This window comes from Electrona antarctica, assembly GCF_951216825.1.
Source record: "Electrona antarctica genome assembly, chromosome: 6".
Taxonomy (NCBI): Eukaryota; Metazoa; Chordata; class Actinopteri; order Myctophiformes; family Myctophidae; genus Electrona; species Electrona antarctica.
This window is the reverse complement of record NC_136811.1, coordinates 9,860,272-10,148,629: the sequence shown is the minus strand read 5'-3', so window position 1 is coordinate 10,148,629 and position 288,358 is coordinate 9,860,272. Positions and strand designations below refer to the sequence as shown.

The following is a 288,358-nucleotide window of genomic DNA, read 5'->3' as shown; positions in this document are numbered from 1 at the left end:
AACTTCACAAAAAATATGCCTAACCTTAATCCTAACCTCACAAACACAGAAACTATGCCTAAATCTAACCTCCAAACCCTGTCCACCTGACCTGGGCATAAAACACCGGGAAAAGAGACTCTCATAGGGAAAAGGCATAGCAGTGGCGGCCATTTTGTGGCGCCAGAGATAACCAAGCCACCCAGGCTCCTGGTGAATCATAACCATAAAACATTTGATCCTGTGTCAAAACTATTTGAATATTTAATTAGGCCTATATTATACTCTATTTAATAATAATCTTTTTTTTTACTATAGTTTTTCAAATTAGTTTTGACATATAATCAAATGTTTTATGGTCATCATGATTCACCCTTGGTTTCAGGCTTGAAATAATGTATATAAATATTCTCCGAAAAAAATCTATGGGGGGGGGAAAATGAATGTGTTTTCCATCTGTGGCACCACAACATGGCTGCCACTGCTACGCCCTATAAATATGAAGCTACACCGAGTGTGGCACATCTGTCCCCATTTGAACCGTGATATTACCAGCCATGCACCAGCATTGCATAAAGACTGCAATATACATGGGCATTTCCTTAAATTTGATTGTAGTGAAAGAGGAAGCATTGCAGCTTTTTTTTTTACCATTTGACCAGAAACATGAGCTCTCCCTGTCTGTCCGTGGAGCCCAGGATGCATTCTGGCTCCCGCTGCCCGCCAGACTCGAGACCACCCTCAATGTCTGCCCTGCGCTGCCCACTGTAGTCCTGTGGAGACTACACACACACACACACACACACACACACACACACACACACACACACACACACACACACACACACACACACACACACACACACACACACACACACACACACACACACACACACACACACACACACACACACACACACACACACACACACACACACACACACACACAGGGAATCGCAAAGCGTGTACATTAGTCATACTGTAGCACACTTTGGTATCACTTCCATTAGCATGCTAATTTCACGGAACTCTGAGTTTAACTTCCTCGTGGGTATGTTTAACCACTGTACTTATGAGTCACTGGTCTTTTACAGCAGCAAACATACCATATGGTATATTGTTTACACACACACATACACAATTACACATGTACGCACTATAGACTCCTGCATATTGCATACAGTACGGAGCTTTGAACCACTTAAACCTTATTTCATACTTTGCCGTACAGCGGTTTTGCACTAGAATAACTTCCTCACAAGGCTGATTTTTCACTGTGAATAAAAGTATCAAGTGTCATCATTAGGCCTATGAGTAGTGTGATGCTAAATATGTTACGCTTTTTCGGATTGTCTCACTCCCAGACAGTGTGCAAAGGATCTTAAGAGTCTAGAAAGAAACTGTTTGGTTAAAACACAGCAGATTTTGCGGTGTACTCAAAGTCATTTTGGTGGCAGCAGTGGATCAGGGGTAGAGTGGCCGGTAGAGCGGCCGGCTGGCAACCGCGAGGTTCCCAGTTCGATCCCGGGCTCCCCCAGAGTTGGTGTCAAAGTGTAAAGCGCCTTTGCACCATTTACATTTGATTCGTAATCATAAAGTCAGTAGTAGTACAACATCAGTGTCCTCCCTCTGCATGGGAAGTCTCTTGAGCATGGATGTTGGCATGGAGCCTGACAGCCTGTGTGTCGTCACTTGTCACTGCACACCATACAGAAGTAAGCTGCTTTACATACTGTAGATTGTGCATTCCATTCACACACACATTCATTCATACACCGATGGCGGAGGAAACCTGCATGCAAGGCACCAACCTGCACATTGGGAGCAATTCGGGGTTCAGCAGCGTCTTGCTCAAGGACACTTCAAACTGGGAACCTCGCGGTTCCCGATCCAGCCGGCCACTCTACCCCTGAGACACTGCTGCCCCAGCCCAGTCCAGTGCTATGAATGGACTTGGAAACAATGACATCCACTACTATATATATTATATTGAGACAGTTTTTTCCCCCCACACTCACAATTTCCGTCTCCTGCTCGGTGAGTTCCTCTTTGGGGATGATGTTGACGTCTAGTCCTCGTGGCTGGCCCATATCTTCCTCGTCGTCTTCCTCGTGCTCCCCGGCCAGGTGGCGGTTCTTCAGGAACTCTGCGATGAGTTCAGGACAGTCCAGGTTGTCCTCTGGCTCCCAAGTGTTGTCAGTACTGAAGAACATAGCATTAGAGCCGTTGTTACTAGCTATATATTAGTGTAACAGTTACGTCCTGTGTTATTATAATGTAAGGCAGTGGTTTTCAACCCTTTTCACATGAAGGTCCTTTATTTATTTGGCATTTGAGCCACGGACCACCGTTTGATGACATTTAGCCTCTCAAGACCCAAAACTTTGAATATGTTGTCATTGGATAAGATTTTGGCCACAATTCCATGCTGTAGGCCTATTGTACCATTAGGAGAGACAACAGGCAAACGATCAAAAACAACTAACTCTTGAGAGCGTAAAATGAAACCAAATGGACCCGTACGGGTCCATTTGGTTTCATGTTCTGCTCTCGAGAGTTAAAGATAAGGATCAATTTGGTTACCAACTCCATCATTGCTCTGGGGACCACCTGGAATCCTGTCAAGAACCACTGGTGGTCCCAGGCCCACTGGTTGAAAATATACCACTGATCATTGTTATCATTGTTATGTATTATGTGATGAGAGAACAATTGGGTTATCAACGGATTATGGAGAGTAAAATGTGAGGAATGTAGGCTACTTTTTTTTATATATATATATATACACGAACATTTCACTCCGAGTTTTTGGGGATTCATATTTTAAATCCATGTTTTTAGACTATTTTCTACCTGCTGCACTCAAATATCTACAATATTTATATCCAGTTTCACGTCAGTTGATCTTTTTTTGCTCCATGTGTCTTGTGTCCACTTACAACCTTCACTATATATCGCCGTTATAACCCACACATTATCCAATTGCATCATAATAATCATGATATGAACCATTCCTTACTCTGTGAAACCTTTCCATTTGAGAAAGTACTCCACTCTGCCGTCAGAGACCCTGCGGCGAATAATTCTTTCCACCACAAATTCCTGAATCGGATGGACCTGTACCGTGCCCGTGCCAGTGTCCTCCGTCTTCCTCTGTTTCACCGTCTGTTTCTTTCTCATATTTGATTTGTTTTTCCCCCTGCAACAAGGAACACATGATTTGGGAATTATAGCCTGTGTATTTATACCCTATCCATCTTTTACACCGAGTTTAATAGCTAATATACGAACGATACGTGGCCCTGCACAGCCACTCAAAGAAAACTATAGTCAAAGAAAAGTGTCTCATAGTTCGATTCTGGCTTCCAAGCACGTTCATAAAGGCGTTAACAATGTTAAAGTCCACCATTAAAACGTTGGAAAAGCGAATAGCAGAACGCTATGGCACCACCACAACAACAACAAACGTGCTTTGTGTTTGAAGGACACCTTCAGATCGACGGACAGTGATCTAGCCACACTTGCTGCATATAGCAATCCACCTGCCGTTTCGTTAGAAATAAAACACCATTATTATTCTAACTACAGTAACAATCCGCGCGTCAACATCGTCTGGTCGTTTTGGGGAATAGAACACGGTGTGCCCGTACCGTACGCTCCAAACAACAATAGCCCGGGAAATGACAATGAAATTATTCTAAACATGATGTGTGTGAATAACAATGCATCCACATACGCTTTTTCTTTCGGTGTTTACTTTATCTCGGACGGTGATCGGACCTGTTTCGTTTTTATCTGGTCGAAACAAACGCGCGTCGGTCGGGATCTGACGCTTGTTTCTTTTCCCTGTTGATGTTTTTTGCTTGTTGTGTGTGCGCCAAACGCGACACAGACAGGCAGGCGGGCAGGCAGCCGCGGGGGTTTTGTATTTACATTTAGGGGAGAGAAGGAAAAAAAAACCAACTTTTCATGAATGAGTTAAATTTAAAGATGGCCGTGGATGCTCGGAGGAAGTGCTTGTTGTTGCCAAGGGAAAAGGTCATGCCAGGAAAACCGGGAGGAGGAGACCAGTAGGGACGCGACGCGCCCGTCCCCGTCCAATCACACGACAGTCCGCCTGTCACTGTCCCCTCCTCCTCATGGCCATGTCCTGTAGGCTGTGTTGCCATGTCCGCTTATTATAAGCGACCTGGCTTGGGCTTGTTGTTCCTGGTTGATTGAAAAATATATATTTCACAGTATGGGTACCGTACATTTCAAACGAAAGCACGAGTCGATACAAAAACTGCTTATTATAAGCGACCTTGGGCTTGTTGTTCCTGTTTGATTGAAACAAATATTTCACAGTATGCAGAATGGGAACATACAAAAAGTGTTACTGTGTGGACGACACCATGATTAAGCATCACAGTCACACTTGTTTACAACAGGGACCACCAGTCCACAGAGTGACAGGTGCACCTGTAAAGTTGCTTGTAAATATTGGTGGTTGTGGTATTTTGGGGGTCTTGTTTCTAAAGTATACGTGCTTATTTAGGCTTGTTTCCTAATGTCGTTTAAACCAGTGATTCTCACACATTTTCATGTCGAGGACCTCCAGATTAATTTGTCCAACTAAAAATATTTTTTAAACCGCTGGGCGGTCGCTGGGGTGTGGTCAGCACTGTTTTGCTGCACCTGTCCGGCAGGTTTTTCGCACTTCCCTGTTGGCCGGGTGTGGCTCTCCCTCCCGGTGCTGGTCGCGCCTCAGTGATGGCTGCGCGCGGGCCTCCGTGGACTTGTCTATAGCTGGAAGCCTGGAGGAGAGGGGCAGTGACTTGGCCAATCACTGCTGACCCACCAACTGTAGAGTGTAGTGGTTGAGGGTTGAAACACTCTAAGAAGGTTGGAGACCACCTGATGACCTCTCCTCCAGGCTAAGGCATCCATTAGAAATGGATTGTATTCGCATCTTTGATGTATTTACAAACTTGTTGTTTAAAATGTTTCAAAGACTATTCAACATTGTGTCACATTTTTCCCCCATGATTGTTATGAAAATAGCAGATCTACAAGCTTCTGAGCTTGTAGATTGGCTATTTTCACATTTTTCTTTTGGGCTTGTTTTCATAGACCTGTTTGCTTGTTTCTCTCACACAATCTGGCGCACAACACTGCCTGTAGGCTGTAGCAAACGTTACACATTTTCATTCCATTTAAATTAAATTCTTATTGGCACAAGAAAGAGAGCGTATATACGTTTATAAAATATATAGCCTAAGCAGTAAAATAAAATATAATAAAAAACAGTTTAAGAAAAGGTAGGTAAAGTATGTAGTATGGATGGACGGTACGTTACACGTACAGTTGACACGGTCACAACGGTCACTTTTGGGACACTTGGCAGCATTTTTCTTAACTATTTGAATATTATGCAAAAAATAATTTTCAGATTTTAAACGTGTTTTAAGTCATTTAAGACACTCGGGAATATAGCCTATATACAATTGTAACTTAATTGTGCATTTGGTATACATTTTGTAGGCTACTCCAGTACTCCTGCAGTTATGGATTTATCAACACTAGTGTCAAGAGTCATGGCTGGCATGTTATATGCAGATTGCTCTATATAATATGCTTCTCTTAACTAATTATGAGACTGCATGGACGCCATGAAATAATAATAATTGATTTTCATTTTTTTTCCCCCGTGGAAAACCATGAAAAACGATATACTCTAATAATAATAATTATTATTATTATTATAATTATAAATCATTATAGTTGTAAACATTAATGGCATTATGAGCCTATTAAAAAATGCTGCTGCTGCTCACATTATTGGCCACAACTAGTGTCTATGGCCACTGTTATTGGCATTAAAATATATGCGGACACAGCGGAGATCATTCCTCCACGAGCTCCCAAACTCGACTGAGAAGATCGCAGTGGAGAAACCTGTGGAGGGTTTGATTGACGTCTCCAGTTTAGCCAATGAGAAGTGTTAAAGTCGCTGATTGGTCCAATGGAGTAAAATAATAGCCATCCCATTGTTTTGTTCTGTCTTTTACCAACTTTTATTACCAATCATTTTATACACCCTGCCGCTAGGGGTCACTGCTTGCCCGTGTTAAACCATACTAGGAAGGAGAAGCCTCTCGCTCTACCAATTAATTCCTGGCAGGCAAAATGTGATAGAAAAGTCACATGAAAGCAGTGCTCCGAGTGCTTTGAATAGAAATAGGTTTCAGGGACATGTATTTGGAATTGGATGCCATTAAATCCTATACATCGAGACACGTACTCACGTACAGTGCGACCGATTATGTAACACCATATGTCAACAAGTCACATCAAGCCAAAAATATCTAGTCTCCGGTTAGCCTCGGTCCCAGTGGCCTCTGGTAGATTTGACTTGATATGCCATTCCCTATATAGATTGGTGTATATATTCCCCCCACAGAATCCAAGGTCTTTTGGTCATGGTCCACCAGTATCCTGGATGGCTTGATTATAGGCCTGAAATAATTTATATAAATATCTTTGTAAATATCTATGGGAAAAATTAATGGACGATGTTTTCAGTGGAACCAGAACACCATGCATATATTGTGTGTGTGTGTGTGTGTGTGTGTGTGTGTGTGTGTGTGTGTGTGTGTGTGTGTGTGTGTGTGTGTGTGTGTGTGTGTGTGTGTGTGTGTGTGTGTGTGTGTGTGTGTGTGTGTGTGTGTGTGTGTGTGTGTGTGTGTGTGTGTGTGTGATAATAATTATTACTAATCAAACACAGACCAATAGTAAAACCTCCAAAGAGGGTTCTCTCTGTCAGCAATGTGAAAATGAATACCTTCAGTTTCCTATATCCATATCCAGCCATTTCCAACGAGGACTATAACACTTGAGCCTCCCGGGGGATGTGATTAAAAGGGGTTCTGGTGAAAAGCAATGGCAGGTGGGCCGTATGGAAGATGAATGAGGCTATGTGTGTCCTCTCTGCACCATGGAGCCCATTGATCACATTCTCAACAGGGACGCACGCAGGACACAGCACTCAGGAAACATCGCTAATCAATGCTGGCTAATTTGGACCTGCAACATATGGCCAGGGCCGGATTAACACCTCTGAGGGCCCCTGGGCACTGAAGCTCGAAGGGCCCCCCTTCACGCGCGCGCAACATTTTTGCTGTTTTGGAGCCGTTTTGGGGCAGTTTTATGCCGTTATATTGGCCTATTTCCGGTCGCCTACCCCAAGCCCCCCCCCCCCCAGAGTGAGTTGCTTTACACACAATTGCACTTTTCAGCTGCCCTTCTCACCAACAATAAAACACTAATCTTTTTAGACACCATTTATTTTATTTTGTTTTTGAGGGGCCCCTGGTGCCCAAGGGCCCCTGGGCACGTGCCCAAAGTGCCCATATGGTAGATCCGTCCCTGCATATATATGCCCCCCCCCGATTCTCCCTACAATGTGCAACTTTCTCATAACGATGCACGCACGCACCACCTCCACCAACCAACAGCAAGCAGCAGCAGCTGTGGGTTCACTGTTGATAAAGCCAAGATGATGAGAGGGTGATATTTCCTGTGATAAATTATTTATGCTAAGATGTCTCCAGTCAGTAATCCACAGTTGTGTGTGTGTGTGTGTGTGTGTGTGTGTGTGTGTGTGTGTGTGTGTGTGTGTGTGTGTGTGTGTGTGTGTGTGTGTGTGTGTGTGTGTGTGTGTGTGTGTGTGTGTGTGTGTGTGTGTGTGTGTGTGTGTGTGTGTGTGTGTGTGTGTGTGTGTGTGTGTGTGCTCTCAGAGGAGCTCTCATTGAAAACGGATGACCCCTTTTGCACTCCCCTTTCTGTTTTGGTGACTGCAGAAACTTCAGTATTGGACTTTTTTTTCTAATAAAGGAGTTGGATCTATCTATGTATTCACACTGAAGGTACACAGAGGTTATTTTGTTTATTTAAAAGGATTGCATGATTCATCATTGCTTTATTGGCATCTTTTTTAAATGTTTTTTTTTGTGGCTTTCGCCTTTTATTTAATATTTTTTTTACGGAGGGACAGACAGTAGGCTGACAGAAAATGGGGAGAGAGATGGGGGTACATGCAGCCTTTACATGCAGTAAAGGCCGTCGGGATCGGGAGTCGAACCCGCGGCACACTGCCAGACTGGATTACCAGCCAAGGTGCCTGGACCACTAGCCCAGCTTTATTGGCATCTTTTAATAGAACATCTGCATGTATTCACATGCCATTGCATGAGCCCCACATTTCATGATTTCTTTGAAGCTTCTCTCTACTTTGTGTTGACACTAAACAATAATATGCATGTGTATTATTGTTGCATTTGCATCAGAACTATTACTGCGGGCAAAGCACTTCAAGAGCGTCTTTTTATCATTGTCTTCTGTAACTTAATAAACTCTACAATACCACAGCCATTGCTTGTTCATAGATCACCAGGACAATTACATAACATCTCTATCTCACTTAATGTCAGACCCCCCCCCCCCCCCCCCCCCCCCGCCAGCCAGAGGCTAGAATCCAAGTGAAATGTAAAGTAGCACAATACATTTATTGTGGCCGCAGGTTGCGTTTACTATGAAAACGTCAGTCACGCCCATATATGGTCATGCCTCGTGACAACACTATTAAGCCCATATATGGAGATCCCTGATGTCATCAATATTAGCCAGCAACTCTACATCTCACCTCAAACCCTTAGATCTCCATATATGGAGCTGACCTGTTCTGACATTCCATATGTGATCTGACTTCATCAAACCCTGTACACTATATGGCCAGTACAGAATTCATTCTATATGTTGATCTGACCCCCCATGCCAAAGCGCCAGCGCTCGCCCCAGCAGTCTGCTGTCACCCAGGTGGATGCGTGCACGTGACCTCGCCCTTTCTTATTGGTTTAAGTACTGTACTTAAGTACTTTACCGGAGTATTTAGTACTTTTACTTCTACTCCATTACATCAGAGGGAAATATTGTACTTTTACTCCACTACAATGATTTGAAAACGTGTTGTTACTAGTAGCTACTTTGTAGATGCTTCGCGACGAGATGCATTGTGAGCTTGTAGAGCTGCTGTTTTCAAAAGATTGGTACTTTAAGTACATTTTGAATTCCAGACTTTTACTATTGCAGTATTGATGCTTTAACTTAACAGTATTAATACTATAACTTCAGTAAAAAAAATGCAAGTACTTTTTCCACTGCTGGTTCTGCCCTGTGAGCCACTGCTGCCCTTTTGACCCCTGGCTGCTTGCTGGCCGGTTGGGGTTTCATCATTGTTTACCCCAGACTGTTTCCGGGGCTTTGTGTTGTGCTGAGATTGGCAGCGATGCACACAGCAGCTTCTGTGATTAGGTGCGACTTTTTAGATGGACACACAGTGGCGAGAATATGCTACAATTAATGACACAACATGGTCCATGGTTATATAATACAACTGTCACTGTGTTTTTAAGTCTCTCTCCTGCCTGTCATTGTTGCCAGTAAAATGTAGAACCTTTATAGTGCTTCAGTGATCATGACATGTTTCTTTTTTAAAGTTTGAACAAGTTAACGACATGACCCAGTTTGCTAAGTTTGCATATTTCATGTCCTGAATGTCTTTGTAGTCGGTGAGGTTAAACCAACATGGATGATGAGGATCAGCATGATTTGAAGCATCTAATTTGTGCCACGTACGGAGACTGAACATGAGACCCACCAGGACTCTGATAATGAAACACAGATGCTAATGAAACCAATCCTCCTACTGACGTCCAGGCCCGAAAGCGATAGACCATATTTGCTCCATCATCCCCATTAAATTCTATACTCGGGCCGCTCTCGAGCAGCAAACTCCTGCGCGTACCCCCCCCCCCCCCCCCCCCCCCCCACTGTGAATGTACGTCTCATACTTTGAGACGGCCCAGCCCTGCCAGAGGCACAAATGAGTCCAGATGATATGGGTGGAGAAGAGAGTGGCAGGTCTGTGTGGCTAAAAGTACGAGGTCTGACTGGACTCTTTTCACAGTTTTCCCCCATGGTACTACCCTGGGGAGTCCTCGGGTTACGGCCAGACCTGGGCCACTCGTGTCGGCTTTGTTATTCTTTTAGAGAGCATGAACCTGGTGGTGGAAAGAGAAGAGGGTTCTGCTTCTTTCACGATTAATGAAATGGTGACATTGACGGGTGAGGAGGGAGATTTACGTGCAGTCAGTATTGACTGATGGCGGTGTCGCACTGTATACGTTCTTCTGGGGGGGCATTTTCTTGCAACAAATTGCTGCACACACACACACGCACACACTGCATTTTGGCGAAAGAAGATCAGTATCAGAGATGCTTTACACTGACTGCCAGCGCAGTGTGAGCCCTCAGCACCGCCATCAACTCCGCAGGCCGTCCTCTGAGATCATATCACAGAGGTCGCATGCTGAACCAATCTGGGCTCTGCTGGCTCACAGATTATAGTGCGTCTCTTCCACCACAACCCCATGGCTGCGTCAGAAATCAAAGTGACTTCACACACACACACACACACACACACACACACACACACACACACACACACACACACACACACACACACACACACACACACACACACACACACACACACAAGACGGAGGAGGAGGACGAGGCGAGAGGAGGACCAGAAATATGTTTTCTCTTTTTCAGAGTTTGCCCCCCTTCAGAAACATTCTGCGGAGATATTCTATACATCGTATACCCACTATGGAGCTGGAGAGAGTGCATGGGGGGGGGGGGGGGAGTTGTTCCTTTGTGTCTATAGAGTTACCTATAGCCTAGTGTGACTTGATGTGGCAGGAATGCTGCATATCTGCTCAGCATTCATTTCACTTTGGGCTTTGCGTGCAGGAACAGAAGATTCTCTGAGATATTTTCTAATGGGGACAGCGTGTGCTGTATACGCTGTTCCTCCAGGAGGCTTCAACAGAGGCAAATACTGACTTTGACAAGAATCAAACGTATCACTCACTAAGAGCCCCGATTTATACTTTAAAAGATCTACAAGCTCACAAAGCACAGCAGCATGCAGTGTAAATAGGCTGTCTTTGGTGCGCGACACAGCGAGCGCACAACCACTCGGGCATTAGACAACAATGTGCCTATATAATATGCCTTATTGTTAGGATCATATACAGTATATTTGAGTCCCTGCAGGTAGAGGATACAGGATGGTTCAAATGTCCTTGTGAGAGACTTTATTTGAAGGGTGTCAAAAACGGCTTATCCCTAATCCCGTTGACACCCCTGACAATATATTCCTGCCGCTTTGCTATTTAGCTCTATTTGAAGTAGACTGTTCGGCTGTAGAGATGATGTTCCAGAAAGAATTGCGGTGAAACTATAGTGCAAGAGGAGCCCCATTGTCCAGCATTTTACAAAGTGTCAAGACCACGCAGCAAGTACAGCGTTGAGAAGTCCGCAGGGCCAAAGGAGATGTTTCAGAGATGGTTTTTTTTAACTTTTTTTTTTTTGTCGGACCGTAGTGTTGGTGGTGGCTTTGTTCCCATGTGATTCCATCCCACACATGCCTTTTGGCTGGGTGGTTTCCGTTCCACTTAACCCATTTCGACCGAGGCCAGATTAGATTCTACAAATGTCTTCTATATCATGACAGTTTTCTAAAAACCCTCATGTTTCTATGTCAGTGGTTCTCAAACTATTTCATGTCAAGGACCCCCAGAATTATATGTATTTGGCCTCAGACCCCCATCTGAAAATATGAAATATGAAATATGACTGCCCAGAAGCAAAGATTTGAGTTAAAAACGTTTGCTCTGAAATAATATATATTCAAAGATTTGAGACACATTTTCACGATTTTTCAAAAATAGCAGACCTACGAGCTTGTAGATCTTCCATTTTTCAACAGCTAAAGCATAACATAATGCTTAAAACACAAAGGGGTTCCCGCCCAGAATGACTTAATAGAAGGCCCCGTCAGATCCTGTAACGCTTTGACTGACAGGTGAATGGCACCAATGAGCAACAGGCCTCTCTCCCCCGGGCCCAATGTGGCTCGGCGTGAAAGGACGAGAGTGGGACGGCAGAAAAGAGAGCGTCTTTGAACCTAAAAAAGAATACACCCCCCCCCTCTCACCCGCCTCTTCTCTTTTCCTTCCCCCAGTCTCTTTCTGTGCCGCTATTCTCCCCGTGCTTTTCTTTCTTATATGCCTGGATGTTTTTGTTCTACTGATGAGGCTAGTTGACTTGGGACGTCAGGCAAGAGCGAACAACGCGAGGAGCGTTAAATGGAGTCCTTTCAGAAAGGCGCAGGCGGTGTCAGTCAGTTCACACAGGCCCAGTTTTGTCTGGAGCTGTCAGAGGAAAAAGCAGCAGGGGGTAAGGAGATGGGAGGGTGGAACGTACTGGGGGGGCAGGAGAGAGATAGTGAGAGAGCAGTAAGGAGAGAGGAGGTGGGTGGGGGGAGGGAGGACTTCAGGACCAATGAGTTTCCATGTCTGCATTCTCCCTTCTGAGACACAGGGTCATTGGCAGTTTAGCACACAGCTTAGCCTACTAAACTTTTGCCTACTAAAGTTAACAGTCTCTAAACAAGACTATAAGAGATTAAAAGCCCCATGGAGGCCATGCTGCTCCTTACACCCAACCACGAGTTTTTGGCTGAAGGGTTATTTTGAGGGCAAATATTGGCCTGAGGGTGGCACCAGAAAGGCCATGAGGTCACTCAAATGGCCAGGGTGAACCTTCACATTGATTGATTGAATACTTTATTAGCAGTTTGCACGGGAAAGTACAGTTCAATACCAGGTTTGCTAAACGGATTCTAAACCCAAGAAAGCCTACATGGCTTGTTTCCATCGGGGTCCTTTCCACTCAATTCATCGAAACATTTATTGATACAAAGCATGGAATGCGCTCCGCAAGATTCATGGCAAACCTGCTCATTCGATTTTTAAGATATCTTGTGTACAAGTGGACATTTTGGCCCCTAGGGTGGCCACTATAGTGAAGGCCATGATCGGTCACCAAATTCAGTAGGGTTCATCTTGCAAATTCCATGGCAAAACCAGCCAGGAGTTTCTGAGTCATCTTGATTTGGACCAAAGTCTTGCATGGATGAATGGACTGACATAGTCATCCTTAGAGCCCTGCCACCTGCATGTAGGGCTAAATAATAATAATAATTAGGCTACTGTAGATACGTAATGACATGCTGTCAAGTTAATCTGATAAGCAAATTGGATGGATAGATGGATGGATAGATGGAGCCATAGTTCTTTGCATTGTTGCCCCATGTCACAGTGATTGGTGCTGTCATCGCCGGCGCTGTTCAGATGTTTGCATTCTGGTGGCCTGCCATTGTTCCACATCCCCCTCCATCTTGGTCGGTGTCTCTCACCATCGAGTGTCGTCCCTTTCACTAGCTGACAGTCGCCAATGAGCCCTGAGTCTGACCACATGCCTTGACCTGCTCGATCCTCTCTTAACGGTGCAGAGGCGGAAGAACTGACAGGACTCACGGTAGGAGGAACGACTCAACTCGTTGACGTGACGTGAAATAGAGGCAGATGACGGCTGTCGGCACACATGGAGGGTTTGAGCCATCCTCAGTAGAAGTGTGACAGCTTTGTTGTCGGGGGGTTTCGTTGTGGAGTATGCTTATTTCTTGTCATATTTGCAGCGGACAGTCGTGAATATAAATAATAATAAATGGTAAATGGTAAATGGTGCATTTATATAGCGCCTTATCCAAGGCGCTTTACATAGATTGTGCATTACATTCACCCATTCACACACACATTCATACACCGATTGCAGCGGAAGCCATGCAAGGTACCAACCAGCACATCAGGAGCAATTTGGGGTTCAGTGTCTTGCCCAAGGACACTTCGACATGTAGACAGGAGGAGACGGGATTCGAACCGCCGACCCATGGATCATTGGACGACCTGCTCTACCTCTTGAGCCACAGCCGCCCCATAATGTCAGCGATGGTGATTCTTAACCTCTTAAAGCCCTAGTATTATGCTCTGTCTTATGATTATTATGACTATTGTCTTATAATATGGTATTGCACATGCAAAAACAGCCCAATGCAAGCTTGCGACGCGTCACATCGTGACACATTGTGAGCTTGGAGAACATTTTTTGCAATAAATTATTCAAACATTTTGAATGCCCCGAGACGGGGACACCAGGTTGAAAGTGGTTAATAAGTTGTCGCTCACGGAGACAGTCCGGACAGCAGAGTGACACGGATCCTTTGTCCTGTTTGAGAGGACCTCTAGCCTCGGTGAATCTGGGTGTCAGCATGCAGCTGTTGACTAACTGCCTCCCCTCATCGCATGCGGCACCGCAACGCACCGAACACAGTCTGTTGACCTCTCTCTCTCTCTCTTGTCTTCGTTCTCTCCCTCGCACACAGCTGTGCACTTTGAACTTTGGAACTGAACCACGGCCAATCAGCATTCAGTGCCCTGCACGGCGTTTGAGCCCTCGCGGCTGTAAGAGGCCGTCCATCTGCGATGGACGGACCCCCGCTGGGAGAAACAAGCTTCATGTGGACTATATGTATGGGGGAGCTCTCATGGGTCCTGTGGATTTTAAAGGACAACTTTGGGTTTTTTTTCAACCAATGTTTTAGGTTATTAGAGAAAGTAAAAGATGAGTGTCATTTGCTGCTTTCTTTCGTTTTATCGATTTTAGGTTTGACAGGGGGGGGGGGGTGGGGGGGGGGGGGGGGGGGCATTCGAACAAGTGGCTAAATATGATTTTTTGAGTGGTGTAAACCACTCCTACAACTGGCTTTGTTAGTTTACGTGTCTGTCTGTCTGTCCGTACGTCTGTCTGTTCGTACCAAAAAATGAGCATGGTTGCTATGGTCACCCAGTTCACACGGGTGTGATTTCATTACGTCAGACATTACGTCAGACCACAGTTGATCAGTCTATATAAGACCTTACACCACTCAGTTCACACGGGTGTGATTTTTTAAATATACTTAATATAGTCCTACTAGGCCACAGTAGTTGTTTTCTGTGTGTCTGAAAGAACTGAATACTAGGGGGCTGCCATATTGTTTGTCATAGGCTCAATATGTCTGTTTGTCACCTCCCCCTTAACATTTAATAGATCCTGTGATCCTTTGCAATCCTTTGCCAGATGCAATTTCCTGGGGTCTAGTAGGGCTATATTAAATAATAATAAAGAAATTGCTGTAAAAGTTTGTAAAAACAATACATATTTACTTGCCCCATGAATGAAATAAAGCAGCAAATGTTTTTTTTTAAACGCTCATCTTTTACTTTCTCTAATAACAACCTAAAACATGAACCTTGGTTGAAAAAAAACAAAGCTGTCCTAAGAATTGCTAGCTTAAGAAACAGCTTAAAGACCTTTACATGGAGATGTTGGCTTAACCACTTTTCAACCTGGCACCCTATTTTGGGCATGCTATTAATAGGCATGAATTTGCGTCAATAAAATAAACCTATTAAAATGCATAAAATAGGGCTTAAATCCTGTAATGACGTGGTTAACGTGTTCATACAGCATATGGACTAACACTGAATCATCATGGCGCCCTGCGGGGTTGGTATGAGCCTCATATGCCCCTGCAGTTGCATGCTGCATGTCATCCTGTATCCTTTCTTGATCTTTTTTTCTCCTCTTCACAGTTTAGTCATTGCCAATTAGCCCCATGTGGCCCCTCTATCGTTGCCAAACCGCACTGTTGGTCTTGGGGCGAGTGAAGAGAAGCAATGTCTCCTCTGATACACTCTGAGTTTTACCAGGACAGCATTGAGCACTGTTTCCCAAACAGTGGGTCCAGGACCCAGGTTTGAGTCATGGACCAATGTTTATAACCTGACTCCGTTACAATGTTTATGCGTTGCGAGTAAATGTCTCCTTTTTTTCCTTGTCCTACATAATATATTTATTCTTCACTTGCACAATGTAGGAGGTATGTATGTATATCGTAATGTTTTATTTAGGGTTTTTTTCTCAAGGGGAAAGTTGTATGCTCCAGTGCAGCAGCACAGACAGGCACTGGAGCATACAACTTTCCCCTTGAGAAAAAACCCCCAAATAAAACATTACGATAAAAACGAATGGTAAATTAATGAACCATACGAATAAAAGTTTTTTTTCAAACGTAAGTGACGAGAAAATACTTTAATTGTCCGTAGAAAATGACTGACTTACATGCACTCCCGATGGACAGGAAGAAAACACTTGGGTGATATCCCAACAGGAAGTCCCCCTTAGTCCCGCCTCCTACATTGTGCAAGTGAAGAATAGGCCTATAGTGTATGTGTGGAGGTTCAAGCTGTACCAGGGTTCTCAACGTTTTTGGCTGGGGACCGGTGGAAATGCTTTGGCCATGTCTCGCGACCCCTGCCCTGCCCCCCTCCCCACCACCAATACAGACTGACTGCAAAAATAACCTTAATAATAGAGAAAAGATATCATAAATTAATACTGAAACCAGATATAATCATTAAGGAAGGTTTATGCATGCACTATGTGTACAATGTAAAGTCCATTCATTTCCCTTTTCTAGCCATTCAGTTGCAAAAACAAAATAATAAAAAATTGAAAATGATTTGGGGACCCCCCAAAATAATTTGTCGCCAACAACTATTACACAATCTCCGAATGCTATATAGAGTCTGTGGAACTACAGCTCCCAAGAGCTGAGTAACTGCAAACTGTCTCTGCTGCTCAGACCGGAAAGATATTTGACCAATCACGACGTGGTGCTCACGGAAATGTAGTAACATTGGAAAGACAACCGAGAGTCATACTTACGAATGGGAGATTCATGTCATTTGTGCGTGGATAGTTTAACACAAAAGTATCATCGAATTAACACCGACAAAACTAGTTAAAGAAGAAATGACACCAAAAACGAACTAGCCATCTTAGCTTCAACAATCGACACGCTGTTTTGCTTCGAGTAGGACTTGTGTTTTGCCACTGCACCAAGTGAGGGGATGCGTCACATCCGCTTTATCGCTTACTCATGGAAAGAACTTCCGTTCTCCAGACTGTATGACGGAAGAATTTGAAACAGTCTGGCCACGCGAGACTAACTAACCAACCACTAGTAGAAGACTAGTGCAGCGACAACAATACCCTGCCGCAGGGCTGGACTGGGGAAAAAAATTCGGCCCGGTCATTTTCGCGCAAATTTGGCCCAGACCAGCCCACCACAACCAGCGCGCAGATAGCAGAAACTATAGCCCTAATACCACCACTTTTACAGAACAACATAAATTATACAAACCAACATGCAACTACACAACCCTTTGTTGCTCTCACAAGATGCTGGCAAAAGGATTCAAGATAGATAGGTACAGCGAAATTATCATGATGGCACTGGCAGAATGGCAGCATGCCCGGACCTTTCCTGGTGGCACCTTGCGATTTACCGCTATACACTACCTGCATCTGCATGAACCAGCCTTAAGCAGTCTTTCTTAAGCCCTGTATACTTATTGTAAAAAAAGAATAGCCAATATATTTTCGAGGAATGTTCGCCTCTTTTTGCAGAATGAACTAGCCTGGAATCCAGCCTGATGTGCCATTTTCCCCACTTTGCTAGTACTCAGTCTAGTCTGGCCCTATTTGACTTGTATTTCCATCAGACAGGAAGTGACTCGAGTTTGGACAACACTGGTCTCCCTCCCCCCGCGAGTCGTTTTCTCCAGTTTGGGCACGGACTAATAGGAGACTTTACTGTGTTATAAACTCAAAACAAAAAAAAACAAGTAGACTGAATCCCAGGTTAAGAATGTTCACCTATTTTGGACAAATGTTAAGATACGACATACCCAGAAAGGGGATTTTGATTGAGTGATTGATTGACTGAATACTTTATTAGTTAGAAATGCAAACCGCACGTGGTACAGTATGACATAATGCTAAAAGGCAAAACACAAAAGTCCTGGGGACTTGTTTCCATTGTGGTCCTAATTATTCAACTCATCAACATGGCATACAAAATGAACACAAAATAAAACATGTCATGAATAGTACACATCGCACACATGTGCAATGCGTACTGTAAGTGGCAGTGATTAGTACCCAGGTCACAGGAGCTTTCAGCATGTGAAAACGTGGGAGGGATGAACCCAAACTTTTCGGGTCCCCTCCGCCTGTGAGCCATCTGGCAGGAGAGCAGCTCAGCTCAGGCAAGGGCCCGCCGGTAATGACCCTCAACTGGAACCCCAAACAAAGGGACATTTACACACCCTGGTGAAGCCTGGCTAATTGACATAGACAGCCCACAGCTGACGATAATCTACCCCCAAGTCCCCCGAAAGACAACCGAGCTCATATGTCTCAAGATAATTACCCTTCATGGGGTAAAGAGGATTGTTAAGTTTGATTGGATTTTTTCGGTATAGAAACAATGCATGAAATGCAGAGGTTTCATCCAAAGCCACCACATTTCATATGCGGCGAGACGGCTCTTAGCTGCCGAATCGCGACCGCTCTCACATTTTTGCAAGAGAACGGTGGGCCAGGGGTGCGAAAATTAGTTTCCATCATTTGATTTCCATACTTTGGTCACGGGGCGTTGAAAAACCACAGCCACCACCTTCCTTTGAACGACCGCCCGGGCTTGACAGAACGCGGGCCTGATTTACGTTGTACGTCCTCCAAAATGTCTCTTTCAATTTGAAGCTCGCCGAGGCGGGGGCTGATCTGGAAACCGTTACTCCTCCAGCAGAAATTGCTTGCAGCTGAGAATCTGGGAAAAAAGTCCAAAGAGTTGCGGGACAGGAGGGAGACGGAGGGGGAACTCTGGGGTTGAGGCGGAGGGGGAGAGGGCGGGAGGGAGGGAGGGAGGGGGGGGGGGGGGGGGGGACGGAGTGGAGGGAACAAGTGGCGAATTCCCCCCGGTGAGATGCCATGTTTGGGCTGATGCACAGGAAACAGGCTCTTACCAGCCAGGAAATGAAGTGGCAGAAACAGACTGGCTTATGTTTCTCCCTCCCTGACTTCAGCTGGACCTTGTTAGTCAAGGAGACACTGGGGCTCCAACTTTTTTTGTTCGCTAAGGAGCCCAATGGTAAACAACCCTGCGACATGTTCAAATAACCCTAAGTGCTTGTGATGGCTGACCGCTTTTGCTGCCATGAAGTCTTGAGTTTCTCAGGCCTCCAGTCCAGACTACCAACCCCCCACCCCACCCCACCCCCAACACACACACACACACACACACACACACACACACACACACACACACACACACACACACACACACACACACACACACACACACACACACACACACACACTGAGGGGAACTGTGAGGGGAAAGTGAGGACCTGCAGTAAAATTAATCTATTTCCTTTTAAGATATAAGTAGTGTACTCTCAACTGATGTCTGTACTGTTATAAAGGTCCGCACGTACACACATGGGAACATGTATTTTGTGTGAATCATTTGCATTCATTTAAACTGATATTTGTGTGTCCATCATCCACTCAAAATGCGAACGCAACGTGGCGACACAGCAGCGTTACCGAACATTTTCTGAAACAATGTTGATTTGTCTGTGCAAATACAATCTTCACATCCTCAGATCCTTACACGCCAGGAGTGATACAAATAATAAACGGAAATAACTCGTAATTATTTCACCTCATTCATACAGGTTTGATGCTGTTTATCGCAGTGAAAACTCAACACTTTTGTGTGGATGTACTCACAAATAGCGGTTGAAATGAATGTGAATTAATTACACAAAACAAATGCTCCTTGCATGCGTGTATATCTACTGTACCTTCAAGTTGTGGGAATGAAGCATCACCAAATTAATAGTTTGATGCAGTGTTGATTCAGCCGACTGAAACTATGACGAAAAAAGTTCTTCCACTACATTTTTCACTGATGAAAACGAAATAAAAACTAACTCGCAAAATAAATAAAAATAAAATAAAAACTAAGCTATGATGACTAAAAGTATGACTAAATATGTTATATACAACAAATACTGAATACTTCGGCCGCAATAAATACAAACTATAGACAAACGTTTAGGAGGGACTAGTGGAGAAGAAATCCAGTAGAACTCAGTCAGACAAGTCATTTTATGCTTGGTTGCACTTATAGGTGTCACATTCCGCGTGAGCTTGTAGATCTGCTGTTTTCACCATGCAGTAAGCCATCACGGCCTGCTAAGATACATTTTAGTCGACTAAAATCGTATGATATTTAGTCAACTAAAACTAGACTAAAACTAAAACATTTCAGATGACTAAAACGTGACAAACCTAATGGAATTCTATTCAAACGACTAAAACTTAAATCAAAATTGCAAATGCATGATGTGAAATAACACGCTTTTTTGTCACGCTTAAACTCACTGCGGCGTACATCTTTAAACGTATACAGAATGGGCATCCATGCAGACTTTTCCCAGTATGTGTGTCTTTTATGTACGTTTACGCCCCGAGATTTATCTCCGGGACATCTTTGACCGCTCCTCCTGCCCCTCCCATGTCCAAGAGAGAAATAAATACAAGAGGGGATGAATGAAGTTGTCTCTCTAAATCCATCAGATACGCATCACCATATCAAGTTAAATATGACCGTCCGGGGATTGGGCCGCTGAATGCCCATAATGGCTTTGGTTATACGTTAAGATTTATCTGCAGGATCTGAGAGTGTATGCCTTCCATTGCACATGAATCAACGTTGGTTCGGTTCGATAATGGCTTAACCAGCAGCAGCTGCATGAGAGAGGATGCGCCGGTTCTGCTCAAGGTGATGCAAAATGGAGACGTCTTTTTTTTTTTGAGAGAGAGGAGGTCCACACAGTCGATGTGGGCAGTTCATGATGGTCAGAGAGCAGGTCGTATATCATTTCTGACCTGGGTCAGGACTATGACTTGACAAGACTATATAACTTCTTTAAAGATTAAATTCTTAAGTGGGTAAGCGGGAACCATATATCTTTGTATTTTTAATTTTTTTTAATCTTAAAACGTGTTCTGTCTTGCCTGTCTTTGTGACCAAATAAGGTTCCCGACCAGAATGTGTAAAACACACATAAATCACTCTTGGGAGGTTCAAGCAAACAAGCCTACTACAGCGTATATGTTAGTTTTAAGGAGACTTTGAAAGTAGGGATGTCCCGATACACTTTTTTCGCTTCCGATCCGATCCCGATACCTCAATTTCCGTGTTAGCCGATACCGAATACCGATACCAGTGTCGTGATCTCATGTTGTGTTTATCGCTATCTAGCTATATATCTCGTGTTGTGTTTATAGCAGACTCCTCACTCAAATGTGCACTTGCAGTTTGGGCAACTCCAAAGCAAACTCCACATGTCCCAACATTTTATTTACCTGCCATAGTGTCAACCCCTTACCCTTGTGTCGGGTCGGTGGTTAGACTGGCATATTCGCCGATACCGATATGACCCGATATGACAAATAAGGGCCGATACCGATACTTTTCCCGATACCGATACAGTATCGGGACATCTCTATTTGAAAGTGTGGTTGCAGCACTGAGACCAGTGAGGTCCATGGTCACTGTTGAGGACAGCTACAACTAAACACAACATGGTGACAAATCGAAAGTGAGTGCAAACTAGTGCCTGCACAATACACTCTCTCCAGTGTGTTTCATTCACATACGATAAAGAAGGAATCTGCGTCACTCTTCAACCTTGACCCTGTCCACTGGTAGGCCTACTCAATTTGTAGCGATACTGCAATGTCGAAGTACTTGTTACAAGTACAAGTCTGGAATTCAAAATGTACCTAAGTATTGGCAATTTGGCATCAAAATATACTTAAAGTACCAAAAGTAAAAGTACTCATTATGCAGAACACAAGCTATATATGTAGTGGAGTAGAAGTAAAAGTATTGGAAATTTGAAACACTCAAAAGTACAAATACATACACATTTTTACTTAAGTACAGTAATTGGTTTCTTTACAGTTTACACCACTGGTTCTGGTTATGTGGGCAGAGGGGCCACATATTCACATTGTCCTGTCCTGTCGTTGCATGTGTGGACCTTCATGTCATGGATGCAGCGTTCCTGTCTTTCTATTCCTGTTCTCAAACTAGTGGGATGTGTCAAGAGGGGCTCCATGAAAAATGATCCAAATTGAACATAACACAAATCTTTTCAGAATTGTAACCCTAAAACCATTACAAAAATAATAATAATATATATTTTTTTTTTTCCTTTTCTTTTTTACAACTATAACAATTGTAACAATTGTTTTCTGCGTTCATTTCTGCCCTGATGGCAAACTGGAAAACTGGCTGATTCACATTAATGGAAAATAACAGAGGTCAGTTAGGTGATGACTCATGAGTGTTTTTCGTTTGTGTGTGTGTGTGTGACAGTGTGAGGACTGAGGAGATACAATCGGATTGAGCCAAAAAGAGTGAGATTCAGCAAAAGAGAGAGAGAGAGAGGGAGAGAGAGAGACCGACCTTTATATGCATAAACACAGGCTTTGTGTTGTCTTCCAAGATAACTGTGACAGCTGCCAAATCATTATTTTATCAAACGTTGCTTATGACAAGATATTGAGTTATTATAAGGACTTGCAACCTCATACAATGTTGAGACCATTTGGAACTAGAAAATGTGTTCAGAAGTGCACAGACAGCCATACGAATGCAGCCTGTTCACAAATTGTTGTAGTGCTATCCATCCATCCATCTTCAACTGCTTATCCGTAGTCGGGTCACGTACGACTTTACAACCTTGACCCTGTCCACTAGCATGGGTTCTGATTGTATGGGAGAGAAATGGGCAGAGGGGACATGTAATCACACTGTCCTTCATGTGTTGCATGTGGGCCTTTCCATGTCATGGAATTAGCTTTCCTGTCTTTTTCTAATGCTGTTCTCAAACTGGGATCAGTGGGAGGTGTCACGGCGGGCTCCGTGAAAAATACTCCAAATTGAACCCAACATTCCAGAATCTTTTCAGAATTGTAACCCTAAACTCGAAAGAATCTTTTATAACAATTTCTTCATGGGGATATGATTATAATGAGATAAGGTAGGAAAAATGGCATTACACACATCCAACTCCACTACAGATGTCAACGGGGAATCATGCCTTTATTGCTATATCCCGGCCAATTTGCTGAATTCCCATGTCGGTCAATCATAAAACCTCCTAATTAACAGCATCACGTTTTCATTTGACAGAGCAACACATCAACGTGTGACCACAACTACTATTTGCAACGACGTTTTCCCGATGTCTGACATAATACCCGAGTGATTTCGTGCAAAGGGGTTCCTCAGAACACTTCTAAGCTCAAAAGTGTCCCTTCAACTCCAAAATGTTTGAGGAACTCTCTGATCGATGCGCCTGACGAAAACCACTACTCGACTGTTTTCTGTCCTGACTCTGTTCAGTTTAACCAAGAGTGACTTTTTAATGTGAGTGAAGGAAAGGCTGACGGGTGACAGTGGTCTTGGGGGGACAGCGGTTTCCTGCCTGTTGCTGCATGGCGGCCGGGGGCTCATATAGTAGTCATGCTAAGGCTCAGCTTAAAGGGCCACTTCACCCCTTTTGCAACCAGAGCTTATTTTAATGATGTTTAGGACACAAGGAACACTTTCTTTGGGTTTTTGTGTGTGAAATGTGTTTTTTTTTTAGATATTTATGTTCATGAGGTCATGAACATGGTCTAACTTCCTTCCTGAACTACAAAGTCACACCTCCATGCAGCCTCCTCCCTCTCCACAAGGAGGGGAAGTGCACTGAAGCATTATGGGCATTGTAGGAATTCAGCAATCCAGTCAAACCCTAGTCAAACACACATACTTCAGAATTGTTCTGGCCATATAGGGTGCAAATTTCAATTTGTGTTACTGCTATGTACTACAAATACTAATAACATTGAGTGTCCTGCAGTTTCGTCCAGCGGTGAAATGTCCCTTTAACATAATGGCCCCGCAAACACAAAGCCCAGGCTGTCTTTCCCGTGAAGGGGAGCAGCCTATAGCACACCAGTGTTGGTTTCGTCGACTAAAACTATGATGAAATATGTTCGTCGGCTACCTTTTTTTTTTTTCACTGACGAAAACGAAATGGAAACAACAATTAAAAACTAGACTAATATTTTATGAAGGGACTAGTGGACAAGAGACCCAGTAAAAGTAAATGACAAGTCAATTTACACTTGGTTGCATGCTGAAAATAGCCGGTCTACAAGCTCACAACGCGTTGCGAGCTTGTTGCGAGCTTGTAGATTGGCTAAGTGTAACATCAGACATTACGACGGCATCAAGGCCCACCAAAATACATTTTAGTTGACTAAATCAACTGTACATTTAGTCGACTAAAATCTTATGATCATTATTTTGTCGACCAAAACTAGACTCACACTAATACATTCCAGGTGACTAAAATGTGACTAACCCTATAACGCTACAGAAACAGGAGATAGGCACCTGCCCTATATGGGCCTCATGGCTCGGCAAGGCTGGCTTAATTACTACTATGACTAAAACCAAAATGTTCTGTCTGAAGGGAGCAGCCAGCGCACGCTGCTCTCGCCTTCACTTGTGCTCTGACGACTGTTTTTGGCCAACGCCGATTGCGTGGAAAACGCACCGATTCACATTAACAGAAAATAACAGAGGTCAGTTAGTCAGTTCACGACTGACTAACGAGTGCTTTTTATTTTGTGTGTGTGAGCCTGTGAGGAGATACAATTATCAGATTGAGCCAAAAAAGACTGTATGGGCGCTCGAACGCGCACGGACACACACACACACACACACACACACACACACACACACACACACACACACACACACACACACACACACACACACACACACACACGCAGTCATGATTAGGATAATATTTTCAATTTTTATCTCTACTTTTGTTTTCTACCCCAGGAGAATGGAAGGCTAATATGTAACTGAGGCAGATATAATGATATGCTTTTTGTTTTTTTTTCTCTTCCAAGAAAATGGGGAATCAGAAGGTGGATGAGGAAATTGTTGATCAAATATATATATTTTTTAATATATCATTGTCCTGTAATGTCATTCATGTCGAATGCCATGTTTTTATTTATGTTCTGTGTGGACCCCAGGAAGATTAGCTGCTGCTATGCACCAGCTAATGGGGATCCTAATAAAACTCTAAAACTCTAAACTCTAAAGAGATTCAGAAAAACAGAGCTAGTAGAGAGTGGGGTAGAAAAAAAAAAGAACAGTGCTTGCAGTTGACCGTCCATGGATTTTGTGCTGTTTTGTGCAGTTCGATGCTGTTTAGAATTCCATGCTCCAGGGCAAATGGCGAGAACTGTGTGGGGGCGGACATGTATACCTCGATCCGCTTGCTTGCTCCGCAGCTGCTGGGTCATCATAGGCCTCTTTAACCCATTCAGGCCTGACGTCGAAATTTGACCTCTGTTATTTTCTGTTTGTTGCTTAGTTTTTATATATTAGTCTTTATTGGTTGCGTTATGTTCCTGTTCTCCCTCTGAGCTTCTTTGGTATAGTGGGTACTGTATTTATGAGCGTTGCATGTTTGTCCTGTTATTGTCTTGTATTCATTGTTACTGGCAGAGCTGTGTTACTTATTTTGCCTCTTCTCTTGGCCAGTTGACCCTTGTAAAAGAGACTTCAGTCTTAATCGTTTACCCGCCAGGAACATAGGAATATTAACACGTAGAATCTTGTAGCCTGCCACAAACGGAAAAGCCGTTTTAACAGCGATGTATTCATTAATGCATGTTTTAATACGATCGTATCGAAATCTACCGTCCGTTAGCTTTGTTATCCTTCTGGGCACTGTTCTTTTGGCAAATCTAAGTGAGCAAATATAAGACTTCCGGTGGACGATCTCTTCAAAATAAGAGTACCCTCTAGAGTATTGAAAAAAAGATTAATTTGCACATTAAAACTATAAATTAAGCATTTAAACGATGCTATAGGACACACATTATGTTTCTGTGTAAAAATAAGTAATAAGTAATGTTTCTGTGTAAAGATAAGTAACTAGAAAGGTCGCAATTTTAAAAAATTGCAAAGTGTGGTTGCCGCAGTGGCTTACATATGCCCCTCCCACTGATATTTCCAGGCAATTACAATGTCACGTCACCCCTGCGATCATGCGTAAGTAATTCTGAGGGGATTTATCCCCCAAAAATCATGTTTTTGCGACAAACAGTTACATTTCTCGCATTTGCGGCGCCCCCTATGGATGAAAATATAATTGCTTTTGGTACTTGGTTGATTCAACCACCCGTGACATGTGATTCAAATTTGGGATGGATTGGACATTCCGTTCGTGATTTATGGCATTTTTTGTGATATAGGCCCCTCCTACTAACTTCGGACGACGATTACGGCCGAACGATACGCACTACCAAAATTCTGCAGTTGGTGTTTTAATCGGATGGGTCCCGAGATCATGTGTGCCGATTTTTGTGAGATTTGGACAACATATGTAGGAGGAGGAGCCAAAAGTGTGTTTTGGAGAAAATTCAAAATGGCGGAAAATCTATCATGACGCAAATGGGCGGGGCCTATATGGGGAGATGCGTCATGACCCAAGGAAGTCAGGGAAAAAAATATTTTGATTTTACGACCTACGGTTCAAGAGTTATAAGCCAAAACGTAAAGTGGGCTGTTATAGCGCCACCATGAGGCCGACCGATAACATTATAAGTTGATTAATTTTAGTAATTATTATGAACCTACCCTCCAAGTTTTGTAACTATAGTGCTTACAGTCTCTGAGGAAAAAATACTTGAATGTGACAAAATGCGAAAAATCGCATTTTCCCATTCATGTCAATGGGGAATTCTATTCACTAATAAATTCATATCAATTAAACTATACAACATTTCTCTTAAAAAAATACAAGCACATCCTTCCCGATGAAGCCGGTCAATTTGAGATATGGCTCAAGTGCGTACAGTCAAAACTGTGGGAGGAGAAGCACATTAAAAAAAAGACTAATCCAGGACAATTACAATAGTCTGGTTGCCCTTTAGGGCAACCACACTAATTAAAAAGTTATCTAAATGGATAAATGCTATTCACTGGAGAGCATGGACTTTATAAAGTGGACGCTGGACAAAAATCCCTGCTATGTTTCGACTAGTGTGACATACTCACGCGTCCGGGGAGACCTCCTCTACAACACCACACTGTCCGCTAAGCAGCAGAGGTGTAAAACAAAAATTGGCACCAGGTCACAGGTCAAAAAATGTCCAAAAAAAAATCCCATTTCCAGACTACAGTGGACTAAAGTGGACGCTGGACAAAAATCCCTGCTATGTTTCGACTAGTGTGACATACGCACGCGTCCGGGGAGACCTCCTCTACAACACCACACTGTCCGCTAAGCAGCAGAGGTGTAAAACAAAAATTGGCACCAGGTCAGATGTAAAATAAAATAAAAAAACTTCCCATTTCCAGACTACAGTGGACTAAAGTGGACACTGGACAAAAATCCCTGCTATGTTTCGACTAGTGAAATGTTTGATATTTATGTATCTCTGTTTTTTACTAACCACCTCTTCACCGGAAAACTGGACAATGAATATGCCTCTAACCTGACCAGAGCACAGAGGTATGTTTGTGCCCTGTGGAGATGTGGAGGTTTTGCTTTTCCATTCTATCCTAGCCCATTTTGGGCGGGAACCCATGTTGGTGTTTTAAACATTATGTTATACTTTAGCTATTGAAAAATAGCAGATCTACAAGCTCATAGCGCGCCACCGAGTGGCGCGCTACGAGCTTGTAGGTCTGCTATTTTTGAAAAATCATTAAAATGTGGCGCAAATAATTGAATATATATTTCAGAGCGAACATTTTTAACTAAAATATTTGCTTCTGGGGGGTCCCTGGGACTACATATTTTGAGATGGGGGTCTGTGGCCCAATAGAGATAATTCTGGGGGTCCTTGACATGAAAAAGGTTGAGCACCACTGACATAGAAACATAGGTTTTTCAGAAAGATGTTAGGATTTAGATGCCTTTTTTTAATCAAACTCAGTCCAAAATGGGCTAGAGGAGAACAGAAACTGTTGTTGTAAATTATATAACCATTTTGGATATGGCTGCTTCTTCTTCAGAATCGCCTGATTCAAATGCCTTCGCCAGGCAGCCCGACAGGCTATGTTTTTGCCCCTAGGCGAAGGAAGACACTTCACCCCAAATATTTCAAATTGGCCTCATAGTGACTGATGCCAGGCCACTTTGGCTTTGACCGTAGGTTCAAGAGTTATACGCTCGACAGACTCAAGTATACACAGTGTTTCCTTACTCAGATTAACTTTGTTTTGCAAATATGATGCTTTGTATGTTAATATTAATCTTCTTTAGTCTTTATCAAAGATGAAGTCTTAATCATGAAGTCTAGTTTAATTTGAGCCCCCTATACTGAAAATCAGCTCTGCATATTGTGTAGGACAGCGATTCCCACTGCCGGCTCTTGAGGATATACTGCAAGTGGGCCCCCAAATAATTGCCAATTTCCATTCAAGTCAATGACATTTTCATGACAACGTTAAATTGTATTTTAAAATGTGATTCTGATACCGGTAGCGCATCGTGAATTGATGCGTCGGTATCACAATTGTAGCGCGTGTAGATCGGCTATTCTCGCTGCTTTTTGCAGTTATTGGGCTTATAGGTGTTCACTTTATTGCCACCCTCTAGTCTTTCAGCGGTGCTAACCGCTCCAACATGTGTGTATGTTATGTCCAACAATTCCGCCCCCCCAATTCCCATTCAAATCAATGGCAAAATATATTACTATGATGTCATACAGTACGTGATGCAGATCAACTCATCAAAGGCAACACTCACTTCACACTGGGGTGTGATTTATTTATTTTAATCAATTGAGGTCTAATAGGGAATTGAAAGGTGGTTGCCCAAATACTGTATGTATAGTCTTACTGTAGATACTGTACAGATCCACGTGAAGCCCACGTGGTTATTAAACCCATCCTGTTATCCTAACCACTTGGCACTTTTGCAACCTACTGTAGCTGGAACTCCCTATTTTGAGCATCTAATCTAGATACAAACTCTGCTTGATCAACATGGAAAAATATATCACCCTGTACTTGAACACGACAATCAACCTTGGGGCTAATTTCTCTGTCACTGTTACTTAGTTGTTAACTTTATGTCAGCCTCTCACTTTTTCATGTTCTCCCCCCGCCCTCCTTGGCCGGCTCCATCTGTTGGAGTGAGGTTATACGTTGACTGGCAGAGGTCCTGCTCTCTCAGAGTTTGCGGGGTCGCCTGAGGGGGAGGGTGGGGGCTGTTTTTTTTTATTTTGTATCGGGGGGGTGAAATACCCGCCCGTCTATCACGTTGACAGGCCTGACATCCATTCAGCCAAACCAGAGGAGTTCCTGCCAACATTCAAAGGGCTTTTCATTGAAGGAATCCAGCACTGTGGGCTCGGCCTGTCGTCAGAGAGGGGTGTTCCCAGCTGTCAACAGTGGGCCGGGGGTCTCCTAGAACCGCCCACCTTTTATCCCCCTGGTCCCCTGGTCAAATCCACGGCATTGGTCAAGAGCAAGATCTCTGCTCAGCCGGCCCGCCCCCTTCTCTCTCTCTCTCTCTTTCTCTCTCTCTCTCTCTCTCTCTCTCTCTCTCTCTCTCTCTCTCTCTCTCTCCCCTCCCCTAAGTGCAAAGATGAATCTGGCATTTCTCTTGCTCTTCACCTCATCCTCGGTTAGAAAGTTAAAAACATTTGAAATGCATATACCATTTGCATGTAAGTGTATTTCACTTTCATTCAAATGAGTCCAAACTCATTAGATTGTAAACTATATTGACTTGCCTAAATTGTACTTTTTCTTTTTTTTAAGTTCTGTTTATTGAATAGCACTTAATGACATTCAACAGTATAGTCAACATAGTCAACATTTTCATTTTTACATTTGTAATATTTTTTTTAATTGTATAGACCCCCCCCCCTTGCCCTCCCCCCACCCCTTCCTAGATCTGTCCATCTGTGGGCAATTTCTTGTTGCCAGTACATATTCACAGTATGTTGTGAGTGGCCTAATTCGGTATCATACTGGCAACACAAAAGAGAGACGACAACAACAACAACCATCTTAATGAATTGCAGTGCAATATGGTTTGGTCGTGACATGGTCGGGTCGTGGCATGGTCGGGCCTCCGAGAGATTGAACAGGCAAAAGGACAGGCGATTTTACGTGCACTGTGCATACATATACATATTGTTTTTTTGTTCGGGTTTTTTTTTTGCTTTGCTTTTATCTTACATACATACATACATACATACATACATACATACATACATTATGCACATATTAGTTTTATATGGGTGCATGTGCATACATGTATACACAGACATACACGTGTAAGTGTACCCATTTTCACCCAAGCACCTAGTTCATTTTAGTGTTTTGATAGTGTGGGTTTCTACGTATCTTATAAAGGGGGACCAGGGGTTGTGTCGAATTTCTCCAGGGCTCCGTTAACGGAGTATCTGATCTTTTCTAACTTCAATGAAAACATCACTTCCTTCATCCATTAAATTGTACATTTTTAATAATTTGCAAGCCCAGTACTTTTCGGGAGTTGGTGTTCCCTACCACTGGAGGGAGCAAAATTAAAATGACATGTCAAGTACGAAGTATTCTCTTGAGACAGTAGTGTTGGATTTACTGCCACAAGCATTTTAAATTTGCCTGCACGTTGGGAAGTTCTGTGTAGAAAATGTCACCTTTGAAGTTGTGCAAAATGTAGTAAGTGGGGCATGTGCAAATGTAGAAAGTGGGGCATGCTTAAAGAAAACATAAAAAGTCCATAGACTAGCGCCCCTCAAAAAAATCTTATATTAAAATCACTATTACTCATATCACCATAGAGTTCACTATGACTCAGACAGAACCATATATAGAGTTCACTATGACTCAGACAGAACCATTGTCCACTTTATTTATATAGCACCTTTCCAAAAACAAGTTTACAAAGTGCTTTACAGATAATAATAGCAGTAAAATAATACAATAAGAATAAAACAAAATAAACACAATTTAAAACATTTCATAAAAAGGCTGTGCAATAAAGGTGAGTTTTTAACCGCGATTTAAAAGAGGATACTGAGTTTGCCAGCCTGAGATCCTCAGGCAGTGAGTTCCACAGCCGAGGGGCCCGTACAGCAAAGGCCCGGTCGCCTTTTGTGATAAGGCGAGATTTTGGAACCTTTAATAGGGTTAAACTGGATGATCTCAGGCAGCGGCCAGGCTTGTAGGGAGTTAAAAGATTACGGATGTAAGCAGGTGCCAGACCATTTAGAGCTTTAAAAACAAGTAATACAATCTTAAAATCTATTCTAAAACTTACAGGTAACCAATGAAGTGCCGCAAGGACAGGTGTATTATCTCACTTCTCTTTGTGCGCGTCAGTAGTCTAGCAGCTGCATTTTGTATCTGTTGTAGTCTGTGAATGTTCTGTTTACTGATACCTGAATAAAGTGCATTGCAGTAATCTAATCTGGAAGAGATAAAAGCATGAATGACTTTTTCTAGGTCAGAAAAAATAAGAAATGGCCTGACCTTAGCTATGGCTCAGACAGAACCATATATAGAGTTCACTATGACTCAGACAGAACCATATATAGAGTTCACTATGACTCAGACAGAACCATATACAGAGTTCACTATGACTCAGACAGAACCATATACAGAGTTCACTATGACTCAGACAGAACCATATATAGAGTTCACTATGACTCAGACAGAACCATATACAGAGTTCACTATGACTCAGACAGAACCATATATAGAGTTCACTATGACTCAGACAGAACCATATATAGAGTTCACTATGACATAACCATAGAGTTCCCACTCCAGCAGGGATGTGCACACATAGACATCAAAGGGGGCTTGAGCCCCTGCCCTTTTACCCGTCTGTAAAACAACTGCCCTTTCCAGTCCACGAATGCAGTATTTACTGTGGTGAAAGAAATGCAAATTCAGGAGAATTACTTTTTTTCCGAGGTCTCCTGAACTTGAACACAGTATTTTGCGTTGATGTGTTTATAAATCCATGTCGTACACACCGCATCTCCACTAGCTCAACAGTGCTGGGTTGCGCCCCGAAAATAGCCGATCTACAAGCTCTCAACGCGTCGCAGCACCACGTGTTGTGAGCTTGTAGATCTGCTATTTTTGTCCAAAAGTGCCCTCTGCAGGATTTCAGCCCCTGCCCCCTCTAACATCCCTGCACTGCAGCTACACCCATATATGGCATGTGTCATGCCGACTGCGACAGCAGCAGGACACAAACCATGTCATGACCTCAGACTCAAAAACCCCAAAACAAACCGCATCGTCATGCTCTAGTATTTTAAAGAGGTTTTAAAAATATATCATTGTGAACTCTGTACCCTTTTCTGTCTTAAGAGCATGATGCCTGCATGAGGCCTGTTCTCAGCCAGGTCTGAAAATGGGGGACCTGAAAATGTGAAGAATTTTAAATAAACATTTTAATGTTTTCAGACAATTCAGAGAAAATGTTGAAACCGGAAACTGTACCACTACATTTTACTCAAAGATTCTCATATCCAAAGGCAGATTTCATATAAAAGTGTCCAAGCGTGTGTACTGCACTCATTTAAGCTCCTTCCCCCGAAAAGAAGCGTTTCTTAATCCAGGATTATGTGGCAACTCCCCATAAGTCTCTAATGCTTCTGTGTGTGAAGCAAGCTTGTGTTGTATTATCAATTAAAACCAAGAAAGCTCCCGGTAAACAATTCATTTGTGAAGGATTTGCCCAAGCCGTCTGTTAAATCCCTGCATGCAGGGAATGCTAATTAAAATTACAGGCATTAAAGGACGTGTGTTGAAACGGTTTTGTACCAGATCCAATTAGAAGCTAAAAAAGAAAAACTTTCTGAAGAGTTTCTACGAGGCTGCCTTTTCCTTCAAATTCTACTGACCGGCCCCTTGCTCAGTTATCATCATTGCCGCTTCCTAGCATTCGGTTTTAACCTCAAATTCGGTTATTGTTTCGAAGGCATGGGGAGAGAGTATGTTTTGCACTCCGTCCGTCAGTGTGTGTGCGTCTTTCCGTCCGGCCGTCTATATACAGCTAATCTCCGGCACCGTTAACCGTTAACTCGATGCCAAACTTTGTGCACACACTCCCTGGATGCCAACGATGAACCTCTGCCTCAAATTTTCCAGAACGGCCTGTTATAGCACCACCAGGAGGCTGACTTTTGTCACCTTGCCGTTGGAGCCTGCGGAATCCACCACTCTCGAATGAAGTGTCTGGTGCTGGGAATCTGGTGCAACGTAACAGGTCCTGCAGGTGACCCTGGTGAGAGCAGGAGAGGACCTGGTGAGACGTAGGAGGTGCCCGGCCAGGAGTCAACCCACAGTGCCTAGTCCCTCCACTTGCCGGATGGCCCGCCCGGTACCCGCCGGATGGCCCGCCAGTATAGTTCTGGAGCAGCGGATTGTGTGTCCCTGGTTTTTCCCTAAGGGACTGATCGAGGGTAGCTACTGGGACGTAAGTCACCCCAGCTGGGTCACCCGAGTGAGGGGTATGATGTTGGAAGACCCGAAACCCTGATGACCTTGGGATACATCACTGAGGATACGTCCCAGTTGCATCCTAGTGATGTTTTTTAGTTCCAGATTTTATCCAAAAATCCCGCAAATCGTTACACAGTATCTATATAGTCATGTGCTCAATTACGGATCTGTCCGATATTTCATATTCCATCCTAAATGGCTAACTTTGGCTTTCAAAGTTTGCAGGATTGGCCTGTTTTGAACACAGATGGATTTTTGCAAAACACATTTTTAGAACAAAATGCCTCAAAAGTGTAAGAAGAAATGGCACCCTTTTCCCATTGGCCTATTATACTTATAGCACCACCAAGGCCACAACCTGACCTTCCCTGTGCCCCGAGAGGCACTTTTTCTAGTTTTATGCGTATTTTTGCCACCTCTGTTTTTTGCAGATCAGCCGCTGAGTGCATTTCAAGCCACAGCCATCCATCTACATGTGACATGACACACATGTTATAGACACGTGTTCTTGTCTCCAACAACAGCGAAGACAGGAAATCTACAAGCTTACAACTAAGCATCGCAAAGTGTTGTTGTGAGCAGGAACAGGAAGTCGGCCATTTTTTATTTATTGTGGCGTTTTGGCGCAATTTATGCCATTTCCATGGGTCGCACTTTAATGAACTCCTAGCAGGATGGTCCCTTCCACATAAAACTCGCTCAGCATACACAAAATACCTTAAAAAGTCAAACTTCAACGCCAAACAGGAAGTGAAAATGGCAGCTGATTGGTCGATATTTGATAGTTCCTATCTTTTGCTATGGTTTGTCATACAGACTTGTGGGTGGTGTCAGCGGACTTGGTTTTGAGGCCTTGACCTTCATTGGCGTAACTTAGCCCCGCCCCTTCTTCTGATTGGTCAACATTTTTCATGTTTTATATGAAAAACCATTGATAACTTTTCAATGGTTTGTCGTAGAAACTTGTGGGTGGTGTTATTGGACTCTATTCAGAGTCTTTTTGATAGTTCATGTAATCATTTGCCATAACCTTTGAACAGTTTGTCATACAGTCACTCAGTCACCTCACTGGACTCAATTGAAATCCTTGTCATTCAGTAGAATTACTTGGCTCTGCTCCCAGTTCTGATTGGTCGATATTTGCCTGTAAATTGCACGCACGAGGGCCCGGTCATCGCTGCTTGCAGCTTTAATTAATTATTTAATTAAAGAAATCAGCAAAATATAACATATACATTATTATTATTATATTACATTATACAGCCTATTGGTATCTGCCAATTTGACCATGCATTTAATCGGCTATCAGGGCAAAATGTCATAATTCCTAGTTAAAAAAACAAACCAAAAAAAACAGTATTTATTATAATATTGTATTAGTTGAGTGGAGCCTGACAACTCACACATACATGAAGATCAACAAAATGAAACGGGTCGAAAGGGCGAGTCTTTAACCATTGCCACACACCTAGAGAAAGACACAAATGTTGCTGTCATTTGCACGTTTCAGTTAATCCCGACAAATTCACCACCAACAAATAACATATTCGTTTCACGGTTTTGTCCTACTAATGTCTGTCCTACTGTCCTACTGTCCAGAACCTTTGTGCGGGTTTCCCAGGTGTGCAGCGAGTTTGCGTGTGGTTCTTACGTGCGGTCTTCCACAACATGTCCCTTACCAGAGGGGGGGTGTCAGAAGGGACAAAATGTCCCCCCACTTTTCAGCTACCGGTATTTATTTTCTTTGTCTTTTTTTAAAAAGAAAAAACTTTCAAAAAAACGTAACTTAAAACTGGGTGTAAAGTTGGCCGAGCGGGCCAAGGCTCCAACAAGTGACAAAGTCCAAAAATACATTTTAGGGTGTTTTATTTGTCCCCATTGCAGTTTGTTAGTGTCAGTGCAGGACAGGCCTTACACAAGTAAAACACTAAAGACTAAACTTACAAAAAGACAAGATTGAAAAAGTACTTGAAAGCAAATACAAACCCAGAACTTACAAATGTCCCAATGGACATGTACGAATGGATGTGAAGTAAACTAGTTGTTTTATGAATTAACTAATAAGTAGTTGTTCTATTAATAAACTATTTCTATTCATTTATAGATTACTTTAACTAGGCCTAATATTACATTATTCGTTCTGCCTGGTTAAAGATAATAAAGTCAGTGCAGTATTGCTATTTATTTGTAGACATCTGAAACGCAACAAAGTTCCACACAGTACACTCACAACACCAGAGGGAGTTCGACAAACCACATGCAACCCAGATTCATCTCAAACAAGGGTTTAAAAGAATTTCGCTCCTATGCCACTAAAATGTGGAACGCCCTACCAACAGCCATTAAGAAATGTGAATCCCTAGACTCCTTCAAAACCGCTCTCAAAGAGCACTTACAGGAGATTCTAAGTTTGAATCCTGCAGGCTATAGCTCGCACTTTGCATACTGACAATATCCCTGCAGCTTTGAGTGGATATGACGGACTTTCTGGAATGCTTAAAATTCAGTTGCAGGAAAATGATCAATAATCATGTGTGAGAGCAAATGGTAAATTCTGCCTTCCCTGCATTTCAATTTCAATTGCAATACAATCCCACACAGGTTCCAAGCGCCCCATCAACTATCAACCACATCTCTGCAGTGGTGGAAAAAGTACTCAATTGTTTTACTTAAGTAAAAGTACCAATACTGCAATTTAGAACTACTTCGTTACATGTAAAAGTACGGAATTGAAAATGTACTTGAGTAAAAGTACAAAAGTATCTGCATCAAAATGTACTTAAAGTACTAAAAGTACTCATATTGCAGAATGTCCCATTTCACAAGTTCAAAATGTGGACAAAATCTATTGAAAATAGCAGAGCTTGTACATGTGTAGGGTTGAAGTGGTTACTGTATGTTTTCTAATCAAAATGTAAATCTCCAAAGTAACTATAGTAACTAAAGTTTTCAAATAATTGTAGTGAAGTAAAAGTACAAATGTGGCTCTGAGATGTAGTAGAGTAGAAGTACTGGAAATTGGAAATACTCAAGTAAAGTACAAATACCTCAATTGTACTTAAGTACAGTACTTAAGTAAAAGTACTTAGTTACTTTCCACCACTGCATCTCTGTCTATTCCACACCTCTGTTTGCCTGCCGTGGTCGTATAGTGGTGCAGCAACCCCGGTTCGAATCCGGATCACGGCATGCAGGTGTCAAAGACATATCCTGCTTTTGAGTTAACAATGTGGGATAGCCTAAACTGCTTTTCAAGTATTGTGACGCTGTTATTGAGTGCAATAAATAGCTATTAGGTATAGCTATAAACCTTATATAGCTATATAAGGTTTCAGAAAAGTATGTCGGACGTAAAGCTTTTTTTGGGGCAGTGAACTGTGCTGCATTCCAGTGGGCTAGTGGCGCAATGGATAACCTGTCTGACTACGGATCAGAAGATTCTAGGTTCGACTCCTGGCTAGCTCGCAGTTTGCTTTTTCTCTCCACATATACTGACGATATCCCTGCAGCTTTGAGTGGATATGAACTTATGAAGGACTTCCTGGAATGCTTAAAATTCTGTTGCAGGAAAATGGTTCAAAGTCATGTGTGCGAGCAAATCAGCTTCCCTGCATTTCACACTACAATCCCACACAGGTTCCAAGCACCCCATCAAATTCATGTATAGTTGGCTTTTTGGTTGGCTTTTATCATGGTATTAATGTCAGGTTGGTTGATACTCTCATCCGTATTGGTTTTGATACATTCATAATGACAATTGCAATAATGTTATAAAGGTAATGAGTTAACAATGTGGGATAGTCTAAACTTCTTTTCAATGATTATGACACTGTTATTGAGTGCAAGAAATAGTTATTATTAGTGCCCGAGCACTGCACAGCTGGTGCGAAGCCCTATTGAAATCGTAATGATTATTATTATTCTGTATTATTCCCCCAAATGATTTTTTGAGGCACTAAACGTACTCGGAAAGTTTGCACACACATCACAAGTGGGCGAAATGTTTTGTATTTTAATCGTCTCAAAAAGAGGCGTGGACTAATGGCTCAATAGCGCCCCCTACAAAACATTGTGCCTCAAGCCCCAAACTAACGGTTTCACCTACATGTATGAAAATCCTGTTGATGTACTGGGCCTGCAACACTTGCAACACTGCATGATGTCTCACTCCTACTAGCCCATTACATAACTGGTGAGCCCTGTGTGAATAATTAATGCCTGTGCCATAACAGCGAGGAAGCTTTGACTAACGGCAGACCCCCAACAGACATGTTACAGCGACAGCTCCACATGACAAAGAGAACGGAAGGAACAATACAATAAAAATGAAAAACATGCACGCATCACCGCTGGGCGTACGCACACACATCATCGAGTGACTCCTCGAAGAAGCGCGACTTCAATTAAACTTTGTCTCTTCTACACAGCACACACAAAGACCCTTTGAACTCAGTCAGAGACGCGATGGGGACTTAAAAACAGCCCGCGGCAGCCGAAGAACCGACACAAGCCGGTTCCACACAGAGAATATCCAAGTCCTACAGCATAGGGATTTGGCTGCGTTGGATCCGAGCGGGGGGAAAAAAGAAAGGGGGGTGGGGGGAAAGAGGCCTGTCAGTGTGATTGGACGCTCAGAGACACAGCTGGTGTTGACAGTGTGCAGTGTAGCATTGCCACGTTTTCCTCTTTCGCAAATTCTATCACACACATTCCAGTTGCAAGTCTACATAGGAGGCAGGCTGCATGGCTTTCCTCCGTGTCCGTGGCAGTATAGACGAATCCGCGGAGCCTTGCCCTGCAGGCCAGCTGTATGCAATCATGTAGCATTATAGCTGTGGTGTCGAGCTGCGTTTAATGTGACACCGCAGCTATGATTGCGCCTGCAGGATAGCCCTCATGTGGATTTGTCTCTATACTGTGAGGGCGGGGGACAAGGAGGGGGGTCTCCAGCTAAATGATTGATAGGAAGTTGGGAACCAAATGGAACCTTATACAGGTCTGTAACTCAGAGAGTGTACGAATGAAACCAAATGGACCATCACAGGTCCATTTGGTTCCATGTGTACACACTCAGTTAAGTGAAATGAACACTGGTTATTTTACAGTGTATAGATTTGAGTCCCAGGGTTGGAAATTGTATCTAATGGGTTGTCTAATGCAGATGTCGCAGCGCGACGCGTTGTGAACACATGATAAGGTTTTCCATATTTAAAGGAGTATAGTATGTTCACCCAGAAAAGTACTTATTTTCTATCAATTACACACATGACGCCTTGAATTCATAGCCTGTGTCACATTCCGTGACATGTTCTGTATTTTGCATGTGTTCATTGGTTTTTAGTTATTTAGTGTTTTACTTTGCTGTTTTCCTGTGTTTTTGTAGTATTGTGTTTCCCTGTTTCTCAGTTGCTGTTTAGAGTTGTTCTTACAATGTGTACCTTTACTTTGTAGTCTTCTTTTATGCCTTCCTTTCTGCCCCTAGTTCTGTACCTGCCTTGTCTAACCTTGTGATTAGTCTTTGTTTTACACCTGTGTCCTCTTAGTCTTAGTGCCCCAGCCAATCCCTGTGTTGATTTGTCTATTTACAGTATATGCCCTTGTGTTTTCAATTCCTTGTTCGTTCATACAGTAAGTCAGTGTTGTTTAGCTCCTCGTGATTCCTTGTATATTCCTGATGGATAATTTTGAGTTATTAGATCTGTAGATCTGTTATTTTTGGTGGATGGTGGTTTCCATGTTCTCAATAACTATGTATTTTTCATGCCCTGTATCCCACTGAGTTTACATATCATTTCTGCCCCAGCGTAAAACAGATAGTATTAAATCTCACTCTCCCCCAGTCAGCGAGTAAGATAAAAGATTGTTTTCTCCTGTTTGACGTCTGGCATTATCTGCCCCTCTGGTGAAAAACATGTTATTCGGCCTTGGTACGGTGCTAGAGCAGACAAATTGTCTCCTAGTTACGTTAGCTGGTTGTCAGTAACTTGGGCTGTGAACTACATTTACTTAAAGAACTACAATTCCCTTCGATCACTCTTCCGGGATTTTACCGGAAGTATAATTTGCCACGTATCCCAAGTAGGCCTCCCGGCAATAGGTGTCGCCATAATTCACTTTTGGGTTACCCTCTGAACTCAAATACATTACTTCCCCATGTCCAAAGGATGTTATGACTTATGTAGTATAAAATGTTGTCACTGATGATGTGTCAGTGAGAGATCGTTTTAACGCTGTACGGACCTGCCATTTCTCTCCCGATGTGATTGGTAATATATATCAAGTGGAAAATCCCCATAGCTCTGGTGTGGACTTCTTTCTTCCGTGTCTGGTGTCAAACTCATTCTAAGGTATTCTGGTATACTGATACTTCTACTCTGCCTATTCTTTCCTTTTAGTATTATAGTTTTCCTCTAAAGTATTTATCCTTAAAAGGTATTACTATAGAGTTACAGTTGAACATTATAACAGTAAAGATAAAGTTAATATTCACTTGTTGAAAAGGTTTACAGTCCTGACTTGAGTACTTGTACTCTATTACATTCTTACAAATTCTCCTCCACGGTACTCCTCCAGAGTCCAGATGATTGATTGGTCTTCGATCCTTCCCTTATCCTAAATTTATATGCATCAATTGGTCCTATTCGATAGCCGTCTTTTAACGAGTATTAGACTAATTTAAAGATTAGCTGCTCCGACAAAAGCTTGTTCCAGCGAGTATTTGTACTCTTACTTTCAAAAGTATTTTTACATTTCCGGAGTTTCTTGCTCTGCTATTATAAATATTATACAGTCCTTTCTCATAAACATTATTAATTAAGAATGTTAGACCATAGTTTTCCCTTTTCCTCTACCTATTTCTCCCTTTCTTTATCTCTGTTTGACACACACACGGAGGGGAGACACCTCTCACACAAGCCATTTTTGGGAGCTTTTTGGAGATTTCATTTGATCGTTGTTTACCATTACATCGGAATGGTATGTCACCGGGATTCGGACGGACAGCGATTTTTATTTTGGGGTCCGTGAACTGCTAACAGCAGTGAACATAACGGTTCACGGCGTGTGTGCACTCCACGGATCTCCCCCTGATCCTCCTTCCATACCCCGCTGCCCTGGATCGTCTGGTCCGACTTCTGCCTATCTGCTTCTTCATCTGCTCTAAGTTAAGTAATTTATGGTTTCTTTAGCCTTCATAGATTAAGTTGTCATTATCATTCACCCCACCTCGAGCAGCGAGGCATTTATTTTTAGTTGCTTAACAACTTTAGACAATGTTTCGATCGGAACCTCCCTGAGTTTCTTCTGTCCCATGTAGTAAACATTTTTAGTATGGTCAGCTGTCTGGATAGGAATTATATATATGTTTTTTAGCACAGGATCGACGTGTGTGTGGAAGTATATATATATGTTTTCATTTATTCTTGCATTCTCCTCTGAGTCGATACGGAGCGAGAGCTGCAAGGGTTCAATTTCAACCTTCATAGGGTCCAGATTTGACTTGCGTTCATTCAGACGCTTTTCTCATTCAGTACTAATTCATTCATTTTTATATCACCCCAAAACAAGGTAACAATAATGATGCCATTATTACATTTGACCATTTCATTCCCAGATTTTTTTTTTTTTTAAAAGACTACATTTGGCTATTTCTCGCCTGTCCATTATGGTTTAAATGTTACCTTTTTATTTTTAAAGCTTGTCTGTGCCTTATCTGTGTCAGGAATGTGCTTGCGTAGGAGGAGAGCTGCTTATTCTGTGCGTGCGTGTGTGAACGCCTGCTATCTCTCCTCTCTGCTCCAATGTGTGTCTGCGTGCGTGCGTTTGTGCGTGCATGCGTGTGTATATGTGTGTACCACCCCATGTATTTTGTCTGCTTGTGTGCGTGTGTGCGTGCCAGTTGTGTCCGTGCATGCGTTCGTGCGGGCGTATGTGTGTATATCCGTATGTGTGTGCGCGTGCCAGTGTGTATGTGCGTGGGTGCACGAATCCCTCCCTCCCTCCTCTCCCCACCCCCCCTGTTTGTATGGATGTGTGTGTGAATGCCCGTGGAACAGATTATTATTATTATTATTATTTTTTTTGAATGGATATATGTGACCAGTGTGACGTTTGCATGGGTGTGTGAATGCCCCTCCCCCCCCACAATTTTTATTTGAATACGTGTGCTGTGTGCATGTGAGATTACCCCGGCCCGGTCCCCTGCCATCTTGTTTTATTACTTTAGAAGTTTATTTGAATAGATAACTCATACTTTGCATGATTTTTAGTAACGGAGCAAAGCCACATTTTTCAAAACTCAGACTTTTAGTTAGGGAGGCAAAACAAAATTTAGATTTTTGTTATTTTTACAGTTTTTACTGCATTTCAAAACTTTATAATGGCCTTACATTACATCTAGATATTTTTACATTATGTTTCATGTCATTGTAGCATCAGTACAAATTTCCGTTTATCCTATTTTTGTCAGATACCCCCCATCTCGCTCCATGTGTGTTTCTGTGTTTACATGTGTGTATATATATGTGTATATATGTGTGTGTGGAACACTTCCTTTTAAATTCACCTCATCATAACTTCCTTTTCCACAAATAGGTCAGTTTAATATTTCCCATTTCATTATTTTAAGAGTGTGACAAACGGGTACTTGCGTATAGCCTCCATTCTACCTGAACATTTCATATTTTATTTTACATTCCCACTTAATTCCCCATTTGGTTATTGTGTGATTATTGATAAATATTAGAAATGCGTGACGACTATTGATTTATTTATCTGTCAGGCTCCGTGTTCCGCTATTTATCATCATTTCATACATTTTTTTTTTAGATAGGACCCCCTTGACCATTTAATTGCCTTAGTATGACAATTTATTATTGATTTCAACCAATCCCCTTATTGATTTAATTCATTCTTTATTTTTATTATTTCATTTCATTTATTTTTGAGTGGTGTGGACCTCTCCTACAACTGGCTTTGTTAGTCTGTCTGTGCAGAGAAAAAATTAGCATGGTTGCTACGGTCACCCAGTTCACCCGGGTGTGATTTCATTACATCAGACATTACGTCAGACCACAGCTGATCAGGCTATATAAGACCTCACACCACTCAGTTCACACGGGTGTGATTTTTCAATTACATTCTGGTTTCCGCCGCTCATCATCATTTAATAACTACAACTCCCACAATCCTTTTTGGATAGGGCCCCTTGTCCATTTAATACATTAGTTATGCCATTATGCCATACTGATTTCAACCATTGATTTCAACCCTCATTGATTTAACTCATTAATTACTTGGCCATCCATTAACTATAGCTTACATCCGAACTCCGGTACTATTAATTAAATATTCCTTTATTATATTTTAATTATCTTTTAGGTTAAATCCCAGTATTAATTTTAATTGTAATTTTAATTTATTTATTTTTGATTTTTGATTTTAAGTTTTGCATTTTGAATTTTACATTTTAAATTTTGGATTTTGAGTTTAACGTTTTAAATTTTGAATTTTACATTTTAAATTTTGGATTTTGAGTTTAACGTTTTAAATTTTGAATTTTACATTTTGAATTTTGGATTTCACATTTTACATTTTACATTTTACATTTTACATTTTACATTTTACATTTTACATTTTGAATTTTGAATTTTAAATTTTAAATTTCGGATTTTAGATTTTAGATTTTAGATTTTAGATTTTAGATTTTGAATTTTCATTTTATGGTTTGGATTTTGGATTTAAAATTTAGATTTTGAATTTAATTCAGTTAAGTTTTAAGTTTAATTTTATTTTTTTATTTATGTTGACAATTCAGGTGCTATAGGGCGGGTCCATAGGAGAAGTTGCTGTTGGCCCTATAGTATTAACACCAAATTAGCACCATTATCATTTTATATTTCCCTGTGTGCTAGGACAGTATAGTAGATGCAAATAGTTAATTTTTATTTCTGTTTTCATTTGTTTTCCTATTTGTAGATTAGTACTTAGACTAGAATTTCTTTCTGTTTTCATTGGCTTTCCCTATTTTTAGACAGTATAAATATTAGGAAAAAATTGATTATGGTTACATGTGCGTGCACATTACGTGCAGTTTTTTGTTGTTTATTAAGATAGTCAGTGCACTATCAGTCTGTACCTTTACAGAGAGTCATCTACATTCAAACTTGTTTTTTTTTTTACTGTTCATGAAGACAACAGGCCTCAGATTATATTTCTTTGCTCATTACTAGTTTTTATTAGGGAACCCCCAGCAACGAGTCGAGTTGATATCAAGCATTCTCAGTTTTCAGAATTCTTTACTTTAATGGTCAGCTACAGGGGTCGGTCCTCATTCTTTTTCCCCTGTTATATCTGGCTGGTTTCTTCTTGTATTATGTTCATCAGCGAGTGAGAGAAGTTTAATAAGTGATGATTTTGACTGCATGGACATTTCTTTCATATCCTCACATGGACGCATGTGTGGAAGGAAACAAATGCATTACAGCTCAAAAAAACATAGCATAGTTAATATAGTGTTATTCAGGACAGAAAAGGCCAAATTATGTATCGTAAGGTCGCGTCAAGGTATAAACACCATGTTACAGACAACATGGTCAAGAGTCTAAGGTATGGACTAAGTGTGATTGAATCTGTCACAAGAACAGTTAGAGGTTTTCCACCACACGTGACACAAATAGTGTTTCACAGGTTTTGTTTTGAGTGGACGATTTATTCCCAAGAGATTTTATTTCCCGATTATTATTATTTTTATTTGTACTCTACTCTCTCTTTCTCTGCCTGGAACGAGTTCTGCAGGCTCCTACAGGTAGATCTTGTCTCTCTGTGACCTGATGTGTACAATCATGGTCAATTTCGGTCTATCTTGACTCTTTTGGCAAACCTGCGTGTGACGATTAGCTACGTCAAATATACGTGCAGGGGACAGAGTACAGACAGTTTGTGTACTAGCCTACCGGAATGCAAAAGAAGTGTGTCTTAGATCCCATAGTTACTTCCAGAGTTATACAGACACAGGTTGCCTGTATTTACTGATCCCAGAGTTACTTCCAGAGTAATACAGACACAAGTTGTCTGTATTCACTGCGCATATTTGGCGCACAGAAGACATCCCATCCTATGCATAACATGTAAACGAATCTTCGCCCCATTTTGGGCAATCTTCGTCTATATACTTTTTTCTATTTGAGATATCTTTTTACGGATTCTCCCTGCCCTTTTCTTTAAGGTGCACATACATACGTAGAATGCTGAGTCTCTATCTCTTTTTCTTTTTGAGATACCTGTCTCTACGTAACCTCCCTCCATATAAATGTGAAATGCATGCGCTAGAGAACTCTGTCTCTCTGCGTATCCTCCCTCCATTTTACAACTGTGTAAATGCGTACGTAGAACGCTGGGTCTCTCTCTCTCTCTCTCTCTCCTTGACTTATCTCTAAATACTCTCCCTCCATATAAATGTGTAAATGCGTGCTGTGAGAACGTCTGTCTCTCTAAGTACCCTCCCTCCATATAAATGTGTAAATACGTACTGTAAGAACGGTCAGGAGAAGTACAAATATTAATATTTCATTATTATTTTTATTTTCATTTTTTTTAAACCATACCCTGTCTACCTACACGCCCTCCCTTCACCATTAAGCTGTGTACATGCGCGGTTGGTAGAACAGTCATTTTCATTTAAAAACATACCCTGTTGATGTTTACCCTGTTGATGAATTGTTTATAATTATTATTGTTTCATTTCATTCACCAGTTTGTTTTTTGTCTTTCTGTTTTATCTCACAGATACGGATCTCTGGTGGTTTCGTGGTCAGGAACAAACCCGAGTCAGGACAGAGGAATCTAGAGACCCACAAAAGCGATGGAGGGAATGGACATGTGTTGTGGACCTCGAGATTCCTTTCCCTTTGTTTATTAGGTTTGACCCTTGACCCCGACCCACTCAGAACCGTCTGAATCAGTATCATTAGACCCCGACCCACTGAGAACCGTCTGAATCATTAGTATTAGGCCCAAACCCCCAGAACAGTGACTGCCCTTTTATCATTATGATTAGGCCTTAATTTGCCCATAGATTTCCCATCGGGAACACATTATAATTCCACTCATGTTTCACCATACACATTATTGTTTTATGTTTTTCAACATGTTTTTCTTTGCTAAAACGCTGTATTTTGCTAAAACGCTGTTTCCCCTCCCTACCTTATATTAGGATTAATTTGATCATCCCTTCTCCCCTCAATTAATTAATATTAGATTATTTTAATTATTTGAATTTTATTTATTTGTCATTTTTACTTATTTTATTTTGACTGACAAACAGACCACGTTCGTTATTATTTCCATACATTTATTCATTTATTTTTGGACTTGACTACCGGTACATAGACTACTATTCCCTCTGCATTTGACAGTAGGAGACTGATAGCTACCTGACACTGACTGATTGCTCGCATATCCTGACGTGTAGACAGGTGACAATTTGACTTAATTGACTATTTTCTTTTATTTGTATTAAAACTATTTTCCATTTGTTATAAAAAAAGGATCTCCATCTTCCCCATTATATAGATTATTTTAACTGAATTATCCCATCTTTGGACAATCTAAATTTCCTTCCATTAGGATTCATTATCCCACCTCATTATATTTTTATTATTTTAGATTTGATTCATATTTTACCTCTGAATTTGGAATATCCCTCCATTGTAAACATTTAACCTTTATTATCCCCGAACCACCCCTTGACCTTACATTGAGATATTTAGAATAGGGACACCTTCCCCTTCCATTTCATTTTATTATTTTGTTTTCATCACCATGAGTTTGGCTTGACTAGGCATATATCCTCCCCTGAATAGACTTGATTCTATATTTGACCTTTATGGTACTAATGGACTCACCCGGAAGCTGCTACGATCGGCGCAGGAGCGCAACAAACATAACACCATCGATTACCCTGTCCCCCTTTCCAAGCTCTGCTTGGTATAAGAACTGTGTTAGGTGCATCTCCGACGTTTTCTCCCGTTTGCGACAGAGATCGAGTGTATCTGTCAATGAGAACGTAGGCTGATATTGTCACCTGTGGGTCACCTGTTATGTCACCCATCCTGGGGGCGGGGCGAAGATTCGGCTCCGACTACGAGCGAAGAAGAACTATCGCAGTATCTGCGCTGCTAAAAAGAACTTTGTTGTCAAATGACACTTTCGACGGCGCATCGGCGTGCTGCAACGATGCTGGGTTCCTCGGGGACCCCGAAGATCTGCCCTAAAGAACATTGTCAAACCCTGACACTAACGTCGGCGTGGACCGCTGCACCGTTTGCTGGGTTCCTCGGGAACCCCGAAGATCGAAGACCTCGAGAGAGAAAAGTCATTCTGTCTCTCTCCCACAGTACCATCTAAATAATGAGTGATTTCTTGCCTGGTCGTAAGTCAAACTATTTTTTATTTTTCATTGTTCCTGTTACCATTTTATTCCCCTCCTGATCCTTAGTATAGAGTTAATTTTATTTCTCATCTCCCAATTGACCCTGTTTATATTTTATTTAATTCCCTGAAGATTGATTATTGATTATTGATCACATGACACTTCACCCACAAAAAGCGATGGAGTTGATGGATAATTTTGAGTTATTAGATCTGTAGATCTGTTATTTTTGGTGGATGGTGGTTTCCATGTTCTCAATAACTATGTATTTTTCATGCCCTGTATCCCACTGAGTTTACATATCATTTCTGCCCCAGCGTAAAACAGATAGTATTAAATCTCACTCTCCCCCAGTCAGCGAGTAAGATAAAAGATTGTTTTCTCCTGTTTGACGTCTGGCATTATCTGCCCCTCTGGTGAAAAACATGTTATTCGGCCTTGGTACGGTGCTAGAGCAGACAAATTGTCTCCTAGTTACGTTAGCTGGTTGTCAGTAACTTGGGCTGTGAACTACATTTACTTAAAGAACTACAATTCCCTTCGATCACTCTTCCGGGATTTTACCGGAAGTATAATTTGCCACGTATCCCAAGTAGGCCTCCCGGCAATAGGTGTCGCCATAATTCACTTTTGGGTTACCCTCTGAACTCAAATACATTACTTCCCCATGTCCAAAGGATGTTATGACTTATGTAGTATAAAATGTTGTCACTGATGATGTGTCAGTGAGAGATCGTTTTAACGCTGTACGGACCTGCCATTTCTCTCCCGATGTGATTGGTAATATATATCAAGTGGAAAATCCCCATAGCTCTGGTGTGGACTTCTTTCTTCCGTGTCTGGTGTCAAACTCATTCTAAGGTATTCTGGTATACTGATACTTCTACTCTGCCTATTCTTTCCTTTTAGTATTATAGTTTTCCTCTAAAGTATTTATCCTTAAAAGGTATTACTATAGAGTTACAGTTGAACATTATAACAGTAAAGATAAAGTTAATATTCACTTGTTGAAAAGGTTTACAGTCCTGACTTGAGTACTTGTACTCTATTACATTCTTACAAATTCTCCTCCACGGTACTCCTCCAGAGTCCAGATGATTGATTGGTCTTCGATCCTTCCCTTATCCTAAATTTATATGCATCAATTCCTAGTGTTATTTCTTGCTCCTAGTTATCCCTAGTTTCCTTGTGTTCCTGCATTTGTTCCTGTTCCTCTGGGTTTTGGTTAATAAACCACCGTGGACTCGACCTGCCTTGTGTCTGCCTCATCCTCTGCCTTTGTCCTGCGCTTGGGTCCTACACACCTCTGACTCTGATCGTGACAGCCTGGCTATATGGCTATCTCACAGCCCCCTTTCCACGCCCACTTCCGGTAGATAGTGGTGTCATTTAACATTAGGCATTTACATTTTTTTCTCTGGAGAATCTAAGTACATTTCCTAATGTTAAAATGTCAAAGACCGATAATACCGATAATACGGTGATAATACGGTGAAGAAAACACAATGGTATAACAACTCAAATAAGTAGAATACCTTTACAAAACGGTAGTTTGTGGCTTGTGAAAATACCTCTTTTAACATGGAAGCCTATGGACCGCAAAAAGAATAACACCACTAGCTCAAAAAGGGGGCGTAAAAAGGGGGCGGGGAAATGCTGTGAGATAGGCCTATTGAATTCATGGAGATGTTTGGTCTTGGATTTTTTTTTAATTCACGTTTGCGTGCCGGGTAGGGCGTAAAATGTGTGCTAACTAGTAAGGCCAGGTGGGGCCTCAGGCCAGCCCAGTTAGGGCCCAGGTATAGGCCTTAATTATTATAATTTTCAAGCCTGTTGAGAACTCTAGCTTTCGCTGGCTGCCGGGCACGGCTGCGCTAATAACTTTGAGGCAGGCCCGTCTAGAGTTTGAATGGACAGGTATCGGTCAAAAGGGAGACATCGAAGAGGAAGGATGGGTGGGGAAGGGTCAACATGCTGTATGGAATGTCCGAACAGGTCAGCTCCATATATGGAGATCAATGGTTATGATGAGGTCAGATCAACATGGTGTCCCTGAGGCCAGATGTAGAGTTGCTGGCCGGTGCCATAATACAGTATATGCATATGTAGGTGATGATGATCCAGTCTTCTCCATGTATGGCTATCCAGGGTTTGATGAGGTCAGTGTCGTGATCTTTATTATATGAAGACCGTCGGCAATATATGGAGGCGTGACTCACTGATGCGTTATTATTTATCCCACCGCAGTTCTAGGAAAGCCCTGCTGTGATTGGCCAGTAGTCGTTGATTGACAGTTCTCGTTTTTGCGACCAGTCATTACTCCTACAACTACAACCTATCTCAAACCCTCACCCTAAACCTAACCTCCCACGGGGCAGCACACCTAAACCTAACCTTAACCCATGTCTAACCAATGACTAGTCTAAACTAAGTATGCACCCCCCTAAACCTAACCCGAACGGCCTAACCTCAGTAAAACTATGCCTTCCCGGGAGCCAATCAGACACATGGTGAGGCGGGTCTACCCTAGAACGTTGGTGGGATTCATAATCATGCCTCACTGACTGACATGAAATGCAGGTTTTCATAGTAAACTGCGACCTACGGTCACAATAATACCGAGTAGGAGACTCAATAGAGTCTGCCACAGGGGAAAATATATATATATATATATATACATTTCGCTGACACCAGAGTTGTGGGTGACCAATCGGAGAATACAAAGTGAGCCTTTTTTGCTGTGACGTTGGAATCTGATTGGAACCTGGGAACCCTGGGAAATAACTCTTGTTTTAGGTGAACTATACTCCCTCAACAAATAAATAATCAATGGCACCTTTGGGGGGCCGCTATAGCTGTCAAACCGGGGCCACAGTATTGTATGTCACAGTATGTCACAGTCTTCTGTATACCAAGTGTTAACCCTCATCCCGTGTCCCTCGTGGTGGTGCACTGTACTGTACTGTACTGTACTGTACTGTACTGTACTGTACTGTACTGTACGGTACCACATACAGTATATACCGTGTGCTTCATCTTGATCCGGCTGTCAGCGTATAAGTCATGATGAGCATCTGTTTTGTCCGGTCCAAACATCTTATCTGGTGACCCTGCGGTCACCGCGGAGCCGAAGAGCAGGGATGGCTACGGGGGAATGCCTGTGAAAGCTCAAAGGGATTGCTTAAGGCTGCCTGTCGACAGGGCGTCATCCTCAGATGAATAGCCAGGGTCTGGCTGTCAGCGTTGAATCATGAGGGCAGAACCCTGCGCCGTACCTCATGGTGACAGCACCCCCCCCCCCCCCCCCCCCACACACACACTCCCTCTCCTCTTCTCCCCGCACAAACGTTCGGATCTGTCGTTGAAGCTGTATCTGAATTCTCTTCACGTTGGGATGTTTGATTTCCATGTTGGATTGTTTTCCGTCATGTTTAAACTGTGAATTTATCAGTTCTTTTCAGCTCAAGATCCAAAAGAGACATTTTGGCCGCGTCTCCCCAGGACCCAAATGTAGGCTACAAACGAAAATGAGAAAATAGGGAAAAGATTATGGAATTTTTACTTTTTCAGATTTGTTTTTTGTTTTTGACTTATTTCTCTTAAAATTATATATATATATATATATATATATATATATATATATATATATATATATATATATATGTGTAAAGATAAAAGAACAGCATATGGCTTAAAGTCCAAACCTATAGTGACGCACTGCCGAAACCATAAACACATTTTATTGCAATCTATTTGAGGCCTCATAAAACGGAGCTTTCAATATCCTCTCATTCATAATACATGTGAATCGTAATCTATAATAAATAATCATTTAGTTGTAAGCTATCCCCATCATCACCACTGCCACAGCGGCCATTGCACATGAGAGCGAGCCGCATATGAATATTAATAGTGTACTTTCCAGCATTGCGTGCCGTTTGCATTGCTTCGCTCACTGTGATCCGGTTTCTAAAAATAAAGTGCAAGACATTTCATCAGGATTACGAAGGTGCAACAGAGGGCGGCGTCATTATGTTTGCAAGAATAGCCTTCATAATGTATGACGGAGCCATTTGCGACGAACATAACGACGCAATTCTCATTCCTTCCCCAGGTTATACAAGAGCGTGCTGGAGAACTTCTGTTCCCGGGCCTGTAAATAACTAAACTAAATATGTTACATGAATGTCTTATAAACTATTGGACATTACATCAACAAGGCTCTTCATGATGTTTAGTGTGGCTATGAGTGTGCATTACAATGTGACGAGAGTGCGCACGTGTGCGTGCCTGTGTGTGCGTGCATGTGAGCATTCTCTATAGGTCTAGGATGTAGGCAGTTAAGCCAGAGAGAGTGCCTTCTCTGGGATAATAGGTGGCTGAGAGTGAGAGAGAGAGAGAGAGAGAGAGAGAGGGAGGGGGGGAGAGAGATCAAAGGCTATAACAGAAACAGATCCAGTATCTACAAAGATCTTGTTCCCTTGTGCAGTCCCCCCCCCCTGCCATGACCAGCAACCCAGAGGAGAGGACATAAACTCAATCCACATTAAATTATAGATTAAGGCACAACGCTGGCTATACAGCTGGGCGGCTGCAGGATTGTTGTGTTGGTGATGAAGCGATAGCAGAGTGCAGCACTTCTGCTACACTGCAACTGTTGCTTCAGCTCGCCGGCCTCGTTAGAACAGCTTCAAACACCCTGTACAGATGAACAACGAGCTGGTGTGAAAGAGAATGCATGAATACGTATCCATTATTCTATCTGCATTATGCTCTTTGGACTGACATAGCTTTGGCTATAGCTCTTCTGGACTGCCATGCTTTGTCGAATGTGTTGATTTAAATTACTTACAAGTAAGCCCCATTTTTTTTTTTTTTTAAGCGTTCGCCTGTATGACATGATGCAATCTGAATCTGGGAACCCATCTAAAATAAAAGCCTCTGTGTAGAGACCGGATGTCGGCCCGTTTACTCTCCTTCGGTCCTTACTGGGATTCAGCCGCAGAGAGAGCTCTGAATGTGTCTGGAGAGATTATTATTAATTTGTTTATGATGAAGTACAGTGAGCGATTGTTCCAAAGACAGGAGAGTTGAGAGACGCTTGCTGGCCCTATATGACCACATGGCAAATCCCCTAATGTTTAACGAATAACTAAAAAGAAAACACACACGTGATGAAGTCATACATCATCTCATTCCGGCCACTCACAATTTGCGTCCTCACTTTTGTCTTCAATGTTTGCGTTTTTATGAACTGTTTTTATTTACACAAACACTCAAAAATGGCATTCAATGTTTGTGTAATATATAGGACAATGTTTGTGTTTACACGCACCCTCAAAGCTGAGGGGCTATAGCGACCCTCAACAATGGCACCTTTGTCCCAGTATCAGAAGTGTTGACCCTCATCCCGTGTCCCTCGTGGTATACAGTACCACATACAGTATGTGTGATGTACATCTTGATCCAGCTGTCAGAGCAAGTCATGATGAGCATCTTCTGTTTTGTCTCCAGTTCAAATATTCAATCTGATAACCTGCAGTGTTGGTAGCTGAAGAGACGACTATAGGGAATGCCTGTGCAATGACATGCCCCCAAAATAGATAGATTTAGAACACTTTCCTGGGGGTCTTTATGCGTGTAATACCTGGCTTTAGATATTTAAATTTTAGCAGTGAGCCCAGTGTCTCTGACGTCATGGACACTGGGCTCACTTCCTTCCTGGACTACATGTTCCTGGACTCAGTAAGACCATAGATATTTAAAAAATAGACGCCTCATTGGCTGCTGCAGTTCTTTGGAGCGATGTGTGTTGACGGGAGGGCGGAAGAATTTACAATTTATTACGTCACGCTGCCACTCAAGTGACTACTGGCCAATCACAGCGCATCTTTTCCGGGACTTATCAGACCCGAACATGCGCGCTTTGACGCACACGCATGCGGGGCTTCGCAAAGAATCTTGGGATTTTTTTGCCCTCCCTTGAGCACATACGCTCCAGAGGCCAAAAGAGGCGTCTACCTTTATATGTCTATGAGTAAGACAGCCCTCCCCCTATCCATAAGGAAGAGCAGTGCACCAAAGCATTATGGTAATTGTAGGAATTGTAGGTTACAGCTACACGCACGCACGCACGTACGCGCACACGCACACAATCCACCGACATCATCATGGGTTCAAGAGTCCACCAGAAAAACTACAGTGTACTACAGGTAAAAAGTAAACATTCCATTTGTCACCACAGCACGTCCTACCAAGGCAAGAATTATTGTTAACCAGCAAACTGATACTGGCAGACTGAAACCAGGGGTCACTGTAATGGGAATATGTTGTGGTGCATGAATGCATAAAACAAAAACCACAGTATAATAGGCATTATGTTTCCATGCCAGGGCATTTTATTCACAAAACTATTCGAGAGGCTCTATGATCCAAATTGAGTTCCTCCACAGCAGGCCCCCCGTGGCGAATGTATAAATAGAAAGAGAAGAAAATGCCAATCATATATCTTTTCATAAATATAAAGCCTAATGTATGAAAAATATTGAACGTATTAATTTGTGATACAGAGTCTGCAAATGCAAAATAGAGAATTCTGTGTCTGTTCTCACTCCGTAACAATAGCAACGGTATTTTAACAACCATCTGGAATGGGAGGATATCTCCCTTTAATTTCATGCAAATCTGAAATCTCTTCGGGCAATGCAAATCCGCAAAGGCATCAATTATGTTATGTACAAGTTATAACAGTTATGTACAAGCAAACACGAGCACATGCTACTTCATGATCAACAGAGCTGCATGCTAATCAGGTTTGTGAAACACTCATATTGATTAATGTAAATAAGAATGTGCACTAACAACTGCGTGGTAGGCGGCAGTTCGCTGAGTGGGTAGAGAAGCCGCCTGGCACAATCCTATAACCTAAAGTCCTTTCAACCTCTGGGAAATATTATGACGGCACTTTAAACGTAGTGTACAGTAATTTTTTGGTTAAAACAAAAGTTTTTTTTGTTAAAAGGTTAAATCACTATATTCTGATAGTAATTATTGCTATATAGAGTGTTTGTTCAGTAACAGGGGTCTCCCTGTCTCTTCGGCTCTTTAATAAACATTTTCAGGTAGGTTTTAGCCAATCAGGAGAGAGTAGCTATTTATGAGCTTAATGTTTATAGTGTTCCAGTTCTCTATCCTGATTGGATAAAATTGGTGTCCCAATCTTTTTGGTATCCCAGTTTCAGTTTCGGTTTCTGAAAATGCATTTTCTGTTTAATAGAAAGCTGGAGAGACATGGAGACTCCTGTTACTGCAACAAACACTATGGGCTCCATTTTCGTCACCGCTAAACCCCTTATCCCTAAACTTATTTGCCTTTTTTTTTTACTATTTTGAAGAACATTTTTGAATAGTTCAACTAGCCAATCTACATTGACACGTTGTGAGCTTGTAGACTGTCCATTTTAACTATTCAAAAATGTTTTGCAAAATAGTAAAAATAGGCAAAGAAGTTTAGGGATAAGGGGTTTAGCAGTGACGAAAATGGAGCCCTATATATACAATGAGTAGTATCACTACTTTTTTTTCGATAATAATTTCGATAATAAATACAACTTGAATGAATTAATGAATATAGAGCTTTTTAACACTTATTTTAACCAAAGAAAATCCCTTGCACTACCTTTAAGCCATGATTAAATTATACATGTATATTCCTAGTCCTATGTGTAACAACAACAGTGTTATGCCTCACTCAGACCTTTACTGCATTGCTGTATGCTTGTTGGATGAATGTTGTGTAGTGTCATGGCCGCCCCAATGCATTTACAATGGGAGTCACATGGTTTGACACAACATTTGTGTTGTATGAGGGGGAGGGGCGCAGTCGAAACACAGCCGAAAGCCATACAACAGCTTGTAGTCCCAAATGTGGACTACAAACCATGTGACTTCCATTGGAAATGCATTGGGGCGGCCATGACACTACACAACATTCATCCAACAAGCATACAGCAATGCAGTAAAGGTCTGAGTGAGGCCTACGACATACAGGTACAGTAGATGCAGGGTGAGTTAGAGGAACATGTTTGTAGGAATAGGATAATAGGATATATATTGAGACATCCATAGGGCAGCTGGAGGGTGAAATAGCTAAAGGGCACTTTGAATGGATCGGTGTTCAGACGGGCACAGAAGTCGAACTGGTCCCACTCCCACGTAACCTGACTCCGCCAGATGGGGCAGCAGAGAGTACACTGGGTTCCCCCCTCCTGCTCCCATCTGGGAACTCTCAGGCAGACTTGATGGGAGCAGGAGGGGGGAACCCAGTGTACTCTCTGCTGCCCCATCTGGCGGAGTCAGGTTAACTCCCACGCACATACGGCCATGATTTTAATGGCTCAACTAAGTAGTAACTACGCGGCCATTTACTCGTATACATGCTCAGCATCGCTCACCGCTACCACAATGACAGCTTGTCCGCGAATAACCTTCCCCCACCTCCCCAGCCTCCTCCTGTGAAATAGTATTTACTATTTACTAGGTTTCACTATCTCTGCATTTTGTTCAATGCAACTCCATATGTATTGTATGTCAAGTTTGTGTAATTAGTGAAGTGACCTTTAGACTCAGCCCTATTAGGGGCTTTTATGTCTATTATCAAGTCAACTGCTTTAGGTCTTGCTTCTGGGTACTTGTGATCTCAGAGTCTGTGTCACATGCTCTGGTAGTGATTCGCACCGAGCTGGGATCGAACCCCACTCTTCCCACTCGGGGCAAACCTATCGACACACAACGCATCATGCCAATAGAGCTGAGCTCGATTGACAGAGAGCTGTTGTGGTTGGGTCTTGTTCTGGGGCACTACATCATGAGCGCTTCCTCGCGCTTCACGCATCATGCTCCTCGTGAGGCACGACGTCCTTCATGTCGCTCACACGGGAACCTCCTCCATGTCCTGCTGCTGACTGCGCCAGATGTGATTCGCACCAAGCAGGGATCGAATTACCACTCGGCAAGCCGACACACAACCCAACAACATGCCAATATACAGCTGAGCTCGATTGGCAGAGCTGTTGTGGCTGGGACTTGTCTGGTGCACTACACTTGTTCAGGAGCAGATAGCCACACTGCCAAATACAATGCAATTTCATTTTAGTAAATGGTTTTAGATAAACGTGTCCTGACTGAACTGAAATTGTTGAGGGAGCACAGAGGGATTGGATAATTTGCTTCCCCGGTTCCATTATGTTCCTGTTCACACTAATGATTTGAACTAGCAACCCCTAATAATTATGATGCCATTATACTCCTTTTTTTGGCAATCCACATCATGTAGGTCACAAGACATAATCAAACCTATGCATTTAGAGTGTGTGCGCGCGTCTATAATTGGCTAAGCCATCAGCAGGCCCAAAATATGACATGTTTTAAACATAACCCAGTATTCTATACAGGATTAATATAATACATATACCGGCACATGCAGGTCACAAAATAACTGGACAGCCAAAGCCTGCGAACATACACAAAGGCTAACAGTAATGGCATGCAAACAAAGGCCTGCTACTGAGGTAAGAAAGCTTATGAACAACATTCAGGAACAACGTCATGCTCCGGTCTACATTCAGAATGGAAAGGTTTTGGGACAGATTCAGAAAGAGAAATCACAGTGAGTCCTGTTTGTTTTGGGAAAAGGCATTCGAATAAGTGTTAATTTCCCACAACAAGACATCGATAGCTGAGCCTTCTTTGGTTTCAGCAATGGTCCATATATTCGTTTCGGTAACATCTGTAGAACTTAAAACACATTAACACTGGCATCCATCTGTTTTGGGCCGGGCATTCGGGTGAGCTTGTAGATCGGCTATTTTCGCTATCAAGGAGGTATATGGGGCTTAAAAGTAGCCTGGTAAACCCATCCCGGGCGGTCACGGAATTCACATTTCATTTTCGTTCAGCGTGGAAATGTGAATTCCGCAACCGGGACGGTTTACCAGGCTGGCTTAAAGGGTTACTCCACCCATTTTCAACCTTATCCTCGTAGTTGGTCCTCACTAATCTGTAATCTCATTATAAAATGGCCCAATTTCTGTCGACTCATTGGTGGACTATATGGAAAAGTTCCGAAACTTGCCTACAAATGTTATCGATGAGGATTCTGAGCTAACAGAAACTACAGCCTTACCCTTAAGTAAGTTAGCAGGATGAAATAGAAGACGCTGTTCTTAAATAAAAAAAAAAGCCTATACGAATGGATGACGTCACTGCTACTGCCATCTTGAGCATTAGTGACGACGAATTACTGTATAATGAAGATACTTTGAAAATGGGTGAAGTGGTCATTTAAGTGGTTAAGGACGGATCTTTCGACTGGAGGGAAATACTTACAATAATAATAATAATAATTTCTATGCGTAGACACATAAATAGATAAATACATACATAAATAAATAAATAAATAGATAAAGTGGGCCATAATCCATATCGCTTTACAGTGGGAGTTAATTCTATGCCTGAGTATAATAGTGTCACTGTCATGGCAAAGATCATTATTTTTCAATGGGAAAATTCTGCCGATTTAGTAACCCCGGGTGTTGTTTTGTCACTTCCGGGTGTTGCGTTTGGGTTCTTTCCCCCCTTTTTCCCCTTATATGTATACGTTTGTTCTTTTTTCCTGAGAGAGCTGCATGCTGTCCATTATGTCACATCCCTCGTAGGATCTGCATTCGAGCTGCCAAAGGAATCCTCCCGGGCACACTGAGACTGGGAGCTTTCTCCAGACTCGGGGCTTGTTCTCAGGGGTTCACGTTGGCCGCTTTCCGTGCCTTGGACTGCCGCCGCGTGGCTTTGATCCGCTTCAGGGTCGTGAATGTGATCCGACAGCTCCTGCCACTTTGTGCGGTTGGCCTCGATGCCGTCGACCATGGGCTGCACCCTACTGTTCAGTTTCACCAGAGTCTGCATGGGAAAAAGACACGGAATCCCAACAGGTAGCAGTGGTGGAAAAAAGTACTCGATTGTTTTATTTAACCCATTCAGGCCTGACGTCGAAATTAAAAAAAAAAGTTTTCTAAATCATGACAATTTTCGGAAAGATTTGAGGCACATTTTAACGATTTTTCAAAAATAGCAGACCTACAAGCTCATAGCGCGCCACTCGGTGGCGCGCTATGAGCTTGTAGATCTGCTATTTTTAAATAGCTAAATTATAACAATGCTTAAAACACCAAAAGGGGTTCCCGCCCCAAAATGGGTTAATGGTTAATGTGGTTAAACGCTAACGTGACATGGATGCGTTCCAGGTCTCAATGGATTAAGTAAAAGTACCAATACTGCAATTTAGAACTACTTCGTAGTAAAAGTAACAGAATTGAAAATGTACTTGAGTAAAAGTACAAAAGTATCTGCATGAAAATGTACTAAAAGTAAAAGTACTCATGTTGCAGAATGTCCCATTTCACAAGTTCAAAATGTGTACAAAATCTATTGAAACAAATAGCCGACAAATAGCTGATCTACAATCTATTGAAACAAATAGCCGATCTACAAGCTCACAATGCGTCGCGTTGCAAACTTGCGACGCATTATGAGCTTGTAGATCAACTATTTGTTTCCTAATCAAAATTAAAATCTCCAAAGTAACTATTGTAACTAAAGTTTTCAAATAAGTGTACTGAAGTAAAAGTACAAATTTTGGCTCTTGAGATGTAGTGGAGTAGAAGTAAAAGTACTGGAAATTGGAAATACTCAAGTCAAGTACAAATACCTCAACGTTGTACTTAAGTACAGTAAAAGTACTTAGTTACTTTCCACCACTGATGGGTAGCTTATCAATAATTTAAAAAAACACAACCGTGTGATCTTATCATCGTACATCACCATACATCATATCATTCCGGCCAATCAGAATTTGCACCCTCACCTTCGTCTGAATCGTCTTCAATGTTTGTGTTACGCAATTGTCCAGTCATTGTCAACGGCATTTAATGTTTGTTTTAGGACAACATTTGGGTTACACACCCTAAAAGCTGGACATAGGAGCCCCTCAAACAAATCACAGGCGCATAGGCCTAGTAATGTTTGTTTAAAGTGCTCTAAACAAACATTAAAAGTCCATAGACTTGGCTGCGATATGTCGTCAATCCTTCCCTCAGAAAAAGGTTGTTTGTGTCATGCGTATACACATCCACACAGAAGAATTTTACAGAATGAGGACCACACTTTGAGAACCACTGAGCTACAGTGAGCCGGTGATTTTCATATACACTGACACGAACCATGCGTCAAACTGTGACTCCGCCCACCCCCGGGGGAAGTTGTGATTTGCTCTCGTTCACTGCAATGCAATTTGCGGCATTTTCAAAACAATATTGAGCAGAGTAGCGATATTCAAACGTATTTGCAATGCCATACGTTGAAAGATCTGTTGCCCGTGGACAAGGCACGCTACCTCCGCAAGTTAGATAGCATCGGCATAGATGTTTGTCCGTATGTGATTAAGGATTGGACCAAGTTGCATTGGCAGCCATAGAAAATTCTTACCCCAGGCTAAAACCGGATGTGACGTTTTTGGGCGTTCCTGTCTAGCTTCGTGTCAGTGTATAGTTTGTTTGTCCTTCAGTGAGAATCGCCGTCATTGACCTATAGTAAGATTACACATGAATAAATGTGCCTTGGTTGTTGCACGCAGTTGGACGACAATTAAGAACTGTTCTTGCTGTGAGGATGGAATGTTTTCAGAGCCTTACCGTGTACAAGGGCATACAGATCCCATCAATCCACTCCAACTGCAAGACCGGTAACTCATCTTTGCGATTGCGATCAAATATGGCCTACAGAGAACGCGAGAAGCCTCGGTTATGTTGTCATCCGTCACAGAAAAAGCATCCTTCTACAGTACCTTAATAATCCAACAAATGCAGGCTAAGAGTTAGTTTGTATTGCCTTTTGACATATTGTACTGTAAAAAGTGTATGCGGGAATCTTTAGCAATTTTACAAGAAGTAAAGATGCTCTTAAGATGACAGTCGAAGTTACGATTTTCAAACGTTAAAGATCGCTGAGCGTTGGTACTTACCGCTGGCGTCAACTTGAGCTCAGACCTCTCCCTGTCTCCCTGTTCAAAGAACTCACTCGTCACCAGCTCAGCCACCTTGGAAGGAATATCAACAATAATCATCACAGATATCACTACATTTCTGTACATAACTACACCTTGCACCTTGGAGTATCAGCACAACATCATTACATGACACAACATTTAACTGAACATTGAGTACGAAAGATTTTACGAGAAGCGGTAGAATGATTGATTTTCTTTGTAAATGCATTTTGTACGTCAAAATACAATTTTTTTTCAATGATCATTGAAGTTGTCAGTCAGTGAAGTAATTTGGTTAAACAATTTCAACCTGGCGTCCATATTCTTCTTCAAAATAGTTAAAATAGCCGTCACAATGCCTACAAGCACGTCACAGTATTGCGAGCGTCAAGATAGCCTTGCCTATAGGTCGGGAGTAGCTTATTGTCTGTATCAGCTGGTAACACAAGGGGTTCTGTCCCCGTTACAATGCGCTATAGACCCCTGGGAGATGGATTTCTGAGGTGGAGCGCCACACCTACCATCGGCTCCCAGTACTTCCCGCACCCAAGCCGTGCTACTCATTCGCTGAGTTGGCGGTGCCCAGGATCGAACCCATCAAACTTGTGGTCCAAAGGCGAGAGCTCTACTGACTGAGCTACTCGGACACGATCACTCACCTATAACCTCCATCACCTAACCTCCATCTAACTTTCCTCTCTGTTTGTCTTGGGTGAACCAGGTCGATATACAGCATAAATCTGCACAGGAGGAAGCGAGTAGGAGGACAGGAGGAATGCTCCGGGCACCAATCAATCCTGAGGTTAGCTAAGGTTACACTAGTACATGCAGGTCCGGGGGCAAGAATCTCAACCTCTGCACCACTGAGGGGCTCAGCAGGCCTCTATTTTACAAAATAATGCCACGAACTACACAAAACTAATTGTCAATTCTATAATCCCAAACTTGTGTTTCAAGATAGAATATGCCTCATGCATTGTGACTAAATACTTGAAGTATTGTATTTTCTTCCTGTGCCATACAGCTTTCAGACAAATGCATAATCGCAATGTCCCACCAATGTTCCAAAGTTTTGTTTAACCCCTTTCAACCTATCGTCCTGGGCATGTCATTATAGGAAAGGAAAAAGAAAAAATAGTTAATAAATGTTCACAAATCTAGCCAAAAGAACAGTTCTGAAACTCATTCGTAGCCCAGAAAATGCAATTCTGTCTTGCGTGTCGAAAAGCCAGAGAAATGACAACAACACAGTCCTGGGGAATAGATGGTCTCACCTGTTTGGATATCTTCCATGGTCGAGTGACGGCACCCAAATCACAAGCTGTCATCAGCATAGATCTGCTCATAGGGACAGTCAGTCATATATCATCATCATCGGGCTGGAAAAACGGTGGAAAGTTTTATACATAACTGAAAAGAAGAAGAAATACCTTAGGACTTCTCTGCAGTCGTCGCCCGTCCAGCTGAATTCTCCAGACAGAACGCAGTCATAGAACTTTGTCCTTCGCCTTGAGTAACAGAAAGTCACCGAGAGGACAGAATAACAGCATTATAGAAGCAAAGAAAGGTCCAAGTTTCACAGAATGATCACATTTTTTCAACACAGCTGCTTTTTGTTAGACCAATACACTTGAGGTTAATGCCAAAAAGAACACACTGGATAACTAACGAACACACACACACACGCACGCACGCGCGGCACACACACACACACACACACACACACACACACACACACACACACACACACACACACACACACACACACACACACACACACACACACACACACGCTCTTTTCTGTCATAAAAAATGAAATACTAAAAACCTGTGAAAATCTGAATTAATCACCTGTGAATCACTAAACCTTACAGCACACTGTGCGTACTGTACATTATACAAACTAAACATATTCCAAAAGATATGAGAAGTGTGCCACTGCCACTGGGTGAAAGAAATGGGTTGCAAAATCGCGGGATAAAAATAAGAAAAGTGTGCCACAGCTCACTTGTGCTACCCTTTTCGTATATATTTTGGAATTACGTTTACTGGATTTAACGGAGAGAACATCCAAACGGGAAGCACGCACATCTCAAACATGTTGACGGGTGCAGGACAAAAATATACATACAGGAGAAGGTAGGAAGTCTGCACACCGTTCTTTAATTTAGGACATCAGGAATCAACGTTTCGACCCCTCCGGGTCTTCATCAGGAATGATGATTTCCTGATGAAGGGTTGATGGAAGGTTGATTCCTGATTTCCTAAATAAAACTACTGGGAGCTTAAAGAACTGTGTGCGGACGTCCTACCTTCTTACTGGATTTAACTGACACTCTTATCCTGAGCGAAGTTGTGAAATCATAATACAAGCAGATCGGCAGATGTATAGGCAGAATAAGCATGTTGTGATTTGGCACAATAATAATATTGGATTGAATTGAAATAACAATTAACAAACAAACAAAGTCACATAAATGGAGTGTAAATATCTCTGCAATTGGTCTGACCCCAGCACTATTTGGGTCAGGTCAGCCCGATTACAGCAGCAATGACACTTCTTGACAGAATCGGCTCACTCTCGTAAAGAATGGCATGCATTAAAGGGGAATTTCTGCCTAAACCTTTTTTTACAAAAGTAAGTTGATAATTATGTATATTGACCAAAATAAAATATTAAAAAATAAATAAAGATATAGGGGAGCTGGGGCTGCAGCTGGAGATGAAGCTGGGGCTGGAGGGGTCTAACGCTAGAACTCCTATTCAATCGCGCAGTTGTTTTTTTGTTCACATCTGTTCTAGATGATGTGACAGCAACACTCCATGCATTGTTGACACTGCACTCTTCCTGGTCTACGTGAGCTGGTGTTAGACCCCCCCAGCAGCAGCCCCAGCTCCAGCCCCAGCTCCCCTATATCTTTATTTTATTTTTTTGGTCAATATACATAATTATCAACTTACTTTTGTAAAAAAAGGTTTAGGGAGAAATTCCCCTTTAATGTATCATTCATAAAACACATCTTATTTTAACCACTTACTGAAAGTGGAGTGTGAGGTCAGTGGACAAGATGGCTTGCTTCAGAAGATGCATCATGTTACTGTACTCTTCAGAACACAGGTTGGCAAAGATGTTGTGACCCTGTTTGAGGAAATGACAACAACACTTTTCTGTCACAATATTATATTCTCAACTAAAACCTGAGGGACAAAGCATACATTCTAACGTGTTCTCCAGTGATCAGAGAAGTAATCAATCATCAGAAGTAAAAATATCAATACCTCAATATAAAAAAAACTCTGGTCTTATGCACCACTTGAATAATGTAATAATGTAAGTGGACTTCAACCTAAAGGTGCACATTGCTGCATTTTTCAGATTTTCTTTGGTGGCATTTTTCTGCCGTTTTTCCCTGAGAACCTCGTCCAGTCTGCAAGCTGCTATAAGCAATGATATGTCAACATTTTAATGACTTTTTTTTTTTTTGTATTCAGACAGCCAGAAATGGGTAGAATGCTCCCAAAAAATTAGTCTCTGTGACACTTCTAGGGGCCACAATCTGCATTCAAAGATGTTCCTAGAAGCTTTGTCATTGGTAAAAAAAGAAAAAAAAAACCTGATCGACTGATCGATGACTAACCAATCAGGAAGCAGACAGGCAAATCGACCAATGACAAAGCTTCTAGGAAAATCTTTGAATGCAGATTGCGGCCCCTAGATGTGTCACAGAGACTAATTTGTTTTGGGAGCGTTCTACCCATTGCTGGCTGTATAAAAAAAAAAAGAACATATGACATATTATTGCTTGTAGCAGCTTTATATTAATGAGTTTACACCTAATGAATCAGTTATTATTATGCAACAACCAGATCACAGTTACTGTAGATAGAGTTAATCCTGAGTGTTAATTCCACACTCTGGGATTTTGCAACGTAGTGATGTTTAATAATACAGCAGAAGCATTAAGACTGTCTTTAAGCAGTTCCCAGTTTGTCACGCTGTAAAAGTACTGGCCTTTGGCCATCATTGTTTTATGACATGATTCACTAGCCGGGGATAGAATACACACAAAGTGTTCTATGTGCTTTCTTCCCACACTACAGTGTGTGTCTCTCTCTCTCTCTCTCTCTCTCTCTCTCTCTCTCTCTCTCTCTCTCTCTCTCTCTCTCTCTCTCTCTCTCTCAGCTTTCCTGCTGTCCACCTCAGCTAACCACTTAAACCCTTAGTAAACTAGACATGAGCTGCCTCTGTACTTGGCACACCAAACCTCTTCACCAAAAAGTGTTTATTTTTGGCTAATGTGTTTGTCTAACGTGCTAATGTAAAAAAAAAAAAAAAAAAAAAAACCCTAGCAGATGGATAAGGTCGCAGCATGGCACGAAGACGTGCCGTGAGCTTGTACATCTGTTCTTTTTGAGAACCACTGTTCTTAAACAACGTTCTAAATCCTAAGAGTGTTTTGAAAAACAACACTAAATCTGTCTACATAGCTCAAATCTAAAATGACACCGACGCTTTTCCGGTTTTGATAATAAAATGAGATCTAGTAGTTGGTACAGTCAGTCACAGTTACCTCACTTTGAAGGATCATGACGGCGTGGTTGAAATGATGATGCTCCAGGGTGGCTGAGGTACCGTAGAGCAACGCCAGAGCAGAGCCTGTCCTGAAGGGTGAAACACAGACGGCTCTGCTATAGTGAATCCACGTCACACAGTGTGACCAATCACACTATTGATTAGGGATGGAGCTCGTCAATTTTTATTGATAACGAGCACTTTATCGATGCAGGCTTATCGAGCCGGGTTCTTATCGAGCCCACTATCGAGCATTTTCTATTATTTCGTGGAAAGACGGGAGACATTATATATTCGGAACAAAACCAGTATCTTTTACTAGGGCCTTCAAATACAGAAGTGTTCTAATAGACGGAAGGCAATTTACCTTTTTACCAATAAAATAATATTAAAGAAACCACTTTAGAAGCGTAATGTTGTTTACCTGGACAACGCTGGTTGGCAGGTATCAATACACTTTTAGGCCGACATGTTTGTACAAGCTATTACATTTATTTCTTGATCGCCTCTTGTCTTGATTGTTTAAACATGACGTCATGGGCCGCTATGCTCGATAGCAGGCTTGATAGGCCTAAAGCTTATTGATAACGGGTACTCAATAAGCTTGTTATCGGGTTTTTTCGGGTATCGGTTATCGAGCTCCATCCCTACTATTGATTAGAGGAAATCATACTCATTAAGATGAATGAGATCACGGTTGGATCCCAACTAGGGGCGGGCGATATGGAAAATATATATATCACGATTCTTTTTCAAGCAGTATCACGATCCACGATATTATCACGATTCTTTTTTATGTTGGTTTTCATGGTTATTTTTTAAGTTACTTAACAGTACAACCACCTACAAAGTAACAAAAACGAAAAGAATAAGGAGTAAAAAGAAAATGTAAAAAATATAAAGCATTTGTGGGGAAAAAAGGGAATTAGGGTAGGCCTAAACAGGCTAAATCTGTTGGCACGCACGCACGCACGCACGCACGCACGCACGCTTAACGTGGATACACAGATGCTTTCCCGGTTTTAAAGGTTCAAATCAAACAAAAAGCACTGCCTTCCTGCTACGCATTGATGAGTATGATGATGACGTACTTGGCCTGGAAAGCGTTGTTGGTGCCTCGGTGGTCCAGGTCGTGACACAGGCAGCCCACCATCAGGGCCAGTGTCTCTGCGTCTGTCAGGACCTCCTGGAATCCAGCAGTCTGCAAAATGCACCAACAATGGCTTTAATACCTGTAGCTTACATGTAGGTTCACCACTTGGACACATGGACGAAGGATGTGACGTATGCACGGTTCGCAACCGAGGCGAAAGATGGCCAAAACAATAAATACGATTGTGAGAAGTAGACGGCCCGCGGGATTTGCGATAGATTCTTTCGGGGCAAATGTGGCGGGAGGTGGCCCCGGTACGCGACGAGAACATTATAGCAGATCACAGAAGTGCAGCGAGAGAAACGCCACCCTTTTTGGGCATGGAATTAAGCGGATTGTAAATATAGATTTTAACCACTTCAACCCATAGGTTGAGCGGAGTCCCTCAGGGCTCTATGCTAGTGTATTTTCTGTTATTGTGGAGAAAGCTTTCTTTGAAAATAACTGATCCCCACAATAAAGATGCTGGGGTTTAAAGCGCAAATAACATGCATTTTAAAACGGCTTTTAATATTTAATATCATATTGTCTATGTCCCTCAAAGTTATTTCTAATGGTTTGAGCCTCAATCACCACTCTGATATAACCAGTCCTTGTCATTTCTTTATGGACTTTGAAAGCAGTTTTAGCTGCAGTACCACATTTTCCTGAGGTGGTGGGGGTGCTGATATGCAGATTATTTAATATTTGAGTCGTTATAATACTGATGCTAGATAAAACCAGGCTTGTTTCCATTCCATGCCAGCTTGGAAAATCAACAATGGTGGACATTGTAAACAAAGTGGAAATGCAAATTTGGAACTGAAGAAGAGGAGGAATGATACAAAGTAGGGTGACATTGATGACATCACGATGAGGACAAAATCAGTTGAGCTGTTCCTGAGAGCATACATGATATGAAAGCCTGATTGTTCAAAATTTGTGGGGATAGAAAACACATATGGGAGCCCCAAAAACACAAAAGAAATGGAAAAAGTAAAATGTTATGTTATAGGTCCTTTAATGGGTTACAAAAAAAACAATGTACTTTCGTTCTGACAAAGATGGAAAAGAAAGTCAACAATTCAAGCATGTTGATTTTGGCTGTGTAATTTGAAAAGCAATATATTTTAATATTAGGTTAGGAGAAGATGAAACCGTATCATATTGTTTTGCCTACTTTCTCATCACTTGTCATATATTCAGGTATTACAGCAGCCCTACAATTGATATTGCTAATTACTGTAAGAAGAAGCAACATTCATGTAATGTCAAAAGGAAAAACTAATTATGAAAACATCTTCTGAAAGTTGGCTCCATATTACTAACTAATTAACTAACTTCAGGGCCCTGCTTGTCAAGTGAAAGTATTAATATTCTCTTTTTAGGGCATCCTCAGACAAGCTCTCCGGCAACGTTTCCAGTCTATTGCCTTAATGACTGCCTATACTGCGGTGGTGGCCTGTGTGTGTGTGTGTGTGTGTGTGTGTGTGTGTGTGTGTGTGTGTGTGTGTGTGTGTGTGTGTGTGTGTGTGTGTGTGTGTGTGTGTGTGTGTGTGTGTGTGTGTGTGTGTGTGTGTGTGTGTGTGTGTGTGTGTGTGTGTGCGTGCGCACACGTTGTGCTTTTTTGCAATTAGTCACAGCTCATTGTGACAGACAGACAAAGTCACTATAGTAGAAGCAACTTGCACTTTCTTTCATATTTCATAGGCCTAAATGGATGCTAGTTATATCTGACATTGAGCTGATGAGATGCCACTCACAGTGATCATGGCGAACATGCACTGGCACACGTTGAAGGCGTGCCTCCAGTTGTGATAGGCCACCGTCCTGTAGTTCTTCCTCACGGTCAGAAGCCAGCGACATAGAACCTATAAGAGGCGAGAGACATTTTACTTGAAATACTGACAGTATGTATAAGTACTGTATGATTAAAGTATGCGTATCGCTGGTTTCTTTCAAAAAAAACTTTCTTTCTTTCAGAAAAAACAGAAGAAACAAACAAACAAAACATCTGTCACAGGAGACCACAAGGGGAGGTAAATTCCCAGGAAGGAGGCGTTTTCTCCTTTGTGTTAAGTGTTTGTCGATGACATTATGGCCGCTAAAAATCCGAAAACGTGTCCAGTGTGCAGGGACCTTTTATTGTTGTTTTTTAATGGAACTATTGATTTTTCAAATTCTGAAATTCTTTAGAAAACTCTTTAAGAATTTTTCTTGGTAACATTTTGTACAATCTAAATTGGTCGCGACCCATTGTTTGGGGAAACACTGGGGTGGACTACTGAACTGGTCTTCTATTGCAGTGGTTCCCAAACTTTTTCATGTCAAGGACCCCCAAATTGACACCAATGAGCCCTATTTGAAAAGAATATGCCAGGGACCCCCATAAGAGAAGATTTTGACGGCTCTAGCAGTGATTCTCAACCCGTTCCATTTCAAGGACCCCCAGTTTGACATGCATTAGTCTACGAACCCCCATTTAATGGCATTTCTATCTCTGGGACCCCAATTTATATTGTAAAATCAATGTTAATCTAACTCCCTAACGGGTCCATTTGGTTCCATTTGTACACTCTCAGTTACAGACTCATAAGGGTCCATTTGGTTCCAAACTACCATTTAGCTGGGTACCCCCTGGAACTCCCTCAAGGACCCCTGGGGGTCCCCGGACCCCACTTTGGTAACCACTGTTCTATTGGGTCTCTGGTAAATAAAGTGCCATCTAGACAGCCAGCTACCACAGCCCATTCAGAATGCAACTTCTACAGTTCTGACTGGAGCAAGCTAAAGACCAAATTCTCAAATCTCTGCACTGGCTAGAATTGATTTTAGAAATGTTTCCGCTCGTTTTTAAATCAAATGGCTCGCGGCCAAAGTACATCTCTGACTTGCTTTTCACATTGTGAACCCTGGGAGAAGTCTCGGGTCATGCAGGGCCGGCCTATTAACTATACTTCTTAAGTTAACACAGAACATGGTGATTCAGCGTTTAGTTATGAATCCCCATTTGGATCAATTAAACTTCCAGAGGAACTGCAGGCTTTCGCCAACTCTGACTACTTTTAAATTCAGGCTAAAAACTTTAGTTCTCAGTGGCCTATATTAAAACACTCAGCCTGCACTTGCTTCTTTTTGATGAATAATGGTGAATCTTGAGGTGTATATTGTTAACCACTTATATATTCAAACAAACAGGAAGGTAGGAGCGCACACCAGTAGTGGGGAGGTGCTGACCGCAGGAGATAACTATGACTGAAAAAGGAGAGAGGCCGCACAGCTCGTAGTCACGATGCCATCAAAATCTTTATTTTTCGTTTCGGCAACGTTTCGGCAACAAGTTGCCTTCTTCAGGGGAACGTTGGAAAAATAAAGATTTTGATGGCATCGTGACTACGAGCTGTGCGGCCTCTCTCCTTTTTCAACCACTTATATATTGAACATTTATTTCCTTTAGAGGATAGCCCCTTGAGATGTATCATCTCGTTTTAGAGGGGGTCGTCGGGCACAACACAATGAATACAGTACATAGACAAAACAATACATTAAACATGTTGACACAGAACAATACACTTACAACATCAACAAAACATAGATGCTCTCCAAACCACTCAAACACTACAAGACCAGAAGCAACTGCACTGAAACACCTAACAAAATAATGAAAATAATAAAAAATAAAGATAAAGATAAAAAGAATAATCTAGCATTGAAGTACACACCTCTCTCCAAATATTGTTAACCACTTGAATCCGAGTGGGGGTAACATTCGCCAGAAATGGCCGCTCTACCAGCTCACAACGCGTCACATTACAACACGCTGTGAGCTTGTAGATATAGACTATTTTGGCATAATGTTTGCCCAAGAATAGGGACAATACTAGGGGTTAGATCTTCCATGAATGTACCGTAACAAACATCAATCTAGGAAAAACGTGTATCTATCTCTGTGACTCGGTATGTCTGCATCAGCTACTGTATGCAGCAGACAACATTATTCCTAAAAAAATTATCACACCCGTGTGAACTGAGTGGTGCAATCCCCCCCCCCCCCCCTCTCTCTCTCTCTCTTTCATTAGCAGGCAACAGTGCAGCACTATCTCTCTCTCTCCGTTTCTGGCACAACAGCGCCACTTTTGGTACTCATTGGTACTGGTGCTCATTAACGTCACACACAAACATAGTCACACACATAGTCACACACAAACATAGTCACACACATAGTCACACACAAACATAGTCACACACAAACATAGTCACACACATAGTCACACACAAACATAGTCACACACATAGTCACACACAAACATAGTCACACACAAACATAGTTGAACACGGACATTGCTGTTCCTTGGAGTGGTTGCACCACTCAAAAAAAAAAAAACCTGGCCCAACACCTGGCTCCGTGTCCTCATACCTCGTAGTCGATCTTAAACTTCTGGACTGCTCCGAGTTCCAGAAACATGCGTAGCGAGGCAGTGATCATGGCGTCGTTGTCCAAAGAGAAGTCGTTGAAGTGGAACTCGTCGATGCCCAGCTCGCTGCCCAGGGGGATCTTAGCTGCCTTCGAGGAGTAGAAGTCAGAGCCGTTAATCGCTTAAACCCTTGATACTGGACTAGAGGTGGCTCTGCACTCTCCCCCGGCTATTAGGCTAGTAGCCAGAATGTGAACCCGGACATTTTGAGTACACCAACGTTTTATGTTAGAAATGTTGAGTATGGGTCCCCAGCATGTAGAAACTGCCGGATGCTAACTTGCATATGTTGAGCAATTTTCATAATTGGCACAATATGTGACCATACCATTAACAACCTATAGAAGGCAAAATATTCAAAATTTCATCATGCTTTGTCAAACTAGGGGGTTTTCATGATGAAAAAAAATCACTCATTGGGCTAAAAATGGCCATTGCCGTCATCACAATGTGATGATGTCAGCACAATTGGGCATGGCCGTTTTTAGCCCAATGAGTGTTTTTTTTTTCAAAACTAATGTTTGGAATGGACAGAAATGTATATATATATACAGTTAATATTTGCGTGTGTGTTAGGTTGCGCACAGTTGGTGAAAAACAACCATTGCTGTTTTCGTGCTCAGACCCACCCAGCCAGCCACACACACAGCTCCGTAAGGGAGTGCACCACTCAAAAACAGACACCATGTGATTCAGAGAACAAATCTAAATGGTGTATTTATACAGTATAACGCTTTTATCCAAAGCGCTTTATAGATTGTGCATTACATCCCCCCTTTTTCTCTCTCACTCACACACACACACACACACACACACACACACACACACACACATACACACACACACACACGTCTCACTAGAGATTGATTACCTTCAGTCTGTCGACTTCTACCTTGGAGCAGGTAGCATGGTAGGACAGCATCTGAGAGAGCAGGAAAAAAGACATTTAGACAAACCATTCTTCATTTCTTACAGTATTTCAATGAATAAAATGACGTTTTACTGTAACTACTCTGCATGGTTGAGATGGTTTATACTATAATACTCTATAGACATGGCTATGCCACCGACGGTCACGGTCTCTGTATGGTTGAGATGGTTAATAATACTCTAGACATATGGCTATGCATCCGGGGAATCCCTCCCCGGAGTCTCTTTTCGTCCTCCACTTCGCAGTTCCGTGGACCTCTAATATTAACCCCCAATTGACTGCCGAGTGTGACCGTGGACCAGGCCACTTCATGGAGCCCACCAGAAGTGTGACCGTGGACCCGGCCTCACAGTGCACGACCTGGACCAGATGTGGACCAGGCCCCTCCATGGAGCCCACCCTGTCTATCTCTCTTCTATTCTTTCTTCCTATTTCCCCCTCTACCCCCCCCCCCCTCTCTCCCCCCACAAGGTCGAGGCAGATGGCCGCCCACCCTAGAGTCGGGTTCTGCCTGACGTTTCTTCCTAAAGGGGAGTTTTTCGTTACCATTGTCGCAATATTGCTTGCTCTGGGTGGATCTTTGTTGGTTGTAAAGTGTCTTGAGACAACTTGTTGTGATTTGACACTTTAATAAAATTGAATTGAATTGAATTGAAATTTGAATTGAATGCCACGTACCAGACAGTCTATGGGTGTTCACTTGACTAATGCGCTTAAGAGAATGGTATAGAATGTATAGAGCAGGAGGCTCCCCGCACAATATAATAAGGATAGGAAATAAATCAAGCTTAAACAATATATTAAAGGAAGCAGTGATTAGTAAATAAGTTATGTTCAGTTAATGAGTGTTAATATTGTGTTGACTAAGACTAATTAGAATAAAAGACTAAGATTTTGATATTTAGTCGACTCGACTAAGACTAGACTAAGACCAAACAATTTCATGTGACTAAAATAGGACTAAAACTAAATGGTGTGTTATTCAAAAGTGTAATACTAAATCAGAATTTGCTGTCAAAACGAACACTGCTCTACTCTCTAGGTCGTCCTCAGACGAGCCCTCCATCGTCGCTTCCAGTCATCCCGGTTCTCCATACATCCGGCCAGCTCGTTGGTGCTTTGCGCTCCTGCGTCTTTCTTGAGTACATCCACATATGTTAGTATGGGACGTCCTCGTGACCGGTGCCCATGTGTTGGTTACCACAGCACCAGTTTACTGGCTGGGAGCTCTTGGTGTCTTTGGCAGTGTCCTGCGAGTCTCATTCTCCTGGCTGCTATTTTGTCGCTCACTCGCTTCTGCAGAGTTGGCTTCAGGGTCCAGCATTCACTGCCATATAGGAGAATAGATTCTACCGTCGCGTAGAAGAAGCTGAGTTACTACTACTAGATTATTGATGTGTTTGGGAAACTTTGATCCAACCTGCTGCATCTTTCCTCTCTTATTTCACTGTACAATCTACATTTCAGATAGCTCCACTATGCTAAGTTAATTTTATGCAATATTAACCCCAGAAAAAGACGCCTATTACATTACATATGTACATATGTTTTGTGAAACAGTGAGGAAACGACAAAGGGATAATGTGTGATTGAAATACAAAAGTGTGCCTTGGCTTTTATAGAAATGTGTGAGCAGCCTGCTCAATTGTATTCGCTATGAATTATTGAAAATGGTTGAAATATTGATAGTGAGGAGACGGAGCAGCCCTGTTTGCATGGTCAGGATGTTGTAACTGTAGCGTTGCAATGGTTGTCGGTAATTTCTTGTCGGTAATTTCTTTCTATATTTGTCACATCTGCCCTGTGCAACTTCAAAGTTCAAGTTTTCTGGGTGGTTAATGTGTTTGTGGAGCTTAACCCAAGAAAACCCTGATGGTTTCTTGCACTCTGCATATCTCTGAAGCATGCATATACTATGGAATATGTAACCAAAATCTGGTTTTCAGATGAGCACTCGGCTAACAACTGGCTGGGTGTTTGCATGGTGTGATCATGTCACACAATCGAAGCATATATAGAGGGTATGCGTGTGACATCATCATCATACCAGGAAGTTATGTGGAAATGCCTACTGAGTGGCAGAAAACTACTTTCTGGCTTTGACAGTCCATCCATACATCCAAACAGAAAAGTCATATTTGATTGCATTAAACCCATTTTGGGCGGGAACGCCTTTTGGTGTTTGAAGCATTATGTTATACTTTAGCTATTGAAAAATAGCAGATCTACAAGCTCATAGCGCGCCACCGAGTGGCACGCTACGAGCTTGTCGTATGCTATTTTGGAAAAATCATGAAAATGTGCCTCAAATCTTTGAATGTATATTCTTTCATAGTGAACGTTTTGAACTCAAATCTTTTGCTTCTGGGGGGTCACTGGAACAACATATTTTCAGATGGGGGTCGGTGGCCAATTACATATCATGTTTGGGGTCCTTGACATGAAATATTGAGCACCACTGATACAGAAACATGAGGTTTTTCAGAAAATTATCACCCTTTAGAAGATATTTTAAAAATTTCGACGTCAGGCCTAAATGGGTTAAATGACTTTAATCAACATTAAACTCACTTTGTCACTCATTTTGCCACTCGATCTGCCATTCACTTTATGCATGCGCATACCCTCTATAGAGGAGCATAAACATCCATGTATGCATGCATTTCACTCAGCCTCTGACTGAACAACAGACCGATGTAGGACAGCCATAGACATGAGGAGAAGAGGTATAGGTGCTGCATTGGTCTCTGGGGTCTGTACGTCACCGCGCGCGCCCATATTCTTTTTCAATCCATTTAGCGAAGACCCGTCAAAGACGCACCGTGATTGGCCAGTAGTCGCTGTGATTGACAGTTGGGCGCATGGCTCCCCCTGCCCGAATAAGGCTGCTGCGACGATGACTCATCGCTCCAATGAACTGCGGCGGCCATTGCCGGCATCTACATTTCGATATCCATGCACGGGGACGGACAGCCAGCCACATACCAAGGTGTTTATGCTCGTCTTTGTTTAGGCTTTGATTGTGTGACATCACGCCACACCCCTCTGTTAGTTCCGCCCATGAGGCGGGTGCATTACCCGGTGGAGCCACCAGGGTACAACCATAGATATTCAAAAAAATGAGATGCCTTATTGGCCGCTGCATTGGAGCGACGTGTCTCCATTGAAGGCAGGAAGTCAAGCAGAAGTGCGGAAGGCATTTGCTGAAGGCATGCTGCGTCGCTGCCCAAGTGACACCATCCATGCCTCTGCCGCTGCCACTCTCAAGTGACTATACTGGACAATCACAGCGCGTCTTTTTCGGGGACTTCCGTTACGCATGAGTTTAAAGCATGCTTCCGCTATGCTTCGCGAGGAATCTCGGGGAAAATGTTGCCTTCAACAGAGACACCGACGCCCCAGAGCCGGAAGAGGCGTCTATACCTTTTTTAATATGTCTATATGGGTGCAACAGTGAAGATAAATAATGTCTCTATGCTCACGTCCAGCGCCACAGACTGCTTGGCCCACGTCTTCTTCACCTGGTTGTACATCATGGTGTTGTTGATCCCCAGGCCGCAGAAGATGACAAAGGCCTGCACAGTGTATTATTATTATTAGAATAATAATAATTTACATTTGGGGAATATCTTTCACAATAATAAATGTACATGTTCTAGACATTCTAATGACATTTTCAGGTGGGTTTCAAAATGTCCGCCAATCAGGAGATAATACCCATTCATAATTTGTATAGTGTTCCAGGTCCAATTGTGTCTGCTCATTTCTTCGTGTCATTATACTTCACTTGTTTACTCTGTATCCTGTCTGAGTTCTCTATCGTGACTGTTACTGAACAAACAAGTTCTCTAGTTTATTTTGTTAAAATACGTGTTAAAGGAGAATTCCATGCTAGAAGGCTGTCTTACCTTTATTTGTAGTTGTAACGTCCCCACCAAAGAGGTCCAGGTATTATTTTGTGAAAAAGTGCATTATTGGCTATTTCCCCTAATATAAGCCCTCAATATTAAAAAAAATGGAAATAAGCGAATTAGCACAACACCCCAATGCCCAATTCAATTCAATTCATTGAGGGCTTGTGGTAGGGGAAATAGCCAATAATGCGCTTTTGCACAAAATAACACCTGGACCTCTTTGGTGGGGACGTAACAACTACAAATAAAGGTAAGAAAGCCTTCTAGCATGGAATTCTCCTTTTAAATAGCTCCATATATTCTTGCAATTTAACAGTTATTTTAACAAAATAAAATCACTTACCCAACCTTTTAAACACGCACTGTAATTTCAAGATCTTGCATTAAAATGCGTTTGCCTTTAATTTAAAAACAAAAGCAAAGGGGAAACGGTGTGTGTGTGGGAGGGTTGTTGTGTTTAGCTGACGACCTCTTTTTCTGTCGCCCACAAGTATTTATTTAGGTGTGAAGACGAGAACTCGTTAAGCTGGATTTAATGTATGCAGTGTACTACTGTACACCCACACACACACACACACACACACACACACACACACACACACACACACACACACACACACACACACACACACACACACACACACACACACACAGAGGTATTGAACACGTGCATGCTCGTGGTCAGAGGAAGCAGGGACGTGCAGAGAGTATTAGAGGGGCAGGGGCTGAAATTCCGTAAGAGGGCACTTTCGAAAATAGCAGATCTACAAGCTCTCAACGTGTTGAGAGCTTGTAGATCAGCTATTTTCGGGGCGCAACCCAGCACTCTTTATAGCTAGTGGAGATGCTGTGTAACGACATGGATTTCTAAACAAATTTGTTCAACGCAAAATGCTGCGTTCAAGTTCGGGAGACTTCGGGGAAAAAAAAGAAATTCTCCTGAATGCTGCCTTCCAGTATAGCCTATAGAGTGTCGCAGTCCCGCCCCCTACCATGGACCAGGAAATGATTCTCCGTTCATTTTCCTCATAGACATTTCAGAAAGTATTTATTTAAAGACGTTTACGCCGCGGACAAAGCCAACTGGAGTCGTGACAAATCATGACAACCAACAAATAATTAGAAAGAAGAAGAAAACGGCAGGTTACAACACTTTTTTGTTGTTTTTCTTCTTTGTAATTATTTGTTTGGTCCAAAATATTGTTTGTGTTGTCATGAGTTGTCACGACTCGAGTTGGCTTTGTCCGCGGCGTAACCGTCTTTAAATAAATACTTTTTGAAATGTCTATGGGAAAAATGCATTGGGATTCATTTCCTGGTCCATGGTAGGGGGCGGGACTGCGACGCTCTATATGGCATGGAAAAGAGTGGCATTTGCATTTCTTTCACCATGTGGTAAATGCTGCATTCGTGTTCTGGAGAGGGCAGTTGTTTTACAGACGGGTAAAAAGGGCAGGGGCTGAAGCCCCCCTTTGATGTCTATGGCTGAGCTCACACCTTTCATGCAATTCTCTGTGCTCGTTGGGTGTTGTGTCATGGCCGCCCAGCGGCCCAATGCATTTCCAATGGAGGTCACATGGTTTGACCCAACATTGTGTTGTGTGAGGGGGAGGGGCGCAGTCGTGCGCCCCTCCCCCTCACACAACACAATGTTGGGTCAAACCATGTGACCTCCATTGGCAATACATTGGGCGGCCATGACACTACCCAACGAGCACCCAACGAGCACGAGAATTGCATGAAAGGTGTGAGCTCAGCCTATGTGTTCACGTCCCTGAGAGGAAGGCGGGCAGTCACCTCAAACAGCCGTTGGTCTGCATCGTTGAAGGTCTTTCTGTCCAGTCTGTTCAGAATCTGGGCCACCCCTGCATCATGTGACAAAAGTATTGGCATCAACCAATGAAGTATACCCAAAGTAGAAAGCACTATAGTCGTGCAGAATGTCTCATTTCCCAAGTACTCAATTGTTTTACTTGAGTAAAAGTACCAATACTGCAATTTAGAACTACTTCGTTACAAGTAAAAGTACGGAATTGAAAATGTACTTGAGTAAAAGTACAAAAGTATCGGCATCAAAATGTACTTAAAGTACTAAAAGTAAAAGTACTCATTGTGCAGAATGTCCCATTTCACAAGTTCAAAATGTGTAGAAAATCTATTGAAAAGAGCCGATCTACAAGCTCACAATGCGAGGCTCTTTTCAAATGGCCGAAATGTATAGGGTTGAAGTGGTTAATGTATGTTTTCTAATCAAAATTAAAATCTCCAAAGTAACTAGTAACTGTAATAACTGTAGTGGAGTAAAAGTACAAATTCTGGCTCCGAGATGTAGTGGAGTAGAAGTAAAAGTACTGGAAATTAGAAATACTCAAGTAAAGTACAAATACCTCAAAATTGTACTTAAGTATAGTACTTAAGTAAAAGTACTTAGTTACTTTCCACCACTGTCAAATATAAATTATGCATAAAGATCTTTTTTTTTTTAATGGCCGAAATGTGTGTGTGATAATTGTGCCCGGCCGGAACCTCATGTGTCACTATAGAGGTTGACCGAGCCTTCTTCTCCGCGGCCGGTCCCACACACTGTGGAATGCCTTGCCTCTTCCCATTCGCTCTGCCCAGTCCCTGGGTGTCTTTAAATCTCTTCTAAAAAAGACCCACTTTTTCTCCATGTTGTCTGATTACACATATACCCTTCTTATACCATGTATGTATGCATGTACTTCTGCTTTCACTTTTTACTTTTTACTTTTTACTGTTTTTCTTTTATGTCACTTATTGTTTTTTTATCTTTTTTACATGCACTTTGGTTTATCTTCGGTCAATGTGAATGTGCTATATAAATTGATTTGTGTGTATACTGTAGAGCTGAAGTGGTTACTGTACAGTATGTTTTGTGGTAATAATCAAAATCTATAAAGAAACAACTAAAGTTTTCAGGAGTAAAAAGTACGATATTCGTCCCCGAGATGTAGAAGAAAAAAAAGTAGAAGTAAAAGTATTGACAATTGGAAATACTCAAGAAAAAAAAATACCTCCAAATTGTACTTAGCATCTAAGTACATGTACCACTTTAGTTACTTTCCTCCATTGGAGGAAGACAACCTAACCTTTTGTTGTGTTGCAGGTCAACCTACCGATGATCTGATGGGTTCGGTTCCAGATGGGGACGCACAGCACTGACCTGATGTGGAAGCCTGACGCTTGATCTGCCTGCAGTGTGTAGAGGAGAGAGAGAGAGACAGAGTCATAGGTGTGTGCGTGTGTGCGTGCGTGTGTGTGTGCGTGTGACAATGTGTACAACAGGGGTAGCCTGGCTAATAAGCCAGACTAATATCACACAACACTGTCGCGGTATATCAGTCTGGGCTGGCTCCACTTGGATTTCATTTCCCGGGGGGCGGGTTCAAACATTTTCTCTTTGACACAATTGGTCAGAGCTACTGTCAGTCAAAAGTCTCAAGCATTGAACGTCACTGTACCAAAGCCCGCCCATATTGCATACCGTGTCCCGATTGGTCCGACCTGTTCTCGATTGTAGGAAAGAGGCGTGCTACTGAGCCTCGCCAGACCGAAATCCGCTGGTAGGCAACTTTTTTTTGCCAACGGCTGATTCGGTCTGGTTTATTAACCAGGCTACAACAGGGGTTCTCAAACCTGTTCATTTCAAGGACCCCCAGTTTGATTCCATTTTCCATCTCTGGCACCCGGCGACCCATATGAAATCCTAACTCTGTTGGATGTTCCATTTCCATTTGTACACTCTCAGAGTTACAGACCCGTAACTCTTCAACCCCTGGGAGTCCCGGGCCCTGGTTTGAGAACCGTGTGTGTGTGTGTGTGTGTGTGTGTGTGTGTGTGTGTGTGTGTGTGTGTGTGTGTGTGTGTGTGTGTGTGTGTGTGTGTGTGTGTGTGTGTGTGTGTGTGTGTGTGTGTGTGTGTGTGTGTGTGTGTGTGTGTGTGTGTGTGTGTGTGTGTGTGTGTGTGTGTGTGTGGTTGCATGCATGCGTGCGTGTGTGCGTGCGCCTGTATCAGCCGATCTATGACCAGTGACAGGCCCTCACTCACACCTCGGCATCAAAGCGCGGGTCCTGACAGACGTCGCTGATGTTGACCGGCAGTCCCGTGGACGCTACCAGCTCAGCAATGCTGTTATTGATCAGCCAATCAGAGCACGACAGCTTCTCCATGCTGCTGACACGGCCAATGGGAAAGGAGACAAGCACAGGAAGCACAACATCCTCAAGACAAGGTGCGATGTAGCCTATACCGGGCTACTATAAATAATAAGGCCTATTCTTTATGATCAGTACTTTATTTGGATTTTTTACAAATACAGAAAACAGAAAAAACAAACACAAGCAACAACAACAACAGAATAAGTATGCATGGACATTATGTATGATCACAGAAACATAATATAAAACAAGGATAGACAAGATAAACAAATAAAAATACAAATAAATCAAATTAAAAGTTTAAATTAGTTTACACGACCAAGCATCATCAACCGTATCATATGTATACTAATACAGTAAACAATCAACCTCAACATGACTGAGGAACACGTTCCACTTTGAATCATATTTATCCAACTGATTATTCATCTTAAAGGATAACCTCTCCAAAGCAGCCACAGTACCAAGCTGAGTGAACCATACATGTGCTGGAGGCAAAACCTCAGACTTCCATTCATTAACAATGATTTTCCTGCCCACCATTAATGCTGTATGAATCCAGTCAGCTTGCAGGGGTTCTCAACCCGTGGGTCGCAACCCCTCTGGGGGTCGCCAAATTATTTTGGGGGTCCCCAAATTATTTAAAAAAATAAAAAATAAAATATATATATTTCTTTTTTTGCAACTGAATGGCTGGAAAGTGGAAATGAAGAGTTTACATATAGTACACATAGTACATGCATACACCTTCCCTAATGATTATATCTGGTTTCAGTATTTATTTATGGTGTATTGTCTCTATTATTAAGGTTATTGTAGCAGTCCATTTATATTGGGGGTCGGGAGGGGGCGGGGCGGGGGTCCCGAGACATTGCCAAAGCATTTCCGGCCAAAAACGTTGAGAACCCCTGAGCAAGAGGTGCGGGGAGGTGTTTTAATGGCAATGGATCACCCAGAATAAAGAGAGCAGGTGTGTAAGGAATATCCTGGTTTGTGATTTGCATTATATTCTCATGAATAGCCCACCATAGTGTCTGTACCCTAGGGCACTCCCACAATACATGAATACGTGTACCGGGGTCCTCATCACACCTCCAGTCTGTACCCTAGGGCACTCCCACAATACATGAATACGTGTACCGGGGTCCTCATCACACCTCCAGTCTGTACCCTAGGGCACTCCCACAATACATGAATAAGTGTACCGGGGTCCTCATCACACCTCCAGTCTGTACCCTCACACCTCCAGCAAACCGGACTATCTCTGAGCTTAGCCTCGAACAATCTTGTCGGAGTCCAGTAGACTCTATTCATTATTTTAAATTGAACTAATCTGGTTCTAAGTTCACGGGACATCTTCTTTGAGTTCCGTAGAATCATCTTCCATTCACTGTCGGTAAAGGATTGATTTAAATCAACCTCCCAAATCCTCTTTACACTTGAGGGCTGACCTTGTGCTATCATGATTGAATAATATGTTGATGCCTCATGTCCAGTTCCAAATATAGCTAACACCGTTTTCAAAAGGTCAAACTCTGTCGGCATGTTGGGGTGAGCTCTTACATTTGTCAATAGTAAATGCAGAATTTGAAGATATTTCCAGAAGTGTTTACGTGGAAGACCATATTGATCAGTAAGTTCTGTGAAACTTTTAAATATTGATCAGTAAGTTCTGTGAAACTTTTAAATGCATCTCCCTCATACAGATCCTTCAGAGCCAGAATACCTCTTTCTACCCATAGATTCCAAATACATGGTCTTCTATCAATAAGGAGTTTGGGATTCAGCCAAGCTGGAAGATGGGTTACGGTATAAATTAAATTAGAAAAAAAGCGACATTCTCTTCCACACCCAACGTAAGCGGAGAAAAATGTGATGGTCACTAATAACCTCAGGTAGTTGAGCAGTGGTAAAATATATCAAAGGTAGGCTATCGGAGAAGTGGTTATAATAAGGCCTATTCTAAAGAAATCACACCAGTTTGAAGTGAGGGGCGCTCTTATCATCATACATCATCTCATTCTGGCCTATCACAATTTGCTTTCTCAATGTTGTCTTCAATGTTTACACAGACCCTCAAAGCTGGACATAGGACGAGGGCTAGCGCCCATGTGTATGTATATATGTATATTTATTTATTTTAAAGCTTTGCACAGATTTTCACTATTTGTTCAAAGATAGCAGATCTACAATGTGCTATGAGCTTGTGTATCTTAATTCTATTTTTGATGGGTTTAGATGGCGAAGTGGTATTATTATTGAGAGAGTTGTATGGCACGCACGCACGCACGCACGCACGCACGCGCACACGCACACAATATTTACCTGATCTCTCGGTCCCTGTTGCTCAAGGGAGACATCAGCTCAAATGTCCTGGAGAACTTCACCACCTGAAGCAAAAAGACAAGACTTTCTCATGAACTCATCACGTCTCATCATCTCACGCCATTTCATCACTATTGCTGCACATGCCGCAACCAGCGGGCGAGGAGCACGCAAACAAAACAAACAATACTGTGTGAGGCACAGAGAGAGACAGACAGACAGAGATGGCAAGAGAGAAAGAGAGACTAATAGATTCATTTAACGCCAGATTTGTTATTTATGGGTCTATGTGCAACAACACATGATTATTACAAAGGGTTATTATTCCCAGTGACACCTTTTTTAATGCTTTTTATTATTATTCATAATATATTTGTTATATAATTACTATAGACGAATAGTTTAAGTCTAGTTTAAGTCCAACTTTTATTCTGACCCCTACACGAAAAGGCCTCATTGTCCTGACCCCTTATCCATCATTTATACATCATTTATTTTTTATTTTTTATTTTTATCCCACGATTTTGCAACCCATTTTTTCACTCAGTGTCAATTATCTAATGTAATCCTGGGTGCTACACTTCCTCTGCCAACCTGGGGGGGGCAGCGGACTGAACTCATGCTTCCTTCTATGCATGAGGAGTCCAAGCTGCTTCTTTTCACCTGACAGGGGGGGAGTTTCCCCGGCCGGACGTAGTGCGTGGAAGGAACGCGTTATTCCGACAGTTCCTTTCCCCTCCATCAGGCGCCCCCGGCTGGCCAGGGGGAGGCAGTTTAGAGACCAGGATTACTGCATGTTTTTTGTGAGGGTACCTACCCTAGGGGACACGGGGAGAACATGCAAACTCCACACAGAAAGGCCCTTTCGTCAACCCCGCCTCGGGTATGGGCACTGATGACGCGGAGGAGAGGACACGCCCCCAGCGTCCACAGCGGGAATCATTTATACATTTAACCATCCCATAGCTCATAACATATGAGCTATGGGATATATGAATTTTCCTTCAGGGATCAATAAAGGATCTATCTACTGTATCTATCTATCCATTGTGAGGTTGTAGATCATTGTGAGCATTGTGAGATTGCAGATCTGCTATTTTCAAAATATTAAATTTTTAAGTGCATCTTGAATTCTGGACTTTTATACTTGTAACGAAGTATATAGTTACTACAGGTACATTGCAGTATTGATGCTTTTACTTAACCCATTTTTGGCGGGAACCCCTTTTGGTGTTAGCATTATGTTATGCTTTAGCTATTGAAATATAGCAGATCTACAAGCTCATAGCGCGGCACCGAGTGCCGCGCTACGAGCTTGTAGGTCTGCTATTTTTGAAAAATCGAAGAACGACTGACATAGAAACATAGCTTTTTCAGAAAACTGTATATATAATTACTATAGACGAATAGTTTAAGTCCAGTTTAAGTCCAAATTGTATTCTGACCCCTCCACGAAAAGGCCTTGTTGTCCTGACACCTTATCCATCATTTAGCATTATGTTATGCTTTAGCTATTGAAAAATAGCAGATCTACAAGCTCATAGCGCGGCACCGAGTGCCGCGCTACGAGCTTGTAGGTCTGCTATTTTTGAAAAATCGAAGAACGACTGACATAGAAACATAGCTTTTTCAGAAAACTGTCAGGATATAGAAGATTTTTTGTAGAATCTGATCTCAGGTCAAAATAAGTAAAACATTAGTGTATAGTGTTTTCCACCACTCATGGTCTCTCACGTACAGGCGAGTGGATGTCCTCCAGCAGCAGCACCGAGCAGCGCTCACACTGCAGCAGGGTCAGCGCTCGCTGCATGATCTTCCTCACGATCTTCTCCAGGTCGGTCTGCTCCTCGAACAGGTCGTTCACCACCTCCAGCAGGGCCTGCAGCAGCAGGGCATTGGTCATTGAGCATTGGGCCTTTAGTGCCTCCTGAGGTACCCCTGTCTTTTTCTTCTTTGGGGCAATGTCTGATTGAGTGATTGTGTATATTATATTGCCAATGTCTTTTTACATTGCACAGTTTTTGCTCTTTTCTTAAGCCATTTTTGGCGGGAACCCCTTTTGGTGTTTTAACCATTGAAAAATAGCAGATCTACAAGCTCATAGCGCGGCACCGAGTGCCGCGCTACGAGCTTGTAGGTCTGCTATTTTTGAAAAATCGTGAAAATGTGGCACAAATCTTTGAATATATTCTTTCAGAGCCAAAGTTTTTAACACAAATCGTTGCTTCTGGGGGGTCCCAGGAACAACATTTTCAGATGGGGGTCGTTACATATAATCTTGGGGGTCCTTGACATGAAAATGTTTGAGAATGACTGACACAGAAACATAGGGTTTTTCAGAAAACTGTCAGGATTTAGAAGACATTTGTAGAATCGTTCCCAGGTCAAAATAAATGGATTGCCCTTTTTATTATCTTCTCTAATGTTTGTTTATATTGTATCGTTTGCCCTTTGTCTTCTTTTAATCTGTACGGCACTTTGGTTGACCTGGTCATGTTAAATGTGCTACCGTATATAAACCACATTTGAGTTGAGTTTAGTTGAGGGCAGACGGAACGAGAGATCATTCATTATTACACCAGTGGTTCCCAAACTTCTTTCATATCAAGGACCCCCAAAATTGAGACTTATCATCCCACGGACCCCCGTTTGAAAAGATATGCCAGGGGACCCCCATAAGAGAAGACCCCCAGGAACCCCAAGTTTGACATGCATTATTATAGGCCTCCTCAGACCCCCGTTTAGTGGCATTTCCATCTCTGGAACCCCAATTTATATTGTTAACCCATTTTGGGCGGGAATCCCTTTTGGTGTTAGCATTATGTTATGCTTTAGCTATTGAAAATAGCAGATCTACAAGCTCGTAGCGCGCCACTCGGTGGCGCGCTACGAGCTTGTAGGTCTGCTATTTTTGAAAAATCGAAGAACGACTGTCAGGATGTAGAAGACATTTTTAGAATCTGATCTCAGGTCAAAATGGTTTAATTCAATGTTAATTTAACTCTGAGAGTGTACAAATGGAACCAAATGGACCCGTTAGGGTCTCCACCCATGTGACCCAGTGGCGAATCAACCCCTCTGAGGGCGCTTCTGGATCCATTTTTGCACTCCTGACAGTAAAATGTACACTGAAAAAGTCGGTGGAGTCGTAAAGGTCATTGCACAGCAATGGCATTTTGTAAATGTAAATAATCCACCAGAATGTTTTCTTCCCCTAGCAGTTTGTTTGTGTTATGAGTACATTCACACAGAACCAAACATTATGCGCCGAATCGATAAAGCAACGGAATTGTAATTCAGAACAAGGTCTATCTGTCTGCGGTGATTCCACACTGCACATAAAGTCATCCGGTGTCAATGAGTGTATGAGGGCATCAACTTTAATTACTATGAATAGTTTTGGTGTTCAGCGAAAATATTGGCTGTTGAGCTGAGTATTCTGCATTTTTGTACTGTTTATGCCCTCGGCGTGTCAAGAGAAGGTAAGTGAGAACGTTGTTGCATAACATATACAGTATTGATTGGAGTGTGCTGACATGGACAGTGGTTTAACGAGAATGTATCTTTAACCCTGTAACACCCGGATATATTTCTACTTGCAAAAAAGAGATTTCAACCTTACTACTACTTTTTACTACTAGGACTTATCAGAGGAAATTATGTAAAAATAAATAAATATATATAGTTTTTGCAAATGTTATGCACATTTATAATAATTATTAAAATAATAATAATAAATTAATAATTTACATTTGGGGGATATCTTTCATGATAATAAATAAAACATGTTCTAGACATTCTAATGATCACAAAAAAACATTAGTTATTTTACTTACTTTTATCAGGGTTAAAGGTCAAAGGTTCAAAATTGTTCAAAATTGCAGAGTCCAGAGATTTTTAATTTGTGTGAATTTCAGCCTCTGTGGGGGGTATTTATATGCAAATATAATGACCAATGGCATTGCAATGAACATCAATGATGATCAATAATGATAATTAATTAATTAGTTGTATTATTATTATTGCAACGCTGGGTGTTACAGGGTTAACCCATTCTGGGCGGGAACCCCTTTTGGTGTTTGAAGCATTATGTTATACTTTGGCTATTGAAAAATAGCAGACCTACAAGCTCATAGCGCGGCACTTGCGAGCTTGTAGGTCTGCTATTTTTGAAGAATCGTGAAAATGTGGCGCAGATCTGTGAATATATATTCTTTCAGAGGGAACCTTTTTAACTCAAATCTTTGCTTCTGGGAGGTCCCTGGAACTACATATTTTCAGATGGGGGCCGGCGGCCAAATACATATACATGTTGGGGTCCTTGACATGAAATAGTTTGAGAACCACTGACATGGGATTTTCTGAAAACTGTCATGATGATTTAGAAGACATTTGTAGAATCGAACTTAGGTCTAAATGGATGAATCTAGAGATAACCAAAATGACCATGAATCAACCCAAAACCTGCTCCAATTTTTTTTATATATTATATAAAGCACACACGTGGCGTGACCTCTCACCCTGCTCCTCTCGTACTCCTTGCGGGACTCTGAGAACAGCTTGGCGTTGGAGATTGATATCCCACAGAATGGCAGATACATCTGCAGCACCTGCATGGAGGGAAGCAACACAACAAGGTGCCCCAAGGGCACCTTCAAAGGTCAGCTACAAAAACATAGATCTGCTGCACCATGCACTAGAAACCAGTGTTGATTTTGTCGACTAAATCTAAGACGAACGGAACAATGTTCGTCGACTACCTTTTTTCACTGACGGAAATGGAAACTAAATGAAAACTAAGCTACGATGACTAAAACTAAGACTAAATATACTGACAATTTCATCAACAAATACAAACTAGACTAAAATGTTAGGAAGGGACTAGTGGACAAGAGATCCAGTATAAGTCATTTTACACTTGGTTGCATGCTGAAAATAGCAGATCTACATCGGCTATTTTCAGCAAGTGTGAAATCAGCCATTACGACAGCATCAAGGCCCGCCAAAACACATTTCAGTCGACTAAATCAACTGTAGATTTAGTCGACTAAAATATAATGATATTTAGTACTAAAACACTAAAACCAGGTGACCTAAAATGTAACTAAAACTAAATGAAAGCTATTCAAGAGACTATGACTAAAACTAGAATCAAAATTTGCTGCCAAAAACAACACTGCTAGAAACAAAAACTAAACTGTGTGGGAGCTGGGAGAGATTTGAAGAGGCAGAAATAAATAATACCTTACTACTTTGTTTTATAGAACTTGAATTTATCTACTTAAACCATTAAAACCCGGGGCTGAGTCTATAAAAAAACGTCAGTGGTTTTCTCAAACTTTTTTCACGTCAAGGACCCCCAGAATAATATGTATTTAGCCGCGGAAACCCCCATCTCAAAATATTTTGTTCCAGGGACCCCCAGCAGCAATGATTTCAGTAAAAAGAAATTGCACACATTTCTTTTCACGCTTTTTCAAAAATAGTAGATCTACAATTAAATCTCATAGTCTCATAAGTCAAGTGGCTCACTATGAGCTTGTATATCTGCTATTTTTGAATAGCCAAAGTATATAATTATGGATAAAGTCAAATCTAAAACGACACAGATGATTTCCCGGTTTTAATGGGTCCTTAAAGCCCTATTTCCAAAATAGCCACAAAAAAAGCCACTCAGATACAGTACATAACAACTCAATGAAGTGCTACAAATTCAGTACGGTCTTTTGAAGAGCTCTCCAATGAAGGGAAGTTGTTTGATCGTAGCATGTATTTACATTTTAATATACACACAATATAAATCTCAATTGTTCCAGCTACAATAATCACTCTTTTAATTTGCAAATGGCTGAAATGGTTCTATGGCATTTGTGAGCTCAAATCCCCTTAGTGTTTGTCTGTGCTCTCATCATAGTTTACTATGTGGTTTCATCACTGAAAATGAAACCGTTTAATAGAGAGGCAAATGGATTGGGATCAATTGTACTCTGCCACCTTGTGGACATAAATGATACTTCATCAGCAATACAACTAGACACTTGTAATGAAGTTATAGGTGCTGTAAGGTGACTTTTGTTTTTGTTTTAACGTGTTTAATAGCTCTGCATTCCCATAGCAACCCTTGCTATAGAGTGTTTGTTCAATAACAGGTAGAACATGAATAAAATCCGCACTCTCGGTCGAGTAAGAGTCTTTGTTTAATAATGATAGTGCTCCGCAGCAGCAGTCATACCAGACAGACGAACGCGTTTCGGCGCGCAGGCCTTCGTCAGTGTCAAAATTCCTGAACTGTTCAATAACAGGGGGCACTGTGATTGAGCTGAATTCTTTCTCCTCAACTTTGGAGCCATGACTATGTCATAGAATCTACGCCACATAGATGGACGGCTGCCATGACTTACATGAATGACGTCTCAGGCTGAAGTCCGAGATCCATATTTGAGCCATAATATGCCAAGGTGGATCTTGAGAACTGTATGATTCTATCGTTCTTTTAATGGGTTTCATGGGTTCAATCCCCCTATTTTTTTGGTGACACCTTTTTTATGCTACGTTGATGAATTGAATACACAATGGAATGGAAACAAACAAGTCCCCAGGACATTTTTGTGGCATCCTTTTAGCCTTAATGTCTTACTGTACCATGTGATGTTTACATGTCTGACTAATAAAGTGTTCAATCAATCAATCAATCTACTTAGGTCCATTTTACTCAATAGAGCGTTTAAGTGACTGAGATACATACTCGCTGTACTTGGACCGCTTTTTTCCCCTCTACACAACATTTCTACAAGCTTATCTGCAATCTTTACTATTTGAAAATGAAATAGGGCTTAAGAAGTGGTTAAGTCATAATGCACTTTTTCCCGTCCTAGAAATGTAGCGGAGTCAAAAGTACAATATTTGTCTTTGATATGTGTAGTGGAATGAAGTATCCAAAAATACAAATTCTCAAAGAAAAAACGGCTATTTTCGGCGACTGTGCCCTCCCCAGAGAGGATGCTGCATGCGTGGCCTTCAAGACGTGGTCAAGTCGTATAACCCATTTTGGGCGGGAACCCCTTTTGGTGTTTCAAGCATTATGTTATACTTTAGCTATTGAAAAATAGCAGATCTACAAGCTCATAGCGCGGCACCGAGTGCCGCGCTATGAACTTGTAGGTCTGCTATTTTTGAAAAATCGCAAAAATGTGGCACAAATCTGTTAATATATATTCTTTCAAAGTGAATGTTTTTAACTCGGGTCTAAATGGAATAATACGCGTTAGCGCACCTTCTCATCGTCCTCGGTGAAAGGCATCCCCATGGGGTTCTTGTTGATGGCCTGGACCACCCCTATGACCTCTCCGTCGCTGTTGCAGATGGCCATGCACAGGATGGACTGCGTCTTGTAGCCTGTCAGCTTGTCGATCTCATCGCTGAAACGATGGTCCTGGAGCCACAGGGAGAGACACACACACGCAACACAATGAGACATAACCGGCAGGAGGTGACAGACAGACCTACTGTATAGACAGTGGACTGGCGTGCAGAGAATAGTCTCTATGTATTAACATGAGGAAAACGAAAGGAGCTGCTTGTGGACTTTAGAAGGAGAGACCATACCCTCATTAAAGGAGCTATGGTGGAAGCCGGGGTCCCTGGCTTAAAGTACCTCGGAGTGCACATTGCCGAGGACTTGAAGCGGACCACACAAAGCCCCACCAGCGCCTCTATTTCCTCAGGAGGCTGAGGCAGGCTGGCCTCATTACCTCAGTGCTGGAGGCGTTCTACAGGTGTGTGTGTGTGTGTGTGTGTGTGTGTGTGTGTGTGTGTGTGTGTGTGTGTGTGTGTGTGTGTGTGTGTGTGTGTGTGTGTGTGTGTGTGTGTGCGCGCGTGGTGGAGAGTACTTTCACATTCTCTCCATCACCACCTGGTACATGGGAACTGCTCTGCTGCGGACAAAAAATGCGCTGCAGTGGGTAGTGATAAATGCCCAGAAGATGACCCACAGTATAGTTTCCTTTCCATTGAGGACATCTGGAGAGGACATCTCCCCCAGCAAGCAGCTGCAGGAGCACTGCGGCCCGCATTATGGAGGACCCCTCTCACCAGGCCCATGAACTGCTTGATCCACTCCCCTCGGGTAGGAGGCTGTGGTCCATCAAAGCCAGAACCGAAAGGCTCAAATGCAGCTTCTACAGTATATGCCCAGGGACTGCATGTTAGACTGCTGAACTCTGAAGTCCCACTAAATGCACTTAGCTGTTTTTAATATTTTTTTAATACCGCTGTTCAGTTTTAATGCACTGCACTTTAGGATTTAATGCTTATTCTTGTAATAGTTATTTAATTTAGTGTACACTGCCAGTCCTTGATTTTTTGGTTTTATATGTGCAAACATGTGAAATGACAAAGTGAACCTTGAGCACGCACGCACGCACGCACGCACGCACGCACGCACGCACGCACGCACACGCACACACACACTAGTCTAAAGGACCCTGAAGGACATTTGCAGATCCGCATCATGTCTGCAGAACATCAGAATCACACACACAAAGAAAGTAAAAGCCGCAGTGTGTTGTACACCAACATTTACACACAAACAACCAACAGTGGTTCTTCAGTTGTTCTTTTTGGATGGTTTGCACGAATGCACAGTACTATGCTATCTATAGCATCGTGGCTCATTTGGATGGCTGCACGGTGTTATCTACATGGCACCTATTGGGTTTTTCTTTTGGATGGCTGCACCGCGTAGCTGAACAAAGCACCTGTTAAGCCTCATGTGTGCTTCTGTAGAGCAGTGCGTCCTCGACCCTGTTCACAAAGGACCCCCAAATTAATATGTATTTATGACCACAGACAAAATAATATTTTGTGCCAGGGACAAAAATGTTTCAAAAAATATTCCAAATTTGTCTGGTTTTCTCAAGATTTCTTTCTGTAAAAAAAACTAAAAAAAAAGATTTAAGCATTTCGGCTATTTGGGTTAGAAATGGACCCAAATTGACATCATACAGAGCTCTATAGTGCTCAATAATACATTGTTGTTCCTACACTAGATGCCCTACATAATAATTACAGGCGATACTACAACACTTGGCCATTATCCATGCACGTGTACGGTGTGCCCATGCATGCAAAGTTGAAACGCACTGGAATAAACCCACTGGGTGTTATGACCCATTTAGATTTAATTAGATGTCCACTTATATAAACGCACACATGCCAATGATGTTAATTCTTGAGCTGCGCCTATAACCGTTCCAATGACTGGCCGTGTGTCTATGTACTGTATGTCTGTCTGTCTGTTTGGGGTACCGTACGACCCATTGACCCCTGCAGCTGATTGGGGTCGAATTCGGGTCACACACTGTTGAGCAGCCTAAAGGGCCATTCACACTGTAACTAACGATAACTGAAGCCAGCTGTGTTGTTGAGCAGCCCAAACTAAAGTCAAGAAATGACACATAGGGGAATGCGGTTCACTTGATTTGCTGATATGTTTTTTGGCAGATCATTTTGAGTCCACTTTGTATTAACCCATTTAGGCCTGACGTCGAAATTATTATTATTTTTTAAATCATGACAGTTTTCTGAAAAACCTGTGTTTCTATGTCAGTGGTGCTAAACCTTTTTCATGTATTGGCCGCCGACTCCTATCTGAAAATATGTTGTTCCAGGGACTCCCGCAGAAGCAAAGATTTGAGTTAAAAACGTTCGCTCTGAAAGAATAGATATTCAAAGATTTGTGCCACATTTTCAAGATTTTTCAAAAATAGCAGACCTACAAGCTCATAGCGCGCCACTCGGTGGCGCGCTATGAGCTTGTAGATCTGCTATTTTTCAATAGCTAAATTATAACATGTTTAAAACACCAAAAGGGGTTCCCGCCCAAAATGGGTTAATTTGCTCTGTCTTCTGATTTTTGATCATTTCACTTGCGGGTGTGATTTATTTTTCTTGCTAAAGACTATAAAATATTTTGATATTTAGTCGACAAAGACTCGACTATAAAGACTAAACGATTTCAGACGACTAAAATAGGACTACAACTAAGGTGTGTTAATTAAATCAAAAGACTAAAAATCATAATTTTTTTGCTGTCAAAATGAACGCGCTGGCTGCTCCATTGTGGCGTGTTTCTATATAGGCCTGTAGAAAACAAACATTTGGTTTGTCGTCGGCACATACTGTAGATATCTGCCCTGTCTTACACGGCATAATAGACCTCAGGGGTCTTCTAGCATCTCAAGATGCCCAGGGCCATGGCTTAATGATGTGGAGTGCAACTGGTAGTGTGTGCAGGATAAGAATGGGAAGGAGCTAGGCTAAACCTATAGTATAGTAGCCTGTGTGAAGCTGCGTGCGTGCATTGGGGATGGCTTCCCCAACCCAGTTTCATTGACAGTGGTGCTGGTGCTCTGCTTGTCTTTTATTTGACATAATTGGGATAATTACCAGCCTTCACTGTTAATATAGGTATAGCCAGCCAAGTGAATTTGCGAACCTTTCAGTTTAGATGGTCTGAGCAATTCCATTCAACACAGAAATAACATTTTTTTCCCTCCACATTTTCTTATATGCATGGGCCAGAATATGAAATGGAATTCTGTATTTTACATTCACTGCAGCATGTGTTTTTCATGTATAGCAGTGGTTTTCAGCCAGTGGTCCTTGACGGCCAAGCTACACCAGGCTTTTCTCGCGCGTTTACCCTAAACGCGAACCCCGCGCGTGCGTTTTTTAAAATAGGACTGTACCTAAATTCAACGCACGAGTTTAGGGTAAACGCACGCGTTTTGTGCGAGAAAAGCCTGGTGTAGCTTGGCCGTTAGGTGGTTCCAGGTGGTCCCCATGCAGCTAAAGGATGGAGAGTTGGTAACCCAATGGACCCTTAAAGATCATTAACTCTTGAGAGCGTAAAATGAAACTGTTTCATTTTACGCTCTCAAGAGTTAGATATATACTGTGAAGCATCATGCCTTACTTAATTTACAAGAAGTCTACACAATTAAAGAATGTATAGAAGAATTGTTATTTTGATAAACGTTTGCCTGTTATATCTCCCCTATATGGTACCACATCAATACAGCATGGAATTGTGGACAAAATCGTATCCAAGGACAACAAAATATTCTTACGTTTTGGGTCGGGTCTGAGAGGTTACATCTCATCAAACGGTGGTGCGTGGCTCAGAGGCCGAATAAATGATGGACCTTGATATGAAAACGGTTGAAAACCACTGTGGCCTATATTAGACATTCACTGCATGCAGCACGTGTTTTCATCACAGGAGTTGGTGGGTGGGGAGGGGGGGGGGGGGGGGGCTCAGGTGGTTTGTTGTATTTGTATGTACCTGATATGCGTTGGGAGTGTTGACGGTCTCGCCGTGCTCCGCCACGTATCCTATGATGCCCTTCCCCCACGGCACCTGCACCTCGCTGGCGTCCAGCGTGCTGCAGGAGGGCCGCACCGTGGTGCCCGAGTGCACGTCGAAGAACTTGGACACCAGGACCCGCTTGTGCGCGGGCCCCTCCACCAGGAACAGCGAGCACCTGCAGTTGCAAGTCAGAGGCGTCATTTCAGACAGAAATATAGGGAGGGAGGTGGCAAAAAAAATTGGGACTTAAGTTGGCACTTAAAGGAGCATTCAGTGATTTGGGTGATTTGGAAATCCCCCGGTCCGCCCCGGTAACAAGATGTACATGATGCACATGCACATGCACGATGCACGATGCATGATGCACATGCACGCACTACAGTGGGGGGGACACGCGACATGCCAACAGCATACACACTAAGGCCCGCCCCCGCTCGATCATGACTGGCGGAAGGCCCCTCTCTATCCTGATTGGATGAAGGCTGGGCCACCTAGCCAAAAACGAAACCTAACGTTTTTTTGACCCCCAGGGGTTAACTGGGGACAGGGAGGAACTCCTTATATGGTCAGCACACTCTATAGTAGGGAGGATTATCACAACAAAACAAAAAAAGAAGCCCCCAGGTGTTTTGGGGGCTTGGGCACCTGACCTTTTGCCTCAAAGTGCCCTCTTCCTGCCCAACATCCGTGGCCCTTTTCATGTTTCTGCAGATATTTACAGATGGGTTTGTTGATATATCATTCACAGTCTGATTTACATCACATTTTATACCTAAAAACCTGCCGAAAATTGGGGTTTTTATGCCTGTTGACACTATTTTCTGATTTGTGGAGTGATAATTAGAGATATCTAAAATCCCTTCTGTAATTTTCTTTGTCTCTAATATGTCAACAAAATGAAACAATAATTTTGAACCTGGCTTTATCCAATCTTCAGATTTATCGTCCCGAAATGTAGGCAAATTAGCACATATAATGCCTAATTTGCATATTTACAAAATATAATTTCAGAAAACTTGTAATACAAAAAATCTTAGTTTTAATATAAGTAATCAACTGGAGAAGTTTCATTGTGATAGCTATTAGTTAACTTTTTTTCCCTATTCACCTACGATGTCTCGCCTTAAATGCCACATGGTCATGATGTTAGAATTATATTGTTGTATTTTATTGTTTTTTTTCTTTTCTTTTTCTTTACTGCATTGTGGGACCACAGTAGAAATAAGCATGTGGGTTTTCTTGTGTGCTCCTTTTGACAAAAATGTGCATCTTTTTGTGCATATGCTTGTTGTCAATCAATCAATCAATGAAATCAGATTAATCTGCGAGTTGGGGACAACAATTTGCATGAACTATAACTGTATGAATTTGTCAATTTGAGGTTAAATGTGTGAGTGTGAGTAGGCTACTATAGTATAGGGGGTCGCAGGGTGCCATCCAATCCCCTATAATGCCCCAAATGACCCCCCCTGAGCACACCTGTCCGCGTCCACCAGGATGCACACGTTGATGAGGATCTTGTAGCTCAGGTTGGTCAGGTCCAGGTCGTTGGAGATGTCCTTCACCAGCTCCAGGAAGAACTCGCGCTCGTTGGTCTCCTTCAGCCGGTACTTGTAGTCGATGCCGCTCGACGCGTACTGGGGCACGCTGACGCGCGACTCCAGCAGCGCGCTCAGGATATGCGCCGTGGTCGGCGGCAGCGAGCTGGCCTTGCGCAGGAGCGCGCGGCGCCGCACGCTCGACTGCGAGTCGCGCTCGGCGACGGCGCTGCTCAGCAGGCTGGCGTGCTCGTCGTAGGTCCGGTGCGCCGTGGTGGCCTTGGAGCGGGCGAAGTTGCGCCGCAGCTCCATGTGGGACGAGCGGCGCCGCAGGGGTCCGTCGACACCGCCGCAGCCGCCGCCGGGGCCGGCGGCGGGGGGGACCGCCGCCGGCGCCGGGCTGCAGCCCCCGATGGCCGCGTCCCTGCAGCCGGGGTTATTGTTGGGAACGCCGCCGCCGGCGCGCTTCTCCTCGGCCGCCTTGTTGCTGTTTGACGGGGCGGGGTGATCCTTCAGCCACCTGCTCACCGCGTCGCACTTTCCCTTGCGGACCAGGTACTCCTCGAACAGGTCCGGGTGGCAGTCCAAGAACGCCTCCACGTCCGAGAAGTCGAATGCGGTCATGTTGGAGCTGGAAGCCGCTCTCGGTCTCAGAGAAGCGCGCATGCAGCGCTTTGGACTGATCTGCACGGCTCCGAATATAGTTTACCGAGTGAGAGGAGAGCCTATGAATGAAGAAGGCGAACTGCAGGCGAGGTTCTTCTCACATAAACAAGTGAATAATTCCTTCCCCATTCATGCCATGATTCCATCGTAGGCTATTATACTCTCCCTATAGTGGAAATTCCGGAGGCACAATAAACTGCCAAATAGATGAACGGATCTCAGTCGGTTGTACTTCAGGCAGTTGCTGTTATACCTCCGTGATATGATGAGATGATGACGCTCCAGAGAGATGGACTCGAACTGTCAGTCAAGTCAGACTGAGTAACTAACGGCCCCGGGGATTCCTGCTGAATACAAGCTCACTGAACTGGAGGGGAGGAAAAAGAGAAAAACACACGCCGCCTATATATATATTCTCCCAGAGAGAGAGAGAGAGAGAGAAAGAGAGAGAGAGAGAGAGAGAGAGAGAGAGAGAGAGAGAGAGCGAGAGAGAGAGAGAGAGAGAGAGAGATACTCCGACTGTGGGGTTGCTGTTCACTCGCTCTCCTTTACCACCAGACTCCAGAGCCTATTATTGTAGCCTACTGTACACTACTACAGATCTTTTATCAAGAGGATTTGATGTTACTGCGTCTCTACTGAGTCTAGTATAGCCTATTATAGCTATACTTATTTTTGCCATGCACTTATAAAAACGGCCATGGCGTTTACGTTGTGTTCTGCTTAGTACAACAATCAATGGCACTTAAAATGTATAGGTGTTATTCAGCCTAAACTGCCTATAACTCCGAGAGCGTGTAGGCATGTGCAGCTATATTGGAAGACGTATAGCTGCATTCCAATACATGCAAATCTTACCTTTGTTATTGTGCTTTTTGAAAAATTAATTTTAATTTGTTTTTGAGAGAGAGAGATAGAAATGGACCTGGTGGAATCTCTCTATGGCCGTGGGTCTTCTACAGGGGGTCCGGGCGGGGACTCTATGAAAACGTTTATATATATATACGTTTTTCGAACCCTTCACCTCCACCTTGTCCTTCTTCGATACTTCCTGGAGTCCCTGCATGTGCACAACCCATTGCGCCATCCTCACTCACTCTGCTACTACACAGCCAGTAGCCACTCAGGTTCACCTGCAGGTGTGGACCTGGACTGCACACCTGTTCCCATTCTCCAATCACACCATGAGTCTCCAAGAACCGTGTCCTCCTCCCACTACGGTACCTGGCAGGCTGGCAAGTATATTTTAAGCCTTATATACATTGCTGCTGTTACCTTAAAGAGCACTGTGTATTTTCTGCAATCCTCTTGATAGCTTTTTTTGAGGGGCGCCCTCATATGTGCAGCTTTTAGTGTGTGCGCACAAACTTTGTCCTACACAAACATTACATTCCCATTGAAAATGAATGGACGATTTTTACCTCAAACATTGCGTGACAACCCAAACATTGCGTGACACAAACATTGATATGTTTTAGGAGGCTTTCAACTGTCAGTATAAAGTCGGCGATGATGATCTATGATGATAAGAGCTCCCCTCACTTCACACGGGTGTGATTTTTTTTGTGTCACTTTCCAGCTGCTTCATCTCTGCTACTCTCTCACCTAAGGGGTCCTTAATGGTCCCAGTCTCCCATGAGTTATATTAAAGTCTAACGCTTGTTGATTCGCTATGGGAGCAGAAAGGATCTAACCCAACCAGATGGGGCTGACTCCGCAAGGATAGCTCCCCATAGCGAATTGCCTCTCTTTATATCCTTTATATAACCATGTCCATGGTTACTGCGTAACCTCCAGGTTTACAAAGCACTATAGTGCTGTGGGACATACATTGATTAAATCACCACTGTATATATACTGTAGCCCACTGGTTCTCAATGGGTCCGGGGAGGGCTCCTTGAGGGCGTTCTTATTGATATAGGAACCAAATGTACCATTATGGGTCCATTTGGGACAGAAAGCTATATAGTCTATCGCAGTGATTCTCAAACTTTTATTATTTATACAGTATTAGTCTGTCTGTGTATCTCTCTAAAAGGGATATTTCACTTTCATTTTATCATCTACTCAGGCTTATGTGAACACCCCAGGCAGTTTTTAAATTGCTCGATTCAGTATTTATTATAGATATTTGATATTAATTGTATCTGCCCCCCTCCCCCGCCCCCCCCCCCCCCCCCCCTTCCTCTATCTATACAAACCCATTGTAACTTCAAACTCCATTTTAACCATGTAGGATTCATTGAAAACACCCCTCCTTGGTTCTGGTGACTCATACTGCCATCCTAATACGCAAGGGGGCCGTGTTTTTCTTTTTATTACTTTTTTCATTTATTTTTTTATATCCTTTTTATATCCTTTTCCTGATGCTTTTCATTTCCCCCCCAATAAATACATGAAAAAGGGTAATTGAAAAAGCACGGGCACCTCACGTATTATTAGAAGGACACCATCCATCCATCCATCCATCCATCTTCAACTGCTTATCCGTAGTCGGGTCGCGGGGGCAACAGCTCCACCAGAGTGTTCCAGACTTCCCTCTCCAGAGCAACATTAGTGACTTCCTCCTGGGGGACCCCGAGATGTTCCTCCAAGGCCAGTGAGTCGATGTGTTTCCTCCAACTGCGCCTTGGTCTGCCCCGGGGTCTCCTCCCAGTGGGACGTGCCTCAAGGACCTCCCTAGGGAGACGCCCGTGAGGCATCCTAACCAGATGCTCGAACCACCTAAGCTGGCTCCTTTCCAGGCGAAGAAGTCCTCCGAGTCTCTCTCGTCTCTCTCGAAGGACACCAGTCACCAGAAAAAGGACAGGTCTTTTCGATGAATCTATCATGGTTAAAATGGAGTTTTGAAGTTCCAATGGGTTTGTATGGGAATGGGGGGGGGTATAATATAATATCAAATATCGAAATACTGAATCGAACAACTTAAATCAATGTTTGTTTTTAGTTCAATGTTTGTTTTAAAAACACCATTGACAATGAAGGGAAAATGTACATCATCTTGTCCCTAACACAAACATTAAATGCCATTAACAATAAAGAGAATTTAATGTTTGCGTTAATGGCACCGTTTGTTTCACATCACCATCACATCACCTATAATCAACATGAGTTAGACTTTAATATATTAGCGCCCCTCACTTCACACAGGTGTGATTTTTTTAAAGTGAAATATCCCTTTAACTTATAGACAGACAGCTAGACGGACAGACAGGTCAGTAAACGGAAACGCAGTAGAAGTAGAAGTCCTCTTACAGCAATTAGCAGCCATTCACACATTGTATTCAAGACGCCAGACGGACAAGGACACACATTGTATGAAACATTGCATAACCCAGGATTATTCTTCAATGTGTTCAGATGCTGTGTGGTGCTGACTTGCCTGTTGAATAAGTGAATACTTCTGCAAGTGAGCTCAAGGCTGCCAGGCTCCAGCAAGGTAAAACACACACACGCATGCACGCACGCGCGCACACACACACACACACACACACACACACACACACACACACACACACACACACACACACACACACACACACACACACACACACACACTGTATAGAGAGGGATATAAAGATTTAAAAAAGGAGAAAAGGAATAGAGTGCCTGTGTATATAGACGGTGGAGTGTGGAGGCTTTCATTAAAACGTTTGGGCTGAGAAGAGCTGCTCATTTGCTCGTTTGCTCGTCAAATGCAAATAGGTTCTCCTCGTCCACGGCGTAGTAGACAGAGTAGGACGAGGACACATTTGCATTTTGACTTACCTATATCGATGTTTGGTTTTCACCGGCTTCCATCTCTTTCTCAGTCTCCCACTGTCTTTCTGTCTCCCTATTACCTCTCTATTGGTCTATCTGTCGTGCCTACGTATAACGCAGGGGTTCTCAACGTTTTTGGCCGGGGACCCCCGGAAATGCTTTGGCAATGTCTCGGAACCCCCGCCCCGCCCCCTCCCGACCCCCAATATAAATTGACTGCTACAATAACCTTAAACCATTTTGGGCGGGAACCCCTTTTGGTGTTTTAAGCATTGTTATAATTTAGCTATTGAAAAATATCAGATCTACAAGCTCATAGCGCGCCACCGAGTGGCGCGCTACGAGCTTTGTAGGTCTGCTATTTTTGAAAAATCGTGAAAATAAAATTTAAAAAAAAATCTTTTTAAAATAATTTGGGGACCCCCTAAAATAATTTGGCGACCCCCTGAGGGGTCGCGACCCACGGGTTGAGAACCCCTGGTATAACGCACGCACGCATACAAGCTCATAGTTTGTAGGTCGACTAAATACCATTGGTGGAAAGAACACTCAATTGTTTTAATTAAATCAAAGTATCAATACTGCAATGTAGAAATATTGACTACATCCAAAAAAAATCCAAAATTCTAAATGTACTTGAGTAAAAGAACAAAGGTATTGGCATCAAAATGTACCCAAAGTACCAAATGTAAAAGTACTCATTATGCAGAATCTCAGAGTCTCATTTCAAGTTTACAAATGTATACAAATCTTTTGAAAATTGCCGATCTACAGGCTCACAATGCGTCGGCAGTGGAGTAAAAGTAGAATATTTGCCTGATTTAGAAGATTTAGAAGACTTTCCTGGGGGTCTGTATCTGTGTAATATGTGGTTTTAGATATTTTAGATTGTAGCAGTGAGCCCAGTGTCTCTGATGTCATGGACACTGGTCTCACTTACTTCCTGGACTACATGTTGTCTCAGTAAGACAGCCATCCCCCTATCCACAAGGAGGAGCAGTGCACCAAAGCATTATGGGAATAGGCCTATCTCACAGCCCGTTTTTCACGCCCACTTCCGGTAAATAGTGGTGACTTTAACATGAGCATTTACACGTTTTTTTCTCTGGAGAATCTAAGTACATTTTCTAATGTAAAAATGTGACAGACCAATATTATTATGAAGCAAACAATATGGTAAATCAGCTCGAACAGATAGAACAAACCTTACCTTGAGAAAACAAAAGTTGTAGACTTCTTAAATTACCTCTGTTAACATGAAGCGTCTATGGAGTGACGTCACGCTATCACCACTAACCCCGAAAGGGGGCGTATTAAGGGGGGCGGGGAAATTCTGTGAGATAGGCTTATTGTAGTCCAGGAAGGAAATGAGCCCAGTGTCCATGACATCAGAAACACTGGGCTCACTGCTAAAATCTAAAATATCTTTCAGTCAGACAACTCACGAATAGATTTAACCAATATGTATAATAATAATAATAATAATAAAACTTTATTTGTATAGCACCTTTCATGACATGAAATGCAGCTCAAAGTGCTTTACAGAGCAATGGAGAGGGAAAAAAAGAAAAGAAAAGCAAGGCATAAACATTAAAAAACAAGAGCAGTAATGCAATACAGTGAGGACATGAATAACAAAAAAATAAAAAAGCAAATCAATTAAAAGCAAGGGTATAGAGCGCCGCAGTCCCGCCTCCTACCCTGGACCAGGAAATGAAACCCAATGCATTTTCCTCATAGACATTTCTTAAAGTATTTATTTAAAGACGGTTACGCCGCGGACAAAGCCAACTCGAGTCGTGACAGCTCATGACAACACAAACAATATTTTGGACCAAACAAATAATTAGAAAGAAGAAAAAAACACTTTTTTTGTTGTTTTTCTTCTTTGTAATTATTTGTTTGGTCCAAAATATTGTTTGTGTTGTCATGAGTTGTCACGACTCGAGTTGGCTTTGTCCGCGGCGTAAGAGTCTTTAAATAAATACTTTAAGAAATGTCTATGAGGAAAATGCATTGGGTTTCATTTCCTGGTCCAGGGTAGGAGGCGGGACTGCGACGCTCTATAGAAGTGGGTCTTGAGCTGTGCTTTAAAAATGTCTACAGAGGCTGCGTGTCGAAGGTACAGTGGGAGTTTGTTCCACGCCGTCGGCCCGTAGAAGCAAAAAGCTGCTTCCCCCGTATTTTTTAGTTGACATTTTTTTAGGCAAAGCGAGCAGGCCAGCAGTGGAAGACCTTAGGGGGCGGATATACAATAAAACCCCCATGGGGAGCGTAAATAACAGTAGCCCACCGGTGGTGGTGCTGGGAGCAAACATCACATAACAACCAGGAACCATATGCAGAGGAAGGCAGGAAGAGCATGCAGACTGGTGAGCTTAAGTAGCCCGCCCAATTGGTCAGCTGACTGCCACATCAGCGAATGACGTGTGGAACTTGCACACACTTATACCCACATAGTAATGCAGCATGTTAACCCCTTGAGTATAGTATGCGCCTTTGAGCATGGCATGAACCCCCTCGAGTATGTCTGCCTGAACTAACTCTACGCTACGCATCATAAAACCACATAAAGACCCCCAGAAAAGTGTTCTAGATCTTCTAAAGTTCTAACTTCATTTTTGCAAAGAGTGTTCCTTTAAGTAAATGTACTTAGTTACTTTCCACCACTGCTAAATTCAACCGTATATACCGTAACAGTATATATAGTGTCACCGAGGAACTCTCCGTGGTCCTGAATTGTCACACACTCAATCCCACTGCAGAGTTCTTTTCTCCTTCTCATGCCATGGAGCTGCCGACAAGTTACATTGATGCGATGCAATCACCGTGTTAGTGTGTTTTCTGTATGGATGACAACATGCATTCTTTGTCGCGCTTCCTTTGAGTTTGAAGTAAGCGTAGTGCCAGTGCTTTGATTGATGGCCTAGTTTGTTATTGTGTTTCTCATTGTACTTTATTGTTTGTTGCATTATTTTATATATTGTTCTTTGGTGCATCATTGTTTGTACATTACATGATATGTTGTTTAAGGGCATTTCAAGTTTTTTTGTCACACAAAAAGGTTAGCCGGAATTTGCAACACATTTGTTTTTTATATTGGGTGGAATCTGTAGTTGCAATAATACCCTCCATTGACAGCCCATTAATCACATTGAAATTTCCGATCTGCTTGTATTTAACGACGTTAAAATCACCAACATTGCAGCTCTAGGGCAAGCTCGAATTATCCTCTTTCAATCTGCAAAGCGCTCGCTTCATAAAAATCCACCGTAGACATGTTATGATGAGTTACTTTCTAGCAAGAAATTCCGCGCAGGTGATTATCTTCTATAAGTGTTGGAGTTTGGAAGCGCTCGTTTTCATTCACGCGGCGTCGCCTTCTGCTTCCTGCACGTGTATGTGCACATTTGAAACGGGTGGTACTACGCAGGGCCGTTCAGTAGGGCATTAAGCAGCAGTAAATCCACTAGTCGACCTTGTTGGTAGTTGGTACTAGTTGACTAGTTGATAAGAAGAAAAAAATATTTTTTGTATTTTATTTTTATTTTTTTCCCGATTTTGTAGGCCTCAAGATCAGGTATATTATAGTTATAGTCACCATGTACACAGTTTTTCAATGTACAAATATTTATTTCCATTTTTTTTTAAGAAATTTATTTATTTTATGTTTTACATAATAGGTAGTTAAACAACCAGTCGACTAGTAAACTAGGCAACTAGTCAACTAGTAAAAATGACTAGAAGTGAATGCCCTACCGTTCAGTGACTTCGACTTGTGCTTCTTGGAGCTCTCAGCAGCAGCCTCGTGCAGTCATTATCTGATGCTGCACCTGGTCTGTAGCGACGCCACAGGTGGGCAGCATACAGTGGTGTACAAAAGGATCCAAAGAGATAGAGCTTCACAGATACTGAGGCACATGGCATGCTGAATTTGCGACACAGCATGTCCGCTTGGCGCATACAGCGTCCACCACTGTCTGCCAGATGTCCTTGTCGTCTGAAAGGTCATTGGAAGATACCATGGCCCAAATAATAAGTCATCTCACTGCACAACACCATAGGAGCAGTGCCAGCCAGCCAGAAGTCAGGAAAGGTTGATTGTCTGTCTTCCCCAGTGATGTAAATAGGTTTTCAATGTAATTTCAATGTCTTTTAGATGAGTCCCTGCAGGGACATTTTATGAGTCCCACTTCAAAGACGTTAGGAGTCATAGTTTGCCATTTTTACAAATTGCAGCATTTAACTCCCATTTCATTTGATATGGTTATAATGTGGTTATATTCATGTAGAAAACAGAAGAAGAAATGATTTAATATTATAACTAAAGCTAGCAAAATAAACTAGAATAAAAAACAGTACAGTAGTACAGTATTGCATCCCATGGATGCAGAGGTCGTTGTTTTATTGCGTCCCTTAACTTTAAACTGCGTTTTGGGATGCAAAATGCACCCTATTTTAATCTCTGCTTCCCTACTTCAGACAATCATGAGCTTACTCTTTGTAGCGTTGTGTATTTTATATTTGAAAATCAAAACCATACTGATGAGCATATACTCCGTTTTAACATAATTTTGATTGAAGGAATGTCACAGGTTAAGTAATATAAGCAGTCAGTGATAGAAACCCTTCACGTTTTCTGAAAAACAAATAAACTCAACAAGACAAACACAAACCCTCCCACCCCCAACCCAAGAAGAGTACATTTTGACAGTTAATACGAAGGTACAATTAAGAGGGCAAAGAGGGGAGGAAGAAAAAAGACGTGAGAGCATACTAAAGATGACCAAAATCACCCACATGCATATGGTAATTAATTACTGTCACTGTGCTGGGAAACTGATTATTTAGCCTCAGGGCGTTTATCTGGTTTAATTAATGTCATAATTGAGAGTTAGTAGTGGGAGTTCACATCACTGGGGTCCACGCCGTACAGTTTGACACCAGGGAACAAATCAAGCTGCATTCCTCCAGTAATGACGGAATATTAACCAGCAGGCAAGGGGAGAAATCACTGCAGGCCGTGGCACATTTATAATGCAGCAGCAGGAATGCAATCTGCAGCAGAGCAACCATTCCACTGGGGCAAAACACAGTAATTGCTTGTTGGACTGAGCTTCTCTCTGTGTGTGTGTGTGTGGTGTGTGTGTGTGTGTGTGTGTGTGTGTGTGCGTGTGTGTGTGCGTGTGTGTGTGCGTGTGTGCGCGTGTGTGTGCGTGCGTGTGCGCGTGTGTGTGTGTGTGTGTGTGCGCGTGTGCGTGTGTGTGTGTGCGTGTGCGCGTGTGCGCGTGTGTGCGTGCGTGTGCACTGATACTTTGGACAAGGTCTCTGAAGAATTCCAATTAAAACGAGGCAAATGCAGAATATGCGGGACTTGTAAAACAGCTGATGAACAAGACTAGCTTTGCTGTTGCTTTAACCCATTTTGGGCGGGAACCCCTTTTGATGTTAGCATTATGTTATGCTTTAGCTATTGAAAAATAGCAGATCTACAAGCTCATAGCGCGCCACCGAGTGGCGCGCTACGAGCTTGTAGGTCTGCTATTTTTGAAAAATCGAAGAACGACTGACATAGAAACATAGATTTTTCAGAAAACTGTCAGGATGTAGAAGACATTTTTAGAATCTGATCTCAGGTCAAAATGGGATAAAAGCACTTCCATGTCTGAAGACAGACAGTTGCATTGATTAAATTTGTTAGGCCGGTGCAACCTGTTGGAATGCTGGTTCCGCAAAGATGGGTTTGTTGGGGGAAAAAAAGGAAAAAGGAAATGAGCAATATGTGAAGCACAGCTGGTTAGACTTGTCTTTGTTTAAGCGGTGACTCGTGAAACGATTGAGAGTGAAAACATTTGGAAAATGTCTCTGGTCGATTTCACCTTTCATCCTTTTTTCAAATAATGCTTACACAAAATCAAGCTCCCATGCCTAATAGCAATTTCAGGACCATGGATAGCTCATAACCTCTTGTTACTAGGCTTTCCACCTCCAAGGAAAGCCTGATCTGTGTTTCTAAATCGCTGTGTGATCTGGTCTAGACCGGATGGTAAGAAGACATTTTTGGTACTTCTATTTCCCCTACCATAAGCCCTAAATGAATTGCATTGAATTGAATGGGAATTGAATGGGGCTATGGGGTGTTGTGCTATTTCGCTTATTTCCATCGCTCAAAATTATATTTTTTGTATATATCCTCTCTTCATAATGTAAATAATATCCCAAGCGGCACACTTTACTACTTATTTAGATGGAAATAAGCGAATTAACACCCCATAGCCCCATTCAATTCCCATTCCATTCAATGCAATTCATTGAGGGCTTATGGTAGGGGAAATAGCCAATAAGGAGTTTTTGCACAAAAAAACACCTGGACCTCTTTGGTGGGGACGTAACGACTACAAAGAAAGGTAAGAAAGCCTTCTAGCATGGAATTCTCCTTTAAATCTTTGGGCCGGGGACCACTGGTGGGCTGCGATGATATTACAAGTGGGCTCCCAAATAATTTGCAAAATACTAAGATTTTAATGATAATATAACATTCATATATATATTTTTTAAAACATACGTAAGTAAATAAAATGACGTGTTTTTTTCCTTCTATAAAACCATGACATTTCATTCCATTGATCCCAGCCAGAACTCAAGCGACACTTTTGAGATGTTCAAGTGTGCCCTGAACCATGAAAGGTTGAGAAACCCCTGATCTATCACAACCTTTACAACTTTTAACTGTACCTACATTAATGCAACTATATGAATTCTGTTGTAATTACACATTATGTATGCCCGTAACGATTATCCACGCTATAGTGCAGTTGTCCATTTGATGTGGGACACTTTACATGTACAAACATGTATAACCTATATGGCTCCACAGTTTCACTCTCCTCATTTCTTTAACCTATTTTGACCTGAGATCAGATTCTAAAAGTGTCTTCTACATCCTGACAGTTTCCTGAAAAAGCTATGTTTCTATGTCAGTCGTTCTTTGATTTTTCAGAAATAGCAGACCTACACGCTCGTAGCGCGGCACTCGGTGGCGCGCTACGAGCTTGTAGATCTGCAATTTTTCAATAGCTAAAGTATAACAGAATGCTTGAAACACCAAAAGGGGTTCCCGCCCAAAATGGATTAACGTGACTGCATTTGTGGGAAAGCTTGAGCAAAGTCAATTCTACCCGCCACCTTTTTACCTGGGTGTCAACTTGTGACATGTCGATACACTGAAATTGAGTTGATATGATTAGATACAGTAGTGGTTTTTTTTTTATGTGGCTTGTCTTCCCCCTTCATTCTGAGCTGGGTGTCATCCCTCAATCTTTATGACCTTCCTACATGAATACAGCCCCCCTCACATGTCTATGGTGAGATTTCACATTGATGAAAAGCAGCTGTCAAGGTGTGTGTGTGTGTGTGTGTGTGTGTGTGTGTGTGTGTGTGTGTGTGTGTGTAGAGTAATGGGGTATGGAAACATGAACTCTAAAGCCTGATTTAGCCATGTATACTTCGTTGTGCGCCGGTGCTTCGCTCCGAATATAGCCGATCTACAAGCTCACAGCGCGTCGCATGGCCACGCGTTGTGAGCTTGTGGATCAGCTATATGCGGCATCGGGACACATGCAGCAAAGCATAAATTAAGCATGAGTGAAACCAGACACAGCAGCCCCTCTGCTATAAGCCTGTATATCTGGTGTCGCCAGGTCTCGGTCCGGAGGCAGCTTGGTTTCCAACCTGTCCTTCAAAGCCCTTGTGCGTTCACCGAGCTGTGTGTGAACATTTGATATAACATACAAGGTATCAGATCTGAGGGCCCGCCGCCCGGTGGCATGAGTTTTGGGATGCCAAGCAGTGATTGCTCACTTGGAAGCGGATGAAAGAAAGTGCAATCCCAGTTTGATCAGCACTTCTCAGCTCCGCTATACTGTCAACATTCAGGTTTGCATGGTTTATATATTTATAATAGCCTACATGCAAGCTTGGGCTTTTTATTTTATTTCTTATTTTGTTGTGCTATATAGCTTCATATCAACTTTAACCCATTCTGGGCGGGAACCCCTTATGTTATGCTTTAGCTATTGAAAAATAGCAGACCTACAAGCTCGTAGCTTGTAGATCTGCTGTTTTTGAAAACGACATAGCTTTTTCAGAAAACTGTCAGGATGTAGAAGACATTTTTAGAATCTGATCTCAGGTCAAAATGGGTTAACAAGTACTGTCAGATCACAATGGTTGCAGAAATAGTCTTAAGCTTACATCAGCTGCCCCCCCCCCCCCCCCCCCCCCCTCCTCCTCCCCCCTACAAAATCCAGAGTGGTAATTTGAACGGTCTAAAGGTAAAAAACAACGTACATTATTGCACTCTCAGAGTTAAACGAATACTCTTCTCGACTTTACCGTATGTGTGTGTACCACAGGCAACCAGATGACACCAGTCCTAGAGTTGTGTGCATGCTGGTGCTGGCTCAGTCTGTGACTGCTGTGGATTGGGTGTCACTCAACCTGATCGTGTTCTTCCCCTCATTGTGCTGCCTGCACCGCACCACACAGCCTATTTGAGTGGGAACACACACACACACACACACACACACACACACACACACACACACACACGCACACGCACAGACACGGCGGCAGGCAGCAGTGGAAGTCCTGCTGTGGGAGTTAGTTACTCCTCGTGCTGCTGTACTCTCCACTCAACCCTCCTGGATCAAGAGGAGCCTTGTTCAAACAGCTCTACTTTCCTACTAGGACACACACACACACACACACACGCACACACACACACACACACACACACACACACACGCACACGCACACGCACACACAGACACGGCGGCAGGCAGCAGTGGAAGTCCTGCTGTGGGAGTTAGTTACTCCTCGTTGTGCTGCTGTACTCTCCACTCAACCCTCCTGGATCAAGAGGAGCCTTGTTCAAACAGCTCTACTTTCCTACTAGGGGACAAACGCACACTCCAGAGAGAGAGTGGAGCAATGTGGAGCTGGGTCAAACAGCATAATAATGAGTAGACCGCTCCCTTTCTGGGAGAATATACCTCAAACTTTAAAATAAAAAGATCGCCCAGCAGTCCAGGTAAGACGACATGGTAGTGTTTGGCCTTGTGCTTTTTTACATTTACATTGATTCTCTCCAGATCTAGTAGACTCTTGATTGATTCGTTGATTGAAATATTTATTAACAGTTTGCAGAATTACAGTACAATTCAAGCACAACTCAATGCAATAGAAGGATGTATGTAGAATAATGACCAAATTGTTCTTTATTCAATTTTGTGTTTTATATCAAGATCAATGAACATATCCTATGGAAAAGTTGTATGATAATAATGGCAGTTGTAATATTATTTTACTCAAATACAGAAATATTGTTTTCATTATGTGAGGTTGACCTAACTATACTACTTTATTTTTATCCATCGCCTCCTAGTATTTTGTGAAGTAAACTTTTGAATGAACAAAATGTACATTGTGTACCTCCTGATTGAAGAACTCTACTCTGCTGATTAGGAGCAGCTCGTCAAAAGAGCTACGGTATTCCAAATGTTCAGATATTTAATAATGCCATGTGAGAGTGCTGAGTAGACTAATAGCAAACACCAACTCAGGACTCCTGAATCGCTGTACACACACACACACACACACACACACACACACACACACACACACACACACACACACACACACACACACACACACACACACACACACACACACACACATTTCTATATGTGCTATGTATCTATGATTTGAATGAATATTGGCATGGCACTTATTTGGTAAACATATAGCCTAGTGCCTACTACAATACTAATGAAGTGTGACCACCTTTAGGGAGTCGGGAACAGTCTCATCCTCTTGCCACCACGTCATCCATTGAGGAAAGGACAGCCGGAACAGAAGCCTGGATGGAGGCCAAAGTCACCCCAGGCGGCAGGATTCCTGCCGCCATAAAAGGCCATCGGCACTTCAGCTACGGAGGAGCAGTCGTACCCGAGTAGGCTACCTACCGTATACAAACACATCTCGTATCTCCATATTTAAACTTTGGAGTTTTTCTTTTTGTAAATGAATGCCCTATTCATTTCACACTAAAGTACTGAAAATGGCCCATCCACAAGCAATGCATCGCAACGCAAGCTTGTAGATCTGCTATTTTCAAACGTCCGAAATGTATATAGGGGGTGTGGTTAATATAAAGTGGTTAATGCATGATTTGTAATAATAATCAGAATCTACAAAGTAAGTAACTAATCTAAAGTTTGGTTTAGTGGAGTAAAGGTATAGGCTACAATATTTGCCTCTGAGATGTAGTCAGTATAAGTAAAAGTACTGACAATTGGAAATAGCCCAGTGAACGAAAAGTACCTCAGAATTGTACCCATTTTGGGCGGGAACCCCTTTTGGTGTTAGCATTATGTTATGCTTTAGCTATTGAAAAATAGCAGATCTACAAGCTCATAGCGCGCCACCGAGTGGCGCGCTACGAGCTTGTAGGTCTGCTATTTTTGAAAAATCGAAGAACGACTGACATAGAGACACAGCTTTTTCAGAAAACTGGATGTAGAAGACATTTTTAGAATCTGATCTCAGGTCAAAATGGGTCAATTACATGTACACCACTGCAGATTTGCGGTCTGAACAAAGCCTATATGACCATGTGTGTCAGATGATATCTGTTCCATTTACACTATTATCGTTTGTCTTATACTTTCACAGGAACGTCACCATACAGCAACCTTATGACATCACCCCCACAATGAAAAGCAATGTCCGCCTCAATGATCAGCTGTGGGTAGCAAATATCATATCAATTCCCTTTTCTCCTTTGTGCATATATAGTGCTTTGTGTTGGTGGATGACATGTATTATAGAGGGTATGCGCGTGACATCATCATCAAACCTGGAAGTTACGCAGGAATGCCTACTGAGTGGCAAAAAACTACTTTCTGGCCTTGACAGCCCATGCATCCAAACAGAAAAGTCCTATCTGATTGCATTAAACAACATTAAACAACGTTAAACAATGTTAAACTCACTTTGCATGTTGCTTTGCCACTCGATGTGCCATTCCCTTTAAGCATGCGCATACCCTCTATTGCGTTACTTTTTTATGCTATATGTTGATAGTGAATTGAATACATGGGACCACAATGGAAAAAAGTGCCCGTGCAGGACATTTTTGTGTTACCCTTTTAGCCTGAATGTCTTACTGTACCACGTGCTGTTTACAGTTCTGACTAATATATAAGTATAATTAAAAAAGAATAAAAACACCAAACATACAGTGAACGTTTCTATTCTGGGTAACTAGAGGTGTGCACTGCATTGGCACTGCCCTCACAATTCAATTCGATTACAATTCAGCAGGTAACGATTTGATTCTACGATGCAATGCACATCTCATTTTACTGCACAACATGGCACATTTTTCACCAGTCAATTCAAGCAGTCATACACTGAGCAACATATTTTATTTATATTATAATATAATATTATATACAGTATAATTACATTATAATTAAAAGGCTATGCACATCAAAAGTACCAACGTTGATATCCATTTCCTTTTCCTTCTCAGTGTTCCAAAACCAACTGATATAAACATTGGGTGAGTAGTTTGTGCTTTACATTACAGCAATTCCAACTCCTGAAATACTTTAAGACTTTAGACATAAGTACATATACTGTAAAGCTACACATTGTTCCATAATAGTGGCCACCCGTTTGCTGTTATGTTTACCTCAAATGCTTCCTTGTCCATTTCTTTATTTGCCACGTCACATATAGCGAAAGAATGATAAAGGTCGCCATTCCAAAAGAGCATCCCTATACGTCTCACATCTCCCGGTTCGCAATGTTCCCAGCGTTCCATTCTGCGGACGACCCCGTCAGTGGAGTTCGAGCGGCTTCGCGGCCGACCCTCGGCGCCCTGGTGCCCTCCAGCGCTCCAGGGCTCACCGTGCTGAGCAAAACCATAGGTAGGAAACGCAGCGCGTCATAAGATACACTCTGACTGAAGGAACTGGAACACAGCAGTTCTACACATCAGAATGTTTTAACCTATTTAGGCCGACATCAAATTTAAAAAAATGTCTTCATGTCTTCATCATGACAGTTTTCTGAAAAACCTATCAGTGGTGCTCAATATTTTATGTCAAGGACCACACAAATTATATGTAATTGGCCGCCGACCCCCATCTGAAAATATGTTGTTCCAGGGACCCCTCCCAGAAGCAAAGATTTGAGTTAAAAACGTTCACTCTGTAACAATATATATTCAAAGATTTCAGGCACATTTTCACGATTTTTCAAAAATAGCAGATCTACAAGCTTGTAGCGCGAGCACTCGGTGGCGCACTATGAGCTTGTAGATCTGCTATTTTTCAATAGCTAAAGCATAACATAATGTTCCCGCCCAGAATGGGTAAGACTTGACTATATTCTTGTGTTTACGTTGTCATGTAGACTGTAGAATAGGCCTATATAGATTTGTGTATTCAGACTAGACATTGTTGATCTATGTTGATTTGAGCCACGGACCACCATTTTGAATAGATTTAGCCTCAATTTAGCCTCAATATTTTGTTATTGTTGGATAAGATTCTGTCCACAATTCCATGCTGTATTGATGTTGGTACCATTAGGAGAGATAACAGGCAAACGTTGATTAAAAAAAAACATTCTTCTACATTCTCTAATCGTGTAGACTTCTTGTAAATTAAGAAATGCAGATGTTTAACAATAATGTAACTCTTGAGAGTGTAAAATGAAAGTATGAAACCAAATGGATTTGGACCCGTAATTGGGGTCCATTCGGTTTCATTTTACACTCTCAAGAGTTAAAGATCTATACTAAGGGTCCATCTGGTTACCAACGTTCCATAATTTAGTTGGGGACCACCTGGAAACCGCTCAAGGACCACTGGTTGAAAACCACTGATCTATTTGTATTGGTTGCTGTGATAACAACACAACAACTATATGTACGAGTAATGCTTAACTGGTCTGTGGAACAATATACCTTACTAACTGTTTCTATCGTTGGATTGAATACTTCTAGCGCCTTCACTCTTGAACCAGCTGCTTCTCAGCTTCCCTATACTGTAACATCCGTAACCACATGAACTCCACCATCCCATTGGCATGCTTTAGGCATGTAACCTCATAATACTCATACTACCATCATTCAAGGATGTCACGCTGTGCATTAGAACTCACACCGCAAACTATCTTTACACCTGGGAAAAACTGAATCCATTCTCTTTGGATCAAATCGTAATCTCAGCAAGGCAGATGGCTTCTTGGTTAGAGTGGGTGACAAATTGACAATATTATCACACGAAAAGATGAACTTACCTAGTACCTTGGTTCCATCTTTCCGGTGATAAAATGGCCACCAACATACCGTAATCAAAAAAGTCAACCAAAGAACAAGATTCCAGGATCTCCTGACTGGTCGACAAAAACACCTTGAAGACCCTAACAGGAGCCCTCGTACAAGGTTTCTTCGACTATGCATGCACCTACCACAGCACCTCAAAGGCCCTTAAAACAAGGCTCCAGACTTCCCAAAACAAACTGGTCAGGCTACTACTTGGCCTCACTCCCCGAACCCACCCCACTTTGACAGGGTGGAATGGCTTAGGGTTGACGACAGAGTACAGCATCTTGCAAGGGGTCTGGTCCACAAGATTCGATACACCACCAAGATACCCATGTACCTGTCTAAATATATACATGTCAACGAAGTCCACATCCACAACACCAGAGCGAGCTCAACAAACCATGTGCAACCCAGATTTGGCACAAACAAGGGACTAAATTCATTTTGCTCCTATGCCACCGAAATGTGGAACGCCCCCTCACTGTATATGTTTTCTTTTCCCTTTTTACCTCCTTTATGATGATGATTTCCTGTTTTTTGGCTATATAGAAGTGTATATTTGTATGTCTCTAAATGTTATGATGAATTGAACATGGTGGACCCTCTTGTAAACAAGCGTAGTGCTTTATTGGTCGTCCAACTCACAGTTGACAGTTTTTGTATCGAGTTGTGCTTGAGATGTACTGTAATTCTGCAAACTGTTAATAAATACTTCAATCAATCAAAAAACAGCTCACAACGCATCCTGATGCGATGCTTTCTTGTGAGGCTGTAGATGTAGATCTGCTAGTTTGGCTATTTTACTTTTTTCATTTAACCCATTTTGGGCGGGAACCCCTTTTGGTGTTTTAAACATTATGTTATAATTTAGCCATTGAAAAATAGCAGATCTACAAGCTCATAGCGCGCCACCGAGTGGCGCGCTACGAGCTTGTAGGTCTGCTATTTTTGAAAAATCGTGAAAATATTTATTTAGAAGATTTTTTTAAAATGTTGAGGTCAGGCCTAAATGGGTTAAAAAAAATCAATATGTAACAATAAAGTACAACCTTGAACCTTGATAGAGTTGAGGGGTTTTCAAAACTGTCTTGTGTTCCAAACTGCAGGGGGTCCGTATAGACACGAGGTCCTGGAGGCACCGCTGTCAGTCGGGAACACAGCTGTGGAGTGGCCGGGAGAGCGTGGCTTCTTGGACGTGAGTGTTCAAATAAACCAGTTGTTTTCAATCCTTTTCGTATCAAGGACCATTATTTATTCGGCATTTGAGCCACGGACCACCATTTGATGACATTTAGCCTCTCGGACCCAAAACGTAGAATATTTTGGTGACGCTGGATAAGATTTTCTTTTTACCATTAGGAGAGATAACAGGATCAAACGTTGATCAAATTCTCAGTTGATACAATTCTCCTACATTCTCTAATTGTTTACAATTCTTTATGTAATGCAGATGTTTAACAATGATTTAACTCTTGAGAGTACAGTATATCAGTAACTTACTTTGTGTAAACTCATTTCCCAATACCAAGGCAAATTATATAACCTCATACACTTTATGCGAAGCCCATGTCTATAATGCATTATAAGAATATGTAGAATGCATTTTAATCTGCTTACAACACTGTACAATTATAGTTATAACATTATAAAGCATTTGTACACACATACTGTACACAGTTATAAAATCACGTCAAGACTGTGTGGAATATTTAGTAGAATAATTGTGGTGTGGCGTTATAGCAACCAAAACAACATTCAATTTCTCATAGTTTTCATCATCGGTCCAATATACGTATGATGCGGGAACAATTTTACAAATTGATCGATAAGGGAACAATTTTACAAATGCGACACTGACATGCTGACAATGTCTGCGGAAACCAGAACAATATGTTGCTCTATTTCTCTCTCTCTCTCTCTCTCTCTCTCTCTCTCTCTCTCGTGCTCGTACACAACATGTGACAAATAAAGAAAGCTCAAAGAACCTTGAAGCTGTCACAATGATGTAACAATCCTGGCTTCTTTCTATTCCAGTACACAAAGCCATTGAAAGGCCAGGGCCAGGTGTTCTATCCAAGTCCTCCAAAGACAGTGTTCCCAAACTCCAGACTCCGGAACTGGGATATCTCTTTGTCGGATCGGACCGCAAACGCTCAAAAGAATGTGGAGAAGTCACACTGGATCACGTCCTATCAATTGCACTACACCGGTACGATGACCTACTTAAACCCAATATATTCTGTTGATTTGAGTCCCCCAGGGGCCTATACTTGGTATGCTCCCTTTTCCCTCTAATCTACGCCAAATCTCTTCGAACAAAAATAGCAGCTCTACAAGCTCACAATGCGTTCCGTTGCGATGCGTTGTGAGCTTGTAGGTCAGAGGTTGACAAATGTAAGACAGCGGTAGTGAGTTCCAAAATGCTGGTGTTGTGTCCAATAATGTGTCCAATATGTGCCTACAGCTTAAACATTAATGGGAATAGCACTGACAGCAATACACAAGAAGTGCTGGACAAACAATACATGTATTAACTTGGCAGTAAACTGACTCATCACCACATTCAACATACAGTAGCCTATGAATTATACACATTTCCATTCATCTTCAACCGCTTATCCGTAGTCTGGTCACGGGGGTACCAGAGAGATCCAGATGTCCCTCTTCCTCCTGGGGCATCCCAAGGCGTTCCAAGGCCAGTGAGTCGATGTCTGGTCTGTCTCGGTCTGCCCGGGGGTCTCCTCCCAGTGGGACGTGCCTCGAGGACCTCCCTGGGGAGACGCTCGAAAGGCATCCTGCCCGAACCACATAAGCTGGCTCCTTTCCAGGCGAAGAAGCAGCGACTCTACTCCGAGTCTCTCTCGCGTGACTGAACTTATCACCCTATCTCTAAGGGAAATGCCAGCCACCCGTCGAAGAAAACTCATTTCAGCCGGTTGTATTCATGGCCTTATTCTTTCGGTCATGACTCATGACCCACACTTCATGACCATTAGGTGAGAGTAGAAACGAAGATTGCTCGGTAGACAGAGAGAGAGCTTTGCCTTCTGGCTCAGCTCTCTTTTCGTCACAACAGTGCAGTACAGCAACTGCAATACCACCCCTGCTGTTCCGATTCTATACACATTTGCAGACATAAACCATACAGTAGGCTTATTACAGTAGGGCTATGCATTGAAGTGTGTAAATAATCTGCTAATTTTCCATATACATATCCATATACAGTACATCAAGCGATTTCAGATGAATCCCTGGACATATTGGACATTGAATTTGTTTTGTACATTTTCATAAATTGTCAAACTTTTTGAAGAATATTAAAAACATTTCAAAAGTTTGAGCTATTCGAATCCCGGGTGGACGGACTATTGCCGACCGTAGCATGTCGCTCCCCAACTCTCTTTCAGCGTTTCCCCCCCCAAAAAAAAAAATTATATAAATATGATGCTATACATTGTTAGCTTGTTAAATGAGCTATTTTCGCTATTTGTCGCGCTACGCGCTCAAGTGGTTAATCGAACAACATTTCGATCCACGATTGATCTTCGTCAGTTCAATTATATTCTGCTAGTGACATTTTTTCTCCAGGATCAGGGCCAGCAAACCCACTGAAGATGGATGACTACGATGACAACATCATTGATTCCTCAGCTGCTGGTGGAATGAGCCCACACGCCACACCACTGGTACTGTAGAATTGTGTACAGTAAATTCACAGTAATGCATGATGGCATGAGGTGAGATCAGATAAGATCTGCAGAAGACTGCAGTTCACCCATTCCACTATATGCCCCCAGAAGTCACACACTCTCTTTCACTCCTTTTTTCTGTCTATAGAGCGTCGCAGTCCCGCCCCCTTTCATGACGACGCCAGGCCCAGGAAATGATTCCCAATGCATTTTTCCCATAGACATTTCAAAAAGTATTTATTTAAAGACGGTTACGCCGCGGACAAAGCCAACTCGAGTCGTGACAACTCATGACAACACAAACAATATTTTGGACCAAACAAATAATTACAAAGAAGAAAAACAACAAAAAAAGTGTTGTAACCTGCCGTTTTTTTCTTCTTTCTAATTATTTGTTCGGCCCAAAAAATTGTGTTTGTTGTCATGATTTGTCACGACAAGAGTTGGCTTTGTCCGCGGCGTAAACATCTTTAAATACTTTCTGAAAAGTCTATGAGGAAAATGAACGGAGAATCATTTCCTGGGCCCTGGTAGGGGGCGGGACTGCAACGCTCTATAGGAGGGCCCATCAGGCCCAGACAATCTCCCCCTTTGTTCTTATACGTATAGCTGGCTGCAGATATCATGGCCATATTAACCTTTCTATACACCAATGTACAAGTTCAAGTTCAAGCTTTATTTGTCTCCCGAGGAAGAAATGTGTCTTAGACAAAGGACCCGCATGCAAGCGTAGCCCTTATGCCCATGTCGCCGCAGAGCAGCGCCATGCACAGTAATTCCTGAGCTTTTTCTTCCTGAGCCATTGTTCTGAATAATTAGACGCATCTCTCCAAACTCCGTTTTAGTCAAGGTCCTTGAAAGGCCGGTGAATGACCAGAATTAAAGGGGAAAACCACCCATTTTCAACATTTTACTATGTCATTAATATACCTTAGAGCTGTTGTGTGGAAATAATAAAAAAGTCCCCCCATTCTGTGTTTCCTAGAACTGTAATTATGAAAAAAATCACTAACATGTTAATGATTTTTTTCAGACCTCTAGTTCTAGGAAACACAGAATGGGGGGACTTTTTTATTATTTCCACACAACAGCTCTAAGGTACATTAATGGCATAGTAAAATGTTGAAAATGAGTGGAATGCCCCTTTAAGGAATATATGGATTGAACAATATTTGATCTCCCAACCAGTCAGGTTTTAGGAAGCAGCATAGTACTGTAATTGTTGCTTTGGACACGATGAATCCCTTTAGGCTTTTCTTGTCTTTGTCGACCCGTTGTGTGGAATGCTGATGCTCTCTGACCAGGTCTCTCTTGAGAATGCGAGCTCTGGTCTCATACGGATTCCTGTTTAAATAAAGGAGACGCCAGCAACAATTATACGAACGCATGTGCCGTATTATAGACACCAAACCCATGAGGTTCATTCATTTTAACCCATTTTGGGCGGGAACCCCTTATGGTGTTTTAAAGAATTATGTTACACTTTAGCTATTGAAAAATAGCAGATCTACAAGCTCATAGCGCGCCAGGTCTTGTAGGTCTGCTATTTTTGAAAAAAGGTGAAAATGTCTTTGCTTCTGGGGGGGGGGGGGGGGGGGGGGGGGGGGGGGGGGTCACTGGAACAACATATTTTCAGATGGGGGTTGGCAGCCAATTGCATATAATTTTGGGGGTCCTTGACATGAAATATTGAGCGCCACTGATATAAAAACATAGGTGTTTCAGAAAACTGTCAGGATTTAGAAGACTTTTGTTTGGGTTAAGCTGTGCATGCTAAACCAGAATGCATTCAAGCCTGTGACTGTCCTCCTCCTGTCCCAGCGAGAGAGGTCCCAGCCCGTGTTCGTGACCTCCCAGCCGAGAGAAGGCCGCAGGACGGGGAGACATCGGGGACATCACAGTGCCGTGAGGGCCGTCTCCCAGCTGTCCACTGAGCCTAGTACTGCTCAACATGTCCAAGTTCAGGGTCCAAACCACCGTCTGACCCCAGCGGCCGCCCTACACCCTACCCCACCCACCATCATCACCACCACCACCAATACTAAACCCACTTCTGTAAAGGAACTTATTGAGCCACAGGAGGCCAAGGTAATTGTAGCTTTGCCTTTTTCATTATTTTTGTATTTTGTGTTTTGACACTTTTTTTTATTGGGGTATCAGGGGTGAGATTTAAAAAGATCCGGGAAATTGTGTAATAAAAACTCAACAATACTGTACTCCGTCCGTCCGTGTGACTGTGAGCTTTCCGGCATCCTGAGAGCGTAGTGGTCTTGGAGGGATGTATATAGGGATGTATATATTTACTAAACTGGACATGTAAGGTGGCGCTAGTCCGTTTAAGGTTTTATAGGTCAGGAGTATCTTGAAGTCGGCTCTGGCCTGTATGGGTAACCAGTGTAGTTCTATGGTCAAATTTCCTTTTTCTGGTGAGTACTCTAGCTGCTGTGTTTTGGACTAATCTAAGATTTTGCTTCTGTTGATGGTAAACCGGAGAAGAGGGCATTGCCGTAATCTATTCTTGAGGTGATGAAAGCGTGGACCAGGGTTTCGGCATCGGGAAGGGAGAGTATTGCAACGTTGCGCAGATGGAAGAAGGCAGATTTTGTGATGCTTTTTATGTGGTGTGTGAAAGAGATAGAGATGTGTCAAAAATGACTCCTACGTTTCAGACAACTGGTTATTGGGCAGCCATCGAGGTTAAGGGTTATGTTATTGAACAGATGGGTATGTTTGGCTGGACCGACTAGCAGCATCTCTGATTTGGCAGAGTTCAGGAGTAGGAAGGGGCTATTCATCCATTTCTTTACCTCGGCTAAACTAACTGTCTGTCTGTCTTGTCTGTCTGTCTGTCTGTCTGTCTGTCTGTCTGTCTGTCTGTCTGTCTGTCTGTCTGTCTGTCTGTCTGTCTGTCTGTCTGTCTGTCTGTCTGTCTGTCTGTCTGTCTGTCTGTCTGTCTGTCTGTCTGTCTGTCTGTCTGTCTGTCTGTCTGTCTGTCTGTCTGTCTGTCTGTCTGTCTGTCTGTCTGTCTGTCTGTCTGGTCTGTCTGTCTGTCTGTGTCTGTGTATAGGCAGTGTTCAGCAGAAGCCTCACTGAGCCTGGATCTGCCGAGGACGTCAATAATGTGGCAGGAAATACCCGACAGCCGGGTGCCAGAGCCTCCGCGCTCCGCTCCGCTCGCTCCGCGCTCTCCGCGGTCAGCAAGAGAGGTGAACATTATAGAGTCAAGTTTGACGACGGTCACCTTGAAGGAACACAACCACCAACACCCAACAGCCGAGGGACAAAAGCTGGGCGGACAGAACCCTCACAGACGATCACAGACACAGAGCGGCAGGTAGCCGCCTCGCACAGCCACCCGCGTCCCCAGACTCCCCACACGGCGACGGTAGAGGTGGACGAACACAGGGCCGTAGTAGCAGAGCTCGATACGTCGCACGCGCAGCCGCAAGACTCCAACAGTCCTCCTCCTGGCAGGTCGCTCTCCGTCACAGACAAGTCGGCCGTAGGGGGCGTGGAATCATCGAGGGCGGCACATTTTGAACAACGGACCACACCGAGGGACAGAGAGACAACGCTGGCGAGGAGTGTCTCCAGTGCTCCGTGCATGCTGCCCAGACCTCCCGTCCTGCCCGGCATCATCCACCCTGCTTCTGTTCCTCCTCAGGGGGGCCGCCGTTTCTCTAGCCTGGTGGAGCTGCAGGACTCATTCAGCAAGTCGGAGGCCCGCCGCAACTTCAACAACGCCTGTTCCAGTGTGGCCGGCGTGGACTTGAGAGACAACATCCACACGGGGAAGAAGCATCAATTCTATGGCATCAACTGCTATTACCTCCACGGGTAGAACAGCAGAATAATAATATATCATACAGTATATGATGTCATATAGAATAATCATCTGACTTTCAACAAGAGAAAGGTTGGATGGATGTGTGCGTGCGATGTGTGTGTGTGTGTGTGCGTGACGCGCACGCGTGACAACAACAGACTACACACACACACAGGCCTATCCAGAAATCTGGTTTTGTTCTTTCATGTTATGCCAATATTCGGTTAAAATAAAACGACTTGTGTCATCTGATATATTCCTCGGTTTCCCCCAGCTTGTATGTGATCATCAAGGCACAGCATGCAGCATTTCACAACATTAGTCTTTTGGTCTTTGGTGTTCTATGTGCCTCGATCATTTGGTGTTCATCGTCTGTGGTGTCCACGGGTACTCAGCAATGACAATAGGCTATTATCCAACCATGCCATTGCATGAAGTGTAATTGTGCCATTGCATAAAAGTCCTTCAATAATAAGTATTGCCGGCCAGCTACACTAAAAGCACAAAAGCAATAAGATGATGCTGGGGGTGGATCGCTGTGCTTCATACGCATGTGGCTATAAGCCGTTACAGCCGAATAAGCACAAGCATCCCATTTATCACTTGAAAATCTTTGGCGATGAAGTATACATCGTATACAGTAAATCAGGCGGAAGTTTAACCCGACAAAAGGAGAAGCCTTGCAACGAGAGAGAGAGAGAGCGAGACAGGGAGAGGTGTCCACCTCACCAGCACGGTACAGTATGTGCTTCCTGTGGATGTAATGTACTGCAGTAACCTTGCAGATAGTTCTTTTGAAAAGGAGAGAAAATGCCTTTTCACATGTCGGTTGTCTGCAGCTAGATTGACTCCGCACAAAAGCAGGGTTTTTTTTTGTGACAGCGAGCCGAGCAAGCCTGTGGCCTTGAGCAACACACCACAGCAACTTCTCATTCAGGCGTTGTGAAAGGCCTGTCTTGTCACTCACAGCACACCAACCACAGCCCATCTACACAATCACCCTCCTGCAGTGCTCGCTGTATACACGGTGGTGGAGAAAGTAGCACATTTCTTTACTTACTTACTAGTAAAAGTATCAATACTGAAATGTAGAAATACTTTGGTACAAGTAGGAATCCGGTATTAATTGTAGGACTGCGGTCGATTCTAAAAAACGCCTTCTAAATCCTGACCTAAGTTTTCTGGAAAAACTTGCTGTTCAACAATTTACTGTACTTACTGTACAGAACCCCAAAAGGGGTTCCCGTCCAGAAGGGTTAGAACACCAAAAGGGGTTCCCGTCCTGAATGGGTTAAAAATGTACTTGAGTATAAATACAAAGGTATCGGCGTCAGAATATACTTAAAGTAACCAAAGTAAAAGTACTCATGGTGCAGAATGTCCCATTTCACAAGTCAAAAATGTATATAAAAAGCTCACAGTGAGCTTGTAGATCTGCTATTTTCAAATGGCAGAGATAATATAGGCCTATATAAGGCTGAAGTGGTTAGTGTGGTTTGTAAGAATAATCAATCAATCAATCAATCTGTCTGAGATGTAGTGCAGGTAGAAATAAAAGTATTGGAAACTGCAAATACTCCAGTAAAGTAAAACTAAAAGTAGCCTATACCTCAAAATTGTACTTAAGTACAGTACTTGAGTAGCCTACTGTACATAGGGTTAGGGTTAGGGCTACTTACAGTAGTTACTTTACACCACTGGCTGTACACAGGATGATAGAGATGGATTTTATTTTTAGATTGCCAACTGTCATTATTCTTGTCCTTATGGCAATTAGGCTACTCTTCAACTGTGACAAGATCATTATTGCATTCAAGACGGGAAGCCCTTTTGGTGTTTTAAGCATTATGTTATACTTTAGCTATTGAAAAATAGCAGTTCTACAAGCTTGTAGTGCGGCACCAAGTGCCGCACTACGAGCTTGTAGATCGTGAAAATGTGGCGCAAATCTTTGAATATATATTCTCATATCTTTGCTTCTGGAGGGTCCCTGGAACAACATATTTTCAGATAGGGTTCGACGGCCAATTACATATAATTTTTGGGGTCCTTGACATGAAATAGTTTGAAAACCACTGACATAGAACCATAGGTTTTTCAGAAACCTTTTAGGATTTAGAAGCCTTTTTTTTTAATCAGTCTCAGGTCTAAATGGGTTAATGATTAAATTAATTGTTTTATTATCTAATGAGGTCCCCCCCCCCTAATTGACGGTCTAAATAAGGACAGACAGACGTGTTGTTTGTTTGTTAACCCTTTAAAACGGGGAAAGCAACTGCATGTGTCATTTTCGATTTAACCACTTATTATTGTCTCTATTCAAAAATAGGCTATTCCGTGTTCAAGCTCATAGTGCGGCACAAAGTGACGTGCTATGATCTTGTAGATCTGCTATTTTTGAAAAAAAGAAAATCAGATCTGTGTGCAAATCTTTAAAGAAAATAATAAAGCGAACATTTTAAACTCAAATCTTCACTTCTGGGGGTCCCTGGAACTGTTTGTAGAATTTGACCCGATTCTATTTGTAGGATCGGGTCAGGATCAGGTCTTTATGGGTTAAATGGATATGTCAGGACCTCTGGGACAGTAACAGTGATGAAGAGCTAATACATTTGAACTGAGAGTTGAGTTGTCATCACTATTTGTGTTTTGTTTCTTTGGCTATTTTTTATCTGTGAAATTTTAATTTATAGTCCTTTTTCATCTTCTGAGGGTGTCACTTTCCAGAAAGATTATATCTACAAACAAAGCATCCTTGTAAATCTGTTAATTTCTTGTTGCCGTTTTTTTTTCTTCTACTGTCAATATCAAGATGAAATGTAAATGTTCAATGTTGACATTACGCACAGATCATATCATGAAAATGTCTGCTAGACACCATAATGAAAGGAGGTAGGGCCTGCACACCATTCTTTTGGTAAATAATTACTTTATTGAATAAATAAACGACAACGTTTCGATCTTGACAGATCTTCGTCAGGTCAGTATACAGATGCACATATGTTGTTTGTGTCAGACAACATAATGAAGTCACAGTCACAGCAACATACTGTAGTGGCAGCCATCCCAAGCACGTTGGACTGTAAAGAAGGAGCTTGAAGTTAAACTGATAAGTCTCTTTCTCTGGCAGGTAAACGTTTTGAGAACAACTGCCGGGTGAAAACCATTTGCAGTCAAAGTTGTCATTGAGCAGACATACAGCATACTGCAATGTAGAACTATACTCCGTTAAGTAAAAGTCTGGTATTCAAAATGCACTTGAGTAAAAGTACAAAAGTATTGCTATCAAAATGTACTTAAAGTACCAAAAGCAGAAAGTACTCATTATGCAGAATGTCACATTTCAACATATTTTGAAAATAGCAGATCTACAAGCTCACAATGCATTGATTGATTGATTGAAATATTTATTAACATTTTGCAGAATTACAGTACATTTCAAGCACAACTCAATACAAAGACTGTTAACTGTGAGTGGACGACCCAATAAAGCATTACACTTGTTTACAAGAGGGTCCACCTTGTTCAATTCATCAAAACATTTAGAGACGTACAAATATACACTTCTATTCACTTCTTGCATTGCGATGCGACGCATTGCGAGCTTGTATAGATCTGCTATTCTCAAATGGCTGAAATGTATATAAGGCTGATGTGATATATGTTTTGTAATAATAATACAAATCTACAAAGTAACTATAACGTTTTCAAATAAATGTAGTGGAGTAAATGTACAATATTCGCCTCTGGGATGTAGTGGAGTAGAAGCAAAAGTACTGGAAATTGGAAATACTCAAGTAAAATACAAATATCTCGCAATTGTACTTAAGTGCAGCATTTAAGTACATTTACTTAGTTACTTTCCACCACTGCTGGTTGCGCTACTGTACGTGTTGCTGTGGTAACAAAGAATGTGAGAATGACAGAGAAATGAACTGAGTCTGTTTTGGACATTGCCGAGACAGACTGTGCTCACGTTTACCACCACAGGACCTGCCTGTTCTTTCTGAATGTTTCGTGTCGATATAAAAAGCTTTTGTCTGCTGGCACTGGTTGGAAAAACCTTTCCACGGAGGTGTTCACTGACACAATGAAAAACTATCGTAATTGAGACAGGTTGTCTTTACTATCAGGCTTGATTAGTTTAGTATACGTCAAAGTCTGGTGACCATCGGAGAGACGGGTGACAGCCGAAATGTAGATGGCATCCGGGAGCAGTATGGGTTGGCGCCCCAGCCTGTGTCTTCCGTGAGGAAGAAGCCCAACAAATCCACGGTGGGGCCTTTAGGAGGGCCATTGAAGCCGCAAGCGGGGCCTGCCAGCACCACCGTTGTCCAGGTGGAGCCTGCAGTGCAGAACCATTGCGGCTCAAGAATCCACCACTCCTGAATGAAGTGTCTGGTGCTGGGAGTCTGGTGCAACGCACAGGTGAGAGCAGGAGTGGACGTGGTGAGACATATAGGAGGGGCCCGGACAGGAGTCAACCCACGGAGCCCATTGATCACTCCGGCTGGGTCACCTGAGTGAGGGGTATGATGTTGAGAGACCCGAAACCCCAACCACATTTTTTTTCAAAAGTATGCTGGCTTTGGGAGTCCTTGACTTGAAAGGTTTGAGGTTGTTTTCACTAGCAGGTAGCAGTACTACTACTAGTATGTAAGTGGATCTGTAAGTCAGACATATTCATTCATATTTATGTATGTGTTCATTCATATATTTGAAACAAGAAGAAGAACCAAGTGAAAACTACTGATGATACTGTCCCAAATACAACCTAACCCCCAGCTCCCTTGTGTTCACCATTCATTGATATGTGGCTTGCTGTGTTTCGCAAACTTCACACATTTTTACAAATTGTTCTTGTTTTTCTGCTTGCTTTACGGTATATTGGAATTATTCAAAACACAAGTTTAAGAATCTACAGATGGTGTAACCCAGGGGTTCTCAACCTTTTTGGCCGGGGACCCCCGGAAATGATTTGGCAATGTCTCGGGACCCCCCGCCCCGCCCCCTCCCGACCCCCAATATAAATTGACTGCTACAATAACCTTAAACCATTTTGGGCGGGAACCCCTTTTGGTGTTTTAAGCATTGTTATAATTTAGCTATTTTTTAAAAATCGTGAAAACTTTTTTTTTTTTTTATCTTTTTTTTTTTTTTTTTTTTGAAAATAATTTGGGGACCCCCTAAAATAATTTGGCGACCCCCCGAGGGGTCGCGACCCACGGGTTGAGAACCCCTGGTGTAACCAACAGCAGCAAGACATCTGGTGCTGGGGCTGCTGTGTTATTTTCCTTCTCAGAAAGCTTTTCTCGTGATTGTTTTTGAAAAATAAAAAGCAACATTTCACACCTGCCGACTTGTGATGTGGCAATATACTTGAAATTGAAGTTCATTTCATTTCGATTGCCATCGATTTAAAACATAATTTATGACTATATTATTATGAATATGACACATGTTGCCTTGTTGCCCATAGGCCCTCAGGCAGTGGTGCAAATGAACTAAGTGTATGCCTACTCAAGTATTTATTGTACAATTATTTTTTTCTTTCTTCAGTATTTACAATTCTCAATACTTTTACTTCCACCCCACTATACATCTCAGAGGGAAATATTGTACTTTTACTCTACTACAAATATATGACAACTTTAGTTACTATACTATACTACTAGTAGGCTATACATTGTAGATTTTGACTATTCACAAAACACACTTTGAAAATAGCAGATCTACAAGCTCACAATACATTGGATGTGACATTTTTGTATTTTCTTTTTTTCCTTTTTTTTTTTTACTTGTGAAGTGGGACATTCTATGTTGACAGTATTTTTATTGGACACTTGGTGTCGCCGGGCTCCAGATTTGACAGCACTATAGTCAAGTGGCTTGGGTCACAGCCAGGTGCAGGTAGCCTACTGGGAGACGGACAACCGGCAACCAGGCAGACAGACAGACAGAAGCAGACATAGAACTAGACAGTCACAGGCCTAGGTCTAACATAGAACCACAGCAGGAGAACAGAATCACCACAGAAATGAAACTGCGATATATCACTGGTATGTCCATAATTTACAACTGCAACTACAATAAATAATACGACCTAAACTGGAATATTTGCTTGGATATCAATCTGTTACTGTTTTAACTGTCTCCTGCATAACACTGATCCCTCCATCTATAGCCTAACCTAGTGTGAAGTAACGTGCCAGACAATGAATAGGACATTGCATGGGAAATGGAAATTTAGAAGATAAAAATTGACTGTTAGGCCTGGGCCATGGCTCAATGGTCCAGGCACCTTGGCTGGTAATCCAGTCTGGCAGTGTGCCGCGGGTTCGACTCCTGATCCCGACGGACTTTACTGCATGTCTTCCCCCCATCTCTCTCCCCATTTCCTGTCAGCCTACTGTCTGTCCCTCCCAAAAAATAAAAAATAAATAAAGGCGAAAGCCACAAAAACTTTTTGACTGTTACAAGTACTTTTACTTTTGGTAGGCCTAGGCTACTTTAAGTATATTTTGAATATGCCCATACTTTTGTAGCCTACTCTTAATTTTGAATACTGGATTCTTGAGTATTTCTACATTGTTTTACTAAAGTAAAAAATACCACTGCCCTGTTTATTAAAGCTGATAACGTGGTAAGCATACTGTTACTGAATGGCCCTGGTGGATTTATCATCATCATGAGACTGACATAGCTGTGAGTCCGGGATCTGTCCACTAGATGGCACAATACTCCCATACTTAATGGGGGTAAACTCAGCTGAGTTCTCAGAAAATTTGTAACAAGCAATATAAGTATTTGAATCCCATCATCAGAGTAGTAAGGGTTAGGTTTGACTACTTTTTGATCGCTAATTAAAATGTCTTAAAACCAGCGTAGCCCCATGTATGCGCTCTCTTAAAACCAGTAAGTAAGCTGCTAATGTCTTACAATGTCTAAGCAGGCTGCATGCACACATTACACAATAATGGCGGACGGTATACTCAAAGTTGTTTATTGCCAAGAATCGTTTACTCAATGCTCTAATTAGTTAATTACCTCCTGCCGTGAAGTCTGCTGAGCTGTTCGTGGCGTGACCTTTTACCCACAACTTGACCACAAAGTGCAATGCGATAGTGTTGTGTAGGCCGAGCATGGATCAATGGAATGGTTTTTAATTTCACAATCATGGTGCTTTTTTTGCTGTCTGTAATGGGATAGGGCAGCTATTCAGTAGTTTTGTAATCTCCAAGTTCCAACATCTACATTTAATTACATTTTGTAATTTAATATTTTAATTTAATTGTATATGCCTATACTATATTATAGCATCAAAATAGTCATCATGGACCAAGGTCACTCATCTATGACAGTCAGTCTTGTCTTGTATCAAGGCTACAAAAGCAGTTTAACCTCTACTTGCATTTGTACAAATTTGGAATAATTTTGAAAACATTTAATGACCCTTTTTATGGGTCTGGGTCTCTCTATATTTTCTGATGGGGGCCCGGGGCCAACCGACCAGCCAGGGGGGTCCCCGGGGGCGGCCCGGCCGACCCATGTCTATCCATTTGGGTGTCGGGAGAATGGTACTCGCACAGTTGACAAGAAACGAGACGCAGGCTTCACGGAAAAGATGCTTTTTTTTACTGGAATACCAAACGTTTAATTAACTGTCAACGGTACAAGTCCCGCCTCCCTGCACTCCGGTTGGAGATTCTAGCCGTCGATGAGGCATCGCCACCTCCCCCTCGCACCGCCGAGCTGCAAGCTCACAGCTCGTCGTGGACGCGAGTCACGCGACCCGCTGTGAGCTTGCAGATCGGCTATTTCCACACACACCGCCGTACGGCGAACGATCATATTACACCCGGCTGTGGAGCCGCGAGAGAGAGAGAGAGGGCAGTTGATAAACGGATGCACGCAACCGCTAGAGTTGCAGGGTGCGTGAGACTGAGCATGAATGTCGATCATTCAACCGCCAGAGATCACAGGGTCTACGCTTCATCTCTCTCATAAAACTATAACCCGCTCTACAAAAGCCCTTTTCAAAGAGAATACAACGCTTTCAACACTTGGGGAATTCACATCTGAAAGTGTCAAGGTGAGTGCATGCGCTATTTAATCACAGACAAGTCTAACATTTTAGGCTACTTTAATAAGCTTCCAGTTATTTGTTATAGGCTAGCCTACTGCTTATAGCCTACTTATTTAATTATACAGAGATATTGTCATGGCAGCAGCATGCACCTTTGTTTGTGCGCGCGACTCGGCGCGAGGTTCAACTGACATTCGTGAAATCTAATTAAAAGTTGGCTTTTTGATTTGTATCAAGGGAATTGCATTGTTTTCCGTTGTTAATTGCATTTCTTCGCCCTTGAAGAAGGTATACAGTATTCAACAACTACCATACTACAAGGGCTAAGTCCTACAGTACAGTATATACCCTCATAAATAATGGATGGATTAATTGCCTGCTCAAGGTTAAGTCAACAGTGAACAGTAGCCATGCAGACAATATCCTGTATGAAAAGTCAGTCAGTAGGCAACTTATATGGTCTCACAAGCAGTTGGTTCTCAAAGTGAGATCCAGGGACCCACAGGGGAACGTTGAGGGGGTTCCACAGGGGGTACCCAGCAAAAATCAACTCCGTTTGGGCGTGGGGGGCGTGGGGGGGGGGTCCAGACCCACAGGAACGCACCCAGGGTGCCGGCCCGGTTCCGGCGAGCCGCCCCGCGTCCGAAACGGTAGAGAAATGACAGAGTTACCATGTGGGGGTCCCCGGGGGTGGGGGGGGGGGGGTGCTCCAGACCCCCAGGGGGCCGGGCCGGTTCCGGCGTGCCGCCCCGCGTCCGACACGGTTGACAAATGACAGAGTTACCGTGTGCCGGTCCCTCTACTGTACTGTACTGTACTGTCACTGTATACTGGCACACCCGAAATATCATATCATATACAGTTAATATGTGCGTGTGTGTTTGTGTGTGTGTTAGGTTGCGCACAGGTGGTGAAAAACAACCATGCTGTTTTCGTGCTCATACCCAGCCAGCCAGGCAGGCACCCACCCAGCCACCCACACACATAACTCCGTATGGGAGTGGTTGCACCACTCAAAAAAATAAAGGGACCCATACAAATGTGTCCACGACCCACAAATGTGTCCCGACCCAGTGTTTGGGAACCAGTTATCTACAGCACAAGCTCACAGTGCCTTTTGTTTGGAAGATTTAGAAAAAATCTGGAAACGTTTGTGGAAAAATTGGAAATAGTTTAACAACACAAATCTTCTCTTATATTATGTGGGCTCCCTGCCTGGCATAAATTACTTTCAGATTCGGGTCCGCGGCCAAATAGGCTATATCAATTTGAAAATGTTTGAGAGCCACATTCCTGCTAGCCTGGCTTCCAGCCTGATTTACATTCCTGCAGCATGTATTGAATAATAGGCCTAATAAATAGATCCATCCCAGACCCCCCTTCTAGAAAAGTTATAGGACATATAGTACATCAATCCAGTAATTCGCCATTTCTAAAGGCAGCAATGAATCAGCTACTTAGAGAGTGAAATGGTGAATAATGTGCACTGCTTGGAATAGGAAAGAGTGGCCGTGTGTGTGTGTGTGTGTGTGTGTGTGTGTGTGTGTGTGTGTGTGTGTGTGTGTGTGTGTGTGTGTGTGTGTGTGTGTGTGTGTGTGTGTGTGTGTGTGTGTGTGTGTGTGTGTGTGTGTGTGTGTGTGTGTGTGTGTGTGTGTGTGTGTGTGTGTGTGTGTGTGTGTGTGTGTGTGTGTGTGTGTGTGTGTGTGTGTGTGTGTGTGTGTGTGTGTGTGTGTGTGTGTCCTATCTGGAGTTGTGAGGAGGAGTGGAGAAACCATGCTCATGTTCCTTCAGAATTTAATTTGAGCTGGGATTTGGTTCTCAACAAAGTGTGGGTATGCAGTGTGTGCAGTGCTGCCCAACACGAGTAGGTTGTTTTAGCTAGCAATTGACATCTACTGTTTGGTAATATAGCAGTCCATTAATTCCCACTCTTCACTCCACCTCCTGACAGATGCACTGTACACAGTACTGTACTAATGTATGTCAAATTCAGCCTGGGGGGAATTTGTCAAAAGTACTATACTCAAAACATTTTTGTAATTTTATGTTGGCTTGACCCACACAAAAACTCAGGATAGGTGGTCAGCACTGGTCACCAAGGTTAAATTGGCTACTTTTCTCAAAATGATAAAAATATGTTTTAAGTAAAGTATACGATTGAATTAGTTGTTGTGCTGCCAGAACACGCATGGGCCCTGAAAGAGGTCTATTCAGATGTGTTTCTCTTTTTTTGGGGGTGGGGGTAGGTGGCTTCATCATCTGAAGGGGTTTCCTCAAAGTGAATGCCAGCTCTGTTTACCGACAAGACCGACAGAGCGAACATTTGAGGTATGTGGCACTGTTGTAAATAAATGCTCTGCATTTTGTGACTGAAGTGAATAGAGAATTCACTGTTGAAGCTTAAAGCAGCAGTTCACCCAAAAATGTGACTTATTTTCCATCAATTACACACCCCATGAAGCCTTCAATTCATGGAGATGTATAGCGGGTATGCACGTGACATCATCATCATCATACCTGGAAGTGATGTGGGAACGCCTACTGAGAAAAACAGTCTTTCTAACCCTGACAGCCTCTCACTTAATGCATGCGCATACCCTCTATCATGTCATTTTTTGAGGTGAACTACTTCAATGAAAATGTGTTTCATAGGAGGGCCCACTTAATAACTCTCCTCATTCTGCCTTTTCATGCAGGCAACTCACTCTAAACAGCACGGCAGATGTAGTCTTGAGCATATGTACATCAATAATATTTATACTGTAGCACCTTTCATCGGCATGTCATTCTGCATATTGGTACTGTAAATAAATATACACCGCCACAACCGGCCCCTCCAGTTACACACAAGACAAGTCCACTCAGGAATTGGCAGAATTCCTGGAACGTTAACAACACGAAGGAGAAAAACTGTTTTCCCCGCCGCACGGTCTACACGGGAACATAAACTAAACTTCACACACTGCGGGGGCACCCGAGTGGCAGCCCAGTTCTTCTATCACTTCCACACAGCAAAAGGAACAAATCACTTCTACACTGCAAAGGAATAAATATATAACTGTGGGGGTGCCCATGCCTGCCTGGTGGTGGCTCAGCCTGTTAGTGCACAAACCATATGGTCCCTGATTCCCTGTGAGTGGGGACCACCCTTGTTTGGAATCTGATTGCCGACTTTTCTCGCACGTCTCTCTCCTCTCTTTCTGTCTGAGTCTACACTGAACTCTCTGTAATGAAGCATAACTTTAAAAAAAACAATCAGAACCACACTGGAGCACTACAGACAGACAGACAGACAGATACCTACCTAGATAAGTAGATAGATTCACCGTCCTTGATTGATCGTGCAAGGGAAATTCAGTTGTCATGGCAGCACCGCAGTACGAAAAACACAGGACAGAAACGTATAAGAGTAGAGGGATGCATCCAAGTTTCAAAAATACAAAATTAATTAGTCTTATAAGAGTGAGTAAACGAGTTGAATATACTGTACATAGAAATAAGGCACCAAAAAAACAAAGGAGATTTAATTAGGGTCTCCGCAATTGGACCTTCCAGGATTTTCATGGTGACTGTAAAAGGTGTTATTTATATTTATCCCCTTAATTTGTCCTCTGCATTTGACGTATTTCGGAGCATGCAATGAGCAGCCACAGTGCAGCGCTGTGCTCGGGGGACTTACTCCAGTTGTATGCCACTAATGCCAGTATACCTTTTGTTCAAGGGCACTGGCAGCTGGAGTACAGTATCAGTATGTACCTAATATGCATGTCTTTTTGGTGTGGGAGGAAACCCAATGGAAACACAGGGATAGAGCATGCCAACTCCACAGAGAAAGGCCTCCCCCGCCGGCCGGGATGAGGCAAACGTTAGTGCTGCTAACCATTGCGCCACTATGTGGAAAATGTATCCCCAGTAATGGATATGGTTAAATTCGGCCAATGACAGTAGCACGCTCCGTTCTGAGTTTGCCCTTGGCTGCCTCCCGCCAACGTGCCTCTATCTGAATAGATGTGCAGTGTCATGTAATCCATGCTGCCGTGACGTCACGTGGTGCTGCTCATCTATAATGTGTTAAAGCTGGAGGCAGCGTGTGTACTCATAGGCGCGGATCTAGACATTTTAAAATAACTATCTACTGTTTGGTAATATAGCAGTCCATTCATTCTCCCCCCTGGAGCTTTTTTTTTCCTCCTTCCCAACGTGGTGCATACTGTCTGCACACGTGTACGCATTACAATTATGATGTAGGCCTGCGATATTCGGAAATTTACAGCAAGGGATTGCTTAAAAATAATAAACGGCCAAAAACTAAGCCAAATAAATGCAAACTGAGGGTATTTAAACACTTGCAGTAATGTACCGTATCATGAAGGTTTAGGACTTTTGGGGTTATTTTATTGACACAAATTAATAAGCCCATTGTTAATAACAGTGAGAAGGACCGTATGTGTCACTGTTATTCACTGTTACCCCTTTTTTGGGGGGGGGGGGGGGGGGCTGAGCTTGAGCCTCTTCGCGGTCATGTGGACGCTCAAGGGGCTCGGGGGCCCCTGGGCCTGGACCCAACAGGCCCGTTGGATAATCCTCCCCTGTGTGTACTGTGTGTGTAGTGCAGGTTTTCAGGACTTCTACTCCTGGCTGCGTCATTGCTGCCAAGGACTTCTCTCTCTTTCCTGCAACTTGCTGCCATATATGGTGTATCTTGTTACATTGTTAAAGTGATGCTGTTGGCTGGTAGAGAATGGCTTACAACCTGGGCGATTGATTAATTGGTGATTGAATATTTTATTAGACAGAAATGCAATACAGTATGAGTAGTCAAACACTTTGTAAAAGTATTACACCAAAAACGTCCTTGCTGTCTTATTTTCCACTGGGGTCATATATCCAATTCAAATAACACATACCGGTATGTGACACATACAGTATGTGTAAACACATGTGTATCTGAAACAAACATTTGACCCATCCTAATCAACAGGATTGCTTTCTATTGGTCCCTTTTAGTATGACGTGTGTATGATCATTGATTCAGTCAGTCAGACACGCACATAGTGTGATGCTGGTGGGTGCAACCATGAGGCCATTCTGAACTCGTTAAAGGACCACTTCACCACTTTTCAACCTATCTTCATATAATAGGTCCTCACTAATAATCATGGCGCAATTTTTTTCTACTCGGTCTGTGTCTCATACAGTAGGAGAGCTGTGGGCAGTTCAGAAACCGTCCTGAGATCATCGATGGGGAATACAAGCTAATAGAAACTGCAGGCTTTCTAGTCCTGAAGAGTTGCAATGCGAAATCATTATTCTCACGATAATGAAAATCTAAACATTTTTGTAAAAAAATCTTGTTTAAAAAAAATCTGCCTAATGATGATGTCACTGGAGGACGGTTTCTAAACTGCCCAGTGCCCACAGCCCTCCTATGAGACACAGACTGAGTAGAAAAGAATCGTGCCATTTTATCATGATTATTAGTGAGGACCTATTATATGAAGAGAGGTTGAAAAGTGGTGAAGTGGTCCTTTAAATGTAGCAATGAATTCAAACATTATTACTATTATTTTTTTTAAGGTATTTTTGGGGCTTTTTCTGCCTTTTATTGATAGGTTGAAAGTATATTGACAGGACATGGGGAGAGAGATGGGAGGGAAGACACGCGGCAAAGGCCGTCGGGATCGGGAGTCGAACCCGTGACACTCCGTCAGGCCGGCTCAGCAGCCTAGGTGCCCAGACGGTTGAGCCAACCGTCCGGGCCCAAACATTTAATTTGATCAGCTTTTGCACTTTTCCTTCGTACTGTACAGTACATCTCCTCACCACCGCAGAGGTGGCTCAGGGTTAGAGTGGCCGGATGGCCAGAGTTAGTGTCGAAGTGTCGAGTGTTGAGCAAGACACTGAACCCCTAATTGCTCCTGATGTGCTGGTTGGTGCCTTACATGGTTTCCGCCGCCATCGGTGTATGAATATATGGGTGAATGAATGTAATGCACAATCTATGTAAAGCGCCTTGGATAAAGGCTCTATATAAATGCACCATTTACCATTCAAGCCCTATACCAGGGGTGCCCAAAAGGTAGATTGGCCCTAAAACATATATAATTTAAATAGAGCATTAGAAAGTTACAGTACATACAAAAACAAAAACTATTTCCATTTCCCCCCCTATATTTCCCATTCTAAGTGTGTTTGTCATGTTCTTTAAACTATTTTCAGCAATGAGATCATATTTTTTGGTGGGTAGATCTTGTTGCGCTGGTCATTTTGAAAGTAGCTCTCAAGTCAAAAAAGTCTGGGCACCCCTGCCCTATACCATCAAGTTCCCCAAGTTGTTTAGTAAGAAGCTCAGTAGGTTGTGTTGCTGCCTAAGACAGTTTTTGTGAATATGTCGTAGGTAGGGTGTATAGGGAGATACTTCCGAATTGCCAAAATAGCTGCTATGCAAGCTCACAACGTGTCACATTGCGACGATGCCAGGGGCAATGAGGTTACAATTAGGGTTGTCCCGATCCGATCACGTGATCAGAAATCGGGGCCGATCGTGTCATTTTCAAATGATTGGAGTCGGATCGGAAGTAAAGAAAAACCCTGATCGGGACATCCCTAGTATCAATATTACATCCATATTATGATATTAGACTGGATATTGTCTGTGATTTTGGATATTGTGGGAAAAATCGGTATCGGCAGATACTCAAAAATCTAAAAGAAATGTGACCGGGACATCCCTAGTTACATCCCTAGTTAAAATTTATTTGATTTAAATTGTTAAATTCAAACATAAATTACATAAATTATAAAACATCTGTCTGATTTACTAAAAAGGAAATTTTATTTTATTCAGTCTTATCTGGCCAGAAGCAAGCAAGGATAAAAATGAATGACCAGAGGTGTGTGGCTGGCAGACACGTTTCACCAGTGGTGTGCCGTCAGGGCCAGCAAGGCCTTCTCTGCTGGCCCTGCACCTGATGCAGAATTTTATAATAAAATGTTATAATAAATATTTATTTTTTGAAAATATATTGTATTTATTTTGCTGCCGTCTCTCATTCAGACAGGGAGGCAGGCTGGACACGCTGCTTCCATTCTGTGCAGGTACAACAGCGCTTGTTTTTTGAGTGGTGCAAACCACTCCAACAACCAGCTTTGTCTGTATCTATGTTTGTGTACCTGTGTCCGTGCACAGGTGAGCATGGTTACCATGGTCACTGACATTACGTCAGACCACAGCTGATCAGGCTATATAAGACCTTGCACCACTCAGTTCACACAGGTGTGATTTTTTTTTAACCAATGAGATTATTTCCTTGTGTTGTCTCCGGGTAAAATTCTCTACTGCGAGGCCTTCAGGATCACCACTGAGGGCCCTTGCTGTTGAATTGAATGGGAGTGACAGGTTCCTTAGCCAATCAGATTTCGAGTTTGCCCTGCTGGGCGTTTCTTTCAAGTGCCAGGGTACTCTAGCTGGCCTTTGGGTTACCGCCTTGCCTGTATCCCATCGCTGGGGAAATATTTTGTCCAATGAGAAACTTTTAAACTGGTGTTTAAAAGTTTCTGCACGAGTTCCCATCTATTGGTTGGCTGAGGAGCTAAATTAACAGATTTAACGGCTGAAGGAGGAGAAGAAACAGATTTAGTGGTGGATTTACAGTCAAAGCCTTTTTCGAGAAGGAAGGACTTTTTAAGAAAATCTTGCAGGGTTGACCATGGTATGATGCAGGCAGCCATGGTAAGGTAATGTGATCGCGATGCGACGCAGCTTATTGATGATTGATCGTTTTATAGGCTATGGTTGTGGACTTGTGGTGGTTGTTCGTGCTGACAGTGTGTGGCCGAGTCTCAAGTGGCTGTGCGCTGTGTGTGTGGCTGTGCGCTGCGGAGCCACTTGAGTGTGTGTGCGTGTGTGTGAGTGTGTGTGCGTGTGTGTGTGCGTGCGTGTGTTTACTATAGTCTCCGCCGGTGCGTGCTTTCATGTTGTATAAGAACATATGACAGGTTGTTGTTGTGTATTTGCCAGTGTGTGTTTGTGTGTGTGTGTGTGTGGGGGGGGGGGGGGTGGGGGGGGTTGGGTTGACGGCCTAGTTCATTTCGGCACCGGCCGCCACTGCGTTTCACACTAGAGCAGCAGCTGCTGAAATCAAGTGAATGTGATTTCCACGACGGGGGTGGTTTAGCTAGGAGTACATGCACGCTGTAGAAGAGGGTTTATCTTTTTTTGGGGGAGGCGGAAGTTGTGGGACTTCAAGGAAATGACGTCGTTGACGTCATTCTCTGTGAATGAAACAAGTGTGTGTCGAAAGTATATCGTATCCGGGGGAAATACATCCGTCCCGACACGTACGGCGATACCGTCTCTGCCTTTTAGGTTGTGACCAGGCCTTTCTCTTCGCAGATGAGTAAGTCTGGGACTGAGGCTACAGTAAGTAGATGCAGACGGCAGGTACAGCTGCGCCCCCATGCATGCTAGCAGGTGTTTACTCTAGCTGCGAGGGCGCTACGCTACATGCATAATACATGTGGCTTCGAAATGTAAACGGGTAAAAGAGGCTTAGCAGCGCTCATATGAAGCCATGGACGACTGTGGCTCAGGAGGTAGAGCAGGTCGTCCAATGATCCATGGGTCGGCGGTTCGAATCCCGGCTCCTCCTGTCTACATGTCGTAGTCTCCTTGGGCAAGACACTGAACTCCAAATTGCTCCCGATGTGCTGGTTGGTACCTTGCATGGCTTCCGTCGCCATCGGTGTATGAATGTGTGTGTGAATGGGTGAATGTAATGCACAATCTATGTAAAGCGCCTTGGATAAAGGCGCTATATAAATGCACCATTTACCATTTATGGACATGGAAACCTGAGTACTATTTTGGTGCTTAATGAAAAATACAATTGCAATGTCTAAATGAACGTTTGTGCACGCCACAGACACAGTGCTCTGCTCATGATAGTAAAAGCCAGATCAACACTGTACTGTGCATCAATTCATTTCTAATTTCAAATAACTGAATGCAGGAGTTACAGACAGTGCCAAGGATTGTGTACCGTACATTTGAAATCTAACGGCCCTGATTATACTTGACACATCTGCAAGCGGACGCGATTCTAATGATAATGCCACTTCTGCCTTCACAGTACACACTTTATCCGTTAACATAAATTGAATTCAAGCACACTGGGTTGTCTTCATAGGCTTTCAGCGATGAGTCGCAGTGTAAAGATGCGGGTATAGCTACACGGTTCTCCTCGCACAACTTATCTTTAAACAGAGTGTTAATATTTCTGTTCTAACGCATGATGCACAATCACCGCAGGTGGTACGCGCATGTGGTCATAAGCCGGTGCCGAAATGTAATATCATATAGCGTACAAGTAGAGGTGCTCCGATTATGGGACCAATCCCGACCAATACCTATCTTTTGTGTAACGGGAAAATTTGAATATTTCTAAAATTATTTTGTGTCAAAAACTCACCTAAAAAACTCACCTAAATGGTATAAAAGGTCGGTTTCTCCAGATCGGGTCGGGTAAGGTCCGATTGAGTCATTTGGAGTAAAAATCGGCCGATCGATCGGAGCACCTCTACGTACAAGTTTAATTTGTGTTGAACCCTATTGTCCCTATTCTGGGCATGATGTCATAGTGGACGAACACTAGCGCACAAATAGCAGATCATGGCTCACATGTAGCATTGTGGCGCGTTGTGAGCTCGTAGAGAGGCTGTTCTCGGCAAACGGCTAATTGGTGTGAAGGGATCAAACCGGGTCCGAGGAGGATAGCCCCTGGGTGACCCAGGTCAGCAAGGTGTGTAGGGATTAAGTGGTTCATTCTTGTCCTGTCTGTCAACATGACTGGCCTGAGAGCAGCTCATCAGGTAGTGCTGTGGTACTTTACCATCTGCCTTTCTCTCCATGTCAGACTGTGAAGGGTTGTCCCCATTGGGGTTGCATACTTAGTTTAGACTAGTCATTGGTTAGACATGGGTTAAGGTTAGGTTTAGGTGTGCTGCCCTGGTGGGAGGTTAGGGTTAGGGTGAGGGTTTAAGATGGATTGTAGTTCTAGGACTAATGACTGGTCTAACCAATGACTAGTCTAAACCAAATACTGTCTAAAATGAGGCCCCATTTACACTGGCAGACAAATCTAGCCTGAATCAGATCTGTGCCACATCAAGATTGAAATCTGATTGGTTTAAATGGTCACATGACTCATTTAGACAAATCAGATTCCAATCTGGATGTGGCTCAGATCTGATTCATGGCTGCCAGTGTAAATGGGGCCTAAGTACTGCACCCGTCTCCATTTTCAAGCTTGAGATCAGTGTGCAGACTTCCCTCCTTCTAAACTGTACAGTGTTTGTGTTCAGCACCCGTAGAATCGTTTGGACTTTTATCTCCATTCTCGTCCAGGGTGTGCAGAGAGGAGTGCAGGGGGGATGCAGTCTGAGTCAAGTGGCCCATTTCAAGTCCCTCTACACACATTTGAATCATAGTCTTTTGAATAAAAATGCATTTAGTTTTAGTCAAAGTTTTGTCACATGAAATGTCTTTGTGTTTAGTCTAGTTCTACTCATTATCATACGATTTTAGTCGACTAACTATCATACGATTTTAGTCGACTACATCTACAGAAATGTATTTTGGTGGGTCTTGATGTCATTGTAAATGTAATGGCAGATTATACACTTGGTTGCATGCTGAAAATATCCAATCTACAAGTTCACAGCGTGTCGCAACGCGTTATGAGCTTGCAGATCTGCTATCTGATCTCTTCTCCACTAGTCCCTCCCTGACATTTTCAGCTAGTTTTTATTTGTATTATTTGTATTTGTATTTAGTCATAGTTTTAGCCTTCATAGCTTAGTTTTTTATTGACTTTTCGTCAGTGAAAAAGGTAGTCGACAAACATTCTTCGTCATATAGTTTTAGTGGACGACATGAATGACATTTTAGACAAAGCCAGCTCCACTACTGCCTTAATGGTCTTTAAAACAGGAAGAACAATACAGTACATTCACTTCAGTCTCGGTACTCCCTGCTGGGTCACTTCCACCTTCCACTACTGTATATTGGTGGTCTAGGGCTGAATTATTTAACGTCCTTCCCATTTTCAAGCATGGTATTTCTCGTGCACTTTAATAATGTAGGGCACTATTAAAAGGGTATTTGTGTCGGTCGACCATGTCAGTGGCAGATTACAAACATGGCACACGTTAGGTTAATTGCTCATTAGCACTGTGCACCGTGACAATGTATTGACGTTTTAAATGTCGTGTGACCATTATAAGTGTGGACTGCACTTCAATATAGTTCAATATAATACAATAGATGGTGCTAACCAGATGAAATGCAGCATCCCTGGGGTGAGCGTGTTGTGTGCTTTTTCTTTTGCAAGGAAATTTGGTGTTCAGGGACAAAAGGAGCAGACCTATTAGAGAGCCTTGGGGGACCCCCGGGCAACAACGTATATACACTAGACTAGATTCTACAAAGTGTCTTCTATATCTGAAAAACCTATGTTTCTATGTCAGTGGTTCTCAAACTATTTCATGTCAAGGAGCCCCGGAATTATATGTATTTGGCCGCGACCACCATATGGAAATATGTTTTTCCAGGGACCCCCCCCCCCCCTCCCCCAGAAGCTAATATTTGAGTTAAAAATGTTCACTGTGAAAGAATATATATTCAAAGGTTTGCACGCTTTTTCAAGATTTCTCAAAAATAGCAGATCTATACAAGCTCGTAGCACGGCACTCGATGCTGCGCTATGAGCTTGTAGATCTGCTATCTTTCTACAGCTAAAGTTTAAAATAAGGGTTAAAGTGGTTAAAAGCTAATGTGACACAGATGCGTCCTCATGTCAAAATGGGTTAAGGAATAACTAGCAGTGTTTAATTGAAATCATGAATTTACCATGTAATATTTTGTCTTGATAAATTAAATATACATTTTCACATGAACAGTACAGTACATATGAACTGTGACCTACTGAACGAACTACTGTGTAGAGCGCACCAGTAAAACACTGACGCTCCTGAGTACATGTACCTCTTTTCCATCTCGTTAAAACTTAAAAGCATCCATCTGTATTTTCATTCTCTTGTCAGAGTATTAAAAAAACAGACTTTTTCCCCCCTATCAAACTTGGTCAGCCCTGCTGAAACAAAATTAAGTGGCTCCTTCATTCTTGTTAGACTTGTCTCTTTTATACTGAAATATTGGCTCTGGGGAACACTATACAGCCCAAAAATTGGAATTGGATGGCAAAAAATAGCTTTCCAGAGAGTCTGATGACTTCAAAGCTCTGTGGTTCAGAAGTGATATATTAGCACCACTCTGAGAATGAAACGACTTGCTCCAAATGCAACACTTCAAAGCGTGACAGCTTGTGGACAGACGTTTAATTCAGTCGTATTTCAAAACGCTTCAAATATGAAATGACCCGAGGCTGTTCAATTTCATTCAACTCAACTGTCAGTCTGTGAGATGGGTCGTCGTTCTTCTTCTGCCAAACTGCACATCTTACTTGGTAGAAAAATACAGCCTCTCTCCATCTCCCTAGTTTCCTACGCAGATATGACTTTGTCACTTGTTCTCGTATAGTGTCCGAATTGTTCAGATCAGCCTGTTAAAGCGCCACCATTAGGCTGATTTTTGCAAAAATATATATTACTCCTACAGATTTTGTCCAAAAATCTAAATAATTGGTACACAGTATCTCTATTATTCATGTGATCAACAAACACAGATCTGTCCGACTTTACATAATCCATCCTGATTGGTTAAGATTGCCATCCGAAGTTTGCAGGATTGGTCCGTTTTGAACATAATGCCTCAAATCATGAAAGCAGTGTGCGGTTTTGGTGAAATTTCATTCCCACTTAACTAGGCAGAGGGAAAAGAACTACCCAGCTTTTCACATTTGCAGGTCGATTTTTGCAAACAAAATGCCACAAATCATGAACGCAGCGTCCGATTGCTGTGAAAGGCCTAAGAGGGGGGGGGGGGGGGGGGGATGATTACGAATTTACGATCACACAGTCACATACCTTTACTTGGTCTCACTTTGCGAGCTCTGCCTCTTGGCACAGCAGCAGGCAGCGCGGGCCCGTTCAAAGCATTATCTCAGGGTGCTACAAATGTCTATCTACATCCTGTAAGTACTTAGAAATACAACTAGTGTTGACTAATCATTTACAAGTGGCTCTTATTTTGAAGAGGAAGAGGAAGTCTATTTCGGTTGTAACCAAGCTGCCATGACAAGTTGAAGCTCTAGTCTAAACAAGTGGTAAACAAGAACCCACGTGGATTAACCACAAGCTTTTAGCCAAAGTTCATATATTTACGATATAAAAACCATGCATCTGTGACTTAAACAATGTGCACACTAAGTACGTTAAACATGGAACCTCCACAGCATTAGGTGAGTAAGTTAAGTGGTCAAATCATCAACAGCTGCCCAAAAAAAGGTAGGCTACAGTACTGGTTACTGTCACTGCCTGCAAGAATGTGATGTTATTAAACTGAAGTTCACTTAGCCTGCTTTATATCATGCCCTTGAAAGGTGCTTGTACTCTGAACTGTTTGGCCGCCGTGCCAATTCTTATAGACATTTAGTTGAAGTGTGTCCGCCGTGCACTGTGGTACTGAATGGTTTGAATTTGTGTGTGTGTGTGTGTGTGTGTGTGTGTGTGTGTGTGTGTGTGTGTGTGTGTGTGTGTGTGTGTGTGTGTGTGTGTGTGTGTGTGTGTGTGTGTGTGTGTGTGTGTGTGTGTGTGTGTGTGTGTGTGTGTGTGTGTGTGTGTGTGTGTGTGTGTGTGTGTGTGTGTGTGTGTGTGTGTGTGTGTGTGTGTGTGTGTGTGTGGGGTCCTTTCGTGCGCTCTAACTTGTTCCGTCAGTGGCCTATTATAGCGCCACCATGAGGCCACAATAATCTACCTGACCTGGCGGAGTCCTGTGCACTTTTATTTTTAGGTTATAGCATGTCGTTTTAGACGGATCAGATGCTAAGTTTATTGTTTATCATGGTGTCCTAGTTTCTTTGAGGCATTACACTGTTCTCTTTGCACTCTACTTATTATCTGACTATTTTACCATGTTTGTTGTGTGATATGGAAGAATATATGGAGGAAGTACTCTTTTATATGGTATGCACGCACGCACGCACGCACGCACGCACGCACGCACGCACGCACGCGCACTGTATAATATATACTAGCTGATTTGATTCAGAATTTAGCTAAAACGGCATTCTGCAAGATTGCAGGAGCTCTGCTCCCTCATACTGCTTTATCTGTGACAGTCCACAGATGGGAGAGTAATGGGAGATGATTCCACTTCTAAATATATCCTCACTGGAAGCGCTTTGAGAGTGCTGGCGGCGCCCATGTGGTCTGTTGGTCTTCTGTTGTGTGTCAAAAATGTTAAATCTTTTAACAGTGCTTTCATTGATGGGAAATAAGGGAAGGGGCACATGCAGTGTCTGACGCCACCGGTGGCCCTGTGCCCAGTTCCGGCTGTTTTGACGGGATCCCGTAATGTCAGACCTCACCCCTCCATCCCGTCTTGAGTTGTGCGTGTGTGTGTGTGTGTGTGTGTGTGTGTGTGTGTGTGTGTGTGTGTGTGTGTGTGTGTGTGTGTGTGTGTGTGTGTGTGTGTGTGTGTGTGTGTGTGTGTGTGTGTGTGTGTGTGTGTGTGTGTGTGTGTGTGTGTGTGTGTGTGTGTGACTGTGTGTGACTGTGTGTGTGTGTGTGTGGTGGTTGTTGCGGGAACAGTACCATTACCTGCAATTTGTAAGACAAAGACTGAGTGAATTAGGCCATCATGCTCGTCACTCTAAAAAGATGGGGTCTAATAAAGTCGCCTACATTAATAATTGGCTTCATGTGCCCAGTTTGTCATCTATGACGTATCTTAACATAACACGGAAGGTTTAAGCCCGATCCGATCGCCTTTCACTTAATACGTAAAAGTAAAAATCACACCCGTGTGAAGTGAAGGGCGTTCCTATCATCGTACATCATCATGACGTACACTATGACATCATCCGACGTAAAATTGTCCATTCATTGTCAATCAATGGGAATTTAATGTTTGTGTAGGACAAAGTTTGTGCACATATACCAAAAGCTGTACATAGGAGGGGCTAAAAATCTAAAATATGGGTGCTTCTGATGGGGACTGCCCATAACCCCGACATCGCATTAGTCCGACTACGTGGCTTTGCGTGCGGATAGGGTTAGTATTCTTAGTAATGCCAGAGTCGGACCGGCGCCATCGGACTAATGACTTGACACCCCTGCTGTTCAGTCCAGCCTGTGTCCTGCGACATTAGGCCCAGACAAGACACACACAGTCAGGCACACATGTGACATAGTACACCATGTTTGTAGACAGCTCGTCTCCTGCAAACTAAAGTTCTCGCCTTTTGTTGCTTGCTGCGGCATCAAACCGGCTTTGTTCCCCTTTCTTTTGTCATGAGGGTGTAACTGTAAGTTAACCACTTTGGTACGTGGCGCCCCTATTTTGGGCCTGTCATCATACAGTCAACACATCAACAAAGCTATCCGTTGTTACACGACCGAGTACATATATAGGGGGCTCAAGTGGTTACGCTCTGACTGACTCTGTACTCTATAATTCACTGGTGTTGAGCAATGAGAGACAGCTAGAGAGAGATGGGGAAGGACAGAGGCTGCACTGTGGAGGATGTGGTTCATTAACCGGATGGGGTGGCGGCCGGCGGTGGGCCGCTTGTGAAAAGTGACACGTTGCCTGTCATGCACACAGTACATCATGCAATGACAGGCACCGATGTCGCCCCCACGCATGACCTTTAATTGTGTTCCCCTCCCACTTTTATTTTTGTTTTGCTTTCGCTCTCTCTCTACCACACCATCATCGCTCCCTAAACCTCTTTTCACTAAGAAGAAGAGCTGTGACCGTGACTTTCTTTCTATAAATGCCATTGCCCAAAGGCTTTCTGAGACAAAATGTCATGTTCCATTCATAGCCTTCGGGGGCAAGTCATTCAATCAGTCATTGTTGGTTCTGGTTCAACATTTCATATCTCTAATTTCCATCCCACTTATAAATGCGCCACGTCTCTGTCCGTCTGCGTGCGTGCGTGCGTGCGTGCGTGCGTGCGTGCGTGCGTGTGTGCGTGCGTGTGTGCGTGTGTACGGTTGTAATGCACGTAACTCGAGAACCGTTTGCCCCACCGACTTCACATTCACAGATAGTGTCCTGTGTCCCTTTTGTGCCCATACTAGATAGATACTAGATCAGGGGTGGGCAACTTTGACGATGGAGAGGGCCACTATATTTCCACACTCACTCCCTATAGGGCCATATATTGCTATCGTAGCAAAAATAGCCGATCTACAAGCTCAAAACGCGTCGCGTAGATCGGCTATTTTTGCTATGTTCGAATTGAAATCTTGAATTTTTGCTATTTTTGAATTGGAATCCTGAAAATTAACATTTATGTAATTTCAAATGCCTTTAATTATACTTGTGTTGAGCAATGAGACACTAATTTAGACTGAAGTAAATAAAGCGGGTCATGTTTGCATGTTGTGGAATTGTAACAGCTGAAACCAATATTATATCAGTATTCTGACATTAACCTGAGGGCCGCATTAAGTGAAGGTGGGGGCCGCATGTGGCCCCCGGGCCGCCAGTTGCCCACCCCTGTACTAGATAGTTAAAACGGGTGCTATGACAAGTTGACAACGGGTATTATTAGGTTCCCATCGTTCTCAAGTAGGCCGGTGGCCGACGGCACGTATACAGGTCTAGTGTTACTTACAAAGTGCACATACTGCACTTTAGAAATTGCATAACATGTAACATAGGAGGACTAAAGAACCTTGCGTAACTTCAGGAAGTTGACAAGCCGAGACGATTGTGACTCATGTTGTGTTGTGGCGTTTAATTTCAAAACAACTACTGTAAGTCGATTCCCGGTACTGGGAACACATGCCCCTGTTTACCCGTTGTTATGGAGACCAGTCTATGACGTTAGTACTATGAAGTCATATTAAGAATGAGTTTAAATTCATTTTTAAATTTATTTACTTTAGTTGTCCTTATTTGAAACAGTATTTGTTCCATCTACAATACATCATCCTAATCCACTTAGACACCGGCCATATCCTTTTGTTGGTGAGGTCCCATCATTTTTGAGTGGTGCAACCACTCCAAGGAACAGCAATGTCCGTGTTTTGTGACTATGTTTGTGTGTTTGTGTGTGACCAGTACCAATGAGTACCAAAAGTGGCGCTGTTGTGCCAGAAACGGAGAGAGAGAGATAGTTGTCTGCTAATGAGAGAGATAGAGAGAAAGAGAGAGAGAGGGATGGGGGGGGGATTTGCACCACTCAGTTCACACGGGTGTAATTTTTTAAAGAGGTTGGACAAATATTCTGTCTCGTACGAAAGGCGATGGAGTCTCTCTCTCGAGGAGTGTAGTAAATACTGCTTGCCTCTGATCTCGATGGTCAATCACTACTCTTTATTTAGGGCTTGGCTGGATGCTTGTCACGATGACAATATATGCCTGCAGTCGGCTAGACGCTTGTCAATGTCAAGACGTCTCTGTCGTGTAGCTCTAGGTTGGCTCGGGCTGAATATGGAGATTGTAATGTTGGTTAGTACTCTAGTAGCACTTGCCGTAGCCTCAATAACCTTACAGGCGTATGCAAAGGCTATAAACTTATGTAATGTAGATATAGCTTTTTATGAGTTTCATTGTACAGATTTTCTACTGTTATAGACTCTTAGCTTGCTTATGATCGTTGATGACTATTTCTATGTATTTGATGTATTATCATGTGCTGTTTGTGCTTACTGTCAATCGCTCTGGATTAAGAGTGTGTGTGTGTGTGTGTGTGTGTGTGTGTGTGTGTGTGTGTGTGTGTGTGTGTGTGTGAGCTACTAGGGAGGACTTTGCTAGCCTCTCGGTGTGAGCCTGATTCTTGGAGTGACTCGATCCCGCCAGCCTTGGCAACACCTCAGCACGATGCCTTAAGCTGTTCGTGACAGACTGCTCTCCCATCTGTGTGTGTGTGTGTGTGTCTGCATTTAGCCGGGCAATTGGGCAAAGGCGATATTTCAAAACCAGACGTTTGTGGCCCAAAAGTGGGTCACAGGAGTAGTAATGGACAAGCAACAGCTCCCATCTAAGGCTGGTTGTGTGATATATACTTTTATGAATCAATCGAGTCTAGGCCTAGGGCACACATTTTCATGGGCCATGAGGAAATTGCAATTGGCCCCCGAATAATAACATACATTAAGAAAAACATCTTTCCCTAAAACCTTGCAAAATTACTAATTTTCATACCGATACATAGGAACTTAATTTAGGCTATACTACGTTAGTTCCATTGATCCAGATCCGATTGATTGATCGTTAAAATGAACATGCTCTGGAAAGACCACCCATCTGACCACTTAACACAGCAGCCCTTGGTTAGCTTTAAAGGAGCATTCAGTGATTTGGGTGTTTTGGAGAAAAAAAACGGTCCGCCCCGGTAACAAGATGTGCACATGCAGTCATGCACGCACTACAGTGGGGCGACACACGACAGGCCAACAGCACGCACACCAAGACCCGCCCCTGCTCGATCATGATTGGCAGAAGGCCCCTCTATCCTGATTGGATGAAAGCTGGGCCACCTAGCCAAAAACGAAACCTAAGGTTTTTTGACCCTCAGGGGTTAACTGGGGACAGGGAGGAACTCCTTATATGGTCAGCACACTATAGTAGGGAGGATTATCACAACAAAACAAAAAGAATATTTGAATTAAAGGAGCATTCAGTGATTTGGGTGATTTGGAAAACCACCCAGTCCGCCCCGGTAACAAAATGTGCACATGCACGCTCTACAGTGGGGGGAAGTGCAACAGGCCAACAGCATGTGCACCAAGGCCCGCCCCCACTCTATCATGATTGGAGGAAGGCCCCTCTCATCCTGATTGGATGAAGGTTTTGCCACCCGCCACCAAAACTGAAACTAGGGTTTTTTGACCCCAGGGGCTCACTGGGGACAGGGAGGATTTCCTTATATGGTCAGCACACTCTATAGTAGGGAGGATTATCCAGAAAAAAAGAAAAAATAAGTGATATTTGAATTAAGTCAAATCACTGAATATACCTTTAAGATTTAAGATTTTCTTTGAATTGTTTGAAGTATACTAGTGTTATATAGTGCCCCTCAAAAGAAAAACACATTTGTATTTATTTTACGTCGTCAATTAGTGCCTAAGTCCATGGACCTAGCTGTGGCTATAGACAAACATTGTAATATCCTCAAAGTCCATGGACGTGGCTGGCAAACGAATTACGTCATAGGTGCTGTAAACAAACATTAAAACTCCCATAGACTTGGCTGCTATATGACGTAATCTTCAAAAGCCATGCGGCTAGCTCCCCTCAAAAAGGTTGAGAACAACTGGTCTCGGCAAGGGCACCTCCAGTCCCGCAGTCTCCTAAGAGATGTCTAGAGATGTACTCATCAAAAATGAAACGCATGGCATGTCACAGAGGAGGGGGCTTTGATTTGGTTAGTTTGAAGGTTTTGTGTTCCTTGCTGTCCATTCCCAAGGCTGAATCATTGATGAGGCGGCCCCTAGCTGCCATGCACTGCTGGGCTGTGAGTATATTGACTGCATGGTAATGTAGATTCTGCTCTTAAGTAGCATGCCTCCTCACTGACTCACGCACAGCACTGCTCTGATTCCTGAGACGCTGGCTCCTTGGAGAGGAAGTTGTGTTTGCTCTATATTCATTTCCAGGTAGGCCGGGGCTGGTTTGTATCGGATCCTGAGGGGCTGGTGGGTAAGGTCAGGGTACAGGGGACGTGATTAATTACTGCGCCCGAGGATCCAGGCAGCGTTTTCCCTCCTGGGGGCCCAGAGTGTGGGTGGAGGAGAGATGGAGGCAGTGACACAGAGGAATAGAGAGAGTGTGAGAGAGATGCTTCTCGACGTAGAACAAGCTCACATGTAACTGAAGCCGAGGGATGCTGCTGTGTTCTCCGACGTCAAAGGAGACGTTTATAACTTTATAACGTATAGCTCCATTTCGGGAGTTTTCTCCATTAATTAGCATGAAATGTTAACTGGGAATCGGAAGGAATCCTCATCAAGAAATAGGTAGAAGGTGAATATGCACACTTCCAAAGAAACAGGTTATATCGTACAATGTTCCAGTCCAAACCACGACATTGTACCCACTTAAACTTGCAAGTAAAATAATAATAATAATAATTATTATTATTATTATTATTATGGACTAAATATCACATTAAAGGACCACTTCACCACGTTTCAACCTATAGGTCCTCACTAATAATGATGATAAAACGATTTCTTTCTACTCAGTCTGTGTCTCATAGGAGGGCTGTGGGCAGTTTAGAAACCGTCCTCCAGTGACATCATCATTAGGCAGACAAGATTTTTTTACAAAAATGTTTAGATTTTCATTATCGTGAGAACGATGGCTTCCATTTTCACATTCCATGATTATTAGTGAGGACCTAGGTTGAAAAGTGGTGAAGTGGTCATTTAAGCACGTAATATATTCTCCAGTACACTTTTTGAGTGGTGCAACCACTCCAAGGAACAGCAATGTCTGTGACCTGTGACTATGTTTGTGTGTGACTGTTTGTGTGTGACTCATGTGTGACTCATGAGTACCAGTAGGGGCGCTGTTGTGCCAGAAACAGAGACAGAGAGATGCACTGTTGCCTGCTAATGAGAGAGAGAGGGGGGGGGGGGGTGGGTGGGAGAGATTTGCACCACTCAGTTCACACGGGTGTGATTTTTTTGTATACATATTGTAACCTTTTAGTTGGGTATTATATCAAAGGGTTTCGTGTTTATGCCTCCGCCGTAGGCTAGCCTTGGGCAGACCGACACAAAAACAGAAAGAGCCAATCTTCCTGACAGCTCAGTGCCATAAAAAACATGGAAGGAGCTGGCATTTACATGCAAATATAAACAGCTCACCGCGATTTAAAACGGCAACAGCTGGTGTCGTCAAGCCACGGTCTTATGTCAAGTGCTGTCCCGTTTCTCATATTTTATTGCATTTTGAGCTCTTGTAACCTCTTTCCTTTTTTAGGGCGGCCATAGCTGAATAAGTAGAGAGGCCGCCTAGTAATCAGAAGATCCCCTGTTGACCCTCCCTATTAACACCTTAGTAGCCCGGAACTATTTAATCAATTTCATCCATGTGCCCATCATTTATAGCGCACGGACCACTTTTACCGGCGCACCGGCAGTTGCTGTGCGTGTCTGTGTAGCAGCTAACAATAGCCACACTCTAGAGTCGATCGACAACAACGGGAGACAAGAATAAATCTATCACGACTAGCGACTGGACCACGGAAGGCCGTCAAACACAGGATCTTTTTTCAGAATTAGACGGGATGATTTAGATCGGGAGTTATGATCGTTTTAAGATTTTCGTTTTCGTCCGCTAAACAGGCAGGGAACATTTTCGATGACGTGTCACTTTTTGACACGTCATCGGAATGGGCAACAAGCGCTCCAAGGCTCTAGAGCGATGCGATCGGTTTTGATATCATTAATCTCCGTCCTATTTATCAATCTCCGGCTTGGGCACTTGACCATGATCTTGAACTTGACGGAGAACTTCCATGGTGTTAACGTGTCCCTGAGCAAGAGAAAGCGCCTTTCATGAACCCAAGGACGCAAAATGTACCAACAACAATCAACAACTATATGCCATAAGCCTGAGAGAATAAGTGTCTTTTCAAGGCAGCCTTAAAAGAGTCCAGTGTTGGAGCATGGCGGATCTCTATTGGGAGAGAGTTCCACAGGGTGGGGGGGGGGGGCTGCCACACTGAACGCTCTGTCCCCGAAGGTTTGCTTGACTGCCTTGGGTCCAAGTTTGTGGACCGCAGGTTCCGTGTCACAGGAGGTTTATGGAGGAGGCCTGAGAGGTACTGTGGACAGTGTGGAGCCAGGGCGTTTTGACATGTGTAGGTCCATGGACTGCTTGTACATTCTTAAATGATACGGACAAAATCACATCTCTTTACAAATATTGCAATTTTGGAAAATCATGTGCTAATTATTATACATATCCTTCTTGATTATTGATTCTGGTAATGTACAGTAGATTCTCCTCCCCTGATTACTTCCCACAAGGTGAAAGGAATATGTTAAAAACACTGGATAGACGGTCCAATTTAACGGATGTGACAAATATGAGTAAAAAATATCTTATCTACATGTTCACAATGCGTCACACCACTAGTTGTGAGCATGTACATCTGCTATTTTTGAACATTTTTAGAGAAATCTTGAAAGTGTCAGAACTACTGATTTACAAGGCATTGGTAGAATCGACCTCGGGTCTTAAATGGGTTAAATCAAATCGTTCCGAATGTCTTCTTCAAGAGGAATTGATAGTGTGCTCATCTTTATATCGAGATGGCAGATGGACGGTAGACTCGGGCAGCATCTGATCCTGCCAGATGCCTGCCAGCTCATCACTTCAGTCCTAAAAGCTTTACAATGGAGCTTCCGTCACTGTCTGTCCAGACGTAGCTCTTAGTCTTTGTACAGTAGCCTTTCGCCTTCCTCAATTCATATTGATTGACCGTTCAGAGTAGACATCTCCTTTATACGTTTATGTCTCCGGCAAGCTGCACTCAGTGATTCTCCTGACCTCGATCCTTTTGCACCGGAAGTGGGACAGGAAATAACTAGTGTACATTATTTCAGGTACTTTATCCCAGGTTAATGTACCGCCAAGCATCAATCATCTGAGAGCCATTTCAGGTCTACATGTGAAAGACCAACAGGCACTTGTGTGAAGTAAGGGGTGCCTGGTTTGTTTAACCCATTCTGGGCGGGAACGCCTTTTGGTGTTTTAGTCATTGTTATAATTTAGCTATTGAAAAATAGCAGATCTACAAGCTCATAGCGCGCCACCAAGTGCCGCACTATGAACTTGTAGGTCTGCTATTTTTGAAAAATCGTGAAAATGTGGCGCAAAGCTTTGAATATATGTTCTTTCAGAGCGAATGTTTTTAACTCAAATCTTTGCTTCTGGAGAGGTCCCCTGGAACAACATATTTTCAGATGGGGGTCGGCAGCCAATTACATATCATTTTTGGGGGTCCTTGACATGAAATATTGAGCACCACTGATACAGAAACATGAGGTATTTCAGAAAACTGACGTTATAGACGTGGCTGTCTTATAACGTAATTTCAAAAGCCAGACATTGGAGGTGCTATATCGCCCCTGTATCTGCTGTATCGCCCCTGTACCTGGGCTATATCGCCCCTGTACCTGGGCTGTACCGGGCTGTATCGCCCCTGTACCTGGGCTATATCGCCCCTGCATCTGTACATGTTTGTACTGTCTATTGTGTAACTGCACTGTATATGCAATGTTTTGCCTGTGTACAGGACCCCCTCTAAAATGAGATGATGCATCTCAAGGGGCTATGCTTTCAATACAATTCTGACCAAATTCTGACCCTCAAAAAGATCGATGACATTACTATTCCACTATTCACAATCAATGTTATTGTATTGCCGTTTGCAAACTATTTAGCAGACAGTCTTATTCCATAGCACATCTTACAAAGTGCATGATCATAAATTACATGAACCCTATAGTCAACAATCGACACGGTAAAAGATCACATGGGTAGAGTGCAAAGAAATCAATGTATGGCTCCAAAGTAACCAGGATACCACTGTAAACATCAAACCTAATCTGTCTAAACATGCTATCTATAACAGCACGAGGTCGAGAGCTTTTCATCGATTTGTAATTAGTACATTTAAAAACAACAAGCAAATACTATTTTTGAGGGCCTATATAGTATATACAGGTTTAATGTTTGTCTTGTCTAAATGCCATTGTTTCGAATTGCAGCCATCCGTAGGTGCCCTTTGAGAGTGGTTTTGAAGGAGTCAAGGGATTCGCATGTCTTAATGACCGTTGGTAGGGCATTCCACATTTTGTTGGCATAGGAGCGAAATTAATTTAGTGTTTAGTCCCTTGTTTGTGCCAAACCTGGGTTGCACACCCACGTAACGTGGGTAACTACTAACTCACCCATTGAAAACACAGTAACTATAATGGCGTTACTGAATGGGAAAATGTGAGTTATGTCCACACGGGTGTTGTGGGGAAGGGAAGGACATTAGCAGATGATCTACATTTGCTTAATATTCAGTACTGTTGGTTATGTGAAAGAACGTTACAATAAAGATTATCATGTGTTTTCGCCTGGGCGCAAATAGGCAATAAGAATAACCTAATATTGGTCGGTATATGGGCAGAGATTTCGTTTGAAATTGGTCACTTATTGGGGACAGAATTTCCAAATCAGTGCATCCCTACACTTTGTTATAAAGTTTTTCGCGATATTGATACTTTGTAAGCTAATTTCTACAGAGGCTAATGCTTCTGTGCCATTCTTCCACTGCCCGGTTGCTCTGCTAGTGGGAGCTGTAGTGCTGCAGTGCCATTCTCCTAATGTGATCAGGAGGGTCTAAGTGGTCTTATTCCAGTAACGCTCAAATGGAATAAAGATGAGATTACTGTTATTAACCCATTCTGGGCGGGAACCCCTTTTGGTGTTCCAAGCATTATGTTATACTTATTGAAAAATAGCAGATCTACAAGCTCATAGCTTGTAGACCGGCACCGGCGCTGACATAGAAACAGAGAATTTAGAAGACATTTGTAGAAGCTGGTCTCAGGTCGAACACATTTTGGGCGGGAACCCCTTTTGGTGTTTTAAACATTGTTATAATTTAGCTATTGAAAAATAGCAGATCTACAATCTCGTAGCGCGCCACTCGGTGGCGCGCTACGAGAGCTTGTAGGTCTGCTATTTTTGAAAAATTGTGAAAATATTTATTTCAGAAAACTGGAGGATTTAGAAGACATTTTTTAAATTTCGAGGTCAGGCCTAAATGGGTTAAAGTGGGAGACTATTAGATGTCCAATATGTGTCCTCTAGTTCAGAGGTTCCCAACCACTGGTACTAGTACCACTGGTGGTACTAGTACCACTGGTGGTACTAGTACCACTGGTGGTACTAGTACCACCGGTGGTACTAGTACCACCGGTGGTACTAGTACCACCGGTGGTACTAGTACCACCGGTGGTACTAGTACCACTGGTGGTACTAGTACCACTGGTGGTACTACCACCAGTGGTACTAGTACCAGTGGTACTAGTACCACTGGTACTAGTACCAGTGGTACTAGTACCACTGGTACTAGTACCACTGATGGTACTTGAGCCACTGGTTGGTGGTACACAGAGGAGTCGTCCAAAAAACGAGAAAAAAGACAAAAGTGGAATGAATATATTTATATCACAGGTAGTTCTTCTGACCAAGCAATTGGTTGAAATAGGCTATCCAGCCGTGCTGAAATGAGCATGACATCACACCTAGCCGTTAATAGAAGATTTGATAATGGATTAATCACATTAGAAATATCATCAAATATGTCCTGATATAGTGATTAGACTTTTGTCAGAGCAGCAGCATTATTGGGCTTAGGAATGGAACCCAAAGGGCAGGTATAATACGCTCCTGTATTTTAATGTCAGTTATTATGGTGGTACTTAGAGAGCCAAATATCTTCTGAGGTGGTACTTCAGTATAAAAAGGTTGGGAACCGATGCTCTAAGTTGGGCAGTTAAACCGACAGCTTAACTGCAGCTAGACACATTTTGTAAACGATTCTACGTGCCTCTCCAGGGGAGACGAGGCAGAATAAAACCTCCTTTTCGTGTCTCCTCCAGGCAATACAGAGAGTGTTGAGGACAGGTACAGTGGCATGACGGTCTTCCGCAGAGAGAAAAATGAAAACCATTAGGTTTCAGTGTACATAGTTGACGGGATGGATAGAGGGTGCGATGGAATGATGGATGGGTGACACAGAGTATATTGTATAGTGATGGATGAACGGTTTGAAGTGGGCATGAGGCAGAGCGGTTCATCGGCCCTTATAGCTGCCTCTGCACGTGAGAGGTTATGCGAGTTCATCTCTGTTGCCAAGCGGGCGGCGGAAGCGGAGGTTCTGTCAACATGGAAGACCCAAGGCTTTTTTCAGAGAGGCATGGAGAGTTACCACAACACCAGGCTATGTAACCCAGTAGGACTGCCCTTTCTGCACTATATGTCACGCTAACGTTGATTACTCTACAGCTTGGCCAGGGGCAATTGTGCCTTAAATTGATCCACATTTTCACAATTTTTCAAAAATAGCAGACCTACAAGCTCGCCATGCTATGAACTTGGAGATCTGGTATTTTTCAATAGCTAAAACATAACATAATGCTTAAAACACCAAAAAGGGTTCCCGCCCAAAATGGGTTATAGCTGCCTCTGCACGTGAGAGGTTATGCGAGTTCATCTCTGTTGCCAAGCGGGCGGCGGAAGCGGAGGTTCTGTCAACATGGAAGACCCAAGGCTTTTTTCAGAGAGGCATGGAGAGTTACCACAACACCAGGCTATGTAACCCAGTAGGACTGCCCTTTCTGCACTATATGTCACGCTAACGTTGATTACTCTACAGCTTGGCCAGGGGCAATTGTGCCTTAAATTGATATAGATTTTTTTTTCCGAGTGTGTGTGTGTGTGTGTGTGTGTGTGTGTGTGTGTGTGTGTGTGCGCGTGTGTGCACGCGCGTGTGTGCGTGCATGCGTGCGTGTGCGTGCGCCGTGCGTGTGCGCGAACCAAATAGATTGTAGAGGCCCGAACCTCTAGTTGTCAAATCATCTTGAAAATGTTAGAATTTCTTATTGAAACATTTTAACATACAGCACAAATCTTGTATGGGGGTCCACTGGCAAGACATATTTTCAGGTTGAGGCCAAATACATATTCATTTTGGGCTTCTTGACATGAAAACGAAGCACTGCCATAGACGACTAACAACGATCCATATGGGAGCCACGCTGATTTTTATGAGACCGTGTCCACATTACACACTCTGGGCACATGTGTCAAGAAATGGGATATCGTACTTTATTTATTATTTTAAAGACTAATGTTTTATTAAAGCCCTTCACTCCTTTTTCGAGGGAAATTACAAACGATTCAGGAGGATGAGAAGACAGCTGATGTCCCGTGATCAAAGCCAGGATGTCACAGTTCTGTGTGGGTCAGCACTTTAGCACTGCGATGCTATCCAGGATGTACAGAAATCTACCCTGTTTTTGGTGTGTGTGAGTGTGTGTGTGTGTGTGTGTGTGTGTGTGTGTGTGGGGGGGGGGGGGGGGGTGGTTGGAGGAAAGAGGGATTTAGCCCTCCATTTCCTAATCTATTTATCCTTTCTGTTGGGAAAGCGGAAAGGCAGTAATAGTCTACTTGCCAGCCCATAGAGCCCCATTGTGAACCTGGACATGTTGAGTACACCAAGGTTATATGTTAGAAATGTTGAGTATGAGCATTAGTTTTGCAAAAAAAGAAAAAGAAAAACAATCACACCCGTGTGAAGTGAGTGGTGCAACTGTGTGTGGGGGTGGCGGGGGGGGGGGGGGGGGGGGGGCGGAAGTTCAGATTCCGCAGAGCCGCCCCGCGTCCGAAACGGTTGAGAAATGACAGTTACCGTGTGGGGGTCCCTCTACAGTACCCTCTACTTACTGTACTGTCAATGTACTGACAGGAACGCACCCAGGGTGCGGGCACGATTCCGGCGTGCCACCCCGCATCACAAACGGTTGAGAAATGACAGTTACCGTGTGGGGTCCCTCTACTGTACTGTACTGTACTGTACTGTACTGTACTGTACTGTACTGTACTGTACTGTACTGTACTGTACTGTACTGTACACAATCACCATATGTGCATGTGTTTTTGTGTGTGTGTTAGGTTGCGCACAGGTGGTGAAAAACAACCATGCTGTTAGTTTTCGTGCTCAGACGCACCCACCCACCCAGCCAGCCACCCACCCCCACACACACACATAGCTCCGTAAGGGAGTGGTTGCACCACTCAAAAATCATTAGGCTAAAAACGGCCATAGCCACTTGGCCTCATGTGCTGACATCATCACATTTGTGATGATGTCAGCATAGCCCCAGGAGTGTTTTTTTGTGCAAAACTAATGCTTGGAATGGATTCAGCATAATGAAAACCCCCTAGTTTGACACATCACGTGCTACTTAAAGCACGATGAAATTTAGATTTATTTTTTCCCTTATAGGTTGTTATGTTATGTATGGTCACATATTATGCCAATTATGAAAATTGCTCAACATATGCAAGTTAGCATCCGGAAGTTTCTTCAAGCTGGGTACCCATACTCAAACATAAAACGTTGGTGTGCTCAACATGCCTGGGTTCACATTCTGGCAAGTGGACTCTAAAGGTGGCCTTACACTAGCCGATTTTTTTCAATCTGAAATCTGATAGCACCACACACTACAGGATAATCGGAGCGGGGCAGAGCAAATATCAAACATTCTTGATGTTGATCGGGCCGATCCCGATCGCGCTTTGAGCGGTCGGGCACCCCCCGAGTGTAAAAAATGCCCGATTATCGGCTAGTGTAAGGCCACCTTAAGGGAAGCTACGGGAGAGAACTCTTGGGTGAGGTTCTGTACTCAACAGGTCAACGGGAGCACATTGGGTTCCAAACCGCTACTGTCTGTTTGGACATTCCACAGCCTCATTTTAGGACATTCCACTGCAGATCATTTATGTGGGAAAAACACACTACAGTATACAGTATATTTTAAATAGCGAAAATAGCCGCTCTACAACACATTGTTAATGACACAACGATTATTGACACATTTTGATCAGACCTCGTGTAGCTTTTCCGGCTTGTATAAATCAATTATTAAAGGACCACTTCACCACTTTTCAACTTCTCTTCCTATAATTGGTCCCAACTAATGTTCATGATAAAACACCACCATTTTTTCCTACTCAGTCTGTGTCTCATAGGAAGGCTGTGGGCAGTTCAGAAACCCGTCCACCAGTGACATCATCGATGGTGAATCCAAGCTAATAGAAACGGCAGGCTTTCTTTTCCTGAAAAGTTGCAATGCAAAAGTTGAAGCCATCGTTCTCACGATAATAAAAATCTAATAAATATATTTTAAAACAAATCTTGTTTTAAAAAAGATCTGCCTAATGATGATGTCACTGGTGGACGGGTGTCTGAACTGCCCACAGCCTTCCTATGAGACACAGACTGAGTAGGAAAAAATGGTGGTGTTTTATCATGAACATTAGTGAGGACCAATTATATGAAGAGATGTTGAAAAGTGGTGAAGTGGTCCTTTAAGTTGTCGTGCGATGAAGCGTAGCCTGAACTAGGCCTTCATTTGAAACGCGTTCAACCGCAAACCTTATTGCTTACTTTCTATTCCCAAAGTCGCCGTTATCGATGGAGGTTTTCATAAGCGTGGGGATGATGAACACAGAGAGCAGAAAGATGCCTTCGATGGTTAGCGGTGATGTAAATAGGTTTTCAATGTAATGAGTCCCGGGATGCAGGGATGGTCTTTTAGATGAGTCCCTGCAGGGACATTTTATGAGTCCCACTTCAACGACGTTAGGAGTCATATTTTGCCATTTTTACAAATTGCAGCATTTAACTCCCCATTTCATTTTATATGGTTATAAATGTGGTTATATTCATGTATAGAAAACAGAAGAAGACACGATTATTATAACTAAAGCTAGGAAAATAAACTAGAATAACAAACGGTACAGTAGTACAGTAGTGCATACCGTGGATGCAGAGGTCGTTGTTTTATTGCGCCCCTTAAAGATGGAGTGCCACAATGTTTGTATTTTTCCAGTTTGTCATGTGTCTATGAGGTGACAGTACTTCATTAGACACCCTGGAGTCGTTTTTATGTGCAATGGTGTATTAACTTTGTATTTAGGGTTTCTTCCTGGAGGCTGAACCCTTGACAGTCAAACGGGCCAATGAAATAAACAGTAAAATAGTGACATCACACTATCATCCCCTCCCCTTCAGTTCAGGTGGATAACCACCCATCACCACCCACCAGGCAAACCAGGCATACTTAATGAACTGGTGGGCGTGTCCACATAAAAGCATGATTTTAACAAATACTGTACACTTTTTGGAAAAAGTTCTTCCTCCTTATATTATAATAATACCTGATGATCATGTTTTAGGGTGAAAAAAAATGTGGCACTCCATCTTTAAAGAACTGCGTTTTGGGATGCAAAATGCACCCTAATTTAATCCGAGAGTTGTATTACAAAATGTCACCGCTTTGCCCAGTGACTGAGGAACAGGAATTGTACACGTCGTCTATCAAAGCCACAACACGCTGAATTCTTTCAGATTGCCTTTTTCTCACACACACACACACACACACACACACACACACACACACACACACACACACACACACACACACCTCGCTATGGGGCTTGCTGCAGCCCAGTGCTCTCCTTGTTCATTGCGTTCACTCCCTCTTTCACTATCTCGACTCGTTACGGAGATGTGAAATTGAGTTTCACTTTGAGCGGAGCTCTCTACGTCACCACAAAGGTCACGTCGTGGAGTATATCTCGACACTTTCGGGGCCCATGATCTTTATCCCGCTGGGAGCTGTAGTGCCAGTGAGTCATTACCCTACTCTGCTCCCGCGGTTGTATCTGTGCCCTTATTATTGTGACAGGTACATGAAGAAGAAAGTTCAGATATAAGAGGCTGTAAGTATAAAGGTTTTTGGGGGCCTATTGTTTGGATACGTGTTCACTCAGTGTCTTATTTCTAGCGGGAAGAAGATCATTGAAGCAATTCCTTTCTCACTGTTTTAGATCATGGCGATGTACTTGTACAGTACTGTAATTGCGAACGCAGTGAGCACTAACTATGAGACCTAGCAGAACATGTCTGTCTGTGTGTCTGTGTGTCACGCTGTAACACCACCTGGAACCCTAGATTTATTTTACGACTCACCCCCCTTAGATTCATCACAGGCTCATGATAAGGGTTGCCAACCTCATTATCATACCTTATTTTCTCTTGCAGAGAGGCGTAATTATTCACTGGTACTTATTCATATATAAGGCCCTGATTGGGAAGCTACCACCTTAGATTTCAACAATTTTACGTGTTCGTAACGTTTGGCTGGTGTTCTGAGTTTGGAAAGTCAGTACTTTTCTATTTGGATGCTCTTGATTCTAGGAATGACCTCCAGGTGAATTTCTCCCTTATTTTGCACAGTTCGTTTTATTGTGATACTTTGAATTTTGTTTTTTTATTTAATCGTAATGCTTTTTTGTACACTCGCCGTTGCCAAAAATATGGGGTAACCTCAGTGATTTAAGGTTTAAATTGTCATAGATAGTAACTTTATTTCTTGGTTATTCTTCCAGACACAATACAGTACAGTAGGTCCATAGACATACTGTATATTGTTTGCTTGTCCACAAATGCCACAGTATGTTATGTTAGGTTTGATCATGCTCCTATCCTAGTTTACTTTGCAGCAATCAATTGATTTTTTTGCACTCTATATAATTGACCATTTACCCTGTCGTTTGTTTACGAGGGTCCATGCCACTACTCCAATCATGCGATTTGTAAGTCCCTCTGGACAAGTCGTCTGCTAAATGCTTACTGTAACCTGGGACATTTAAAATGGTAACTCTAGGGCCAACTGGAGGTACACCGTACTACACGTGGGCCTTGGAGGTGCAGTGCTTAACCACTTTCTTTTAAATTTTTTGGCAAAGATTTAGTGTAGACTCTACACTAAAGATCTTTGCCAAAAATAAAAAAAAGTGGTTGGTACACTGTAGAGGGAAAAAATGAGACGCTATAGTAGTATTTATTGCATTATACATTTGTTTTTCAAAAAATAATATATATATATTTTATATCATTTTTTTTCTTTCTTTTTTTAAACAAATGTATAATGCAATAAATACAGGATTGGGACAAAAGGTTTTTGCCATCCCCCCGTGACTCCAAATGATGCCCCAGTACTATAGCTCCAGACATTCCTCTCCAGAGCAACATTAGTAACTTCCTCCTGGGAGATCCCGAGGCGTTCCAAGGCCAGTCAGTCGATGTAATCCCTCCATCTGCGCCTTGGTCTGCCCCGGGGTCTCCTTAGTTAGTTACTTAGTAACTAACTTAATATATAGGGTTTAAATTGTTAAATTCAGCTAGCTCGCTATATTCTACAGCGCTAATGCAACTGCATCGTCATTTCAGCCATGTCATTTCCATAACCCACGTGTACATAGTGCTGTGGGGTGTGAATCGAGGCTATTTACCTTCCCCTGAATGCAGATACAAATCTTTATTTGCTGCCTGTGTGATAACACAGCTAGCTCATGGACAATGTTCTGTGCTGGTTTACTCTATTAGAATCAACTTTATTATCACATCACAAGAGGTGGGTGATTTTTGCTTAGCCCTTGAAGACCCGAGGCAGATTCTACAAATGTCAGAAAAACGTATGTTGCGAATCACAGACAAACACTCAGACACCCTCTGAGCTGCTGAGTGGGAAAGGTCAACATTCAACCAAATAAGCTGTTCTCATTTTATTTTATTTAACTTTAATTTAATCAGTAAAAAACACATTGAGACTAAGGGCTCCATTTTCGTCACCACTAAACCCCTTATCCCTAAACTTCTTTGCCTTTTTTTTTTTGCTATTTTGAAAAAAAAAATTGAATAGTTCAACTAGCCAATCTACATTGACACGTTGTGAGTTTGTAGACTGGCCATTTTAACTATTCAAAAATGTTTTGCAAAATAGTAAAAAAAAAAGGTAAAGAAGTTTAGGGATAAGGGGTTTAGTGGTAACAAAAATGGAGCCCTAAGTCTCTTTTACAAGTGTGAACTGGCCAAGAGAAGAGAGACTGCCAGTACCAACAGGATTCGTAAGCACAGTACCCACTACCTAGGAAGCTCAAGGAAAGAACAGAAATATCTAATAAGATGCAACGGCTGGTACTTAAGTGTGACTAATTAGCTACATCATTAGACCCTGTTGAAGACCCAAGTGTCCAAACGCGTCACAAATCTAATAGAATTGTTTTCACCTGAAGACGGCGTGGCCTCGTTAATTCTTCCCTAATCACCACTGGGGACAAGCAGGACTTCTCAGGTCATGACTATGAGGCATGCATGAGTGTTAGTTGATAAATTTAAACTCTTGGGATATTGCAGTTAATTAATGCTTAAAACGTAACCAGCACGTAAGCAATATTACACGAGAGGGGGCGGTTTAACGTCACTGCAGGAACTCGACCCGCAGGGCGAGTTCCGTCATTAACGTCATTAAAGGACCACTTTTCAACTTCTCTTCCTATAATTGGTCCTAACTAATGTTCATGATAAAATATCACCATTTTTTCCTACTCAGTGGGCAGTTCAGAAACCCGTCCACCAGTGACATCATCGATGGTGAATCCAAGCTAATAGAAACGGCAGGCTTTCTTTTCCTGAAAAGTTGCAATGCAAAAGTTGAAGCCATCATTCTCACGATAATACAAATCAAAATATATTTTAAAACAAATCTTGTTTAAAAAAAAATCTGCCTAATGACGATGTCACTGGTGGACGGGTGTCCGAACTGCCCAAAGCCCTCCTATGAGACACAGACTGAGTAGGAAAAAATTGTGGTGTTTTATCATGAACATTAGTGAGGACCAATTATATGAAGAGATGTTGAAAAGTGGTGAAGTCCTTTAAAGCGCAGAAGTGCATTAATGGCGTTGAAGCACCCCCGCGAGTGTAATATTGCAATTTTACAGTTGAGCCGACCCCTTAAAACTATGATAATCGCAGCCTCTCTGTGACTTTCATGCAGCAGAGCTCAACAGCCATTCGACCTTGTAGTTAAGTGCATCAAAATGACCAGCCGAGCTGCTCTGTTTCGAGGCAGATGCAGCTTTTCCACCTCATCATTCTTTGGTTGCACTTGACTGACCAGATCATAGTGTGATCAGACTAGAGTCTGGATCACTTGTCTGGTCACTTTACTTAATTATGTCATTTAGTTGGATATTATGTAGATATTCTATTTTGGAATTTGAATCCTGAAAAGTAACAGTTTTGGACATTTGAGGTTTCCACTCGACAGTTGATGATACATTTTCCGTAGTGTGAGTGTGAGTGAGTGTGTGAGTGTGAGTGAGTGTGTGAGTGTGAGTGTGAGTGAGTGTGTGAGAGTGAGTGAGATCATTTTGGGCTGAGCCTTTAACCAACCCAACCCATCCACATGCTTTTTAACCCATTGAGACCTGGAACGCATCCATGTCACGTTAGCGTTTAACCACATTAACCATTAACCCATTTTGGGGCGGGAACCCCTTTTGGTGTTTTAAACATTGTTATAATTTAGCTATTGAAAAATAGCAGATCTACAAGTTCATAGCGCGCCACCGAGTGGCGCGCTATGAACTTGTAGGTCTGCTATTTTTTAAAAATCGTTAAAATGTGCCTCAAATCTTTCCGAAAATTGTCATGATTTAGAAAACTTTTTTTTTTAAATGGCGACGTCAGGCCTGAATGGGTTAACTCTGAGGTCAGGTAGTACAGTGAAATGAAAGGTGTGTTGGTGACATACAGAACTGTACCTTCACTCCACGCCAGTTAATGCCAAGGTTACACATCTTTATATGCTGAACAAGCATGCTTATCCTTGCTGTTGGGCAGAAATGTTGTACGTTCAAAGCCATTACTTATTTCTAGTTGTACAGTTATCAGTGTTGGGTAATGCGCATTGCGTAACGCAATATATTATGTAATATATTACCGAAATGCGGTAAATATACGTAATACATTACTTTACAAAAGATCTGTACTATATTATCAAAATCATTCTGCATTACTTTCTGTCTGTCTGTCTCACTGTCTGTCTCGTTGCCCGTGGCTCTGTCTTGTGACATTATGTGACAGTGACAACAACTGCAGAAGTTAAAGTCAAGTTTTCAATTCATCAAAAGCGAACGCCTTCTAGGGGGTGTGTGACATGAAAAGGGTAATTGCGGTTTTATAGTGTTATTTAGCACAAATGGCAAAATCCGGTAAACCACTGTTGTAAGGAGATGTAACTGTGGGAGTATACAGCAGTTGCATGTGTCTCAGTGCAGTGACATTCTGTGATTATTTGCCGTAATCATAGAATGTGTCATTTTTCGGCCAAATACAACGAGACTTGGCGCTGGGGGGTGTGTCAGCTTGGTATAATTTATAATAATTATACTAAATATTGAATTGTTCAATTTGAGCATTAAAAAAAAGGAACATGTAATATTAATGTATTACTCTTGCTCAGACAGTACAATATATTACTATAAAATGAAGTAAAATGAAGAAGTAATAGTAATATTCCAAGTATAAAGTAATGCACCCAACACTGACAGTTATCAGGTACTCATATTGTTTTGTAGTGTTTCGTATTCGAGCTTGAGGATCTGATACTTTTGATGCTTGTGCGACCGAAAATGAACCATGAAAATCGCTAGCCTAGCCACTCACCTGGCTCTGCTCTGGGAGAGCAGCAGGACTGTTGATTTGGCTTTCCACAATGCTTGTTTAAGCACGGCTAGATGGCTATTTCAACCAATCGGATTGCTTCCTCCTAACGACCTGTTGTGTAATATGGTATTATTTCTAAGTTTCTAACAGTATAGGCCCCCTTACATCACTGGAACGGCAGACAGGTAGTCATTTACCTGAGCTGAGTCATAAATAATTACACCCTTCTGTATTTGGATGGAGAGTTTGAGGTGAGGTGTCTAGGAGGGAACATTATTTCTCTCTGCCCGAGTAATGATAGCTGTGTTTCTTTAGCTCATTGCATGGCATTGCACGACGCCCTCCCTCACTCTGCACTTGTATGCTTTGTGTTGTGGTAATTTTCCACTTTATTGTAAGCCTGCGCCCATAGTAACCGACTAAATGCATATTGATTTCCATTCATTGGGTTTTGAATACTCCGCTGTTGCTGCAGAAGTATCTGTAAGCACTGCAGAAGAATAACGGCACTGAAAGGAGCTCACTAGAATTATTAAGTGCTGTTTGTGAAGGTCGGGTCAGTCTCGTGATCTTCCATCTTCCTCGAAAAAGGCCGGCCTCATTATTTCCAACAGTATGTGGTTTGTCTGTCTGCAGTGCAGCACAAGAGAGCTCGTTACTATTGTCATGTTATACCTTGAGTCCTTGACTACCTTGACTAGTCGCTCTGGACTAAGAGCATCTGCTAAATGCCTAAATTGTCACTTGCACTTTTTTCTACATGTCCTTCCGTCCGTCCGTCCGTCCGTCCGTCCGTCCATCCGTCCGTCCGTCCGTCCCTCCCTCCCTCCCTCTTACTTCCTCAGCCACTTTGCCTGAATGCCTGCTGGTTGAATTCATTTTTACAAGCTTTTCCAATTCTATGTTGAAATTAGTTAGGTTAGTTGTCGGAAAGGATTAGCTGATTCTCAAGGTCTTTATACTGTATGCACCGGAGGTGTGACAAATAAACCATAATCAAAAGGTGTCTCAAGTGTTTCGCATTAAACTGAACAAATGAGTTGATGCCTCATTCATACTTCATAGAGGTTGATGACATAATCGTTATTCACACTGGAAATGTTACCTAATTCTGAATACAAATCACCTCACCTCATCGTTATGTAATGTTTGTTTATATTTCGTAAAAACGTCCCTGGTGTTTAATTAGCCTACCTTTTAGTATTTGCTGCAGTGCATCGACCTGAATTTGACAGGAACCAGCTATTCATTTATTGTACTTTATTAACTTCAGTTGGAGGCAAAGCAATGCACAGGACACCTCAACAAGTCCTAAACATAACAATAATTGAGTCTAACCCCACATGTCAAATAACATATCTTACATTGTCCTTTTCTTTTTGTTCCCCAAACACAAATAAGTCAATACACAGAAGAAGCCTTTTCTTTGAAAGGTAACTCTTTTTTAAACTGTTTCAACTCGTTGTAGTCCGGCAGCCGGGGTTGTGGAGTGGGACATTTAGTATAATAGTCTTTTTTTTAATTGGCCTAACATATTGTCTATATACATACATTCATGAATCCACTTGCTGACTGGCTGTCGGCATTGTCGCCATTAACATCCTACGTATATAAGGCAATTTTCATTATTCTATATGTAGCATGCAGACATGTCAAACTAGGGGGTTTTCATGATTATGGATCCATTCCAAGCATTCATTTTGCACAAAAAAACACTCCTTGTGCTAATAACAGCCATAGCCACTTGCCCAAATGTTCCCAAAATGTGCTCACATTTGTGATGACGGCATAGTTCACCTAAAAGTTACTTATTTTCAATCAACTACACAACCCATGGATGCAGAAAATGTGATGACCAGCTGTGTTTCCGGTAGGAGTCGATCTTCTTTGAACGCTCAAATTATTGGAGTCAAGAAGTGAGGTTTTTTGTTGTTGTTATATAAAATGAAGTAGGTACCCTACTTAGTAGGTTATGAAACACTACTTTATTTTGATTCAGGTTCAAAACTACAGAAGGGTAAAAAACATACACTATAATCACACTACAATCTGACCGTATGGTACATCCTTATGTAAGCAAGACAGTTCAGGTTCAGGTTCAGGTTCATTTATTTGTTTGTCCCCGTGGGGCGATTTGGTTTACAGCAAGGCATAACACAGGCAGGTAACATGAAACACAAACACAGTAAAAAGGCACATAGTACACATAACAAATAAAACAGGATGGCAGTTCAAGGTATCAGTGTAATTCATAACATTTTCAGAACAGTATAAACTAGAAAAAGTGCCCTTCTGGGCACAGGTCTCCACCAGGAGGATAGGAGTGTGTGTGTGTGATGTTTGGCAAAATGTTTAGGAGCAATATAAACGTGTGTGTGTGTGTGTGTGTGTGTGTGTGTGTGTGTGTGTGTGTGTGTGTGTGTGTGTGTGTGTGTGTGTGTGTGTGTGTGTGTGTGTGTGTGTGTGTGTGTGTGTGTGTGTGTGTGTGTGTGTGTGTGTGTGTGTGTGTGTGTGTGTGTGTGTGTGTGTGTGTGTGTGTCACGGCTTGGCCTGTTGTAGCGCCACCATGAGGCTGATTTTAAAACGGTCAAGTGGCATTTCTTCCAAAGCCTAGTGGGAATATGCATGCACAGTTTCACCACAATCGGACGCTGCGTTGAGTAGTTGTGGCGATTTGTACAAAACGGGTACAAAGCGGGCTACTCCTGAAAAGGTTAGAAGCCAATCGTAGCCAATGAGGGTGGATTATGAGAAATCAAACAAACCCGTCTTGATCACATGACTATGGAGAGCATGTGTACCGATTTGCGTGAAATTTGGATAAAGTCTGAAGGAGTAAAATTAGAAAATGTGTTTTACATATGTCGGCCTCCTGGTGGCGCTATAAAGAGCAGATGTGAAAAATTCCAGGCAAAGGTTTTTCCTTGGCCTCTAGGGAGTTGGCATACTCAAGTTATCCACAGATCCGTGCAGTTAGAGGTAAAAACACTTTTCGGCCAGTTATAGCGCCACCATGAGGCTGAGTTGAAAATGTTCATGTGGCATTTCTTCATCGGCCTAGTGGGAATGTGCGTGCACAATTTCACGGAAATCACACGATGTGTTCATGATTTGCAGCATTTTGTTTGAAACTGAGCACTCCTGCAAACTTTGGAAGCCAATCTTAGCCAATCAGGATGGAGTCTGAGAAATCTGAAAGACCCGTTTCATTGAATGGCTCTAGAGAGACTGTGTACCAATTTGCGTGATGTTTGGACAAAATATGTAGGTGTAATGTCCAAAAACTTGTTTTGCACAAAGCGGCCTCCTGGTGGCGCTATAACAGGCCGTTCTGGAAATTTTGGGGCAGAGGTTCATCGTTGGCATCCAGGGAGTGTGTGTGCAAAAGTTGGCATTGACCGGGTTAACGGTGCCGGAGATTAGCTGTTCACAGACGGACGGACGGACACACGGACACACGGACACACGGACGGACGGACGGAGTGCAAAACATACTCTCTCCCCATGCCTTCGGCCTGGTGGAGACAATAATTAATAAGTTGCAGATATCAAATCAATAATGGGTGTGTTAGCTTTACGCGTACTGTCAATGTGCATTCACAATACTGTGAACTATACTGTCTCTGCTTGCACGCCGCTTTGCTCTGACCACAGCCAAATCACACAGATCATTCATTTGATTAGCTGCGGCATGTGTTTCTTAGTAGCCTGCCATGTTTTTGATTGGTGCAACCACTCCTATAGACAGCTATGTGTGTGGCTGTGTCCCTGGGTCCCTGTGTCCGAGCACGGAAATAGCGTTTTTGTCACCACCAAGCACCAAGTGTCACTGTTGCACAGCCTAACACACAGGCACAGACACACACAGGCAAGGGAGGAGGGCTTTACAGTACAGTACAGTACAGTACAGTACAGTACAGTACAGTACAGTACAGTACAGTACAGTACAGTACAGTACAGTACAGTACCACTCACTTCAGACGGGTCTGATTTTTCATCTGCTGTGCAGCTGTATAGTATTTTTTCCCGAACCGGAAAAACAAACAAAGGGATTTTTCAATGCCCTTAGCGTGTACAGTAAGTGTTTAATGACTTCTGTTGAGTGTGTGCCTTTGAGAGGCGCACACACTCTCGTAACTTGGCAATGTGTGAGTCTGGCCTTCCTCTGTGCCAAGTCCATCACTCAGCACAGCTGGCCAACTAGCAGAGTGGGTCACGGCAAATGTCTGTCTTGTCTTGTCTGTCTGTCTGTCTGTCTGTCTGTCTGTCTGTCTGTCTGTCGGACGGCTGCAATTCGAAACTGGCCCCCGTAAAATCTGAATCCCCCCCCCACCGCCCCCCCACTTTTTCCCCTCACTGTATATGTTTCTTTTCCCTTTTTACCTCCTTTATAATGAATTCATGATCTGTTCTGTTCTTTGACTATATAGAAGGGTCTATTTGTACGTCTCTAAATGTTTTGATGAATTGAACATGGTGGACCCTCTTGTAAACAAGTGTAATGCTTAATTGGGTCGTCCACTCACAGTTCTGTCTGTCTGTCTGTCTGTCTGTCTGTCTGTCTGTCTGTCTGTCTGTCTGTCTGTCTGTCTGTCTGTCTGTCTGTCTGTCTGTCTGTCTGTCTTCCTCCCATCATTTATTATTCATCCATTTTCCACCTGTCACACTGTGGCTTTACACAAGACGGCTCTGTCACACATCAGCACGTCATGGTATCTTTTCATTGGCTCACGAGTCACGACACCCACCACCACCACCTCTCCTCTTGGCCTTCGTCTGCCAGATGACAGGGTCAGGCCTCTTATATACTGTCATAATTGATAGGCTACCTCACACCTCGCTCTCTTCCAGTTAAATAACAACAACACGGGTTGGTAGGTCATCTACGAACGTCACTTTCTTTGTACGGACAATTCTTTGTACTGGGAGGGCATCTGGAGGCAGACGTTTGACAGGATGCATTGAGCAGGCTGGTTAAGAGTATGAATAAACACTTTATGAATGATTGCGACCGTAAAATAAAATAAGACATATCATGTCGTGTTTGTCGATGTGCGTATTGAGGTATCTAAAGAGCATACAGTGGGTTTCTGCCTACAGTACAGTAACTGTAGGCTTTTCTCGCGAGACTCAGGCCCCATTTACAGTACACTGGTAGCCAAATCCAGCCTAAATCAGATCTGAGCCGCATCCAGATTGGAATCTGATTTGTTTAAATGAGTCATGTGACCATTTAAACCAATCAGATTTCAATCTTGATGTGGCACAGATCTGATTCACAGCCAGTGTCAATTATCAACGATGTCTTTCCAGACAGAAAGCTTCTCTGTGACCTTAACCCATTTTGACCTGAGATCAGATTCGATTTTTCAAAAATAGCAGACCTACAAGCTCGTAGCGCGCCACTCGGTGGCGCACTATGAGCTTGTAGATCTGCTATTTTTCAATAGCTAAAGCATAACATAATGCTATCACCAAAAGGGGTTCCCGCCCAAAATGGGTTAAGATACCTCAATACAATTATTTCTGTACACATAAAACAGAACAGAACAGAAAACAACGTGTGATATGTCTTCTTTTATTTTCATGAACCAATATCTGACAAAGGTCACAATCATTCAAAAATATGGCTCTCATTGACTTCAATGCATTCCATCGAACATCCGGGGCTCCAGTTTGTCTCCCACGTGCATCAAGGGTTCGTTCCTTGCGTAGAACGCGTCTCTTCTTTCTCCAAGACATTCCTTGGGCCTATTATAAATGTTTTTTATTTATTATTATTATTATTATTATTATTTATTTTGTTATGTTAATCACCCCACCTACCGCCATGTTCCCTTTTTGCCAATCGGTGTAAGAATTGAGTCAGTTTGTCCTCAGATGGGTCTGAGAGGCTAAATGTCATCAAATGGTGGTCCGTGGCTCAGATGGGTCTGAGAGGCTAAATGTCATCAAATGGTGGTCCGTGGCTCAGATGGGTCTGAGAGGCTAAATGTCATCAAATGGTGGTCCGTGGCTCAGATGGGTCTGAGAGGCTAAATGTCATCAAATGGTGGTCCGTGGCTCAGATGGGTCTGAGAGGCTAAATGTCATCAAATGGTGGTCCGTGGCTCAGATGGGTCTGAGAGGCTAAATGTCATCAAAAGGTGGTCCGTGGCTCAGATGGGTCTGAGAGGCTAAATGTCATCAAATGGTGGTCCGTGGCTCAGATGGGTCTGCGAGGCTAAATGTCATCACATGGTGGTCCGTGGCTCAGATGGGTCTGAGAGGCTAAATGTCATCAAAAGGTGGTCCGTGGCTCAGATGGGTCTGAGAGGATAAATGTCATCAAATGGTCGTCCGTGGCTCAGATGGGTCTGAGAGGCTAAATGTCATCAAAAGGTGGTCCGTGGCTCAGATGGGTCTGAGAGGCTAAATGTCATCAAAAGGTGGTTTGTGGCTCAGATGGGTCTGAGAGGCTAAATGTCATCAAAGGGTTGAAAAACCGCTGCAGCAGAAAAATAGATGTTAAAGGTAATGGGGCGATGAAAATCTTCTGATTGATACAGTATATAGTATAGTCACTCTGGCCTTGTCAGCGTAAAACAAGCTATATTCTCTTCAGGATTCAGTGTAACTATCATTGCAGTACACAGAGTACAGTCTGTATCTGACACATCATTAAACAAGACCCATATCTAAGAGGATGCATTTTCCACAGCATTCTGAAGATTCTAGTCTGGTCTTCCAGTTGGCACTTTGATAATGGCGCTATTAATAATTGCACAGTCTTTGGATGAATCCTGAGCCTGTGACTGTGCTGAGTGCAATCGTTCGATCCCTACATCAACTCAATAATTATTTAACTGTAATTTAACCTGAATTTAGCCCGGCCAATGCAAGTTGTATATCTTTTTTTTTCTGTGTCTGGCCTGTGTTTCGTACTGCCATGACAATTTTGACGATTGAATCTGACACTGCCGCCAAATATATCATAGCTGTCTGACGAGGTTAACTTTATTTCTATCTCGTAAAATGATATTTGATCCCCCCCCCCCCTCCCCTTTCTACTTCATTTCTACTTCCAGTATTATTACTTTAGTTTTCATTGTTCTAACCAGACAAATGTTGAATTGAGCAAAACGCAGTTATTACAGTTGGAGGCCATCGATATTGTCCTTTTCTTTTTGCTGAGGTTTGCGTGATCTGCGCAAAAGGACAGTTAACCCATTTTGGGCGGGAACCCCTTTTTGTGTTTTAAACATTATGTTATAATTTAGCTATTGAAAAATAGCAGATCTACAAGCTCATAGCGCGCCACCGAGTGGCGCGCTACGAGCTTGTAGGTCTGCTATTTTTGAAAAATCGTGAAAATATTTACTTCAGAAAACTGGAGGATTTAGAAGGATTTTTTTAGATTTTGAGGTCAGGCCTAAATGGGTCAAATGATAAGGGACAATATCGGTGGCACCCAACTGTAGGTTCAATGATTTGGTTCACAGCACCCACAACTACATTACCCACAACTACATTCAACATGTATAAATGTCAGGATTGTGCCTTGACCTTAATTTCCCTCTTGTGCAATTTCACTTAACATTAACAACAATTAGGTTGACAAAAGACGCAAGGACGAGTCCCTTCTGCCATCAGCCAACACTTCCATTCAATGCCGTTGATGTCTTTTCTTTTTGATTAGGCTGTCTGTCGCCAGTGACGGCTAAGGGACAGTAAGGGACCAGATGGGGAGGAGCAGGTATTGTGTGAGGTGTATATAGGTTGGCCAGAAGGACAGGGGTTTCGGGTGACCACTCGGATCTTTTGTCCGTCCAGCGTTACGTAAAGCTGTCATTCCACAGACCAGTGGAGCAGGTGGAGATGTTAACCCATTTAGGCCTGACGTCGAAATTTAAAAAAAATGTCTTGAAAATCCTGACAGTTTTCTGAAATACTTTCTGTATCAGTGGTGCTCAATATTTCATGTCAAGGACCCCAAAAAATGTAATTGGCCTCCGCCGCCCCATCTGAAAATATGTGGTTCCAGGGACCTCCCCAGAAGCAAAGATTTGAGTTAAAATGTTCACTCTGTAATAATATATATTCAAAGATTTGAGGCACATTTTCACGATTTTTCAAAAATAGCAGACCTATTTTTCAAAAATAGCAGACCTATTTGAGACCTATTTGAAAAATAGCAGATCTGCAAGCTCATAGCGCGGCACCGAGTGCCGCGCTATGAGCTTGCAGATCTGCTATTTTTCAAATGCTAAAGTATAACATTATGCTTTAAAACACCAAAAGGGGTTCCTGCCCAAAATGGGTTAATGTGATTAACCTTTACTGCAGCTTAGTGTTGGCGCGCCTGTCGTTCCACATCTGAACCTAAACCCGTGTCGGTTTTGGAGATGTAACACCGATTGGCCGCTTACATTAGTCATGAGCAGAAGTTCTCCGGTAGAGAGGAAAGGTCATTTCCGCATGCGTCACGGGCGGCCTATGGCTTGCCCAACTGAACTGCTCCGAAGTGTGCGCTCGCAAACCTGTTACCGTCTCAAATGTCATAAATAGATGATATATACAGGTATATACAGTCGTCATCATTTGATCATGGATTTCACAATGCCACACCAGACTTCCCGGTCCGTCATTGCCATCCCCAGTTCCTGCGTACTGATGCATGTGTCCCTATAGCGATGACATCAAGGAACGACAGTTTTCTACCTCTGGTCTGCTTTGAGGCAGGATTCCAGAGAAGAAGGGAAGATATACTGTAACCCAGGGATGTCAAACTCAAATACACAGTGGGCCAAAATAAAGAAATCGGTCGAGGTCGAGGGCCGGACTGTGTTTCAACACACGGGCACCGCGGTCATGAGGACGTCCCAGGCAAACAGCAAAAAAGTAAATGCATTTAAAACTGAAAATGCATTATTATTATTAAGCTCAGTTTCCTGTTCCATGATCCTCACCAACCACTGCTTTCATAGTATGTGATATGTGCCAATGCACTCGCAGTGCATTGGCGGACTTGTAGTATTATGGTGGTCCGTGCAGTATACCAGAGGGCCAGTTCTAATACTAATTAAATATCATTCCGCGGGCCAAAGATAATTCACTCACGGGCCTGATTTGGCCCCCGGGCCTTGAGTTTGACATATATGCTGTAACCTAATGATCAGCTCTGTAGCAGTGGCTGGCAAACTGTGTTCCTCTGGATCGGTCTAGTGAAGAAACACGGGGAAGGTTGCCGTATATTATAGATGTCGATGGGTGGCTCTTCCAAGAGAGATTTAGCGCTCTCATTAGACAGGCGGGTGTAAGTGCCATCCAGCCTTTTGTAAGTGTACCTATACTTTCGAAAATGCTCCAAATGTTTCTAAAATAGCTCAAATCAGCTTGTAGATCTGCTTTTTTGTGCAATTTTCTTAGTAATAGTTATGTGTTTCATGGTATGATATCCATCACAATATCGATATTGAGGTTTTTGGTCCAAAAATATCCTGATATTGGATTTTGTCTTTTGTCAATTTGGTATAATGTTGGAGACATAATTATCTACAGTATCTAATGGTCCATAGAGGCAGACAGTAGTGAGTTAATCCATTGAGACCTGGAACGTATCCATGTCACGTTAGCGTTTAACCACATTAACCATTAACCCATTTTGTTTTAAACATTATGTTATAATTTAGCTATTGAAAAATAGCAGATCTACAAGCTCATAGCGCGCCACCGAGTGGCGCGCTATGAACTTGTAGATCTGCTATTTTTGAAAAATCGTTAAAATGTGCCTCAAATCTTTCCAAAAATTGTCATGATTTAGAAAACTTTTTTTTTTAAATTTCGACGTCAGGCCTGAGTGGGCTAATGGCCTGCTAGCTGGGCTGTGTGTGTTCCCTGTGAAGCCTGTGAAGTGATTCACACACCACCACACCTCAAGTCAAGTGGTCATCCATCAGCCTGCTGCACGCACAGCCATGCCACCACTCACTCACGCACTCACGTCACAATGAGCACAGGTTGTCTTCCATGGTAACCTCTATACGTGGAAAAAAGCAGACGCAAATGCATTTAATATATTTTCATACTGCGTGCGTGCGTGCGTGCGTGCGTGCGTGCGTGCGTGCGTGCGTGTGCGTGCGTGCGTGTGTGTGTGCGTGCGTATATTTAAATGGGTTTTATATATAATTCTGTCAGAACAGCTACACCATAGGCATTTACTCACCATTTACTACAGACAACGTTTCAATCCGACAGGGATTTGCGCCAGGTACAGCAGTTCCGTTCTTCTAACCACATAAGCCCCTATTTTTGTACAAAACATTTTTACTCGATCATACAACGGCGTCGCACAAAACAAAATGGCTAAAATGGTAGGTGTGGCCACATAAAAACATAATTGTAACACTTTCTTCCTCCTAGTATAATCATAATACCTGATGATTATGTTTTGTTTTTTTTGGGTGGCGGGGGGCATTAAACACATACTTGTGTTTTAGTCAGTGCCACTTTTGTCAAGGTTAGTATCATTATTAGCAGTTTACCTAATGCAATAAGTGTATATTTAGCGTAAGCCCCCCCCATGCTGTAGCCTGCAGGACAAAGCAGGGGGCAATCATGTGATGAATCCCACCTGGGCGGTCGGTGATACAGTCTGAACAGAACCAGCAGTATGATTCATAACAGAAGAACAGAGCCAGGTGGGGGGTTCCGGGACACCAGTAGGGGGCTGTCACATAAAAAACAGCCTTGTTAGTGTGGTTGCCCTAAAGGGCAACCAGACTATTGTAATTGTAACACTTTATTATTATTCCACTGGATTAGTCTTTTGTTTGATGCACTACTCCACCCACTGTTTTGACTGTACGCACTTGAGCCATATCTCAAATTGACCGGCTTCATCGGGAAGGTTGTGCTTGTATTTTTTTAAGAGAAATGTTGTATTGTTTAATTGATATGAATTTATTAGTGATTTAAATTTCCCCATTGACATGAATGGGAAAGTGCGAAAAATCACATTCAAGTATTTTTTCCTCAGAGACTGTAAGGGCTATAGTTACAAAACTTGGAGGGGAGGTTCATAATAATTACTAAAATTAATTAACTTATAATGTTATCGGTCGGCCTCATGGTGGCGCTATAACAGCCCACTTTACGTTTTGGCTTATAACTCTTGAACCGTAGGTCGTAAAATAAAATAAAAAAATTCCCTGAATTTCTTGGGTCATGACGCATCTCTCCATATAGGCCACGCCCTTTTGCGTCATGATAGATTTTCCGCCATTTTGAATTTTATCCAAAACACACTTTTGGCTCTTCCTCCTACAGATTTTGTCCAAATCTCACAAAAATTGGCACACTTGATCTCCGGACCCATCCGATTAAAACACCAACTGCAGAATTTTGGTAGTGCGTATCGTTCGGCCGTAATCGTCGTCCGAAGATAGTAGGAGGGGCCTATTTTACAAAAAATGCCATAAATCACGAACGAAAGGTCCAATCCATCCCAAATTTGAATCACATGTCGCGGGTGGTTCAATCAACCAAGTACCAAAAGCAATTCTATTTTCATCCATAGGGGGCGCCGCAAATGCGAGAAATGTAACCGTTTGTCGCAAAAACATGATTTTTGGGGGGATAAATCCCCTCCGAATTACTTACGCATGATCGCAGGGGTGACGCGACATTGCAATTGGCTGGCAATATCAGTGGGAGGGGCATATGTAAGCCACTGCGGCAACCACACTTTGCAATTTTTTAAAATTGCGACCTTTCTAGTTGTTGAGTGTGAGCGTGATTGGTGTGCGAATTAGCGGAACGGTCACGCCGTCACGGTCAAGTGGATAGTTTGTTCAGCACGACTCGTCAGCTGACTATCTGACCTTGGAGCTTGAAGTCTGTTGTCAGTTCTGCAAATCATCATACTATGTGACAGGCAAGACATGTTTTAGCAGACAATAATAGTATATCAAACAAGATCTTTCATGGATGTATACTTTGAAACATCCATGTGAAATATCTTACCTTTGTTTGGCTGTGTCATTCCATCCAGAATGATTGTAGGGGTAACTTCCAGCTCCTATGTGGTTACCAACCATGGAGGTTTTCTTTACAAGGAGACCCAAACCACACTGGCACCATCCACAGGGGCACCTCTTGTCTTTCTCCTCTCCCAACTGGCCACCACCCAAGATTTGTTTGTTTTGTTCAGTCAGTTAATTGATATTTTGTAGCATATGTGTGTGAGTTAGCGGGTTGGGAAGATTCATTCATTTCAACTTGGCTCTTTTGGGTTTTTTGTTACTCCAGTCAGTCATCATCACTTATCCAGCTCGCATTTTTGCGACCATAATAATAAGTTAAACCATAATTGTCCTTTTGGGACAACTTGGGCCCCGGGGAAAGTGGCGAGCCTGACCTTTTTCATGTTGTGTTTTAGGCACCGCTATAGACTAGTCAAGAACCAGCTCAGTGGCCTTGTGGTTAGAGTGTCTGCCCTGAGACTGGGAGGTCGGGGTTCAATCCCCGGCCGGGTCATACCAAAGACTGTAAAAATGGGACCCAGTGCCTCCCTGCTTGACACTCGGCGTCAAGGGATGGATTGGGGGTAAGTCCCTGCGACATACTAGCGTCATGTCCAGGGGGTGTACGTGTACATCAAGCTGCCTCACGCTACAGAAACAGGAGATAGGCTCCTGCCCTATGGGCCTCATGGCTCGGCAAGGCTACTATAGACTAGTCTCCCAAGACAGACTGTTGACTTCCGCAAATTCCGAGGAACAACAGGGGTCGCTGTTTTCCCGAATATTTGCAGATGGGATTCTCAGATTGCCCCGGCCTAGACTGACCAGCTCACACACACACACACACACACACACACACACACACACACACACACACACACACACACACACACACACACACACACACACACAATGTTTCTCTGTTTGTGGTGTTCACGCTTGTTAGAAAATCTCGTGAGATGCAAGACGCTACATTCGTGCTCCGCAGTTCATTTAGTTCTCGTTGATTGATTGATGTGCCAAAGCCTAAGAAACGTTCCACTTCATTTGGAAGTGTGCTGCCATCCCCAGCTGAGCCAGCAGGCAGCCAGACACCCCATCTGTGTTGTTATTGTGCATGCGACGAGCCATGAAGAAGTGGTCCCTGCGGTTGGCTGGAGGTGACCACTTCCTATACACGGTGTTGGTTTTTGGCAGCACATTTTGATTTTTAGTTTTAGTCATAGTCTCGTGAATAGTTTACATTTGGTTTGAGTCACGTTTTAGTCACCTGGAATGTTTTAGTGTCAGTCTAGTTTTAGTCGACTAAATATCATAGGATTTTAGTCGACTAAATCTATAGTTGATTTAGTCGACTAAAATGTATTTTGGCTGGCCTTGATGCCGTCGTGATGACTGTTTTTACACTTGCTGCGACGCATTGTGAGCTTATAGATCGGCTATTTTCTGCATGCAACCAAGTGTAAAATGACGTATAGTGGATCTCTTGTCCACTAGTCCCTTCCTAACGTTTTTTATCTGTTGACGAAATAATATATGTACAGTAGTCTTAGTTTTAGTCATCGTAGCTTAGTTTTCATTTAGTTTCCATTTAGTTTTCGTCAGTGAAAAAAGGTGGTCGACGAACACTTTTCGTCTTGGTGTTAGTCGACGAAAACAACACCGCCTCTATAGTGTCCATGACTACAGCCTGGGCTGTCTTCACACTGCAGTGAGGCGAGGGGATGCTTTTGGTTCCCTGTTGTGAGGCCTCTGTGTGGTCCGTGTGTCCTCCACGCTGACGCATGTTGTAACGGCCTGTTGTGAGGCCTCTGTGTGGTCCGTGTGTCCTCCACGCTGACGCATGTTGTAACGGCGTGGTCCGTGTGTCCTCCACGCTGACGCATGTTGTAACGGCCTGTTGTGAGGCCTCTGCGTGGTCCGTGTGTCCTCCACGCTGACGCATGTTGTAACGGCCTGTTGTGAGGCCTCTGCGTGGTCCGTGTGTCCTCCACGCTGACGCATGTTGTAACGGCCTGTTGTGAGGCCTCTCTGTGGTCCATGTGTCCTCCACGCAGACGCATGTTGTAACGGCGTGGTCCGTGTGTCCTCCACGCCACGCTGACGCATGTTGTAACGGCGTGGTCCGTGTGTCCTCCACGCCACGCTGACGCATGTTGTAACGGCGTGGTCCGTGTGTCCTCCACGCCACGCTGACGCATGTTGTAACGGCGTGGTCCGTGTGTCCTCCACGCCACGCTGACGCATGTTGTAACGGCGTGGTCCGTGTGTCCTCCACGCTGACGCATGTTGTAACGGCGTGTTGTGAGGCCTCTGTGTGGTCTGTGTGTCCTCCACGCCACGCTGACGCATGTTGTAACGGCGTGCCATCATTTCTCTTTTCCTGTCAGCACGGTGCCGGTGGAGTCGCATCAAACGCCACTGTCTGCGTTCCAAATGCTGACGGCATAGTACGTGGCACTGGTCCAGCCTGTGAGAGGGCAGATTGGAGTGTGTGTGTGTGTGTGTGTGTGTGTGTGTGTGTGTGTGTGTGTGTGTGTGTGTGTGTGTGTGTGTGTGTGTGTGTGTGTGTGTGTGTGTGTGTGTGTGTGTGTGTGTGTGTGTGTGTGTGTGTGTGTGTGTGTGTGTGTGTGTGTGTGTGTGTGTGTGTGTGTGTGTGTGTGTGTGTGTGTGTGTGTGTAAAAATAGCCGACAGCTGATTGAAAATAGCCAATCCACAAGCTCACAACACACAGTGATGCGCCACGTTGTGAGCTTGTAGGTCTGTGCACGACACCAGCACATAACCAAATATGAATCAGGCGTAATAGGCTTAGAGAACTATTATTCAAATCATAATAACGCACGCACACACACACACACACACACACCCTCCTATTCATATTAATTTGATCCTCATGCACTGCAGCTGGTGATCAGTCTCTGTTTGGCTAGATAATGTATGTGACCTTCAGTGGGTAGCTCTTGTTTAGCTAGAAATCACGGATCGATGTAGGATCTCCGATTCTTTTCAGGTTTTGTTTGTTTGTTCTTTGAGGTTTGTATGGGATGCGCGCGCACGTTTTCCTGGTGCTGGGGGTATTGTATGGGACTCTTATGGGATGCACGCACACGTTTCCTGGTGCTGGGGGTATTGTATGGGACTCTTATGGGATGCGCGCACACGTTTCCTGGTGCGTTGCCTATAGCAACCGGGCCAGTGTTAAAAGTTGATTTTCAGCTAAACCGTTTATTCATATTTGATATAAAGCTTTATCTACGAGATATACATAGTTGGCATACAAATAATTCAACTTAAACCCCCAGTATCCCTATTGTTGGGGGAACGTTCGCCCAAATGGAGTTGTATTGCAACACGCTGTGAGTTTGTTCGCCTACTTTTGGCTAATTGATTTGTGTTAACACATTTAGACCTGAGAACGATTCTACAAAATGTCTTCTAAATCATGACAGTTTTCTGAAAACCCTATGTTTCTACCCCAAAACTATAATAATGTAATTGGCTGCCGACACCCATCTGAAAATATGTTGTTCCAGGGACCCCCCCAGGAGCAAAGATTTGAGTTAAAAAAGTGAGTTAAAATATATATTAAAGATTTGTGCCACATTTTCACGATTTTTCAAAAAATAGTAGAACTACAAGCTCGAGTGCCGCGCTATGAGCTTGTAGATCTGCTATTTTTCAACAGCTAAAGTATAACATAATGCGTAAAACACCAGTGGTGCTGAATTTGCAGCTCAACAAAAAGCCAATTAGTGTTACGATAAAACGATAGTAACGATTATCGTCCCTTCCCTAGTGTGGAATGCTTGCTGAGGACGTTTAATCATCTGTTGTTTACAACAAGTTGTCTCAGCTGTGTATGTGAAGTGATAGCACTCTGAAATAACCCAATGTTTTCCGTTGACTCATCATGGCTGCTAAAAGGCTTTCCTATCAAAACGAACAGGACTCTCTCTCACCTCTCTCTCTCTCCCTCTTCCCCCTCTCTCTATCTCTCTATCATCTTTCTCCCTCGTACCGTATGTCTTTGCTCTCTCCCTCTCAGCGGGTGGAAAGTAACTTAAGTATTTATTCAAGTACTGTAATTTTAAGGTAGGCTACTTTTCTCAGTGGATTTCCATTTCCTCTAACTCGACTCCACTACAGCTCAGGCCTATTATTCGACGGCTTTAATTACTAATTACTTTACACTGACTGATAAATGATTATGTTATCGTACAGTAGATTATGACCGTAAGCTGCCAAGCAGCACATAATGTGATTAAAATCAGCCCCACCTTCACCAGCTGCAACATTAAAGGGATGAGCACATTAATGCCTTGCTAATTACAATCCAATAATACCATTGTGAAATGCATGGGCCGTTCTGCATAATGAGTCACTTTTACGGCCGTTACTCAGAGTACACCTTTGATGCCAATACTTTTGTACTTATAATAATGATTATAGAGTGGTATTTTACAATGCAAATACAATATATTTGCTGTACTTTTACTTCTAGCAGTGGTTCTCAAAGTGGGGTCCAGGCAGGGACCATCAATGTTGCTTGAGGGGGTTCTAAATGGACCCTTGCAGGTCTCTGAGAGTTATGGGGGTCCTTGAATTTAACCCATTTTGACCTGAGATCAGATTCTAAAACTTTCTTTTAAATCCAGTTTTCTGAAAAAGCTATGTTTCTATGTCAGTCGTTCTTTGATTTTTCAAAAATAGCAGACCTACAAGCTCATAGCGCGCCACTCGGTGGCGCGCTATGAGCTTGTAGATCTGCTATTTTTCAATAGCTAAATCATAACATAATGCTAACACCAAAAGGGGTTCCCGCAGTGTGTGCCCTTTCAACATTTTCAAAATTGTTTATATATTTTTTTAAAGACGTCAACAGACGTCCTGGGCACCGCATAGCGGTAATTCCCAGGACGTCTGTGGACGTCTTGGGCACACAAATTGTTAAAACGAACCAAGTAAAACATCAGAGTATTTCTTCCACCACTGCTTCCTGTGTGTATTGTATACTCCTTTATCTTAACCCTCCCTTACTCTCTCTCTCTCTCTCTCTCTCTCTCTCTCTCTCTCTCTCTCTCTCTCTCTCTCTCTCTCTCTCTCTCTCTAAACAGTGAGGGAATGTGTGTGGGGTCCGGTCCAGACCCACAGTAACACTCACCAAACGGCTCCAGCAGGGAGAGCGAGAGAGAGAGAGAGAGAGACACACACACACACCGAGATGGGCTCTGAGGAACGCAGCTCCGCCATGTCCCACAAGATCTCCTCCCCGTCCCGAAGCAACAGCAGCTCCTCCTCAAAGCATGACAGCCGGCAGGTAACTGGAGCACGCACGCACGCACGCACGCACGCACGCACGCACGCACGCACGCATGCACGCACATGTGCACACACATAACATCTTTATTTGCGTTCACGTTCAAGAAATTCTTGAACACATTAGTAGATGGATGCACAATCTTGGAAAACTTCAGTCTTTCAGGATACAGATCACGGGTACAGGAAGCATCGGCTCGTCCATATATGGCGACTGCCAATTATTACAGAGACTGAACAGAATAATGCCTTTTTGGGCATTCCTGCAATCTGCAGGCCTCCCACAACTGATTTCTGGACATCACTGAGGTTTCCAAAAATGAACACAAGCAGTTTACATTTGTAACCAAGATGTATAATAGCATTCTTAAGACATTGGTACTTGGCACCTTGGTAAGGAATGCCTCTTACAGACTCCGTACGCACGCACGCACAGTCGCACACACACACACACACACACACACACACACACACACACACACACACACACACACACACACACACACACACACACACACACACACACACACACACACACACACACACACACACACACACACACACACACACACAGAGCCTAACTGATGCCAGATTTTTGGGGCCAATTATCGATCCTGTTTCGATCCTGCTCAACAGTGACACGTTAGGTCACCTAACGTGTATTGCCGAATTTGCCGTACTCAACATACATACATGGGGATGGACGGACACACACACACACACACACACACACACACACACACACACACACACACACACACTGTTGTGTATATAGTTGTTATAGTTGGAGTGGTTAGGCACCTGCAGCATCTTGTAATTAATTTGACAAACTTTGATTTCATTCAAGTTTCTATTTGAGATATGAACTGAAACGTACTTCATCTTAAACTTCAACACGCACACACGCTTGCTTGGCGGTGACGAGCAGTCAGGCCACTCAATCATACAGTACGCTCCGCTCTGTGTTAAATCAATGATAGGCTCTCGGGTGTCACAGACGGATCGCCTTGCCCGCCGTGCGGTTCAGAGGACGGCCTTAGACCCCATTCTCAGTTTCTCTGTGTTCTTTTTTTCATTAGCTGAGTTTCTGTGTCCGTCTTTTTTTTCCCTTCATGTTCACAAAGCCATTCTCTGTGTCTGAGTCCTCACGGAATCCACTGTGAGGCATGGGAAGACGGTGACCCCGAGGTCAAGCGTTCTGACCGCTCGTTGAGGCTTTGGTTTTAACAAGGTCCGGCGTGGCTCATCATCATCATTTTTCGACCGCGGGTCGAGATCGTGGATTTCACAATGCCACGCCAGACTTTCATCCAGTCCTTCATTGCCATCCCCAGTTCCTGCGTACTGATGCATGTGTCCCTATAGCGATGACATCAGGGAACGACAGTTTTCGTACCTCTGGTCTACTTTGAGGCAGGATTCCAGAGACGAAGGGAAGATATAACCTCATTGTCAGCTCTGTAGCAGTGGCCGGCAAACTGTGTTCTTCTGGATCGGACTAGTGAAGAAACACTGGGAAGGTTGCCGTATATTAGATTAGTCGATGGGTGGCTCTTCCAAGACAGATTTTGCGCTCTCATTAGAAGGCGGTTGTAAGTAGCCTGGCTAATAAGCCAGACTAATATCACACAACACTGTCGCGGTATATTAGTCTGGGCTGGCTCCACTTGGATTTCATTTCCCGGGGGGCGGGTTCAAACATTTTCTCTTCGACGCAATTGGTCAGAGCTACTGTCAGTCAAAGGTCTCAAGCATTGAACGTCACTGTACCAAAGCCCGCCCATATTGCATACCGTGTCCCGATTGGCCCGACCTGTTCTCGGTTGTAGGAAAGAGGCGTGCTACTGAGCCTCGCCAGACCCTAATCCGCTCGCAGGCAATTTTTTTTTTGTGCCAACGGCTGATTCGGTCTGGTTTATTAACCAGGCTAGGTTGTAAGTGCCATCCAGCCGTTTCTCTAATGTCTTTGAAAGTGTCCATGTCTCAGAGCCATGGAGTAGAACGGGCTCAACGGTCGTGGCTCATAATGGGCTTCATGCGCCAATAAGTTCCTAACTTTTCCTCTTACATTTCTTCCTAAGTGAATTCCTAAGAAGTCCAGTCAGATTCATGAAACGTTCTTAAGTAGGCAGAATTGTTCGTAAGCATGTTCTTATGATGATGAATCCAAATCCTCGTAACTTGAAGGGGTGTGCCAGTTCATTCAAATGATCATAGGTAGACGCCCCACATATCCTAATTAACATCCTAATTACCATAGGGAACCGCCCCACCAATCCCATATAAGGCATTGGGAATTCACTTTCCTACCTGTGTTCACCCAGGTGGGTGTGGTTTTGCATGACTCCATGGCCTTGCCTGCAGTCACACCTGTGTGTGATTGCAGCACACAGAAATCACAGGACCTCACACATAGAAATACAGTGAAGTGAAGTCAAGAATACCTAAACTAAAGTCTAAATATGGTGGAACACCAGACTCCAATAATACTGTGGAGGTACTGAAGTGAACAGAAAATTTCAATATTTCAAGGTTGTGAACTCTAAACCAGTGGTTCTCAAACATTTTCATGTCAAGGACCCCCAAATTGACATGCATTCTGCAGACCCCCATATGAAAATATGTTCTGCTAGGGAAATGTTTTGAAGATTTATCAAAATGTTTCGAAAATAGCCGATCTACAAGCTCAACATGGGCAGTAATGGGACGCGTTTGTGAGCTTGTAGATTGGCTATTTTCAAAGTATAAAATGGGATTAAAGTGGTAAATGTTCCATATTTTGCTGTGGACTGCCTGGAACTTCCTCAAGGACCCCTTGAGGTCCTCAGACCAAACTTTGAGCATCATGCAGATGGCGCTGTTTTTCCTTTATGTTTTCAGATTGCACTTAAGAACGAAAAAGGCACCCTAAGAGTGCTCCACAGTGTGCGTAGATTCTGTTCTTACCTACGAACAAATCACAGCTAAGAAAAGATTGAGGGATCCCAAAACCTTCTTAAAAACTTCCTAAGTGGGTCTAAGAACAAATTTCCTCTTAAGAACTTCTTAAGAACGGTTGGCGCATGAGGCCCAATGACTGTGACCAGCGGAGTGATCAGCGCTGACCGCAGTGTTCAAGGCAGGGCTTCCCAAACCTTTGCATGCCAAGAAGGACTCCCCAAATATCCATAGCCTACAGTATGTGCTTGCACCACCCCTTGGCCCTCATCCCTAAACTTATTATTTGCCATTTTTGTACTATTTTGAAAAACATTTTAAAATAGTTCAAAATTCAAATGTCTGATCTACGAGCTCACAATGTGTCAACGTAGATCGGCTAGTTGAACTACGGTATTTTAAAATGTTGCACGATATTTTGATATTGAAAATGATCTTTCTATTAGAATTTTTAGTTTTTTTTTTAATTTAATATTTTTTATACTGTTGTATATACCGGTATGTTTTCTTAATCATTTCCGCTCTTTCTTTCTCTCTCTCTCTCTCTTTTTCAATTCCCCCCGTGGCACCCCCATGTCGTCCCCCACTTTGAAACCTGCTGTCCTAATGTATCCATGCTACATGAGAAAGTTCTGACATTCTCACACAACTAAAGTATCACACACACACACACACCCGCGCACACACGCACACACACCAGAGCCTTGGAGAGTTGCGGGACCTCGGTTCATCAGGCAAGGTCTTCTATATAGCCTTCAATTGGCGAATATTGACAAAGCCCTGAACCCGGCGCTGTTTCTGCCCCCCCTCATTGACGCAACTCTCTCTAATAGAAGGCTCTGACACACACACACAACTCAAGCAAGCACATTCACTCACGTAAATTTGTACAAGCATGCCCAGCCATATAGTTGTTGCTTTCCAAGCAGCTAAATGTTTGAAAACTAGCATTTGTCTTCTCTAGTGTTTGTCTTCAGCCCCTCCGGTCTTATCTGTAGCAGCAGCAGACTGTCATTAGCGTCGCATTAACCAGAAGACATAATGGATGGAAAGCAATCAGTCTTGATACCCACCAGGCAGCAGACTGGCTCACTGGCTGCTACATCCAACAAATGAAACACACACTGAAAAATACTTTTCACTAACGATTCACAAAAAAACCCTTCTTATCTCTGCTACCTGTGGACCTAGGGCGCAGCCAATAGGAAATTAAGTGATCGTCATCTAGCTATGAATTGGTAAAGATGAACAATGCATACCTCCACTGGCATCGTACCAACTACATTTGAGATGATTCATCTCTAGCCTGATTCTGGACACAAAACACAAACGTTTTTTTCTGTGAATTAGTTAATAATGCCTTACTTCATCATACAAGAGTGTCGCACAAAATTAGAGCCGATCTACAAGCTCACAATGCAAGAAAAAATAAATAAAAATAATAATAATAATAATTATGGTTTTTACAATGTTTCCACCCGACAAGCTGTAGTCTTCCTTTTTCGTTTTACTACATTTTTATCCCACGGTTTTTGTAACCCATTTTTCACCCGGTATACTGGCTAAGCTTTTAATCCTATCCTGGGCGCTCCTCTCCCTCTGCCAACCTGGGGAGAGCCCCGAACTGAGCTCATGCTTCCGTCAATGCATGAGGAGTGAGCGGGCCGCTTCTTGTCACCTGACAGGGGGGGGGGGGGGGGGGGGGGGGAAGGGGAGTTTCCCCGGTAGGACGTAGCGGCGCGTGGAAGGAAGGAAGGAACACCCAACCAGTTCCTTTCCCCTCCATCAGGCTAACCCTGCATGGCCCGGCCAGGATTACTCCATGTTTTTTGTGTGAGGGCACAGTACTTACTCTAGTCTAGCCCATTTAGGCCTGACGTCGAAATAAAAAACAAGTCTTCTGAAAGAATATATATTCAAAGATTTGTGCTGCATTTTCACGATTATTAAAAAATAGCAGACCTACAAGCTCGTAGCGCGCCACTCGGTGGCGCGCTATGAGCTTGTAGATCTGCTATTTTTCAATAGCTAAAGTATAACAAAATGCTTAGTTTAAAACACCAAAAGAATGGGCTAGGGGACACGGGGAGAACATGCAAACTCCACACAGTCTGTAGTCTTCCTTACAGATACGAACACAGCTCTGCTACTATATCGCTGCATGCGTGACTGTGTCGTTGAAGGAAGGAGACCTGGGGTTTGTGTCAGTGACTCACTCACTCAGCCATTAAGTGTGTGAGGGGGAACCGTGATGGAGTCTTCACAGAGATAGAAGAGCGACTCTCAAAGCCCACACCACACGCTCTTTAACCCACTCTTTCCCAAACGGTGGGTCACGGGCCAATTTTTAATGGGTCACGACTCGAGTGAAAATCCCATTTTGAGCTTGTAGGTCGGCTATTCTCGATGCGCGAGTCACACCGGCATGCGGAGAAGTATGAATCGGGCGGGCTTAACCGTCCCCCCCCGCAGGGATCATATAATATGGCCTCCCACGTGTGGAGTTCAATGAGACGATGGAGATCCATCTATAAGCTATCAGCAGCCTCTAATTATGATGTACAATGTGCTTTTGACTCTTGAGCTTGACACTGTCACGCATGATGACAATCACGTTACCAAACGTCCTTCAACAATCGTCTTTTACTTTGCGTGCGAGCGTGCGTGCGTGCGTGCGTGTGTGTGTGTGTGTGTGTGTGCGAGCGAGCGTGCGTGCGTGTGTGTGTGTGTGTGTGTGTGTGCGTGCGTGCGTGCGTGTGTGTGTGTGTGTGCGAGCGTGCGTGCGTGCGCGTGTTTGTCATCTTTGCACAGACACAGATGTGTCTAAATCGGTGGTTTTCAACCCTTTTCATATCGAGGTCCATTATTGTCTCCACCAGGCCGAAGGCATGGGGAGAGAGTATGTTTTGCACTCCGTCCGTCCGTCCGTCCGTCCGTCCGTCCGTCCGTCCGTCCGTCCGTCCGTCCGTGTGTCCGTCTGTGAACAGCTAATCTCTGGCACCGTTGGCTTGATCGCAGCCATACTCTGCACACACACTCCCTGAATGCCAGAGCTGAACCTCTGCCCCAAGGTTTTCACATTGGCCTGTTATAGCGCCACCAGGAGGCCGCTTTGTGCAAAACAAATGTTTTGACAGTACACCTACAGATTTTGTCCAAACATTACGCAAATTGGTACACAGTCTCTCTAGAGCCATTAAACGAAACGGGTCTTTCAGATTTTTCAGACTCCATCCTGATTGGCTAAGATTGGCTTCCAAAGTTCGCAGGAGTGCTCCGTTTCAAACAAAATGCTGCAAATCATGAACACATGGTGTGATTTCCGTGAAATTTTGCACGCACATTCCCACTAGGTCGAGGAAGAAATGCCACTTGAATATTTTCAACTCAGCCTCATGGTGGCGCTATAACTGGCCGATTTGTGTTTTTACCTATAACTGCACCGATCTGTGTAAAACCATGTATGCACACTCCCTAGAGGCCAAGGAAAAACCTTTGCCTGGAATTTTTCACATCTGCTCTTTATAGCGCCACCAGGAGGCCGACATATGTAAAACACATTTTCTAATATTACTCCTTCAGATTTTATCCAAATTTCACGCAAATCGGTACACATGCTCTCCATAGTCATGTGATCATGTGATTTGTTTGATTTCTCATAATTATCTATCCTGATTGGCTACGATTGGCTTCTAAAGTTTTCAGGAGTAGCCCGTTTTGTACCCGTTTTGTACAAATTGCCACAACTCCGCAACGCAGCGTCCGATTGCGGAGTGCATGCCTATTCCCACTACTAGGCTGAGGAAGAAATGCCACTTGACAGTTTTCAAATCAGCCTCATGGTGGCGCTACAACAGGCCAAGTCGCGTCACACACACACACAGACACACACACACACACACACACACACACACACACACACACACACACACACACACACACACACACACACACTCACACAAATGAACATGTTTATATTACTCCTAAACATTTTGCCAAACATCACACACAATCCTATCCTCCTGGTGGAGGTGGAGACCTGTGCCCAGAAGGGCACTTTTTCTAGTTTATTCTGCATTTAAGCCACGGACCACCGTTTGATGATATTTAGCCTCTCAGACTCAAAACTTGTCTTAGAACATTTTGTTGTCGTTGAATAAGATGTTGTCCACAATTCCATGCTGTATTGATGTTGGTACCATTAGGAGAGATAACAGACAAACGTTGATCAAATAACAATTCTTCCACATTCTCCAATTGTGTAGACTTCCTGTAAATTAAGCAACGCAGATGTTTAACAATAATGTAACTCTTGAGAGCGTAAAATGAAACCAAATGGACCCGTACGGGTCCATTTGGTTTCATTTTACGCTCTCAAGAGTTAAAGATCTATAGCAAAGGCTGTGCAGGTACTGTACATGGCCCTAAAACATATTTAATTTAAATATATTAAAAAAAGGTCATCTGCCAGACTGCCACTTGAATTAAGGTGACTGATTGATTGACATCAAAAGGGCCTGCCAGCTCAAACATACAAAGCAATATTTTTTATATATTTGTGTTAGTTTCTTTCCATTTTAAAATACAAGACATACATGACCAAACAAAACATAGGAAATAAAACAAGAGACAAAACAAAAAAGTAAACAGAACACGCGGAAACAAAACAAAACAGACGACAACAAAAACAAAACGGACCCTCACAAGTATCCACCCGCCCTCACCCTCCCATGCCCCGGCCGGGAAACAGAATAAGTTACTAAGTTTGAGATTCATGCATTAAAGTATTAAAGTAATTAACATTAAATGCTAGCAATAATGGAAGCAATGTAAAGAAAACAAATTGAACTATTTCATTTTTAAATATATTTATATATACACACATAGCCTACATGTATCCCTACACACATATATACATACATGCACATACATACACATTCATACATATGCGCACACATACGCATACCCGTGCACACATGTACATACATGCACGTACACATATACGCATGATCACAGTATACTCACAAAGCAATATTTTCAAGAGTCTTGCTGTGCACAAAACGTTGGTAGCATTATGAATTAAATACAAAAATCCTACCTATTCCATCCCCCCCCCCACCCCCCCAATTCTTTATTATTATGTAACGCCAGCTCCGCTATTCCAAAGCCCCCTCAAGGACCATATTTAAACTATTTTCAGCAATGGTATAATATATTTTTCCGGTGGGTAGATCATGTTGAGCCGGTCATTTTGAAAGTAGCTCTCAAGTCAAAAAAGTGTCTCCATCATTTAAGTTTAACTGGGGACCACCTGGAACGTTACGTCTGCAGCTACAGTACAGTACCTACCTACTGTATATTTATGGGTCCCAACTTCAGTATCACTTTTCCTTTACCTTTCCTCTATAAACAACTTTCAGAAAAGTGATGGAAAACATTGGTGAAATAGCAGCACATCTGCTACTTTCACAATCTTTTGAAATGGGGCTCATGATTAATTCATGGTGTAAGTTTGGGTCCCGCGGAGACTCCAAATGTTCTCTTTTGGGTCTGGACCTGGGGGTACACAATCATCTGTGAGAACTCCATGGCTATAGGTTATAGAATATAAACAACTAACTGTGCAAGTACACTATTATTTATTCTATTTACTCTATTTTGGAGCATACTAACTTATAGCATGTGAGTCATGTAAAATGTCAATCATGTAATGTTGTAAAACTGTCCATTACAAAGCATGAATGAAATGAAAAGTAAAAATCAGTATAAATGGGCATGAAGTTACAATCGACAAATACATATATATTTAACTTTTTTTGGGCGGTGGCCACCAGAGGGGGAACCTGGCCTGACCATGTAAAATAGCTCGAACCAGTGCTGATTATTTCGTTAGGACCCGCTACAGTGGTGTTCGATACGAACTTAACCGGGATGTGGAAACCTCTACTTCAATGCTCTACGAGTTGCTTAGCCATTAGCCAGTTATTCTGTCTCATCTAGAAGACTCGTACCCAAGGTAATACCAGCCAATCAAGGTATCTGGCTTTACAACCCATATACCTTGAATGAGCTTGTAGGTCTGCTATTTTCCAATAGCTAAAGCATAACATAATGCTTAAAACACCAAAAGGGGTTCCTGCCCAGAATGGGTTTTAGGTGAATGCATGCATGCTGTCCCTGCACTGAAAGCTGATGCGCGTGGTGTGTCCACAGGACAGCTGGGAGATCGTAGAGGGACTGCGTGGAGGCTTCAGTCAGATCCAGGAACCCCAGAAACAGGAAGGCTACATGCTGAAGAAGAGGAAGTGGCCCATGAAAGGCTGGCATAAGGTACCCCTACCGTACATCACATTCCTCTATACGTCTACAGTACTATCGGGTCGTTTTAGTCTGTTATTTATCCCACTGCTTTTTCCTGAATGCTCCATTTTGATTGTTCAATTAATCCTGTGAGGGGGGAAAATACAGTTTACAGCTTTATCCAGTTAATGGCTGCTCAGATCATAGATATAAAAAAAATCACACCCGTGTGAACTGAGTGGTGTAAGGTTTTATGTAAGGTCTTCTGATGTGATGATTTGTGACCATGAAGTTGATTCAGCTGGAGTTTTTGTCCGATGTGAGGTATTATATAAGGTAAGGTATTATATAGCCTGATCAGCTCTGATCTGACGTAATGAAATCACACCCGGATGTGATTTCACAACTGGCTTTTTTTGTGCAGAAAAAATGAGCATGGTTGCTACGGTCATCCAGTTCACCCGGGTGTGATTTAATTACGTCAGAAATTATTTTGAACATAGTAACCATGCTCATTTTTTCTGCACAAAAAAGCCAGTTGTAGGAGTGGTTTACACCACTCAACAAAAATAGATGCCTCATTGGCCACTGCAGTTGGTTGGAGTGATGTGTATTGAAGGAGGGGCGGAAGAATTTACACTGGGAGAGGAAGTACGCCGGAAGAGTGGCTGGCACGTTACGTCACGCTGCCACTCAAGTGATTACTGGCCAATCACAGCGCATCTTTTCCGGGACTTACAGACCCGAACATGCGCTCGCATGTGACGCACGCTCATGCTTCCGCGGGGCTTCGCAAGGAATCTCGGGGAAGTTTTGCCCTCCCTTGAGCACATATGCTCTAGAGCCGGAAAGGGTGTCTTCTACGTTTATATGTCTATGGCTCAGATGGTTCTGATAAAGTTCTGATCAAGCACTTAGTAACTACCTTGCTCATGGACACCTCGACACACACGGGGCTCGACACACATAGCCGGGGCCAGGAATCGAACCTGGGACCTTCTGTCTCCCAGGTGGCCTCTCTAACCATTCTGCTATGGCCAAGCCTTCTAACTCCTTCATCTAAATTCACAGTAACAATGCCAAACCCCTACCTACCTTAACCCATTCTGACCTGAGATCAGATTCTAAAAATGTCTTCTACATCCTGACAGTTTTCTGAAAAAGTTTCTATGTCAGTCGTTCTTTGATTTTTCAAAAATAGCAGACCTACAAGCTCGTAGCGCGCCACTCGGTGGCGCGCTATGAGCTTGTAGATCTGCTATTTTTCAATAGCTAAAGCATAACATAATGCTAACACCAAAAGGGGTTCCCGCCCAAAATGGGTTAACCCTCTTATGGGCCTTGACGTAATTGACGTAATGAATCAAAAAATCCCTCATTACCCTTGACGTGAATGACGTAATTGTTTTATTCCCTATAATCGGGGGCTTAATGTAGCAAAATGTAGCAACTTTTGGCTAGTTTGGCTAACGGCCGATGTAATCTACCTAAAACCGGCCCGAAATCCTCGCGTGCACGCTCTCGCACGCACGCGTGCGGTCTTTATGTGCGTAAAATCATGCGATATTTGGCTTAATTTGACTTGGATATTAAAATAAACGATGATCACTTAGCATCCCGGACAGATCACTGTGTAACACAGTGCAGAAAGCTAGCGGATGTTGTGATCCGTTTGACCGGAAATGACATCGCCAGATTCGCTCTATTCGGTCAAAATCGGCATAATGTTAAATAAAAGTTACCGCCACCATCAGGCCTCAGTGTCTAATACTATAGTCTTGCCCCGTGAAAATTAGATGTAGTGTGTATATATAAAAATGATGAATTAAAAATCACACCCGTGTGAACTGAGTGGTGTAAGGTCTTATATAGACTGATCAGCTGTGGTCTGACGTAATGTCTGACGTAATGAAATCACACCCGTGTGAACTGGGTGACCATAGCAACCATGCTCATTTTTTGGTACGAACAGACAGACAGACAAACAGACAGACACGTAAACTAACAAAGCCAGTTGTAGGAGTGGTTTACACCACTCAAAAAATATGAATAGTGCAGGTAGAAGGCACAATCCACTGTTAATAGGGAGGCCATAGGGGGTTAATGACATTGCCTAACCTTGACGAAACCTTTAAATTATTCCACGGAAAGCAACCACAACTAAATGTAACCATCCGACTGCACTAATAATAGGATTAGGGGAATAAAGGCACCTTGACAAAATGAGAACACGATGGGGAGGCCAGTGTGTTATTACATGATGGGTGGAATAGGCACACAATACTTGGAGGCCAGGCTATGATGTCAGCATACTTAACTGTGACATCAGGCATCTCCATATTTGGGATAACTCATTGACTTCCAGTGTAACATTTAAGTTAAATATACAACGGCAACTTTTAAGCTAAATGTTTTCTTGCTTATAGTATATATAGTACAGTATGTGAATGTGATCCAGGGGTATTCAACTGGCGGCACACGGGCCAAATGCGGTCCGCGGAGCGCCCCCTAGTGGCCCTTGGAACTTTGTTTGTTTGTTGCTGTTTAGGTGCCCTATCCTCAACGACATTGCAGGCTTATGAAAAAAATAATAATAATGTAGACAGATGCCAGGTCATTGTTGACCTGCCATCCTATAGTGTGTATAGATTCAATGTACAGATTATTATTATTACTATTACTATTACTATTTCGACTGATAATAGGTTCTTGGTTTACCTATGATCCTAGATTTACTGTTTCTATGCATTTGATGTACAGTATTACCTTGTGTTGACGTTGTCCCTCTGGATTAACCCATTCTGGGCGGGAACCCCTTTTGGTGTTTTAAACATTATGTTGTAATTTAGCTATTGAAAAACAGCAGATCTACAAGCTCATAGCGCGCCACCGAGTGGCGCGCTATGAGCTTGTAGGTCTGCTATTTTGTTTTTTTTTATTCCGACGTCAGGCCTGAATGGGTTAAGAACATCTGCTAAATGTCTACATTTTAAATAATCATTCAATTAATCATAACGTTGCTCATTGGTTCTAAATGTTGCAGATATTATTTTGAAGTTACCGTTCTGTGTTCTAGAATCCTAGACCTACACACAGTATTCTATGCAGTATTTACTACCTGGTTGAGTCACCAGGATCTCTCTGAATGCCAGGAGCACTGCTCATCTGTATGAGTCACGTGCACTTTACTGTACAACACACACACACACACACACACACACACACACACACACACACACACACACACACAGTCCATAAATCCGCTGACTTCGTTCCTTTGTGTTTCAAATTAATTGAATGAGTGAGTGGATAAATTACGTCGTACCCTGCAGCGTATAACCTCTGCGTGTGTGTGTGTGCACGTGTGCGCTCGTGTGTGTGTGGGTCGATTCCACACAGCTGGGGCTCCCCACTTTCCCTGAAAGGCTTCCTCCTCCCCCCCCGTGTGATGACACTGACCCGGCCACATCTCAGCCTGCCTCAGATGCATTAAGACTGATTTATATGCCAGTGTCCCGTAACAGTACCAACAATGACCCGATCCACAAGCTCACTTTGAGCTTGTAGATCGGTTATCTTTTACTGCACACCTGCAACCAAGTGTATATATATATATATATAGCCAGACTTGTGTTGTGGCAGATTTTATTTGTCAAGCTTGGGAAAGAAGACGGAGTACTCTGAGTTGTAATATAATGAATTATGTAACGTAAACATGCTGTAAATGCGTGAATTATGTAACGTAAACGAGCTGTGAATGCAATTGTGAAATGGTGTCTTATAAACCCATGAGGGTTGGGCAGGACACGGAAATAATCAATCAATCAATCAATCATATATATAAATCAGGCATTTATATCTCGCTGATGGCCTGCTGGTCAGTAGACACAGCGGGAACTCCGAGTGTATACACGTTTGGTAATCAGTTAATCAAATGCACCTGATTCATGTAGCACATGTCTGGATAGCTCAGTGGGTCGGTATCGGAACGGTAATGGATAAACAAGAGACAATAAAATGCAACAAAACTAATAATACAATAATAAGAAGATAGTAGATAGTTCGTGTAGAAGGGCTACACACACAGCCAGGAAGTGGTATCATCATCCAGTTCAATGTGGTGATTTGAAGGTTAATTGGGCATTCATCGATGGTGTGTTCGACAGTCTGCATTCGCAGAGGTCAGTGGTGGACTTAGCTACTCCAGAGCGAAGTCTGAGTCTGTTGAGGGGGACCCAGTCACTCTGTTTGATGAAATACACTAGATAAAAGATGGGCGGCTATTGCTTTTTTAAAAAAAATATGTTTTATCCCACAATTTTGTAACCCATTTTTCACCCCTGTGTCAATTATCTAATGTGATCCTGGGCTCTACACACCCACCGCCAACCTAGTCCCCATATATGGGGGACATGGGGAGAGCAACGGACTTGAACTCATGCTTCCTTCATGCCTGAGTGTCCAAGTTCCTCCTTTACACCCGACAGCGGGGAGTTTCCCTGGTTGGACGTAGCGCGTGGAAGGAACACGTTATTCCAACCAGTTCCTTTCCCCTCCATCAGGTGCCCCGGCTGGCCAGGGGGAGGCAGTTTAGAGACCAGGATTACTGCATGTTTTTTTGTGGGCGGCTATTGCTTAAAGTGGCTTCCCATGTAAAACTCGAAAATTTGAGTCAAATAGGACCCTGTTTTTTTCCTCACAAAATGAGAGTGGAGTGAATCAGTCCGGATTCAAGGGCTAGCACACTGATGAACCATATGTTGTGTAAACAATGGCATGGTGCCACTGTTTACTGTCACTGTGGCACCAAACACAGGCTGTCCAGTGCAGTCCGGCCCAGCTGTGTGAGCCTGTGTGTCAGAGCCCGCACGGAGGCCCGGGGGAGAGAGCGAGAGAGTCCTGAAAGACACTTTGAGACACACACATATTATTTCGGGGCTTGGCCGAATCCACCATTCCTTCGCCGGGTAAAACAACATAGCTTACAGCCTTTATACACCATTGGAATTGAGTTTTTTTTCTCTCCCCGTCATAGCGCAACATATGGTGAAGTATTGTAGTGCAGGTAATTACAACAATTACGCCAAATATACAAAACTTTCCGCGATTCTGCCAGTAATCATATTCTTTGCGACACACGTTCGTAATCGTGTGTCGTTGGTCCCCTTCCCCTATTCGCTCATACAAGGACATGACGTACAATATGTGTAGACGGAATAATTAATTACAAGGAGGCAATATTGTACTTGAGGTAAGGTCAGAAGTATTTAAAGATTTTTAAAACGACATATTCATACAGCCGTTATTATCGTTCTATAGCTATCGTGCTCAGTGTGAATGGCGCTATAGACCAGGGACGTTTTTGGCTGGAGACCCCCGGAAATGCTTTGGCCATGTCTCGCGACCCCCGCCCCGCCCCCCTACCCACCCCCAATACAAACTGACTGCAAAAATAACCTTAATAATAGAGAAAATATATCATAAATTAATACTGAAACCAGATATAATCATTAAGGAAAGTTTATGCATGTACTATACTATGTAAACTCTTCATTTCCATTTTTCCAGCCATTCAGTTGCAAAAAAAATAATAATGATTTTTTTTTCTTTTTTTTTTAATCATTTGGGGACCCCCCAAAATAATTTGGCGACCCCCCCCGAGGGGTCGCGACCCACGGGTTGAGAACCCCTGCTATAGACTAGTGCTTGGTGTGAACAGCCCTATTCAGTATTTTAGCCGTGACGTGAGCACCCCCTCCAGAGATACTTCCGGGTCCTACTTTTCTGTCGCTTTTGTGTCCCCAAAGAGTTATACTGTGACGCTCCGTCGTACTAAATCTGAGACGAAAACAACCACGAAAGTCTCATTTTACCGCTTTCCTCGCAACAACAAAGCTGCTGCTCTCCCAAATCTGGCTGTGACAGGCCGTCTGCCCCACACGGAATACTATCGCCATTTTATTTCATTGTGTCAACTAAATCCTCATTAATTGCAAACTATATTCAACATACTCAAGCCTGCACACATTCTAAATATGCCCCCGAAATATTGTACTGAGCAAATGGACTGTTACCACCTTCAATAATAATGATAAAAATAGTCTTTATTGTCTCCACATCATATATTTTCTTTGTCATGGACACTTGTACAAAACATTAATAATTCTACTCGAGTTGGAAGCATTAAGACCCATTTTAACCCGCAATGGCTTCCTTTCTGAAAAATAACGTCATTGTAAAAAGATTCACGCGTTTATATATTCTATTTACAATGAGATGCGGACGGGAGCTAGGTGCCACTTGGACCCGGACGTAACGTAGGACTACAAAATGACGACGGAATTAAATACTGAATAGACTGGACCCCTTGTAACAACCATTAAACCACTACCCAGAAGGCCTGAGGGGTCTAGTGGTTTTACTGTGTCAGACATGTAGTCGGGAGCGAGAACATTAAGGGATTCATAGACGAGAGTAAAACAACTGTGTAATACTTAATGTGTGCTCTCCTTCTGGTCCTGGTCGACCCAAGCTGTACAGAGTGTAGGTCAACAACACTCTCGGTATTGACCTGCTGAACTCGCTCACTCGACTCAGGGGGATTTCTGCAGCCTTGTTTATGATGATGTAAGAGGCGCAGGAGCCAGACACGGTGAGAGAGTGAGAGAGAACGAGAATGTGAATGGAGTAATGCATGTGCAGTTCAAATGAAATATTCAAAGATATTCATACTGAAAGAGAGAGAGAGAGAGAGAGAGAGAGAGAGAGAGAGAGACAAAGGAGAGGAAGGGTAATATCCACAGGATTAATGCGAAGGGGACAGTCACAGGGTGATGTATCGCCCACCGACGTACAAAACATCAGGGAGATTAATCCATCACGACTGTCCTCATCACGCCGTCTCCAGAGGGGGAGATACAAATCACCCTAACTTCTGCCTCTGTCTCTGTCTCTCTCTCTCTCTCTCTCTCTCTCTCTCTCTCTCTCTCTCTCTCTCTCTCTCTCTCTCTCTCTCTCTCTCTCTCTCTTGCCTCCTGTCTCCATCTATTAATCTTATCTATACACCCACGTAGCTCTTTGTGCCTCTAACTGTCTGTCTGTCTGTGTCTGTGTCTGTCTGTGTCTGTCTGTCCGTCCGTCCTTCCAACAGAGATACTTCTTCCTGGAGAAGGGCATCCTGAAGTACAGCAAGGGCAGTGCTGACGTGAGTATCCTTGTGTCCGTCCCTTCCATAGAGTATAAAGAAGGATAGAGACTGAACTGGCGTGAAGCTCCGCCCCCCCCCCCCCCCCCCCCCCCCCCGCTATTCATGTCAGTGGAAGTTGCTCAGTGGCGTTTTGAAGCACCCGGAAGAGCCTTCTACTTCCGCCTTTTTTCGATTTGGGCACCAAAATTTGGTGCCCAAAATGCGGAAGTGCAAACGCGTGCAACGTTAAAGCCCAGCTGCACGGGGTTTCCTCGTCATATTTCCACGGGTCCGCCTGCAGTCCCTCCTCTTACCACTAGGGCCCAGTGCTTCAACGTTGGAGAGCCTCACTGGCCCCTTGGTCCCTTCCCTGCTTGGTTCCACTGGGTCTAGGTTACTTTCCTGCTGGGTTCCGCTGGGTCTAGGTTACTTCCCTGCTGGGTTCCGCTGGGTCGAAGGTTACCTCCCTGCTGGGTTCCGCTGGGTCGAAGGTTACCTCCCTGCTGGGTTCCGCTGGGTCGAAGGTTACCTCCCTGCTGGGTTCCGCTGGGTCGAAGGTTACCTCCCTGCTGGGTTCCACTGGGTCGAAGGTTACCTCCCTGCTGGGTTCAACTGGGTCTAGGTTACCTCCCTGCTGGGTTCCACTGGGTCTAGGTTACCTCCCTGCTGGGTTCCACTGGGTCTAGGTTACTTCCCTGCTGGGTTCCACTGGGTCTAGGTTACCTCCCTGCTGGGTTCCACTGGGTCGAAGGTTACCTCCCTGCTGGGTTCCATTGGGTCTAGGTTACTTCCCTGCTGGGTTCCGCTGGGTCGAAGGTTACCTCCCTGCTGGGTTCCACTGGGTCTAGGTTACCTCCCTGCTGGGTTCCACTGGGTCTAGGTTACTTCCCTGCTGGGTTCTACTGGGTCTAGGTTACCTCCCTGCTGGGTTCCGCTGGGTCTATAGGTTACTTTCCTGCTGGGTTCCGCTGGGTCTATAGGTTACTTCCCTGCTGGGTTCCGCTGGGTCTAGGTTACTTCCCTGCTGGGTTCCGCTGGGTCGAAGGTTACTTCCCTGCTGGGTTCCGCTGGGTCGAAGGTTACTTCCCTGCTGGGTTCCGCTGGGTCGAAGGTTACTTCGGCCTTGTCAGTCACACTTTACACAAAACGCCGGCGTCATGCTATGCTTGCCGGCCGTTTTTCATCCGAGGATTACTTAAATGGGCAGTTGTTTCGCAAACCAAAAAGATGCCTCCTTGGAGTTGCATCAAAATGTGTGTCATTAGGGCAAGTCCACATTATCACATATAAGGAATTCAGAGACACAAACTGTCTATTACCGTTGGCAAAGTACAGATCTATAGGGCTATATCTTGCGCCAACCCCTTACCGCTTATCCCTATATGGGGCGGCGCTAGCTCAGGGGTAGAGTGGCCGGATGGTAACCAGATGGTAACCCCAAGGTTGCCAGTTCGAACCCGGGCTCCCCCAGAGTTAGTGTCGAAGTGTCCTTGAGCAAGACACTGAACCCCTAATTGCTCCTGATGTGCAGGTTGGTGCCTTGCATGAATGGGTGTGTGAATGGGTGTGTGAATGGGTGAATGTAATGCACAATCTATGTAAAGCGCCTTGGATAAAGGCTCACGTTGTGAGCTTGGAGATTGGCTATTTGAACTACTCAAAAATGTTTTTCAAAATGGTAAAAAAAAAAGTAGTTTAGGGATACGGGGTTTAGCACGGACGAAAATAGAGCCCTATGTAGTCTCTTTCTCTCTCTCTCTCACTCTCCTCCCTCCCTCTCTCTTTCTCCCTCTCTCTATATATAAATCCATCTACATGAAGGTTTTATTAGTGCTGCAGAATGCAGGCAGGCATACAGTGTTTTTGTCTTGTCGATATTTATGGTTTTAATAACCTTTGTATTGTGCTGCTGGCGGACTCTAGAAGAACAGCCCACCACATCACATTATTCCTGGAGCGCTCTGGTCTGATCTGATAACATGATGGTGATGCTGCCTGGTTCCAGCATCGCAATCTTCTTGTTTTGTTCTCTTATGTGAATTGAATACAGATCTCGATGAATTTAATACACATCTTGATGAATGGAATACACAGACAGGAGGACCTCAATGGAAATATGTCCTGGGCTATTTGGGGGTTGTCCGTTTAGCATCCTTTTGTATAAATCTGTACCACTGTACCTTTTTTGCAAACTGTTAATTAAGTATTCAATCAATCAATCAATCTCTGCTACTCAGTATGTTATTAGGACAGTTATGTGCTGTTGCATTATGTTGCTTTTGCATACACGATTGATTGATTGATTGATTTAACTTGGAGAGTTAAAGGTTTTAAGCCCTATTTTATACAATCTTCAGCTTGTAGATCTGCTCATTACCATGCTGACTTGTGATGGGCATTTCATTGCCATTATTATTTTTTATTTTTTGCCACAGACATACAAAATGAATGAGCAGTCAATAATACTATTTTACTTTACTTTACTTTTTGTTAATCTTGACGGGACAAAGCATATTCATGAACATTACAAATAAAGGCAAAGTAAATAGAACGGAATTAGCAAAGATGCTAAATTTCATCCGCAGTCCCCACACGAAACATTACCGCTACATTACGAGACGAGGCGTATAAAAACAAACATACAAGAAGAAACAAAGTACAGGGTATAAAGTGCATCTGAATGGTTTAGCAATTAGCATCACAGAACATATGACCTATGCCTAAATCTACATTATTAGTGGATCCATAATGTGCCTCATTGTCTAGACGCCAATTTGCTATGCAAAAAATTATATTTGTGCAATAAGTAAACCGGTGTCCTTGCTAATCTGAAGGAAAGCTGGAGACTGGCATTTCAGTAATTGGTTCTTATCAGTAGCAGTAGTGCACTATGCACTTTCATAGCCAATTACGTGAACAAAATGAGAACATGACAACATTATTAAAAAAAAATTATATATTTATATATATATATATATATATATATATATATATATCTGCTCTTCTTAGGCATGCTCATTGTCATTATAATTAATCTTCCAACCTCGTCCTAGTGAAGCTGAACAGTAAATTCCGGAGGACAGCATTCAGAGTGGGAACGCCACTGTGTACAAATCAGTTGGCTGGCACTTAATGTCCACCTTGGGAGCCTCAGGAGGATTCTGAGAGCATCATTATATGCCACCCGCAACTTATTATATATTTACTGTAGCTGCACCACAGTATACAGTAGACAGTATACTTACAGCGGCGTACAGTAAACTTAAAAAAGGGCTATCTTGACATCATCATTACACATTACGAGACAACATGTTGGCAATTTTTCAAAACTGTCTCTCTAATTTTTAATTATTTTTGTCAATGACTTATTTTAAAAGGGCTATCTTGACATCATCATTACACATTACGAGACAACATGTTGGCAATTTTTCAAAACTGTCTCTCTAATTTTTAATTATTTTTGTCAATGACTTATTTTGTTGTTGAAACGTTATGATGACCCCTGCTTTGCTGTGTCATTGACGCTGCCACCGTAGATGGAGAAAGGGAAGTTCCATGGCTGCATCGACGTGGGTCTCGCTGTCATGGCCATCAAGAAGAAATCCAACTGCATTGATCTGGATGCTGAGGACAACATCTATCACATCAAGGTTATTATTCAAATATTTATATTGAATTTTCCCAAAAAAAAACATACATAAACGCAGAGAAACACAACAGCTACAAAGAATAGAATAGACTTTATTTGCCATTTGCACAAGTGCATATAGGAAATCTTGGAGCGCAGCTCCCAGGGTCAGCATTAAAAAAAAGGGAGGGACAGGTGAGAAAAGAAACAGAACATAGAATTAATAAGTGCTTCATAGTCTAAAAACAATGCATATGCAGGTCGTCTATCAAATAAAGTGCTTCATAATCTGCCTAAAAACAGTGCATAATTCAGTTCATCTTTCATGATTCGTTGATATTCCAAATTTAGCATCAATAGAAAAAGAAAAGAAAAGGGAAACATAAGTAAACATAAAATGAAAAGGTAGAATACAGTAGATAAATAAATCAACTATAACGGGGAGGAGGGGGGAGGGGGAAAAGATTGGCTAGCGGCTATGTTGCAATGGTAGAAAACACTTCCTCAAAATAGGACAGAAACGGTTGCCAGACTCTTAACATATTATTTCTGGATGGAGCCCCTGATTGTATAATTAAGCTGTTCATGTCGATGTGACATAACATCTGGTGTGGCGGTGTTGCCTATTATCCAACAAACACTATCAGGCGTCTAGCCAGTAAGGAGGAGAATGCCATAGCCTCAGCCTGGTGAGTCGGAGCACGCACGCACGCACAGACATACACACGCATGCACGCACGCACGCATGCACGCACGCACAGACCAGGGGATGGGAATTACCTTAATGTCATTATTAACCCATCATAAACCACAGTTCAGTGATAATGGAACTCTTTCAGAAGAACATAGAACCTTGAGCAGAGGAGCCCTGCAAGGTTGTGTCAGTCATTTGTTTTTTACCATACACTAGCAATCTTTCTGACTATACTATTCAGAGATACAAAGGTTTGTAAAATGGTGTGACAACCGCCTTGTCTTGAATGCTAAAAATAGATGGTGTTTGGCTACCAGTGCCACGCTCTCTGACCTGACTAATTATTTATTTTTAGTGTGTGTGTGTGTGTGTATGTGTGCGTGCGTGTGTGTGTTTTTTTTAAAGTTAATTCAGTTCATCTTTCATGATTCAGTTCATCTATCATATTGATTTCCGGCCCTAATGTCCTCTGCTACTAGTCGCACAGTAGCAGGGAAAAGAAACTGTTCGAGAAGCGTGTCGTGTGGGTGGAGATGCTCTCTGGCCGGTGGTGTCTCAGGTTGTGTCCTGTGGATCCTTAACCCATTTTGGGTGTTGTGCTTTAGCTATTGAAAAATAGCAGATCTACAAGCTCATAGCGCGCCACCGAGTGGCGCGCTACGAGCTTGTAGGTCTGCTATTTTTTTTTAAATGGAAGACCGACTGACATAGAAACATAGCTTTTTCAGAAAACTGTCAGGAGGTAGAAGACATTTTTAGAATCTGATCTCAGGTCAAAATGGGTTAAGGATGCTCTGTGCTCTCCTCCTCCAGCGCTGTGTGTAGATTGTGTCCATGGCAGGGAGATTTAATCCAATAATTCTCTCCGCGCGTTTGACAAGTCGTTGAATGTCAAAAGAACTGTAAAATACAGTAGATAAATAAATCAACTATAACTGGGAGAGGTGGGGGGAGGGGGAAAAGATTGGCTAGCGGCTATGTTGCAATGGTAGAAAACACTTCCTCAAAATAGGACAGAAACGGTTGCCAGACTCTTAACATATTATTTCTGGGTGGAGCCCCTGATTGTATAATTAAGCTGTTCATGTCGATGTGACATAACATCTGGTGTGGCGGTGTTGCCTATTATCCAACAAACACTATCAGGCGTCTAGCCAGTAAGGAGGAGAATGCCATAGCCTCAGCCTGGTGAGTCGGAGCACGCACGCACGCACAGACGTACACACGCATGCACGCACGCATACACGCATACACGCACGTATGCACGCATGCACAGACCAGGGGATGGGAATTACCTTAATGTCCACCCACTCGTCATTATTAACCCATCGTAAACCACAGTTCAGTGATAATGGAACTCTTTCAGAAGAACATAGAATCTTGAGCAGAGGAGCCCTGCAAGGTTGTGCCAGTCATTTGTTTTTTACCATACACTAGCAATCTTTCTGACTATACTATTCAGAGATACAAAGGTTTGTAATGTGGTGTGACAACCGCCTTGTCTTGAATGCTAAAAATAGATGGTGTTTGACTACCAGTGCCACGCTCTCTGACCTGACTAACTTTTGAGTGGTGCAACCACTCCAAGGAACAGCAATGTCCGTCTTAACCTATGTGACTATGTTACTATGTATGTTACTATGTTTAGAGTACCAGTAGGGGCAAAAGTGGTGCTGTTTTGCCAGAAACAGCAAGAGAGAGAGAGATAGTGCTGCACTGTTGCCTGCTAATGAGAGAGAGAGAGAGAGAGAGAGAGAGAGAGGCACAGGGGAGTTGCACCACTCAGTTCACACAGGGGTGATTTTGTGAAATGGTACAATCTGCATAATGAGTAATTTTACTTTTGGTACTTTGAGTGCATTTTGATGCACTTGTACTTTGATGCAGATGTACTTTTTAAGTGGTGCAACCACTTCCTTAAGTGACTATGTGTGTGGCTGGCTGGCTGGCTGGCTGGGTGGCTGGCTGGGTGCGTCTGAGGACGAAAACAGCATGGTTGTTTTTCACCACCTGTGCGCAACCTAGCACACACACACATATTAACTGTATATATGGTGATTTCGGGTGTGTCAGTACAGTACAGTGGAGGGTACAGTAGAGGGACCCCCACACAAAAAAAAACATAAAGAAAAAGAAAAAGAAAACAAAAGGGAAACATAAGTAAACATAAAATGAAAAGGAAGAATGGAATGGAGAGATTAAATTGAATGTCAAAAGAACTGTAAAATACAGTAGATAAATAAATCAACTATAACTGGGAGAGGTGGGGGGGGGGGGGGGGGGGGGGAAGATTGGCTAGCGGATATGTTGCAATGGTAGAAAACACTTCCTCAAAATAGGACAGAAACGGTTGCCAGACTCTTAACATATTATTTCTGGGTGGAGCCCCTGATTGTATAATTAAGCTGTTCATGTCGATGTGACATAACATCTGGTGTGGCGGTGTTGCCTATTATCCAACAAACACTATCAGGCGTCTAGCCAGTAAGGAGGAGAATGCCATAGCCTCAGCCTGGTGAGTCGGAGCATGTATGCACGCACGCATGCACGCACGCATACATGCACGTATGCACGCACGCACAGACCAGGGGATGGGAATTACCTTAATGTCCACCCACTCGTCATTATTAACCCATCGTAAACCACAGTTCAGTGATAATGGAACTATTTCAGAAGAACATAGAACCTTGAGCACAGGAGCCCTGCAAGGTTGTGCCAGTCATTTGTTTTTTACCATACACTAGCAATCTTTCTGACTATACTATTCAGAGATACAAAGGTTTGTAATGTGGTGTGACAACCGCCTTGTCTTGAATGCTAAAAATAGATGGTGTTTGACTACCAGTGCCACGCTCTCTGACCTGACTAATGTTAATGAGAGTTTTATTAAAAAGGAGGAAAGATAATGCATTCAGGACGAACAGTGGTGGAAAGTACAAAGTACGAATTTCACACTTTACTGGAGAATGTTGACCACTACATGTCAGAGGCAAATATTGCATTTTTGAGTGGTGCAACCACTCCAAGGAACAGCAATGTCCGTCTTAACCTATGTTACTATATGTGACTATGTTTAGAGTACCAGTAGGGGCAAAAGTGGTGCTGTTGTGCCAGAAACAGCGAGAAAGAGAGGTAGTGCTGCACTGTTGCCTGCTAATGAGAGAGAGAGAGAGAGAGAGAGAGAGAGAGAGAGGGGCACGGGGGAGTTGCACCACTCAGTTCACACGGGGGTGATTTTCACTACACTTGTGAAATGGTACAATCTGCATAATGAGTACTTTTACTTTTGGTACTTTGAGTGCATTTTGATGCACTTTACTCTATTACATTTTGAATACCGGACTACGTGCAATTAAGGACTTCTGCATTGCGGTATAAGCAATATGTCAAAACTTTAATGACCTTTTATTTATTTTTAATTTTGGTGTTCAGACAGCCAGCAATGGGTAAAACACTCTGAATAAATGTAGTCTCTGTGACACATCTAGGGGCCACAATCTGCATTTAAAGATTTTCCTAGAAGCTTTGTCATTGGTCGATTTGCCTGTCTACTTCCTGATTGGCCGATAGCTTCTCTGCCTTACGTTGTGACCAGGCTTTTCTTTTCGCAGATAAGTATAAGCCTGGGACCGAGGCTATGCAGATTGTGGCCCCTAGATGTGTCACAGAGACTACATTGGCTGTCTGAATAAGTCATTGAATTGTGACATATTATTGCTTATAGCAGCTTTAAGCAAAACATTTCAGTACTTTCTCCAACACTGAGGACGAACATACTCTGTGTCAGAGCAGGAGGGAAAGTCAAGAATAATACCATTCGACACAGCTCGTCTTTAACCTCATTAGCTCCACGCTGCCGGCAAAAGACTTAAATCAATTTAGTCTCAGTTGATGCCTGGCAAGAAGGGAAAAAAAAGATTATATCATTTAATTAGCTCTTGGCAGTACAAATCCACAAGCGAGAGCATTCCATTCTTCAGATAAGGAGTTTTGACTTAAAGCACAACCATACTGCCTGCTGAGGGTGTGGTGACCTTTACTGTGTATTGTTTATTAGACCTGAGGCCGATTTAAAAAAAAAAAAAAAAAAAAAAAAATTGTTTCTGTCAGTGGTGCTCAACCTTTTTCATGTCAAGGACCCCCAGAATTATCTGTATTTGGCCGCGGACCCCCATCTGAAAATATGTTGTTCCAGGGACCCCCCAGAAGCAAAGATTTTAGTTAAAAACGTTCACTCTGGGGCAACCGCTGGCCTAGTGGTCCAGGCGCATGTCACATATAGGCTCTGGCCTGACAGCGTGTCGCGGGTTCGAGTCCCGTTCATGACGACCTTTGCTGCGTGTCTCTCCCCTTCTCTCGCTCCCTCTTTCCTTCACTTGAAACTATCAATAAAGGCAGAAAAGCCAAAAACAAATCTTAAAAAAACGTTCGCTCTGAAAGAATATATTAAATTCAAAGATTTGCGCCACATTTTCACGATTTTTCTATTTTCACGATTTTTTTATGGCAGTGTGCCGCAGGTTTGACTCCCGATCCCGACGGCCTTTACTGCATGTCATCCCCCCATCTCTCTCCCCATTTCCTGTCAGCCTACTGTCTGTCCCTCCATAAAAAATATTAAATAAAGGTGAAAGCCACAAAGAAAAACATTAAAAAAAAAGAAAAAGAAAACAAAAGGGAAAGGGAAACATAAGTAAACATAAAATGAAAAGGAAGCATGGAATGGAGAGATTAAATTGAATGTCAAAAGAACTGTAAAATACAATAGATAAATAAATCAACTATAACTGGGAGAGGTGGGGGGAGGGGGAAAAGATTGGCTAGCGGCTATGTTGCAATGGTAGAAAACACTTCCTCAAAATAGGACAGAAACGGTTGCCAGACTCTTAACATATTATTTCTGGGTGGAGCCCCTGATTGTATAATTAAGCTGTTCATGTCGATGTGACATAACATCTGGTGTGGCGGTGTTGCCTATTATCCAACAAACACTATCAGGCGTCTAGCCAGTAAGGAGGAGAATGCCATAGCCTCAGCCTGGTGAGTCGGAGCACGCACGCACGCACAGACATACACACGCATGCACGCACGCATGCACGCACGCATACACGCACGCATACACGCACGTATGCACGCACGCACAGACCAGGGGATGGGAATTACCTTAATGTCCACCCACTCGTCATTATTAACCCATCGTAAACCACAGTTCACAAGCGAGAGCATTCCATTCTTCAGATAAGGAGTTTTGACTTAAAGCACAACCATACTGCCTGCTGAGGGTGTAGTGACCTTTACTGTGTATTGTTTTTTAGACCTGAGGCCGATACAAAAAAAAATAAAGTTTCTGTTTCTGTTTCTATGTCAGTGGTGCTCAACCTTTTTCATGTCAAGGACCCCCAGAATTATCAGTATTTGGCCGCGGACCTCCATCTGAAAATATGTTGTTCCAGGGATCTCCCAGAAGCAAATATTTGAGTTAAAAACGTTCACTCTGGGGCGCCCGCTATATATATTATATTCAAAGATTTGCGCCACATTTTCACGATTTTTCAAAAATAGCAGATCTACAAGCTCATGAGCTTGTAGATCTGCAATTTTGCAATAGCTAAAGGATAACATAATGCTTAAAAAAACACCAAAAGGGGTTCCCGTCCAGAATGGGGTAATCTCCGCCATCAGCCCTTATCAAGACCATGCAATGGAGCCAGTATTGACGTTGATGTCAGCCATTGTCGCGTTTGGCGTGCTATCCGACTACCAACCCTAGTAACCCTAAAACTATCGTAACTCCACGTAAGTAAACATAAAGCGGAGTTGTTGTATAACGCAATTTCACTGGCCTTGGAACGTCTCGGGTTCCCCCAGGTGGAAGATGGATGGATGGATTTATGGATTTGTTGAATTGTTGCATTTCCTAAAAACACCTAGACAACGACCAACACAAATCTCTTTCCTTAAATCTTTTCACTTAAATGGATTTGTGTGGACCTTTAGCTTTGATTTGTTTTTCTGTTTGTCTAGGTGTTTCTATGAATCTTATTTTTTTTTTGTGGGATGTTCGTCTTTTATGGACGCAGCATGGGCGAAAGCCCGAGCTATATTTCCCATTTTAAAAGGACAATAATAAAGTGTATCTTGAATCTTACTTCTTATCTTGAAGACAATTGGCTGAACAACATGCCAGAGCAGCAGTATTTTGAGTGAATCGTTAGTTCTCTCTATAGAGCGCATATACAGTCAGTATGGCTGCTTGCTTTCACAATTTGTATGGAAATTAACTCTGATAGTGTGGACTACCATTACTCAGTCTTGTAGTCTCAAGGCCGTATCCACATGATCTCAGTCATGGACCCAATTTATTTGTCAACAATTTATAAACATTGTTTATTGAAGTCCTGAGGAGAGCCTGCATTCACCGTTGTCTCTTTTCATTGCTGCAATAAGCACGTCCATTGTCTCTTACCTTTTCAATGACCTTGTGTGAAAGTACGTGGGGCCTGGGGAACAGGGAAGTATACAATACTGTGCGTGCGTGCGTGCGTGTGTGCATGCGTCCAATCCGGGCCTGATGAATAGTACACACACACACACACACGCCAAAAGAAAAATGAATACAAAAACAGACATCATGTAGTCTTTGGGCCAGCGAAGAGCCAAAACAACAAGAAAAATGAACGTCTTTGCTGCCGTCATTGGGCTGTCTTTGAGCCTGGCGAAGACCACAAATACCAGGGCCAGATTGTCCGTGCCAGTTCGTGCCTGCTATTATTCACAGTATATTTTCCCCTGCAGATCAAGTCCCAGGAGCTGTTTGATGAATGGGTGGCCCAGCTGCGTCAGCACAGGCTGTTCCGGCAGAATGAGATGGCCGTGTATCCCACCGACAAGTCCTACTACTACACTCCCCACTACACTGCCCCAGGCTCTCCCACCGTGGGGGACGGCGCCTCCATGAGGAAGGTAAAAAAACTAGAAATGCACTCTGTCGAGGTGCCAACTTGCGCCTTGCAAGCGGAGCGCGCAAGTACTGCTACTAACTAATGTCTATTACAACGGCCGTTCTAAGTCCTTTACACCCGTTATTGACCTTATACCAACCTTGAAACGTACCTTGGTTACGTCACCATCAACAGCCAGGGACCACCATTCTTACCCCGACATACATGCATAGATACATACATACATACATACATACATACAACAACACAACATACATACATACAACACCACCGACATACATACAACAACACCGACATACATACCTAGCCGATCGCAGTACTTCCGCGCTCTACTTGCACAAGTAGAGCGCACAAGTAGGCTGGGATTTTACAAAAAAGCCCCCCTTTTAAATACATACATACATACAGACATACATACATACATACATACTTATAAGGTATGCCATCTGGTGGCTAATGAACCAAACACATTCTCAGAAGTTGAAGCAGTTTTAGAGGACCCACTTTTAGGCCAGTGCAACAGAGCATGCTTTTGCCTTTTTTTAAAACCTTACCCATTTTAACCAAATACATACATACAACAACACCGACATACATACATACAACACCACCGACATACATACAACAACACCGACATACATACATTAGCTCTAATCAAGCCCAAAACATCGCATTTTACGCAGCGATGCATGCGCAATCATGCGCAATCATGCGCGTGCGTGATCGTCCATGCACGCGCGGATTTCGGCCGGATTTAGGAACATTACATCGGCCGTTAGCCAAATTAGCCAAAAAATGCTAAATTTTGCTACATTAAGGTCCCGATTAGGCTCCCGATTGACAGCCCGTCAATTCCGTCAACGGGAGGTCTGGATTTATTGATTAAATCCGTCAATTCCGTCATCGGGGCTCTAAGGGTTAAAGTCCTTAGACTTACCTGGCACGAATTACATCACAATTGACCCTAAACAAACATAGACTTGGCTGGCACGAATTACATCATTTTACAATAATTGACAAAAGAAGGATTCCAGCCACGTTGTGCAACTTGGACGACCTCTTTTATTAGGTTATTTCAGCATATGACCTTCATCAGAGTCGGGCGTACGCGTTCATTTGAACCTGGGACACCGGATGAATGCTATTAACTATAATAGACTAGAAACTAGAGGTCTTATTTTGCTTATCCAAATTGCAATCACATTGGTTTAATCAGGTCTAAACACATGGGATAAACACATTCCTACTGTAGGAGGTTTGAAATGGGTCGCTCCGGTTCTGTCTCTATCCTTTTTATTACTCTATGGCAGGGGTGGGCAACTTTGACGATGGAGAGGGCCACTATATTTCCACACTCACTCCCTAGGGCCATATATTACTGTCTTCGCACAAATAGGCTATTTTTGCTATATTTGAATTGAATTTTTTTTTTTTGGAATCCTGAAAGGTAACCTTTTTATTGAATTTCAAATGCATTTACCGGTAGTTATAGTTATGTTAACTTTATGAAAAGACAATAACATTTTAATACTATAGTCATTAAGTACTAGTCATACTAGTCATGAAGTAATTCAAGCGGGTTTGGAATTGTAACAGCTGAAATCAATACTATATCAGTATTCTGATATTAACATGCAGGCCGCATTAAGTGAAGGTAAGGGCCCGCGGGCCGCCAGTTGCCCACACCTGCTCTATGGTATACACGTCCGAGGCACCCCGTGGTTTTAATTGAGAGGACGTGTATACACGTTTTTAGCATCATAGGTGTTAAGTGGACACGCGTTCATGTCGAAGGTTATGTTGTTTACTCTTGCCTTTTTCTGACACGTTCATCTTTTATCTACCGTACATTTTCTTCCAAGGTCAGACCTTTTTGCTGGCGTTTCTCTGTAAGAGGCAGAGACGGGCTGTTACTGAATTGACCTTCTCTGTGTGTTCCCTGTCGATTGCAGCGCATGTCTCTCGCCAGGCAGCCATCTGTTCACGGCGCGGGAAGCTTCCCTGGGAGCTGCAACAGTCAGGCTAAGGTAGCCGCCTGGCTGCAGTATTCGGATGACATGGACAAGTGCTCCGAAGGTGAGAAGCATTACCATTTTTCAGGGTTTCTGATCCGGTCGGGAGCGGAAAGAACTTGCGTCATGTTGTAGTCACATGTAGTCACTGTGGGAATAACGTGTTCCTTCCACGCACTGTCCAAACAGGGAAACTCCCCCCCTGTCAGGTGAAAAGAGGCTTGGGCTCCTCATGCATAGAAGGAAGCATGAGGTCAGTCCGTTGCTCTCGGTAGGTTGGCAGAGGGAGTGTAGAGCCCAGGATTACATTAGATAATTGGCACTGGGTGAAAAAAAAAATGGGCTACTAAATCATGGAATAAAAATTTAGAGTTAAAAAAAATTGTAGTCACTGGTTTGTAGTCATCAGGCCGGAACAACCTTCCGGAACCAACATAATTCCCCACGATCAAGGGCATCATAATTTCAGGGTACATACTGTACCCAATAAAGGCCTTTATGAATCCGACAAGTTTCTTTAAGTAGGCCTACATTGTGGAATAGTTTGTTTGTTCTATCCATCTTTTATTCTAACTCGTAACGACTGGCGAGACTAAACAGGGGGGGACAAAAACAAGGTGTGGAAGGTCTGGTGGTGACGCAAGGTTAGCTTTAGGTTATATTTTAGACAGGAACCTACGGGCAGAGAAGGAGAAAGACTTGCGAGACACACTGGCCGCCGGCCAACATCCAAATGGGATTGTTGAGATGAAGTGGTTCGATGTACTCTCTGACTCTGCACACATACCGGTGATTCTCAGAGCCCTGGGACCTTCATTATCACACTGTAGCGAGGGGCTGGTTTTATGCTTGTTTTCTATCCAGCCATCCATCCATCTTCAACCGCTTGTCCGCAGTCTGGTTGCGGGGGCAACAGCTCTACTGTTAGACAGATGTTAGGTTCTTAGCTTAGATGATTCTTGATGACTATTTTGTAGGTATTTGATGTATTGCCATGTGTTTTGTTCTTGCTTTCTGTAAATCGCTTTGGATTAAGGGCGTCTGCTAAATGCCTAAATTGTAGTAGTTATGTAGTCTGCCATGTTTTTACCCTGCTGTAGTTTTTAAACTGAAGTGGAAAACAAACTACAAAATCATCAATGCTATTGCATTTATTGTGCTACAGTATAGTCCCCATTTGTACAGTACCACCATTCTCATAGATGTCAAAACATGCTCTATTTTGAGCATGGCATTATAGGCATTTTTACTGTATGTAAAAATCACACTCGTGAGGGATGGCTGCATGTATATGTGAAGTGAGCCTTTTATCATGATTATTTAACTGATATAGGTTACAGAGTTGTAACATTTCTGACTGAGCAGACACATCGACACATTTCCTAATTATCATGGCTCAACCAGGCAATTTGGTACACTTCCTCTTCTTGAGAACCTAATTCCCTTTTCTGTCGAAATTCTTGACCTCCGACTTCCCAGTAACGGTGACTACATTGACGCGTCATCGTGTATTACTTAGCATTCATTGAGTGTAGCGACAAAGACATTTTCATGGACAAGTCTTGAACCTCACAAGTTGACATACATTTGAACTGTTTTGCTTTTGTGTATGAAATATGATGATGATGTACAGTATAGCACAGTCAGTGGTGGGACGCAACTAAGTACATTTACTTAAGTACAATTGAGGTATTTGTACTTTTACTTCTACTCTTTTTTTTTACTCCACTACATTTTGACCATTTGAAAATAGCTGATCTACAGTACAAGCTCACATTGTGAGCTTGATAGATCTGCTATTTTCAAAAGATTTTGTATTTCTACTTTTAGTACGGTACTTTAGGTACTATCTTGCATTCTCCACCACTGTTAACACCATGGAGGCCCGGGGCGGAGATCTCCGTCAAGTTCAAGGTCATGGTCAAGTGCCCAAGCCGGAGATTGATAAATAGGACGGAGATTAATGATATCAAAACCGATCGCTTCGCTCCACAGCCTAGGAGCGCTTGTTGCCCAATCCGATCACATGTCAAACAGTGACACGTCATCGAAAATGTTCCCTGCCTGTTTAGCTGACGAAAACGAAAATCTTAAAACGATCATAACTCCTGATCTAAATCATCCCGTCTAATTCTGAAAAAAGATCCTGTGTTAGACGGCGCTCCGCGGTCCAGTCGCTAGTCGCGATAGATTTATTCTTACCTCCCGTTGTTGTCGATCGACTCTAGAGTGGTGTGGTTATTGTTAGCTGCTACACAGACATGCACACCAACTTCCGGTGCGCCGGTAAAAGTGGTCCGGGCGCTATAAACGATGGGCACATGGATTAAATGGATTAAATAGGTCCGGGCAAGCAAGGTGTTACTAGACACCCAAACACACAGTCACGGTTAGCACCGGTCAAATACAAATACAAATAAAAAACATTCAAACAAATTAAAAAAAGGCAACACAAGCATGCATTGTAAGCTTGGAGACCGGTTATTTTCGCTATTTTTTGCTATAAAGTACAACAGTATAGAGCTTAAGAGGTTGAGACACTGAAATCAAGGTGGAAGTCCACTGTCTATAAATGGTAAATGGTGCATTTTTATAGCGCCTTTATCCAAGGCGCTTTACAGAGATTGTGCAATCCATTCACCCATTACATTCACACACATTCACACACATTCACACACCGATGCCGGAGGAAACCAGTCAAGGCACCAACCTGCACATCGGGAGCAATTAGGGGTTCAGAGTCTTACTCGAAGACACTTCGACACTAACTCTGGGGGAGCCCGGGTTCGAACTGGGAACCCCCCCATCCGGTCACTCTACCCCTGAGCCACCGCCGCCCCCATGTCTGGGAACCCCCCCATCCGGTCACTCTACCCCTGAGCCACCGCCGCCCCCATGTCTGGGAACCCCCCCATCCGGTCACTCTACCCCTGAGCCACCGCCGCCCCCATGTCTGGGAACCCCCCCATCCGGTCACTCTACCCTGAGCCACCGCCGCCCCCATGTTCTCTAACCCCCCCATCCGGTCACTCTACCCTGAGCCACCGCCGCCCCCATGTTCTCTATGTTGGAACTGGGAACCCCCCCCCGTCCGGTCACTCTACCCCTGAGCCACCGCCCCCCCATGTTCTCTATGTTTGAACCCCCCCGTCCGGTCACTCTACCCCTGAGCCACCGCCCCCCCATGTTCTCTATGTTTGAACCCCCCCGTCCGGTCACTCTACCCCTGAGCCACCGCCCCCCCATGTTCTCTATGTTTGAACCCCCCCGTCCGGTCACTCTACCCCTGAGCCACCGCCCCCCCATGTTCTCTATGTTTGAACCCCCCCGTCCGGTCACTCTACCCCTGAGCCACCGCCGCCCCCATGTTCTCTATGTTTGAACCCCCCCGTCCGGTCACTCTACCCCTGAGCCACCGCCGCCCCCATGTTCTCTATGTTTGAAGGGTCCAGTAATGGCCTGCTGCTGTTGAACTGTTTATGCATACAGTTGGGTGCCACCGATATTGTCCCTTATCATTTGACCCATTTAGGCCTGACCTCAACATTTAAAAAAATCCTTCTAAATCCTCCAGTTTTCTGAAATAAATATTTTCACGATTTTTCAAAAATAGCAGACCTACAAGCTCGTAGCTTGTAGATCTGCTATTTTTCAATAGCTAAATTATAACATAATGTTTAAAACACCAAAAGGGGTTCCCGCCCAAAATGGGTTAACTGTCCTTTTGCGCAGATCACGCAAACCTCAGCAAAAAGAAAAGGACAATATCGATGGCCTCCAACTGTACATGTGTGCTTTTATGGGATGCGTTCAGTGGAAAGATGCAGTACATCAAAGGGAGAGAGAGATGGTGAAACGCCGCACAGATCAAAAGCCACTCGCTGGCCAGGCCAACAGGATGGATGCCCTTGAGATTTCCTGCTTATGCTGTGTATAGTGCATACAGCATACTCTTTGAAGTCCATCAACTGCAAATGAAGTGGTTCAAGGTGTTTTATGTCATAACACAGGCTACTGTACGTAGTACGACACGGCATTGGCCACCGTCGCAATACATCAACATCACCGCCCATATTGGTGCTGCGGGTTAGGAATCGCCGACATGCGTGGTGGGTTAAAACGAATCTTGATTGGCTATTTGTTTAAACTATTCAAAAATGTTTTAAGGATAAGGAGTTTAGCATGGATGAAAATAGAACCCATTGTGTATTTTAACTGTATGTTTATAACTACTAGGCTGATTAATGCCTGTTAGGTATGATGCTACTGGGAACGCATAGGCTACGCCTCGGCAATACCCGTTTTACCCGTTGTCAGACTGCAGTACTTAGCACAGTACCCATTATCAGTGTAGTACGAGATCAATCTATTATATCAGTTAGTACTATGATAGCATCATATTGATGACATCAGGGATCTGTGTCTCAGACACGCGTCGCATGCGCACACACACACGCACCTTTTGTGCATTATACTGTAGACAGAATTACTTTATCTATGTAAGATAAAGTATTTTGGTATATGATTTTGGTATGAAGTATCCTGTATCATAACATAACTAATGTGTCTGGCATTTGTAAAAAACAAACTACTTGGAAATTGGTTGAGAATTCAGCGAGTTGTGACTGTTTAAGAGGCCTCCTTCCTCAATAGACATGCACAGTGTCATGATAGTACTGATGCAGCCTGACCATAATGGCGGCTGCGTTCGCTCAAATCTTATGATATTCTTCGTGGTCACACAGGGGACACAGTAACGTATTGAACTGTATCGGCTGCCTGTCCTCTTGTCTCCACAGACCTGTCGGCGTGCGAGTCCTACCTGGTGGACCTCACGCACCTGCTGCAGAGCATGGAGGTCCTCCACCGCACCTACTCTGCTCCTTCTATCCAGGCCTTACAGGTCAGTACCGTCACCTACTCTGACTCCTTCTATCCAGGCCTTACAGGTCAGCACCGCACCTACTCTGACTCCTTCTATCCAGGCCTTACAGGTCAGTACCGTCACCTCCTCTGACTCCTTCTATCCAGGCCTTACAGGTCAGTACCGTCACCTCCTCTGACTCCTTCTATCCAGGCCTTACAGGTCAGCACCGCACCTACTCTGACTCCTTCTATCCAGGCCTTACAGGTCAGTACCGTCACCTCCTCTGACTCCTTCTATCCAGGCCTTACAGGTCAGCACCGTCACCTCCTCTGACTCCTTCTATCCAGGCCTTACAGGTCAGCACCGTCACCTCCTCTGACTCCTTCTATCCAGGCCTTACAGGTCAGCACCGTCACCTCCTCTGACTCCTTCTATCCAGGCCTTACAGGTTAGTGTCACCTCCTATGACTCCTTCTATCCAGGCCTTACAGGTCAGCACCGTCACCTACTCTGACTCCTTCTATCCAGGCCTTACAGGTCAGTACCGTCACCTCCTCTGACTCCTTCTATCCTGGCCTTACAGGTCAGTACCGTCACCTACTCTGACTCCTTCTATCCAGGCCTTACAGGTCAGTACAGTCACCTACTCTGACTCCTTCTATCCAGGCCTTACAGGTTAGTGTCACCTCCTCTGACTCCTTCTATCCAGGCCTTACAGGTCAGTACCGTCACCTACTCTGACTCCTTCTATCCTGGCCTTACAGGTCAGTACCGTCACCTACTCTGACTCCTATCCTGGCCTTACAGGTTAGTGTCACCTCCTCTGACTCCTTCTATCCTGGCCTTACAGGTTAGTGTCACCTCCTCTGACTCCTTCTATCCTGGCCTTACAGGTTAGTGTCACCTCCTCTGACTCCTTCTATCCTGGCCTTACAGGTTAGTGTCACCTCCTCTGACTCCTTCTATCCTGGCCTTACAGGTTAGTGTCACCTACGCTGACTAGGGTTGGGATTCGTTAGGATTTTAACGGTTCCGGATCCTTACCGGATCCCTCTTAACGGTTACGGTTCCTAGCGGTTCCCTTAACGGTTCCTAATATTATTTTTCCCCCTTTTTTTCTGACATAGATTATGCTTATATTATAACTAACCTAACCAAGTACATAATAAACACACATTCAATTATTGAAAGTGCACAATTATGAGGTGGCACTATTATTTAAACTTCACCACCACCACCACCACCAGCTAGCCACCACAACAATATAATTGTTGCAATTTGTACTGTATATTGCAATTTGTACTGTAGGCCTATATTAAATATACAGTACACATTGCAATAATTATATTGTTGGTGTGGTGACAAATGTTGTGTCTTTAATGTTCAGATTAAATTAATATGAAGGTCCCCAGTTACCCTAATGGAAACAAGCCATAGTGCTTTCTTGGATTATAAAATCCTCTTAGCAGACCTTGTATTGAACTCTAGGCTATAATCAATCTATGGAGGTATATATGCACCTAAAGGCTGGGCTCTCAACAGTCACGCGATTAATTTAGAGACAAATCAAAAGCAGTTGAGTTGCTTATAAGTTGTAAGAATAAGTGCAGACGAATTGATTTGGCTCTATAGTTAACGTGATTCATAAACAATCAGACAGAAAGATGTCGAGTCATTGGCGTTCTAAATTAACACCATTAACAACAGTTGTACAATACGCCTAATGAAAAGCTCTGTAGACGTTAGTAGTTTTTATTTTCTAACGTTACTAGCCTGGGGAAAGTGAACCAGCCTTGCATCATCCTCGTCCCCCGCCGGCTGTAGTGGAGCTGTGGGGAGTGCGGGCACGGCTTTCCGCAGGCTCTCAAACACGATGTGCCTAGATTAATCTCGTGAGTTGTGGACTCGTGTAGGGCAGGCATATTGATTTTGAGATGTTTCCTCAATGTGGACGTGAAACTGGTACAAGTTGCAACAACCTTTGCAGGGAACTATGGCATCGCATTTATTGCACTTTGCGTGCTCAGCCTCAGAGTCATTTCCCTCTCTGTTAACCACACTTTGGAGATCTCTTCGACATACTGTCCCGCTCGCTTCGTGGCGGTGACCGGTCGCTGAATGCACAGAACAGCGGTATCCTCGCCGACCCAACCCCACTCACTCATGTAGGTGGGGTGACGTCACCCCAGGCTCTGCTTGCATGCATGCACAGACACAGCGGAGATAAATGGCGACTGATGAGAATTGAGAACCGTTTGGGGAACCGTTAATAAAAAAAACGATGGAACCGGCTCCGAATGTGTGCGTGAATGGGTGAATGTGATGCACAATCTATGCAAAGCACCTTGGATAAAGGCGCTATATAAATGCACCATTTACCATTTACTGTCACCTCCTGCTGTCCCTCTCCTAGCACTCTGACACATGCACGCACATGATGTAACACCCAGGATTCCCGTATGGAAAGCCAACATCTTGACCACTATAAGCCAAAGGGATACATCCCTTTGACTCGGGGAAGATATTAGGTACCTTCACTAAAAACACCGGGACAACGCTCCACACGTCCCAAACTCTTCTCCCTTCTGGCTCCAAAACTATGGAATGCACTTCCCATCACAGTCAGAACTGCAGCCTCACTCCCAATCTTCCGCCGTAGTCTGAAAACCCACCTCTTCAGACTCCACCTAGCCCCTTAGATAGCACATTATGTAGACTTAGATAGTATTTTAAACAGACTTATAGCTTGTTACGTAGACAGCTCTAGAACTGCACTTTATGTAGTCATAGCACTTTATAGTACACATGTATAATATATTATATAGTATAGTATGTATAGTTAACATAGATACTCCACTGTTACGTTCTTAGTTTACGCATGATTCATGATAACTACTTTTTATATATGTGATGTATGCCATGCTTTTGTTATTGCTTGATGTAAATCGCTCTGGATTAAGAGCGTCTGCTAAATGCCTAAATTGTAAAATTGTAAATTAGACTTTTAGGCCCTCAGACTGAGGCTGTGAGGCTGTGAGCCACTCTGCTACACTCACTCCCCCCTTTGACCTCCTCCCCCACGGGGAAACCCTATGCAGGTCACGGCACCATTGTAACACCCTGGATTCATACCCTGGTCTCCCGCAAGGAAAGCCAACATCTTAACCACAAATCCAAAGGGAAATCCCTTGATGTTAGACGTTTAGGTTATGAGCCACACGCACGCACGCACGCACGCACGCACGCACGCACGCACGCACGCACACACACTCAAGGACCCTTCTAGGAGACACTTCACCAGCTTCCCAGCCCACACTGATTGTCACTGCCTCACACTACAGCGCTGTCTGTACATTCTGACATTTTATATAGCGCGTTGCAAATTGGCCTCATACTTGGCAGTGGAGCGTTCCTGAGATGTGGGTTTTGATTAAAGGTGACAGTCAGGCTCTTTTCCTGGATGAAAAGGGTTCTACGCGACCTGTCACATTAAAGGTAACACAATGCTTCAGTAGATTACACTTGACCACAAACGCGTATCCCGTAACACGAATGAGGTCCTGGAAAAGATTTAGACAATGAAATACTGAAGATAAAGTATTGTTTCCATCTCATTTTCTTGTCAATTCCAGACAGACCCTCGTGAATATAGAGAACGTATCACCTGACTGTCAGTCTGAGCAACAATTCTCTCTCTTCCTCCTCCCACTCTTCTCCTACTCTCTAGGCCTCTGCGTTCGACAGCCCCAAGAAGGATCATAAAAGGCTTCCAAGGAAATGGCGCTCGTCCAAGAACTACAACAAAGATGCCAAAAACACTCTCCAGGTAAACGGCATGCATGGTCTTGTGTAGATCAGATGACATGGATGTTTATATTTTATTTAGAGACGGATGGATACAACCGGACTCGCATAAAACACCTGGCACTGACTTGGAGATTTAAGTTTATGTTAAATGCATCCAGAATAACTCTCAGAGCATGAACCCTAGTAGTGAACGATGGACGTTGGAGATTCCATGCCCCACCCGGCTATGCAATACCTGTTGTACCCGTTTGCACCCATCTGTCTGTGTCCCTTTTATGCCCATATATGGAGATTTCCGTATCTATCTCTCTGCGTCCCTTTATTCCTATATATGGAGTTCCGTGTCAGCCATGTCCAAATATGGAGTGTTGTGATGTCAGAACAGGCCATCATTCAAATAATTGCGATTAACAATTTGATTGTGTTGCTGGCATTGGAACATACAGTAATTTAATAGACAAATTACATTTGGTATTGTAATGGCCCTCTCTCTCTCTCTCTGTGTCTATCTCTTTCTCTCTGTCTCTCTCTCATTATATTTCGGTTTATAGCAATTATAGTTGGGTCCCTAATTCCCAGTGGACATTTTGCAGGACTAGACGGTACTTCAGTTTTGATGCAGTGCGGGCGCCGGGCGGTCTGTAATAAACTGCGGGTGGTTTGAAATTAAACCATTACAGGAAAGAGCAGGAATTGTCCGAAATGCAATGGGAGCGGACAGAAGAAGAAGGGTGGCTCTCTCTCACAGGACGTGCATTCATACGTACAGGATGAACACGGGAGGGATAGGAGCTGTGACCCCATTCTGAAAGCAAAACTCATCAATGAATTAACCCATTTAGACCTGAGGACGATTCCTGACCTGTTTTTTCGTGTTTCAATATTTTTTATTAAGCAGAAAAAACAAGACATGGACAATACATGAACTTATGACACATGGGCACAACATACGACACAACATACGAACCCCCTTCTGTAACAGTTTGAACCCTGTTTTTTTAACATTTTCATGTCAAGGACCCCCAAAAATATATGTAATTGGCCCCCTGAATCTGAAAATATGTTGTTACAGGGACCCCCTCCCAGAAGCAAAGATTTGAGTTAAAAACGTTCGCTTTGAAAGAATATAATTTTGTGCCGCATTTTCACGATTTTTCAAAAATAGCAGACTAGGCTACAAGCTCGTAGCTTGTAGATCTGCTATTTTTCAATAGCTAAAGTATAACATAATGCTTAAAACACCAAAAAGGGTTCCCGCCCAAAATGAGTTAACCCATTCAGGCCTGACGTCGAAATAAAAAAAAAACGTTCGCTCTGAAAGAATATATATTCTAAGATTTGTGCCGCATTTTTACGATTTTTCAAAAATAGCAGACCTACAAGTTCATAGCGCGCCACTCGGTGGCACGCTATGAGCTTGTAGATCTGCTATTTTTCAATAGCTAAAGTATAACATAATGCTTAGTTAAAACACCAAAATGGGTTAAAAGCTATAATATGACACAGATGCGTCCTCAGGTCTAAATGGGTTAAGGGGGCATGACAGTAATTAAGTATGGTACCTAAGTAAATCTACTTAGTTACTTTCCACCACTGGTCAAATCACAAAAACACGCACGCACTCACGCACGCACTCTCGCACATACACGCTCTATACTTTGTCTTAGGAGCTTCTCTTCACTGCATTCCTTCTCTCGTATAGGTTCCTAGCTGCATCTCCTCTGGCTCCATGCGTCTCCACGCTTCCAACCCCAACCTGTCCTCGGCCGCCCTGGGGAACGACTGCAGCCCCCGTCTGGAGTCCATGGACTTCTCTGTCGACGTGACCAAGCTGCAGGAAGACTTCTGCCGCGTCGCCACCAACAGTGAGTGAACCAACCGCTCGCTTTCATTTCAGTTTAGTTTATTCTTTAACCTCATTTAGACCTGAAGAGTGAGGACACGTCTGTGTCAATGAAAAGGAAGTGTCCAAACACCGTTTTCTCTGCTCCCAGGAAAATTCTTTATTGAACAACGTTTCGACCCTTGCGGGTCTTCGTCAGGTGACCGTCGTCATGCCTGACGAAGACCCACAAGGGTCGAAACGTTGTTCAATAAAGAATGTTCCTGGGAGCAGAGAAAGCGGTGTGTGGACGTCCCTTCCTTTTCATTGTACGTATATATTTTTGACCAGCACCTGTAGAATTTCTGGATATTTTGCGTGCTTCCTGTTGGACACGTCTGTGTCACCTTATAGCTTTAAACCACCTTTAACCATTATTTTAAACTTCTTTAGCTGTTGAAACAATAGCAGATCTACAAGCTCATAGTAGATCTGCTATTTTTGAGGAAAAAAAGTGGCGCTAATCTTTGAATATATACAGTATTCCTTCCCAGCTAATGTTTTTAACTCAAATATTTGGTTCTGGGGGGTCCCTGGAACAACATATTGTTGACATGAAAAGGTTTGAGCACCAATGCACGACTGATACGTTTTTCAGAAAACTGTCAGGATTTGGAAGACATTTTGTAGAATCTGGTCTCAGGATCGTAATAGGTTAATACAATAAATCTCGCTAAAGGCTGCTTTATACACCTAACTAACTAACTAACTAACTAACTAACTAACTAACTATACACCGGAAAGGCATCTACAAGCTTATGCAACACGTCACAATGCGACGGTTTGTGAGCTTGTAGATCGGCTATTTTCGGCACACGACACCACAGTACGATGAGTATACATTAAGCATGTTTTGCTCCTCCTGGAAAGTGTTTTGGGGTTATTGAGGGGTATATAGTTTGGAAACGGTAGCGAGGAGTTTTTAACCCGTGTTTTCCGGAGACACAGAACAGGAAGAGATTTTCACCTGTCCTCATAATAGAAGGATAGGATTCCGAGTTAGAATCCTGATGCCTCAAGAGCTATATGTCATCACGACATCGCCTCTCTCTCTCTCTCTCTCTCTCTCTCTCTCTCTCTCTGTGTCTCTCTCTCTCGCTGTGTCTCTCTCTCTCTCTCTCTCTCTCTCTCTCTCTCTCTCTCTCTCTCTCTCTCTCTCTCTCCCCTTTTCCTTCCCAGCGTTCTTGTCCCTGAACTCAGTGACGCAGAAACGCTCTAAAATAAATAGTTAAAAAAAATGTAGCACTTTTTTCGTCAACACGATGAGTCACCAACGCAAAGGGTGCAGTCACTTTTACATGATGTATGTGACATGCTGGGTGGTGGGTGGGGAATGGGGATACATTATTCAACGCAAAAATAAATAAATACATAAGGGAATAAACTCTCAAGCTGGCGTCTGTGCGACATCTATCAGGGCAATCGAAGTCCACCCTCGCCTATCCCTGTACCCCACTTAGTCACGCTGTCGCATTTGCAAGTAAAATAGCGTGCGTACGTTTGTGTTATCGATGTGCAGGAGCCATGGGAGAAGCTGTTAATTACTGGTAGATTTGTCACAGTTGTTGCTCATTAAAACTCTGGGAACGTGCCATGTCAACATTTCCCTTGGCAGCGTTGTTAACCCATGTTGGGCGGGAACCCCTTTTTAGTGTTCTAAGCACTATGTTATACTTTAGCTATTGAAAAATAGCCGATCTACAAGCTCGTAGTGCCGCACTACGAGCTTGTAGGTCTGCTATTTTTGAAAAATCGTAAAATTGTGGGGCAAATCTTTGAATATATATATTCTTTCAGAGCGAACGTTTTTAACTCAAATCTTTGCTTCTGGGGGGGGGGGGGGTCCCTGGATATTTTCAGATGGGGGTCGCAGCCAAATACAGATAATTCTGGGGGACCTTGACATGAAAAAGGTTGAGCACCACTGATGATCATGATTTAAAAGACATTTGTAGAATCGTCCTCAAGTCTAAATGGGTTAACCCATTTTGGGCGGGAACCCCTTTTGGTGTTTTAAGCATTACGTTATACTTTAGCTATTGAAAAATAGCAGAAAAATAGCAGAACTACAAGCTCATAGCGCGCCACCGAGTGGCGCGCTATGAGCTTGTAGATCTGCTATTTTTTTTTTTAATCGTGAAAATATTTATTTCAGAAAACTGGAGGATTTAGAAGATTTTTTTTAAATTTTGAGGTCAGGCCTAAATGGGTTAAGTGAGATGTTTTCTGCTCGTAAAACTTAGAGATCTGATCTTTGCAGGAGAACAGCATCCCTGAACGCAGCGCACGCAGAGTGACACGTGGCCGGCTGTCACCATCAATGACAATTGAGTTCAGAATCAGCTGTCATTAATTCAGATAATTGCGATTCATGATTAAATTGTGTTTTTGCTAGGAAAGATATGACAACTATCTTATCTATATCTAATATACAAAGCCTATTACTGAAACATACAAATAAATGACCACCAGTACCAACAATCACAATAAATATATGGCCAAAACAGGTCATATGTTTAATCATTTTATAGTTTCAAACATAGAAAAAGTAACCGTTTTCCAAGCCCACGACACGTTGTGAACTTTGCCATTTTTGGCCCTAAATGTTAACTTTTATCCCAGCTGTTTTTATACTGATGAATGAAAACTATTCTAATGATTATGCAGAAACAATTGTGACTAGCTCAAATAATTGCTATGGGACGATATTAAGAGCTGGATTAAGAGCGTCTGCTAAATGCCTAAATTGTAAATTGATATGTAACTAGAAAAAGTGCCCTTCTGGGCACAGGTCTCCACCAGGAGGATAGGAGTGTGTGTGTGTGTGTGAAATGAAATGATTACTATATTTACCCAGGGTATCTGGGCTAAGCTCAAGAACTTGTTTCCAGCCAGGCCCTGCTCATAGAACACATTTCATCGTAGTGGTTCAATGCCTTGTTCAAGGGCACTTCAGCGGTGGTAATTTTAACGTGTCGGACCGCGGATTCGAACTGGCGACCTTCCGGTATCAAGACCGCTCCGCTATCCGTTCGGCCACCACTGTGTGATGTTTGGCAAAATGTTTAGGAGCAATATAAACGTGTGTGTGTGTGTGTGTGTGTGTGTGTGTGTGTGTGTGTGTGTGTGTGTGTGTGTGTGTGTGTGTGTGTGTGTGTGTGTGTGTGTGTGTGTGTGTGTGTGTGTGTGTGTGTGTGTGTGTGTGTGTGTGTGTGTGTGTGTGTGTGTGTGACGCGGCTTGGCCTGTTGTAGCGCCACCATGAGGCTGATTTGAAAACTGTCAAGTGGCATTTCTTCCAAAGCCTAGTGGGAATATGCATGCACAGTTTCACCACAATCGGACGCTGCGTTGAGTAGTTGTGGCGATTTGTACAAAACGGGAACAAATCTACGGGCTACTCCTGAAAAGTTTAGAAGCCAATCGTAGCCAATGAGGGTGGATTATTAGAAATCAAATAAACCCGTCTTGATCACATGACTATGGAGAGCATGTGTACCGATTTGCGTGAAATTTGGATAAAATCTGAAGGAGTAATATTAGAAAATGTGTTTTACATTATGTCGGCCTCCTGGTGGCGCTATAAAGAGCAGATGTGAAAGATTCCAGGCAAAGTTGGAGGTAAAAACACTTTTCGGCCAGTTATAGCGCCACCATGAGGCTGAGTTGAAAATGTTCACGTGGCATTTCTTCCTTGGCTTAGTGGGAATGTGCGGAAATCACACGATGTGTTCATGATTTGCAGCATTCTGTTTGAAATTGAGCACTCCTGCGAACTTTGGAAGCCAATCTTAGCCAATCAGGATGGAGTCTGAGAAATCTGAAAGAGGCCTGGTGGAGACAATAATTGTGACTGCCCTATAGACACACACAACCACAAAGCGGCTTCCAGTCTCCAGATGCAATCTCTGCCTTTCTCAGCAAAGCTAAAATGTCAAAATCCCAGATGCCTGCGCACATCTTGAAACAAACTTTGCATGATATAATGATGTCCCCCCCATTATAAATTCTGAGGCTTCAGATGGCTGATGGACTCAATGCAAAGCAGTGACATGGTGCATCAGTATTGCAATTAATCCGATAACACGAACGATTGGCTCTCGGGCAGGGTAGTGTCGCAGTGTGATAATTGCCGTGATCAGAGGTGTAATTATCTCTTGCAGAGAGAGAGAGAGAGAGAGAGGTAGGAGGCAAAATGTCATTCCAGTCACACAGCAAAAAGAACAAATTGACAGTAGTGCAGTAGTTGTCAGGATGTCTTTTTCTTTTTGAGGGGGATGTTCTCCTTCAGAAAGTTTGATACATTTTGTTCAATAACATTTCTGTTGTTACTATACTTGTAGCGTTGTATCTTATACCATTGAAATTCTTGTATATTGTATCATTGAAGAGCCTGTCCAATCCTACTACAGAAGTGTCTGTCTGTCTGTCTGTCTGTCTGTCTGTCTGTCTGTCTGTCTGTCTGTCTGTCTGTCTGTCTGTCTGTCTGTCTGTCTGTCTGTCTGTCCGTCCGTCCGTCCCAATTTATTCCTCAGTAGGTTAACCAATCCATCTCAACTTGCACCTGGGAATTGACCATTTAATTAGCATACGAAGGGAGTGAGGAAGCTGAATTTTTATAACTCCCGAAATTAATCAGTTTATTTGCATTTCTGTGAAGTCTATAACTCAGTGAAGACTGCTGTGGACATGCCCTCCATCATCAGGGGCATAATGGCATGGGGAGTGAAGATTGAAGAAGCAGATTCTTCACTTTCCTTCAGCTTTAAGCTGATTATTAGTATTTCTGTGATGGATGTGGGTGGCGACTGGCGAGGGGCAGTGACTCATAGGAAAATGTATAGGGCAACCGATAAGGGACTACTTCTGATATTTCTGATAAGTTTTGAAAGTATGGTGACTGTAAGGACTGTAAGGAAGTTGCTATAGTTGTAACTTTATTTTTTTATGTTTTTTTTTTTTTGTGGCTTTCGCCTTTTATTTTATATTTTTTATGGAGGGACAGACAGTAGGCTGACAGGAAATGGGGAGAGAGATGGGGGAGTGACATGCAGTAAAGGCTGTCGGGATCGGGAGTCGAACCCGCGGCACACTGCCAGACTGGATTACCAGCCAAGGTGCCTGGACCATTAAGCCATGGCCCAGGCCAGTTGTAACTTTATTGACTGTATTTATTATTGGCATATGCAGTATAAATGAATATACATATAACTAGAAAAAGTGCCCTTCCGGGCACAGGTCTCCACCAGGAGGATAGGAGTGTGTGTGATGTTTGGCAAAATGTTTAGGAGGATGTTTTTTGTTTTGTTGAGGAAATGCAGAGCCAGATCACTCATAGCATCTCTGAGGATAGAATTCTGGATGAGCAGGACATGTGCAGCATTTTGTACAAAACGGGCCACTCCTGAAAACTTTGGAAGGCAATCTTAGCCAATCAGTGTACAATTTGAGAAATCCAACAGACTCGTCTTGATCACATGACTACAGAGATCATGTGTACCGATTGCCATTTCTTCATACGCCTTTGATGGCAATTGGATGATTTGAGGCATTTTGTTCCAAAAATGTGTTTTGCAAAAATCAACCTGTTGGTGGCGCTATAACAGGCCAATGTGAAAAGGGTGGGATATATTCCTCAGCCTAGTAAGAAAATGTGTGAAAGATTTCACGTAAATTGCATGCTGCGTTCATGATTTGAGGCTATTGTTCAAAACGGGGCAATCTTGCAAACTGTGAAAGCCAATTATAGCCAATTAGGATGGAATATGAAATATCAGACAGATCCGACTTGAGCACATGACCATAGAGATACTGTGTAACGATTTGTGAGATTTTTGGACAGAATCTGGAGGAGTAATATCAAAAAATGTGTTTTACAAAAGTCGGCCTCCTGGTGGCGCTATAATGATAATAACTAAACATCATAATTCCACATATTGTTCTACAAATTGTTGGAAACAGAGTGCTAGTGCCGGCTCAAAAGCTACAAGCTCAAAAGCTTGTAGCTTTGAGCTTGTAGATCGGCTATTTTTGCTATATTTGAGTTGAAGGTTTTTTTTTTGCCATTTTTATTTAATTTCAAATGAACTTTATGAACGAAATACAAATACATTGGGCATAAAAAAAAGACAATCACATTTTAATACTAGTTATTAGCTGAAATCTAATATATCAATGTTTGGATATTAACCTGAGGGCCGCATTACGTGATGGTGGGGGCCGCATGTGGCCCCCGGGCCTCCAGTTGCCCATGTATGGTCTAGCATAAGTCTAGCTGGCAGATAGTCTATCATAAGTCTAGCTGGCAGATAGTCTATCATAAGTCTAGCTGGCAGACAGTCTATCATAAGTCTAGCTGGCAGACAGTCTATCATAAGTCTAGCTGTCAGATAGTCTATCATAAGTCTAGCTGGCAGATAGTCTATCATAAGTCTAGCTGGCAGACAGTCTATCATAAGTCTAGCTGGCAGACAGTCTATCATAAGTCTAGCTGGCAGATAGTCTATCATAAGTCTAGCTGGCAGATAGTCTAGCATAAATCTAGCTGTCAGATAGTCTAGCATAAGTCTATCATAAATCTAGCTGGCAGATAGTCTAGCATAAATCTAGCATAAGTCTAGCATAAGTCTAGCATAAGTCTAGCTGGCAGATAGTCTAGCATAAGTCTAGCTGGCAGATAGTCTAGCATAAGTCTAGCATAAGTCTAGCTGGCAGATAGTCTAGCATAAGTCTAGCTGGCAGATAGTCTATCATAAGTCTAGCTGGCAGATAGTCTAGCATAAGTCTAGCTGGCAGATAGTCTATCATAAGTCTAGCTGGCAGATAGTCTAGCATAAGTCTAGCTGGCAGACAGTCTATCATAAGTCTAGCTGGCAGACAGTCTATCATAAGTCTAGCTGGCAGATAGTCTAGCATAAGTCTATCATAAATCTAGCTAGCAGATAGTCTATCATAAGTCTAGCTGGCAGATAGTCTAGCATAAGTTTAGCTGGCAGATAGTCTAGCATAAGTCTAGCATAAGTCTAGCTGGCAGATAGTCTAGCATAAATCTAGCATAAATCTAGCTGGCAGATAGTCTAGCATAAATCTAGCATAAGTCTAGCTGGCAGATAGTCTAGCATAAGTCTAGCTGGCAGATAGTCTAGCATAAGTCTAGCTGGCAGATAGTCTAGCATAAGTCTAGCATAAATCTAGCTGGCAGATAGTCTAGCATAAGTCTAGCATAAATCTAGCTGGCAGATAGTCTAGCATAAGTCTAGCTGGCAGATAGTCTAGCATAAGTCCAGCTGGCAGATAGTCTAGCATAAGTCTAGCTGGCAGATAGTCTAGCATAAGTCTAGCTGGCAGATAGTCTAGCATAAGTCTAGCTGGCAGATAGTCTAGCATAAGTCTAGCATACATCTAGCTGGCAGATAGTCTAGCATAAGTCTAGCATAAATCTAGCTGGCAGATAGTCTAGCATAAATCTAGCATAAATCTAGCTGGCAGATAGTCTAGCATAAATCTAGCATAAATCTAGCTGGCAGATAGTCTAGCATAAGTCTAGCATAAATCTAGCTGGCAGATAGTCTAGCATAAGTCTAGCATAAATCTAGCTGGCAGATAGTCTAGCATAAGTCTAGCTGGCAGATAGTCTAGCATAAGTCTAGCATAAATCTAGCTGGCAGATAGTCTATCATAAGTCTAGCTGGCAGATAGTCTAGCATAAGTCTAGCTGGCAGATAGTCTAGCATAAGTCTAGCATAAATCTAGCTGGCAGATAGTCTAGCATAAGTCTAGCTGGCAGATAGTCTAGCATAAGTCTAGCATAAATCTAGCTGGCAGATAGTCTAGCATAAGTCTAGCTGGCAGATAGTCTAGCATAAGTCTAGCTGGCAGATAGTCTAGCATAAGTCTAGCTGTCATAGATAGTCTATCATAAATCTAGCTGGCTTAGATAGTCTAGCATAAGTCTAGCTGGCAGCTGTTTTCAGTCGTGACTCGTGAGCTTTTCATTTTTGCTTGAATCCATGTGACCACCACAGCTGACTATTAGTGCACAGGAGAGATGGTGAAAAGGAGAGCATGTTGTGTGCTTTCAAGGTTGTACTTTTTTGTTACTTGTTGCGTATTTCTGTTTGGCTTCCTTCAGACAATGCAGCAGCATAGATAACATAACATTCAAAACAACAAAAACACAGCAAACACAGCATGTGCATGTTTTCTTTGTAGTAGTAAAGTTATAGGTAATTTATTTTTCTGAACAGCTTCCCAGTAGGTTATGCTCCATATATATTATGCAACAACATTTAATTTAAAAAGGTGCAATTTGAGGCTATATGTTCCATAATCGTTGCTGTCCGGGGGGAAACCTCATAACTCAATTTTTGAGGTTTTTGATTTTATTCCATAAATCAGTGCTGTTGAACACCCTTTACGTCTGTGTGTTGTTTCGAAAATATTGAACCAAAGGAAAGTAGTAAAAAAACGCTTTGGACAAAACCTCTTAACTCCATTGGACCCTCAAACGGTCTGCTAAAACAGCTATAACTCCACCACCTTTCTCCTTCTCATGCAAGTAATTGACAATATCAGAAGTCACAACACCGACTTTGATGAGGCAGTGTTGCATCGTTTAAAAATATTAATTTCCTTAAAAAATATAAGGTTTTATTAATTTCCTTAAAAACGTATATTTTTCATTTCCTGAAAAATTTACATTTTGGAGTTTCCTCCGGACAGCAGAGATATATACAATAAATGTAGTTTACGAAGGTGCAATTTGAGCATAATAGTGCGAGTAGAGCGTTTTCCTTTTCCCAGTTTCACTCTGGTTCTTCTTGACTGTGGTTGTAGACTAGAGGTTGAGCGTCCGCGCTGCGCCACCCATAGCCACACACCAAGTTTGACTTCTGTCCCCCTCTCCATCCCCCCCCCCCCCCCTCCAGTGCACAGCACCATGAAGGCAGCACTGGGCTCTCTGACGTCGGAGAGGGACAGGTTGAAACAACTGCTGGGTCATCACGAAGCTGCTACAAGCCCACCCACCTCCCCACAGCATCTGGGTATGAAGAATGCACTGGCTGCGGTATGTAACTGCTCACACTCAACGCACGCACGCACGCACGCACGCACGCACGCACGCACGCACGCACGCACGCACGCACGCACGCACGCACACAAGGTTATCCTATACCTCATTCAAGTCAAGTCATGTTTATTTGTACTACACAGTGGCTCTTAATTCGCTCCTACAGTCTGAAAGGGCTTTACAGTTCCACATTTAACAATGTAAACTAACGAGGTCCAAACTCCCAGGATAAGAAAGAAAGTAAGGGAGAAAAGAGGGACCCCCCCCCCCCCCCCCCATCCATCTGCTACCACTTTCATACAGAGCTGCAGATGTACAGTAGTAGAATAAAAAGTAAAACACATAAATAAGTTGGTGTGCGTGTGCGTGCATTCGTGTGTGTGCGCGCGCGTGTGTGCGCACGCGTGCGTGCGTGCGTGCGCGCGCGTGCGTGCGCGAAACACATCATCACCTCCCACCCAGAGTCTGTTTCCCTTGTGTTCCCTGTGAAGTTTCAGCCATGGAGCTTCTGTTGTTGTGGCACATTGTTCACGGCACGCAAGCCACCATTTTACTTTGTCTGTATAGCCTAACCTCAGAGGTTCTCAACGTTTGGTTTGGGTCCCAAATTAGTGCCCAAAGCAAAATGTGTGGCCCTCATGTGCTAATAAGACCCAGTTGAGAAACACATTATTATGTGTGTTACATGAATCGGTCACTAAGAATTCCTTCACACAATAATATTATGTGATTGAAGCAGTTTTTGTCTCATATTGTTTGTTTCCTTTTGTTTTGCTTTCCAGACATTTGGGCTCATACTCATTACACATTATTCTCTCTGGGATATGTAGGCTACTTTGATTCAAATGATTCGATTCATGGAAGCTTTGATGTGGTTTGAGATGAGATGAAAATAGCATTATTTAAATATAATTTATCTTAACATCCATTTGAATCAATTTTAATATAAATAAGAGTACAGTTTGTGCTGACAGTATGAAAGTATGCACTAATACAGTAGTTTCTTGAGTTAGTTCCTATAATGTAGTTGCTTGAGTGTTGTACATTCTCACTTTGTACTGTGTCTCTCCCAGTGCAAGGATTTTGTCTCTTTTGAGCTAAATGTCCATGCATGAAAATAGCTACTGTATATCATAGCCTATACAAATACACTTTATTATTATTATTATGACTATTCAATGGTTTTGTTGGTTTGTTTGAAATGTATACCTACAGTATCAGCGTGTCAAGTTTGACTGCGTTTTGTTGTTTGGCTTGTGTTGTGTTAAATTAATAAGCGGTTATTTCCCTGTAGGCCATAGCCCAGAACTCTGAGCTGAAAGAGCGTCTGTACAAGATTCACGCAGCGTCCCGCATCGTAGAGCCCTCGGTGCTAATAAACGTATCGGCCCCCCTGCAGGTGGGTGTGGGAATGTGTGATGAAGCCCCCTCTCACTCCGTCATACCTCCCTTCACCGTATTCCTTATTCCTTCGTTGTTATTACACAGCAAAATCCTGCCTTGTTGTTGTTGTGGAGAACTGGCAGTCCGGCCGATTAGTGTGTCGTCGGCGGTTCGATTCCGGCTAGAGACCTGTGTGTGTGTGTGTGTGTGTGTGTGTGTTGCATGTGGTTTTTCACCCTGTGTTTCTGCCCTTAATCAGTTTCCTGTCTCTATTGTTTTTTTAATAGTTATATTCAACTGCCAAAAATACAATCTCTAGTTGATGAAGGCTGACTGGTGATTAAGTGTCACGCCACTTTTGCCTTTGTCTAAAAAAATATATATATATAATCTTTCGAGTTGATTTAACTTAGTCTAAAAGTTAGTGAAAGAGCCGAATTTTGCTGTGTATACCATTATGATTTATGTTTTGCATTCAGCCTCATCTGGCTCCACTGTGTCAAATGTTCCACTAAATGTGACTTCAGTTGATCATGGCTCTCCTCCAGTCCCATTCACATTCACAAGCATGTCCTGCTTCCACTCTACTGTCATCTCCTCATGACTCACTCCACTTTGGCCCCAACCAACCAAAGATTCTCTCTGTCTTATCAAGCAAGCTGAAATTGGATTCTTCACTCGGGGAACATGATATTTCCTCTCCTCTAGAATCACGCACAGTCAGGCCTCATTCACACGTACCAAACACCAATCAAGCAATGTTTGGTCTTTTTTTTGTTTTTTTGGGCCACCACAATGCTTTTCCAATGGGAGTCACATGGTTTGATCAAACATTTGTGTTTGATCGCTGATTAATGATTGCTCCCCCCTCATCAAACAAAAATGTTTGGTCAAACCATGTGACTCCCATTGAAAATGAATTGGAGCAGCAATCAAAAAGCAATCAGGCATCACACACGGACCAAACATTTGTTGTGTAGGTGTGAACTAGGCCTTAAGGCGTTGGGGTGTTGCAGGGGTACAGCACCTGTCCATCATCATGATACGTCTAGGGGTTCCAATCAGGCTTGACGAGCGTCTATACGAACACAATTATACTGCACGCCGCTGCCATCTTGCCAGCAAGGTGCTAACTAGGTGCAACTTCCCATTGACAGCCCATTCATCCAAACAGAGTTTAGATATGGTCCGAAGGAAGTAGCTCATAACAAGACTACAGTGGATTTTTAATAACCCATTTAGGCCTGACGTCGAAATTTAAAAATAAATCTGACAGTTTTCCGAAATACCTATGTTTCTGTATCAGTGGTGCTCAATATTTCATGTCAAGGACCCCAAAAATGATATGTAATTGGCCACCGACCCCCCCCCCCATCTGAAAATATGTTATTCCAGGGATCCTCCCAGAAGCAAAGATTTGAGTTAAAAACGCTCGCTCTGAAAGAATATATATTCAAAGATTTGCAACACATTTTCATTTTTCAAAAAATAGCAGACCTACAAGCTCGTAGCGCGGCACTCTGTGCTCGGGCTTGTAGATCGGCTATTTTCAGCAAGTGAATTACGACGGCATCAAGGCCCGCCAAAACACATTTTGTTCGACCAAATCAACTGTAGATTTAGTTGACTAAAATCTTATGATATTTAGTCGACTAAAACTAGACTAACGCTAACACACATTCCAGGTGACTGAAACTAAATAAACTATTCAAGAGACTATGACTAAAACTAAAATCAAAATGTGCTGCCAAAAACAACACTGGGCCGGAGCGGCGCATGTTAGCAAGGACTGTTGAACAGAAGGAGTATGACAGAGGTCTGTACATCCTACAAAAAATGGCTGAAAATAATTAGCAAAAGAGGACAGAGGGACAGAAAGAGTATTGCAGTCACACGAAGGCTATATTATGTTCCATGTCTCACATGCACTTTAAATCAGCCATCAGAATCTGGTTTCCTCAAGGACTCGTTTTGCTTGATTAATCAGATTTGCTGACGAGAGCTGCAAGCTGATCCACTTAATCACGTCCCTGGCTGGAATCCCTGGGGAACAACCTGTGCTGAACAACCTAGCTGTGCTAAGCTAAAAGCTTTCTTCTGAGATTAGCTCTATGGTGATAGACCATGGTGTCATGCACACAAAAAAAAGAGGGGAATTATTATTGTAATTATTATTTTAGAACGTACTAGTGCTTTTGGCCCCGGGTCTATGTGATTAATACCGGTTTTAATTTAGTTTTGGGCTTGCAAATGAGAACAGAATGGCCATGAAAACGCAGACAAACATTTTTGGGATGACTATAAAATACATAATAATTATGATGGAAACTAACACAGCAGAGACACCTGCCCTGGAGTGTTGAACAGCTGTTGTAAATGTGGACAAGAAAACTTAAGAAGTGTTTGGTTGAGCATAGATACTAGTCCACACCTCCCAATTAAAGGCAAGTGGAAAGACAAAAAACACAGAAAGAAAGAAAGAAAGAAAAATGTAACCAACTGGTTCAATACAAGTTTCTAGCATCGTGACTATACGAGCTGTGCGGCCTCTTTCCTTTCTGTGTCCAAGTTTTGTCTCCTGCGGTCAGCACCTCCCCACTACTGGTGCTGCTGCTCCTATACCTTTTTGTTTGTAGGTTTAGAAATATGACACACAGTTCATCATAGTTATAGTTGTCATACTCCTGGGCTTTTTCTCGTAATAAGATGTTGCCCTGAAGCGTTTGGTTGGTGTAGGTTGTTGCAGGGGTCAGTTCCACCACCACGCCCGTCTAGGGCAGTGATTTTCAACCTTTTTTTTAATATCAAGGCCCATTATTTATTCAGCATTTGAGTCACACGGACCACCACTTGATGACATTTAGCCTCTCGGACACAAAACGTGGAATATTTTGTTGTCGTTGGATACGATTTTGTCCACATTTCCATGCTGTATTAACGTGGTACCACTAGGAGAGATAACAGGGCTCTTGAGGGCGTACAATGAAACCAAATGGACCCTTACGGGTCCATTTGGTTTCATTTTACGCCCTCAAGAGATCCCGTCAGCCGGGGAAGGCTCTAGGCTACACCTTCCTGGTAGGAGGCAGGTGAGCCAGTTAACGGCAATGGCAACACAAAACAAAATGTGTGAGGAGGAATTAATTGGCATAACGAGGAAAAAGAAGTGAGAAGAAAATAACTAATTGGCTACTCTAAATTTAGATTGAACAAAAAAAGGTTTCTGCCCTGCTTTCATCCTTATACCTCTGCTATTGTCTTCTATAGAAACAGGACTCCAGAGAGGAATCCTGTCACCTGGTGCACCAGGCCTCCGATGAGAGCAGGGCCTCCATCACAGAGTCCCTGTCCGAGTTCTTTGACGCACAGGAGGTTCTGTTGTCGGCCAGCTCCTCTGAAAATGAGGTAAGTTCTGCTATGAACAGGAGGTTCTGTTGTCAGATAGCTCCTCTGACAATCAGGTAAGTTACTCTATGAACAGGAGGTTCTGTTTTCAGCTAGCTCCTCTGAAAATGAGGTAAGTTCTGCTATGAACAGGAGGTTCTGTTGTCAGCTAGCTCCTCTGAAAATGAGGTAAGATCTGCTATGAACAGGAGGTTCTGTTGTCGGCCAGCTCTGAAAATGAGGATATACCCTGCTCTCTGTGCTGAGAGTGAACCCTTTTTAATAATGATATTTAAAAAGTCCCTGTTAGTTGTTTTTGGGGTATATTTGCACATGGGTATACAGTCTTTAGTTGTTTTTGGGGTATATTTGCACATGGGTATACAGTCTTTAGTTGTTTTTGGGGTATATTTGCACATGGGTATACAGTCTTTAGTTGTTTTTGGGGTATATTTGCACATGGGTATACAGTCTTTAGTTGTTTTTGGGGTATATTTGCACATGGGTATACAGTCTTTAGTTGTTTTTGGGGTATATTTGCACATGGGTATACAGTCTTTAGTTGTTTTTGGGGTATATTTGCACATGGGTATACAGTCTTTAGTTGTTTTTGGGGTATATTTGCACATGGGTATACAGTCTTTAGTTGTTTTTGGGGTATATTTGCACATGGGTATACAGTCTTTAGTTGTTTTTGGGGTATATTTGCACATGGGTATACAGGCTTTAGTTGTTTTGGGGGTATATTTGCACATGGGTATACAGGCTTTAGTTGTTTTTGGGGTATATTTGCACATGGGTATACAGGCTTTAGTTGTTTTTGGGGTATATTTGCACATGGGTATACAGGCTTTAGTTGTTTTTGGGGTATATTTGCACATGGGTATACAGTCTTTAGTTGTTTTTGGGGTATATTTGCACATGGGTATACAGTCTTTAGTTGTTTTTGGGGTATATTTGCACATGGGTATACAGTCTTTAGTTGTTTTTGGGGTATATTTGCACATGGGTATACAGGCTTTAGTTGTTTTGGGGGTATATTTGCACATGGGTATACAGGCTTTAGTTGTTTTTGGGGTATATTTGCACATGGGTATACAGGCTTTAGTTGTTTTTGGGGTATATTTGCACATGGGTATACAGGCTTTAGTTGTTTTTGGGGTATATTTGCACATGGGTATACAGTCTTTAGTTGTTTTTGGGGTATATTTGCACATGGGTATACAGTCTTTAGTTGTTTTTGGGGTATATTTGCACATGGGTATACAGTCTTTAGTTCCGACATACTATTGGTCCGACTGTCATTAGACCGACAACCTATACCTCAGACCCTAACCTAACCATAACCGCAAGCACGGGAGCAGCGCATGTTCCACCGCATGTCTGACCGTTGGTCCCGAATGTCGGGTCTTTGGTGCGTCGGACCTGCGTGTGCGTCCCTTTGCGCGGGATAACGGCATGTACCTTAAATATGCCCTCCATCCACGCAGCTACAGAAGCTTTTTTCATCCGCACATCACTGCCTGACTTGAAACAGAAAAACCTGATTAGGCTCTACAAGACACAACGTTTGCGGTCACCGAGACCTTCCTCGAGCATGCTTTGTGCTCACAAAAGCCTGAGTAGATGTTAAAATGACCCCAAACAAGTTGGAAAGTGTACATACGTGTGTGTGTGTGTGTGTGTGTGTGTGTGTGTGTGTGTGTGTGTGTGTGTGTGTGTGTGTGTGTGTGTGTGTGTGTGTGTGTGTGTGTGTGTGTGTGTGTGTGTGTGTGTGTGTGTGTGTGTGTGTGTGTGTGTGTGTGTGTGTGTGTGTGTGTGTGTGTGTGTGTGTGTGTGTGTGTGTGTGTGTGTGTGTGTGTGTGTGTGTGGTCGTTTAACGTCACTTAATGCAATCGGATAGGACATTTCTGTTTGGATGTACGGGCTGTCAAATAGGCATTTCCCGCATAACTTCTGGTATGATGATGATGTCATGGCGCATACCCTCTATTTGTCGCATATTTGACATTTGTCTTCCTTCCTGCCCAATATACTGTAGGGACATCAGGTTTAAAGGAGCATTCCGTGATTTGGGTGATTTGGAAACCCCCCCCCCCCCGGTCCGTCCCGGTAACAAGATGTGCACATGCACACACTCTACAGTGTGCAACAGGCCAACAGCACGCCCACCCCCACTCGATCATGATTGGAGGAAGGCCCCTCTCATCCTGATCGGATGAAGGCTGGGCCCTCCCTCTATAGCCGAAAATGAAACCTACGTTTTTTTTGACGCCAGGGGTTAACTGGGGACAGCACACTCTATAGTAGGGAGGATTATCCAAAAAAAAGAGATTTAAATTAAGTGAAATCACTGAAGATACATTTTAGGGATTAAAGGAGCAAGTTGTGCTTTTCTACTGCCGACAAAACATGTCCTGTGCCAGCTGTAGCTGCTGCTGCTGCAGTGTTCAGACTCTCCCAGACAGTCGCTCAATCTCCTGTCTTGTACAAGCAGTGGGCAAATGGGGAGTTAATTACTCTCGGCTAAAAATACCTGGAGAGCCTGTGATGTCGATTCCAATTTGGAAACGCGTTCCTGAGGGATAGACCCCCCCCCACTCCCCCCCCCCCCCCCCCCCCCTGCTGTCGAGACGTGCGTGACGCTGCATAAGGACTGATGACTCAATGACCCTACCCTGCATGCTACGTGTCTTTCAGGCCTCAGAGGATGACTCATACATCAGCGACATCAGCGACAACCTGTCCATGGACAACTTCAGCAACGAGACGGAAATCGAGCGACCGACCTCAGGTGCGTGTGCGTGCGTGTGTGTGCGTGTGTACGTGCGTGTGCGCTGGCTGTGAGGCACACACTATCATGAAACTGCTGTTATTTTTAATTAACAGTCTGCTGTACAACTTTCTCGTGTGTTATGAGAACGTAACTGTTGCTCTTTTATTACACATGTGATCTTTAGTTTAATCATTAATATCCTCTTTTTTTCCCCCACACCTGCGAGTTTATGTTATCCTGACAGCTTCATACTCCTGTTTGTTGCTAGGACACGGGGTGAAAACCCTTGTCAACGTCCTTTCAGCTGTTTAGAACACACTTTTTTGTGTGTATAAAACATTATTATTTTCAGTTGACCAATCTGTATGACAGAGTATGTTTGTATTGAACCCCTTTTGGTGTTAGCATTATGTTATGCTTTAGCTATTGAAAAATAGCAGATCTACACGCTCATAGCTTATAGGTCTGCTATTTTTGTAAAAATCGAAGAACGACTGACATAGAAACATAGCTTTTTCAGAAAACTGTCATTTTCAAACAGACATTTTTAGAATCTGATCTCAGGTCAAAATGGGTTAATACAACGAACTCAACTGCGGTAGTTGTAGTTGGTCTATTGAGACGTTACAGATATGGTCATACACTGTAATCCCTCCATCTGCGCCTTGGTCTGCCCCGGGGGTCTCCTCCCAGTGGGAACGTGCATCGAGGACCTCCCTAGGGAGACGCCCGAGAGGCATCCTAACCAGATGCCTCTGAAATTCTGTGCATATGACACTGATATCTAACCTGACTCCGCCAGATGGGGCAGCAGAGAGTACACTGGGAGCACTGTGTATGCCTTGATCCCGCCTCTATAGCTGCCGCTGATTGGCCAGGCCGTTCAAGTCTGCCTGAGAGTTCCCAGATGGGAGCAGGAGGGGGGAACCCAGTGTACTCTCTGCTGCCCCATCTGGCGGAGTCAGGTTAACTGATATCCTCCCCAAAGACAATGACGGAGGGGCGCCGTCTCTACCGAACTTGAGCCACGGGAGACGCCACCGAGCAGGGCCGTGTCGAGCGTTGCAATGTTCGGTAGAGCCGACTCAGCCCCGTCCGAGTTGTAACCCATATACAGTTGGGTGCCACCGATATTGTCCCTTATCATTTGACCCATTTAGGCCTGACCTCAACATTTAAAAAAATCCTTCTAAATCCTCCAGTTTTCTGAAATAAATATTTTCACGATTTTTCAAAAATAGCAGACCTACAAGCTCGTAGCGCGCCACTCGGTGGCGCGCTATGAGCTTGTAGATCTGCTATTTTTCAATAGCTAAATTATAACAATGTTTAAAACACCAAAAGGGGTTCCCGCCCAAAATGGGTTAACTGTCCTTTTGCGCAGATCACGCAAACCTCAGCAAAAAGAAAAGGACAATATCGATGGCCTCCAACTGTATGGACAGAATAGTAGTAAATAATGTTAAACCCGAACTCACCCATTACGACCCAGACACGGTGAAATAGCACTTCCGTACTAGTGAAAGCCACGCCTCTGTCGCGGTCAAAACAGTAGTCAGTGTAATATGTACGATTTATATGTATTTGGGGGTTTTCTAGACGTGTATGTACGGAATTGCAATTACGTGCTATTTCGCCCGTTCGGCTACAAAAGTAGCGGTGTTGTTGTTGTTGTATTCCTGACAGTGGTGGAAAAAGTACTCAATTGTTTTACTTAAGTAAAAGTACCAATACTGCAATTTACAGTACAAAGTACAAAAGTATCGGCATTGAAATGTACTTAAAGTACTACAAGTAAAAGTATTCATATTGCAGAATGTCACATTTTACAAGTTCAAAATGTGTAGAAAATCTATTGAAAATAGCCGATCTACAAGTTCACAATGCGTCGCGTTGCGACGCATTGTGAACTTGTAGATCGGCTATTTTCAAATGGCCGAAATGTATAGGGTTGAAGTGGTTAGTTAATGTATGTTTTCTAATCAAAATTAAAATCGCCAAAGTAACTAGTAACTAATGTTTTCAAATAATTGTAGTGAAGTAAAAGTACAAATCTTTGCTCCGAGATGTATATTGGAGTAGAAGTAAAAGTACTCAAGTAAAGTACAAATACCTCAAAATTGTACTTAAGTACAGTACTTAAGTAAAATAACTTAGTTACTTTCCACCACTGATTCCTGACCTGACCTCCGCAGGCTGCGCGCAGAACGGCGCCCCCTCCCCCTCCTCGTCCTCCCAGGGCCAGCGGAGAAGGTCGTGTTTGCCCGCGCCGTGCCCCAACACCAGCAGCGTCAGCCTGTGGAACATACTGAAGAACAACATCGGCAAGGACCTGTCCAAGGTGGCCATGCCCGTGCAGCTCAACGAGCCTCTCAACACGCTGCAGAGGCTGTGCGAGGAGCTGGAGTACAGCGAGCTGCTGGACCGCGCCGCCAGCACCACCGACCCCTTTGAACGCATGGTGAGAACCAGAGCCTTAGATATAGACAGAGTTACGCAAACTGCGTTCACTTCATGGGGCTTCAGTCTAATGGCGGCTATACATAGACTTCTATTGAGCGTGGGGACAACCAACTGGGCCAAGTTGGTTAGTGAGGTTTTTTTTTATATAAATTTCCATCCACTGGGTCAAACAAATGGGTCTCATCGGCTTACTTCTCCCATTGCGTACGTGCACCGGTGTGATCGGTACGCCTGAAACTCGTCCTGTGAGAAAGGTTCCGTGGTGCAAAAACGAAGCGCGATTAAAATGCGTTAATCTTTTTTAATCACGTTATTGTTTCTGTAATTCGAAATTTATCAGTTAAAGCCCTAGTTTGAACGCATGGTGAGAGCATGTTTTTTGTGAATATGTGTGCAAATCTTTGAATATATATATATATATTTTAAAGCAAACAAATTTGGAGGTCCCTGGCACAACATATTTTTGAGATGGGGGGGGGGGGGTCCGCAGCCAAATACATATCATTTTGGGGGTCCTTGACATGAAAACGTGTGAGAACCACTTGACATACTGTAGCAACATGAGTCTTTCAGAAAATGTCTCTCTGCCTGTCTGCCTGTCTGTCTGTCTGTCTAGAAATGTGAAATGTGCACAATCACTGTTGCTAAGGGCAGTGTATCAACCTCCATCAATGGCTGGGGCATATTGCAGATTAGGAGTTTTGATAAGATATCTTTTGCTGCCAGATAAAGGCCAGGCTGCATAAGCCGCGAGGAGGCCATTCCCGCGACACCAACGCAAAATGAGCTTACAGTATCTGTTAAAAAAGTCATTGGAATGTTGATGGTCAGGGTCTGCGGTCGCCCCATGAGATGGAGTAGAGGCTTACCGAATGTGCATGAGGCCATTAGGAATAAAGAGCTGTAAAGTAAAAGGTTGATTTGGGTTCCCTCCCTTCCTGCCCCGCTCCGGCAGCCTCCTCTAAAAACCCATCAGAAATAGACTAAAATGTATTAGCATCAGAGCCTTATCCTACCACTCCTAAAGGGGTATTATACATTGAAACACTTCTGGGGTCATTTTAAAGTTACTCTGGCTTTATTTCTTTCTCAATTAATCAGTACATAGATAGATTTATATATATCTAATGTAATCCTGGGCGCTACACTTCCTCTGCCAACCTGGGGTGGGGGGCAGCGGACTGATCTCATGCAACTTTCTATGCAAGCTGCTTCTTTTCACCTGACGGGGGGGAGTTTCCCCGGCCGGACGTACTTGATGCTATTACAGATTGGTTAAAGCTATTATTACAGATATGTGAGCGTCAGTCTTAGACCGCAAAGGCCGTTTTAGACCAAAACTATCAATAATGTTTATTCAAGGCCTGGGCCGTGGCTCAGCGGTCCAGGCACCTTGGCTGGTAATCCAATCTGGCAGTGTGCCTCGGGTTCGACTCCCGATCCCGACGGCCTTTACTGTATGTCTCCCCCATTTCCTGTCAGCCTACTATCTGTCCCTCCATAAAAAAATATAAAAAATAAAGGCGAAAGCCACAAAAAAAACAAAAATATAAAAAATAAACAATGGGTATTCCAAAAAATTACATTTACAATTAAGGCATCTAGCAGAACGAGCAAGGTTGTTAGTTGTAAGTACCAAACAAGAACAACAACAACAGGGCAAGTGGCTGAGGGATTGTGCTGAGTAGTACTATATAGGAGAAGTAAACAGCACACCTGCAGTAGCAATTAAACAGACAAGATGAAGACGGTGAGAAGCATACAAAATGAGCGTGCGTGCGTGCGTGCGTGCGTGCGTGTGTAGTTTCATCAGGCAGGAAGGCGACACCACTATAATATTTTGTGACAAATGGAGTACATGTGTTAAGCGGCTCCTGTTTCACCTCTGCTCTCACTCCTGGAAATAGATTTGATCGATGTAATGGGAGCGGATGCAGAGAGGCTCGAATTTGAGATGCCAGAATAATACACGGCTACCTGCAAGCTGCTCCTTTTCGTCTGAAATCTAAACTCCTGTAGGTTGTTGCATCATTCTAACTAGCACAAGGGGTGGTATTCATGTCATATCCTTGATTATTGTCTCCTCTCCTAGTACTGTGGGTGACTCTATGATGTAGTGATTATGGAGGGAAATCTATTCGTTATAATCATCAACTTATAGCACTTTGTATCCTTTTAAACCCTATACTTAGTCCCCAAGGTTTTCCCTCTACACCACATCTCTTCACCAAAAACAGCGAGACAAGATGTTGCAACTGAGCTTGTAGATTTGCTATTTTCACCAGATGTTTGCTTATTTTCTCCTAATGTTCACCTGCTTTCTCCTAATGTTCGCCCACTGCATCAGAGATGCAAACAACACAAAAAATGTGCGAGAAACAAAAAGAATAACATTGAAAACATAAAATGATTTATGAGTTTTGATAATAAATTGAAACACACAAACCGGCTGTAATCGGGTACTTACTGTAGGCTACATGATGCAGGTCTAAAAACTGTGTATTTTGAGGCGTGATTTAAAAGGGAACACTGCACTTGCTAGCCTAGTCTCCTCAGCTAGGTCATTTCAAAGATCTACACAGGGTCTAATCTCCTCCCTGATGTCAGGGTCTCTGATGCTGGTGAAGGCCGTGGACAAATACATACAATTTTGGGGGTCCTTGACATGAAAAAGTGCTGGACCGAGCCGTGCCTTAGGGCCGAATAAAAGTCGGTTCGGCTCTGTAGAGCCTTCAATGTGACGGGGGGGGGGGGTACCGCCCTAAAGTCGGCTCTTCGGTGCTACTGAAAATTTCTGACGAGCCGAAATCATTTCGGCACTACAGCCGAACGATTCATACTCCTAGTATGAATCGGCCCTTAAAAGTAACCAAGTGTTTGAGAGAGATTTAGAGATTTTCAAGTGCAAGCCCCGTCGTCTCATGTTATGAGACATCACTACATGCTTGAACACTATTTAATTTGGCTGTTAATGTTGCTGTTGTAATCACCGTATTGAAATGAGCCACTAATGGCCCGTCTGGGCACCTAAGCTGCCGAGCCAGCTGGACGGCGTGCTGTGGTTTCGATGACCGAGCACGACGGCCTTTGCCGCGTGGCACTCCGCATCTCTCTCCCCCTTTCCTGTCTGTATACTGTTCCATATCAATAGGCATAAAGGCAGAAAAAGCCCCAAAAACAAATCTAAAAAAAAAAAGAAAAAAAAAAGAAATTAGACACTAATTGGCCCTTATTTAAATATTTGATTGGTTACTTCGTATTCAATGTCGAATCATTTGTAATTACGGCTTGAGAACTACTGATTTAGAAGGCATTTTGTAGAAATGTGCTCTTCTGGTTTTAATTAACAGCCTGAATGCTTCATCCTGAACTAATTGGTGACGGCTAAAGTGTTTTTTTTCCTTTTTTGAGAGAGTATGTGGAGCTGCAGTAATCTAGACCGGGAGGAGATGTACGTGTAGGAGGTGGAGAAATGTCTCAGCCCTGAGGAGGCGTCTGCTTGTAAAATAACTGTGTTGTTGAGAAAGAGAATCGGAAGCAAGTAGGAGCCTGTGTGCACGTTGTGGAAGTAATGATGAGCGCTCGCTGCTCCTGCACAGCGTCTGAGGGAGTGTAAAAAAACAAAACGTGAATCTTCATAGGATCACTTTTATACTCTCAGAGTCTCAGTTAAAACTCTGTGTTTTACTGTGTGTACCATGATGATTATGACCATTACAAAAGGACCCAGAGTCGACTGAAGCACTCTCCTATATCAGCCGTCGGCTACTCTCAGCTCCATTACACACAAGTGGGGAGGAAATTACAACTGCCGGCAATCTAAAAGAGATTTCACACAAAGTGATGTGTTTTTGTTTTTTTTGTTTTTTCATGGCAAAGTTCTCTGAGACTCATAAAATAGGCAGGCATGCAAACCCCCTATGTTTTAAATGAGATTTTTTTGTTTTGTATTTCCTTTAAAGTTGTTCTCATCAAAAGCATCTTTGTATACTTAGAAAAGCGCTATATAAATTCCAGATATTATTATCATTATTATTATTATCATTGTCTCCACCAGGCCGAAGGCATGGGGAGAGAGTATGTTTTGCACTCCGTCCGTGTGTGTGTGTGTGTCCGTCCGTGTGTGTGTCCGTCCGTCCGTCCTTCCGTCCGTCTGTTACCAGCTAATCTCCGGCACCGTTAACCTGGTCGATGCCAAACTTTGCACACACACTCCCTGGATGCCAACGATGAACCTCTGCCCCGCATTTTCCAGAACGGCCTGTTATAGCGCCAGCATGAGGCAGCTTTTCACATTTTTTACCTAAAACTGCACCGATCTGCGTGAAACGTTGCATGCACACTCCCTAGAGGCCAAGGACAAACCTTTGACCTGCATTTTCCGCATCTGTCTTTTATAGCGCCACCAGGAGGCCGACTTTTGTAAAACACATTTTTTGATATTACTCCTCCAGATTCTGTCCAAAAATCTCACAAATCGTTACACAGTATCTCTATGGTCATGTGCTCAAGTCGGATCTGTCTGATATTTCATATTCCATCCTAATTGGCTATAATTGGCTTTCACAGTTTGCAAGATTGCCCCGGTTTGAACAAAAGCCTCAAATCATGAACGCAGCATGCAATTTACGTGAAATCTTTCACACATTTTCTTACTAGGCTGAGGAATATATCCCACCCTTTTCACATTGGCCTGTTATAGCGCCACCAACAGGTTGATTTTTGCAAAACACATTTTTGGAACAAAATGCCTCAAGTCATCCAATTGCCATCAAAGGCAAACATGTTTATATTACTCCTAAACATTTTGCCAAACATCTCACACAGTCCTATCCTCCTGGTGGAGACCTGTGCCCAGAAGGGCACTTTTTCTAGTTATCATTATTGTCTCCACCAGGCGCCAAAGGCATGGGGAGAGAGTATGTTTTGCACTCCGTCCGTGTGTGTGTGTGTGTGTCCGTCCGTGTGTGTGTCCGTCCTTCCGTCCGTCTGTTACCAGCTAATCTCCGGCACCGTTAACCCGGTCGATGCCAAACTTTACACACACACTCCCTGGATGCCAACGATGAACCTCTGCCCCACATTTTCCAGAACGGCCTGTTATAGCGCCACCATGAGGCAGCTTTTCACATGTTTTACCTAAAACTGCACCGATCTGCGTGAAACGTTGCATGCACACTCCCTAGAGGCCAAGGACAAATCTTTGACCTGCATTTTCCGCATCTGCCTTTTATAGCGCCACCAGGAGGCCGACTTTTGTAAAACACATTTTTTGATATTACTCCTCCAGATTCTGTCCAAAAATCTCACAAATCGTTACACAGTATCTCTATGGTCATGTGCTCAAGTCGGATCTGTCCGATATTTCATATTCCATCCTAATTGGTTATAATTGGCTTTCACAGTTTGCAAGATTGCCCCGTTTTGAACAAAAGCCTCAAATCATGAACGCAGCATGCAATTTACGTGAAATCTTTCACACATTTTCTTACTAGGCTGAGGAACCTTTTCACATTGGCCTGTTATAGCGCCACCAACAGGTTGATTTTTGCAAAACACATTTTTGGAACAAAATGCCTCAAATCATCCAATTGCCATTAAAGGCGTATGAAGAAATGGCACCCTTTTCACATTGGCCTATTATAGTGCCACCAGGCACTCTGCATTTCCTCAACAAAATGAAGAAAATTGTTGCAAAAAACTAACAAACAAAAAAACATGTTTATATTACTCCTAAACATTTTGCCAAACATCTCACACAGTCCTATCCTCCTGGTGGAGACCTGTGCCCAGAAGGGCACTTTTTCTAGTTAGAAATAGATCACCTATAGGTGACAAATACAAATCCAATGTGTTGGCTGGGCTACTCAAAGCTAACAGATGCATGCCTACTTAAAGTGAAAGTCTCATGCATGCTGGCTAGTTAAAGTGAAAGAGTGATTGAGTGCCTATAGTCAGAGAATATTGTCAGAATAATGTAGACAAATCTGGGAATACATTTCTTACCAAGAACTTTCTTCACCAATGTGTTTGTAAAAGTGTCCACTAACATATTAAACCATTGGTTTCTATTCAGCCACCCTAGGGGAATTTTTGACAGCTGCTGAAAGTTGGGGTATACCATCAACAACCTATATAAGGCAAAATGTTCTAAATTTCATTATGCTTTAAGTAGCAGCCATGTGACGTGTCAAACTAGGAGGTTTCATGATACTGAATCCATTCCAAGCATTCGTTTTGCACGAAAAACAGTCCTTGGGCCAAAAAACGGCCATAGCGGTCACAAATGTGATGTGGTCAGCACATCTGCGCAAGTGGATATGGCCAAATCCCAGACTACTCAAAGCAAAAGGGTGTGCCTAAGAGGGGTCCGGGCTGGGGGTGTGTCCTCTCTGGATAGATACACTGTGTCATTATGACATCATAGACTTCATACACAAAGCGAAAGACACAAAGCGAAAGAGTTTGATTTAAGCAATATTACACGAGAGGGTGTGTTTTAACTTGATTATTGCCACGACAGTGATGCGGTCAGGAACGAGACGTAGTCGAGTTCCGCAAGCATCACTGAAGTGGCAATAATCACATTAAACCACACCCTCGAGAGTTTGCTAGCGCTCTGGGAAAACAGAGCAGCTGAATTATTTGTTTTGATTAAGTGGTGAATGGTGCTGGTTTAATCCACGGCTAGAAGGCTGTTTCAACCAATCAGATTGCTTCCTCGAAACAACCTGTGGTATAATTATTGTTTACCGATGCAAATAGCATGGGTACAGTCATGCATTTGCGCTAAAAGGATGTGGTGCATGTTTTGATATGCGGCGAGAATCAACTTTCGTAAATTAAAGATTTAGGAGAAAATTGCTAATAAAGCAGGTGGATGCAGGGATTTAAGTACAGCTGCGGAGCTGGTCAGGGATGAAATTGGATGTTGAAATTGAGGTTAAATGGACTTTCAAGGTAATACCATCTACAAGAAACGGGGATTAATAGGGGTTATGTTTGTCAATGAAATGTGAGTCCGTGACGGTCCATACTGAACCAATTAAGTGCCGTCTCATGTGTGCAGGTGTACATAGCTACGTTCGCTGTATCGGAGTACGCAGCCAGCTACTACAGAGCGGGAGGTAAACCTTTCAATCCTGTCCTGGGAGAGACCTACGAATGTGACCGACCAGATAAGGGCCTCCGCTGTGTCGCAGAGCAGGTGTGTATACATACGTACGGGCAAGTCTGTCACCATCACCACTGAGCACGCATACACACACTAGGGCATTAAGCAACTAGTCGACTAGTTTATTGGTCGACTAGTAAATCCACTAGTCGACCTTGTTGGTACTAGTTGACTAGTTGATTAGAAAATAAATAAATAAAGGTTTATTTTTTTTATTTTTTCCCTGATTTTGTAGGCCTCAAGATCTGGTAGATTATAGTTATAGTCACCAATGTACACAGTTTTTAAATGTACAAACATTTATTTAAACCCCCCCCCCCCCTTTTTTTCTTTCTTTCTTTTTTACATAATAGGTAGTTAAACAACTAGTCGACTAGTAAACTAGGCAACTAGTCAACTAGTAAAAATGACTAGAAGTGAATGCCCTAACACACACACACGCACACACACACACACACACACACACACACACACACACACACGGAACACATTTAATTCCCTTTCACCCAAATTGAATTACTCTACTCTTTCTTCCGCAGGTCAGCCATCACCCGCCTATCTCCGCATGCCATGCCGAATCTAAAAACTTCACGTTATGGCAAGGTAGGAAAAACTCGGAAATGCTCTGTAAAGGAGTTTTGGAATAAATGGCGCATCACAGGGCCGGATTAACACCTCTGAGGGCCCCTGGGCACTGAAGCTCGAAGGGCCCCCCTTCACGCGCGCGCAACATTTTTGCTGTTTTGGAGCCGTTTTGGGGCAGTTTTAGGCCGTTATATTGGCCTATTTCCGGTCGCCTACCCCCCCCAGAGTGACAGCCAATCTAGCACATTGTTGCTGCTTTACACACAATTGCACTTTTCAGCTGCCCTTCTCACCAACAATAAAACACTAATCTTTTTAGACACCATTTATTTCATTCGGATTAGCAGGGACATTTTCTGTGGAGCTAAAAAAATATATATATATATATATAATCTTTTTTTTTTTTTTTTTAGAGGCCCCTGGTGCCCAAGGGCCCCTGGGCACGTGCCCATATGGTAGATCCGGCCCTGCATCACGGTATAGTTCAGACGGGCATAGAAGTCGAGCCGGGCTCCACATACACGGCCACGGTTCTAAATGGTTCAATCTACTTGGTCTATTTAACCCAGTTTTCTGAAAAACCTCATGTTTCTATATCAGTGGTGCTCAATATTTCATGTCAAGGACCCCAAAAATTATCCGTATTTGGCCGCCGACCCCCATCTGAAAATATGTTGTTCCAGGGACCCCCCCACCCCAGAAGCAAAGATTTGAGTTAAAAACATTCGCTCTGAAAGAATTTTATTTCAAAAATAGCAGACCTACAAGCTCGTAGCGCGCCACTTGGTGGCGCGCTATGAGCTTGTAGATCTGCTATTTTTCAATAGCTAAAGCATAACATAATGCTAACACCAAAAGGGGTTCCCGCCCCAAAATGGGTTAAGCAGACCTGAGAAGAAAGCCTCGCTACACTCCAAATTAAATAAAAGTCCTTTTCACATAGATGTGATAGGTGTACCTCACATCTGTCTCACCCAGGCAGTCTTCCTCAGAGTGGCGCGCTACGAGCTTGTAGGTCTGCTATTTTTGAAAAATCGAAGAACGACTGACATAGAAACGTAGCTTTTTCAGAAAACTGTCAGGATGTAGAAGACATTTTTAGAATCTGATCTCAGGTCAAAATGGGTTAAGCAGTGTTGATTTTGACAGCAAACTTTGATTTTAGTTTTAGTCATAGTTTTTTGAATAGTTTTCATTTAGTTTTAGTCACATTTTAGTCACCTGGAATGTTTAGTTTTAGTCTAATAATTATCATACGATTTTAGACGACTAAATCTACAGTTGATTTAGTCGACTGAAATGTATTTTGGCGGGCCTTGATGGCGTCGTAATGGCTGATGTTACACTTGCTAAATATAGCCGATCTACAAGCTCACAACGCGTCGCAGCGCGGCGCGTTGTGAGCTTGTAGATCTGCTATTTTCAGCATGCAACCAAGTGTAAAATGACTTGTCTTTTTCTTATGCTGGATCTCTTGCTGGATGACTAGTCCCTTCCTAACATTTTAGTCTAGTTTTTATTTGTTGACGAAATTGTCAATATGTATTTAGTCTTAGTTTTAGTCATCATAGCTTAGTTTTCATTTGGTTACCATTTATTTATCATCAGTGAAAAAAGGTAGTCGACGAACATTTTTCGTCATAGTCGACGAAATCAACACTGTATTTAAGCAGACCGACATTCACTACAGTATTTCACGCTCGTCATGTCTTGCTGCTGCCACAATGACAGCTCATCAGTGTTCAAACTCCCTCCACCTCCCGCCTCCTACTTTAGTTTCACTTATAGCAGAGGTTTTCAACAGGTGGTCCGCAGACCACTGGTGGGCCGTGAAGGTATTTCATGTGGTCCCTGACCATGCATTTAGTAATGTAATGTAGGATTAAAAAATAATAATCTTTCCACTATAGTTGAGAGAAACAGTGAAGTGAATGACCTATGATGTGATGACCATGTGTCCATGTAGTCATTTTACTGACAAGTTGGAGGTCAAGAAATTCAACAGAAAAAGGAGAAGAGGGGGAAGTGCACCTGGCCTGTCTGGTTGAGTCATTATTATTAGGAAATTATTAGTAGTAAATGGACCATTTGTTTGTTGAGAAACAGTGGGATATAGTATACACATAATGGGATGCATAGCAAGTGTTCCAAAAGCACCAATCTTAGCCCATATAACCCCAAACAACACACAGTGGTCCCCAGGTTGATTCTAAGTCAGGGTGGTGGTCCCTCGTTCACAATCAGTTGGAAACCTCTGCTGCATTCACATGGAATCAGGCAAGCGGTAGACGGCAAACGGCACAACCTGCTGGGCGGCACGGAACGGTAAAAAAGATTCAATATTTTTAACATTGATGCCGTCTGCAGTTACCGTCGCCGGTTCTGGCTGCCGGGCCGTCCTGTTCCGTTTACCGTCCGGCTCCCGTCCACTAAAATGACTTCCGGTTTGCCGTCTACCGCTTGCCTGATTCCATGTGAATGCAGCATAATAAGCTTTCATGTTGGCATCATTACGTCATTCAATTCGGGTTCAATATATGTATATGTATTGTATCATCTTTTAATTTCTGTGTACTGTAGGTTTAGGTTCTGCCCTAAGAGGTTGTTATGTCTGTATGTCGATTGTTATGTCATTGCAATAACTGTAGGCTTTGCTTCAGGGGGGGGGTTTGTGATTTCAGAGTCTGTGTCATACTTGCACGGTTTATTCTGTAATATCACAGGGGCAGGCAAATGCATTGCCATGATATTACTGCAAAGAAATGCTTTTCATCTTGACATGCCGTCCGTGTCTGACTGAACCCATGTATTACAGTGAGAAAGAGAGGTGCACAAATGTGTGGGTCCAGGTGAAAACACTTCATTGTTAAGTATGAGATTCATTCATACTGCAAGCTATTTGCTCGAACTGTAATCTGGTCTGTCGTGGGTGGATTTTAAAGCTACAATCCGGTATTTATTTGTATGAAGGATTAACCAATCTATTCTGTATGGTAGAGTATGTTAACACAAGCACATGTGCACTGATTTAATGATGATGGTCTACGCTTGCATTGTGGTATTTTGACACCCATTGGTTGACAATGTGAATAAAGTTATTTGAAGCAGATGGCCGTAGGCGTAGATCCACAATATTGGCTGTAGTTCCGTCATTGTTATTGTTACCTCTTTCCACCAGGAGAGGGAGACAATGGACATAAAACGTGCAGGTTGTAGGCAGCTTTAACACTAGCGCGTCGGAGCGGTCAGGCTGACCGATTTTGAAATTTGGAAGTGGATTTTCTTTGCCCATGAAGTCCTGAGAAAGTTCCCCTTGCATGACTTTTTCTGTTATGTTCGATTCAAACCATCTCTGTTTTTTTTTCCATCTGAAACGTTTTGGAAATATGATTTTAGACATAATTCTACTAAAATGTCTGCTCTTTTGCGGTCCGTGGGACCGCTCTTAGAGCCCTCACCCTTTCTCCCCCACAAGCCGTGCTGTTCACACCTTCCTCCCGGCTGGAGACGGGCATTGTTCAAGCTAATGTGTCATTTGCATTCCAACCTACATGTGGAAGTCCACATGTAGGCAAACTTACATTACAAACTTACATAAACTAAATGTTGTTTTAGATGTTATATTTCTTATATGCGGTTTGCAGAAATAACGATGTCTGACTTTATTTCTCGAAACGGAAAAAGAAATATGTTGACTATACACACCATCTTTAGCATAATTATGTTGGAATAATAAAGTTTATAGCATTGTGACTATGTCGCGCATATTCATTTCATATATCAGCGCATCAAAAATATTTTTACTTTATTTTTCGGAGGGCACGCTAAACGAACAGTGTAAAAATGACATGAATCAATGACATGAATCATTCCAACGCGATAGACCTCCTTCCCTATAATGTATCCCCTCTATGGTATACTATGGTATGGTACAGAAACTAGCTATAGCTAGCGCTATATTGAATATATAGCGCTCACATCGTCACTATAATTATAGTTTGGTAAACTGAAATGAAAAAGAAAATAACTTTTCTGCACGCGACCAGTGGAACTGATTTCCACGCATCACGGCTCTCTTTTTTCTCTCTCCCTCCCTCTCTCGTGGAGAGGGAGAAAATATCCAAGTAACTGACGGTGAGGTATGCGGAAGTGCATTTTAGATAACGCTGTAGCACTATTTGTGGCGGTGATGCGTCACATGACTTGATCTATCCTATGGTGTATATATAAACCGTGCTGCTGCTACGGATCTCTCTGCTGGCACAATAAATCAAATATATATAAATGACATCGATCATAGGCGGCGGCTAGGCCAGGCTTAGCCTTCCCAACAATTATGCTGGGTATTTTTAAAATATATATAGGCTAATATGTGGCTAGCCGGCCGCTCCCAAACTCCCAACTCCTTTGTCTGTAGCCTAAACTTTTCTGATTTGCACGCACGCACGCACAGCTGTCGCGCATATTCATTTCATATATCAGCGCATCAAAAATATGGTGAAATATGGTGTGTTGACTGACTGGCGTATTGTTTCCACCTATCTATTGAGCATAGCTAAATAAATACATGTTGAAAAATAACTTTGAGTTGTCCTGTCGAGTTGAAACGCTGCCTTGAATTAGTTGGAATGTGACATTTAGAAGACAATGGCAAGTCGTCAACCCCCCGCCACGGGGGGAGAGGTGTGAAGAGATGCAGGGAGAGAGTGGCCAATGGAATTGCACGAAAAACACCGGTCAGCCTGACCGTTAGCCGTCATAGTAGTAGTGATTTTAATTCAGACATGCTAGTGTTAAGCATGACCTTTTATCTAGAGTGTTTGTGGTTCACTGTGTGTGACATTGATGTTCAGGATGGCATTTTTTGGGGGGGGATTCCCGTGGGATTCCCGCAGGTTGGGATTCAAATTTGTATTAATCCGCTAAATCCGGTATTGGGATGGGAATGAAAAGTCAACGGGAGGGGGCGGGAGTGGGAATGATCATCAAGTAGCAATAATATATTACCACAGATGGGATGGGATAGGATTCATTCTACCAGGGATGGGATGGGATGGGAGTCATTCTATCAGGGATGGGATGGGATGGGAGTCATTCTACCAGGGATGGGATGGGATGGGAGTCATTCTACCAGGGATGGGATGGGGTGGGAGTCATTCTACCAGGGATGGGATGGGATGGGATGGGAGTCATTCTGTTGTGGGATTATTAATACTCCTAACAGAGACTTTAAGAAATAATCGAGGTAGAGAGTGGACTGAAACAATGTCACGTTTATTACAAGGAGTGGTCTGTACCAGCCCAGGGAGGTGCACGGATGCAAGCCTCCCTCGCTGTAGTCATGAGTCTCTCTTATACACAGTGAAGGAACACAAATACATTTGAGGTGTGGTCAGTGGATATGGTCAAACATGGGTCTTGGGTAAGAATAGGTCATCTTGACAGACAATCAACAGGTGGAAGCCTTGCTCCAGGCAGTGTAGTATTTTCTGCCACTACAGTCCATCCTATTTCTCGTTGTAAATTAAAATTCCCAATATTAATTTATACCAAGGAACATGAGATACTATACTGTCTGCAAATTTACTACAAAAAGATGACTTATATATGGACTATCTCCTAGAGTAAGAAAGGTTTACATTTAAGTGTATTCAATGTTCACCCACATGATAATTTTCTTTTTATTACACACAACTTCTGATGGCTGGTAGGGGCGAAAACCCTTTTCCTTCTTATTGGGAAATTCCAACCTACGACCCTCGATTTGTCTTGAGCGATCACTCATAAGCCAGCATCAGGTGTAGTCTTTTTCCGTGGTTCTTTCCTCCATGCAAATGTTCTCCTCTCCTTATGTTTCTGTCACAAGTTGTGGCATGGCATTTTAGTCTTTTTTCCCCATGGTGGGCCCAGTATATCCGGCTCCCATCGCTTTCACTGGGGGGTGACTGCGGGGATTGAATGCGTGTGGGCCTTGTAGGGACGTCTGGAGTCTCTGGACGGACATGATGATGTGGCTTGGCTCTCATTGGTGTCACTGGCCCATGTGACATATTTATATGTCTGTCAGGTTTCTTAGAGGGAGAACAACTTGCAGGTAATTTTGTTCACTTGAATTATTTCCACCGTGGTTAAAAAGGTGGTTATACAAAATTCATTTCAATATTATTATTATTATTATTATTATTTTACATTAATTGTCTTCAGCTTCAGCTTGTTATGTAGACAGCTCTAGAATTGCACTTTATGTAGTCATAGCACTTTATAGTACACATGTATAATATATTATATAGTATAGTATGTATAGTTTACATAGATACTCCAATGTTACGTTCTTAGTTTACGCATGATTCATGATAACTACTTTTTATACATGTGATGTATGCCATGCTTTTTGTTATTGCTTAATGTAAGTCGCTCTGGATTAAGAGCGTCTGCTAAATGCCTAAATTGTAATTCATATAACACTAGACTGACGTCAATGTATGTGTGTATATTTACCCATCATACAAACCCAAATCCTTTTAGTGCTTTCTCCGGCTGTCTTCATTTGCTTGTTTGTTTTTTCCCTTGTTTAAACACATCTCCTGATATGTTTCTCTTAATTTATTGGATTTCAGAGCTGGAAAAAAACAAAACAACACACTACCCCTATTCTAAAACATTTGTTCTATACTTTTCCCCAGATGATAATACATAATTAGGAATTTATTAAGATCTATCTTGATCACAGTTGATCACAATCTTTCACAGTCTGATTTATGGTTAACTCCCTCTCTTATGGTTATTAGCTATATTGACAGGTTACACATTATTGCATCTTTACACTGTATTTCATCACTACTAGTATCCTCCTGTCAATACAAATATTTCAATAATGTATGAGATCGTGTGGGAGTGAGTGGGTTCTTACCTTGTCGATGCAATGTCTATAGATACTCATTTTTCCCTTTGTCCTTCCTCCTGTAATTGCATTGTATCACAACACTCTTCCTAGACGAGTTATTCTAAGTTTTTAGTAAGTTAGTCAATATCGCCATATTAACCATGCCATGCACACTGGGAAAGGAAGATATTCATTAAATTGTCAACACATTTAGACCATCTCATTGATTCACCATCCAGTCCTGGAAAGTAGGAAAGAACAATTTTCATTAGAATGACTTCACCTAAAAATAACACTGTTGTACACAGTGATACCTTAAAACATTTTACTTACTTATAGGCCTACTCGATAAACATCACATTCCACACATACCCGGGCCATTCATTCTCCACACTTGCCACTGCGTAGGTCTTCATTCTACTTTCGCTCCATATCACACCAAATCTGTGTAGTGGCCTAACCCATAGGTCGCCACTTGACCCCCGGCTGGGCCCCACCTGTCTGCTTAACTTGGTTGGTAGGTTGCTGACAGTGTTCTCATAGAACATCAGCTGTGCTGTCTCCAATTTCTTCTTTTTCATGAAGTCCTGTGAGAGTGCGTTCCTCTCAGCATGCAATGCGTGACCCCACACCTCAGTCAAAGGTCGGGTTTCCCAGCCAATGCAAGAGGTCATAACACTGTAGATTGCAGGGAGCAGGCCATTGATCAAGGAGGTTTTTAACAAGTCATTGTAAGCGGGGTTGTCTAGTGGCACACCACAGTGCTTCTGAAAGCAGTTCTCCAGTCTATTTCTGTAGGTGTCACAGGTTTCATCAGGCCATTGCTTAGTGCTGTGAATTCTTGGCCAATCAGTGGGTACTGGAAATGCTGCTTTGATGCTGTCAAAAAGACCACCGTGATTCAGCAGCTGTCCAGTGACAATGTGATTTTGTGCTCCATTCACATCAAAATGTTCCCTGAGATGTAGCCATTTTAATCCAAAGACTTTGCGAAATACAGATTCGAGCATTCTTGCCGATGGCTCATACATCTCAATCAAGTCTAACACAGCTGCACACCAGCGCTCCATGTTGACTTTGTGGTCTGGAAGGTCCTTCATGATGTCTTTCAGTTCATCAGGTGTCCAGCGTCGCTGCACATGTACTGTTGAAGACTATGTGTCTATTTCTGAGTGCTGTGCCCCAGTCCCCCGATGAGGATGAGGTTCTGGATATGGAATGAATGGAAATAGCTTCCTTGGACAAAGTCTCTGTGACAACTGCTCCCCCCTGTCCTTGATTGTTTTTGAGGGGTTCAGGTTGTTCATGGTTGTTGCTGTTGTCTGCGGGCCAGGACAATATGTCTGAATAGAAGAAAAGCCTTTTAACTTTTATAGCAATACTGGATTCCTTCTCAGTATCAGGCATGGGGCAGTGCGGCATAACGTCGTCAAAGACGGTGTTGGTCTTTCTAAATCTGATATTTTGGGCAGCAGCTGGTATTTTATGCTATGTTGGAGCCTATGTGTTCATCACATATGATGACTATGACCACTTCTTTGAGGATGTGTATACCTTTATCCCTGCTGTGACCATCATCGCTGTCGGAGCCCTCTTGTTCATTATTGGACTCATTGGATGCTGTGCTACAGTACGAGAGAGCTACTGTGGACTTGCAACGTTTGTGATCATCCTTCTGCTGGTGTTCATGACGGAAGTGGCTGTGGTGGTTCTTGGATATATTTACAGAGCAAAGGTTGAAGATGAGGTTAACGGTTCCATCCGGAACGTGTATGACGAGTACAGTGGCACCAACAGTGATGCCCCGAGCCGTGCCATCGACTATGTGCAGAGACAGCTTCAGTGCTGCGGAATCCACAATTACTCGGATTGGATGAACACTCGCTGGTTTAATGAAACTAAAAACAACAGCGTCCCCATTAGCTGCTGCAAAAGTAATACAGAAGCCTGCACTGGATCTCTTGCTCATACTGAAGACCTCTACCCGGAGGGATGTGAAGTTCTAGTTGTGAAGAAACTAAAAAAATCATGATGTATGTCATCTGGGCTGCACTAACATTTGCTGCAATTCAGATGCTGGGGATGCTGTGTGCATGTGTGGTACTCTGCAGGTGGAGCCGAGACCCCGCCTACGAACTACTCATCACTGGGGGAACCTACGCATAAAGTTTCCTTCTAACAATAATACGTTCACAGACGTGCACTAAGAGTGACTTAAACCGGTTTTGACCGAGAACATGAAAACAAACTATTTTACATACACTAACATCTTACCTTTTTTTTTTTTTTCCCTTTTACCTTTTGTTTTTCAAAAAGCTATTGGCCAAATTATTTGAATGGTCAATGGGGAATGAGATTTTACATGTAATCTGCTGCTGTGACTACCTACGTTTTACCCTTTGTTTGAGGTAAGTTAGAATGTGGTCGCTGGACCTTATACTGTATAGAATATGTGGACTGGGTACTTTCCTCATATGTCAGTTTGCACTATGTGTGTGTGTATGGTTTTGCAGTATTTTATAAATATTTAAATATAGTGTAGTACTTGAGTGAAAGAACTTCCCCATGTGTAGTCTAGTCTCCCCTGTACCTGTATCTGAATTACTGCTATTACTACTGGTTTGAGTGGAACCAACTCTTCACAAGCAGTACGTGTTCTGTTACTGTAAACAGCAAAATAGGCGACATGAGGCCAGGTCCTTTGAAATAACATTAATTTACTCATCAGATCTTTCAGACAAATGTGGGCCCGCAATTCTACTCGGTACATCTACAATTTGACATGCAATCTAAAATGCCGTAGAGGTTTTGTTTGTTTATTGTTTCAGCAGCCTACTGAATGTAGTTTTAGAGGTTTGACAATATGTTGCCATAGACTCAAGAATGTAAATGAACTGTAGGGAAATTTGAAGGAAAAATGAATTTGAATTAAATTATGTAATGAATTAAATTATGTTCCAATGCTTAAAATGAATTTGAATTAATACACTTCTTAAACTATACATGTCCCCCCTCTGAGCACTTCTGTCGGATATAGATAGAATTTATCCATAGAATTGCTCATAATTGCTAGAACCATCGCTTTACTTTAAACATTTTTAATATTACCTAAGCTATTTAACAGCATCAACATCCTATTAACACTAAGCTATTTTACCCTATTCGTCACTTCCTCCTGCCAGTCTATCTATAATTGAAACAACGTGCTAGGTATGTTTTGTGCACGCAGATCTGCTATTTTTTTAAAATCCTTTTCCATCTTTCGGTACATTTTTTTTCCCTAACTTCAAATAAAATGATCTCACATCTATAAAGAAATAAACTAAGGATAAACACATCTAGGAATACATTTTGAAAAACACACCCTAACAATAAACTTTCTCCGGTAAGTAGGAAGGCCGACTTGGTTAAATGGTTTTTAACTGTTAAATCTTGTTCATTGAAAATAGCTGATCCACGGGTTCACTCAACTGATTTCTTAAAATAAAATGCTAGTATTTACATGACTCGTAACTTAAAATAGTATTTACATAACTCTCTTTGTTAAAATAGTATTTACATGACTCTGCTGTAGGTTTACACTATTATTGATATATTTATTGATATATAAATAAACACCATGATCAACTAGACATTCAAATTGAACCTCATAGCTTATCATACAAATGTGTATGCGTCTTAATTAATTGACCAGTATGCTTGCTGCTTGATTGTTTGATGGAAAGTCCAGATAATAAAAATCCTTCCTTCTAAAGTCCTCCTCCGTCACATCATTGCATGGACAAGTCCCTGTCTGAAACAAGGATGCCGGCTGGAAGCGACAACTGTTTACGCCCCTTTTTGGGATATTACAAGCCATATTCTATGTACAAAGATGAAGCTCGCACTTTCAACACTGGTAGTGTTGCTAACAGTAATGAAAACACAATCGGATTCAGAAATCCGGTTTGCACAGGTATCTGACCATTGTTTATACAAATAGGAAAAAGACTGACTACAATGCAACAGCAGCTGTAACCATGCACCGTCAGTGACAGTGCATGTGTGTATTACGCTATGTTACTGAAACTGTGGAGTATGCTGCACTTTGTAAAAATGGCAAAATATAACTCCTAACGTTGTTGACATGGGACTGATAGATCCCCCTGACTTATTTACAAAATCATTCCTGCATCCCAGGACTCATTACATTGATAATCTATTTACATCACTGCTTGGAATCAAGAATATAGTTAAGTGAAATGCCTGACCACGATCTCTAGCTGAATAAAGTGAGGTAGGAGAGGTATTAGGTAAATGTTGACTACAAAAATGAGCCAACAGGGCATTTGCCATGTGTGTGAATTATCCAACTATTAGGGGACCTTCTCTTGCCCCCCCCCCCCCCCCCCCAAACACTGATGCCTGTCAATCACACTGCTACTCTGAAATGAGGGGTGCAAATGGACACCTGGTTGGCGTAAGTGACATGTCATGCTGTGAAACTCTCCTTAATTAGAGAAACTAAACTGAACTGAAAACTGAACACTATGAGCTGTGATCAGGCTATTTCTGCGGACAAGTTTACATTTTGCGTGTCCCACACATTAACTGAAAATGCCTATGCTATCTTGCCTTAGGCGTTGGGGGGGCTGGTGAACTAGTCAAGCCCAATGATTTAGGTACCCCTTGATATGTGAGTCTTACTTACAATATGAGATACTCAGTAGTATACGGTATCTATCTGCCTGTGTTATATATATTCTTCAGTGCTCCTGGGCACGCATGGGAGGGAGACATGACGTCATGCCATCCACCGTTTCCGTAACAACAACTTATTTCTTACTTTACTGTTCCATACCTATGTCGTATATTACCTATTTGTTTAAGGGTGCTACAGTAGTATTTACGCATTTTAAATCTACATAATTAGTCAATGTATAAAGTCGAACCTTATGTGCTCATGCCAATTCTTTATCCCTATTTGCATGATGTCTCTGAGTGGCCATTGACCACTCTGCATTAAACATTACATAGGGAATCACCCCCTATTTGGCTGTGGGTTTGTCTGATTTGACCTATTTGTTCATTAATATTACGTTTGAATTAAGACCAATTTACTACAAGATTTGTGAGTCCTAAAACTCCCTTAATTCAGTTGTCTGATAGACTATTGACTATAGGAAAGTTGTATGATCATATTGACAAGCCAAAAAAGTATCTCATCAAGCTTGACGATTCCCCCCGCTTAAAGGACAGTGTCTTGTTACCCCCGTCGTAAAACTGCTTAATTTAGGCATGTAGCAGGGGTCGCTGCTCAACACGTAAAATGTCTTGAGACACTGTAGTAAAGTTGAATCAGATTGACCCCAAAAAGCAGTACTCCCTACTCACCCACTCACTATGACATCACCAATGGCCCACCATCGCAATCGCACGTACCTCGCCACAGAGTGGACGCACAGTGTTCCATCACATGAAAGGAAAAAGACAGTCATTAGTTCATCCCTGGAATGTTCCCTTTCCTCACATATAGTCCTCCATTGTTCATGCCTCTGTCCAAGTGCCTGCATGTCCATGTTCCCAAAATGTAATTCGGGAAATAGTCAATTCCCGCCTGTGTTGGGCCCCAAACCAACACACGCATACTGTTCAGACATCAAAGTGCGGAAACAGTCTGACTGTACATGTGACTTGCCGTGCGATGCGATAGGCGATCCATCTAATGGTCCCACAGTAATCAGGTTCCGTAACACAGCACTACTGATTTCTATGTCTGGTGAATCAACTTTGCCAATAATACCCTTTACATATCTAATTGCACGTCACTCACACTAACGTATGAGTTCTATGTCTCACTTTTTAGGTTCACACAATACTATTACTCAAATGCTCCTACGCGGTAATGCAAGTTCTCTCATGAGGGAATTGCGCTTGTCCATATGATCAACTCAACACAACTCCAAACCATGTCTTCCCTAATGGATGACCTGTCCGTATATGGGACCGTAATACTCATACGCATGTAGTTGAATACTGTAATTACTGGTTACTGTGTAGATTATGGTTATTACAAATCATACATTAACCACTCCAGCCCTATATACATTTTTTCCATGTTGCAAATAACTAATTTACAAGAACAACACATTGTGAGCTCGTAGATCTGCTTATTTTACAGTTATTTTATAATTAAAAATGAGACATTCTGCTAAATTGTTTTAGTTTTATAGTTTCTTAAATACAGCCACAGCCAACACTAATTTACTATTAAGCCTATATTTGAATTCTGGACATTTACTTGCTACAGAGTATTCCTATATCGTGTATGTATAAGTAACACATTTCAGAACCTTTCTCCACCACTCATATTACTGTAATAATAGACTTATTTACACTCACCCGACTTCCCAGCTCGACCCGTCCCAAGTGTGTCCACTCAGAGCAGCTGCTGTCAATGGTAGGGGAGAAGAACGGGGCTACTTTCTGAACTGCCTGTCCTGAAAAATGTCCCTTACTTGAATCTGATCTTAAGTTCCCTGAGGACCTCTCTAATCTTTCCACAAAAAATGCCATACCGATATATTCTGTATAGCGACAAAAACGAAAGGTTCCTAGGAAAAACACAAACAGGGGTCCCTGTCTTGACTGGGTAAAAATACGATGACAGTTACAAACATTACCTATTGTAAGGAGTTACTAATTACCTATACATTTCATGCTTTGAGTATAATTTTGCCTATCTATTTAGTCCAAATATAGACAGTGACAAAGCACAATTACACTCAACTTGCCGTGACTCTGGGAAATTGTTATATTGTCATTATTTTATAATAAGACGTAATAAGATAATATATATGACCATGATGATCAGCTAACCACGTTACTGTTTGTTAATTACTTTAAATACAAGACAGCACTTACTGGGTAGACCTGCTATTTTGAGTCTGCCGCTGACAACTGCTAACTGCTGTCCTACTAACCATGGGTGGTGACACTTAACTAAAATACCAGGACTACATTCTTCATACTTACTTGTTCACAACGCCACATTTATACTAGGAAATCACCATTTGACTTTTCACAAAAATAGTATTTTCCGTTCATCCACACGTACGTCCCACACACTTCCATTCCATACTCAACATTCCACATTCCACATTCCACATTCATACCTGCTGCTCGAGTCTTACGCGTTACTAGAACCTATGAATCAATCAATCTCAAGTTGCTGTTTCACCATTCTCTTTTAATCTTCCCTGTGGGCTGTTTGGTCCCAACAGGAGAGAAAAGAAAGAAAATAACGGTGGACGCTGTCTGTATGAAGTTTCTCTATATAAATGTCTATGAAAGACTGTTACCACTCGGCAACGATGGAATACGATGAGGAGGGACTGTCACCAGCTCCTTTAAATACGATGAATACGATGAGGAGGGACTGTCACCAGCTCCTTTAAATATGATGAATACGATGAGGAGGGACTGTCACCAGCTCCTTTAAATACGATGAATACGATGAGGAGGGACTGTCACCAGCTCCTTTAAATATGATGAATACGATGAGGAGGGACTGTCACCAGCTCCTTTAAATACGATGAATACGATGAACTAGTACTTTGTACGGCTGCATCTCTAACAACACAGCCTCAAAATACAAAATGTTGTACATTGAGTCAAAACACTCTTACCCCAAAGTTCGTTTAGGTGTTGTCCCTGTCGGACCAGCATCTCAGATCCACATGCACAGCGCTATCATCTGAAAAAGAGAATGCTGACGGACAGTAGAAACACGCTGCTCACCTGCGCCATAATTGTTGTGGGATTATTAATACTCCTAACAGAGACTTTAAGAAATAATCGAGGTAGAGAGTGGACTGAAACAATGTCACGTTTATTACAAGGAGTGGTCTGTACCAGCCCAGGGAGGTGCACGGATGCAAGCCTCCCTCGCTGTAGTCATGAGTCTCTCTTATACACAGTGAAGGAACACAAATACATTTGAGGTGTGGTCAGTGGATATGGTCAAACATGGGTCTTGGGTAAGAATAGGTCATCTTGACAGACAATCAACAGGTGGAAGCCTTGCTCCAGGCAGTGTAGTATTTTCTGCCACTACAATTCTACCAGGGATGGGATGTGATGGGATGGAAGTAATTCTACCAGGGATGGGATGGGATGGGATGGGAGTCATTATATCAGGGATGGGAGTCATTCTACCAGGGATGGGATGGGAGTCATTCTACCAGGGATGGGATGGGAGTCATTCTACCAGGGATGGGATGGGATGGGTTATTTTCCTGTTCTAGTGGGATGGGACGGGAGTGGAAATCCACTCCTGTGTCATCCTCTAAGGCAGACAACTGAATAATTGAAGACTGTAGACAAGTCACTGGAGCAGTCTTTTCCAACGGCTTCCTTCCCTAACATGTTAAGAATAGCAGCGCTTGAAAATAGAAAGGAGAGGTCGCACAGCTCACGATGCAAAAAGTACTGTTTGAGTTACCAACGTTTCGGCAAACAAATTGCCTTCTTCAGGGTATGTAGACCTACATGTAATTGTTTGCATGAATAGCAGCGCTGCGACTATCGATTACGTTCTTAGAATGATTGTTCTGCAGTTTAGTTCCATTGATCCACGTTGGATCAATATGGAACTAACGTAATATACTATAATAAGTTCTTATTGGTATAACATTTTAGTGCTTTGCCAAATATGTGGGGGCACACTTCGCGGCCCACAGTTGAGAAGTTGAGAACCGCTGTGGTAAACCACAGTAAACACTTACAGTCACATTTTAGTCACCTGGAATGTCTTAGTGTTAGTCTAATTTTAGTCGACTAAATCTACAGTTGATTTAGTCGACTAAAATGTATTTTGGCGGGCCTTGATGCCGTCGTAATGACTGTTTTTACACTTGCTGAAAATAGCCGATCTACAAGCTCACAACAACACGTTGTGAGCTTGTAGATCAGCTATTTTCAGCATGCAACCAAGTGTAAAATGACTGGATCTCTTGTCCACTAGTCCCTTTCTAACATTTTAGTCTAGTTTTTATTTGTTGACGAAATTGACAGTATATTTAGTCTCAGTTTTCGTCATCATATAATAGCTTAGTTTTTCATTTAGTTTCCATTTAGTTTTCGTCAGTGAAAAAAGGTAGTCGACGAACATTTTTCGTCTTAGTTTTAGTCGACGAAAACAACACTGGTGTAGTGCTGACCATTGCGATGTCCTGCTTGTGTGATGCAGACATGATGAGGTGTAGTGCTGCTGACTGACCATTGTGATGTCCCATCATGGTTGTGTGTGCAGACATGATGAGGTGTAGTGTTGACTGACCATTGTGATGTCCCATCATGGTTGTGTGTGCAGACATGATGAGGTGTAGTGCTGACTGACCATTGTGATGTCCCATCATGGTTGTGTGTGCAGACATGATGAGGTGTAGTGCTGACTGACCATTGTGATGTCCCATCATGGTTGTGTGTACCCTGCAGACATGAGGTGGAAGAACAAGTTCTGGGGGAAGTCCATGGAAATCGTTCCTGTGGGCACCACTCACGTAACCCTGCCCGGGTGAGTCCATCTGGACACCTCAGTGTCGGACCAGATAGTCTGTGCACTACATACGTACGTATACACGTACACAAACACATGCGCGCACACACGCGCGCGCGCGCACACACGTAATTCTTTGTAGGCTCTAATGCTATATCAACAAGTTGATGCAAAGATATTCAAATAGACTCTATGCACAGAAAATAACTCTTCCTACTTCCAGCCTACTTCCTTCACAGGTGTTACCGACGATATTCTATTCCATTCAGTGGTTCTCAGACTTTTTAATTTCAAGGACCCCTCATTAACTCTCAGAGTTACACAGCCGTACGGGGCCAATTTGGAACCCACTCAAGGACACTTTGAGACCCACTGGTGTAGCCAACACATTCACAATATTTTTGAACAGAGCCTTAACCCATTTTGACCTGAGATCAGATTAAAAAAATGTCTTCTACATCCTGACAGTTCGATTTTTCAAAAATAGCAGACCTACAAGCTCATAGCGTGCCACTCGGTGGCGCGCTATGAGCTTGTAGATCTGCTATTTTTCAATAGCTAAAGCATAACATAACACCAAAAGGGGTTCCCGCCAAAAATGGGTTAACCCATTCTGTACGGGAACCCCTGTTGGTGTTTCAAGCATTATGTTATGCTTTATCTATTGAAAAATAGATAAAGTGCCTCACCGAGTGCCGCGCTACGAGCTTGTAGGTCTATTTTTTTTTAAATCGTGAAAATGTGGCGCAAATCTTTGAATATATATTCTTTCAGAGCGAACGTTTGTAACTCAAATCTTTGCTTCTGGGGAGGTCCCTGGAACTACATATTGTGAGATTGGGGTCTGCGGCCAATTACATATAATTATGGGGTCCTTAGTTTGAGAACAACTGACATAGAAACACGTTTTTCAGAAAACTGTCGGACTGGCATTTGTAGAATCGTCATCAGGTCTAAACGAGTATCATCGGTAACAACATCGGTGAAGGAAGTATAGGGGAAGGGGTCCTGGCCCGGAAGTAGGAAGAGTCATTCTGTGTGCATAATAGAGCCTATATTGATTTTCCACAATCGACTAAATGGATTCGTCAGACAGACAGACGGACGGACGGACGTACGGACAGACGGACGGACGGAGCCTGACGGTCCTGTATCGTTCCCAACAGATCAGGAGACCACTACGAGTGGAACAAGGTGACGTCGTGCATCCACAACATCCTGAGCGGCCAGCGCTGGATCGAACACTACGGAGAGATCTGCATCAAGAACTCCAGCAGTGACATCTGCCAGTGCAAGATCACCTTCGTCAAGGTGAGGAAACGTTCTGATGGAGTATGGAATAAATGTTGATTTATAATGCACTTTTCGGACTTTCTATTTGAGGGGAAATCCAAGCTTACAGTATTAGTGAACTTTAGAAGAACTCCATACCCCCCACACACACGCACGCACGCAAGCGACGCACGCATGCACGCACGCACGCACGCACGCACGCACGCACGCACGCACACAATTAAATAAAAAGCAATTACTCCACAAAGTAATGTTTCAGAGTTAAACAAGGCCATGTAATTGATACATGTATATTACTGTAAGTGCAATATTACATTTTCTCTTTAACATATAAAACAAGTTAAGTGAAGTACTGAAATAGCAAAAACAGCCCATAGTCTAATATTAAGTCAGTCAGCCTCTCTCTCTCTTTCTCACCTCACACACACACTCTCACACCTCACACACACACACACGCACACTCCTCCCCAACACTGTTCATCGGCCAATTGTGGTGCTCCACGCGTGACCGCAACGCACACACACAATTCAGACACATGGGACTTTCAGCGCTATAACGTGCGTGCGTAGGTTGTCTCCTTACCGACTGTCTTCTGCCTGTTTGTTGCCTGCCTTTTATGTCTGCAATATGGTGAAGAATAGAATGCACAATAATCACAAGCACCGTGAAGGAGAGAGCCCAGCGGGGGCAATCACGCTCTTTTACATTACACATAATGACAGACATTAGCATTAGCCGACGCACATGACGCACCGTAATCAGTTGACTATTTTAACCCGTTCAGGGCGGGAACCCCTTTAGGTGTTTTAAGCATTATGTTATACTATAGCTGTTGAAAAATAGCAGATCTGCCGCGCTACGAGCTTGTAGGTCTGCTATTTTTTGAAAAATCGTGAAAATGTGGCACAAATCTTTGAATATATATTCTTTCAGAGCGAATGTTTTTTAACTCAAATCTTTGCTTCTGGGGTGTCCCTGGAACAACATATTTTCAGATGGTGGGGTGGGGGGGGTGGGGGGGGTCCGCAGTCAATTACATATAATTTTAGCTTGAAAACCACTGATAGAAACATGAGGTTTTTCATAAAACTGTCGTGATTTAGAAGACATTTTGGTAGAATCTGGTCTCGGTCCTAAACGGGTTAAGCAGGGTCTTTCTTTGTTCCTGGTCCTATATGGTGCTTCATGTGAGTTATACAGTACCTCTTCATCTTAAATATAAATAACTCACCTATGATTATCAACTCATTATTAGCCTACAGTGATTGGTGATTGGCACGGATCATGTCGATGCCCACTCACTCGGTAACGTGGTGCCCTATAATATAAATGCACAGTGCGTGGTCTGCATACATGTGTGCGTGTAGCGGCGGCGCTGGGCGAGAGCGAGATTGCGTGTGAGAGATAGAGAGAGATGGTCTGACTCGTCCAGCGCTTTGAGAGATTAGCTCCGGACAAGCGCCGGACAAGCGCGCACACAAGTTACATGAAGAATCTGGCTTTGTGCGTTTGGTTGTTATAAAATAACAAGTTACATGAAGAATCTGGCTTGGTGCGTTTGGTCGTTATAAAAGAACAAGTTACATGAAGACTCTGGCTTGGTGCGTTTGGTTGTTATAAAAGAACAAGTTACATGAAGACTCTGGCTTGGTGCGTTTGGTTGTTATAAAAGAACAAGTTACATGAAGACTCTGGCTTGGTGCGTTTGGTTGTTATAAAAGAACAAGTTACATGAAGAATCTGGCTTGGTGCGTCTGGTTGTTCTCCTCCAGGACTCTCCTCCTGTCTCTCTGCAGCTGTTCAATCCTCTGTTTGTGTTGCTCTGCTCCCTCCACGTCCCCTTCCTCTAGTAGTCTGACACGCACACACACACACACACACACACACACACACACACACACACACACACACACACACACTCACACACACACACACACACACAGTCACACACAGTCACAGACAGACACACAGTCACAGACAGACCCACACACACACACACACACACACAGACACACAGACAGACACACACACACACACACACACACAGACACACACAGACACACAGACACACAGACACACACAGACACACACAAACACACACGGGGGGGGGGGGGGGGGGGGGGTATAATCAGCATCATCTGTGGCCTTCGGCCTGGCAGAGATAACCGAGCAGACGTTTGAGCACATCATGCTTTATTCAGGGCACTGGAGGGCAGCACGTGTCCACTAGCGTTAATGAAGCACATGCAGGGATTTACCAATCTGTCCAAAGTTACGCCAAAACAAACAGGAGCAGTAACTCGTGACACAGCAGCACAGCAGTCTTGTTTTGGCAGCAAGTTTTAGTCAAATAGTCTCTTGAATAGTTTTCATTTAGTTTTAGTCACATTTTAGTCACCTGGAATGTTTTAGTGTTGGTCTAGTTTTAGTCGACTAAATATCATAAGATTTTATTCGACTAAATTTACAGTTGAACAAAATGTGTTTTGGCGGGCCTTGATGCCGTCGTAATGACAGTTTTTTTTCACTTGCTGAAAATAGCCGATCTACAAGCCCTTGGGGCTTGTAGATCGGCTATTTTCAGCATGCAACTAATTGTAAAATGACTTATACTGGATCTCTTGTCCACTAGTCCCTCCCTAACATTTTAGTGTAGTTTTTATTTGTTGACGAAATTGTCAGTATATCTAGTCTTAGTTTTAGTCATCATAGCTTAGTTTTCATTTAGTTTCCATTTAGTTTCCGTGATAAAAGGTAGTCGACGAACATTTTTCGTCTTGGTTTTAGTCGACGAAAACAACACTGCAGCACAGTCATGCAGATTCGTCGCTGTTGGGCAAAAACCTCGTATCTCCAACTCCATACTTTACCTTTTTGTGTTTTTCGTAAAATAATATAACATGCTACTTGATCATACTACAGCATCACACAAAAGCCTAAAAAGTACAGGTACGTTTTCAGGCTACGTTTTGAGCTTGTAGATCTGCTACTTTAGCTATTGTTGAATTTGAACCCTAAAAACAACAACCCGACAGAGACCATGTACTGTACGTTAACAGGGTGTACTGTACGTTAACAGGGTGTTTTTTAATAAAAAGGTTCCATTGTCCTCGTTAGTCCTTGGTCTCTGTGGAATTATATATTGAACACACAGTGTGTTGTTCGTCTCCCCGCCTGGAGAGAACATGCAGTCTCCATCTGTGCACTGTTATGTGATGTCTAAGGAGCTAATGATGGAGGTCTGGAGGAGTGGCCTAATGATGTGGAGGAGTGGCCTAATGATGTGGAGGAGTGGCCTAATGATGGCGCTCTATCGTGTGGAGGAGTGGCCTAATAATGGTGCTCTATCGTGTGGAGGAGTGGCCTAATGACCACACTCTATGCTCTGGAGGAGTGGCCTAATGATGGCGCTCTATTGTGTGGAGGAGTGTCCTAATGATGGCGCTCTATGCTCTGGAGGAGTGGCCTAATGATGGCGCTCTATCGTGTGGAGGAGTGGCCTAATGATGTGGAGGAGTGTCCTAATGATGGCGCTCTATCATGTGGAGGAGTGGCCTAATGATGACGCTCTATCGTGTGGAGGAGTGGCCTAATGATGGCGCTCTATGCTCTGTAGGAGTGGCCTAATGATGTGGAGGAGTGACCTAATGGTGTGGAGGAGTGGCCTAATGATGTGGAAGAGTGGCCTAATTATGTGGAGGAGTGGCCTAATGATGGCGCTCTATGCTCTGTAGGAGTGGCCTAATGATGTGGAGGAGTGACCTAATGATGTGGAGGAGTGGCCTAATGATGTGGAGGAGTGGCTTAATGATGTGGAGGAGTGGCCTAATGATGTGGAGGAGTGGCCTAATGATGGCGCTCTATGCTCTGTAGGAGTGGCCTAATGATGGCGCTCTATGCTCTGTAGGAGTGGCCTAATGATGTGGAGGAGTGTCCTAATGATGGCGCTTTATGCTCTATGCTCGTGTGGAGGAGTGGCCTAATGATGGCGCTCTATCGTGTGGAGGAGTGGCCTAATGATGTGGAGGAGTGGCCTAATGATGTGGAGGAGTGGCCTAATGATGGCGCTCTATGCTCTGTAGGAGTGGCCTAATGATGTGGAGGAGTGACCTAATGCTGTGGAGGAGTGGCCTAATGATGTGGAGGAGTGGCCTAATGATGTGGAGGAGTGGCCTAATGATGGCGCTCTATGCTCTGTAGGAGTGGCCTAATGATGTGGAGGAGTGACCTAATGATGTGGAGGAGTGGCCTAATGATGTGGAGGAGTGGCCTAATGATGGCGCTCTATGCTCTGTAGGAGTGGCCTAATGATGTGGAGGAGTGACCTAATGATGTGGAGGAGTGGCCTAATGATGTGGAGGAGTGGCTTAATGATGCGGAGGAGTGGCCTAATGATGGCGCTCTATGCTCTGTAGGAGTGGCCTAATGATGTGGAGGAGTGACCTAATGATGTGGAGGAGTGGCCTAATGATGTGGAGGAGTGGCTTAATGATGTGGAGGAGTGGCCTAATGATGGCGCTCTATCCTACGGAGGAGTGTGTTCATTAGTTATAGCGTGTGAGCAATGACGAGGACTTCAGACAGAAGCTGGGCTACACGTCAAAGACTGTTAAGCAACCCTCCTCCCACGCATGCACACACACACACACACACACACACACACACACACACACACACACACACACACACACACACACACACAGGTTTGCAATACCATACTCGTGAGGACATCAACATCAAGACAGCTTATTTCATGAAAGCCATTTTTATAATTTCACGTGTTGCAGGCCGGGGCGACACCTCTATGATACCCGCGATAGGATGACAAAAAGAAAAGAAGATGGTATACAAACAGGTTTTTAAAACATAAACTCAACCATTTAATTATTTGGCCCTCACAAGTATAGTAATACACACGCACAACCAGGGGTCACGGTCACCAACACGGACAAATGTGTCCGTAGCAAAAAAGACTTGTTCTTGTCCGTGGCAAACGTTTGATTTTCTGTTTTATACACCATTATAATGTTCTCATTTGTATCATAACACCCACTTACTGAATGTCAAGTCTCCAGGTTTTCTCCAGAATAAGTATGGCAATTATTTATTATGACACACACTATGTATGGCACATTAGGAGTCCACTAGTACAGGGGTCTGTACTAGTGGGGCCATGTCTCGCGACCCCCGCCACCCTCCTCACCCCCAATACAAACTGACTGCAAAAATAACCTTAATAATAGAGAAAATATATCATAAATGAATACTGAAACCAGATATAATCATTAAGGAAAGTCTATGCATGTACTATGTGTACTATGTAAACTCTTCATTTCTATTTTCCAGCCATTCAGTTGCAAAAAAGAAAATGATTTATTTTTTAATATATAATTTGGGGACCCCCCGAGGGGTGGCGACCCATGGGTTTAGATCCCCTGCACTAGTACAAGTGGTTCTCAAATGTTTTATTTTACAAAGACCCCTAGTAACTCAAAATCTGAGAGTGTTCAAAATCATTTTGAACACTCTCAGAGTTACACCTGTTACGGTCATTCAGTGCTATCTATGTATGCATTTCTGGTCATATTATTGTGATTCATATTGAGCATCCAATATTAATGGAATGTTGACAAAAATGCCCACCACTGGCACCAGCCAATAACCCCCCCAGGGGGCCCTTTTTGAAACTAAGCCCTCGCCACTCGCCCTACACACTTCCACTTGGTTTGAGCATAGATATATAAATAATAGAGACGGCACCGGGATTCCCCTCGCCTCCAGTGCCGCCTCTATTATTCATATATCTATGCTCAAACCAAGTGGAAGTGTGTAGGGCGAATGGCGAGGAGCTAGTTTCAAAAAGGGGGTTAGACACAACTCTGGCTCTCCATATTAGACAAAGGCAGGCAGCAGTAGACTACAATCACTACATACTGTCATACCTTCACTAGGAGGGTTACCCACCACTGCCACCCGCTGGCTGGCAGCGGACGTTCATCTCACCTCTACGTGTGCGTCTCACCATTTGCCTTCCTTTTTAACCTCATGCTATCTGGACAAAGATACAGAACCTTGCCATGGGGAAAAAAGGTCCGTTTCAGTAGGAGTTTTGTCCCCTCGGCCATCGCGGCATTAAACAAACTGCCCCACCGATAGGATGGTTCTGTAATCTGTATACAGTAGGGAACTCATGTTTTTGTATTAGGCACCACACAGATATCGAGATATGTACGCCAACCACGGAGGTTTGACCGTTGGACGTCTCTTCTCAGTTCCTCCCCCTCCCCCCAATACAAGAAATTGTCAAGTTCTGAACTATACAGTCCTTGTACTATTCTGAAGTTCTGAACTATACAGTACTTGATTTTCTATTTGCATCCTTTTATACTCAACACAACGCAGGTGTGCCTTGAGAGTAAATACTACTCATATGTGAGCTTGTAGATGTGCACTTTTCACTATTTACAGGTACCTTGAGATTTTGACATACCCGACAAACCACTGGGCTAAACTGTCTATGATGCTGTTGTTGCGACCGAAGGTGGCACACTTACAGTACTATGCAAACGTGCAGTGACGCTGAAACGCGACGCCACACACACACACACACACACACACACACACACACACACACACACACACACACACACACACACACACACACACACACACACACACACACACACACTGCTATTACAGTGTTGACATAATGAAGTGACATTATTCCGGTACAGTGTGTCAGCCCTTCGGTCGCCTGTCGCCTTAAGGCGTCTTACTGGTATCATAAGATTAATTTCATCTTAGGTCACTGTATAAGTACTTGGATTTGTAAGTGGATAATAAAACTGAATTGAAGTGAATCATATTGAGACTGACAGACTGTTTGCGTGTGTGTGCCCACCACCTGCAGGCCAAGTACTGGAACTCCAGTATGAACGAGGTGGAGGGCTCCGTCACGGACCACAAAGGAAAGGTGATCCACAGACTGTTTGGGAAGTGGCACGAGGGGGTTTACTGCGGAGACCCTCCCTCAGCCACCTGCATCTGGAGAGCAAGTAGGCTTTTTATTTTATCTATTTAACCTTTATTTAAACCAGTAAAAACACATTGAGACTGCGTCTCTTTTACAAGTGGGAAACTGGCCAAGAGGCAGAAATAAAATTCTAACTTCAATACGACATCATAAATGTCACATTTTGGAACGGCAAATAAAACATCCATAATACACCCTCAAAGTATTTAACCCATTTTGGGCGGGAAACCCTTTTGGTGGTGAAAAATAGCAGATCTACAAGCTCATAGCGCGCCACCGAGTGGCGCGCTACGAGCTTGTAGGTCTGCTATTTTTGAAAAATCGAAGAACGACTGACATAGAAACATAGCTTTTTCAGAAAACTGTCAGGATGTAGAAGACATTTTTAGAATCTGATCTCAGGTCAAAATGGGTTAAAGACTTCCCCAAATGCTGCCACCTTTATGACTCCGATGAAGAACTTCTAGGTCGAAACGTTAGTCGTTTTTTTGTATACTAGCACCCAAATAAAAGGCTTGAAATGTCCGTGCTGCTCCAGTGTCCTCTCCTCCTTCTACACCTCAAAGTACCTATGAAATAAAATAAACTTCTCAAGGGAACTTTCAAAGACAATTTTAGTCTGGGCTGTAGGTCGTTTTCACTGGAAATCTCTTTCTTTGCCTTTCAAAGCTGCAATCCAGACCTTTTAACCACATAAGACCTAGTCGTAGACTAGAGAAACAGACTGTACTTGGACTGCTTTTTTCTGTTTTACCAAATATTTTTAGGAAAATATAGCAGAGCTAGCAACACGACACAAGCTTATAGATCTGATATTTTTGGTATTTTTGTAGAATTTGCCTCAGGTCTAAATGGGTAAATGCCAATACGTTTGTACTTTCACTCAAGTAAAATTTGAATGTCCAAACTTTTCAGTCTACAGTACCATACAGATTGGTTAAAATTAAGTTTTAGTCATAAAAGAAGTCCCGGATCACAGCTTTAAAGGATTTTTATTTAGACACCTTGACAATTTCTACACAGCAAAATCCTTAATGGTAGTTTACAGTAATACTGAGTGTAAAGTAAATATATATTTACTGTGTGAGACTGTCATGGTGTGTGCATTGCAGATGTAAACATATATATAATTGACTATGTGTGACTGTCATGGAGTGTGCATTGCAGATGTAAACATATATATATCATTTACTATGTGAGACTGTCACGGAGTGTGCATTGCAGATGTAAATATATATCATTTACTATGTGAGACTGTCATGGAGTGTGCATTGCAGATGTAAACATATATCATTTACTATGTGAGACTGTCATGGTGTGTGCATTGCAGATGTAAACATATATATATCATTTACTATGTGAGACTGTCACGGAGTGTGCATTGCAGATGTAAATATATATCATTTACTATGTGAGACTGTCATGGAGTGTGCATTGCAGATGTAAACATATATCATTTACTATGTGAGACTGTCATGGAGTGTGCATTGCAGATGTAAACATATATATCATTTACTATGTGAGACTGTCACGGAGTGTGCATTGCAGATGTAAATATATATCATTTACTATGTGAGACTGTCATGGAGTGTGCATTGCAGATGTAAACATATATCATTTACTATGTGAGACTGTCATGGTGTGTGCATTGCAGATGTAAACATATATATATCATTTACTATGTGAGACTGTCACGGAGTGTGCATTGCAGATGTAAATATATATCATTTACTATGTGAGACTGTCATGGTGTGTGCATTGCAGATGTAAACATATATATATCATTTACTATGTGAGACTGTCACGGAGTGTGCATTGCAGATGTAAATATATATCATTTACTATGTGAGACTGTCATGGAGTGTGCATTGCAGATGTAAACATATATCATTTACTATGTGAGACTGTCATGGAGTGTGCATTGCAGATGTAAACATATATCATTTACTATGTGAGACTGTCATGGAGTGTGCATTGCAGATGTAAACATATATCATTTACTATGTGAGACTGTCATGGAGTGTGCATTGCAGATGTAAACATATATCATTTACTATGTGTGACTGTCATGGTGTGTGCATTGCAGATGTAAACATATATCATTTACTATGTGTGACTGTCATGGTGTGTGCATTGCAGATGCGATGCCAGCCGATCATGAGCGCTACTATGGCTTCACCAAGTTTGCAATGGAGTTGAACGAGCTGGATGAATCGCTGAAGCCGCTGCTGCCACCCACCGACACCAGGCTACGACCAGACCAAAGGTGACACAACACACATGATCCACTAATGAGCTTAAAGTTTTGTACTAAAATTACTTTTTTAATAATGAAAGGAAAGTGTGTTTTTGTTAAAGATGGAGTGCCGTGATTTTTTTCCACCCTAAAACATGATCATCATGTCTTATTGTTGTCTTATTATATAAGGAGGTATAATTTTTTCAAAAAACAGTACATTATTTGTTAAAATGTTTTTATGTGGGCACGCCCACCAGTTCATTAAAATCGCTCAGAGTTATTTAATCCATTACATTATAGCGCCCATTCGATTTATAAACAGGGACCCCTTTTCCGGGCGGACCGGAAGTTGTTGTTGATGTGTGTGTAGCAGCTAACAATAGCCACACCACTCTAGAGTCGATCGACGGGAGACAAGAATAAATCTATCACGACTAGTGACTGGACCACGGAGCGCCGTCTAACACAGGATTTTTTTTCATAATTAGACGGGATGATTTAGATCGCGAGTTATGAACGTTTTAAGATTTTCGTTTTCATCAGCTAAACAGGGGAGGGAGTTTTTCCGATGACGTCTCACTCTTGCACAACACCGAGGATTGCCCAACAGGCGCTCCCAGGCTGTGGAGCCATGCGATCCGTTCTCATATCAATAAACTTCGTCTTTTGGACAAGACTTCGTCCTGGGCGTCGGGCGTTACTAATAGAAAGGACAAAGAACTTCGTCCTGGGCGATGGGAGTGTTAAGTATGCCTGGTTTGCCTGGTGGGTGGTGATGGGTGGTGATCCACCTGAACTGAAGCCGCACCCACAGCTGTAGTTGTATGATAAAGGGGGAGGGGTTAGGGGAGGGGCTGATAATGTGATGTCACTATATTACTGTTTATTTCATTGGCACGTTTGACTGTCAAGGGTTCAGCCTCCAGGAAGAAACCCTAAATACAAAGTTAATACACCATTGCACATAAAAACGACTCCAGGGTGTCTAATGAAGTACTGTCACCTCATAGACACATGGAAAACTGGAAAAATAAAAAAATTGTGGCACTCCATCTTTAAAAGGTCTACTAGGCTATGTTCTGATTGCAATAAAACCACAGCAGAAAGTCCTGGGACTTATTTCCATTGAGGTCCACTCACAGTTAACAGATAAAACGCATACAAAACACAACACATGACGGTAACATAATTCAGTAGTAGTACATACATAAAAACAAGTGCTTCCTTATCTTTCCTGGACTAATAACGTCTCTGAATATCTACAGCTGTTTAGTAAATAGAAAATACATTTTCAGTTCATAATACCAATTGTATCCAGTCTGAAGATGAGAGCACCTCACAAAAATAACAGCTTCAAGTGTTTCCAATTTTGACAGGTCATTTTTGTTGTTTCATCACTTCCCTTTTTATATTCATCCAGTATACTGAGATTATGAGAGCAATAGGGATTACATGATTGATTGATTTATTTGATTGATTGGTTGATTATCAGTTATTAACCGTTTGCAAAAAACAAAAGGCACGGTGGCACAGATTTATACAAAAGAATGCTAAAAGCATAACCCAGACAAGCCCCTCGGGGCTCGTTTCCATTAAGGTCCTGTGTATTCAATTCACATAGACATTTAAAGACAAACATTAATATACAATAATAAATGTGCAATAGTAATAAGAACAAAACAGTGTATAGTATAAGAAGGATGTGTACAGCACAAGACACCACTTATAACCGTGTGTGTGTGTGTGTGCGTGTGCGTGTGCGTGTGCGTGTGTGTGTGTGTGTGTGTGCGTGTCAGACTACTAGAGGAAGGGGACGTGGAGGGAGCAGAGCAACACAAACAGAGGATTGAACAGCTGCAGAGAGACAGGAGGAGAGTCCTGGAGGAGAACAACCAGACGCACCAAGCCAGATTCTTCATGTAACTTGTTCTTTTATAACAACCAACCCTTCTATTTAAGGGTTATTTAAGCTCATAGGCGTACTCTATGTTAGAGACAGATACAACTACATGAAACATTGGATTAACTGCAGCCTCACTCCCAATCTTCCGCCGTAGTCTGAAAACCCACCTTTTCAGACTCCATCATGGCCCGTAGCACTTGCCCTAGCCCCTTAGATAGCACTTTATGTAGACTTAGATAGCATTATACGTAGACAGCACTAGAATTGCATTTTATATAGTCATAGCACTTTATAGTACATATGTATAGTATAATATAGTATAGTTTGTATATTTGATATATAGTTTCATGATATAGATACTCCTTTGTTACGTTCCTAGCTTACGCATGTTTCATGATACAACTTTTTATATATGTGATGTATGCCATGCTTTTTGTTATTGCCTAATGTAAATCGCTCTGGATTAATAGCGTCTGCTAAATGCCTAAATTGTAAATTTAGGCATTCGTCTGAAATGAACTAATAAATTATATAGTTATACTAATCTTCACAGGTTCAAAATGATGTTTTCACCTCGACCTTGATGAATAAATGTAATCCATGATCACGCAGTCATACGGTTCGAGTCCACGGAGGTTCAATGCATTTTTGTGCGTGCATGCATGCTCTCTTTTTCACTTTAACTGACGGAGAAACAGTCAGAAACGTTGTTCCCCCATATATTGCGCTGCAGTAATGGTCAGCATGTCACAGCAGCCAGAGCCCCCCATAAACAGACCACTCATCTCCCAATAGTGGGGGGACATTTTGACCCAAATGACCCACCCCCCGGCGCCTATGCCACCAGTGGTCCTTGAGGGTGTTCCAGGTGGTCCCCAGCTGAATGACAGCTCTGGTAACCAAATGGACCCTTAGTTATTAGATCTTTACCTATTTTCAAATAGGTTTAGTGACAGTCCGGTGCTAATTAGTGCCAGTAGGTTAACTGCAGCCACTGTGAAAACGGTTAACTCAAGTTTTCTATTGTTCTCGTTGGCCCTCGCAGGAAGTCGAGGGACGATACGTGGGTTACGAACAACACGTACTGGGAGCAGCGGAAGGAGCCTGGCTTTGCCCACGTGGACTGCCCTGCGCTGTGGTGATCCACGTGGACTGTCCTGCACCGTGGCGGTGATGTGTGGACGACAGCTCACAGACATTTTGGACCTGCAAAAGTGTGGGATGAATTGGCTCTGCGGGAGCGGGTGGACCTCCTACTAAGAGACTGTGACCCAGGCTGGCTCTGGGGAGGACTCTTTTTCCATAGTCTTAATATCATCTGATGTTCCACGCTTTTTAAAGCCTGAGTTGTGCTTCAGCGTACGGCAGTGCTGTGCACCGAAAATAGCCGATCTATTAGCTCTCATGGCGGTATTTTTGGCCCGTGGCGCCGCCGTACAACAGAGTACTGTATATATGCAGTGGTGGAAAAAGTACTCAAGTATTTTACTTAATTTCTTTCTCTAAGTACGAGATTTCTCGTACGTTCCCTCTACACCCGTTGTCTGCTAAGTACGAGATATCTCGTACATAAAGATTAAAGGTCATTACACACTGGCGAATTAGCGACGCGAATTAAAAATTCGACACCGGAGCGAACAAATAAAGAGCGAAAACGGTCGCATTTTCGCACATTCGCACATTCGCCACTGATGTGGAAGCTTGCATTGACTTCAATTGGTTTTAAAAAAAGGCGAATTATTCGCACGAATAATTCGCGTCGCTAATTCGCCAGTGTGTAATGACCTTTACACCAAATATGAAACGGTTTTGCCGAAAGTCTACTTTTAACATTGGCCCGGTTGCTAGGCAACGCCTTCGTCACCCCCAGCACAAGGATCTTTGCGCACGGCCCCCATAGAGCTCCATTCAAAGTAGATTCTTCTTTTGGCTATTATCTCTGACACTACGAGCGCTGTCCGTGGTTTTGATCATCCATCCGATGTTCGGATGTGATTTGTGATTTTGTATCGCATCGCTCCCGACATGTTAGCGTTTCTGGCGAAAGATAAACCGCGTGAGCTAACGCTAACATTAGTCGATCGTTACAATGGCGCCCCCTCCAGGCCGGGACACCGGAAATGAAATGTAAAAGTGCCCAAATATAGTTAAATAACCCTGGCAAGGCTTACCTACCCTCTGCTGCCACCTAGTGGCAGAGAAACTGCAATATAGATATACTGCAGGGGTGCCCAAAAGGTAGATCGCGATCTACATGACATGCCCCTAAAGAGTATTTCATTTAAATATATTGAAGAAAAGAAACGATAAAAAAAAAATAAAAAAAACATTTTTCCCCCTCTATTTCCCATTCCAAGTGCATTTGTCTTATACTGTACAGAATGTAACACAAACTCTACTATTCCGAAGCCCCCTCAGGTACATATTTAAACTATTTTCAGCAATGGTATAATAATTGATTTGGTGGGTAGATCTTGCCGAGCTGGTCATTTTGAAAGTAGCTCTCAAGTCAAAAGGTGTGGGCACCCCTAAGTACATTTTGATGCAGTATATTATACTGCATCAAAATGTACTTAAAGTACCAAGTAGAAAGTACTCACTATGCAGAATGTCCCATTTCAAGTTTTCAAATGTATACAAATATTTTTAAAATATTCAGCACAATACGGTAAATGTAGTGGAGTAAAAGTACAATATTTGCCCCTGAGATTTAGTGGAGTAGAAGTAAAAGTATTAGAAATTGGAAATACTCAAGTAAAGTACAAAAACTCAACATTGATTGTACTTCAAATGTACTTAGTTACTTTCCACCACTGCAACTAGAGTACCGTATATGTTAAGCATTTCTGTACTAGCTTGCTGGTCGTCTTCTTTACTGCAATTCACCCAATTATTGCCTTAACAGTCGATGCTTATCCGAGTTGCGTAACGTATTTATGCAAGCTTATAATCTGAATGTCGATCAACATTTTTATGCAAAGTTTGTGCAGTTTTCCGCCTGTTGTGTTAACTTTTTACGTACCGATGAGAACAAGCACAGGAAACCAGTGTTGATTTTGACAGCAAATGTTGATTTAGTTTTAGTCTATAGGCTTTTGACTAAAATTACATTTAGTTTTAGAGTCACATTTTTAGTCACCTGAAATGTTTTAGTGTCAGTCTAATTTGTGTCGACTAAATCTACAGTTAATTTAGTCGACTAAAATGTACCTTAGCCGGGCCATTATGGCATCCTAATGCCTGATTTATATATGCCGAAAATAGCAGATCTACAAGCTCACAACGTGTCCCAGAGCGACGCGTTGTGAGCTTGTAGATCTGCTGTTTTCGGAACGTGACGCCTGCCTGCAACCAAACATAAAACGACTTCTTCTCCACTAGTCCCTCCCCGAAAATGTTATTTGTTGACGAAATTGTCAATATATTTAGTCAGTAGTCACAGTTTTAGTCATTAGTATTAGTCGACGAAATCAACACTGGTTGGTACGAAAGGACAAACAACAAAGAAGAAGAGCCCTTTGCGTGTGTTTGTTGCTGCTCTACAGTGACACCTGCTGTTCACTGTGCATCACTGTCGTCTTACCGCAGACATTCTCTACCTCGGAGATGAGATAGGCCTTGTTGTTATACCATTGATTAGGTGTATATGTGTCATATATATATTTATTCTGCACCTTGTCTGATGCCTTAACTGGTTAAAATTACACATTTTAAAATGTTTTAAAAATGTGTAATCATTTGTAAAAGAGAAAAGAAATATTAGGGGGAAAAGAATTGACTCAGATAATATGTAACTCCTTTCAGAGCATTTGCTTGTTTTATCACGGCAATGGAGAATTTTACTGTTTGACGAGATTAATAAACCATTTTGTTACCGATGGTAACAGGAAAAAATGTTGATGCAAAAGTGTGGGATCAATTCGCTCTGCAGGATGAAGGTCCAGTCGGAGAAAGGCAACGGAAACTGTGTTCATGTACGTCAGGGGTGGGAAACTGGCGGCCCGGGGGCCACATGCGGCCCCCACCTTCACTTAATGTGGCCCTCAGGTTAATGTCAGAATACTGATATAATATTGGTTTCAGCTGTTTACAATTCCACAACATGCAAAACATGACCCGCTTTATTTACTTCAGTCTAAATTAGTAGCTCAATGCTCAACACAAGTATAATTAAAGGCATTTGAAATTACATAAAAAAATTAATTTTCAGGATTCCAATTCAAAAAGAGCAAAAAATAATTCAAGATTTCAATTTGAATATAGCAAAAATAGCTGATCTACAAGCTCAAAACGCATCGCGCTGCGTTTTGAGCTTGTAGATCGGCTATTTTTGCTACGACAGTAATATATGGCCCTAGGGAGTGAGTGTGGAAATATAGTGGCCCTCTCCATCGTCAAAGTTGCCCATCCCTGATGTACGTGTTTATAACGTGTTCCACAGACCGGATCCAGTAGGCACAGAGCAGCCTGTTATATATTGAAACACATCACCACACTTCAGCAGGTACTGTATTATTAACTCATGTTTTATTATTATTTTCAACTGGTGAAGACGTCCTGGAAAGTACGTAAAGATCGTCCCCATACAGGCTGTGATCTGGCCTAGTCCTGAACGTCACCGGAGGACGTCATCATGACGTCATTTGGCTTGCTGGGAAGTCTTATTGGCAGTGAATGATGAGTAATTTTATCATCTACTCGGGTTTATGTGAACACCCCAGACAGTTTTGAAGTTGCTCGATTCAGTATTTAGAAATTTGATATTAATTTTAGCTGTACTGCCCCCTTACTATACAAACTTCAAACTCCATTTTAACCATGATAGATTCATCGAAAACACCCGTCCTTTTTTCTGGTGACTGATATTGTGCTAATATGTACGGGGCAGTGTTATTTTTTTCCAATTATTTTTTATGGATTTGTAGTTGCGCAAGCAGAGTGCGCAAGTACTGCGATCACTGGGTATGTATGTTTGTTTGTATGTATGTCGGGGTATGTATGTTCATTTATTCTACAGTATTACCTAACCATTCTTGGTGACGTAAATAAGGTAAACGTCAAGGTTGGTATAAGGTATTCAATAGCTTATATAGGGATTCTATAGGGACTCAGAGCAGCAGTTGTACCCAGACAGCAGAGAGCTCAAGGGCTCAGAGCAGCAGTTGTACCCAGACAGCAGAGAGCTCAAGGGCTCAGAGCAGCAGTTGTACCCAGACAGCAGAGAGCTCAAGGGCTGAGAGCAGCAGTTGTACCCAGACAGCAGAGAGCTCAAGGGCTCAGAGCAGCAGTTGTACCCAGACAGCAGAGAGCTCAGGGGCTCAGAGCAGCAGTTGTACCCAGATAGCTCAAGGGCTCAGAGCAGCAGTTGTACCCAGACAGCAGAGAGCTCAAGGGCTCAGAGCAGCAATCGTACCCAGACAGACTGCAGAGAGCTCTTGAGTCGCGGTGATGCCAGTGATGAGTGCACCTCATGGCGTGCTCTGCTTGCGCACAGGTAGGCCATACATGGCATACTGTACAAGGTGTACAATGTGTACAAGGTACAAGGTGTACAATGAATGAATTAATGAAATATTTATTTTCGTGTCATGCCACTTTAGCCCATCCCATATGGGATTATATGACACATTTCACATGATTACATTGGATAACTGACACTACAAAAGTAGTCATCTCAACAAGTTGGCATCTCGACACTGCATTTCTAGTAATTGTTTTGGAAAAGAAAAGGACGGAGGAGAAAAATTATTAAAAAGAAAAAAGAAAACGGTAAATGAAAAACCACGGCCCCTTCAGGCTTCACGTATTACAAGGATAATATCAGTCACCAGAAAAGGTATTTTTGATTACTCTGTCATGGTTAAAATGTAATTTGAAGTTACATTTGGTTTGTATAGGAAGGGGGCGGGGCAGCTACAATTAATATCTTCAAATATCTGAATCGAGCAACTTAAAAACTGTCTGGGGTGTTCACATAAACCTAAGTAGATGATAAAATGACAAAGTTTTTTTTTAAATTGAAATATCCCTTTAAGTACAATTTTGAGGTATTTTTACTTTACTTTAGTATTTCCAAATTGCAATACGTTTACTTCAACTCCACTACATCTAGGATCCAACTATTGTACATTTATTTGAAAACTTTAGTTACTAATAGTTACTTTGTAGATTTGCTTCATTATTACAAAATATACAGTAACCACTTCAACCCTATATACATTTTGGCCTTTTGAAAACTTAAAAAGAGACATTCTGAATACTTTTGCTGTATGCCCAATATTTACATTGCAGTATTGATACTTTTACTTAAAGTAAAACATTTGAGTAAATTGTCGGTAGAAGAATAAGTGCGTTTTGAGCTTAAATGTAAAGCTATCATTCATTAGTAGTAGGCCTAACTTCCCTGATTACAGATTACAAATATGACTTCCTGCTGGCGTGTTTTTTTTACACTTTAAACCCTGCATCCCTACAAAACATTGTCTCAAAAATGCAGATTTGGATATGTTATGTACATAGGCATTAAGTGGCTAATTACAGGGAATTCCCTCTTCTTCACTGATCAAGGAATTTAACTGCACTATACTGTACTGTACCTTGGCTTGCATGTCAGTATCGTGCTACATATTAGGTCTTCTCCATGGTAAATATTGAACCTGCTCCTGATCTGACCACAAAATAAACTGCACATCGATGCCTAAAATCACATAACGTACCCATGTAGCCACCCTCCAATCTTAACCTCTTGACAAAGTCTATGTAGTACAAATAAGTCATGTTTATTGTAGCTCTGGTCCATAGCAACGCATTAGACTCTTAGAGCTATGGACCAGAGCTATGTTTATTGTTGACCTTGCCATCCGGGAGGAGCTGCTCCCATCCTGCTGGCTGTAACAATGTTTAATGTTTATTCTCTTCCATCCATCCGTTAACTTGTTTATTCTCTGCAATTAAAATGATCCCTGCGTGGATTAGCTGAGAAAACAACACTAATCCGCCCCACCCATGTGAGTGTTGCACTCTCTCGCGAGTCATTACTTCGAGAAAGATCTGCCTGAGGCACTTGATTAATTGATTGTTTTATTGATTTTATTGTAGGATCTCACAACATCTTATTATAACATGAGGAAATAAAATTCATTGCGATTGTAGCATTGCACGGTCAGCGTGGATTGAACCCGGGCCTCCCACTCGCCAGACCACTGGGCTGTTGCGGGCTGGGGGCAAGGGGCCAGTGAGGCGCTCCAACGTTGAAGCACTGGGCCCTAGTGGTAAGAGTAAGGACTGCAGGCGGACCCGTGGATTCATGACGAGGAAACCCCGTGCAGCTGGCTTTTTTTGCCAACCAAAATTTGGTTGGCATTAAGTAGACGTTCTGAGACGGTCCTTCCGGGTGCTTCAAAACGCCACTGAGCAACTTCCACTGACATGAATAGCGGGGGGACGGAGCTTCATGCCAGTTCAGTCTCTAATATCCTTCTTTATACTCTATGGCTGGGGGCTACAATTCTAGCATTGCGCAGTAAGCGTGGATTGAACCCGGGCCTCCCACTCGCCAGACCAACCCGCAACCTGTCGTGCCATTCGGGCTGAGCCCCGATTGGCACGGCTGTTGCGGGCTGGGTCTTGGCTGGGGGCTACACAAGCATATTGGGTCTATACTTATAACACTTTTTTCCAAAGTGGTGCTCCGTGTAAAAACAAACAAATATTATACAACAAACAAGGAAATAAATAAGACATTTCACAGATGAAACCCCTCTAATCTCACTTAGTTGAAATCAAAACTAACTAGAAAAAGTGCCCCTCGGGGCACAGGTCTCCACCAGGGCAGGTCAGGTTGTGGCCTCCTGGTGGCGCTATAATAGGCCAATGTGAAAAGGGTGCCATTTCTCCATACGCCTTTGATGGCAATTGGATGATTTGAGGCATTTTGTTCCAAAAATGTGTTTTGCAAAAATCAACCTGTTGGTGGCACTATAACAAGCCAATGTGAAATATGGTGGGATATATTCCTCAGCCTAGTAAGACAATGTGTGAAAGATTTCACGTAAATTGCACGCTGCGTTCATGATTTGAGGCTTTTGTTCAAAACGGGGCAATCTTGCAAACTGTGAAAGCCAATTATAGCCAATTAGGATGGAATATGAAATATCGGGACAGATCCGACTTGCGCACATGACCATAGAGATACTGTGTAACGATTTGTGAGATTTTTAGACAGAATCTGGAGGAGTAATATCAAAAAATGTGTTTTACAAAAGTCGGCCTCCTGGTGGCGCTATAAAAGGCAGATGCGGAAAATGCAGGTCAAAGGTTTGTCCTTGGCCTCTAGGGAGTGTGCATGCAACGTTTCACGCAGATCGGTGCAGTTTTAGGTAAAACATGTGAAAAGCTGCCTCATGGTGGCGCTATAACAGGCCGTTCTGGAAAATGTGGGGCAGAGGTTCATCGTTGGCATCCAGGGAGTGTGTGTGCAAAGTTTGGCATCGACCGGGTTAACGGTGCCGGAGATTAGCTGGTAACAGACGGACTGAAGGACGGACACATACACACACACACGGACACACACACGGACGGAGTGCAAAACATACTCTCTCCCCATGCCTTCGACCTGGTGGAGACAATAATGTGTTATATGTCTTCTGTTATTTGCCAGAAGCGAGTACTTTACAAAAGATCTCAGTCATTCAGAAATAGTGTTTGTTCATGAGCTGGTCACTGAGCTCTCATTGACTCCAGTGCATTCTGCTGAACTCCTGGGTGCAGTTTGGCTCCCATGGTGCGACGAATATGCCGTCTGGAATTGTGTGATAGCGAAAATGACGTTGGTGACCTTACCTCCATTTCATATAGGCCTACCTTGGGACTAGCCTATGTTGTCTCGGTAAGACAGCCCTCCCCCTATCCACAAGGAGGAGCAGTACACCAAAGCATTATGGGAATTGTAGTCCAGGAAGGAAGTGAGCCCAGTGTCGATGACAGAGACACTGGGCTCACTGCTAAAATCTAAAATATCTAAAACCACATATTACACACATAATATAAAGACCCCCAAGAAAGTGTTCTAAATCTTCTAAACGTCATTAACATATATTCTTTTGCAAAAAGGGTGAAGTGTCCCTTTAACCCTTAGACAGACTACTACTGGAAAACACGTGGAGTGATGCATTAGGCCGTTCTGACTTGCACGTGATTTTCCGTAGTTCTCTTTTTTTACTAATACCAATAGATTAATTCGGTCCACACCTCTGTATATTGAGTATTGAGCATAAATATCAACTACATTTCCCAGAAAACCCGTGTCACACGTGTACGCTTTGCCATTGGAAGCTGATCCCACCCCCAGTAAACAGTTGGGGGCAGAGGGAGTTTTCAGTGTTCAGCCTGTTTGCCGTCTCGCCCGAGCGATTTTCTAGCAGAAAAAGTTGAAAGCAGTAATATTTATTTGAGCGAGTTTTGTGGTAGTAGTATTGATCCATACGCGTCCCAGTCGCCTTCTCCAGTCCCCACCAGCCCGGTCGCTGGGACCGGTGGCTGGGCTTAGAACCGGAGCTGTCTCCCTCCCTCCTTTTTTCATTGTCTCCCCATCGTCGTCCGATGAGCCATACCGGGAAACCATTGAAGAAGACGATCAACCCGGAATGTTTTGAGGTAATCTTATTGTAGAAAATGCCCTTCTACAGTGATCAGAAATCATGGACAAAAGAAATCTACAAGCTCACAACGCGTCGCGCATGTGACCTGTTTGAGCTTGTAGATCGTCATAACCACGCGTTGCTTCAGTAAACGATGCATGTTTGACACCAACCCCCCCTCCAGCCATTAGCCAGCACCTTTTTGGTAATGCTGCTGGCCATCGTGGTGAGTCATTCTGGCGTCATGATCTGACTAGTAGTAGTAATTATCCGATCATCTTATCGCTACTGATCGCTACAAATAGATGCTTGGATAATTACTACTACTAGTCAGATCATGACGCCAGAATGACTCACCACGATGGCCAGCAGCATTACCAAAAAGGTGCTGGCTAATGGCTGGAGGGGGGGTTGGTGTCAAACATGCATCGTTTACTGAAGCAACGCGTGGTTATGACGATCTACAAGCTCAAACAGGTCACATGCGCGACGCGTTGTGAGCTTGTAGATTTCTTTTGTCCATGAGTTATATGAGCTTGCATGATAATCGCATTCATTGTATTGTATACAATCATGATTGTACATTGTTTAGTGTGTCACCGTGTGATGATGATGATGACGATGATGTCAGATAGCCTACGTCCCCCCCCCCCCCCCGGCCAATAGCCAGTTTGCTAGCAACTAGCCAACAGCCAGTGGAATGTGGCGACGCGATGGTGCTGGATATTATACCCGCGAGCACTCATTGGTGTGTCATTCTAACGTCGCCTATTATTTTATCGTGATACTAATTATGCAAGCATCTATTTGTAGCGATCAAGCCACGACTAGGCCCACAAAGGCACGGCACAATAAAATCATTTGATCGCTAGCAGCCAGCTACAAACACCATGTAATAGTAGCTGGCACTGACTACAGCTAAATGTTTATTTTTATATATTTAGAACTGACATCAGATGAGGAGGAGGATGATGATGATGAAGACGAAGAGTCAAGACTGCGATGGAGTTCTCCGACACTGAACCGGATTCATTTCAGGGGGGCAGTTGTTTTTTTGTTTTGTTTTTTTAGCCTACACACACACACCGTCAAGAACAACTGGAATGCAGTGGTTTGGGGACACTGGGGAGTTTGGGGACAACTGTTTTGTATGTAGGCCTATTTATTTTCTGTAATATTTATTATAATGTTATTATGTTAGTAGTCATAAAAAATAAAAGACGCTTTTACAATGAGTTAGACCTGTCATGGCTATTTTGTTCACTATTGTGAGGTTTATTGGTTTTTGAGATACATGCATGAATAGACAAGGTACTGGTAAGACTATGTAAACATGGTATATATCAAAATGTGCGTTAGAATGTCTAATTTTACCCCAAAAAAAGAATTGAGTTTATATGATGTTCCAATTCAGAGCTATGGGGACTTTTAGCTGGATAGGTCAGATTGATCATGACTGACCATGCTATTTATAGATGGCAAAATATCTACAGTAGTACATGTGAGAAACTTTTTATTTTATTTTAATTGAACTAGACTGTTAGATAAATTCTGACATGTTGTTTACACGTCATGTCAAGTTGAACACTCCATCATATTCTGTTGGTCAACTCAGATAGAACTTTGGCCCAGACCGTGTTCCATATAGGTCATATTTGGTCATCTTGCCCTTTTTATCATTTTACTCTTAGCCTACTGCCTGTTTACTCCGGGTTGTTCTCCTTATCCTATTTATGTCATGTCACCATCCACGTGCCTAATCATCTTAGCCCTATATTATCCTTTATATTATTTTATCATATTTATATTATGGATTTCCTGATGCCACATTCAGATTTAATATCATATATCTTGTTGACTCCTTATTTGGTCTCCATACTGTCTGTCCCCAGGCAAGTTAACTCGCATACTGAGAGGCCTATTTTGATTTGAGACATGTATTTGACCTTGATGCCTAGTGAGAAA

At 42.9% G+C, this 288,358-nt stretch overlaps 4 protein-coding genes and 1 pseudogene across 10 annotated transcripts in view; 3 read left to right on the top strand and 2 right to left on the bottom strand.

Annotated features, from left to right (window-relative positions):
- Positions 1–3,911, bottom strand: part of cbx3b (chromobox homolog 3b) — a 6,719-nt gene extending 2,808 nt beyond the window's left edge. The window contains exons 1-4 of one of the 2 annotated variants that reach the window (XM_079504359.1): positions 3,716–3,911; positions 2,999–3,178; positions 1,998–2,181; positions 631–761 (exon numbers count right to left, since the gene is read on the bottom strand). In XM_079504359.1, coding sequence (XP_079360485.1) covers positions 631–761; positions 1,998–2,181; positions 2,999–3,159 — 476 coding nt within the window. In that variant the 5' untranslated portion in view covers positions 3,160–3,178; positions 3,716–3,911. The remainder of the gene's footprint in view (positions 1–630; positions 762–1,997; positions 2,182–2,998; positions 3,179–3,715) is intronic. The other variant, XM_079504360.1, reaches the window with a different exon arrangement.
- Positions 3,912–57,650: 53,739 nt separating this feature from the next.
- pde11al (phosphodiesterase 11a, like) lies at positions 57,651–95,142 on the bottom strand (the record flags this gene model as incomplete). Its single annotated transcript, XM_079503615.1, has 21 exons — positions 94,430–95,142; positions 92,927–93,125; positions 88,856–89,014; positions 86,103–86,192; positions 83,321–83,461; positions 81,583–81,647; positions 79,150–79,273; positions 78,217–78,292; positions 76,877–76,944; positions 74,648–74,740; positions 71,106–71,156; positions 70,177–70,323; positions 67,523–67,630; positions 65,719–65,828; positions 64,626–64,716; positions 63,093–63,193; positions 61,485–61,562; positions 61,329–61,392; positions 60,031–60,105; positions 59,702–59,785; positions 57,651–57,911 (listed from the first exon to the last, which is right to left on the bottom strand). The coding sequence occupies exons 1-21, from the start codon at positions 95,110–95,112 to the stop codon at positions 57,651–57,653; spliced, it is 2,868 nt and encodes a 955-aa protein (XP_079359741.1). The 5' UTR covers positions 95,113–95,142.
- A 3,371-nt stretch (positions 95,143–98,513) lies between these two features.
- On the top strand, positions 98,514–119,992 carry spmip4 (sperm microtubule inner protein 4). 2 transcript variants are annotated; one of them, XM_079504546.1, is made up of 10 exons: positions 98,514–98,593; positions 108,766–108,928; positions 109,651–109,722; positions 110,513–110,542; positions 110,722–110,912; positions 113,425–113,513; positions 114,353–114,527; positions 115,907–116,004; positions 117,829–118,095; positions 119,075–119,992. In XM_079504546.1, exons 2-10 carry the CDS (start codon positions 108,840–108,842, stop codon positions 119,846–119,848), a joined length of 1,785 nt encoding a protein of 594 aa, XP_079360672.1. In that variant the 5' UTR covers positions 98,514–98,593; positions 108,766–108,839; the 3' UTR covers positions 119,849–119,992. The 2 variants fall into 2 exon arrangements, with proteins under 2 accessions (XP_079360672.1, XP_079360673.1); XM_079504547.1 differs by lacking the exon at positions 98,514–98,593 and adding an exon at positions 107,948–108,007.
- Positions 119,993–127,735: 7,743 nt separating this feature from the next.
- Positions 127,736–280,641, top strand: osbpl3b (oxysterol binding protein-like 3b). 4 transcript variants are annotated; one of them, XM_079504540.1, is made up of 23 exons: positions 127,736–127,925; positions 180,556–180,758; positions 189,908–190,024; positions 197,145–197,198; positions 200,717–200,830; positions 208,298–208,465; positions 210,417–210,540; positions 215,276–215,379; positions 219,071–219,169; positions 220,853–221,015; positions 229,958–230,097; positions 231,395–231,499; positions 234,751–234,888; positions 237,568–237,661; positions 239,839–240,104; positions 247,176–247,313; positions 247,820–247,883; positions 264,226–264,304; positions 265,453–265,597; positions 272,491–272,635; positions 274,753–274,879; positions 276,649–276,771; positions 277,801–280,641. In XM_079504540.1, the coding sequence occupies exons 2-23, from the start codon at positions 180,663–180,665 to the stop codon at positions 277,895–277,897; spliced, it is 2,700 nt and encodes an 899-aa protein (XP_079360666.1). In that variant the 5' UTR covers positions 127,736–127,925; positions 180,556–180,662; the 3' UTR covers positions 277,898–280,641. The 4 variants fall into 4 exon arrangements, with proteins under 4 accessions (XP_079360666.1, XP_079360668.1, XP_079360667.1 ...); XM_079504541.1 differs by lacking the exon at positions 127,736–127,925 and adding an exon at positions 130,192–130,247; XM_079504542.1 differs by lacking the exon at positions 231,395–231,499.
- On the top strand, positions 256,079–257,607 carry LOC306925614 (tetraspanin-3-like; annotated as a pseudogene). The gene has a single exon. The product of its transcript is annotated as a tetraspanin-3-like (transcript).
- Positions 280,642–288,358: the final 7,717 nt, after the last annotated feature.

What these genes read in the sequence shown, in the direction of transcription:
- spmip4 (XM_079504546.1), top strand. Translation starts at nt 108,840, where the DNA reads ATGGAGGCCAAAGTCACCCCAGGCGGCAGGATTCCTGCCGCCATAAAA. An exon ending in CCAACTGATATAAACATTGG is followed by an intron (nt 110,543 to 110,721) that starts GTGAGTAGTTTG and finishes CGTCACATATAG; the next exon opens with CGAAAGAATGATAAAGGTCG. An exon ending in GCCCACACGCCACACCACTG is followed by an intron (nt 116,005 to 117,828) that starts GTACTGTAGAAT and finishes CTCCTGTCCCAG; the next exon opens with CGAGAGAGGTCCCAGCCCGT.
- osbpl3b (XM_079504540.1), top strand. Translation starts at nt 180,663, where the DNA reads ATGGGCTCTGAGGAACGCAGCTCCGCCATGTCCCACAAGATCTCCTCC. An exon ending in ACAGCAAGGGCAGTGCTGAC is followed by an intron (nt 197,199 to 200,716) that starts GTGAGTATCCTT and finishes CTGCCACCGTAG; the next exon opens with ATGGAGAAAGGGAAGTTCCA. An exon ending in ACTCACGTAACCCTGCCCGG is followed by an intron (nt 264,305 to 265,452) that starts GTGAGTCCATCT and finishes CGTTCCCAACAG; the next exon opens with ATCAGGAGACCACTACGAGT.